Below are 288,358 nucleotides of genomic sequence, written 5' to 3'. Positions count from 1 at the left end.
AGTTTGGTTGATGAGTTTTTGGATTTAATTGGGTAAGTTGGCATCCCTGAATGGAATAAATTGTAAATTTGAACTCCGCAGCTTCAATTTACCCTATAATTACGTTTTTATACGTTTGTAGAGGGGCCTTAAATGGACAAAAACGTACGAAGAAGACAGTAACATATAATCGACATCTAAAAGTTGTTTCTAATCCGCGGTAAGTTGGTATCCCTGAGTTTGAATATTTTTGTGATTTCAAAATTAGAGGTGATCTGGGTTCATTTTTAAAAAAATTTAATTTGTGGTTTTATGTTGTGTTGAATATTTCATTAAATATTGATGATAGGTACACAGGTGATTCAACACTTTTTGCTCGATTTTGAAAATCAAGCCATAATTTTCACGATTCTTGAAAAAATTTATTAAAATTTCGTGAAAGCTTTAAAATGTTATATCAAGCATTTATTCAAAATGATGTCTGAAAAATTCCATTTCTAACGAAGTAATTTCTCGAGGTGTTCGTCTACGATTTGAACAGGATCGTGATTTTTTGTAAGAGCAGCGCATGAACCCCCCCCCCCCCGGATACAAATTTCAGCTGCTCAAATTGACAAACTATGGCAATTCCAGCAATTTATGTTTTTTAAAAAAATATAAATTTTTTGTAATAATTGAATACTTACCTATTTATTCACTAAAAATTACGTAAATTAGTCCTAAGACTGATATCAACTTCCTCGAATCGATTTTTAATATTTTCGATGATTCTGGAGGATCCGTCAAGATTTTAAATCTCTCGAGAATTTTAAAATTTCTCCAGAAGGCATTGAAATTAATTTGGACAGCTGAAAATCGAGTTGTGGCTCATTTTCAGTCTGTTTGATGAATTTATCCTCATTTCACCACATTTCCAGGCGAACAATTCAAGGGTGTTTTTTGACTAACATTCTCCAGTTCTGCTCGAGTTAAAATTTAAGGTAGTCGGGGAGCCCACTTGAGGATAAATTGCACCCCCCCCCCCCGTCGATCCTCATGGGCAACTGTTTTCTTAAAGGGGGAGTACTAAGGAACATTTCTAGCCCTTGTACTCAAAAAAAAAGTGGCCCTACTTACAAAATGGCGGCCATTTTGATTGACAGGTCAGCCGAAATCGCAAATTTTGCGTTCCAACATAATATGGACTTGCACAAAATTTTTCAAACTGTACAAAGGTAAATCGAAAGATCAAGCAAAAATTTATCACCTGTCGAAATTTCAAATGCTAAAGTGCGTTTTTTGATTTTTGGTGAATTTTTGAAAATCGAATTTAGGCCAAAAATGAGGGAAAAAATCAAAATGTTACCAAATTGACCAAAAAAGCTGAAATTTGGGATACACCCTATTTTCGACATGCCAAATCGATAGGAAACTATTTCAAACTGTTTTGAGCAGTTCTGGAGCCTCCAGCAGATTTTTGAAACTCAAAATTCCCACAAAATTTCATCAGATGGAGTTGGATATCCGAAATTTACTCTGCAAACTAATTTCAATACGCTACGAAGTCAACTGCAGAAGGATTTCAAGTCGTTTTGGAGCATCCAGCAATTTTTTGAAAATTACTGGAGCCTCCAGGAGATTTTTGAAATTTTAAATTTCCTAAAAATTTCATCAAACGGAGATGGAAAGTCAAAATTCATTCTGCAAACTAATTTCAATACGCTACGAAGTCGTTTGCTGGTGGATTTCAAGTCGTTTTGGAGCCTCCAGCGACTTTTTGAGAGGACATGTGGTGTTTTTTGGAAAATTGAAATTTCCAAAAAGTAGCTGGAAGCTTAAAAATCATTTAAAACCATTTGAAACCACCATGTAGTTGACTTCATATCGTACTGAAATTAGTTTTCGAAGTAAATTTCAGCTTGCCAACTCCATTTGGTAAGGGAATTTCAAGTTTCAAAAATCTACTGGAGGCTCCAGTAATTTTCAAAAAGTCGCTGGAGTCTCCAAAATGATTTGAATCCACTTGAAGTCGTCTTCAGAGGATATTAAAATTGGAGTGTAGAGTAAATTTCAGCTTTCCATCGCCATTTGATGAAATTTTGTGAAAATTTCAAGTTTAAAAAATCTAATGGAGGCTCCAGGAATTATCAAAAAGTCGCCGGAGGCTACGAAACGACTGGAAATTCACCTGCAGTACTTCGTAGCGCATTGAAATTAGTTTGCAGAATAAGTTTCAGCTTAGTGAAATTTTGTGGGAATTCCGAGTTTCAAAAATCTGCTGGAGGCTCCAGAACTGCTCAAAACAGTTTGAAACAGTTTCCAATCGATTTGGCATGTCGAAAATAGGGTATATCCAAACTTTCAGCATTCTTGGTCAATTTGGTAAAATTTTGATTTTTTTTCCTCAATTTTTTGGCCTAAATTTGATTTTCAAAAATTCACCAAAAATCAAAAAACGCACTTTAGCACTTGAAATTTTGACAGGTGATAAATTTTTGCTTGATCTTTCGATCTACCTTTGTACAGTTTGAAAAATTTTGTGCAAGTCCTATGTTGGAACGCAAAATCTGCGATTTCGGCTGACTTGTCAATCAAAATGGCCGCCATTTTGTAATTTGGACCTTTTTTTTTAGTACTTGGGCTAGAAATGTTCATTAGGACTCCCCCTTTAAGAAAAATTTGCCCCGGAGGATCTACCGGGGGGGGGGTGAAATTTATCCTTAAGTGGGCTCCCCGACTAAGGATATTTTGATCAAAAAAACGCATTCGAAGAGTTCGACCTGCAAATCGGGGCGAATTCAGATAAAATTGTTAAATAAAGTCCACGAATAAGTTATAAGTAAGTATAACTCGATCGATTTTTAGCTTCACAAATTGATTTCCAGGCCTTGTGAAGGAATTTTTTTTAAATATTGGAAAAATCGAAAATTGTGCTGGAGGCTCCAGAATAGCTCAAAATAGTGAATTTTGTATGAGGTGGGGGGTGTTTCAGACAAAACAAAGTAATTCGTGCCAGTTTCAAAAATTTCCACTCGAACAGTTTTATTGGTTTTTTGATGCGGATCAATTAGCTACGTAAAATAGGTCGAGAATAAGTTACAACTCAATTTTTAGCATCCCAAGGTAATTTTCACGCCTTCTGGAAAAATCGAAAATCGCGCTGAAAGCTCCTGACTGACCGGAAATGGTGAAATTCGCAATTCAGTGTGAGGGAGATGATCTTATATAGTTTCTGGACAAATTTCTGTCATTTTTACTGAATTAAATACACATATTTTTTTTTTAAAACATAAATTGCCAAAAATACTTGGTCACAATTTTCAATTTTTCAAAAATTTGTCAAAAATCGAAAAATCAATTTGGGTAGCTGAAATTTGGGTTACGAGGGTTTTAGTAGACCACGCTCTCTTCAAAAATTTCGGTCCCTTCAAATCGCAGGCGAATATCTCGAGAGTTGTAAGACTATAAAATTAGTCCATCTCATAAATTTTTGCTATTTTAAAAAAAGTACTACATATTATTGAATTTGTTTAATATTTACAGATGTTTTTGTGATGAATTTAAATTTTCAACATGAATATTTTTTGCAAGCTGCCCATTTTGAAAATTGAAGGGGCAAATACGTTTTCAAACCACAAGAGCCAAAATTCAATTTTGACCATGGGGGTCGGTAGGTAATAGTACTTTAAGGACGTGAAGATAATTTTTAATGAAGAAAATAATCTCTTATTAATCAATTATATAATTATCAATTTTCGATCCTAATAAAATTACCCATCACCCATCAAAGTCACTTTTTAGTTTTTGTATGTAGGTGTTTGAGTAAAAACGTAGATCAAAATCACTGGTAAGTACATAGAATTCATCATTTTACGCATTTTTTGTAAATAAGAATGGGTCTAAATTATTTATTTCGATGTTTTATACCTAGTTAGAATAATTCCTAGGTGTTTGGATAGGTTAGTTTTTTTTTTTCGATGATATTTTCGAAGTAAATGAGTGTAAGAATGTCCGATTAATTTTCTTTATGATATTTGGAAGGTGAAATAAAGTGAGTCGACTAATTTTCATAATGATATTCCGGAGGTGATATAGGTAAAAAAAAAAAATTGGAATGTGAGTAAATGTGGTGGTGATTTTGTGAAATTTTTCTTATAGATAGTAGATAAATTTTTCAATTTATTTTGATTTGATTAATTTTAGGAAATAATGAAGATAATGACAATTTTGGAGAGGGGTTTTCACACAGATTTTTGCCGTGCCCCAATCAACAATGGATCATATTATTGACGAACTGAGCCCTCCAGTATAAATACAAGAAGCATACTTACCGATCGATTTTGAAGGTACATATACATTAAGTAAGTATTTCTTATTCTTGGTAGATGCCTAAAATTGAGTAACCTTTTGCATTGCCCCATTAACTAATATAATTTTTTCACAGGGTTAAGAGAAAGTTTTATATTAGAATGTGAACAAAGTAGTCACGCTGGAGGAAGCAATCAACCGCATAAACATGAACGGAAAAATTACATTTTATTTTATTATTATTAGGTAAGGCATTTTATTTTATTTTGTTTTATTATATGTATTACTGTATTATAGATAATGGAAATTCTTTATCGGAATCAGCAGTCGCGTTTGCTCAAATCCATTGGAGTTGAATGTAAGAATGTTTCTTGGAATACCTGTACAATGTAAGTAGGTACTTACCGCATATTTGTATGCCTACACCATATCCTGATAAAACTGAGGGTATAGGGTAAGATTCTTTTTTATTTTCGTTTCGTTTTGTTTTGTTTTTCATTACTATATTATTGTACAATATTATAGATTAGCATTTCTGGAAATTTTTCAGCTAAAATTTGAGACATGATATTTTGGATTTTCATGATTTGAAGAGGGTGATGAAAAGGTTTCGGGTCGCGAGAGTAAAAGTAGGAACTTTCATGCACTGTTCACTCTAGCTCTCTCGAGGATAGAAATGTAGCTACAGAGATCGTAAATACACGACTGAATACGTTGAAGTTTTAGCTTCAAAATGATATGTTTATAATCGTGATATGATAACTAGAAGTTGGTGAAATTTTGATTTGGAATGAGTGATGAAAAAATCCGGGTTTGCGAGAGTGAAAAGTAGGAACTTTCTTGCACCGCTCGCTCTAGCGGCGAGACTAGTTCACTTATTGAGTTGCTTGCATGCTCAAATTGTAGCCTGAAATCTCAGGAACACGTTGGTATACTCAACTTTTCTGTACAACCTGTAGGAAAAAAGTCAAATGAATTAAAAGTAACTGGATGAAAAAATATGCCAGTGAAAATTTTTGAATTTTTTTACGAGAATGTTCTCAGTCGCTTTAGGGCCATCTAAAACTTTTTCTACAGGTCGTATAGAAAAGTTGAGTACACCAACGTGTTCCTGAGACTTCAGGCTACAATTTGAGCACACAAGCAACTCAATAAATGAACTAGTCTCGCCGTTAGAGCCAGCGATGCATGAAAGTTCCTACTTTTTACTCTCGCGACCCGAGATCTTCTCATTACCCACTTCAAATCGTAATTTCACCAACTTCTAGTTATCATAGCACGGTCATAAACATATCATTTTGAAGCTAAAACTTCAACATTTCCAATCGTGTATTTACGATCTCTGTAACTACATTTCTGTGTGAGAGCGGTTAATGACTAATTTCACGGACAACCCTCGTAGGTAAGTAAGTGCATGCCATTTAACTAATCAAAATGAGCCAAAAATTCGGCTAGAATTTCAAACATTTCAACAAAAATGTTATTTTAAGAATTTCTGGCGTATCTATAGGGTCCAAAATTGAGCCATAATTTTCACGATTCTTGAGAACGCATTCGTCACGTGACTTATCAAAATTGATTATAATTTCACGAAAACTTCAAAATGTCCTTCAAGAATTTCAAGACGAAAATTTTGGTCATGATTTTTGAGATTTTTGAAAAAGTGTAAGTATTTGAATTTTGTTAATGTCCAAGTATTCAGATTTTCAAAATGAGTTTTTGAGTGCAATGTCGAGTCTACGCATCCAAAAGGGTATTTTTTGGACCCAAAATTTTCAAAAAATTGATAAAAAATTGTCGTGAAATACGATTGGGCAGCTACAACTTTGAGAATCGTCTTTTCTAGTCACAAGTTGAGTTTTTTTTATATATCTACCTGCAGTCTACTTGCTGCTTCGGATTTTCAGACTTGACTTTTCTTCCTATTATGGCTTAGACATCGATCATCGTTCGTTCGCGAAGAAACTATATATTATATGTAATTACACAAAATTGAGTGAATTCTACTTTGCAGAAGGCATTTTCTCTTACACAGATATAGGTAAAAGCTGCAAAAACAAATTACTGTATGAAAAATCAGCACACAATCTAATAACACAGTTCATATTATGTATATACAAGAAAATCCACTTTATTATCGCAATAAAAAAAAACACCTCACAATTTCACCAACAACAACACACCAAAAATCAATCACATAATCGTCTCGTTTCCACGTATAAAATTTTCCCGAACTGATTTTCCTTCCAGATGACTTTTCCATTAATCTTCACATATGGGTAGCCAATATACGACAACGATTCGAATATCGTAAGAAAACCCCATTGAAATCGTAATTTACGACTCGCACCCGGTTAACAAATCAAAAGCCATCTTGTCGTCTAGAAAGCGCACAGCACCGCCTTTTATTTAGCCTACAAACGCCAATGGAAACCAAGAGGATGGATCCCTAGATGCGCACACACGAATTGAAATTAAAAACAGCGCCCTGGCCCAAAACAAACTCGCAATATGTGATCTTTTTTTCTATACTACATCCGCGTGTTGTTTTAATTTTAAACTCAAACAAAATATCTTTTTTCACACCTCAGTAGTCTCGAGTCGATGACAGAGAAATCGCGTCCTATCGGTGATAACTCCTTTCGCAGGTTTGTCAGATTTGTTTTGCGTTGGAGATTTTTTTTCACTCGCTCTTTTCTTTTCGCTATACATACGAGTATTTGTTGATTTTTGTGTTAATTTGTTGACAAATATACGCCATTTCGTAAACGATGGCGAGTTCGTTTCGCGAAAACTGAATCGTGTTCGGAGATTTTTATAGTTTGAATAAATTGTTTTTCTATATCCGTTCGCGTCGTCAACCATCAACCATCAACCATCATCAACCTTTATGGCTCGACCGAATGAAAGAATACGTCATTGTGTTGATTTGTTAATGTGAACGGTGAATTTTTTAGAACATTTTACTCTTTTTTTTTTAATTTGAATTTTTTTTCGCTATTGTACTTATATACATACGCTAATGAACTTAAGTACCAGACCATCGATGATTGAGACGTTGCCTAATCATGAAGCTAAATTGATGTGATGAAGTATAGGCTATTATGATTTGGTCGGTTGGGAACAATATGAGAAAGTGCATAAAATTTAAGAACACTTTGACGATCCATATAGAAATATTTTCAAACTTAGGCACAAATACCTACATTCAGTTATAATTTTCTGATTTTTCAATTTTTTTGAAAAATTTATATCATACCTACTGAAAACTTTACAGATTTCAATAGGTATCTATCTCACTTGGAAAATTCCGTGTTTCCTTTCAATTTTTCATGAAACCAAGAATTTTTTTCTTCAATCAGCAATTCGGATTTATACGGGTTTTTAATTTCGTGAAAAAATGCATTTAATAATTTTCAACGTTTTTTCATTTCTTTTATCAAAATTTAATAGTGTGACTTTAAAAAAAAATTAAATTGTTCCAATTTCTGGCATATTAAAAAAAATCTTGCTTACTGGAAGCTTACCTGATAATATAAGGCCTAATCTCGTATTTTTTGATTAGGTCATAAATCATAATTTTTCAGTTTTTTTTCTTTAAAATTTTGTTTGATTTCTCAACTTTTGAATAATGGAAGAATGACATTTATTTTTTTTCTTTAAATTTTACGTTCGTCACAATGCTGATTACATAGCCTAAAATTATCAACATTTTTTCAGTTATTTTTCATCTGATATAGGTACCTACCTAATTAGTTTAATCAGCTGTTTTCAGTCGTTTTTTCATTTTTTTCATCTCTAAAAAAACCTCATGCTTTTGCAGCTCATTTTCGTCAATTTATCGACAAATTCTTCAAAACCCAATTTAAAATCATGTTACTAATTCCAAACAGACAGAAGCTTATTCCTTCCATTAGAAAAAAAAATTAAAAATCTACAACAACTTAAAAGTTCAGATTCAGAATTTTCATCTTCTAGTGGTTTAATTTTTGATGATGAAGAAATTGAAAAAATGACAAATTTTTCATCTCAAATATGGTAACGTGATGAGTTGCAATTTCCAACTTTTGCTCAGAATATCTCAAAAACGAAACTCATTGGAGAAAAATTAATCATCATCTTTCCGGTAGAGAATTTATGGCTCTATAGATAGGATTTTGTTTCGTATCGTTTCCCAAATCAAGCCTTTAGGCATTATACTATACGAGTTATGCACGATATGAACGAAATGGTTTATTTTTATAACCCTTACGATTTATACTGAACAATTTCTTCAATTATTATAATCATTTGGTTCATGCAAAATCTTTTACCTACCTACATCAAAATTCGTGTATTTTTTCATAGCATTGTAAAAATAATTCTCGATTTATTCTCGACCATGAATCAAAACTGTTTCATCACGCTGAGCAAATGGTTAACGCGAGGTCGACTTTTAATCAATCCTGAACAGCGTTAGGGACCATTTGTGAGTGAAAACTAATTAAAATGTGTCCTAGACCTTCTAGATTTATTCCCCAAAAATTCAAAAATTATACCAATTGTCCGATGAATCTATAAAAACTAGGTACAATTACCTTCTTCAAGAAGAAAAAAAATCATAAGATTACGAGAAAGATTGCAAAAAAAAAAATCAAACATTAAAAAACTAACGTCGAAATTTCATCGAAAATTTTTTATCAGAAATCTGCACAAAATACTACTCTCTAAATTTGAAACAGTGAAATTTCACTTGAAAAATAGCAAAAAAGCAGTATTGCAGTAAAATTTAGAACATCAGTGATGTAAGTAATTTTTTTTACATAGTTTGGACATTCTATTTTCGAACTGAATAATTAATTTGGTCGTAGAATCACGCTGAAAATTATTATCAATGTTTAAAATCAATACATCAAAAATTCCCATTTTTGGCCACATATGTGTCCATTTTTGGCCACCCACAAAACCTTCGTATTAAAGCAAAGAAAATGGCTGTAAGACTATTTTTTCCATTTTTGGCCAGCTTGCGCTTCCATCTTTGGCCACCTTTTGAAATTTTGCGATAAAGTCGAGAAAATGACGTTAAAACATACTTAAACCTATTTTTTTTAAAGCATAAATTTTTATTCTCAACCTGTTTGGTAAGCTCAACTTGAATAAAAAGCAGCAAAAATATTTATAAATGCATTAAATTAACTGATATTCAAATGATCGCTTTGAGAAACAGAAATTATGAAAACGTACTTTGTTCCATTCTTTTATAGAGGCAAATGTAGGTATTGTTAATGTCCTTCTGATCATAATTAAAGAAAATTTTACTCTTTTGGTGACATTTTTAACTGCACCTATACTCGAACAAAAACTAACAAAATACTGATAGGCCAACATACGAAACCTCAAAATATCGAGGTGGCCAAAAAGATGGAACATAGCTATTCCATTTTTGGCCATTCCATGGCCAAAGATGAAAATTTGCCATTTTCGGAGTTCCTCACTTGGTCAGTTGAATAATTGAGAAACAGATGACCTTTTTTCCCATTTTAAACTCTTTCTTGGTTGTTTAGACATTCATCTACCATAAAATCAACAGCTGCAAGTATTTTTTTTATTTTTATGCCTGTTAGATCACTTTAACGTGGACCCTTTTGCCCAACATTTTTGCAAGGAAACATGACAAATTCCGATTCCCGAATTGAGAAATTTAAAGAATTGCAATACTGATTTTTTTCAGATGATATTCCATCTGTTGAAACAGTGTTGCCCTTTTCGATTATTAAGAAAAAATATATGTTTCAATCAATAGACTCCTTTTTTTTATTATTGAAGTTTATTGTTCAAAGTTGCCAAAGATGGGTATTTCACCCCATACAAATTGCGAAAATCTACCAAAAAATATAGGTAAATTGAAATAAAATCTCGAAATCGTGAAAAAAAAATCGTAAACTACATATCATAAAATTGTAAGAAATTATCTAAAATTTATTAAAAAGTTGCCTATTGTACACTATAAGATCGTTAAAAATAATGAAAATGATCAAACTACAGTTTTGATACTGGCATTTTCAAAAGTTGCAAAAAAATTGACACAACTGTCGGAAAAATTCATCAAAAATCAACGGAATTGAAATAATATTCTCGAAAATTGCGCAAATATCATCAAAATACATACGAATGAGATTCCGAAATTTACTAAAAAAGTTGCCTAAATACCTACATAAAAAAATAATTTAAAATGATGCAAAAAACGACCATACTATAATTTAAATTCTAGTCATTTTACTCTACGTATTTCGGTCCGTTTAAAGATCCTTGTTTTCCTGACCATTTTATCGGTTGTTAGGTATAGACGTCGACCAGGTATAGAATTAGGAGAACAATACATTTTTTTGGGGTGGACAAAAAAACACTATGCACCTCCAGTTCGTGATTTAAAGTCGTTCATCTAATGATTCCGTTGCACATAGTGACGTAGATGTTTTCACAGCATTGAAGGTTGCATAGGTGGAACCTTAAAATCGCCCTGTAAAGTGTACCCTTAAGTGGAAGTTGATAAAAACTCGATCTTACCTTATTCAATATAGGCTCAGTCATGGCTGATAAATGCACTTTTAAAAAATCGATTAAAAAAATTAAAAAAACGTTTAGATACTCATTAGTGATGATGAGTTGTCATCCCCCTCCCACACTACTGTCCTCACGTACTTTTTCACATGAATGAATCAAATAATCTCAAAAGAGGTTAGACTCGCCTAAATTACGAGGCTATGAAAATGTTCGAAAACTGGAAGATGAATGCAAAGAATTATCCTCAAAAGGAGACCCCATGACTCCGAAATCTCAGATTGGAACGAAACACGAATAGTTCGAAAAATGACTCCAAAAAACCTCATCCCCCAATTTTCAGCTGCTGAAAGGAAGTTGATTTGTTGGTTTTTGACGGATTTATGAATACCTAAGTTTTTGTTCATAATGAACTTTTAGCAGCTGAAATTTTAATCGACAAAGAGCGACGAATTAATTGTTTTTTTAATTAAATTTAAAAAGTCACCGGATCAGGCCAAAGATGGTAGAGTCGATCACACACCCTTCGGCCAAAATTTGACCTGTTGATGAAGCTCATAATGGTAAAGAAATATGGCGATTTTTACAAATCAACGAGCATATGAGAGTATTATATGTACATCTGAATAAAAAACTTCAAAAATTGGCCCAAAAAAACGAAAAACTCACAGCAGTCGGCTGCTACTTAATAAGAGCCAAATTTTTTGTACAGAAAACTTTGTGGGTTTTTAAACCCAGTGGTAGTGTTTAAAATTTAAAAATTAAAATTATACGGAGACGTAATGGGGGAGGGGGGTTTCAAACATATTTACAACAGTACACTGATCACTTTGGATGAGCTACGGGCTGCCCTAAAGCTCATTCAACACATAAAATTGGTAAAATTAGCCTGAAAATGCACTTTTGTTGACCCTGAAGAGGGGTCAGATAGGGTTGGTAGGTCGAATCCTGCAAAACACATTTCAGGCACATCTTCTCATTGTACTCTAAAAATTTGGACCTTATAGGTCAGTTTGAAAGGGCTGCAGGCTTTCCTACACGTCGAAAAACAATGTAAAATAGCCCAAAAATCCACCTTTTTTGACCCTGGAAAGAGTCAAATGGGATTGAAAGGTTTAAACCAGCCAAAAGCACTCAAGTGGAACCCTCCCATTGCATGATAAAAATGTTGGCCCCCTAGGTCAATTTTAGGGGTAGGGAGATCAATAATAAAGGTAAAATAAAATGTTTTCCATCCTTTATTTCGCCTTAAATAGGGTGGGGATGACCTAGGAAGCTGAAATTTGGATATGTTGATTGTAAAGGCGGTAGTGACCAATGGTATGATTTTGGACTCTTTTCATTTATTGTGAGCCAAAATATATACCCCTCCAAAAAAATGACCTTTCTATAATTTTCAACTTTGACCCTTCCTACCCCAGGGGTCAAATATGATTTTAGAGATGACCATATGCCCCAAGTTTGGCTTTATTTGGTCAATTAAAACAGGTTCCAAGTCATAAAATGTTGGGCTGAAACTTATAAATAATGAATATCTGTCCGGTCTACTGCAATATCCATCATTTTTTATAAAAATTTGGCTAAAAACCAAGTTCAGTAGCTGAAAACTGAGGAGTGGGTTTCTTGAGGTCCTCTTTCGACCTCTTCAAGTTTCGTTGCCATGAAAAATTCCAGAGTTCAGGGGTTTCCTTATTATTAATCGACCGCTTCGAATGAAAATATTGAATATTGATTATGATCAGATCAATGAAAATTTACAGAAAAATTCACCGAAAAATCACTTTTCCTACCTTTTTACGCATAAATAATTACCTACTTACTTACTTATAAATTACAAATAAATTGTTTTCGCGAATGTGTCATTTTCAACACGAATTTTCGTTCCACAGAATAAATTTCGAATCCACAAATTTCAACGAAAAATTGCTATTCTAATGAATTAACTCAACAACAAAACACCACCACAAATCCGCCAATACCAAAGAAAACAGAAAACATAAGATGAAAATGCAGCAGCACCTTCTGGATGGAAATTCAGTTGAAAATAATTTCTGCTACAACGAATCGTACTGGAACAATGCAGCGTCATCGAATACCGTAATGAAGGAAATCGAAGGTCAGTAAAGGTCGTTTTTACGAGAACATTTTTCGAATCCCTTTAGTTTGTTTTTATACCACCGCTCTTTCCTCTCTTACTAAATGCCTTTCTCGATCGAATATAAAATCGTATTAGTGAATTCTATAAGGCCACCGGTGGATCCGATCGCCCATGGGATGTTGAATAGTTGAACATATACCGAGGCCTAGTTACATACATTAGAATGCCAAAAATTGCACGAGCTAAATTTGTTAGCAATTTGATATTGCGTTGAACAAATTTCTTTCACCCGAATAAATTCCAATCGAGTGCAATAGTCGACATAGTTCGATGTTCTGGTGTTTTATTTTTGAGACAGACAATACAGTACGCATTTTATTATTTTACAATAACTTGGTGCACGTCTTAATCTATTTTAGGTAAAATGATTTTTTTACTTCGGAATTTTAAATGAAATTGAAATTTGAAAGTGGGAATAATATGGATCGTCGTCTTTGACCTTTTTCGAATAGATGAAATCTGAATTCGATAAAAAATTGCATTAAAAGACCATGGAACAACCTATGAGCTTCTGACTCGAATCCTCATTTTCCTACAGAAGTTCACAATTTTGAAACTTTCAAAAAAGCTCGCAAAAAGTGTAATTTAAAAAATCTGCTGATGAAAACGTAAAACGTTGTCCTCAAAAAAAAAGCAGAGGATATAAAACTAACAATAAAAGACGTGTCAAATTGACACGGTGATTTTTTCCTGGACTTGTCGTACCCCTCTCTTCTATCCCCCGCTCCTCTTTCTTACAAAGCAAAAAAATACTCATGGTGTCCAAACATAAAAGATCAATATAAAACTTGAGAAGCACCACACTTCACAGAAAACAGCACGTCCTCAAAATCAATAATATTATAATATTGTAATTTTTCATCATAATTTTTTCACTATCAAGATCAAGTATAAGGTTTTCATTGTTATAGCCGAATTCTGAACCCACATCACAAATTCACAAATTCCCCTACAACTCCACTCGACTAATTTCTTCTCTATTTTTACTTCCAGCTTGTTTAGAAACAGTAGGAACACACACTATAACTCCAAAATCATCCAACAAACAAATACAGCAAGAACCAGTAAATCAAAATAACGTCGAACATTCAAAACTGGCAAATGTGACAGCAACGTTAGAAGCAAAACCACTCTGGGAAGAATTCTACGAGCTCGGTACCGAAATGATAGTCACAAAGGCAGGACGGTGAGTACCTATCTAGTTTTTCAAATAAAATGTACGAAAAATTCGCACAATTCAGATCATACCTAATAAATCATTCTAAACGAATTTACGATGATTTTTAAAAAATAACACCGACTCGTCGTCGTCGTCGTCTCGTCTTTTGAACTAGAAATTTAAAAAAAATTAATAAACGAAACGTTCGCTTATTACATTTATTAAAATTGATGCGTTTCGTTTTCAGACGCATGTTCCCAACATTCCAAATACGACTATTTGGCTTAGATCCAGTCGCCGATTATATGCTGATGATGGATTTCGTTCCAGTAGACGATAAACGATATCGTTACGCGTTTCATAGGTGAGTAAATCATTATTTAAGATTATAAGCTTTTGTGTGGTTTTTGGATGTTGTGACGTTATCATTATTGTGTTATGACATCCGAAAATGTATCTTCCTGTGTTGTTGTTTTTGTTATGTTTGCTCTTATTACAAGTAGGTATGTATATAGAGGCAGTTAGGAAGGTTAGGCACTAGGCCCAACATGATGTATGTTGCTGAAAAAGTTCAAACTTTAGGTTAAAGATTAACGAAAGAACTTCCATAAATACCTAAGGAGGAATAAGAGGCATTTTAAAAATTTTCACCACCGCTCATCATTTACTGAAAAAAAATTAATATTTATGTATGATAGAAAAGAATTTAAAAGGGTAAAAAAACGAAAAAAACTGAAGATTTATTCCTAGCGTTTCAACATTTGTTCTTTGTTTTTATTTTTTTATGTAATTCATCACGCATTCAAAAATTCTTATCTTTTTTTAAAAACATAATTAGGTATAATTTCACTTTTTAAATTAAGAAAATATTCATTCAAAATTTTTTTTCGGATACTAACCTACAAGCAATGTCCCCAATGCTACCTTCCATTTGCTGAAAATTTGGACTTTGGAGAACCAATGGGGGAAGCGTTGAAGGGACCGATTAAAAAAAATGGTAGGTAGTAAGTACTTTATCATATCCGGATTTTCAGTTTGGTGTAATATGTTCAGTGTTCACTCCCCGGACTTCCTTTATAGTTTGGTGTTCTCAACGAATCATGAAACACACATTAAATTAGGTTTTTTCATATCATAGAACGTATTCTAAAATCTTAATTGGCTTAGCTGATAAGACTCAATACATTTTCCCCTGGTCCTAATTCAATCTGACTAATTCATGGGGCAAAAAGATTACACATCGTTAAATTTAAAAGCATTGCATCAAAAATTTGTTATATTTTTTTTTAAACAAACATTATTGACTGAAAATTGTGACTTGAAAATTATTGTCATGCTGAAGAAGGGGATAATTATATTTGTTTTGGTCCCATTTTGGCTCTCAACGACACCTCACGAACTAAAAATTATGGGCAGGAGAGTGTTAAGTTCTCGTTTTGCGACACTGAATCGAATCACTGACAGAGCATAGCAGGTCAAGAATGGCGACTCGATTCCCAGCTAGGATTTTGAAATTGATCCTTGAAAATCAGTCCTAGTGGTCCAAAAACCAGCGAGACACAATTTTTAGATCGCTAGATCAATTCACATCTCTTCCAAAAAAGGCGAAATTATCGCTTCTGTCGAGAATTTTTATCTTTGGTAGTTTTCAACTTAGGTACTTTTTTCAAACTTGCAGCGATACTAGACACTACCCAATTTTTCAATAAGCAGTTTTGTCAACTTCCAACAGATGCACAATTTTTTTTTTTTTTGGATTCTATGGGTACCTACTTATTTTATTTACGATATTTTTCCCACTTAAAGAGATCAATTTTGATCGAAAAAATGTTGTTCTTGCAATAGAAAAACTCTCAATAAGACCATCACAGAGTCTTCAATTAATGATTTAAAAAAAAAATTGAAACATACAATTTTAGGAACCCCTGATTCTGCTTTCGGATGATCCACCAGGCTAAAATTCATGTGTATAGCCGAGTATCATTTAAGTACAATACTAGGGTGGTCCTTATGTACATGACAAAAAGAATCGCGATTTCTTCTGCTCCCAGCCCTCAAAGTGATCAGACCTCTGGTGAGAAAATAATTCACTATTTTTCATTTTTTCAATTTTTGAAAACCTCGGGCAGCGATGGACCTTTCAATTTTCAAAAATTTTTGAAAATCCAACTTCGAAGCAAAATGTTTAAAATTCGAAAATTTCAAGTTCCGACACTTTTAAAAAGTCTCTTTTGAGTAAAATGGACTCTCATGAGGATATTAACCCCATCCCTAGAAAACCAAGTCGATCCCCTTGAGTAGCTGAAATTTGTATTTTACATTGAATTTTAACAGCTATTTTAGGGGGTCAGCTTGGTTTTCAATGGAGGGGGCTAGAATCGTCATGAGAGTTTATTTTACTCAAAAGAGGCTTTTTAGAGGTAACAGAACTTAAATATTAAAATTTTGTAGTGAATTTGTATTTTATTAAACTTTTGAAAATTTAAGGGCCCAGCGCAGCTCGAGTTTTTCGAAAATGGAAAAAATAAAAAATAGGGAATTATTTTCTCACTAGAGGTCACCACTTCGGCGGTTGGGAGGGAGGAAAATCCCAACTTCGAAAATAAGGACCACCCTAAAAGTAGTACACATACGTAGATCATTCTTACTGAATTTCATGAAAATTGAAATTTTTCGATTTTTTCTCTATTTCAGTACCAACTTTTTTTCCAAATTGAAAAATAGGTAATCACATCTGATGAAAATGAATTCCACTACCTAGAAAAAACTGAGCATTTTCGATCATCTGAAATTGCAATTTATAATCCCCTTTGCGTTGGTATATTATAGTCTATAGACATGAATTTTAGCCGAGAGGAACATCCAAAAGAGAAGCCAGGGGTTCCCAAAATGTCGTGATTAAATTTTTCTGATAAAAATAATGCAACATGAGAAAAATTGACGAATTTGGTCCAAATTCGGCTTGATGGTGCAACAGTAGGACGTACGTATTTTTTGATAGATCACGAGAAAAAAAATCCCGATCAAAATTGACCAATTAAGGCGGGAAAATCGTCTCAATAGATATAGGTTTCGAAGGTCGAAAATACTTTGGGAATTCAACTATACCAGCACTCATCAGCTTTTTGCTTTGTTTGTATAGGTATCATATTTTAATAATATTTGTTAATCCAAATTGGAATTCCCAACATTTTAAAAATTCAAAAAAAGAAATCCCGTCTCTAAGATTTAGCATCATGATGTTTTTCATCACAACTTCAAATTTAGTAGACAGGTACCCTGTCTACCTATTATTTAAGAAAGAATTTGTCAACAATTTTTTCAGGTGCTTAAAAATTTTCTCCGATTAATTTATTCAAGATTTCACACCCATCACTCCGTCAGAATTCAAAAATAATAAGCATGGGCGAAAAATCATTTTTGATAAAGGAGTAGTTGCGACAAGGCCATTTTTTGGGCCCGGACAGTTTTCCACTGAACCACTCTTAAAATGTTGTAATAAGTGCCCCAAATACGAATCCGTGGTTAGTTAACCCAAAATTATCATTTTTGGGCTCCAGGGGTTCCCAAAGTTGTGGCTAAAAAAAGAATTTTAGGAACCAATGAGTATTATTTTCAAAAACTTTTTTAGCGTAAAATATCTTTTTGAACCCGATAAACGTTATGCGAGGTGATTTTCTTATTTTTGACCCTCGGGGGCAGAAATTGGGGAGGTTTTAATTTTTTGAAAATTTTGAAGCCATCATTTTAAACCTACCCCTTTGAACCCCGCTAAAAATCTTTTTACAGTTTATTAGTATCTGGATGACCTCTATCCTACCAAATTTTGAGCTCAATAGAAATTTGCGCTGGTACTCAAAAATCCAATTTTCCAATTTTTCGTAATTTTGATATTTTGGGAACCCCTGGAAAACTAGGAATTTGCGATTTGTGCCAAACGTAAACGTCTTGAGGTATATATTCAATTATCTATATGAAAAAGTTGAATTAAGCTCCCTAGATAGGTATTCGTAATTTCGAACCCTTTTTCTAGAGCCCCCCACCATTTTAGGCACCCTAAAAAAAGCGAGAGATCGATAATTTTTCGTTTGAGTTTTCCGCTATCTTTCAAAATTGAGCAATAAACGTGATTTTAACGGAGTAAGTAATTTTTTTTTCAAGTATGTCGTGGTCTTGCAATTGAGAGATGGTTATTTGTATTTTGTACATTTCGAATAATAAAAGTCGCCAAATCATTTTTTCACTCGAAACAAAAAAATATTCTGATCTTCTCGTATCTTGCAAATTTATCGTGTCAATCTCAATTTTCTAATCTATTTGTCATATTTCTTTCTTCTTTTTTTAAATGTTCACTAATCAAGTACACTATTTGAATTTTTTTTCAACGAGTAAATTTTCTCGCAAATGGGCATTTCTTTTCAAAAAATCAATACTGCATTTGAAAGGAAAAAATTACGTCCAAAAAGTGATGCAAGGTATGAAGATGAGTTACCCAAAAATCCGCATTCGGGCAGTATTTTCAAAAAAATCAAATTTTTGAGGCCCCCTTTCCCTCTCTCCACAACTGAATTCGTTCCTCGATTCTACTAATTTTTCTACAACTTTGAATTTTTTTTGATTTTTACAGTTCCAGTTGGGTAGTGGCTGGTAAATCGGACCCTATATCACCCCCTAGAATACATATCCATCCAGACTCGCCGGCTAGCGGTTCTCAATGGATGAAGCAAGTCGTCTCGTTCGATAAATTAAAGCTCACCAATAACCAATTGGATGACAATGGGCATGTAAGTAGTCGTCAAATTCCCCACTTCCAACCTCCATTTCATTTCCCACATAGGCACATGTATTTACAATATTTTTGCTTTTTTCGAAATGCCACCATCTTTGCACCTACCTGCAAATGTAAACCGCCTCTATTAATACTAATTATGCATTTTGTATCCATTTCTGTTCCTCGTATTTCAGATCATATTGAACTCAATGCACAGGTACCAGCCTCGTTTCCACGTAGTCTACCTGCCTCATAAGAACGAATCGTCTTCCGAATCGAATAGGCAAAATTTCAAAACTTTCATGTTCCCAGAAACAAAATTTACTGCTGTGACTGCCTATCAAAATCACAGAGTAAGTAGCTCAAATGCGTTCAGGTGCTGGACTGGATTATGATCTAGCTATAAAAATAGAATCCCACGAGTCAAGAGTTATTACCTAGTTATGTAGGTAAATGGAAAATCTGACTGAAAAAAACAACCCTTCTCCCTCAAAATGAGGAAAGGGTGTTTGTAAAATAAAAAAACAGAAATATTCGACCAATAAGTGGTCGAATTCCAACAGAAATATTTGCTGGTTTGAAAAACTTCATCATGGATTCCATTCATCAATACCTCAGATCAAATCCAGTCCGCTCCCGAACACATTATTCAACCCCTTCCCCACTGTACTAATCTTCTACCTCGTATTTTACGCAGATAACTCAATTAAAAATAGCCAGCAATCCATTCGCCAAAGGATTCCGCGATTGTGATTCAGATGATTGGTGAGTACCCATTTTGGAATACTTTTCAAATGTTGAAAAATTTATATTTCGAATCACCGTTCAGTTACCCTCACGTCGTCAGTGGCACATGTTCAAAACACCACACCATTATTCGATAAAGGCGTGTTATTCTTTCTACTAGTAATTTTTTTCCCTCTTCGATTATTTATCACTCTATGAACTATACAAAGTTCGACAGAGAGAGAGATTCACCGCCAAGCCAGACCACATCTGAAGGGATTTATTTTTATAAATATTTACATTCGAAAGTTGGTATAATTGGTGGGTAAAGTAATAACCGCAGCTCGACTGTAAACAAAGAATATAGAGAAAATACCAATCAAAAAAATTTGTACGTAATCTCAAAAGAGAATTAGAACAAAATATCTTCTGTACATATAACTGGATAGCGATATAGAGATACTCTCTATATACAACGTATAGTACCCATCATTATTCTAAATATACAGAAAAATCTACTCATCTGCGGTGCAAGCAGCAGTAGCAGCAACGTTACAGTCGCGTATAAAAATATGCCAAAAAAACTCGTAAAATACACAATTTCATTTTACAAAACCATGTTCTGTCTAACATTATGATTTTTATACGTGTACACACGTATAGCATCATTTCGCCTCTTTGTCGCACATTTTATTACTAACATGTGAAAACGTATGTACATTTTCAACAACTCTCGGGTCGAAATCGTCAAACTTATGGAGACGTCGACCACCATCGTATATTTTAATTCCGAGGCGATTTTATCATCATCATTGCTTATTTTATCGCACCCGTACAGCAATTCCTTAGGAGACCTGATGAACTCTTCGACATCCATGCAATCAGCTCGAGCTGCGGATACCACGACCTCCTCATCGTCGACGACCATCAAATCATCGCCAATACCATCCAGCATTTCCAAAGACTCGATCCACCAGATGAAACGTTCTTGTCAAAAATATTCACCTGAGAAGGACCGAATCAACAGCAGGCTTTCAGGTAAAAAAAATAGTAAAATAGTAAAAAAAAAACGCGAAACATTTAAGAATTTTTTTTGGCACCCAAACGGAGGGGAACTAAATGAGGTAGGTGGCGTGTACGAGTATACTGAAAATGAATAATTAATTTCGCGCTGGCTATTCATTTATCATTAAAAAATGGCGCATAGACGTTTTAATAGAGGCGGTTTGTAGGTACTTAATGCGTATTTTCCCGCACATTAGTTACATTTCGAGCATCTTCTGCCACCCCCCTCCTCACCAACCCATCCTACATCTACACTTAGTTGCCTCTTAACGCGCGGCTTTATCATTAAAGATGCTGATCTTCTCTTCTTCCCCCTCCCCCTCGCCTTGGTTGAGCATCTCGCAGTAGCAGAGTCTTATATGTATACTGTCGTATATCTTCGCGTTTCGAATGACATCCATCATTCTAATAGACACGTTGTTAGTAAACTAAACGGAAGTTTAAAATAATACAAAATGAAATAAAACTCGCTACTTATGCCGTTTGAAAATCGACTCTTCGTATTCTCCATTCCCAGCCCCGCAAACGTCAAAATACCAAAAATAATGCGCCACTTGTCAACCTTGGCCCGAGCCAAGTAATACGTTATGTATACGCGAGCATCGCATCCCGCAATGATGTATGTACTTTCGTGTATGTACCTACTACATATGCATATGCATCGCCTTTCGCCTCCTCCCTCGTTAATATTAAATTGGCCGATTACTACGTGACAACCCATCGCTCCTCTCCCTTCTAACCCAGTCTTTTTGACTTTTATTTTGTAATTTTTCTCAACAGCAGCAGCATCATCGAACGCGACACCTACAGATGATTCGACGACGTCGCCACCTCATTCGGTAGATAATGAAAATTCATCTTCATCGTCGATGCCCGATTCACCACCTCATCATAATAGGTCAACTCCTCTATACGGAGTGACTGCGGCAGCGGCAGCGCCGTCGTCTTCATCATCTTCATCCCCTTTACAAATGCCTGCTACTGCTATGGGTAGTAATCATTCGCCTGGGACTGCAGCAACGACAAGTGCAGCTTTACCATTTGCTCAGCCTTATCTGGCCGAGATGTGTAATTATGGTCCGATTTACCATCCGCATCACCTGCATGGACATCATGCCTCGTACGGATCTTATTTACCGTTTCAAGGGTAAGTGAAGAAGCCGAATTTTATCATTTGATTGAGGGGGAGAGGGATAGGGGCAGGGGCAACCTCCTACCTACGTTTTCTAGTGGAAGAAGGACTCAAATGTGCAAGGTTGAACGTGGTTGTCATGAGAGCTACTGTGGAGATTTTTCTTTGATGGGGTTTGAAAATAAAGGGGACATAAGGGTAGGAGTACCAAATATCGCCCTCCTCCTTAAATCCGACCCCCCCCCCCTCTAACTCACCTCATGATGCCGCAAAATTTTTGGAAAGGCATTTTTCTTGTTCCTTTTTCACAGAAAAAGCGAACGAGGACCCCCCCCCCCCCCCTCTAACTCGTCTGATAATGCCACAAAATTTTTGGAGACATTTTTCTTCTTCCTTTTTCACAGAAAAAACGAATGAGACCAAAATCACCGCTGTAAAGCTAAATGGTGAGACAAGTAAAAAACGAAAATTAGAAAGTCAACATTAAATTTTTAATTTTGTTCGAAGTGAGCTTGTGAAAATAGTTTTTGGCGGATAAATTTCCTGTTAATTTTCATTTTAAAGCTGGCAAATTACTTTTTGGATAATTTCAATGGTGAGTTTTCAAATTTCTGGTCAAAGTTACTTTTATGAAGTGCCCTAAATTCGACCGCCATTGTTTTGGCAATTTCAAGACTTTGTGTTTTGCTACAGACATGCCAAAAGATAAACCAAAATCATAAGAAATGGTCCGAAGTTTCTGGTAAAATGTTCTAAGGTACTTTTATGTTGATATGTCAAGTAATAAATATCTGTTTTAACGTCTTCAGACTCTTGATTTTGGCGTTTTTTACTCATTTTTAAATTTTAACATGTTTTTTGAGGGGTTCGATATTAGGGTCACTTTTTTTTTGGTAAGTGACCAATTTTCATAATTTGTAAAAATGTTCTAAATACTTTATTTTTAGGTATTGTTTTAACGCCTTCAGACATTGATTTTGGTGTTTTTTTACTCATTTTTAACACGTTTTTTAGGGGATTGATATTTGGGTCACTTTTTTTTGTTGAATTTTTGAACTTTTTCAAAAAATGTAAAAAAAGATAGTAAATAAAAAGGTTGGGTTTTGGGGGTTTGGGATGTTGAAGTAGACATGTCAAGCTATCGTTTAAGCCATCACCGACATTCCCAGCTCAATTTGGCTCCGAGAAATTCAAAAAATAAACTACGGAGGTCGATAATTGGTACCTTTACCCTTATTGTGCTCTATTCGCAACGACCTAGAAATGTTTGATGATCTTATTTTGAAGATCTTATTCAATTTTATTCAAAATAAAGTGACATTTTGTAACCATAAAAATTCCAAAAAGTGATCAAAATATTATTTCAAGTGACGTCAAAAAATTTAAAAACCAACTTTCTGATTTTTAGTCTATGATGAAAGGAAAATCCCACTTTTCGAGTTTTTCGAAGCAATTCATCCATTACCATGCATCACGAAGCCCATCTTTTGAGGTAAAACAAGCCATTAGCTTAGCTATATTTGCTGATTACAACAAGAAGGTTTTTGCTTTTTATTCGTGCTTTTGATCGTTCTTGAATTTTTTTCATTAACTATTCAACATTTTTAAAAATTCTACTCCAACATCGTGCCTAATACTATTCTTCATTTATTAATTGAATCATTCAAGTCCTTGGTCTCTCGATCGTTTTTGAAAAAATTGAAATCGAAAATCAAAATTCAATCGATCAAATAAAATATAGATTTTTAAAGAAAACAGATGATGTTCTGGTTAATTTTTTTCAGAACCAAAACAAAGACTAATCGTAAAACAACTAAGTATCACACTCAGTCCCGGTGCCAGTATTTTTCATTGGGGGGGGGGGGGCAATTAAGCCCGAACCAAAAAATGTTGCTATCCCATTTTTTGGATGTGCATTGGGGGGGGGGGTGGAATCGAGCTTCTCGAAGAATAGAAACCAAAAAAATATGTCACTTATTTATTCAATTTTTAAAAAGAGTAGACTGACTTCAGTGACTGAAATTTGCCTGCAAAGTGGCATTTAAAGGAAATAGTGTATGAATACCTATAATGTGGGCTTGAGAAGAAGAAAAAGGCCTCTTCCTTTCAAAAAAGATGAAAAAATGAAGTTATATGTACGTGCCCAAGTAAAGGAAACACACAAAATTTAAAGAATTTCCAAGTTTGTTTCTACAACTTTAGAATAAGCTAAAACATTGTTTTGTAATCAGTACCCATCTCAGTGAAACAAAAAATGCAAAAATGCAAGGAAAATTCCCACTTTTTACCATCAAATTTTTTTTCCAAGAAACCTAGACTCTTGGGGGGAGAGGGGATTCTCATCAAATCCCCACTTAAAATTGGCACTGATCACACTTCAAATGATCGAAATAGAATATCAAAAAATTAGTGATAGAAAAAATTTATTTTCAAAGCATTGTTTTTTAGTAAGGAAAACACGATTCTTTAAAAATAAAAACAAAGATGAAACATTATCTATAGTAATTCAAAACAAATCGTTAGGTATTTTGAGCAAGACCAATGAAATGAATCGAGTTTTTGACATTTGATCAATCGATTGTCCATCATGACAGCTTTTTATCGATTTATGGTTCAAAAGTCTGTGAGGCTAAAATTGATTTTTCATTCCTAATGTGATCAAAAAACCCCACATTAAATGGATGTTTAAGTTTGGTTTTTACTCGTAAGTTAAAGCTTCAACAAGTAGGTAAGTAAGTAAGTTGAGTAATTTATTACCAATTAAAAATTCTAAGAAGTTTTTTCTAGATACGATTATATCTACCTTCTTAAATCTCGAATAGTCACCCACTTAAACAACTATAGCTATTTTACAAATTATATCTGTTCAAATTTAGAGCAAAAATATCCTGGATTTTAACTGAAATGTCTGAAATTTTTTTGAAAGTTATTCAAAAAATTTTTTATAAAAGAATTCAAAGTTACTCGTATAATAAGTGCAGAGAAATTTCTCATCAAAAATTGGATGGTTGCAAAATTCATTTAAAATTCTTCTACATAAAATTATGTTCTTGCTTCTCAAATCAAATCCAAGAGAAATTCATTCAAAGTTAAAAACTGAAAAATTGGTTCTCCAGCAAGGCAATGAATTTTTAATAAACAAATCAGAGACTTTGGAGATCAAGTCACTGAAAAAATTACCGAATACATTCCAGTATTTTCTCTTAAAAGTTGCCAAACAAAATAAAAAATCTTTGAATGATCAAAAAATACAACAATATCATACTGTAGGTACCTACTTAAGGTCTTTCTAAGAGGTTTTCTCAAATATTCAAACAAAATGGGTAAGTATGGGTATTTGTAAAATTGAAGTTAATTCAACACCATACCTATCTATGAGATAAATAGAAATAAAATTTGGACAGTGGTTAAAGACTGTTCAACTACTAGCTGGGCTTCATTTCCATACATCAAATGGTAGTCACAACCTAGTTTGAAAATGTTCAAATTTTGCATATTTTTAATTTCAAATTTAAGATATCACGATAGGTTTAGGTATCAAAATATCTTTTTCTTTTGAAGTCATGATTAGTGAAGCTTGGTTGCTTGGTTGAATCAGAGGTAAATACAATCTGACCTATGGAAAAACATCAAACAGTGATAGTCTCGTACCTGTAAACACAAAAATTGAAAATGAAAATGTACAGAGGTACAACGCCGCCACCGACTTTCATCTTGAATTCTCAATTTTGAGTAAGTAAGCAAGTAAAGATATTTATTTAGGGACTAGTACTGTGTTCCACTCGAAAAGATGGAAAAAATAATATACATACATAGCCAAAATAAAACTTCATTAAAAAACACTTAAGTAACGATTTTCACAATTTAATATTGATTGCGACAGCATTCAAGATTCAGGAGTGAAAAAATAGTGCTTTCTAAAGTCACAATAAACGCTTCAAATCTTTCTCTTTTAAAGCTACAGGTCTACATTTTTTTGTATAAAATCCAAAAAAAAAAACCCCCAATGTACCTGACTCCAATTATAGGAATCATTAAGTATTTTATACAACCAATTTAGCTTATAGGAGAGGAATAAAATTTTAGAAATGGAGGGGATAGATCCCAGTCCATTAATCAACACAATTAATGCTCGTATCCACATACCCCCACCTCAATTTTTTTTAAAAATTAATCCAATATTTTCTTTTTTTTTCAAGGGTACAGAAATTCATGAGGAATTCGATGACCACCCAAGGATCTAACGATTACCATCATACCATATCTGCCAATGTTGGAATGATTGCATCAGGAAACTATCATCAAACGCCGCCAAATTTCTGTAATTCCACCATCATGGCGAGGAATTCGCATCAGCATTATTACGAGTACTCTGGTAGATGAATATCTTCTGCTTCCTTCTCTACAATTATCCATACTAAAAAATGTGAGAATTCACAATTGTCATTATTTTATGACATTTTCTCCCTCTTATTAGAATTCAAAAATAGGAATCTGATGCATAGGGAAGTACCTCTATACCAACATCTACAAAATGATACAGAAAATTTGTTGGAAAATTTTATGTAGGTATTTATTAATAGTAAGTAAGCTTTAATATAAAATACCCATTCTGTCACATTTTTGTTTAATGGGTTATTATTTGTACGTTTCTGGTCACCGTGTTTTTTCATTATTTTATCAACGTGATGAAAAATGTAATAGTAATAGGTACCTACCTTACTCTTGGACTTATAGACTTATTTAGTTTAGTTTTGTTTTATTCATTTTTTTTTTCAAAGTCCAAAATGTGCCTAGATTTGTATGTATGATATGTATTTACTTATTATAACTTTGTCAATTAAATAATGTTCATGTGTTAATTTTGTATATTCAATAAAGTATTTTTGTTTCTATTTTATTAGTATATTTTGTTCACGCTTTTCCTCATTAGCTGTAAGAGTCTGAATGTACCATTGTACTGTACCTATTTAAGTAGATATCTACATGAGAACATCTAGGCCAATTTCAGATGAAAATCGTGGCACATGAACCTGTTTAAACTATCCATCCAAGTTTGGTATGATTGTTTTTTTTTAAAATCCATTTTCAATCATCTATGTTATTAGGAGGAGGGAGAACAACATCAGGTCATACAGAATTACTCCACATTAATCAACTATTTAAAGAATTACAGTTCAAATTTTCAAAAAAAATATTCGAAAATTGACCCCCCCCCCTATTTCCAAAAAAGACTAGCCCCACATTTATTCTGCAGTCGAATTTGAATTCCGAGACGAATAACGTCAAACTAATTAAAAAATCATACGTTTTTATTCGAACACTGCACCGGCTGACTGTACTCGTAAAACAAGGGAAGAAGAGTAGAGTAGGTAGGTAATGCTGTGCTGGCACTAACGTAAGAGGAGGGGCCGTACTGCTACGGTTAATATTACCGTCACACGGTTCGTTGACTTGTCATTTTTATGAAATTAGTCTTCTGCGGCGACAGATATTTCACATCTAAACATCTAACGCCCGCGCTTTATTACCGATTTAAATGAGAAATGAGTAATTACACGGGTAATAATATTGAGCAGTTAAAAAATAAACACGTACAAAATATACGAGTACGGAGTACCAACGACGATCAGCTTGCCCAGTGTCAAACATCTTTATATCTTTGTAGCAATAATTTCGTGAATAAGAGTATAGCAAAGATAGCGGAGGTATGATCATAATTTTCATACTTACTGAAAGATATTTATAAATAAATGAGTAATCGAGCAATATTATCACACGTATTTAGACAATTACATGCTCCTTTGTATACATAAATTTGCGGATATTTGAGGCACCTCGCGTCTAGCCGACGCCTAGCCTAGGGCAATACATCGTATTGGAATTTACGAGGTTTTATACTAAACTTGTACAAGTGGAACATAAATATTTTTTAAATGTCACTTATGAAGTGCTTTTTCTTCAAGATGGACATTCCACGAAAGTTTTGATCCAGCAAATCAAGTACACACACATGTATGAAGTAAGGTACCTATGTGGATTTAAAATGTTTTTAGAAGGAGACGCGGATTTTCCTAAAGACCTACTTATACCTATCACCAAACACAGTAATTTTGTGCACATCTTCTTACGAGGTAACATTTTGAACCGGCACATCCCAATTTGAAATAAATCACGCTAGATAGAAAGAGCACATCATAAAACCCTCTTTACCAAAATTTTAAGTCCCAAAGTTCATTTTTGAATTTTTAGCAAATTTTTAAAAATTAAAAAAATTGAAAAACGATTTTTCAACTTTTTCAAGAAGCGTACCAACCTAAATTTTATGAACAAAAAGGACCAACTTGAATAATTCTTTCAAATTCAATTTCAACTCCCACAAGTCAACTTTCAAGGCATTTTGAAGCCTCCACAGCAACTTTTCAATTTTTTTCTGAAAATTCAAATCATTCTGGAGGCATCAGAAATGGACTTTAGAACTATTACTTTGATCGATGCTTACTTGGTATCCTACCAAGTACCAAGTGTTTCAGAATTTCACATGATCACCAGAAAAAGTTTAGGAGAGACAGTTCGCAATTTGACTTTTTTGACACCACCACAGCGATTCGAAATTTTTAGCGAAATTTAAAAATTCACTGAAAGATTCGACATGATCAAATTGCGACTGATTTTAAGTCGGATGATCAATGCAGACAAACCAGACAATATTTTACCAAAAAAAAAAAAAAAACGCTTAAAAATTAGATTTTTTGACATTTTTTGCAATTTAACTACCTACAAATTGTTCAAGAATTCACATTCGAGCTGACTTCCCTGTAATCTCGCGATGACCGCCTAAAACGGTCGGGAAGGTGCCCAATGAGCATCGACCAAAGTTATAGGTCCTAAAGTTCATTTTTGGCCATTCTAGAATTGATTTAAAATTATTGGAGAAAATTGAAAAATCGCCCGAGGCTTCAGAATGGTCCAAAACTAGAAGTTGCTGATGTGAGGAAGTTGACTTGAGGTAATTACTAACATTGGTGTACTTGGATCAAAAAAATATGTACATTTCATTAAAAAGTTGGAAAATCATCCTTATTACAAATTTTTTTAATTTTTTTAATTATTTTTAAAAATTTGCTTGAAATTTTGGTTAGGGGGGTTTTAGGACACGCAATGTGCGTCCAGATTTGGCGAAACCCCGTCAATTTGGTGTTTTGAGGACACTGTTTTGCGCTCTAAAAGTGAACTTGACGCTCGAGCGATAATTTGGGGGTTTCAGATTTTTTCGTCATTTTTTTAAAAACGCGTTTTATGAGGCATTCTCATTTTTGACTTTTAGTTACTTTACCTACATAATTTTCTTAATTTTCTCTCCCAATTATCGCGGCTGATTTTTAATAGAATTTTGTGAAAAAATTATAAAAAAACAAGTTCTAATTCTAAAAAAAAAAAAAAAATTATTAAAAAATAATGCGCCGTAAACTTTGAAAGTTTGAAAGACGACATATTTTTTCAATTTTACTAATTATCTCATCTTACTTATACATACTCATAATTGATGTACTTGTGGCACCATTTTATATACTTTACACACGTTCAGGCACCAAAATTTAAGTTGTGGCACCACGAAATGGTGCCACAACGTATTTTATTAAAAATCGTGTGGAATGTCATCAGGGCACTGCCAGGGGTCGTTAGGCAAATTTTTGTAATGGTGCCACAACGACATTTAAAAGTCCCTTTTAATATACTGGTAAAATTATATAGTCAACAGACGTTGTGGCACCATTTTCAGGTCTCATTGGTTTTCGATGTATTCTTTTGTAAAAATTCGTTGTAAAATGTTTCGATTAGATGGCGCGGTTGCTTATACCCTTAATCATCACTCTATACTCATATAATATAGAGGCACCAGTTGGTTTTTATTAATGAATAAACCGTTGCCAGAAAAACGCTCGCGTAAATGACTAAGTTTTCTTCACTTGCTACCTGGTGCCACAACGATGTTCAACTAAATGGTGCCATAACGTTACAAAAGTAGATATATGTACGCATAAATGTTGAAATTATGTCGGTTTTTTTGTTCCCACGAGATCTCAGTAAGTACTCCACCGATTTTCATAGAAGACCCCTCAATAGAAAACTCTTAAAGAGTAGATTTGCAGGCTATTCTCGAAAGTTTGAAAGGTTTGGCCGAAAGTTCAAAAAGCTCGAAAAATCATTTCGGCCAATCACAGCCCAGCATTCGGCAATTATAATTCCCACGAGAGCTCAGTAAGCACTCAACCGATTTTCATAAAAGACCACCCCCCCCCCTATAGAAATCTTGTGAAATGTAGATATGCAGGTTATTCTTAAACGTTTGAAAATTTGGCCAAAACTTGAGAAATCATTTTCAGCCAATCACAACGCAGCAAGCAAATTCCCACGAGATCTCAGTAGTTCTGGAGGGTATCTTTGAAAGTTTGAAAAGTTTGGCCGAAAGCTCAAAAACCTCGAGAAATCATATGGCCAACCACAACACAGCATTTGGTAATTGATGTTGGTTTTATTGTTCCCATCACGCAGCATTCAGCATGGGTTTTATTGATTCCACGAGATCAAAGATGGGGCGATTCACCCAAAAAATTGAATCCGATTCAAAATCTGCGATTCAGTTTTCAAATGGAAGTATCCGATTCTGAATAAGATTCAATGGACTGATTCAAAAATAGTGATTCGCGATCCAATTTTTGTCATTTTTGCTCTAACTGCTGACTTGAAATGAAATTTTGATGTGAAATAATTTTTTTTCCACCATTTATTTGTTTCGTAACCTAAAAAGATTATTTACAAGTAAAATAAAATTTAAAAATATTTCAGACAGATTTTGTGGCATTTTTAAAAAAACAAATGCAAATCGGATTGAAATGGCCTGCAATTCACTTCGGAACAATGTTAAAAATTGAATGTTAACTGAATTTAAAAGTTCGAAAAGTTGGCCAAGAAACTCAAAAAGCTCGATAAACAATTTCGGCCAATCACAACGTGGCATTTAGTAAGCAGTCCATCAACGTTGGTGGCCCAACGGGTTCAGGCGACGGACAGATTATTGATCTCGAGTTCAACTCCTAATTTTACCAGCTCAAAAAGCTTGACACTTACTACATTTATTAATATCTAATCTCCAAACAACATTTTAAATCGCAAAGCTTTCATTTTTTAATAGGTAAGTACTACTTTTTAAAAAAATTTAAAATTCTCAATGAGCTTGATATTGCTACACACACAATTACCTACGTATATTATTTCTCATATATTTTCAACATTTAAGTTCCACGCTCTAGGCGAACCGCACAGTATGCGAAGTTTCAACAGGTTTTCTAGTTATCATTATTTTTGTAACAGAAGTTCAAAATGAGTGAACTTTCATTTTCTTTTTTTTTAGAAATCTTTTTGTTCATATATTTTTACTATAACATTTGATGTTCTTATGATTCTAGTTCAAAAAGTTGAGATTTTCAATGTTCATTAGTCAACTTCACGTTTTTTTTTTTTTTTTTTTTTTTTTATAAATAATCAAGTAATTAAGATAAACTGAAAAAACCGCCAATAAATGATGAAATTAATTTAGGTATAGTACGAGTAGGTATGTTTTCTATATTTCATTGAATTTTATTTTTGGTATAATATACAAAATACTGTTTGTTTTTTTTTGCGGAAAATAAACTTTAAAAAAACTGAAAAATTTATATTGACGCTTTCTAGCGGTTTGAAGGGACAAAATTGGCGCTTCCGTGCTCTAAAAATCTAGAACTAGCGAATTTGTTGCTATTTCGATGTATCTTGATTTCGTTTAAATCGGAGAGTGTCACTTCAAAAGATTCTTTTGTCAGGCATTAGGACGAGTTTTTAAAAGAATATTTCCTGAATTTCGATTGAACTTACTGACAAAATTATATATATTATTCAGAAAAATATCACTAAAAAAAATTTCATACCTACCTACATTGAATTACATGTGTATTTTTTATATTTTCGACAATTTTTGAAAATTTAAATTCAGTTTATCTCTCACTATATAATTTGATCGAAAAAATGTAATTAAGCTCACGTTTGATTGGTATCTCATTCTCCACCTCTCAATTAGAGGTGGTTTTTAGCTCTTTCAAAGCCTTCAACGCGTTTCTAAATTTTTTACCCTGTTGAAAGATTTTATAAAAATGACTCGAACGAATAATTCAGCACCCATCAACTCAAATTTACCCCTCTGATGACTCATCTCATCGATTCGAGCAAAATTTACAAAATCAATTATTTCCAGTACAAAATTCATATTTTTATATTTTTTGAAAACTGGAAACCTCACAAATTCTCCGAAGGTTTTAGTATGCACAACCCAGATTTATGGCAGCTCAATCTAGGTATTACGTACTTTTCAATGATCTATAGAATTTGAAAATCTAGACGAAAATTCATATCTAGAGCAGAAAACTGGGAAATTTGGAACATGGGAATATGGAAGAAATGTTCATATTCGACTGAAAAGAATTTTTATCGTTTCAATATTCGATTAGATATGTACCTACATAATTATCAATTCAGTTTAAAAAAAACTAGGTAGATTTCAATCTTTAGGTAAGATAATTGTACTTAGTATACCTATAACAAATACTTGAACATAGCACAGGTAATTAATATAACTAAATAGTGGTTGAAGGTTGAAGGATGTCCCCTTAGGTACAATAAGGTAAGAGTAAAATACTGACCTAAGAAAGGAAGTAATTTCGCACTCGTAAGACACAACAAGATAAGAAGACGTAGTTTTCCGAAAATTTACGTAATATACCTATTCGCATACAAGAAGAAGGAACACCTCATAGGTTATTGCTACAGTCGGGATTCCCGCTGAGTAAAGTAAACAAATTGTCAACGAATGCGGAACACCCACAGTTATGATGCTTATGTTCAATTCACACATATGTTCGACACTTAGAATAAAAACCTGGTCTCGTAGGCCTACGTGTAATTGATTAATGAATACACTTCACGTATTTTAGTTTTATTACCGATGAGGTACGAACATGTGTGAATTGGGAGCAATTTTGCCTATACTGAAACAGAAACAGAAGTGCGACCAACGAACCTGTTCGCGGGTGTTCCATGTTCTTCTATAGCTGTTAAATGTTTCGATTTTGTTGTATGCTTGGTTGCCTACTTGGAAAATTGGTCATATCATAATTTCGTAAAAGGTTACATTTCGCCAACATTTTAAAAACGGAGACCAAATCCATCAACTTATTAGTATTGGTAAAAACCAGTACCTAATGGCTAAATCAGATCACTCGTAGTTCTACCATATTTTGAACTGTTATCTCGATCGTGCTCGATCACAAAATCATTTCGAATTTCTTTTTCTTAAAATTATATTAGCTCCTTCAACTTTGAAGACAGGCAGAGCACTTTCATTTACATAATATTTCTTCTTTCAACGGAACCCAGTTAGGTACATTCGACATTATGACCTCACTAAACATTTTCGGACTCCCAATGGGCTTTATTATTTTCAGTACTTAAGTAAGCAAACATATTCATTTCAAATCAGCAATATGCCCTACAGCTAGGCCCACACATATGTGAAAAAAATGAAAATTTCCCCAACAAGTTTGGAAAAAATAAAACAAAAAAAATCGCAGAAAATGGACACTAAAAATTGCAATTTGTAACGTTTCGCTTTCTGGGACATTTAAAATTAAAAAACGACCAAAGGCGAAAATTAGCATGTACAAAATATCAAAACAGACATTTCTTTGCTTTTTTCAACGTCGTCATCGTAAATAAATCGGAGACTGTTTCTGTAAACTTTTTAGAATGCAGTAATTATTTCTTAAGCGAGAGAGGAAAGGAAGGGTTTTCCAACTGAAACCTTTTTCAACGAAAAAATATAAAATCTTGGAATATTTTCGTAATGTATGTATTTGAATAAGTACAACAGTTGGGAATTCGATCTGTTTTGTTTCAACAAATCGAGCAGCTATAAAAAATGATCATTTTTATGGAATTCCTAACCCCATATATGTAGGTGCGACGAAAAGAACATTCATCCCTCTCATATCGAACAAGCTATGCGCCACGTACCTACATTACGTATTTACCTACTCGACTCGAGTATGTGTGCGATACTTTTACACATGTATCGGAATGATAAATGTGTACCACATTTCGCTCCTGTCTCCGGTCAACGTAAAAATTAGTTGTATGGTGATAAATGGCACCACACAGCTCGCATTTTACGCGAACCCTTGTAAAGTATTTTATGTACATAAGGGAGAAATCAAGGCAGAGATCTTTCACACGAAGAAGGTATTCATAATGATGATCAATTGGTATTCGTGAAAATTAAATCAAATTAAATTATAATGTTAATTGAGCTCTATTTCTTTTAGATACGGTCCAGTTTTTGTCCTGAATTTTTTCAAAAATTACATTTAAAAAATTACTTAGATAGGTACGTACAATTCTTCTATTGTCATTTTTGAAGAAATCAATCGTCTCCAAAATCCACATCGTACATCCTTCACTCATCTCTTAAATCGACTTGGTTCGATTGCTGATTTCCGAGCTAAGAATTACCTAACCTATCCTCAGAAAAATCAGCAAACCTCTTGATGCCGTATTTGTACTCGTGCATGACACTTACCTACACAATCGAGTAAAGATTAATTTGTTTTTTAACAAGTTGGAAGTTAAAAGCCGTCTGGAGGTCATGCATTTCACACTCCGACGACTTTAAAAATTACCGCGCCGTCGACAGACGTGTTCCAGGGTTCAACGTATAGTAGAAAAAAGGTCTCCGTGTAAAAAATACTGTTACACGTCTTTCGACAGTGATAATTTAGAAAGTTGAATCGTCGAATGTTAAACCCACGACCTCCAGATGGCTTTTACTCGTAACTGGAATTTCGAAAAAAAACTGATATTGAAAAAAAAAGGATCTTGCAAAGGTATAGGTATAGGCACATTTGTCATAAAAATGAAAATACCATTCGTAAGGTTTGATGTTTTTAAATAGCTGAGCAAATCAGTGAGAATGTTTTTTAAAAATGATTTTTCTCTTTTTATTTCTCTCTCTCAATATAGGCAGATACCTACTTGTATTTTTGAAACATCACAATTCGTATGAAATAGGATCTTTTCAAATAAATATTCAAATCATTCTTTTCGATTTTTCGATAAAAGCTTCAGGTTTAGAGAAATTAAATACTCTAAATAACCACAATTTCCCGAGGAAATTTTTCAAAAATTTCATTAAAAACAAGGGAGCAGTCTGGGGTGTTCTTCTGCTGAAAAGTAATGGAAGACTCTCACATCATCAATTAAGTAACAGTAGCCCAAGGCTGCGGAAATCGTTTACCATCGTATTTCCATCATAACTTCATAAGTACATATTAATATGAAAATGGACTTGGAAATTTAAAAATTTAGGTCAGAATTTTTTTGAGCACTTTTTAACGATTTTGAGTTTACTTAAACAAATCAATTTTTGAAAATGTGCCTCGTGACTTTTCAAAATTGGTTAAAAATTTTGAGAAGAAAATCAAACATTTCAAAAACATATATTATTTCTAAGCGTTTTTGAAAAATGTTAGGACCAAAATTCAGTCACGATTCTTCAAATTTCTGAAAAAGATGCCTGGCAACCTCTCAAAATTGGTCTAAATTTCGGCAGAAAATCAAAAATTTTAGTCAGAATTTCTTAATCAGTTCTGAATTATTTTTAGCTTAAGTCCAAATAGTGAGAGATAGTAATAGATTTACGGCCGAAGGGACTTGATGGGATATAACTAGTAACAAGCACGCGGATTGACTCCTGGAATTATTCACCGGAATAATTCCTCAAAGGGGCCAGACTAGCTCAAACAGCAATAAATTATTAACACTCTCGTAAATATATAATAAATAAGCAAACACCGTAGTGACTCACCAAATACCATATATTTTGGAATAACAAATATGAACGATTCACTTTAATACACAACTCATTATTACCGCAAAGATTATAACAAAAACACCTTAACTCTAATGAAAGAAGGGATCGAATGAACGACCTTAAGGGTAAGTTATTAACAGTACTATTTGTCCGCGAATTACACTACTCTGCGTCGACTCAGGATAGCGAACTGGCTTGGGATATTTGCTCATATCCTGGTCTAGGACCAGGACATCGCGAATATCCCAGTGTTACCAACCTGTGTCTCCTAATATCCCTCACGTAGACAATGTAGGCATGGTAGTATATCACATATGCCCCCCGTGGGTTTACCCTTAGGCAATCCACGGAGAAACACACGGTAAGAATGTATACTACCGCGTACCTAATGTCATTGTCCTGTAGGACACCCCAACTGCCCCCCGTGCGTTGCTACGAGGATAGGCGAGACACGTTGGAGTGTGTGTAATTTTGTGAATATGAGAGGCTCATTCAATATCTCGTAGGTAGCCCCAAGTGGCTTTTCTTTCGAAAATCCCTTTGGGAACCCTCTACCAGAACCTGAGCAGAGCCCCCATTATCAAAACAAGGTCGAATGTGTTTTGGTGAGAGATACTAGATGAAGATAGACTGGTCAACACTTTTCTGTTTTGATTTTAATTCTTGATTATCAGGAATTAAAATGTAGAGTCGCAACATTTGCAGAGTAATGCGTAAAAAAAAAAAATAATGAATTAAATCTAGAGGGAATAGAATTATTTCGATACAGTTATAAAAGTGGAAAGTTTTGACAAGATTATTGGTTTTAGATGGTAGTGGTCAAAAAAAAAAAAAATATATCTAAAAATGATCAATTAGAAAAGAAAAAGGTTTTAAAAATAATAGGGTATATGTCTACTTCAAGACGATGTAATACAAGTATAAAGAAAATAAAATAAAATAAAATATAGTGTATCTAATGTATTTCAAAAAAAAAAAAATTAATTGACGATGCCATATTATAGTTACAGGTCTGGGTAATGAAATATGAAAGATACGACGAGTGAAAAATATAATAATAATAAAGGAAAATATTTCAAATATTTGACAATTTGAGAGACAAAAAAGAAAATAATATATTTGCTATAAATAATAAAGTAAAACTCTCGAAAAAGAAGAAAAAAAAAATAAAAAAGATTAATTAGAACTAAAATTATCCGAATAATTAGTGGGCATAATTGTTTTTTATATATATGTCGAGTATCTTATTCGAAATATATTGGCAGCGCGCTTTTACGTAAGTTTGGATAGTTCAGATGTACGTTACCCCAGGTTTCGTCATTTAAATCTGCGGTTCTGAATGCTTCGTTACATCGTATAAATTGGGAGTTGGTATATTTTGTTCGATATCGCCTTCTGCCCAATTTTCGTCTGATAGCGGGGTTGAATCGTTTGAATATTCGGTCGCAGTTATCGCCGCAGGTTCATTCGTAGTTTGCAAATCGTTGGTTTGTAGCGAAGTTCTACGATAGAAGTTAATGTCCGCTGATTTGCCTAGTGACACGTTGGACGTCGATTGTGAACGGACGTTCAATGTATTCTCGAAATGGAACGAGCTGTCTGGAGTCGTATTCAGAGCGTTGAACGATTGTCGTGTACCAATGCTACCTTCCCAGGTTTTTAGGCTGGTATGTGTGGCGAAATCAGTACCCAGACCGTCGATTGAAGAAGTGTTTTCGAAATTGCTCGTATCCATGGCGTTATTCTGGTCAGTATAAAAGCCCAGCGGGTTCTGCGAGTTGTAGGCTACGATCGGTTGCGGTTGATTTCCTGTCGCGATACTTTGTATTGGCTGGGAAGTAGTCGCTGGTGTTGTTGGTGTCATCGACGCCGTTGACGTTGAAGCTGTATTGTTGGCCTGTGTCGTTACCGCGGGTGTTTCGGTGGCGGTAGTTGACGTGGTTGTTGCGGCTGGTTGTTGGGTGTTGCCGTTGTAGGCCGGTTTTGGCGGCGGTACGTAGTTCTTTGGCGGCAGCATCGTACGTACGTCTTCTTTCTCGAGTTTTACGCCATTTCGAATTTCACCGACGACTTGTGGGATGAGAGCCAATTTAATCGCTTCGGCGACGTGTACGTATTTCTTCATATCGTAGTTCGGGCCGTCGGAAAAAAAGGTTACCTTGGAGCTTTCTAGCTCAGCTAGAAAGTTCCGCTGTAGGGAGTAAATGAAGTTGTATTTACTACCCCAATCGGTGTCGAATACTTCCGTGATTTTAAATTTTGACGCATCCGGAGTGGCATTTCGTAGAGGTGGAATTATTATGAGTTCTTTTACTCGTTTGCGTTGGAGTAGCGATGCTAAGTTTTCCATCGCATTCTTAAATGACTGCTGGCTTGTTCCGTAGTAAACATCCATGGTGCCTATTGTTACCAGCATTCTCTTCGGTAAGATGTGGAAACGCGTAAGTTGCGTTACCAGATCGTTCAGCGTATACTTCGCGTTGTATAATACGTCATTTAGGCGTATTTTACATTTGCTGTTGCGTAGTATGTATTGTGCTAGGTACTTGGCATGGCAGTCTCCGAGGATGGCGATGTCGCATGCGAGGATTGCTGACGTTTCCTCGTTACGGTTATCGATTAAACCAGCAGCGGTAAAGTACTCTGGGTAAATATTAAGCGGGTAGAACGGGATTATCGTATCAGAACTCATAAAAAATCGTGTACGAAAACGAAGGTGTGATTTCCCTTGCGGCAAACATTGTTTTTTCGCCGCTTGGTCAGGACTACGTTCCTGCGACGTATTACTTGATCTATCGGAATACTTTCGTGTCCGGTTGTACGCCGCTCGTTGTTGCTGTTCATATGCGTCTTGGAGTACTCTTTGTTGATTGTTGATACCGAAAGGAGTTCTCCGTGTATCCGCATTCTGAACTTTCGGAATGCGAGACTGTCCCGATGGTGGCTTGCCGTTGGTATCGTACGTTAAGTCGATACTACCCAATACTATTGGTTCTTTCTTCGGAAGAATTGGAGCTTGCATGGCTGGCGGTGCTTGCGTGGCTGGCGGAGCGTGCTCGGATTGCGATGCGTTCGATGAGCCAGGTACGACGTTGGTACTAGGATGGTAGTCGTTAAATAACTTATCGTATTTGCGTTCCTCGATACGCAGACGATGTTCGAGTCTCTCGATTTTGCAGTTCAAGTCGTTGATCGTTGTTTCATATGATCGGCGCGCATTCTCGAGGTTCTTGACTTTATCGTTGAGGATCTCGTTGTCCGCTTCGAGATCCTCGATGACGTCTTGTTTTTCGAAAAAATTCGTTTCCACGAATTTTTTCTTCGCTTGGAGGTTTATCTTGGTTTGCTCGCATAGCATTACCCCGCATCCTTCTCGGGAACAGGGGGCGCTTTCGGTGCTGCTGTCTGATAACATTTTCTGCACACATGCAGAATGATACAGGTGTTGACAGACGAATGTTGCTAGCGTCCCCTCTGGATCTGCTTGGGGGTTCACAATGTGGTGAATAGGCAGTTCACACCGTTCGCACACTACTTGATTTGTCTTCATCCTAATAAATGAGAAGTTCAATTAAGTTTATGACGATTAATATCAATTTGAATGATAAGTATGTAAGGGTGAGAATAAATGCACCGTTACATGTAATTACGATGCCGAAAAAGATGTTCAACGAATATCTTTTTATTATCGTATGATTCATAATCTTCTTAGAATATTGTGAATGTTTTTCAAAAAAAAAAAAAATTTTAACATGTGAAAGGAATAGAACAGAAATGTAACGAAATAATAATTAACAAATTTTGAATTTTCGTTATCAGTAGCTAAGTGTTCGTGCCGGTTATAATTATTCACTTACGTTCGATTGAAATATGACTTTATTTCAGAATATCAGCGATGATGGTGAAAATGATACTCGCGATGTTGTCGATGATATGGTTGAACAGTAACAATTCACTATTTACTTTTAAATCACACTTGATAATGTAGAAGAATTTACGATGATATCGCACAGAGTTGTAAAAACACATTGATTGATCTTAGATCAGTCAGCGTTCTTTGCAGTGGTGTTTTTGTTGTTTCCGTTCCCCTCTGCCTATGTGGTAGTATCGCCCTCTAGGGTGATACTTCCGAAATGTAGGGTGGAACAGGAACTGAAACAGGTTTGGCATTACAACTGGGTATTGTCAAACTTTTTATCTGTGCTATTATCGGTAAACATGGTCGAATGATAACGACGAGTGATTTTTGTCTTTTGCGAGTAAAATGGAGAAAATTTGTTATGAATTTCTTTTTGTAGGCCAATTTTATTTCTTCGTCAATCTCGTTGAGTGATTCCCATCATCGATGCTGCAAGGAACTGACCGGAGTGTGTATGGCTTTCATTAAGATGCAAGTCATAAGTACGTCGGTGAGTTTTTTGCTCGTTGTCACCATCGCTGTCATCGCTGGACATTTGGCTACGGTTCCTGCTTCATGTAGTGATATTCTCGATTTATTGAACTTGATAAACTGCTTAAGTTTATCGTGCAGTGTGTCAAGTTCAGTAGTTTGAGTTATTAGCCTCATCGTATCGCTTCAGGGAGATAACCGGTGTAGATATTATTGAGCTCGACGAATCTGATTGTTATAATTTTGATTTAAGCTTAGCTACTTGTGTGTACATGCTACTTGTTTTGTAGTTACTTTTGCCTTACTTCCTTTGTATTGTTTTATAACTACTGTACCTGTATTTCTTGTTCTATGTTTTGCTCATCAGTATTGTTTGTTAGTTTTTATTCGTAGATAAGAAAAATAAACCTAGCTTGTAGTCCAATAAAGATTTTTGCGCATTTATGAATAAAACAAATTTTAATGCTGATAAGTCATATACATGAAAGTTATATAGGAATGATAACGCTTAATTCTAAATGTCGAGGCGAACTTTTTAAACTTTACAACCTGTCGGTAGTAGAATTTGTAGACGTTTTTTCACCTCATCGCCGATGAAAATATCTCCTTCTTCTCGGGATTGCGATCCGCCTTCCCAGGAGGATCGCGTTTGCTAGAGCAAATAGTCTACGGACGTAAGCTATTTCTTCGATCGTGAGGTATAAGGTTATCGCATTTTCATCGGCTTCCACCGCGCATAAATATCTTCTCCGGCCATCGATATCCATGTAGTAGGTGGATTCGTTAAGTCTAAATCTGTAGACAAGCGTGATATATTAGAAATTGTGATTGAGTATTTCGTAGTTTTACCATACACTTGTACTTACGTCATGATTTCTTGATGAAAAATTTCTACGCCAGTGTAGTGTTTTTCGGTGGTTTCTGATCTTAATACGTTTACGCCAGTGTAAACGTATTATACTTGTGTTACGTTAAAAAAAAATATATGACACAATAAAAGCACTTTGTACGCCAGTATTTACCGCATCTATTCGCTTACTTGAAATCGTTGCACATTAAATAATCTTATGAAATATTGCTGGAGAAATTTCTTAGAATTTTCACCAAATTTCGTCAAGCACATGGCCTTTGTTTACCGTGTAGCCGGTGTACCGTACACCGGCATGGTAAACATGTAATGTACTTGTTGAATGTGGTTTTTTATGCTAATTACCTATAGCACGTGGTCGGAGTTTAATGTACTCGCGTTATGTACATGTGTACGAGGTTTTTATTATTACGTATTTTTCAATGAATGTGAGAATTTTTTGAAAAAAAAAAAAATGTAATTTTTGATTTTTGTTACTACCTCGTCATGTACCGTAACGTAACATTATTAATGAAGCGTTATTTTGAATCGTCAATCGTTATGATTGATTATTCGTAGATTTTTAGCCTGTAATGTTTTTTAAAATGCGTTGCATTAGGGTAGGTTGCCATTCCTTAGGTAATGGTTCCCCTTTCTTCAAAATCCTAGGTACCGTGTTTTTGGGCATATGTGAAATTTTATCTATTTTCCTTGAATTGTAAAATTCTGTTAGGGGTGTATGTTTTTGTTTTGCAAACTCCCTTGAAATGGCCTGTATGTTAAATGACCATTTTTTAGGGTATACGTAACCCAAATGTTCTTCGAATTTTGAGTTATCTTCGATGGAGAAGGTAGAGAGTTTTTCTATTTCAGAACCGAGTAATTCATCGTCTTCTTCTTTGGGAAAAAATTCTTCGTAAGGTTCTTGCCAGTTGCCTAGTTCTATCGCTTGGCAACCTATGGTTTCTACGTCACTACCCATCCTCATTCGTTTAGCTAAAAGGCGAGCTGAGCGTTTTAGCTGTATTTTGGATTCGGTGGGTAATTTATTATTTTTATTATCCGGTTCACTAGGCTTAGTCTTAGTGGACCTGTCTTTCTCGCTGAGGTGAGAGGTGATCGTCTCTTCCTCGGCTGTTCTCTCAGGTGCCCCTGTTGAACAGGTTGCCTTCGTGCTGTCTGAAGGGGTATTGTTTTTCATTACCGCTTCATTTGTTTTGACAGACTCTGGCTTCCGTGTTTCTACCTGAGGAGGGTTAATCTTTTTCGGTCTTCCGCGGCTTCTTTTAACAGGTGTAGGGTTTTCTATACCTATTTGTCTGGGTGGTCCATTCGTGGTCGCGGAAGCTGTGTTAGGGTTATCTGCGATCTCATCATTGTCCTGTGCTCGTCTGGCTCGTGCTCTTTCGGCACGTGCTATATTCGCTTGAGTGCGAGCATAGTGTTCTGATTTTGCCCTGTCTTTTATGCTTATATTTAGGGGTGAGTTAGGTGGAATTGTTATCTCTTCCTCCTCGCCTGACTCGTCTTCTAGGTCATCTTCATAGCTGTGTAAAAATTCTTGAATTTTTTCTTCAATTTCTCGATTATCTGTGAGAGATTGTAGGCAAGTATCAGTCTTCATGTTATCTAGTGTCTTTTTTGTCATGAAGAGAGTGAGTTGGCGTGCGTTGGAGATACGATTTATTGAGCTCCCGTCGGTAGGTGCTAATAAGTAGCTGTTATGTCCAGCGCGTTTAATTACAGTGAATGGACCTGTTTTCTTTTGGTATAATTTTCCACTCGTACGTTTTTCGAAGCTGGATTGTTTGTGATTAGTCATAAGCACCATATCACCTGGTTCGAGTAGTGTAGGATTAGGGTGGGTTTTGTTGAATAGGTACTCGTCTTCTATTCTTTTTAAGTACCTTTTCTCTCGTATGAATGTCTCGATGATCTGTCGTTCAGACATGTCGTCGGTTTTTATTTTTGTATGTTCGATTGTGTAGACCGCTTTTTTGGCAAGGTGGTCTGCAATTATGTTTGTGTGTTCGTACTTGCGTGCGTACACGTGTAAAAATTGTACATCGTCGAACTCTTTTTTCATATCTAAGATTTTTTGAAACAGTGCTTTGTGGTGCACAGGTTTCTTACGTGAATTTTTCCACTGATTCGTTTGCCAGATCGAAACAGTGTTGTTGAGGGCTTTAATTACGTAGTTAGAGTCCGAAAGGAGTCTGACTTTTTTGATGTTGTTCAACTTGAGTATTTCCAATGCTGTAATTATAGCTTGGAGCTCTGCTAAATTGTTTGATATTTGAAATTCCTTGTTTTCGATTTTTTCAGATATGTTTAATTTGGAGTCTGGTGCAAAGCAGATTCCAATTCCTGCAATTGCGGATGGATCTCCGTTCCTAGAACATGCGCCGTCCGCTGTTATTCTGACGTAGTCGTCGGTGTCGAAAACTAGATCGTTTTCGCGATCGAGTTTTTGTTCTTTGCATATTGATGACGTAACTGAGGGTACCTCTTCTTTGATTAGGCGTTCTCTCAACTTGATTAATTCATGTTTGAAATTGAAGGTTACCTTGTCGTGAGGTATTTCAGGACAGGTTTCATCAGAAATACCCCAAGCTTCGTTGGGTTTGAACTTGAATGAGGTCGGGGTATTGTTGAGTTCATTTTCAATTTGCTCTACGAATATTTTCCATCTGAGATGTGATTGATATGGATCATATCTCTTGTTTAGTTTCACACGTAGTTTATCACCTATACATCTCATTGTCCTTTCTACAGACGATGATTGTGGGTTATAGGCTGTTGTGTGCGCAACTTTAATATTTCTATTTTCGAGCAAGTTGTACCATGACTCGGAGATAAACTGCGATCCATTATCGGTGATTATCTTTTTAATCTGTATGCCACTTTTCTTGATGTCGTCAAGAATAGTTTGCATTGCATTACAGACTATCTTTTTCTTAATCTGGTGCATCGTGCGTAACCAGACTCTGCCTGAAAAGATATCTTTTGCGACGAGTATGTATTTTGGGTCGTTTTTTAGGGCTGGTATTGGGCCGTAAATGTCTACCGAAATTACCTCTCCAATCGCGTACGCTTCGATCTGTGCGTATTCTAATACTCTGTGCATGGCGTAATTTTTATTTACCTTGCATATTATGCATGTGCCTACAATTTCTTGTATGTACGTTAGCGAGCCTGGATGATAATATAATTGTTTAAATATTATCTCCAAACGCGCTGCCCCAGTGTGACCATAGGCGCAGTGTAGATAGTTTATCGTGTCGTAAAATAACCTGTTGGGTAGGTAAGGTACCTTTGACCCGTCTTCCAAAATTTTGAGTAAAATTTTGCGCTGCATTTTATCATTATGAATGGCAAAAACTTCTTTTTTGCGATTCTGCCTGCTAATTTGTTTTTTGTTATTAGCTGGTACCTTTTCTTCTAGCATTTTGATGATGTTTTTGCATTGTGGATCTTCTTTTTGAAAGTCCGCAATATTTTCTAAATGTCTCATTAGGATGGGGGTATTTTCTGCAATGAAATTTGTTTCCAATTTTTCTAGCTTCGTCGTATGATATAAAGCTGGTAAATCTTTGGGTTCATTTTCAATGCGTGAATTTATTGAGTGGCAAATAAATTGGTCCCATTTTGCATCGTCTGAGACGCCGCTGTTTGGTTCAATGCTATTTATTTGCAGTTCAGGCGCTTCGACCTCGTATAGTGCCCTATTTGATAATTTCATATCAAATATTAAGTCATAACAATTTAATGTTGTGATCCACTTGGCTGCCTTGCGATGAGTTTGCGCTAGTTTCGTATACTCATCTTTGATGGGTTTGAGATTTGAGCGTACGTGGACTCGTCTGTTGTAAATCCACATTTGTAGTTTTTTAACACACGTCACCAGGGCCATCATTTCTCTGTCATATAGAGTGTATTCGCCTTGGTGAGGTTTAAATGCTACTGAGACGAACATGATAATACATTTTTCGTTATTTATCATGTGATAGAGAACTCCACTCATGGTGTTTTCTTTGATCTGAGTATCAAGGTATAGGTCGCCGTCTTTAGGTGGTTGCGATAATTTGAAATCCTTTTTGTATTCTCGTTTTAGGATTTCAAATGCTTTCTGTTGGGTTTCGGTCCACTCAACAGATTCATTTTTACCTTTAGTTAACTCGTATATCGGGTTAACTATGTGCATGTAATTCGGAATGAAATTTCGATACAACCCCGTATTTCCAATTAGTGCTAAAATCTCTTTTTTAGTCTTTAATTTAAACTGGCCACCTTTCGTGTGGTCTTTTTCGAATTTATTAAATTTCTCGATTTTAGCACTTTGTTTTTCAATCGTATTTTCCGAGAGTACAAATCCGAGATGATCCGTACGACGTTTGAAAAATTGGGTTTTGTTTGGGTTGAGTTTTAGTCCATTCTTCCTTATTAGTTCGAATACGTGCAGTAATCGATCTAGTGTCTCAGTGAATGAACTTCCTGCTACCTTCACGTCGTCTACGAACTTTGTCACGCCGTTTTTGTCGGGTATAGCTTGATTAATCATGTGAACAAATTCGCCACTTGATATTTTCAGCCCATATGGCAGTCGACAGAATTCGTAAACTTGACCGCAAACGATGAATGCAGTGTATTTGCGAGATTCTTCGTCGAGAACTAATTGCCAGAAACCGGCTGTAAAATCGAGTGTACAAAAGAATTTGTCACCTGACCTGTCAAATATGACGCTGTCAATTGTGGCAGGCTCCGTTAAAACGCTTTCTAAGAAAGCGTTTAGCTCATCTGCTGCGAGGCATAGTCGGATGTCACCATTCTTTTTAATGACTGGTGCCAGCGTGTTAATGTATGTAGATCGTGACGGACGTATGATACCTAAGGCTAACATTTTTTTTATTGTTTGTCTCAGTGCAGGGTTTAGTTTTTTCGAGGGTCGGAATTTTTCTCCTCGAAACTTCTTTAGGTGTCCATTACCTGGTATGAAGTTGAATTTCACCTCTTCGCCAACATATTTACCTGGGTTTAGACTAAAAATATCTTTGTAATTTTCAATCTTTTCTTGCCCCAGTTTGGCTTCTTCGGGGGTGATGCGTTTTTCATTCAGAGCTTCGTCGAGATCTTTTTTCAAATTCTTTTTCAAAATTTGAAATGATTGTTCTTGATCCTCTGCTGTTATGGTTTTGTGACCAATACGTTTTGAGTTTCTACCTATTTGGTGTACGATGGTATGGGTATATTCTTCAACGTGATGTACTTTATCTACGCTAAAGCATCCCATAGCATTAGGGTATGTGTTGGGATCGCAATATGGGATCCTGATTTCTTTTTTGCCATTGGGTTTGTACACTGCACATTTATCACGTGCTTTGAGGGTAATGTCTAACTCGTGTATTGCTACCCTGCCCATAATAAATGTGCGTCCCGACGCTGGCATAATATAAAAAGGAGATTGTATGACTTCGGTGCCAATGAGTAATGTTAATTCAACGGCGTGTGTGCATCGTACAATCGAGTGATCAGCCATACGTAATAATACAGGTTTGTCCAGTAATACGCATTGGACAAATCCTTGTGAGTTTCTATACACGTATTCTAACACTTGGTGTGAGATTACATTGGGTAGTGCTCCTGTGTCCAATTGTAAGAGCATTTCCGCCGGACCTACATTGATAGGAATTACATATGTAGGATCGGTGCATTGTTCCGTGACCAAATGGGATCGTGCTTGTGAACTCATTTGGTTTGGCGTGATCAATTTTGTGTTGTTGATCGCGTCTATGTAATCTACGTTCTGAATATCATATTGGTTTTCAGATTCTGGCTTTTTTGAACTTTCATCGATTTTTTGTATTTTTGAAAGTTGTCCTGCTTTGGCTTGTTTATGTGCATTTAGCGTTCTAAACATGCCTTTGTAGCTAGCCACCTTTTTGGCAGGCGCGTAGTTAATGCTGCCTACTTGTAGTTCTGCAGGCGTTTGTTCAAGTGGTTCGAGTTTTGCCACTTGAGCTGTTTCCTCGAGTGGTTTGTTTTCTCCCGCTTGAGTATTTTCTTTTGTGATCACAAGTGGTCTTTCAGCCTCTTGCGATGTTTTTGTTTCAGTTAATTGTTTTATTATGGGCTTTGTTTGATCGTTCTTACAAGCCTCTCTTGTCTCTTTCCTGGCTTGTCTTTTATTTATAAGATCTTGGATTCCATGGCACATGGTCTCGTATGTTTCTCTGTAGGTTGAAATTGCAGGAAAGTAACGTCTTATCGCTTTGCTATAGTGGAATTTTAATGGGTTTGGTAAAATATTTTTGTAAGGCCCTGTTAGTGGTCTCGTATATTTTACCCCGGCTGAGTTTTCAATTTCTTCAGTAAGAAGAAATTTTAGTGATGGTTCTTTCCATAAGATTACTCTCGGGTCTTCGGCCATTTTCATGTATATATTACGAAAATGGATATATCGACCTAGGCCTACCTCTTTCTCGTTGATTGCGCCCATGTCGTCTTCTTTGACGCGTGGTTTTACGAGAGGGAAAAGTAAGATTATTAATTCAGCTTTCTTTTGTAGTAGTAGGTCTAGGATGCGTGTGAGTAGCGTTTGTATCAACCTGAATGGTTTTTTTGAAAAATTTATTTCGAGTTGACCGGCTGATAATACGTATTTTCCATTTTTTGGAAAATGTTGTTCTTGTATGCGATCATATAAGTTTTCTAGCGTTATTTGATCGCGTAAGTACGGTGGTAGGCTGACGGGGAATACTATTTCGCCTCGTTTCATGAAGTGAACTAATCCGTCGCCTATCCATGTGAATTCTGTGAAAATTGTGTTACCGAGGGCTTTCAAATTGCTAGACATTGCCCCGACCAGGTCTAGCTTTGGTCGTTTCCCGGGAAATTGTCACTTTCGGGCTCACTTAGTAATTCATTCAGAATTTGGTTGCAGTCCATCTCTTGTTCTGCTTCCTCTTCCGATTCTGGTTCTGGAGGTACGTATACCCATCCCATTTCTTCATGGTATTGTAGGCATTGTACTGGTATGGCTCCTGAGGGCATTTTGAAGTCGAATTTCTTCTTTTTTATGGGCTGCTGCTCCTTTGGAGTTGTGGTCGCCGCATTCGTATCGCTCGTGGTGTTGGATTTCTGGCGGTCGTCTTTGCTTCGATTGTGAAAGTTTTTCTTATGAAATTCGATTGGTAGGGGTGTAGGGGCCCTCGGTTTCTTTTTAGCAAGTAGCGCCTGTGCTAGTGCTTTTCGTAAGAATTCCACATCGTTCAATTTGTCGACATTTGAGCCCTGGCCTGTAGCTTGGTTCAAATTTGTGTTGGTTGTGATCGGTTTTTTGGAGGTTGTGGGCTCCTCTCCGATCATAACCTTTCTTTCACGCCTTGGATCTGTTTGATGGTTGCCTAGATATTTTAGGCATCCAATGAAATTGTCAATCGAATCACCGGCTGACATTAAATATTCAAAGTGAGTGAATGGAGCTTTGTTCGTTAGCATTTCGATTATTTGCCTGGGTACGGCATAGTCCATGTAGCTTAGCTGCCTGGCCCATCTTGCCATTTCTTTAGCCATTGCTTCGAGACTCGGAGCGTACGTGAAATTTTTTGTACACTCTTCCCATGCGTCGTTCTGTCGTTGCTTGCTCCAATAGTGCCTGAGGAAATCTTGTTTTACTTCCTCATATGTGAGTGAATCATGGAGGTTATTTCTCCATAATTCTGCATCATTCGCTAGAACGTTGCTTTTAAATGCACAACGCATATGGTCTTCATTTGCGTTCGTACGTCTGAAGTATGTCTCGAATTCAGTTATGAATTCGTGTGGAAAAAATCGTTTCGCGTCGTTGTAAGATGCTCCTGCACTGCGTACAGAATTTACATCGATAGGCATATTTTTGGTTTTTTCCACATTGCTGTATCCTCCTCCAGAATTGCGTTGATTTGGACGACTGTAATAGTCATCTGCCATCTTTTTGCAATCTTCTGTGAGTTTCGAGATGTTTTCTACAATGTGCTCAGTTTTGTCTCTGAGCTCAAGCTTAACATCTGTGGCTATCTTTAGAGCTTTGTCCGATGTCCTTTTATTGTGTGCTATGTCTTCTTTCATGGACGCAGCACACTCCTTGGCTTTATCGGACCAAGCGTTGCACGTGGTTTCAAATTGGTTCGCTTTGGTTTCAATTTGATATAGCCTTTCCTCCGTGTTAAGCGATAGTTTATCGAGGTCTTCTGACAAATCTTGAATGGCACCTTCGTGAATCGCGTAATTGGTTTGAATCTCCGATTCCATTTCAGCTTGCCATTTCCATGTTTGTTGGAATAGATCATGAGCTGGATTTTCCGGCGTCAAATTCTCAGGAATTTGAGGCTGTCTTGAACGAGCTTTTTGGTTCGGAATTTCTCTATATGCACTCTGAGGTATTACTTGGGGTGTGTCAGAAATCTCGGATTCAGCGTCGGTAGCATTTCGGTCCGAATTGCTTTCGAATAAGTTATCGAAGGATATGAGTGGAGAGGTCCTGGACTTCTCCGCTGTTTGGTTTTTTAACTTAATTATTTTAACAGGTCTACCTCTCTTTCTATAGCGTGGACAGAAAGAGCTGTGTGGCGTGGTTTTGCATAGACACATGCCAGCTGTGGTTGGCATCGTTTTACTCTTATTTCTCAGATTTCCGGCAGGACCGTTTTGCTTTTTTGCATTCATCGTAAAAGGCAAAGTGGTTTGGGTAATGAGATGCGAGAATAAATGTTTCTTTAACAATAGCTTATTTGTTTAAAACTACACAATAGGTATTGACCTTTTTTCAAGAGATGCACTCGTGTGTATAATAGGGTGGTGGCGGGGTAGTGGAGGTTTTACCGCGACGTACTGTGTGGCTCCTGTTTTCTGTTGTCCAGTATAGGTATTTTTTACCTGTGTTGGATGTATAGAAAACTAGGTGCGTGAAAAAAGGTACACGATTGCGTTTTTTACAAGCTTATTGTTTCCTATTGAATTGGCATGTAACTTATTCTTTCAAAGGTACTGGCTTGGTAAGAGCTGGCCTTTATACTGGAATAAGTGTTAGATTTGTTCTTTCAAAGACACTGACCTCGGTCGATCTTTATACTGGAATAAATCTGTATAAATTACTGGCGTTTTTGAAAACGAGAGTAATTTTATTTATTTTCTAAGAAAATAAATTTTTTCGAATAAGTGGCACTTGCGTGAGACTTATTCTTTTGACGTTTGGGCGCCAATGAGAGATAGTAATAGATTTACGGCCGAAGGGACTTGATGGGATATAACTAGTAACAAGCACGCGGATTGACTCCTGGAATTATTCACCGGAATAATTCCTCAAAGGGGCCAGACTAGCTCAAACAGCAATAAATTATTAACACTCTCGTAAATATATAATAAATAAGCAAACACCGTAGTGACTCACCAAATACCATATATTTTGGAATAACAAATATGAACGATTCACTTTAATACACAACTCATTATTACCGCAAAGATTATAACAAAAACACCTTAACTCTAATGAAAGAAGGGATCGAATGAACGACCTTAAGGGTAAGTTATTAACAGTACTATTTGTCCGCGAATTACACTACTCTGCGTCGACTCAGGATAGCGAACTGGCTTGGGATATTTGCTCATATCCTGGTCTAGGACCAGGACATCGCGAATATCCCAGTGTTACCAACCTGTGTCTCCTAATATCCCTCACGTAGACAATGTAGGCATGGTAGTATATCACAATAGGTTAAAATTTTTCAAAAAAAATAATCAAACGTGTCCACGAACATGTTTTTTGAGCATTTTTGAAAAATTTTTGATCCCACAATCGTGTTTCGATTTTAGGAATTCCTTTTTAAAAAATGTTAAATACAAGCAATCAAAATGAGTCTAAATTTTGGCAACAATCAAAAATTTCTATCAAAACTTTTTTGAGCACTTTTGGAGAATTTTAAGCCTAAAACTGAGTAGACTGTAAAAGTGGGTGGCATGTTCTTTCTTCGACAGTATCCAGAAAAAGGTCCAACTCCAAGAAAATTTCACATAGAAATTATTTGTTTTTTCCCCTGGAATTTATTTATTTATCCATCAAAAGGCTGAAGTTTGCACAGTATATAGGATACTTTTCTTTATTGGTCTCAAAATTACTTTTTATAGGTTTCAATAGCTCTTTGATTGAGATAGGGGTCATGTAAGTAACTATTTTGATGAGTCACGACGAGGCACTTTTTCATAAATTCTAAAAATCATATTAACCCTAGTTTGGGCTGAAAATTCTTCACCACTTGGGAGGGAAATTTTTGAACCAGGCAAAACTAAATTGAAAGAGCATGCAAAAATACATCAGCCAAAATTTCAGAAGTGAAAGTGCATTTTTCTATTTTTGGAAAATTTTAGAAAGTTGAATAAAAAATTCAAGAAATAAAATGTTTATAAAATTTATCTAGAAAGCTATAAAGTTTTATAGGTATGTTTTTTATTTTCGACCCCCTTCCCCCTCCCCCATCGATTGGAAAAGGTTTCGAACCGTTTTAAGCTTTGACTATGAGCAGCTCTGGACTCTGGAGCCTCCAACAGATTTATTTGTAACTTGAAATTTTCACTTCATTTTACCCAATAAAATTGGAAAGCTACAATTAACTTTATCCCCTAATTTGAGCAGCTCTGGAGCTTCTGGCAGATTTTTTTGAGACTTGAAAATTTCACTTTATTTTACCCAATGAAGTTGGGAAGCTGAAGCCTGAAATCAATTTTACACGGTATCTAACCGATTTTTTTTTGTTGAATAAAATAATTACTTTTTGATCACCTTTTTCCAAACAAAATTTTCAGAATTTTATTCACTCGACCATCCCTCCCCACACACAAATAAATTAACACAGTCAAATTTTTAAACAAAAAAATTGAAATTGGAAGAAAATTTGTAGGTATACAAAGTATTTCTCAATTTCAATCAAGATTATTTTTTAAAAAACAATACAAATGAGCTCATTACATACGTTATAAGACGAGATGTCTAACAAAATTTCAGAATAAAAAATCAGGACTTTAGCAAGACATTTTTTAAACACTAGAGATTTTATAAGAAAAGGGAGCCGAGGGACGCAAAATTTTACATTCGACTTTTTCGCTTTTCCAATGTCTTTAAACATTCCAAAATTGTTTTCAAACAAGCGGATGTCGAAAATATAATTTTATCATTTCAATTTTTGATTTTATTTTCACCTTAAAGGTTCTTGCTAATGTAATGAAATTGGGCGAATAAAAAACTTCTTTTAACATGACCAATTTTTAAAAATAAATGTGCAAAAATTTAATCGAAACTATGGTGGAAAATTTGAACGACATTTGGGGAAAAAATATACCAATTTTTCGTATGAACGGAAAGTTTTAATGATTTCTCCTTCGGGTCTGGAATTTTTTAATTGCGGAAAGGAGAAACAATTAAACTGGCCCTGGCGAAGCGAGAGCAAAAGCTCTAGAAAATCACTAATTCGAGAGGTATAGTATAGATATATAAAAAACGATGATTTTTTTTGTGTGATGAGTTAGTTAATTATATTACTTTGCTTCAAAATTGTGAAATTCAAAGGATTTTTTTTTGAAAAATTCAGAATTGAAAAAAAGTAAACGAGCTTGATCAAAGCGAGGACAAAAATTTTCAAAAATTCATGTTTCGAGAAGTGATAAAAAAATTACTTCACGCAGGGAGGCGTTTATTTTTTTGATTCAAACTTTGAACAGTTCTTGAATTTGAATAATAAGTGTTTCGCGAGGAAAAAGAGCAAATAGCTCGAGCGAAGCGAGGGCAAAAGCTCTCAAAGATATGTAATTCAAGCTTTAAAAAAGTCGACAAAGTAGCTCTTTTTCTACGGAATAAAGATCGCGAGAAAGAAACGAATTTGAATTTTTTCATTTTTTTCACCACCTTAACAAAATTCACTACCTTTTCACTACTTTCACTACCTGTTAGATACCCTAATTTTAACATGCTGAGCCGATTATAGAGCTAGTTTCCGTTCGTCCACATGCGAATAATCGAATTCTTCAATTTTAACTCAGAGTAAGTAATTCTTTTTCCATTTTAGGTAATCATATCAATACAATATATTAAAACCCCTTGGCTTATTCTTGGACACCTTGTATGATGATATGATGACTGATTCAAACACCTGCATACCGTATCAGTCATCATCATCCCCCCTTCATTCATGGGAGTAAGTAGAAGTATACTTACATAGACACTCTCAACTCAAATGCATAATGCATAACTTCTGGTCTTCACCGCTGATTATAATAAACAAATAAGAACAATGCGTTTTACCTGTAGGTATGGTATTACATCAGCTTACAGATGGAAATAATCATAGGTAACTTGAGTCTTGAACCAAACAAATTAGCCTAACATTAGAAGCCATATTCAAAAACCATGATAAATTATAAAAATAATGCAAACATGGTTGAAACTTGCAAACTGTGGTGAATTCGCGACAGAGGACAGATTCAATGACCGGCAAGTCCATCTCTCATTATGGAACATCGAAGAAAATATGCCAACGAAGAAAACTAATTACTCAGGCGAAGTCGTAAAATTGTTCATTGCATCATTTAACACAACCGAAGTCCGAAACTAGGCGAAACATACAAAATAGACATCCACGAACGAAAAAACTAAAAACATTACAAATGGAATAAGTTCTACTAATTGATCGATAATGAATTATCTTGAGCTGATGCAAACACACGATAACGAAATTCTAAATAAGTATCAAATCCGAGACTCCATAGTTCATTATATTGCATTCTTATCGTGTTATCGAAGTGATTCCATCGTATCTTCGGAATTTCAAGTTTTCTGTAGATTTTATTTTATTTTCTGTTCAACCTCAACAAATAAACGAAAATGTGCATTTGTCATTTTTGCAAATTCCGGCAAATTCTTTTGTTGTCGACAAACACAAAATAAAGCTGCCAAATTGCTAATCTTACAACTTGGTAACTTCGTTTTTAGTCCGGCATATGACAATATGAGTAATTGCACCACCCCCCCCCCCAATCCTCCGGTACAACTTTTTTCTTAAAGGGGACATCCTATAAGGAACATTTTAAAGCAAACTTGCCCAAAAAAAGTTGGCCTTACTTACAAAATGGCCGCCATTTTGTAAGTAAGGCCAACTTTTTTTGGGGCAAGTTTGCTTTAAAATGTACCTTAGGATGTCCCATTTAAGAAAAAAGTTATCCCGGAGGATCGGCGGGGGGGGGGGGGTGTGCAATTAGTCATATTCTCATATGCCGGACTATTTATTGGTGAGGTGCGAGGTGCATATCCCGATGATTTTCCATCATTCGAACCTTACATTTCATGATGAGGTGAAAAGTCAATTCAAATATTGTTCAAAATTCAACCAAGGGTTTTCTTCGCAATATTTGATGGGAAATTAGGGAGAATAGATTTTTATAAATATTTAGAGATAGAATAATACGTACACTGATACACCATAATAAGTACATAAAAAATGTATAAATTTTCATTTGAAAAAAAAAATCTCCTAAAACTAAAACAACTTCTCCAACGCATTCTCAGCCCTAAATTATTTAACGAGCACTTACTATCTTGAATCAAAGTTCATTAAAAGATCTTTCCAATAACGTAAATAAACGTATTCTTTCCCCATATTACTCATCTTCGTATCTATTCAATTAAACACGACCAAGAAAAGCGACCTTTGTAACATGAAACAGATTGTTTATCGAAACCTATCCCCCTCATATTTACTCAACTCTCGAGGAATGATTATAAACGAACTGATGATTTTTTTATCGTGTCTGCGTCGTGATTCCATCAAAGATGAAATTCATTATAGAATGCCTGATTATTTGTGTAATATTTTTCAGCTACGGAGCATCTGTAAGTACAAACATACCCAAAAATACCTAATTTTACAAACTATAGATTACTAGTTTTTGGTGAACTCTGCGCGAACGGAAATATGTAATTTTATAAATCTGTCATTTCTACGTGAAAATAGCATTCGTTAGCGAATATCACTCGATTTGCATCGCAGTAGCTTGAATTCTTTGTTGAGAAAAAAAAATCTATCATATTTTGATAAAATTCGTATCAATTTCTATCATCATTTTGCTATCATCTTAACGTTATATATGTATGTAGGTAATTGAAACATTCGTTGTAAAGATGATGAATTATTCAAAACTTTTCTCTTTCAGCAAAATTTCTCGTTCCCCGACAATATAATGCAAGGAGTGAAACCAGTAATCGATGTTCTGTTGACGCCTAGAAAACACGTCGAACGACAGAAAAATCTTCTAAAGAAGGAACAAGCGGAAGCAATTTTAAAAAAGCTTACAGAAGAACGAAACAGAAGAGCTCAATTAACTCATTCTACGATGATAGATCCAGATGCATTAAATTCCAACTTAAGGTGGTCGCAAGCAGCTATCAAATTATCGAGTCGAAGAGTTTATCCAAAAAGTACCACAGAAGCTTTTCAACTAACTGATGCGGAAAAGAGCGAAGAAAAAAATGATGAGAATGATCAAAATGTGGTATCGGATTCGGATGATTATGATAGTCAATGAACAGCTGGAACCGAGCAGCCTGGAGTTATGGGCAAGTACTTATTAGCATGCTAAATCAAAGTCGAAAAATGCACTCGACGTTAAATACAACGAACTTAAAATCTTATTCGAGTTCCCTGCTATAATTTTAAAATATCAGTACTCTGTAAGCTTTTTACGTTCTTTTCTCTCAATCGCCTAGTATTTCATTATTATTTAATCCTTTGTAAATCATAAGTTGGTAATAATAAAGCTTTTTTTACGTATCTTTGGCTAAAATCATGTTCGTAGCTGAACTACAACGATAAAAATTAATTCAGGCTTAGGCAGCCAATAAGAATTATAAAAACCACCACCAGAACAGCACAAATTGAAATAAAAAACCTTCTTCGGTATAAACGTCAGTTTACATATATTACAACATCAATAAGTACACAATATCGTAACTCTATCTATAAACGATGGATAGAAAAACACACATATAAAGAAGGAATAAAATAATTACACGAATCTAATAATTTACAAACATCATGCAAAAAAGTCGGCCGCTTTAGGCCTCTTAGGTATATTTAAATTCAACAAATTATCGGTTAAATGGAAATCACTATCATACGAACGACGAGTAGGTGTACCTGAGGAAATCCTCAACGGTGTGGTTTTAGTCGCAGGTGGTAATTTAGGCGATAATAAAGGTGTCCTGGGTGTTCTGGGCGTATACGGTGATCTCGTCGAACCATCGGCATTCAGATTTTTCAAATGACTCGATGATAATCTAGCCGAAGCAGGTGATGGCGCATCGAAGCTATCGAAAAGTCTAGTTGACATGGGAGATGCTCTGTAAGAAAGAAAACGAAATCAATTTTCAGTTTAAAAATAGACGAATGAGCTGGAAAATTCGTACGTACGTTGCTAGTTGTTTTTTGGCACTTTCTCTGGCTTTTTTCTTCGTATCTCTATTCTTTTCGTTGACTTTTTCCGCTAACGAATGAGCCAGTCGTTCACGAAGAGGGGGTTCGGCGATTTTGAATACTGGGCCAGGTAAACCGGGTCTAATTGGAGTATCGCTACCGTCTAGTCTAAAAGGAGTACCGTCGATTTCTCCCCATGTCATTAGAGGAGTTTCATTAACACCTGAAACGTAACAAAAAATTATTAAATATCATTTCACGAAAAATATTTTATGCAAAAATTGTCATCTCAAAATACCTGGCATAGGCGATGGTGTTTTAACAAAACCGTAACCGTTTACTTCGGTCGTTTCGGTAGATAATTCTTTGCCATCGATGCCTATTTTACCATCCAACGTTCGTACTTGCGAATGTGCCAGCGTCTGAATAGTTTCTTTGTTTTGCTCTTCGTTGAAAGGATTTTCTTGAAATCGCGTACCCGTATAATTAATCTCTTTTTTCTTCTTCAACATTAATAACTGTTCTTCTTTAGTAAGAGCGACTCCTGTAAACACATTAGCAATTCTAGATTACAAAACCGTACCTCTACGTGATAAATTTACGTAGTAATTCGATTAATCTCAAAAAGATAACTTACCATCGGGAACATACATGATGTAATTCTTATTCTTATAACCCCAAGTATCGATATCCAGTGGTTTATCTTCGATTTGCAATCGTTCTGCGGAAGGAAGAGCCAAGTTACCTCCTTCGACAGAATTTTCATCTTTATACAACCAAGGATTCTACAAACACCGAACACAAAGTTGTAAACAAACTGATAAGTGATATTATACGTGCAAAGAGTGCGAATAAATACGCAGTTATACCTTAGCTCGCTGTCGTTTTTCATTTTCAATCATGATTTCTTCGAAGCTTTCGTTATCTTCGCTGGTATAGCATTTCAAGAACTGATCCAAAGTCTTAGGTTTTCCTAAAATAGAATATTTTGTAATTAATACGTTGAATGGAAACGATGTAATCGAATGAATTTTGAATAAAATACATACTTAGTGTAACAGAAGGTTCATCGTCAACATCTATTACATCATCAGTTTTAGGTTGATTGGGATTTTCGGTCGATTCAATTTTACGCATTACAGGTGTTTCGAAGGTAGCTGGACTGGCACCTAGAATGAAAATTCAGCAAATTAACGATTCATCACGTTCAATATATACGAATTTCCTGGAGCTGAATTTACTTACAAACATCGCGAGCAGACCTTCGACCGATACCATATTTGCCATATATTTCGTGTAACTTTTCACTATCGTTATTTTCTATCGCAGATAAGTAATCACTTTGAGCTTTAAGTTTCTCCAAATCCGGGAAAAAGTCTCGCTGGATGATTTTACCCATTTCCTAAACACATAACAAAAACGAAAGTTAGAAACTACGACTTATTTTTCTAGAAGAATCATATGTATGTAGGTGAACAAGAGGTCCTGTTCCACTTATTCAGAAGAGTATTTTGAAGACAAAATTGATGAAAGAACTCTTGTTAGGTTAATAAGGAGTAAATATGTTTGCTTACATACCCCTAAATATGTTTCTTCTTCAAGAACTTCAGCTTTGAATGTCTTTTTCGAAGCACCAACAGGTAATGGTTTCTTGAAAACTAAGTCATCCGTTTGTTGGGCAACCACCAAGGCCAGAGATCCTGGCTTACTCAAGTTTTCTTCCATTAGATTATTGTCTTCCATTTCTAAACGTTATACATAGAATTAATTAATTCTTTTACGTTAAAATTTGAGAAAAATACACAAATTTTGCAAAATGTTGCGTTCACTTTTGTTATCAAAAAAATTCACAATAACAAAAAAATCAAGTTTTTTGCTTTCTGCAGCGGAATATTCGGCTTATATCACGATTGCGGTAATTACCGGTAATTCTTCGTGTTTTACTGTTTTCCTGATTGTTTTGTATTTTTCATCAAATTTGAATTTGAATTTCGAATTGATTACAAGAAATTTCATTTTTACTTCATATATTTTAAAAAATGCTTCAAGTTATCAAGTTCAACATTCAACGAGCAAGTAGAAGAGAATTTTAGACACCGTGTTGTTTTATTTGTTTTTTTTTCAATGAAGCCCAATCCACAAAATCTGCGGAGAAGCAGTAGTAGAAATAGTAGAATGTGAGACAACGATGGTGAAATTTTCTACAAACAATATATTTCATTACTTCTTTGCTAAACCAAACTGTAGGGTAGATCCATCGTAAGTTTCATAAGGAAAGGACCTTTTTCTTTGACAAGACAGTGGCGTCGGTGGCACTCAGCATAAGTTTCATTTTCTTGTATTATAGTAATATACTGTTGTTGTAGAATATATGTAGTGTAGTTGAATAAATCTCTTCAACATCAACGAGTTTTTCTTTCTGAGGAATAATCAAAATATACAAACAAAATATATTTTATTTTATAAAAAATGAATGCTAAAAATAAATATAATGCGTAGTCTTCTTTTCTAAAAATTCGTCATGTACTACCAATGTGCAACAATTCGTTATAAAAAGAAATTGAAGACAACTCACTCACTCCAAAATCGCTAATAATATTTTCATTTCTTCAAAAAAAATTATATAAAAAATCGTATAATGTATAAAATAACTATTCATCAAGTTAAATGAAGGAACATATCAACAGCCTAACCAATTAGTTATTTCATCTTGTTTAACACAGCATGCTTTGCTCATAATCGAACAATTGGTATGAACAAATCCAGGCCCAGCAGAGATTATCTCGCAGGAGAATACCTTTCGCAGTACTTTATGGACTTCAATTTCGTTTAAACACGAGCACCAAAATAAAAAAATTCTACTCGACAGCTGGTTCCACATTGCGTTTCAAATCTCGTTTAGCTTCAAACTCACGTCCTGAAAAAAAATCATGTAATACAGTTCGTCAGTTTGGTACCTAAGTAAATAAAAATACAAAAAAAAATACAACTCAACAAAGCAAAAGGGGTAGGTAAGGTACCAAACTACATCACCAGATCACTACTGAAAATGCATTCCGAAATCTGAATCGCCAAAATCACCTATGTTGGTACAGAATTTATTAAAAACTACCAAAAAAAAAAAAACATTTCAAACAGTCACGAAAATTCTAAGTAATTCTCCATGAAAAATGCATTTGAAAATTCGAAATAATCACGAAAAAATTCGTTTGCAATAACTTAGCTTGCAAAAAATTTATCAGAATTCATCACTAAAAAGTTTGAAATCGCCGTAAAAAAAATTGTAGGTTTAATTAACAAATTTAAATTTTACTATAAAAGTAAAAATCACCGAAACAATGAAAAATGTGTTGAAAATTGCTACAAAAAAATTCATTTAGAATGATCATACAAAAATTTCGAATTGATTCATCATCATCGACAAACAATATTTATGTATTCTTAATCACCAACTTTTTCAACAGAAAAATCACGTTCTTCTTTCTTACAACAATCATGAGATCCGATATAGGTAGATAGGTATGTAATTTAACGCGTTAATGCGTTATCATCCAATTCATAATCAATTAAGGTAAATAAGGAACATTTTAGCGAGAAGTTGGTTAGGTTATGAAGAGAAACTCTTGCTTCTCAGATAATTATTTATCAATGCAAAGCTTTTCAAACACCAAGTGTTCATTATCAGGCTGTTGGTATGAGTTGGCTTGATCCCCACCACACTAAAACAATAAGGAACTGCAAAATTAACAGCAAGAATTGAAATAAGAATCGACCTATCCACATGCTACCTCAGCTCATGCAACCTAGTAGTTTTTTTTTGAAAATATCCCATCTTTGGGAACCCATATCTCCTCTCCAGGGGCACATTGGGAGCTAAAATTTTTTCCAAGTGATTTTAAACTCAAAATGAAAGTCTCCTCTAAATTAGATCAAAAATTTAAAAAAATTTTCTCACGATCTACTTCAATGATTTTTATCCGTTCAGATGAACGCAGGTGTTTTTAGATAACGTAGGGTGGCTCATCTATACAATGAACCACGGATTAGGGTTAGGAAAGCGAGCTAAACAATGCTTGTTATTGTTAAACTTCACACTTGCGTGACTGAGTAGACTATCGGTACACATGGATACATCACTATACCTCAACTCAACTTTCAATCGCACCATAAACTATCCCTTTATCGAGTTCGAGTTATTTTCTATGTAATTTGAAAAATTCGTCCATAAAGAACACTCACGTGCATTTGCAATTACTTGGCGCATTTTTTCGACACAATCGGCGATTACATGTGGAGGCAAACCGCTTAAATCCCTACAAATCGCCTCTAGTTGTACCCGTCCGAATATGTTGACCAGAGATTCGGGATCGGGATTCTATAAAATATTAATAACAGTTCATATAATAATTATTTAGGTAGTAACTAATACAAAATACAATAAATACTTATACAACTTACATCAGGGCTACGAAAATACGAGATAATTCTATAGCCAGCGTACAAGCTGGAGATCTGACCAACAGCATAAATAATTTCACAGAATATTGGCTTAAAGAAATGTACGATATCCTCGAAAGTGGACATTATTAACAGCATGAAGGATCTATAAATCAACAAATTATAAGAAGAATTAGAATAAGAAAAATAAAAATACGTGTACGTGGGAAGGGTAGTTTTCGTCACTGTTCGCGTTTGGCTGTTTGTAATGATACCCCTCGAAAACACTGCTCGTAAGCAATTACTGCAGCTGGTGGCTAAGGCGCAGGCGTTGAGGGTAGTAGGTTCGAGTGAAGTTACAATCGGAAATTCTTTTCCTTTTAGTTTATCCAGCATTTTTTTTGGAAAGTCGAAACGTCGAAACAATTATTATAATTCATTTACTCATAAACACAGTTTCATCAATGAGTTATGCGTTCTCAATTAGGTGAGGTAGGTTAGGTTTGAATATTTAAAAAACACTCAAAACCACAGTTTCTTTTTAATTCCTTCAACTGTGAGTTTCAAGACGAAACTTCGTAGCATCTTTAATAGGGGCGCACGCAAAATATTTACCATGTAGGTAGTCGAATAAATCACATTCAACATGGAATAATCAATATATACGAACAAATATTTTTATTTTATTAAAAATGAATGCTACAAAGTTGACAACAATTCGCTATAAAAAGAAACCGAAGACGTATCACTCACTCTAAAATCGCTACCAATATTTTCATCGAAAGAAATATATTAAAAAATCGTATACAAAATAACAAATGACTATTCATTAAGTTAAATCAAGGAACATTTATATCAACAGCCTAACCAAACGGTTACTTCATCTTTCTTAACACAACACGCTTCGCTAATAATCGAACAATTGGCACGAACAATCCAGGCAGGAACCCCGCAGGAGAATATCTTTCGCAGTACGTTTTGCACTTCCTTAGCAAATTCTTCCTTCTCTTCCTGAGATAAGTCTATAAGGACACAAAGGATAAAAACATTACATGTAAGGGATGGAATATTTCTAACACATAACAAAGTAAATCATCCGGTAATTGTTTGAAATTTTCGTAGCAAAAAAAAAATAAGTATACAAAAAAGTATAAATTACGTAGTTACCTTGGTGAAGCAGATCAGGTGATGGTGGTTGAGGAGGATTGAAGGGAATCACAATTTTCAGCTCTGATTTTACATGGGCGCATCTAATAAAAACACAATTAATTAACACATCCTGTGTTAAAAATCATAATCAAGCTACTGTTTTCGAGATCGAAACTTACAAGTGGTCCATTGTTGTTTGCACACTGTGTTTCTGGAAATTGGTTATTTTCACATCAGCATTCCTCAAGTGCGACGTGAATTTCATGATGAAACGCGTAGTATTATTCTTAATATTATTCATTCGATCGACAGTCTTGCGGATTTCTTCATTTCTGAAAGGAACAAAAACACGATAGATTAATCCCTTGATGATCTGAACTGAACGCCAAAATGGCTTTTAATCATAAAATGACGAGAAAATCGAAATTCCTTCGACCCCACTATCCCACTTCCCTTAAACAACAAAATGACGCTGGATTCTCAAGATTGGCCCTTTTTGTTCTCATATTTACATTTTTTGGAAGTCGATAAAACCAAAGAGAATTGATTTTCTAAAAACTCACATCAAATTTCACTAGGATTAAGAGTATTGGAGGGGGGAGGGGGAGGGTTCAAACTGAGAAATTGAATCGAAATTTAGCAGCCTTTCAACAATTATCTATTCACTTTTGATAGGTCACATTACAATTTTTTTCAAAAATACCGAACATTATAACCTCATTTTGAGAATTCTTCAAAAGAGCACAAAAATAATCTAGGGAGGGGAGGGTCACACTCGTACCCCCCCCTCCCTAGATTTGAATTCCTCACGCAGTTTCAACCTATTTTGATAGTCGCAAAGCTACGTTTTAATTATTTTTACGACGGTTCATTTCCATTCAAAATTGAAGTAGATCAGACTTCAAAATTCGAAAATTTCAACAAAAATTATGGAATGTAAAATGAATATTAATTAGAGGAGGGAGTGGGGTCGTAAAAAAAAATCAAAACAGGAATCGATCCACAGGAAATCAAAAACTGCACATCATGCAATGTATTAACGTCGAATAAAAATCGACAACCCTAGGTTATGTGCTTTTTGAATCATCTCAGAAACAGAACAGGCATACTTAGGATAAGGTTCGTCAAAAAATGTTCGATGTTATTTCAGGCACTAATGAACAACATACATAGGTAACGTTTTGAAACAAATGCCCTACTCAGATGGTAATCCAAGGATAGTATTTCTAGAATCTCAAAACTTGTACGTACGTTATTATAAATTTTTTGGAACTTAATCTAGCGATTTTCTTCTCATATTTAGTCATTTCGTAGATTTTTTCCGGTAACGAATAAGCCAGTGGTTCACGAAGCGGTGGTGCAGGTAAACCCGGTCTAATTGGAGTTTTGCTATCGCTCAGTCTAGAAGGAGTACCGTCAATTTCTCCCGATACCATTAGAGGAGTTTCATCAACACCTGAAACGCCAACGACATTATTAAATACCATTTCACGAAAGATACATATTCCATGCAAAAACTTTTGTCATCAAAATACGTGGCATGGGCGATGGTGTTTTAAGAAAACTGTGACCGTTTACTTCGGGAGTTTGGGAAGACGATCCTTTGCCATCCAATGCTCGTACGTGTGAATGTTCCAGCATTCGAATAGTTTTTTTGTATCGTTCTTCGTTGAAATGATTTTCTTGAAATCGGGTACCTGTACAATTAATCTCATTTCTCTTCTTAGGTTTTCCTGAAATAGTGAATTTTGAAATTAACACGTTGCTCGGTAAAACGTGGTAGTCAAATAAGATACTGCTACCGATACCATATTTGCCATATATTTCGTCCAACTTTTCACTATCGTTATTTTCTATCGCAGATGAGTATTCATTTTGAGCTTTGAGTATCAAAAAATCCGGCAGAAAGTCTCGCTTCATGATTTTACCGATTTCCTAAACATACCAAAAACGACAATAATTACAAACTATGATTTTTTCCCCTAGAAGAATCACAGGTAAACAGGAGGTCCTTCCACTCATTCAGAAGTGGTTTTAAGTACAAAATAGTTGAAAAAACTCTTGTTAGGTTAATAAGGAGTAAACATCTTTGCTTACGTACCTTTAAATACATTTGTTTTTCAAAAGCGTCAACTTTAATTGTGTTTTTCGAAGCATCAACAGGTAATGGTTTATTGAACACTAAGTCATCCGTTTGTTGGGCAGACTTCAAGGCAAGAGATCCTGGCTCACTCAAGTTTTCTTCCTTAGGATTACAGTCTTCCATTGCTAAAGGTTGTACATAAAATAATTCATTAATTATTTGAGACAAAAACTATAAAAATTACACAAATTTTTGAAAATTTTTTGAAAATGTTGTGTTTGTTTACTTTTGTTATCAAAAAAAAAACAAAAAACAGGTTTTTGGCTTTTTTGAACGGAATATTCAGCTTATATCATGACTGCGATAATTACGGGTAATTACTGGTATTTTACTAGTTCTTCATTATTTTGAATCTCACATCAAAAATTTTTTTCAAAATTTTTCATTTATTTTTTTCATGAATTTTTTAAAGCCTGGACTTGGTTTTTAATTTTTACTTCATCATTTTTCTGGAATTGCCTAGGGTTTTACATGTTTAAAAGGTAACACAAAAATTATTCAATGTTTTAAACATGTTTAAAACGCGTTTAAAACAAATAAAAAAAAAACCAGAACGATGTTTTAAATTTAAACAAAAAAAAAACGTTCAAAACCATTTAAAACAGTGGTTTTTTTGGTACCACCTCTTGTGGTAGAACGGCCAAGTATTAGAATGGTCAAAAGTTGTAGAAAAAGAGGGAAAAAAAGGGAAAAATATTTTTGTTGCCAACCCACTTTGTTTGGAGAAGAAAATTTCGTAAAATAAATAATAATTAAAATGAAAAGTAAAGCCCAAGTAAAGTATTAGAATGGTCAAGTAGTAGAATAGTCAAGTATTAGAATGGTGTCAAGTATTTGAAAAATAGGGGGAAAAGAGCAATCTGTTATAAGAGGATGAGGAAGTGGTACTTAAGACTTACTACTTTTTTGGATAATAGGGTACAAGGGTAGCCGTTTTCAGGTTGGGGGGGGGGCGTTGTGTCCGCTCACCTCGGCTTCGCCTCGGTTGCGCGGGTCGCTTTGTTGTTCATACTATGTCTGTTAACTTCCCTCGGCCTTCGGCCTCGGTGAGTACAGTTTTTTAGAAACTACCGCAGGTACTGTCTACATACACGGTAATGTCCAGCCTCCGTCTGAACTCACCAAGCGGAGTAATGCTCATCGAATGAAATATAAATTTTAAACGGCTCGGCTTCGCCTTGCCTAATTCTCACATTCCCCGAGTCCATCCTGATACATATTTGTATTTTCTAACACTTGTCCATTCTAATACTTGACTATTCTACAACTTGACCATTCTAATACTTGGGCTTTACTTTTCATTTTAATTTACAAAATTTTCTTCTCCAAACAAAGTGGGTTGGCATGTTGGCAACAAAAATATTTTTCCCTTTTTTTCCCTCTTTTTCTACCACTTGACCATTCTAATACTTGTCCATTCTAACACATGAGGTGGTCTCGTTTTTTTTTGTTTTAAACGTGTTTTTTTTTTCAACTCCAATTTCCTAAAATTTAGTTTCTACTTTCTTGTTGAAAAAAAGTGAAATTGTGAAATTGAACAAACTGTATTTTATTTTTAGAGACAAAGTTTGTGTTTTGATTCCAATTTTTCAATATTTCTTGAGCTTTATAGCTATTTTATGACGCCACATCTTAAAAAATTGATGTCTGGTGAACCCAAAACAAATTAATTGTTTAAAATGCGTTTTAAACAAGAAAAAAAACTGTTTTAAACCAAAAAAAAAAAAAAAACACGTTTTTGTACAACCCTGGAATTGCCTGTTAGTTCGTTTCAGGGATGAGGCCCGGCCCAGGACCAGGACCAGGACCCGAAACCCGAAAAAACCCCGATTATTTCCTCGAAGCCCGAATGTCCAATTGTCCAAGCCCCAAAACCTTGAAAACTGTAACCTACAAAGCCCTGGCCCAAAGCCCGAAACCTTTTCCTCTGAAAACCAAGCCCCGAATGTGAGCCCCGAAACCCAAACTGTGATCAGGGCTTTTCGGGGTTTGTGTAAATTTTGTAAATTACTATTGTAATTACCGTTCTGTGCATCTCAATACTTCAAAAAAGATAATTTTCAAAAAAAAAAATTACAACTTCAGCAAAAAGTTTAATATTTCAAGGGGTTTTTGGATCATTATTTGTAATATTCTGTACTCTGTAGGTAGTTTGTTCTTTGAAAAATGATACTTAAAAAATTTGGACAATACTTAATTTAAAAAATTCCTAAAAAATTTACTTGAAAAAAAACTGTTCCATTCCAATAATTTTAATTCTGAAAAAAACAATCGGAATCTGTCCTTGATTTTTTTTTTCAACATTAAATCAAATAGGTAAGTATGATTTTACTTTATTCATCATTAAAATTGCAATTGAGGGGCTTCATGGAAAAAGGGCCTTGGTCAATTTTTTTTCACTGATTTTTATAAGTTCAAATGGACTTTGAAAAAATTTTCTACAAGCTAACATTTTCCAATTCGTTTTTTTTTTCATGGAAGAACAGGTGAAATTATTGAAAAAAAATTTTAATATATTCAAAATTGTAAATCCAATTTTCTAAATAAAAGTTCATTTTTTCTTCCAACTTACAAAGTGTTGAAAATTGAATAGGTAGCAAGATTTTCCCACTCCTTTTCCCAACTTTATTATTGAGAAAATGAGCAAACTTCTTTCTAGATGTTTGCCTTGAAGATGAATTTTGTTAACTGGAGAGATATTCTCTACCTCTTCTCCCTCTCATATCTTCAGTACACACTCAGCCAGTCAGTCCTTACTATTAGTATGTATGTTGAAATACATGAATAAAAACAGACATTTCAACAGTTTTAACTTTTGACGTTTGATCCTATTGCACTTTTCTTAATTCTTAGTTCTTGTTTTCCTCCATAAATACGCTATCGTGAGGAAAATATCAAATATGAACACAAAATGAAAAATTGAAATGGCCCCTGATAATTTTGAATAGGTATCTTGAAAAATAACAGTTCATTTAAAAATTATGACCAAAAAACATAACGAAACTGATGCGTCATTTTGCCTTATTTTCGGCATAATAGGAATTCTCCTACGAACTAGGCATTGCTAATGATGCAATATTTATCAATGAATTAAATTATTATTATTTATATAGTCCCAATTAGATTTTTTCTTAATCAATTGGGGTAGATAAAAAGCATTTCGAGTTCATCTTCAAGAAGAAATTATCACTTCATTTCTCTTTGCATTTGCGTACCTATATATGTAAAAAATAATATTTCCAAATTTATAAATTTTAACCTAAAAATTGTATGTCCTATAACCACGTACATAATTTCATCTTCATGAAAACATCAAATCTCGTAATTCATTCGTTAATTTTATTTCACCTTTATAGCGAATAATTTGTGGTAAAAACAACGAAACCAGTGGTCTAATTCCACCTTTTCGATCAGATAATTCGCACAAATTACAAATAAATCACAAAATAATTTATTTTTCTCACCGAATGATCGAAACTGTATGATTTTCAGCCGTATTGTATACTTACTCACTCGAGTTGTAATATAAAAATGTACGGCCTTCTTTCATGATTATGACCTCGCTTTATGACAGGATATCCTCATTTATATCACACGTTTCATGCAGATAGACTGTTTTAAAAAAAAAAATTTGCGAATAAAAATCGTAGGTAATTCTACGATGAGATGAAAACGAAAGTAAAAGTCTGCGTATTCTTTCACAGTAGCCTATTCTCGTTAACTTCATTATTTTTGACCATTACACTCGACGAGTCGAATTAAATGAGGTCATTAATTTTAGGAAATCATTCGAAGCGAAAATTCAACGTGTGTGTAACCTTATTGTAGATTAAAAACTTAGACCTCCGTTTTGAATATATAATAGGTACAAAAAAATGCTTATTTATAATTCGCTTTTCAACGCGATGATAATGAGAAATCTTTCAAACGAGCAGATAATACCCAGCTCCTAGACCTACAGCGTAATTAGTGAGTTGAGTTGTTGGTGATTTATTATAATAAATGAAACCTCAATCGTCGACGAAATAATGAATGAATTTAAATCGTTTGAACTTCGAACAAATGAAACACTTTCTTCTATGAATGAAAACAACGTTATTGTCACCTTGATTGGTGCAAATAACCTTGACCGTGTCATATCCTAGCTACATGGAAATATAAAACCAAAGAGGACGAGATTTATGTTTTAGATCAACACTGTCTGTTTTGGTGTTTCCAAATAGTAAATTCACGAGGGAAATATTCCTATAATAATGGGTAAAAAAAAAAAAAAAAAAAAAACCTACAATTTTTCTACACGTTAAATTCATATTTGAGATAGAAAACTTGCATTTCAGGAGGACTCAATAATTGATCAATGATCATAAAATTGAACTTAATTTTTCTCAAAAAATTTTCAATCACAATAATCACATAAATTTTAAAGACTTTTTTTGTATTAAAAAAAAATACTTACCTACCCAAATTAAATCTTTATAAAAAAAAGAAAAAAAAAAGAGGAAATACTCTGAAAGTGAGTATGTACTTATTTGGGTATATTTTTCAAGATTTATTTTCACCTTATAAGAGCCTTCAATATATCGATTACAATTCAACGCAGAAAAAATTCAATTCTACGACGTAAATACCCAATCTCATTTAGATTATTCAAGAAACATAGTATCTAACAATTTATTCATAAATTTTCACCGATTATAAAGGACCTTTGATCAACAACACTAATATTCATATCACTGTTGAACTTACTAAGAAAAATGAAAGTACAATTTACCAATTATATTCCGACTTGGCTCCAGAAACCAATTTAACGAAAAAAAAATCCATTCCTAATAAATTTTTCAACAAAATAGCCACCCTATACACTTGACGACCGCAAAAAATCTATAATCACACACGTTGTAGGTAACTTTTTCTTCACATATAATTTCCTAAGGACAATTTATACTTTCGATTATTTAGTAACGACAAAGTTGAAAGCTCTTTTTAAACGCACACAATAAACGAATATAAGCTATGATTTTGCTGACCACTGCGAGCCAAATTGCTGTTTTCCTGCCTTCAAATGGTTTAGTTTAACAGTCGGCACTCCGAGATTAAAGGTTTGTTCGCTATCATCGCGTAAGTTTGCGATACTCTGGCGAGTTTCTTTTTCGAAAATTAGAATAAAATTGGATTCGAAAATGGTTTCTCTGAAATTGGCTGGATTTTTAATGATTGCATTGGCGTATGCATCAGTAAGTACCTACTTGAATGATCGTATTGTTATTTTTTATCGTGATTATACCTACCGTAGCTTATTTTTTTTTTTTACTTCATTAATCGTAAATTGCGATAAAGCACGTTATTATCGAGTATTACACACGTACCTAATTGCGATTAGATTGATGATATATTTTCAAAGTGATTATTTTTTTTTACGTATGGTGTATGGTAATGGTACCGCGAAAAGGATGATAAATTTACCAAAAAATATTTCATTTGGAGCAATAATCATGACTTCGTGAGATAAGTTTGATACGAAATGGTGTAGCACTCATTATTTTTTATCTAAAAAAAATATGAGTAATTGGGTGATCCAATAACGTATTTTTTTTTAGCAATTAGATAACCAGTTTCTAGTTCATTTTTTTTTTGGTTTAATTTATACACTGTCGACTTTGAAATTCAAAATTCAAAAAAATCTCATCTCAACTTTTTTTACTTTAAAAATTGCTGGACTCTGAACAATTCTGTACTTGGATATTTCAGGCAGTACACGGCGACGATGAAGTACTCGATGTAATAAAAGAAGTAAAAAAGCCAATTCTAAATCAGACCAAACAAATAATCGAAACGCAAACTGAAAAAAAAGGATTATTCGATTCGTTCAAAGAGAAAGTATCAGGATACTACGACACAGCCGTGCAAAAAAGTAAAGAAGCCTTTGAAGCAACCGCAGACGCTGTATCAGACGGATACAATAAATTGAAAGATTCTTTTGTAGATAAAAACACCGAAAGTCCAAAAACTACGATAACTACGATTGGCGAGGGCCAGATTTAATTTATTATAAAAGTGATTCTTTTTTTTTTTCATCATTATTTATACCACTTTTTTATGATTTTGTTTTCGTTTGTAAATAGTACATACATACAAAATGTGTGTGGCATTTATTTATTTTATGGTTTAAATATATTTTGGAATTAAATGTGTTTTTGTAAACGTGTTTTTTGTGTGTTTCTGTTCAAATAAAAATGTGCAAGTGCCATAATATGAATAAAATGCACATCGTTTTATCGAATTTTTAGAAATAGGAATCCAAATTTTTATAAATAACTCAGTTTCTCTCTCTTTTTTTTTTTTTTTTGGTTTGTTCAATTTCCACAATTTCCAAAAAAGTTATTCCATCATCGGGTCCGACTTTGAGAAATTAACCAGTAGCTGAAGGATCAATTTTTTATTTGGGTCTTTGAAAAATCTTCATCAAATTACAAGACGTCATTTCCATTTTTAGTCCCACCTGTTGATTTTTTTTTCAAGATTAAAGAATATAACTTTTTAGGTTTATTCAACATTTCACCAAAAAATTAAAATAACAAGGGATAAACCTATTTTGAAAAATGAAGGAAATTAATGAAAAATTCTTGAAAATGCAACTGTTACTTATTTATTTCATCAACATGAGTGCCTACATTCAAAAAAAAGGTAGTGAAAATGGGCTGCGATCTGCAAAATGAAAATTCAACCATACGTCCAGTCTGAAAAAAAGTCACTTGATTTTTACTTCATTTGTTTTTCAACAAAAAACGAAATTAGCCATTAGGAACCAACTTGAAATTCTTTTACAAAAAAATATAGGACATGTAGATACCGACTTGATTATCAAGAATTGCTCATGACAGATTGAACTTTCTCTCTGAGAAATTTTTAGCCAAATTTTTGTAAAATGGGGCTATTTGCGGTAGGCGCCAGTCATTTTATTTATTTATTTATTTATTTATTTATTTATAATTTATAACAATGGTGATTTCCACGTTTTATGACCTGGAACCTGTTCTAATTGATCAAATAAAGTCAAACTTGGGGAATGGGGTTCTCTTGGAAACTAGAATTGACCCCTGCAGTTTGGAGGGTCAAAATTGAAAATTACAGAAAGGTCATTTTTTTTGGAGAAGCATAATTTGACCCCAAATAGATGAAAATGGTCCAAATTCATACCATTGGTGAGTATCGCCATTGTGAACAACATATCCAAATTTCAGCTTCCTAAGTCATTCCCACCCCATGTAAGGTACGAAAAACCACATTTGACCCCAATTTTTGACCCCTTCAACCCTAAAATTGATCTACGGGGTCCAAATTTTCAGCATACTATGAGAGAGTGCCCTTTGGTTGCTTTTTGCAAATTTCAACCTTCCAACCCCATTTGACCCCTCTCCAGAGTCAAAAAAGTGAATTTTTCAGCTATTTTCGAGTTTTTTTTTTCAACTTTTGGAACACCCTGTAGCTCATTCAAATTGACCTAGAGGGTCCAAATTTGCACAGTACATTGGGAGGATGCACCCCAAGTGCCTTTTGCAGGTTTCAGCCTTCCAAACCCATTTGACTTCCTTCCAGAGTCAAACACTGGATTTTCAGCCGAATTTTTAGCCAAATTTTTGTAAAAAATGGGGCTATTTGCTGTAGGCCAGTCATTTTATTTCTCCTTTTGAGAGCGAATCTTTGAGCAGAAATTAAGTATGCAAATTATTTCAGCCACCAGGGATGAGGGAGTGACGTCATTTGAAACAATAGATTTTTGAATTCGACACCTCAAAACTGGCTATCGAAAAAATAAATGAAATTTTAGCGACCTGAATTCAAACTCAGCGTCTTTAAATGAGTATCTAACCATTGAAACGTCACTTTACAATTTTGAAACTTTTTTCAGAAAATTTTACCAAAATGTTGGACCTTTGTACCTCCAAGGACACTTTGACCTTTCGAAACTTGGTTTATTAAAACAAGAATAAAATAGTGCCTATACCATAATTTATTGAAATTTTTAAATGATAGCCTTCAACTTTTCTACCTATCATAGGATGAGCACAGAGACTGGATCAAAAAAGTTGAAATTATTAACCGTAAAAATAAAGATCTATCATTACGTAAAACAAATTATTCCAGCCAAGCTGCATTTTGCCCCCTCTCCTTCAACCGCTCTGTTGCTCATTTCAGCCGAAACGATGCAAGTAAGTACCAATGTACATACATGAAAGATCTTCCCTGAAAAAAGATCAGGATTTCAGGAGAAAAAAATCAACTAAATAAGTGAATAAGTCAATTTGACGAAACAGCTCCTAATAAAAGCATCAACTTTTACACAACAAGTTGAAAAAGAATGCTTTGGTGATTATCGTTGTACTAATAGGTACTTAACAGAGTGTAAAGTTTAAAATAACGATTCGATTTCTTGTACTTAAATCAATAATAAAGCGATAACGTTAGTAGCTTTCTTATCAGGCAGTTGTGTATGTATTTTGAACATTTTCTTTAAACAACGTAGTTACGATTGTTCCAAAAGAAAGGAGAAAAAATGGCTTCGTTAAAATTAACGACTTTTCTGATGGTTGCACTGATTTATCCGATGGTAAGTACAATACATAATTTTAATTAGATCTAAAATTCTTAATTCAACCAAACAAGGACGATGTATCTGCCTACTTTCCCCCTCTGTCAACTTCACAAAAACAATTGTCCCTCTTTGGAGCTCAATTTAATCCAAATTCCCCGTCCCCTCCATCTATTCAAATATTTTCCGTTAATCCAATGTTCAAGTTTAACACGTCATGGAAGGGAATGTCTAAATGGAGATGAAAGTTCAACTAGGTACTCGCCAAATCGTCCTCCCCCCTTACTTATTCATTCCAATTACAACTAACTAATCTTCTTTCATTTGAATCGAACTCGAATAATCATTATCCAAACAGTTAACGTACTAGTAGTCAGCTCTTCAACATTGACTCAGGGTGTGGGGGGGAGAGTATGAAACAATGTTCAGGTCCGGAAGCCACAATGAAAGAAAAACCACAATGGTTAGTGACGTTCAATTGCACATCTGTTCTCTTCATAGTCTATAGTCTGTACACCATGGATCAAGTCCCCCTTACCACCTTCCATCTTTACAATAAATTAATCAGGTGATGCATTCAAGAATAAGTACTCACCTATATAAATTTAATAAACTTGGGTTAATGAACTCTTTGAGACGCTCTTCCACGACATAGCTCCATTGCTAGGAACACTAATTATAGAAAATACCTACCAACTTACACCTACTCAAAATAGCTTGATCATTTTTTAAAAATATAACAAAGCTAAAAATAGTAAAAAAAAAAATGCAATTCAATCGAAAAAGAAAGGCAGAATTTTAAAAGCTGAATTTTGTATGGTACCAGATTATGGTAGGTATAGCAAAATAATGCAGCACTCTGAGTGACATGAAATTGAAGCAACAAACACCTAAATCAATTATTAATGACGTCGAATAAACATTTAGATATCAATCGATTGATAATTAATGTTAATGATACCCTATGCGAGACAATGTAGGATAGAATACATTTTTGTACCAGGCAGGTATTATTTTAATTTTGTTGTTCGTTCCAGAAAAATAAATACGTACCTAGTATTTAAATCTATACGACTTCAAAGAATTATTTTTTAAAGCAATTCCAATATGTACTTGATAAAGTAAACAAATCGAATAAAAATTTTCCACGAATTAAAACTTGGATCGTATCCCAACATGCAGTTAATTTGAATATGTACCTTAAAATAGTAAATTACGTTTTGAAAATTTCTTTGTAAAATTTCTCATTACAGGATTAGTCATTGGGTTCTCACAAGGCGAGTGAATAGAGAGTAGATGTTGAACTTCTCTCGACCTTCTTCCAAGCCAAAAATCAATATTACCTATAATAAGACCAACTAGATTTATTTTTCAATTTTTAATGATTGATCAGTTTCAAAACGACAAATCAATTTTTGGGAGGAGGGGAGGGCTCAATTTTTTTCCATGTGTAAATTTTAGAATTAAATCAAGAGAATTTAATTTAAATTTTAAACAAAATGCACATAATTTCACTTTTATTTTCAACTAAAACATTTGAGAAATCAGACTCTTTTTGATGACCAATTTCTGCTTTCTCGATTTTGAATTTTGATCACATCTTCTAATCATCAACCTTTGTTAATTCTCTCTATTATTTTACACCAGGTGATTCGTTGTGAAGATAATCTCGAAGATCAGAAGACAGCCGAGTTGAGAGGATTATTCGCTGATTTGAGAGAAAAGGTGTCCAATACTTTCGAAAGAGCTGTAGAAAAAAGCAAAGACTCTTTCAAAATCACCGAGGACGAAGTATCAAAATATTTCAATAATCTTAAAGAAAAGGGCAAAGATCTGATTCAGGAAAAGCCTGCAGAAAATCTCTAAAAAGCCTGTCAACAAATAATATATGCAAATATGTACATTGTACATGTGAACTTATCTTATGCATGATTCACTGAATATATTATATTTATACCTACTTGAACGATTTATTCATTTTTTTCAATGATGATTTCATTTAAAGAATAAGTATTTTAGTGACGTCAATCGAACTTTTTAGAACTTATTTTTCGAGTTCATAAAGATTTTTTTTTTAATCTCGATTATTTGGCAAAAAAGATGCTGAAAAAAAATTTTGAGAGAACCAAAACCGGTGATTTAAATTGTCTCTCACCTCCTGCCATCGAACGTAGAGAGGTGAGGACAATGGTTCATTTTTGGATTTTTGACGAATTTTCGACCATTACAAAAACTTTAAAAAGCTGTTTTAAAGACGGTTTTCCAACTTTTGCATGAAATAAGCGTAACATTTTCTGATCATTGTAAACCATAATGAATAACGAATCTTATCAGTTATCATTCAACTTTTTTCTTGGAAAATTTGATTTTTTTTAGTTTTTCTAAAATGTACAAATTGATTAAAAATTCACATTTGAACTGGTACCACTGGAATTTCACGTTGATGACGTACAATTGTCGAGAGAGTGCCCAATAAGCATCAACCAAAGTTGCAGACGTTGAAGTTCATTTTGTGACCTTTCCAGAGCGATTTCAAATTTCTGGAAAAATTTAATAAATCGATGGAGGCTACACAATGACCCAAAAATACTACTTGTTGATGTGTGGGAGTTGAATTGAAAGAATCATTCGTATTGGTTCACTTTGCCCCCCCCCCTCCCACAAAATTAAAAATCGTCCTCGAAGCAGATTTTTTGAATTTTTTAAATTTTCAAAAATTCCTCGAAGCAGATTTTTTGAATTTTTTAAATTTTCAAAAATTCCTCGAAGCAGATTTTTTGAATTTTTTAAATTTTCAAAAATTCGCTCAAAGTCCAAAAATTAACTTTGGTACCTTAAATTTTAGTTATAGGGTTCACATTGATTCACATCACTAGAAAAAGATTAAAAATCGCGCTCAAAGTTTTTTTTTTTTTTGATTTTTTAAATTTTCAAAAATTTGCCAAAAATTCAAAAATCAACTTCAGCACTTCAAATTTTTCCTTGTATTCTTCTACGTGTGAACTTTTTGTGATAGGTGGAGGGGGCAAAATTACATTTCTACAGGACTGTTTTTGGCTCTCAAAGGTTCTATTTCCTTCACAAATTCAGATTTGAACGTCACGTGGAGAATTTTTAAAAGTTGCTCACTTGGCTTTTTTCTTCGCTTCCAAACTGCTCCTCCTTGCCCCTCTTCCTTCCCTCCTAACCTGGACATTCAACCGAGTCCTCAATATTCAATTTGCAAAAAGGAAAAAGCAACAAAGAAAGGTAAGTCTAAGTTCATACTTTGTACTATACCAAATGTTCAGAAAGTTAGTCAACATTTTTCATTTCAAAAAGTAAAAAATGGATCATGATTTTTTTTCTGAAATAATTTAGAAAATACACATTTGACACGAATAAGAGAATTGAAATCCTTTCAATTAATTTTTTTAATTCATAATTACCTGTATTCATTACCAAAATTGATTTTTTTTTTTTTGTTTCCAACGTAAACAAATTTTCGAAAATACGTTTTAGGACACGTTCAAATTTTCTTTGAAGTTCACGAACGAATTTTTGTATGCGTTAATCCAGATGGCAGCAGCACAGCTGATTTGGAGGGGAAAGGGAAGACCAAACAGCACCACATCACTCAAACAGGTGCTCAGTTTGAAAACTTTTCAAAATTTTCGCGAAATTCTCGTTATATGGTGAAAAAACATCTGCTTTTCTAAATCGTATAAAATTGTTTTTTAAATTAGTCAACAATGTACAGAACGATTCGAACGACTCGATACATAGAAATCATCAATTTGTCAATTCTTAGTACTCGTGAAACCCAGTGGACTATGCTGCATATCAGGCTCCCCGTTCCAGCACCCCCCTTCGACCCTGAACTTACATAATTTCAAGATCAACGTGAAAAATAGCGAATTTCTCTTCAATTTCATCAACTGAACGCCAAGACCTTGACTATATTTTCCCATATCTTCGAGTACATCTCACATGTACGTACCTATTAAGTATTCAGTAAAAATTACTCGAATCGAACGAAAAACCATTTGTTAAAATAATCTTGACCAACACGTAGCGAACCAAAGAACCAGACATCCGAAACAACCAGAGGAGCACCATGTACCAAGGGCAACTACAAAACTCGTTTCTCAGCACACTAGATCAAATATGCGAGTAACTTAAGAATACCTACCTATATCTAAGTATAAACTCGCTGCAAACACTTGATACTACCTATTCCTATACCTAGAAAATGCGATTAGAAAAAAAAACTCGAACTGTTTATCGAAAATATTTATACCTAGCTACTAGCTAGAAGCTATAAGAAGCAGGGGGTAGTTCTGGTACAAAGTTCAGATAGCAGAATCGCGTTCGATTAAGTATTTGGAATTTGTTCAAATCCATAGAGGTGTCGAACTAATTTATATACTCGGTGTTTCGTACGTAAATGATGTACTAGTAGGTATACGCGAGATTAAACTAAAGATCAATCTGTTGGTAATTATCGCACAGTCTGTGATATTCTATACACCGGTCAACTCGTCATTTTGTTTTGCGCGATTTTAATAGCAAATCGTACTCTCGTTCAAATACTCGATTTTTACTGCGGTAATTCGAAACAGATAAAATGGCTTCGCTCAAATTCGCTTTTTTTGCTCTCGTAGCTGTGGCTTTCGTTATGGTAAGTGGAATTTATTTTATTTTAGTTTAGATTTTTTGGAGGTATTTGGCACGAGTGTTTTTTTTAGCACGATTTATTTGAAAAGTGTTGAGATTTATCGAACTGATCGGATCATGATTAAATTATGTACTGTTAGAGAATTCGTGCTGAGTGTATTGTGAGGATTATATGTTCGTATTAATCCATTCACAAGTTGAATGAAATTGAATTAATCAGATTTCTCGTATTTTACGAGTATTTTATACAGGAATTTACATTCTTACAATTTTTTTTTTTCATTTAAAAAAAATAATAACAGGATTTTTTAATGATTTTTATTTTGTTCAGTGCTCGAATATTATTCAAGTTCAACGACGAATACATTTTTCCATAATTTTTAAAATTCACCAACATAGATTAAACGTAAAAATACCTCCCTCCCTCTCTCCTATCTGAATTAATTCGAATGAAATCGCAATAATTTGAGATTTTTTAATGAAATATTTTTAACGAATTCATTAACAAGAAAATTTTTAACCCTATACCTATTTATATAACCATTCGTTCGATTTTCATGTTTTTTTTAGGCCGCTCGAGGTGATGACTTTACCGACGCTGTGAACCAAGGTATCGACAAGGCAAAAGAAACTGTAGGAATAACGACCGAGAAAAAAGGATTATTCGATTCGTTCAAAGAAAAGGCCGGAAACTTTTACGACGCTGCTGTAGAAAAAGGCAAAGAAGCGTACCAAGCTACCAAAGAAGCTGTATCCGATGGAGTCGATAAAGTAAAAGAAAAGATCAACGAACTCCGTGACAAGAAACCAGAAACCCCAAATCCTGCTGACATTGTCAACACCAACACCCAATAAGAAAAGAAAATGACGTAATTTGTAATTACATTTTTTTACTACGTAATTATTACTTATTTATTGTGTACTTATTAATTTTATAATTTTTTTTTTCAAAAAAATGATTCAATAAAGATATCATATAAATTTAAAGAATGGTTTAGTTATTTCAAAGGGTTATGAAAATTAGCTCGAAGTGTGGACGCGGTTTAGTTCATGGAATTTTAAATGAGATTTGATAGGTGCTTATCTTCTTACTTAAACTTTACCAAAATAATTAACATGCATCATTCGACCATGCGTTTAGATTCAAACATGATTTTTAACCAAACTGTATGGAATATAGGTATAAAATTTACAAATCACGTCATAGTTGTTTTTTTTTTTGATGAATTAAGTAGACTTTGAGGAAACGATATTTACTTATCTACGTTTTAGAAGTGACGACGAAGATATAACTTCTATGTACCTACTTCCTGCACAACGAAATGAATATAGTTCAAATTGAAACACGACAATTTTTTCATAAAGAGGCATACTCGGGATGTTCAAACAATCAAACAGTAATTATTAGTTCGAGCAATAGTATTCTAAAAGAAAAATTTTCGTAACAAAAGATACATAAATAAAATTTGAATCCAAAGATCACATACCTAACACAACACTAGACGAATATTCTCGTCCAAAATGAGAAACAATAATGTGCTTAAATTTTCATTCAAAGAAAAACGTAAAATTTTTCCAACAAAGAACACAAAACACGAAACTTGAGAATGTACCAATGAGATGAAATTTGCATATGAAAATTTTTTTTGTGATACGTATATTTTATGCTTCAAAATTGACAATTTTAGTCAAAGTTTGTCATCAGTATCATTTCAGGTTTTCAGAACTGTTTGAAAGTCGAGACGAATCCAGAGCAAAGGCCATTTCAACATCAAAATCATCTCGTGAAAAAATGATTCAATTACAAACTTGATAGTAAAATAGAATTTTTGCATTCTCCCCAAAAATTTTTTTTTTTGAAATTAATGTGTATTGGTTTCTTTTTTAAAATAACAGATAAGATGATTGAAAAAGTGTTTTTTGGGTATAGAAATGTAAACTTTTCGAATATTCTTTGATAATTGTAAAATAATTTCAAATTTTTTCCATACCCAAGTACTCAATCGAAAATTAAAAAATTTGAATCTCTTGAATATTTTTCAAAAATTATAAATAAAATAATAAAATTGTGAAATAAAATATGTATTCAAATTGAAGAGTGATATTCCAAAACTCGCTTTGTCCATTTTTATCAAAGTTGGGTTTTCAGTGGTACCTGGTAGATGAAGTATTAACTCACATTCCTACACCATCAAACTACCAAAATGAGGTGTTAAACTCACCTAAATAGCCAATTCACTAAAAATTTAAAAAAAATAATGTTCCAAAACGCGCTTTATCCATTTTTATTGAAATTTTTTTTCAGCAGTATTTAGTGGATGAAATGTATACCTACACTCCTACATCATAAATCCACCCAAATAAAGTGCTAAACTCGCCTATGCCAATTTACCCGTTTAAAGGGAAACTGTTTTTCCTCTCTCCTGAAAAGTTGTGAAAATGGACAAAGCGAGTTTTGGAATATCACTCTTCAAATAATTTTTTAAATTGATGTGATAGATGTGATCTATACTTGAAAAAAAATTACTTATCTGCATATGACTTTTTGTTTGAAATTTAATTGAAAATACAGGGTGTTCCAGAATAACCTTTCACATTTTGGTAACCACTGATCTGTGTTCAAGTGGAGCTAGGGGAATGGTAAAGGCGGTTCTAGGTAGCCAAAGCATGCCGAATTATGTTTCAATAGTTATTTTTTGCCCTGGAGAAGTAGATGGCTGTACAGTGTGCTTTTACTGTGAAGGCCTTTTTTAAAAATAAAGGTTCCTGTAACTCTTTACTCCTTACTCATCAGTAACGAAGCTCATTTTTATCTAAATGGTGAAGTGAATAATTGGAATGTGCGCTTCTAGTGTACAAAGAATCAGTTGATAATACTTGAGAAACATCTAAACCTCCGCCAAGTTGACTGTTTGGTTGGGCGTGGCTAAATTCGGTATAGTGGGACCATGTGTGTTTAACGAAACAGTAACGGTGAGGGGTAAGGCAAAATGTTAAACGAGTTTCTTGTTCCAAACTAAAAGACAGACGCGATGTAATAGAGTTACTTACTTCCTTCCAACATGTTGGAACTACCAGGGATGTACACATATGTTTAGCGCGTGAGCACTTCGGTCATCAAATAATTTTGTTATGGTCGACGTGTTGAACCAGAAATTTAATGGCCACCTTGATCCCCTGACTTTTCAGCCTGCGATTTTTTTTTATGGAGTTATTCCAAGTCAAAAGTGTATCGAGATAAATCTAGGACTCTGAAACAGCTTCTAGGTTCATGAGTCGCAACTGATTGGAAGAGAAGTGTTCAATAATTTGAAAAAATGTTTGGTTGAATGTGTCAAAAATGAAGGAAAATATCTCGATGGAAAAATTTTTAAAACTTCATTTTTAATGAAAACTCAAATATACGGTCTAAAAACGGCATATTTCTACTTCATTTTGGTTGTAAAAGAATTTTTGTAAACATTTTTCTCTCAGAGTAATAAAAAAAACAAATGTGAAAGGTTATTCTGGAACACCCTGTATGTATTGTATTTGTGAGTATACAAAATGAATAATATGAATTATTGATTTTGAAAAAAATAATAAATATGAAACATGAAAATTCAAATTTTCAAAGCTCTATTGATTTTTGAGAATTTAAAAAAAAATGTATCCAAAATTGATTTTTTTTGAAAATTATTGATGAATTTTTAGGTCTCAATAATTTGTCAATTAAAATTTTAATAAATTAAAAAAAAATGCATTGTTTATTTTAGATTACAGGTAAGTAGGTACCTACTTTTTTTGAAAATATATGAAATAAACTATTCAAATATTTTTTTAAAATTTGGACAAAAAATTGTAGAATGATTTCAAAGGGTACCCCCGGATAAGATAGGCAAAATGCCCTTAACCTCAGATTTCGATGAAACTCACAGGGTATGTTTAGTACCACCAAAAAATAATTTTGGGCCCATAACCCGCTCCCCACCCCACCCCCCATAGGCAGGGGGCCGAAAAACGCGTTTTTCAAGGGAAAAATTCTGCATCAGCGAGTAATTGAGATAAATTTATTCTGTAAACGAATATAGTTAGAGGATACATGGGGGTACCTCCCTGAATTTTTTCAGAATTTTTCATCGCATGGGGGGAGAAGGAGGGACAAAAGAAAACTTTAAATCGACATTACTCCGGAACGAAAAAACATACCAAAACGATTTTTTCGTCAAATATGTATTTTTAGGTCTACTTTCTATAGAAATCACCACCCGGTCATTTGGAGTGGTGGGTCAAGCTCAAAAGTTCAAAAAACTCTCAAAAAACCACGTTTTTTACGTTTTTCTCCAAAAATATGGACAAATGGCCGAAATCGAAGAGAACCTAGTTGTTCAGCGTGAAATTTTACCTCAGAATGTGTAATTGAAAATTCATTTATATCGCGCGATCGTACGGTAAAACTACACGCGAAGAAGTATTTTTGCTTATAATGTATGTATCAAGATAGCTGAAAGGGTATTCCTGAGTAAAATAGGTGAAATGCCCCTGTCCTCAGATTTCTGAAACTTTGATGAAACATCGTTGGGTACCTTTAAAAAAAATGTTGGAGCCAAAAAAATTCCCCCACCCCACTTCCCTTGCTCACAATAGCGAAAAAACGTTTTTTTTTGAGGGGAGGGATCATGCTTCAACGAGTTTTGAAAAAAAAAGATGTTTTAAATTCACTCAAAATAATATATAGAGGAGACAGTATGATGAAAGTACATACATATTTGAGATTCTGCGTCGATCTATGCTATTGCCGTCAAAATCCAAGTGCACTTTTAGAGTTCTGGTGACCGATTGAAAATTTGCAAATCGGTTTTTTTGGGGGGAGGGGGGTATTAATAGTTGGTTTTGAAAATATTTTCTTCGCAAATGTTTCGCTATAATGAAGAAAAAACATTGAAAGATATATTTCTGAAACTGAGGAAATATTTTGGGACGCAGTGACGCCAATATTTTAGGTTTCAAAAAATCGAGAAAAATTGCAAAAAATTCCTAAATTGTGGGTAATTTTTCGAAATTGGCAATAACAAATTAAAAACAATAGCATAGAATGGACGCAGAATTTCAAATAATTTCATTTGGGACTGGGTTGTCATTTTTCTAACAAATTGGGTACAGGCGCATCAGTGAAAAAACACGGTTTTTTTGAAAATACCCCCAACTTTGAGGGCCCATGTTTTCCTTTTAGGGGCACTTCTAGAGCTAGAATTTTTCTGTGCAACTTTCAACTCAAAATGACGGTTTTTGCTGTAATTTATAAAAATTCACAGTATTTTCCCCATTATTTCACGATCCACCCATCTACTAGGTAGGTATACTTATTGCGTTTTCAATGTACTTGGTAGGTAACTCACATAAAAATTTAATGGTCGACACCAAAAAGAAACCTTTCTGATAGTTTTGAGTTAGATACTATGTACTTAAAAAATACTTGTAATTCAAGAAAACCTTGATTAAGAACTTGCATGGCGTTAATTGCGCTATAATGAAGCATTTTTCACAAAAAACCTAATTTTTGGGCAACCTCTTTCCACAATGTGACCGTTAGGAGGATTCAACTGCAAACAAAATTTCATATTCGTGTTCAGCGAGTTCGATTCATATGATAACGATACCCATATTGTCAATCTACTTTCGCCCCAAAATTCGTGAGAGGGGGTGCCTATGGCCCCAAAATTGGAGTTTCAAGAAGTTGGTTGGTTATCTATTGTTTTTGGAGGCCAGAAGGCAAAATTACAGATCGCTTTTTTTTGGTGGTGCCGTGACCCAAAAAACACAATTTTGAGTGTTTTTTGAGTTTTTGAAGATGGCCCACCTGGAGGGAAAATTTGAAAAAAAAATACCAATTATAGTACTCATGATGATATGTTTCTGAAAAAAATTCATGTGCTTGAATTAGGTTTGAAGATACGGCAGCTTCAAATTTTCTTTTGTCAATATCTTCCCCCTGGGGAGCCAACAATTTTTGAAAAATTTTACGTTGCTAGAATCATATCTTCTTTAAGTACATATTTAGAGTGAATACAGATTTTTTTTTCAAAACTCGTTGAAGCATGATCCCTCCCCTCAAAAAAAAACGTTTTTTCGCTATTGTGAGCAAGGGAAGTGGGGTGGGGGAATTTTTTTGGCTCCAACATTTTTTTTAAAGGTACCCAACGATGTTTCATCAAAGTTTCAGAAATCTGAGGACAGGGGCATTTCACCTATTTTACTCAGGAATACCCTTTCAGCTATCTTGATACATACATTATAAGCAAAAATACTTCTTCGCGTGTAGTTTTACCGTACGATCGCGCGATATAAATGAATTTTCAATTACACATTCTGAGGTAAAATTTCACGCTGAACAACTAGGTTCTCTTCGATTTCGGCCATTTGTCCATATTTTTGGAGAAAAACGTAAAAAACGTGGTTTTTTGAGAGTTTTTTGAACTTTTGAGCTTGACCCACCACTCCAAATGACCGGGTGGTGATTTCTATAGAAAGTAGACCTAAAAATACATATTTGACGAAAAAATCGTTTTGGTATGTTTTTTCGTTCCGGAGTAATGTCGATTTAAAGTTTTCTTTTGTCCCTCCTTCTCCCCCCATGCGATGAAAAATTCTGAAAAAATTCAGGGAGGTACCCCCATGTATCCTCTAACTATATTCGTTTACAGAATAAATTTATCTCAATTACTCGCTGATGCAGAATTTTTCCCTTGAAAAACGCGTTTTTCGGCCCCCCTGCCTAAGGGGGGTGGGGTTGGGAGCGGGTTATGGGCCCAAAATTATTTTTTGGTGGTACTAAACATACCCTGTGAGTTTCATCGAAATCTGAGGTTAAGGGCATTTTGCCTATCTTATCCGGGGGTACCCTTTTTACTGCTTGTATTTTTGAGATTGTGGAATTTTAAAATAAATACGAAAAATCGAAGTTTAACTTTTCAGAGCTACGTAAGTACGTATGTCAAAGTTTTTAAAATTTTAAAAGATGGGTCATTCCACCTCAATTGGACCAAGAAGTGGTAGGGGGGTTCGGCGATTTTTTTGAAATTATTCCTGTGGAAAGACCTTCCGAAGGGTTGACCAATGGCGCAAATCCTAGCCCTCTAGCCCATTTTTAAAGGCAGCCAGGGGTTGTCAAAGTTTTCAGTGAACCTAAAACATCATCCATTCAGCAGCAGATTACTCGATAACCGCGATACCTACCAAAATGGAACATTTTCCCATACTTAGGGGGTTTTAAAGGCTTTTTAGTGATATCATAAAAATCAGTGCTGCCACTTTTTTTCGTACGAAAAATTAGCTCGACAAGTTCCAAAACGTAGTTTTCATATCGTTCCGACTCTCATTGATTTTTTGTGAGGAGTTCATTTCATCGAGTAAAAGGGGTTTTTCAACTTTTTCAACAGATACGTAGGTAAAAATATGGGTCAAATGGGTCAACTTCACCGATCAAAACTTTTTTTCATGTTTTAAATCAAAAAATCGCATTTTTTCGCAAACTTTAAATTTTTTTAAATCGACTTCACAAAATAATGCCATCTCAATTTTTCAAAATGTTGTTCAGCATGAAAAGTTGTCCATATTATATTTTTTTCAGAATTTTTGAGTTTCGAGAGACAGAACGCTATGAAAACTACGTTTCGAAACTTTTTGAGCTAATTTCTTGTACGAAAAAAAGTGGCAACACTGATTTTTATGATATCACCAAAAAGCCTTTCAAAACCCCTAACTATGGGAAAATGTTCCATTTTGGTAGGCATCGCGGTTATCGAGTAATCCACTGCTGAATGGATGATGTTTTAGGTTCACTGAAAACGTTGACACCCCCTGGCTGCTTTTAAAAATGGGCTAGAGGGCTGCGATTTGCGCCATTGGTGATCCCTTTGGAAGGTCTTTCCACAGGAAAAATTTGCAAAAAAAATCGCCGAACTTTCCCTACCACTTCTTGGTCCAATTGACGTGGAATTACCCAGATGTATCTGAAGTTGGTGCTTTTTTATTTAATATCTACTTACAGGTGAAAAATGTACCAAAAATTGATTTTTTGCGTAGGCCTCAGCGACCACACAAAACCAAAAGATAGGTACCTATCTTCTCTCCTTGAAAAAGATCCATCGACAACTTTAGTACCTTATTCTCAAATTTTTTAAGATTACTTTATTGTTTGCAAAAGTAACCAAAGAAAACAAACTGAAGCTCGAAGGATTTTTTTTTAGGTTTCAGTTTCATTATTTCAACACTTAATTCTGAAAATTTCAAGTGTTTTTATTTTCCAATCTTAATCGGGCAATTATTTTTCCACAAAAACGTAATACGTTCTCCGGATTTCAAGCTATAAAATTTTCTGTACCTAAAACCTTTCAGTTTTGACGAATAAGCAGTAAGTTTACATTACACGTGATGACGTGAGTACTGATGAGTAGGTATAGGTAGATATCTGTTTTCAATTTTGCGACACACTCGTCAGCAACACTTGCAAATCACCATATGCATACGGTTTTAGCGTGAGAATAAATTATTCGACGATCAAGTTTGAAAAATTCTGTCAAAGAATGACATTTCATTGCATAATATTGTAGGTCTTTAGTGATCTACGTTTCATTATCAAGAACAAATGTTTAAATTAGAACTCGCACCGACGCGATATTGGAATACAGTCCACAGTCGTAAATTGATCAGTGAAAATGTCAAAGTATTGGATATGTTTCCGGATGATATCGTTGTTTCGAGTGTTGCCTAATTTCATAATCGCAGCAGAAAAGTAAAACGATAAATTTATTTCACTAAAATTCAAAATAAAATCTTGAGTTATTCTGGTTTCTTTTCGAGTTTAGAGTTACGTACTCGTATACCACCTAATCATTTTCAGTGCATAATGATTTTTTTTTTTCAGAATTTGCGAAGACGAAAACCAAATGAAAGAAATTTGCGTACGGCTGCGTGAAGATTTCTATTCGTACGGTGATTCGAAACAGGAAATAAGACGAAAAAGCGCATGCAAAGATTACGTACCAGTACAACAGGGTTATAAAAGAGAAGCACGTACTGTAGGATTATAATGCCATTTGGGCGCCAATGATAAAAAATGTATACTTATTTGGAAGCAAAACGGAAAATGATCTTACAGTATGCGCCTACCGGAATGAAGTCTGCTACCCGGAAGAGCATAATATAAAAAATTATTTGAAAAAGAGTAAAGGTAGTATTGCCGCTTTATTTTTAAGCTTTTTTGATATATTTGGGTGTTTTACAGGGAAATGGAAAGTTGAAAAGATTCACCAGTAGGTAGTTAAATGATTTGAATTAAAAAGTCCTACGATTGTACATTCTACATAACTTTTTTCTGTCAACTTGAATTTTTATTCAATTTTAATTCATTGTTAATTTTTTACATTAAAATATTTTTTTGATGTTTGAAGAAAAGGCAAAAAAAATTCGATGTGTTTTTATTTTATTGTTTTTCAAATCTAAACTTCTGAGTCTCCAACTCTCGACATCTGATTTCATGCATTAAAATCTCAAAATTTATGCACAACCAGATTAGTTAGTTGTTGCACGACTGATCCAAATTCAACAAAAAACAAAAATAACCCCAAAAAATGTATTAGATCTTGGAAAGTTCAGTTTTGCTTTCCTCTGTGTTTTCAATATATTTTTAAAGGGTTCGAGACAATCGATTTTTTTTGCAAAAATTTGACAAATAAGCAAGTATGGGTTTCTATTTTCAAGTTTGCAATTAAGAACGAATTTGCCAGTTGTCTATACGCGAAGAATGAGGAAATAAATCACTTGAAGTTCAACGTAGAAAAAAAAACAACTAAAATTAACGTCGCATGGTAAAAACTATGTGGTATTCTAAGTTTCGCCAAAAGAAAATTATTTGTCACAAGGCTCATAAAAGTATCAGAAGTTCGAACTTACTCGTAAAAGTTTACACCTCCACAGTTGTGAAAGAACCAGCGAAGATGTCGATGTATTGGATATTAATCCTGGGGATTTGGTGGTTTCAAGTATTGCCTCGCCATTTTTCTGCAGCAGAAAAGTAAAACACAAGTTATTTTTCAATTATTAGAAATAATGCCATAATTCCTTTTAATTTTTACTTTTGAGGGCAGTCTTATAAAATGAATCAAAATTTTCAAAAAGTGAACACCCCTTTACTGTTACGCTCTAAGACAAATTTTTCTCCATTTTTTCTACACTTAAAGTACCTAGGTTAATATTGTTTTTTTTTCAAAAATTGATTTTTCTCTGATCTATCTACTCGTATAAAGCGTGATCAACTTTTTTTCAACGTATTTTGAGCAAAATTCAAAAAATTTATTTTAATTGTACGATTTTCTGGGAGTTAAAAAGACAGAATAAAATATGGACGTTGAATGTTGAATATGTTCACGTGACGATGTTTCAAAACTTTGAAAGACCAACAAAAAAGATTCTTTTTCTATTTTAGTCCCCAAATAAAATTTTTCAAGCGCTCTAGCGCCTTCAATTTGGTCAAATGATTTTAATCAACCGTAGCTTCTTTAATTTAGAACTTGGACTAAATCGAACAGGACCTTTTTTGTGCATTTTTCAAAGTTCTACAATAAGCTGCAATTTTATATTCAATCTATCTGCAATATTTGAAGAGTCCCATTACTCAATTCACATTAGTGAGGATAAACGATATAATTTCTGAAACAAGGGAAACATTTTGGAGGACAGAAATTATACCTTTCGATGTTTTGGCACGAATATAGCGAAATATTCGAGAAGAAAAAATTTTCAAAACACAATATTCACCCAAAAAGAAACGATTTAGAAATTTTCAAATGCTCAATAAGATCTTGTAAGTGGTCTTGGATTTTGCAATAGCAATGGACTATTTCAACACAGAACCTCAAATAGCCTACTATCTTTTAGAACTGGACCATTTTTTCCAAAAAAAAAGTTGGGTAAGGACCAGAGGGGAAAACCACGATTTTTTTCGAACAAAAAATATCCATTTTCAATGGATAATGAATTTGACCTGTTTTTTACTCCATTTTGCTCACATTTCTCACATTATAAGCAACTGGTTTCGTTTCAGGATTTGTGGAGACGAAAACTATATGAAAGAAGTTTGCGCCAGAATACGCAGAGATTTTCTTTTATATGGCGATACAGAAGAAGAGATAAAACGAAACAGCAAATGCATAAATAATGTAGCAGTGCAAAAAGGTGATGGAAAAGAATTGCAAACTGTAGGATTATGTGTTTTTGGCCCCGATCACACCAAATGTATACTAAACAACGATGAAAATGATTTAAAAGTGTGTATTTACCACGAGTCGAAGGTATTTGTATTCCGGATGAGAATATTAAAAATTATCTCGTAGAGCCTTGGGGAGGTATCGGCGGTTCGATTTTGAGCGTGTTCAATGTTTTTCACAGATGGGAAATTCAAATTATTTCTGAATAGTCGATTATTGACCATAAAATGTTGACTTGAGTAGGCAGACGTAATTTTTTTGCACACTTGAATTTCGATTCAATTCGTATACCTAGATACCTATTGAATTTATAATTTTCAATTGATTCCTCATACCTAGTTGATTGTTTTATTGTAAGTATAGCTCTCATTGTCAGATTTGAGAAAATATAGCCCAAGGTGTTTCTATTGAATCATAAAACATCTCTGTAAAAGCAGAAATTTTCAAGAACATTCACTTGAGACGCTTTCTTTGCACCTGATGAGAAAAAAATAATGCAGGTGTTCATGTTTTTAAATTGAACCATCAACAACAATAGTTACAGATATCTAAGAATACAAGAAATTTTCTTTCTCGAAGAAAACTTCGACGATATTTTTCAAAACATCAGACAAATCTCAAGGATTTACAACCAAATTTGCGAGTTCAGTTGAAAAAAATATCCCTACTGAACTGATGGCTTCATATTTATGACGCCAGATACCACCGATGATTAACATCTGCTGCAGCGTATTCTGCGATGGTTTTGGAAAATTTTCAATTCATTTTAGAAAATTTCGATCTGATTGCACAAAGGAAACAACAGATGAAGCTATCACACACCTTGTGGTAAAAAAAATGTTCATCACCAGTTGGGCGTTCAAAATTCTAGAATTTTGCGCATATGTATCCGAGGAAATGGCTCAAAAAATGTCAATTCATGTTATGAAGATCAAGAGTACAGTAGGTAGTGAAAATGCAGAAATCGGTACAGAAACCACGTTATTCGATTTTTTTCCTGATAATTTTTCCCTGTCATGTATTCTGTGCAAATAATACTAAGCAAAAAGAAGTAACACTGAATAACTTCATGCAGTGGAGAGGGTAAATTTTCAAATATTCATTTTTATTTCTTATATTATAATAACTTAAATATTCTTTTCTTCGTAGAAAATCACAATTTTTATCGAATATGATTCAAATTTCAATATTTTTTCAGCAGCATTTCTAATCAAGTAGGTATATTCACAGCGCAAAACCAACAGAAATTGTGCGTTTGGGCCATTTTTATTTTGATGGAAAAGCTTTTCCATCAAAATAAAAATTATAATACGTTTAAGTGTCAATGGCCCAAACGCACAATTTCTGTTGGTTTTGCGCTGTGAATATACTTGATTAGAAATGCTGCTGAAAAAATATTGAAATTTGAATCATATTCGATAAAAATTGTTCGTTATTTGGTCGAAACAAAATTTGAGAAACGCGAAGTAAAGTCAGAGACTCAGAGTAAGGTAAAATTGATAAAAGGAATAACAGGTCAAGATAGTCGAATAGACCTCTTGGCAGTTTTTCAAACAAAAGTGACCTCAAAAAACCAACTAGGAGGAGGAAAAAAAAGTTGACAAAAATTCTGGACCCTTAAGACAATTATTTGCAAGTGAGGGCAAAATGTAGGTACATAGTTTCTTTAGTCAATTTCTTTCACTTTTCGCCAAATTGAGCTGAAAAATTAATATTTTCTAAAATATGTTCTTTGTTCGGAGAGATGTACCTACCTAATTTTTTTCTAATATTTTTGATCATTTTTCGCTGATTTAAGGCACCTTGAAATTTCAGAGATGCAGTCATCGATATTTTGATAATTTTAACCAAAGAAATGGCTTTTAGGCCATTTCCGGTAGAAAAGCGAGGCCTTTGGACAATGTTTGAGAGAAAGTGACATGTTTTGGAATTTTTTGCAAAAGATATAATATTTTGCAAATTTTGTTGGAAAGCGAGCATTTTTTAGAATTTTTGGAAAAAAAGCAAATAGAACTTTCGGGGAGTTATTGAAAAAAAAGAGGGACTTTTTCGCAACTTATGGCAAAAATGCAAGTCTTTTGGGTAATTGATGAAAAAAAAAAGTGAAAATTGTTGGCAATAGCAAGAATTTTTTCAAAAAGCAAAAATCAACTATTTTGAGAAGTATTAGCAAAGAAATTACATTTTTTTCTCGTTATTTATTTATTTTGGAAAAGTCAGACTTTTTTTTGCAAACTTTGTAAGTACATATGAAAAAGAAAGACTTTATTTAGCTACGAGTTCTTTCTGGTACTTACTGCAGTTACAGTAAGAAATAATTGATTGAGTATCCTCCAGGAATAAACCGCAAATCAATAAATCATCGATTATTTATAATTATTTTTTTCCAGGAGCGATATATGCAATGACGAGAATCGAGTGAAAGATCTATGCGTTTATTTGGCCAAGAAATACTCGAGTGCTGAAAGCGAACAGACTATAAGAAGCAACAGCGGTTGCAGAAGCAGTACACAACTGCATTTAGGCGCTTTTATTGCAACTTATAGAGTAGGAATGTGTTATATGAGCCCATCGGATACCAAATGTTTAAGTAAGGGCGAAAACGCTAACGATTTGATCATTTTCGACTACGTAAATTCGAAATGTGAGATAAAAGAGTTAATTACGGAAGACAATTTGAAATCACCGACACCCTCCTGGAAACTTGCGCTGCGTTCATTTTTTAAAATGATTACTTGCGGACTTATATAATATAGGTATTGACACCAATTCATTTTTATTCAAAATCGCATTCTTAAGCGTTTGAATTCAGAAATCAAAAATTTAATATTAACTATATTTATAAATAATGTTTAATCCATACGTACATTTTTTTACAGTTAAGTTGATACAAATCCCACTCAAAAAATATTTTATTTAAGTATAGGCAAGTAAATAATAGGTATATTCTTATGATTTTAATGATTTAAACAATAATGCCATTAAAAAGATATTTCATTTATTTATGATTTTTCGTGGCATTTTTTTTCTCATTTGAAATGTATTTGGAAATCTAGTTCCATTAATCAGTTCGAATAATAAAAAGAGAAAATGTCAAAACTACCTAAGTATACTTATTCACGATTCAAAAAGTATCGCTTAGAAGGACAAAGGCAGATTGAAAGAGCATGGAATTGGAAAAATACATTACCAGGTAACATTTCAGATGATAAAGTGCATTTTCCGACTTTTGGTGAATTTCTAAATAATGAAAGGGGCAAGAATGCAAAAAAAAAAAAAATCGTTTCACCAGATTGCCGTAGAAAGCTGAAACGAGCCAGATACCCTATTTTACGTAGATCCGCGGAACTAACCATATCCTTCGTGTATACAAAAAATTACATAAAAGCATATAGCCTTAAGTGAATTTTGAACGAAAAATGTGCGATAAAATAAAATTATCAACATTCACGTATAAATGTAGATACGAATGGTAAAAGTCAACAATTTCAAAACATGCATGAAAATTTTCATCGGGTAAATTGATTTAATGAACGTAAAATATCTACCGCAGTAAACTTTTAAACGCCCTGAGCAATAAATAGGTACATAATCTCTAGAAAAGTAACAATTTCTAAGAATGCGCACTTGTGCAGATAAGATGTTTTTAAACTGAACTGTATCGATAATTTAAAAAATTTTGCATCTCAAAGAAAACTTCAATAATATTTTTCAAAACACCAGACAAACCTCAAGGATTTACAACCGCAAATTTGCGAATTTATAGTAGAAAACATATATGTATCCATCTATCTACTGAACTAAATTGTTTCATTTGTACAACGCTAGACACCACTAATGATGAACAACATCTGCGTATTCTGCGTGAATGTGTGTTAAAAATTTTTAAATTTCACTTCAGAAGAATGCGATTTAATTGCACAAAAGAATCAATTAATGAAGTTACCATGTACCTTATGCATGCTAATGAAATATTTCACATTAGTTGGGCATTAAAAATTTTAAAATTTTACATATGTTTTGGAAATTGGTTCGAAAAAAAGTAATTTGTATTGTGAACAGCACCAGTAAGTACAGTTGTGAAATCGTCGACTAAAATCATGGTTGATTTTTTTTTTGGTTGAAAATTTAGAGAATTTACTTAGTAGATTATGAAGATGTTTCAACCAACTGGAAAATTTGGGGGAAATTTTACCTTTGAAGTTTCAATACTGCTCAAAAAATTTTTAAAATGGCCGCGAAAGTTCAAGGTAAAAATCGCACTTTTTCAGTAGTACGATTAAGTACGTTTTCACGTAATTTTCATTAAAATTTTTGCAAAACCATGTAGAAATCTGAAATTTGGTATGTATCCTAATTCTGACCAACCGAATCGATTACAAATGGTTTCGAATCGTTTTGAGCACTTATGAAGTTTCCAGCAGATTTTTGTACTTAAGTTGTCACAAAATTTTACAAAATGAATTTGCAAAGCTGAAATTTATTTTATACTCTAATTTCAAGATATTGACACGGTTTCAAATCATTCTAGAGCCCCGTGTCCTATTTTGGAAATTCCAGATTTTCAAAAAGGGCCATAAAAATTGTCCAAATCAACTTTTAGCACGCAAAACTGCGATTTCTGCATGTTAGAGGCCCAATTGATCAATTACACATAATTTTTCCGAAATCGGTGTCTGCTAGTCCTGAACCGTATTTTCCTCCAGCGATTTCACGAGTGAAAATTGAAAAATTCACTGTTCCTCTACCATTTGACGTAAAAAGGTAAAATATGTTTATACGTTCATATACCTATTTTGGACCCTCTTCGAATTTTCAATAATGAAATCTATCTCAAAAAAGCACCAATCGCGAGCATACGTGCTAAAGTTTATTTAGTCCAATTTTATAGTGTTTTTTTGGAGAACTGGAACTTCCAAAACGTCGCTGGAGGCTCCAGAACGGCTTTTAAACGCATTTAGTCGACTCAGTATGTGGAAATTAGGTATTAATAATAAATATTAGCTTTCCAACTTCATTTTGGTACATTTTTTTAAAAATTTCTACTTTCAAAAATCTGCTGGAGGCTCCTGAATCGCTTACAACAGTTCGAAACTGATTCCACTTAATTTGCGAAGTCGAAAATAAGGTATAAACCAAAATTTTGGCGTTCATTGTCAATTTAGTAAAATTTTGATTTTTCTCCATTTTTGTAAACAATTAATGAACTTTCAAAAATTCCTCAAAACATTCTCCAAAAAATCAAAAAATGCACTCTATGTAGAATCTGAAATTTTGGCAGGCGATGCATTTTTGTACGCTTTTTCGATCTAGAACTATCTCCAGACCAAAAAATGTTTCTGTTTGTTGGGATTACTTGTGAGCAAATTCAGAGTCTCCAGTAAATTTTGAATTCTTTCCACGAATTTCCGATCATTCTTGAAATTTCATACTCATGACGTCATGAGTACTCACATCTGATTTTTTTGGTATAATTTCAAGATAGGTACTTAGCATCGTTTATTCGTTATCAATTTTCGAGGTTTGATTTCTTTTTCAACAACGTTGTAACCAAGTGTGTAAGTAAGTATAAGTAAGCAATTAAGTAAGTAAGTATATTATTAATTTGCAATTTTAGTCATTGAAAGTTCAAACTGCAATGGCAATAAAGAGATATTTCGTTTATGATTTTTTTTTGTCAAAATGCTTTTTTCTTTCGACTGAATTTGGGCATCCCATTTTCCTTCATTCAATCCTGTCATCTGCTAATCTGAATGATCGAGATTCGGAAAAATGACAGAAAATAAATTACGTGCCTTTTCTGGCCGTGGTTCGTCAGTTAGTCACCAGATCTGCATCAAATTTCATAGGTATTAATTTTCGCTAAAAAAAAAATTTGAAAATTTTTACAAATTTTTCGTTTTTTTGACCCACCTAGAAAACTTAATTTTCCGACTTATGGTACCTTCTCGCTTGGCGCATTACTAAAGAACAATGGACAGCTGCGTATAGCTGTAGAAATGTGTGTACTCACCTTGAGCTATGCCATGTCTTTCTTCTATATTTATCCTCAAAATTGAAAAACAGGAAAGTTTTAAAATTTCAGGTAGAATACGGGGAACTGTTGAAAGAGGCACAACATTGCGAAAATGAATTTCTTAGCGTTTTTTCTCATTATATTTCCCCTGCATGTATTTTGTAAACCTAAGGTAACGGTGACGTCCTTTAACTTCTTTAATTGGCAATGGTAAGTACAAGTAACATATTGAAACTTTACGTTTTCAAAACATAACATAAGGTATACATGCTATTTTAGAATACGAATTTCATTCTGAGCTTGTAGAAAGCTTTGATGCCTCCTTTATTTATTTCCATCTACGCTCAGTATAGTCTACAGTCCAAGCGCGAAAAAGTGTCATTTGAGTGGGCCGTTTTTGGGGACAAAAAAAAGAGTATAGGCTTTTCGTTAGTATCTTATTAACATTCAAGAAAATGGACATTTTGGATTTTTTGGGAGCTAGAGCCTGAAAACCCCCATTTTTCGAAATTGGCCGGGGACGATTTTTTTAAAATTTGGTAGAGAGCACTCTCCGGAGTATAGATATATATATTTTGAGTGGGCTCCGCCACAGTTGCGTTCCAGAGCTATATAAAAGGCAATTTTTAGCCAATTTTAGCACTTTTTTTCACACAAAAACGGCTCTGTGGAAGCAATACGGCCTTCGGGACACAAAATACGCACCTACATGATTGCATTCATTCATCCCACGCTGATAGAGACCAACTTCGTGAAAAACTGCCGGCACAATGACCCGCTGTGAATTTTCAAAGTTACGCATCCCGGCCATCTCATGAAAAAAATTGATTGTATGACATTTCGACAACGTGACCGTGCGACCTATCAAAGTGGGTTAAAATTTTGCGAGAAAAACGAAAATCGCAATAAAAAAATGTTTTGTGAATTTCATGACATTTTTGAGCCAAAATGAAAATTTTTTAGCAGAAAATTTCCATGAATTGTTCAAAAAAATGTTTATTATGATTTTTAACTCACTTTGATAGGCCGTACAATCACGTTGTCAAAATTCCATACATTAGTACAAATTTTTCAGCTCAAAATTTTTATGAAATGCTCAGAAAAAATTTTTATTGCGATTTTTGTTTTTCTCGCGAAATTTTAACCCACTTTGATAGGTCGCACGGTCACGTTGTCGAAATGTCATACAATCAATTTTTTCATGAAATGGCCGGGATGCGTAACTTTGAAAATTCACTGTGGGTCATTGTGCCGGCCGTTTTTCACGAAGTTGGTCTCTATCAGCGTGGGATGAATATTGAATGGGTGCAATCATGTAGGTGCGTATTTTGTATTCCGATGAAGGCTGTGTTGCTTCTACAGAGCCGTTTTTGTGTGAAAAAGTGCCAAAATTGGCAAATAATTGCCTTTATATAGCTCTGGTGCCGGAGCCCACTCAAAAAAATATAGTACCTATATCTATAATCGGGAAAACATCCTCTACCAAATTGAAAAATAAATTTTGTCCCCGGCTAACTTCGAAAAATAGGGGGTTTGAGGCTCCAGCTCCCTATTGTGCCGGTCAAAAAATCCGAAATGTCCATTTTCTTGAATGTTAATAAGATACTAACGAAAAGTCTACTCTTTTTTTTGCCCTCAAAAAAGCCAACAGTCTTTTTGGTTTCTAGAGCACTTTTTCGTTTTGGACTGTAGACTAGTACCTCATGTTGAGCATCAAGTAATGCTATCCAATAGCCAATAGGTAGTCATTTTTTAGAAACAAAAAAAATTTTAAAAAATAGGATGTGGGACTCTACTTGCATTGCAATCAGTAAACGTTTTCTGGACAAAAATACAACAAAAATATTATTCCAACTAAGTACCTAATTTTAGTAGTAACAGCAAATCTTTTCAAATAAAAGTTTTTCTCTCTTTTTTTTCTAGCTCGAGCATATGCGGCGGAACTGGTCAAGAATACCAAAACAATGATAATCGAGTAAAAGACCTATGCGTTCAATTAGCCAAGAAGTACTTCTTTGCAGATAACGAACAGAATATAAGAAGCAGTAGCGGCTGTCAAACTTTAACTATAAATTTCGGCGGCACATCTTTTGAAACGTATACCATAGGAAAGTGCCAAATATCCTCGTCAGTTACCAAATGCATAAGTAAGGGCGAGCGAGTAAAAGATTTGATCATTTATAACTACGAAGGATTGAATTTGAAATGCGTGCCACATGAGTTTACAACAGAAGATTCTTTGAATGCATTTTCGTGGAAAAGATTCTTTTTAAAGGTGTTTACTTGCGGACTTATGTAATAGGTACGAATACTTTGTTAGCAGTACATATATTAAACCCAATGAGAGAAATTTTGAAATAGGTAACCGTAAGACATATTTATTGTTTGTTTATAAAAATCCAAAATTTTAATCAAAACTTGTATGTATTTTGAGGAAATACCATTTTTTTTCGATGCTTTAAAGATTTCTTATAATGTGGAAAGGAAATGTTGAACGAAAAATAACAAGGTAATGTCAAAAATACACGAATTAATTTCATGCTTGTATCGGTTATTGGTCCAAAAATCAACATTAAATCTTCCTTCAAAGAGACGATGGGTAGGTAGATGTAGCTTTTTTTGCTCACTTGAATTTCAATTTAATTCTTATTCTCAAATTTTTATATTACCTACCTATTGAATTTATATAATTTTCAATTAATTCCTCATACCTAGTTGATTGTTTTATTATAAGTACATAAGCTGTTATTGTCAGATTTTAAGAAAGTACAATATGTAAGTGTTTCTATTGAATCACAAAACATCTCTATAAAAGCAGAAATTTTTAATAATATTCAGATGAGGCACTTCCTTTGCACCTTCTGAAAAAAAATGCAGGCGTTCATTTATGTTCTTAAATTGAACCATCAACTACAATAGGTGTCTAGGAATAAAAGAAATTTTCTTTCTCGAAGAAAACTTCAACGATATTTTTCAAAACACCAGACAAATCTCAAGGATTTACAACCGCAAATTTGCGAATTTAGTAAAAAAAAAAATATACCTATCTACCTACTGAACTAACTGTTTCATTTGTACATATGTACAACGCCAGACACCACTGACGAACAACATTTGCGTATTCTGCGTAAATGCGTTTTAAAAATTTCTAAATTTCACTTTAGAAGAATGCGATTTAATTGCACAAAAGAATCAATTAATGAAGTTACCATATACTTACCTTATGTATGGTAATGAAATTTTTGACATTAGTTGGGCATTAAAAATTTCAAAATTTTACATACTTATGTTTTGGAAATTGGTTCGAAAAAAAGTAATTTTGTGAACAGCACCAGTAAGTACAGTTGTGAAAAATTCAGAAATCAGCAGAGATGAAATTACCGCGTTATTTGATTTCTTTCCTAATAATTTTCCCTTATTTTGCATTATGTGGAAAAAAGTTGGAAGACATAACTTTGAATGACTTCATCATATTCCGAGGGTAAATTTTCAAATATGTATTTTATTTCTCATCTGAAATAAGCAGACTTCACCTCGACAAAAGAAATTGCATTAGATAGGACAGATACTTTTGGTCCATTTCACCTAATCAAATTTGAGGAACTTCAAGTAAGGCCCGAGTAGAAAGAAAATTTCTGAATTTCAAAATTTTCTTCGTCTTCCATGATATTTTAAAATTTTTTTTAAAGCATTCAAGAAAAAGACCCTTCATTAATTGAAAATTTCAGTGGTTCTGACTACTTTTGTAATAAAGTATTTCATGTTGTGTTGCCTAGAAAATTTTGAAATTCTCTTCCCTCATTCACAAAAGCAAAAAGAAGCGTTTTCTCACGAACATGGTAAAAACCACGAGAAAAACAAAATTGTGGAGCTTGAAATTTTCTATCGATAAAGAGCATTCAATTTTTTTCTAATGGTTTTAAAATTGAAATAAATTCTGATTGGTTTCCAGCTAATATTTTACTACTAGTAAATTTGTTAATCGCACAAAGCGGAACCTTCTACATCATCAGTGAGATGATGAATTTCATAAAACAAGCAAAATTCAGTCAAAATCATCCGTGAGCTCAAATAAGACTTCCCTGAACTACAAATCATCTATTAATTACATCATTTTTTTTTCAGGAGCGATATATGCTTAGACGAGAATCGAGTGAAAAATCTATGCGTTAAAGTGGCCAAGAAATACTCGAGTAGTGAAAGCGAACACACAATAAGGAACAATAGCGGTTGCAGAAGCGGTATACAGATGCACTTCGGCGCTGTTATTGCAACTTACAGAGTAGGAATGTGTTATATGAGCCCGTCGAATACCAAATGTTTAACTAATGGTGAAAATGCTAAAGATTTGATCATTTTCAACTACGAAAATTCAAAATGTGAGAAACTGGAAATAATTACGGAAGAAATTTTAAATACACCCTCTTGGAAACTTACACTACGTTCCTTTCTTAGAATGATTACTTGCGGACTAATAAAATAGATATTGATATTAATTTTTCTATAAGCTACATTTTTATTTTTTAAGCACTAGAATTATACAAACTGTATTTAATATTCATACTTATTATTTAATTTACTCCACTTATTTTATTAAGAAAGTAAATACATAATCGCTTCAAAAAATGTCAACATTTAAGCTAGGTAGTACCTAATTACCTATTGTATGTATTTGTAATTTTAGGTAATAATTAAACTTGTAATACCTAACAATAAAAAAATTTCATTTATTACGATTTCTTTCTTTCTTTTTTTTTACGAGTAGAACTGAAATCTCCAAAATGTCGCTGAAGGATCCATAGAACGCAACTTGAAACCATGGGTATAAAGGTAAAGTCCTGCTTTGAAACTTCATTATAATATCAAATTTTGGGAGAAATTTCAACGTAAGAATCTGCCGATTTAGACGATCAAAAATAAATTAAGTACTTACATACTTTTTAGCTTTCTAGGTCATTTAGTGAGATTTTCATTTTTGGCATTTTTGGCACAAACATTTTCCTAAATTTACCAATAATCGAAAAATGCACTTTGAGCGCCTGAAATTATAGCTGATGATTTATTCTTGCACGTCCTCTTGATTCTGGCACTTGGAACGCCTCTCTTGCAATTGGGTTATTCCACGTCAATTCGACCAACAAGGGAACCTCTTGAGGTGTCCGACCCCGATTTGAACGGGACCGCGATTTTTTGAAAGAGCATGGTCTAAAACCCCCAAAACCACATTTTCAGCTGCCCAACTTCATATCTCGATATTTGGCGAACGTTTGAAAATTCAAAATTGACTGTTTTTGGTGATTCATACTTTTTTCAAAAAAGTACGTACATAATCAGTAAAAATGATCAAAATAAATTCTAAAACTGATAATAATTCCCAAAATCCAAATTTCGTTATTTCCAGCCATTCTGGAGCCTCCAGCGTGATTTTTCAATTTCTCCAGAATTTTGAATTTGCTCCAGAAGGCGTTAATATGAAGTTGGGCAGCTGAAAATCGAGTTGTGTGTTATACTCGACCTGTTTAACGAATTTATCCACATTAGAGCCGATTCTGGAGAGGACACCTCAAAAGTAGTTTTTTGACCAGCTTATTTTTTTCAAAATAAAAATATTCAAAAATCAAAAATTTCCCGTTTGCGAAAAATTTTTTGAAATTTGCGTGAATCGCAGTATTTTGTCATGAACTGACCCCACGAGGGTGAATTTCGCCATTTCCAACCATTCTGGAGGCTCCAGCGCGATTTTTTGATTTCTCCAGAATTTTTAATTTGCTTCAGAAGGCGTGAATAATGAAGTTGGGCAGCTAAACATCGAGTTGTATATTATATTCGACCTGTTCAACAAATTTATCCACATTTGAGCCGATTCTAGAGGGGAGACCTCAAGAGTGGTTTTTTGACCAGCTTATTTTTTTCAAAATAAAAAATATTTAAAAATCAAAAATTTCTCGTTTGTGATAAAATGCTCGAAATTTGCGAGAATCGCTGTATTTCGTCCTTAATTAACCCCACAAGAGCGAATTTCGCCATTTCCAGCCTTTCTGGGGCCTCCGTTCAAATTTTGGATATTTTTATTATGAAAAAAGCTGGTCAAAAAACCACTCTTGAGGTGTTCTCTCCAGAATCGGCTCAAATGTAGATAAATTCGTTAAACAGGTCGAGTATAACACACAACTCGATTTTCAGCTGCTCAGCTTCATATTAACGTCTTCTGGAGCAAATTAAAAATTCTGGAGAAATCGAAAAATCATGCTGGAGGCTCCAGAATGTCTGGAAATGACGAAATATGGATTTGGGGAATTGATATCAGTTTGAGAATTTATTTTTATCATTTTTAGTGATCATGTACTTCCATACTTTTTTGAAAAAAGTATAAATCACCAAAAACAGTCAATTTTGAATTTTCAAACGTTCGCCAAATATCGAGATATGAAATTGGGCAGCTGAAAATTTGGTTTTGGGGTATTTAGACCATGCTCTTTCGAAAAATCGCGGTTCCGTTTAAATCGGAGGCGGACACCTCAAGAGGTTCCCTTGCAAGACGATTTCTTCGGAATTTTTCCTGTGGAAAGACCTTCCGAGGGGATGACCAATGGCGCAAATCGCAGCCCTCTATACCCCTTTTTTAAAGGCTGCCAGGGGGTGTCAAAGTGTTCAGTAAGCTTGAAATATCATCCATTTGAGCAGTGGGTCAACTTCGCCAATCAAATTTTTTTTTTGTTTTAAATTAAAATTCTCGCAAACTTTTACTTTTTTTAAATCGACTTTACGAAATAAAGCCATCTTGATTTTTTAATATGTTGTTTAGCATGAAAAGTTGTCCATACTATATTTTTTTCACAATTTTCGAGTCGGAACGATATGCAAACTACATTTTGAAACATTTCGAGCTAATAAAAGTGGCAACACTGATTTTTATGATACCACCAAAAAGCCTTTCAAAACCACTTATTATTGGAAAAAGTTCCATTTTGGTAGGTATCTTGGTTATCGAGTAATCCACTGCTCAAATGGATGATATTTCAAGTTCACTGAAAACGTTGACACCCCCTGGCAGCCTTTAAAAACGGGCTAGAGAGCTGCGATTTGCGCCATTGGTAATCCCTTCGGAAGGTCTTTCTACAGGAAAGATTTCAAAAAAAATCGCCGACCCTCCTTACCATTTCTTGGTCGAATTGACGCGGAATGACCCAGGTGGGAATAAGTTACTGGTACTAAAGTATTGCTTCAGTACTATTGGAGGGGCATGGGCACCAAAACAAAAATTTTCAAAATAGTGGAAGAGGACAGATGTATTATTTTTGTGACCCGTGTAGCATACCGTGGAAACTAGACCTCATTCAGATCTCGAAACCATCATCAAATGTTTGAAATTGAATAGTAAAATCGATTAATGGATTCCCAAAATTGTGAGAAATGAGCATCTCCAATGGCAACTATTTTGACCGATTATTATGTCATGACAAAAAAGAGATGTTTTTTTTTTGTGGTCTGGTCTCACCTCGAAAGGTGCCACTGCATCATATGAATTTTGCGATTATTCTTTCATCTATACAAAAAAGTAAACTTATAACTTTTTGAATGAAATTTGGGCAATAAAATTATTGTAATTCACGAGTATTAAATGTACAAGTACCTAGATAAAAGTCTAAAATTTCAATCCGTGCATGAAAATTTTTATTAAATATGAATCGTAAAAAATCTCTAGAAACGTAACAATTTCTAAGAATGTGCAGATAAGATGTTTTTAAACTAATTTTTTAGTAATTTAAAAAACTTTCATTCGAAGAAAACTTTGAAAGGTAATATTTTTCAAAATGCTAGGTAAATTTGAAAAAATACATTTACCTAGTGAACTAATGATTTCATTAGTACTACAACGTCAAACACCACTGATGAATAACATCTGTGTAATTTGCGTGACTTTGAAAAGTTTTTAATTTTCAATTTAGAAGAATACGATTTAATTGCACAACCAAACCAATTAATGAAGCTACCATACACCTTGCAGTAACGAAACGTGTTAAGTACATTAGTTGGGACGGTAGGTAGGTACTTAAAATTTTACAAATGTCAGGGAAACTGCTTAAAAATATATCAACTCATGTTATGAAGAGCACGAGTACAGTAGATATAATATTTGTAGTAAAAATGCAGAAATTGGTACAGATGCCGAATTATTTGATTGTTTTCTTAATAATTTTGCCCTCTCGTGTGTTTTGTGAAACTATTAAGCTAGACGAGGTAACGTTGGATCACTTCATCACGTGGCAAGGGTAAATTTTCAATCAATGTATATTTCTTATTGCAGTTATCTACCGTAAGAAATAATAGCACCTATCTAGAAACTGACGGCAAATCATTACTAAATTACATAATTCTTTCTTTTCAGGAGCAGTATATGCAATGATATACCACGAATGAAAGATTTATGCGTTAAAGTGGCCCAGAAATATTCGAGTGATAGAAGCGAAGACACAATAAGAACGAACAGTAACTGCAGAGACAACATAAAGTTGCATTTGAACTCTGTTACGGCAACCCATAGAATAGCAATGTGTTTTGTGAAATCGAAGGTAACCAAATGTTTAGCTAAAGGTGAAAATGATAAAGATTTGATTATTTTCAAGTATGTAAATAAGAGATGTGAGATACAGAAGTTGACTACGGAAGAAAATTTGAATACACCCTCCTGGAAACTTGCGCTGCGTTCGTTTTTTAAATTGATTACTTGCGGACTTATATAAAATAGGTACCTATTGATATTAAATCTTCTTCAAAACTACATTTTTAAGCACTTGAATTCAGAAATAAAAAATCAGAACATTCGTATCTAATAAATCTTTTAGTAGTTCTAGATACGTAATGACAGTCTATGCTTATTTGATACGTACGGGTAGGTAGGTAAGGTACATCATACCTACTACATATATTTGCGACCCTTCCCCTTCCCTCTCCGATAAATCGATCGTTTGAAAACCGTTTCAACTTTCAACCCGTTTTGAGAATTTCTGAAACCTGAAGCAGATTTTTAAAAGTTGAAACTTCCACATCCAATCAAGTTAGAAAGCAACAATTTACTTTTATAATTATGTATCTTGACTTCAATATTTATTCTGAGTTACTTAATTGGAAATGGTGAAATTTCGATTTGGGGAATTAATATCAATTTTAGGACTTATTTTGATCACTTTTACTGATCAAGTACTCACTTTTTTTTTAAAAAAAAAGCATAAATCACCAAAAACAATCAATTTTGAATTTTTAAACGTTCGCCAAAAATCGAAAAATGAAGTTGGGCAGCTAAAAATTTGGTGTTGAGGGTTTTAGGCCATGCTCATTGCTCTTTCCAAGAATCGGGGTCTCGTTCAATTCGTAGGGCGACACCTCAAGAGATTCCCTTGTAAGTACGATTTGATTACACAAAAGGAAAAATTAATGAATAAATTACTCAAAATTTTAATACTTGAATTTATTTGAAAAAAAATTTGTAATTTGTGTCATGATGAGCACAATTAAATCGTAAAAATTTAATCTACAGAGATATCATAATACTACATTTAGTGAATTCTCAATTTAAAATATTTCCGCATATTGGAGAATTTCTCAGAATAGTCTCAAATTTCCTCAGTTTACAAATGCATGCGACAACTCAAATGCACATCTGATAACACTGATTCCAAATACAGTAGATACATCCATTCTTCTAGGATTGAAAGCCCTCAACAATTACATTCAAAAATTAAACACAAGAGTATTGTGAGTATATAGATTGTGAAAAGACACAAATTCTAAGATCTTGACAGAAAAAAATTGTTGATGAATTCTTGGCATTAGATAGGTTAAACTTTCAACTTGAAAAAAAAAACATATCCATGATTTAAAACATTAGGTACTAAGGAAACTTATTTTTGTTCATTAAATCTGGAATCTTTTACCAATTAAGTAATAATTTTTTCAATAAATTGTTTTCTTTTTTCAATCGAGCTAATTTCAGCTGATCAGCTCTTTAATTCATTTTGATAGTAAAGTTTAAATAAACGACAATATGAAATTATTAACCAATCGTGATTTAGATGACCGAATTATTATACTTATTCATTTCAAGAGCAGTAATTGAAATCAACGATCGATGAATTTTTATCAATTGATGGCTGTTTGGTCAAATGACGAACGAGATCACCAGTAGCTAATACAAATCAATATAATATTCTGCTATAAGAATGAGTAGGTACATACAAAATATTTTAAATTGAATCAAGTATCAACAGCACATCAATAAGTTGAGAATTTTTCTTTGAAGAGGAAAATTTCAAGTGGTACATGTAGGCTGCCTATATTAAAAAAAAAAAACACCAGACAAATCTCAAGGATTTAGGTGCAACCAGACGTGCGTGCTCAGTTAGTAAAACCCAAAATCATTGTTTCATCTTCACGACGCCATAGATGAAAAACATCTGCACATCCTGCGTTTTCATTTTCAACATACATACTGCCGTATGTTATTGACTTACAAAGTGATGAATTTAAAAAATAAGATTTGATTACACAAAGGCAAACGTTAATGAAGATACCATACACATTATGATTATGGTTGTCGCAACAGTTGGGAAAAATTTTTAAATTTTACGCAGATATAAAGATGTGGCAATAAAAATGTTTAATATATGTTATGAAGAGCAAGTGTAGTAGCTTACATTTGTGAAAATGCAGAAATCAGCGGAGATACTACTTTATTCAATTTTTTTACAAATAATATTTTTCTTATGTGAATTGTGTCAAGCTGCGCCAATCGTAACGGCGGACAAATTCATGGCTTGGAAAGCGTAAGTTTCAAAATATTTTAATTTCTTAGAATACCAATTAAATTATATTTTATACGGTATTTCATCTATAGGCTCATCGGGCTCATAGAAGGTTTTTATACCTAGGCTAATTTTCCAGATTTACAAGGAAACCTCTCAAGGCATCCGATTTCGATCGAAAGGGGACCGCGATTTTTGCAAAGAGCATGCTCTGAAAACATAACAATTTCAGCTGTCCAGATGAATTTTTCAATTTTTGTCAAATTTTTGAAAATACAAAATTGACCATTTTTGACAATTTACCTATGTTTTTTTTTTTAGGGGAAAAAAACTCGTTCGAGAGCAGCATTAACCGTCCATTCGTCACAAAAGATTATTTTGAAATCAACCTCCAAAAAATTTATCAAATTCAACTCTGATAAACTCATTTGAAATTAAACATAAAAATCATTTATTTTTCCCCAAAAAATTGAAATGATCTAAATTGAAAATAAAATTGTAATAATGCATCAAAATCACACAAAAAACTCCAATCAAAATTACTACATAAGTGGGAATATGACTGTGAAAAAAAATGCACTAAAAACAATGTGAGAAAATTCATTCAGAATCACTAAATAAAAAAATTGATTTAAAGTTACCAAAAAATTTGAAATCAACACAAAACAACAGGACACCATGAAAAAATTATAAATGAGAAAAAAAATGAAATTAATCACCAAAAAAATTTGTTCTCACCTACGTAATTTGTTGTACTGTATAATGTGGAGTCCACAATAGGATATTTCTCACTATTCTGAGAATAAAATGCAGCAAATCAAAAATAAATTACCTAAACTCTTTTTTTTTTAGGACCACCATATGCAATGACGAAACTCGAGTGAAAAACCTATGCGTTTATGTGGCCAAGAAGTACTCTAGCAGTGAAAGCAAAGAGACAATAGGAAACAACAGTGGGTGCAGAAATAGTATAAAGTTGCACTTAGGTGGTGCAATAGTACAATTCAGTGGGATAGGAATGTGTTATGTGACCTCTTCTGTGACCAAATGCTTAACTAAGGGCCAAGCGGATAACGATTTGATCATTTTCAACTACAATACTGCGAAATCAGATTGTGAGGTAGAGGAGTTAATAACAGAAGAAATTTTGAAAACACCTGCGTGGAGACTGACGCTAAATTCTTGGATACGAAAAATAACTTTCGGATACGTAAATTTATAGATATTCATATTAAAGGTAGGTATAATATTATACCTACACAATTTTTTTTTCAAAATTTTCATCAAGGTTGCATATTGTATTACTCATACCTAGAGTTTAATTTATCCTCGTGTCCCCTTTTTTTAAAGAATACTTTGGTTTATCACATTCAAAAGACTAGCTATTCTAATTTATAATTTATAATTCTGAAATTTTTATTAAAAATATATTTCATTCGTGATTTCATGTTGAAACATTTTTATTATGTAGAGAATTTAATTTTTTCATTTAGGTATGTACTTATCTATGTTTCAATATTTTGAGCCAGCTGCCCCAATTCCTTACCTTTCCCATCGAAATATCGTAGACACCTGATGAAATAACTAAAATCATTATGACATCACTAATGACAAACGTCAGCATTAGGTTCCTTATATTACGTAAATTCGAAAAATTTGCACTTTTCTAGTACCTACGTACAAAATGTAGGTATCTTACGATTAGATTACACAAAAGAAAAAATTAATGAAGAAACCAAGTACCTCATGGTAGCGATTAGTGTAACATTAATCACTCGAAGTTTCAAATTTTGCTGTGAAAAATTTGTAATTTGTGTTGTGATGAGCGCAAAGTACAGTCATAAAAATGAAATCGACAGAGATACCGCAGTATTTGATATTACTTTTAATAGTATTTTTTTATGATGTATTTTGCGAACCTAATAAACTAACAGTTACGGTCGATGATTACATCGCATGGCAAAGGTAAATTTTTAAATATTTTACCAAATATCATAAAAATACGAAAGGCATTATGCACACAAACTATAAGGTAGGTTAGGGTGGTCCTTAACTACATGGCAAAAAAAAATGAGCGATTTTTTCCGCTCCCACCCCCTAAAGTGGTGACCTCAGGTGAGAAAATAATTCCCTATTTTTTATTTTTTTCATTTTCGAAAAATTTGGGCTGCGGTGGGCCCCTCAATTTTCAAAAATCAAAAAAAAACCTAATTCAAAGAAAATTTTTCGAAATTTCAAAATTTTGAGTTCCATCATCTCTAGAAGGTCCTTTTTGAGTGAAAAAGCCTCTCATGGCGATTTTTGCCCCCTCCCATGAAAACCAAGCTGACCCCCCCCCCTCCCCCCAGAATAGCTGAAATTCGTATATTATGTGAGATGTCCTAAAATTGGTTGTTTTTGGTCTTTTCCTCCTTACAACCCCACAAAGTGGCGTCCTTTGGTGAGAAAATAATTCCCTATTTTTTATTTTTTCCATTTTCAAAAAATTCGGGTTGCAGTGAGCCCCTCAATTTTCAAAAATTTAAAAAAAAAACAATTCAAAGAAAAATTTCTAAAATTTCAAAATTTCGAGTTCCATCGTCTCTAAAAGGTTTCTTTGGAGTAAAATAGACTCTCATGGCGATTTTAGCCCCCTCCCATGAAAATCAAGCTGACCCCACCAGAATATCTGAAATTTGTGTTTTAGCTTTTCTGGTGGGGTCAGCTTGGTTTTCATGGGAGGGGGCTAAAATCGCCATGAGAGTCTATTTTACTCCAAAGAAACCTTTTAGAGACGATGGAACTCGAAATTTTGAAGTTTTAAAAATTTTTCTTTAAATTGTTTTTTTTTCAAATTTTTGAAAATTGAGGGGCCCACCGCAACCCGAATTTTTTGAAAATGGAAAAAATAAAAAATAGGAAATTATTTTCTCACCAAATGACACCACTTTGTGGGGTTGGAAGGAGGAAAGACCAAAAACAACCAATTTTAGGACATCTCACATAATATACGAATTTCAGCTATTCTGGGGGGTCAGCTTGGTTTTCATGGGAGGGGGCTAAAATCGCCATGAGAGGCTTTTTTACTCAAAAAGGACCTTCTAGAGATGATGGAAGTTGAAATTTTGAAATTTCAAAAATTTTTCTTTGAATTAGATTTTTTTCAAATTTTTGAAAATTGAGAAGCCCACCGCAGCCCGAATTTTTCGAAAATGAAAAAAATAAAAAATAGGGAATTATTTTCTCACCCGAGGTCACCACTTTAGGGGGTGGGATCGGAAAAAATCCCAACTTCAAAAATAAGGACCACCCTAAGGTACTGTACGTCTTTTTTTCTTGCTCCTATTTCCTTCGCCTCGCAGATACAATTTATGGTTTCATTGCAATGCAAAAATTCAAACATCGAGAAAAAAAATGGAACTTCAAAAATAAATTGAGACGTGATTAAAATTACAGCAAGAACCTTCCACTTTGAGAACTCACTCTTTATTTTTTTTTTTTTTTAGCCAAAGTATATGCGGTGGCGGTAAAGGAGCAGAATACCAACGAAATCAAAATCGAGTGAAAGAACTATGCTTCAAACTGGCCAAGAAATACTCCAGTCCTGAAAATAAAGACACAATAACGCGCAAAAGCGGATGCAAAAGTGCAAAAATGCGCTTAGGTAAAGTCTTGACAGAGGATACCATAGGGATGTGTTATGTAACCTCGACAGTATAACCAGATGCCTAATTAAGGGCGAAGGAGAAAAAGATTTGATCGTTTTCAATTACGAAGAATTCGAATGTAAGCTAGAGGAATTCACAAATGAAGATTCTTTGAATATAGTAGTATCTGGATGGAAAACTGCCCTAAAATCGTTTTTAAAATTGATTAGTTGCGGACTTATAAAATAGAAAGGCTATTAGTTTCACTTTTTTTAGACTGTATTTCTCACGAGGGAGGCATCCCTACCGACAGAACAATTTTCAAAACGGACAGCACAAAATTGAAAGAGCAAGCAAAAATGATATCACAGACCAAAATTCCAAGTTTTTAATTGTTGAAGTACATTTTTCAATTTTAGGTGACTTTTCAAAAATCAAATTTGAGTCAAAAGTGCAAAAAAATCAAAATTTTAGCAAAATCACGTAGAAAGCTACAATTTTGTATGAATACTAATTTTAACTATTCGAATCCATTGCAAGTGGTGTCGAATCGTTTTGAGCAGTTATGAAGTTTCCAGCAGATTTTTTTATATAAGTTGAAATTTTTACCAAACTTTAGAAAATGAATTTGCAGAGCTGAACTTTACTTCATACTCTAATAATTTCAAGATGTTGGCACGGTTTCAAGTCATTCTGGAGCCTACAGTCCTATTTTTGGAAATTCCAGTTTTTCAAAAACGGTTATAAAAATTGTCCAAATTGCTGCCTGTTAGAGGCTTAATTCAATTACACACAATTTTTCCAAAATCGGTGTCTGCCAGTCCGGAACCGTATTTTTCTCATGCGATTTCATGAGTAAAAATTTTAAAAAAATCACTGTTCTTCTACCGTTTGACGTAAAAAAGTAAAATCTATTTATACGTTCGTAGTTCGTACCTATTTTGGGCCTTCATCGAATTTTCAATCATGAAATCTGTGGAGAAAAATATGGTTCTGAACGGACAGATATACAGAGGTCCGAAAAATGATGTGTGATCGGTCAAGTGGATCTCAAACAAGTACCAATCGCGAACATACATACTACAGTTTATTTATGTACTAAGATTTTATGGTGTTTTTTTGGAGAACTGGAACTTCCAAAATGTTGCTGGAGGCTCCAGAACGGCTTTCGAACACATTTAGTCGACTCAGCATGTGGAAATTAGGCATTGATTAAATTATAGCTTTCCAACTTCATTTTGGTAAAATTTTTAGAAAATTTCTACTTTCAAAAATCTACTGGAGGCTCCAGAATTGCTTACAACAGTTCGAAACCGTTTCCAATTAATTCACAATGTTGAAAATAAGGTAGGTAATAGGTATATGCCAAATTTGGGCGTTCAATATCAATTTGGTAAAATTTTGATTTTTCTCTTTTTTTGGAAACAATTAATTGATTTTCAAAAATTTTCCAAAAAATCAAAAAATGCATTCTACATAGTGCATATCTGAAATTTTGGCTGATGGTGATGTATTTTTGTACGCTATCTCGATCTAGAATTTTCTCCAGACCGAAAAATTTTCTGCTTGTTGGGATTCCTTGTGAGCAAATTCAGAGTCTCCAGTAAATTTTGAATTCTTTCCACAAATTTCCGATCATTCTTGAAATTGCATACTCATGAGTACTCACATCTGATTATTTTTTGTATAATTTCAAGATAGGTAGGTACCTACTACCTAGTATCATTTATTCGTTATCAATTTTCGAAGTTTGATTTTGTTTTCAATATAACGTTGTAACCAAGTGTGTAAGTAAGTATAACTTAATTAAGTACATAATGTATGTATTTGAAATTTCAGTCATTGAAAGTTTAAACTGCAATGGCAATAAAGAAATATTTCGTTTACGATTTTTTTGTGAAAATGCTTTTTTCTTTTAAATGAATTTGGGCATCCCGTTCCTTCATTGAATCCTGTCATCTGCTAATTTGAATGATCGAGATTCGGAAAAATGACAGAAGATGAATCACCTGCTTTTTCTGGCCGTGAACGTTATGTGCTCTACGGTCGTCCTGCATCAAATTTGATAGGTATCAAATTTCGCAAAAAAAAAAAATTTGAAAATGTTTGCAAATTTTCCGTTTTTTGGCCCGCCTAGAAAAATTAATTTTCCAACTTATGGTACCTTTTCGATTGGCGTATCTCTACAGAAAAATAGACAGCTGCGCAGCTGTAGAAATGTGCTTAGCTTTAGCTATGCCATGTCTTTCTTCTATTTTTATCCTCAATTTTGAAAAACAGGGAAGTTCTGAAATTTCAGGTAGAACACGGGAAACTGTTGAAAAAAGCACAACATTGCGAAAATGAATTACTTAGCGTTTTTTCTCATTATATTTCCCTTCCATGTATTTTGTAAACCTAAGAAAACAATGACGCTCGATAACTTCGACAACTGGCAATGGTAAGTAACACATTGCAACTTTACATTCTAAAAACATAACATTAGGTATACGACATATTTTAAAATACGAATTTCATTCTGAGCTTGTAGAAAGCTTTTTCGGCCTTCTTTATTTTTTTCCATCTACACTCAGTAGGTAATGTTGAGCATCAAGTACTAATAATATTATCAAATAGGTACCTAATCATTTTTTAGAAAAAGAAAAAAATAGGATGTAGGACTCTACTTGCATTTCAATCAGTAAACGTTCTTCTGCACAAAAATACAACAAAAATATTATTCCAACTAAGTGCATAATTTTAGTATTAGCAATAAATATTTTCAAATGAGTGTTTTTCTTTTTTTTTTTTTAGCCCGAGCATATGCGGCGGAACTGGTCAAGAGTACAAAAACAATGATAATCGAGTAAAAGACCTATGCGTCCAATTGGCCACGAATTACTCGGAAGCAGACAGCAAACAGAGTATACGAAACAGTAGCGGCTGCAAAAAGAATTTAACTGTACACTTGGGCGCAGCTTATGCAATGTATACCATAGGAATGTGCCAAATATCCCCGTCAGTTATCAAATGCATAAGTAAGGGCGAGGGAGAAAAAGATTTGATCATTTATAACTTCGTAGGATCGAACTGCGTCCCAGATAAGTTTACAACAGAAGATTCTTTGAATTTTTCGTGGGGAAGATTCTTTTTAAAATTGATTACTTGCAGATTTATGTAAAAAGTACGAATACTTTGTTAGTATGTAGTATATTAAACTCAATGAGAGAAATTTTAAAATAAGTAGCCGTAAGACATATTTATTGTTTTTGTTGAAATGCCATTTTTTTTCGATGCGTTAAAGATTTCTTATAATGTGGAAAAAAGGAAAATGTTGAACGAAAAATACCTAACAAGGTAATGTCAAAAATAGACTAAGTAATTAATTTCATTATTGTATCAATTTGGTCTAAAAATCAACATTAAATCTTCCTTCAAAGAGAAGATGGAGCATCTTTGGCTTTGGTTTCATTTTTTTCTTTTTCAGAATTAAATTTACTCGTAGGTACTTAGTAGGTATTTTGGATTTGGAACTTGACCTCCTACTGAGAGACTTGATTTTAGTTTTGAGGTCAAACTGTTATCATAACGAGAATCAATGTCTCTAAAATCTAAAATCTTAACACCCATATTGTTTCTTTTTTTCAAAATCTTGAACTAATCCCTCCGTCTGGATAAAGCTAGGATCTGATTTTGGGATCAAACGGCGCGGTGCTTGAAACTAGGATCAGGTTCTTTCAAAGTCTATTATTTCAATAACCATCATTTTCTTGGTCATCTCATTACTCATTAGTCATTAAGAATTTTTAAAATTTTTAAACCTCTCCTTAGAGATTATAGTTTCTCAGAGTGTCTAGGTACTAAAACTTAATATTCGAAAATCGCAACATTTCGCGACCTTTTTTCGCAACTTTTTTTTAGTACTCTCCCTCCCCCCATGTTTTAACGAAAAAAACTGTGTTTCCAATGGGGAGGGGGGGCGTCTGGCCAACTTTCAATAGTTCCCATGTGACATAAAAATATTATGAAATACATACATACTCTGTACTAAAGAGATCGTTCACTTTGAAACTTTAAAAGTTGAATGATATTTTTTTTTAGAAATTTCATGGAGTATTTCGTAAACATATCAAAAAGAGATTACTCTGCAATTTTTCAAATTGGAATACGAATCGACTCAACTTTTCAATTTAGAAAAAGGAACTCTTTCGCTTTGAGTTGAAAGTCACTCAGAAAACATTTTTGCTCCGGAAGTGCCCAAGGAGAGGAGAAATGGGCTTTGAAAGAGAGGGCATTTTTGAAAAAAATAAACCGTGTTTTTTCACTCATGTCGCTACTCAACCTGTTTATTCGTGTTTTGAAAATTTGTGTTCTACAATACTATTTCGCATTAATCATACCAAAACACAAAAAAATATAATTTCTGAAACGGGGGAAATATTTCGGAACGGTGGATTGCCAATGTTTGGACCATTATTGCCAATTGCAAAATACAGAAAAATAGCCAAAAACTTCATAAATGATAAATTTTGATACTGTATTTTGGCTTCATCAATGCGAAATATTGGAGAAGAATAAAATTTTCAATGCACAAATTCATCCAAAAATACGCGATTTGCAAATTTCTAACTGATCATAGTAGAACCCCAAAAGTTCCAAAACAGGTTGGGTAGCGACTAGAGTGAAAAAAAACGCGTCTAGGGGCACCTCTGAAACTTAAATGTTTTCTGGGTACCTTTCAACTGAAAATAAAGGTCTCTGTTGAATTTTGTTATGTGAGACGACCCAACCTAATGTAGGTAAGCTAGGTATTATACGAGATGCTGTTGAAAGTAAGTAAAGAAATGTCTTCGCATGAAATGGCATACCCTCTAGTAGTACCTACATACGTGTTTGAGTACCTATTGGCTATTACCAACAAGTTTGAGAACCTTTGCTTTCTAAAAGCGCAAACGATTTACCACATGCGACTTATGGTATGGTTTCTATTTTGCATATTCAGAATTATAAACTCTGTGGAACGATGTATTATTATGAAAAAACCAAAAGAAACATGGTAATTATTTTAGTATCACAAAATTCGCAAAAAATACCCTTTTACAAAACTTTAGTTACGTTTTTCTCCGCTTTTTAATTTTAGGTAGGTATGACATAGAAAAGCTCAAATGTTTAAAAAATCATTTCTCCTTCAGTTTGAAAATTTTTTTCAATCTGTTTTCACCATTCGAAAGCTCAATAAAAAAAACAAAACAAGAATAAGACAAAAAAACAAAATTTGATGAGCCAAAAAAACAAAAAAAATTTACGATATATAGTATGGTATCGCTCAGCGATTCACATACGTATGTTATGAAGAGCAAGTGAACCATACAGTTGTGAAAATGCCGAAATCAGTAGAGATACTGTTCTATTCGATTTTTTTACAAATAATGTTTTCCTCATATGTATTCTCTCAACCGAATGTCGTAACGCTGAATAAGTTTATGGATTGGAAAGGGTAAGTTCTAAGTTCCAAAATATTCTATGTAATTTCTTAGAATACCTAGATTATTTATTTTATTCAATTATAACACGGCACTCGTATTTCATCTATTGGCTCATAGAAGATTTTCATATTGACGCTAATTCCCCAGACTTTGTACTAGGTAACCTCTCCAGGCATGGGGAATTTTTGAAAATGCAAAAATGGTCATTTTTGACGATTAAAATGAATGCGGATGCAGTAAAAATAATGAAAATTTTTGCTGAAATTACTTTTAATTTCCACCTAACCGAATTTCGCGTTTCTCATGACATTATTTAAATAGTAAAGAAGATAAATATTCGATAACCTTGAAAAGTTTTACAAAAAATGATTTTTTTCATAATGCGCCTTGGAACGACCTTGAAACTGAATTTCCAAAATGATTTTTTTCCATATAAAAACCTCCACCCTCAATATATTTATTTTTATCAAACATTTTTTTGATTTGAAAACTATATCACTTTTACATACATTTGTAATCGTCACAGCTTGTACAGAAAATCATTTCTTGTTTTTCTCAAAATTTTGGATTTTGAATTAATCTGATCTTCAGGTTGGTATACCTAGAGAAACTTTTCTAAAAATTTGTACATCCCTATACCGAAAATTTATTTTGGAAATCGGGATAGATAAAATGACCATTTTGAGCATTTTCTTATATTCCAATGATCAAATCTCAATCTTAAAAAGAAATCTGCTTGACTAACAGAGTTGTATACTCCTTTCCTTATATAATAAAATTTTTCAATTTTCTTTTTCATCCATCAGATTCTTCTCTGATCGATTTTCCAAACGGATAGTTTTTTTCACCAGCATATTTCATGAGGAAAAAACTCAATCAACTAGTTTCTTTTTGAAGGGAATTTTTGAAATTATCACATTTCTCCCCCTACCTCTATCGGAATTTTACCATTCCGAGCCAGATTGCTGAAGCCTCTAACGTGATTTGCATTTTTTTCCTTTTAAATATGACATCCCCCATATTCCATACACAATGGGTCGTGAAAATTTAAAAATTTTATCAATAGGTAGTGTTATCTGTCCTAATGTTCAATTTCGAAAATTCAACTTTACTCTTATGAGTCGTAAATCAATAAAAATGACGTCTGCTTTCCTTTTCGAAATGGCCCTTTCCCCTTTACCCCTCGCGTACGTGTAAAAACTTGGAGAAAATCGGTCCACTCCCATAAGATAACATTCGAGCCAAATAGTTTTTTTTCAATTTACAGACCAAGAATAAATATAATTTTCATTCCTAAACTTACAATTAGCTACTAACTTACTGTAAGAAATTATTTTGTTATTTAGGAATGAATTTTCAAACATAAGTAAATTACACCTTTTTTTTCCAGTTCCGACTTATGCAACGACGTAACTCGAGTGAAAAACCTATGCGTTCATGTGGCCAAGATGTACTCTAGCACTGAAAGTAGAGATACGATAATAAACAAGAGTGAGTGCAGAAATAATATAAATTTGCACTTGAATAATGCAATAGCAGAACTCAACAATATAGGAATGTGTTATGTGACCTCTTCTGTGACCAAATGCTTAACTAAAGGCAAAGAGGATAATGATTTGATCATTTTTAATTACAATACTGAGAAATTTAAATGTGAGGTAGAGAAATTCGTAACAGAGGAGATTTTGACAACACCTCCGGGGGAAAAGGATGTTTCGACTTCGGCGAAAAAGGATATTGTAACAACACCTTTTTGGAAATCTGCACTAAAATCAATTATAAAGAAAATTAGTTTCGGATTTATAAAATTATAGGTATTCATATTGCAGGTATATGGTATACCAACAAATAGAATAAGTAATAGAATAATCAATCAATATTATTACATATGTATTTTTAATTAAAACCAAGATTCTATGACCTATGTATTATTCATACCTATAGTGTTTGATTTATTCTCGTGTCGTTTTTTTTACTTCATTTTACCAAATTTCGGCTTTCTTATGTCAGTTTGGTAAAATTTTGATTTTTCTTCAGTGTTGGGCAAAATTAATTCATTTTCAAAAATTTTCCATAAATTCTCCAAAAAACGCACTCTAGTAGGTGGTATCTAAAATTTTAGCTGGTGATGTATTTTTGCACACTCTTTTGATCTAGGATTTTCTCCGGTTCAAAAAATGTTATTCCAGTTGGAATCCCTGGTGAGCCAGTTCAAAACCTCTAGTTTTGAATTTCTTTCCATGAATTTCCAGTCATTATTTAAATTGTCTAGCATACTCACAAGTTTTTTTGGTTTTTTTTTTCAATAATGTTATCAAAGTACATACTTATTTGCATGGCAATAAAGAAATATTTCATTTATGATTCTTTGTCAAAATGCTTTTTTCTTTCGAATGAATTTGGACATCCTCTGTCATCTGCTCATCTGAATGATGAGATGTCGAACAAACGACGAGAAAAATCAATGGACATAAAAAGAAATCACTTATGCAGATCGAGATTCGAAAAAATGACAGAAGATGAATAGATCAAACAGAGTTCAAATTTTTAAATTCAAATTTAAAAACTATATCGATGATTCAAAAATGTTTTTCGATTCGAAGGAATAAAAAATACATTTCTTGTCAAACATAAATGTTTGCGCGTAGTTAAACATTTTCAAACGAAATGACTGTTCCATCTTCACAACATCATCGATGAAAAACGTCTGCGTATCCTACGTAAAGAAAAAGTTGAGAATTTTGCTTGTAAAACCCAACTAAAATTTGATCAGGTAGGTATAGGTAGACAAAGAGAAAAATTGAGAAATTTGGAGGACATCGGTTGATGGAGACTACCGCTAGATTCATTTTCAAGATTGATAAATTACAAAATATTAGATATACCTGAAGCATACAAAAACTGAAAATAAATTTTCAAAATAGGCATAATGGAAAAGCAAAAAATGCTTTAACCTGAAAACATAATAGTACCAGTGTTTCAATTAAAATTTCCCATAATCAGGTGTCAACAAATTAAATCGCATTTCCAACAGGTATACGTATTTTCTGAAAAAAAATTCACAGCTGCACAAGTGTGCGTAGCTCAAGCAATGCCAGATTTTAAAAAATTATCTGAAAATTCAGATAGAACGAGCGAAATTGAGGAAAAGAAGAACAATAGTGAAAATTAATCGCAAGTCGAAATTCTTTCTAATTATGATTCCCTTATACAATGTAAACGTGAGGTAACGATGACGCTAGATAACTTCAACGACATATCTAGAAATTTCATTTTTTTAAAACTACACTCAGTAATGTTCAACATCGGAGTACCTATAGTATGTACATATTATGCAATCCATATTTGGAACTCTAATTTTCCTGACTCATTAACCCCTTTTATAGGTTCTCTAGGTTTCCATGTTGAGGAAGCAAATTACATATGTACTTTGAAGAGTGAAATAAGGGTACCTAGCCCAATTGCCAAAATCACAAAAAAGTTCAGCTTTCAAAGAAAATTAATCTACTCGTCTAGAGGGAGCTAGGATTTTATTTTAAAATCAAACGGCGTTTGAAACCAGAATCAGCGTCCAAGAGTTCATATTTCGATAACCATCATTTTCTGGGTGATTTAGAACATTTTTTCATTTTTATATCTCTCTTTGAGGATTAGTTTCTAGAAAACATTTGAAAAAACAAACAAACAAACAAAATAATATGTTGAAAGCTTCCATAAAAGTAGGTACAGATTTCACACTGTATCTACTTTTTTCACTCAGCGATGTCGAACACTTTCGCTCCACATAAATTCGAAAAATTCACAAATTTTGTTCAAAAAATATAGCCACTTTTTCATTATGTACATAGAAAGAAAATTTAAAAGAACACAATATGCCTAGGTAGGGTTAACAATCAGCGTTGTGATATTCTGACTTAGAGACACAAGGCTAGAGAAACGATTTAGAAAAAATATTAATGCAAACAATTTATGTCACAACAAACAACAGTATGGTTGTAAAAATGAAATCAGCACAGATACCGAAGTACTTGCTTTTTTTCCTAATAGTTTTTCCTTTTTATGTATTTTGCCCATATGTGACACTAGATGACTTCATGAAATGGAAAGGGTAACTTTTTAATTTACTATGTACATATTATCGTTTTGTTAAAAATAAGATAAATTTTACATACAAGATTTCAAGACTGTTAGTTTTTTTCCTCTGAAAATACATTTCTTACCACAATTTTTTTTTTTTGCATCTCACCTATACATGTACTTATTCTTTTTTTTTTTTTAGAAACGACATATGCAATGACGAAAATCGAGTGAAAGACCTATGCGTTAAAGTGGCCAAGAAATACTCGAGTGGTGAGAGCAAAGAAACAATAAGAAACAACAGTGGGTGCAGAAATGGTATAAATTTGCACTTGGGTGCCGCAATAGCAGAATATAATGGTATAGGAATGTGTTATGTGACCTCTTCGGTGACTAAATGCTTAGGTAAGGGTGAAAAGGAGAAAGATGTGATCATTTTCAAGTACGAAAATCAGAAATGTCTCGCAGAAGAGATCACTACTGAAGGTATTTTGAGTACACCAGCATGGAGACTTGCGTTAAATTCATTCTTTAAAACGATTACTTGTGGACTTTTAGGTTGATAATCATTTTTCATTAAGTTACTTTGAAACCGTATTTTTACTGCAGAGCCCATTTATTTATTCATTTTTTGAATTTAAAACATCCATAAGAATTAATTTAAGCCTACGATACGTGGCAAGAATCGATGAGAAATTTAGGTACCTATTCATTCAAAGTACATTTTGTACTAATAGTTTGGTAGGTACCAGAGGTACCTACTTTGTAAAAACTTCCATGATAAAATTAAAATTATTATACTAGCACCTGAAGATACTTTATTGTTCATAAAGTTCCTCGTTTTCCATTAATAATAACCAACATGATTACCTAATTAATTTTCAATAAATATTTCACACAGATATCGAATTATTGAAACAGCTTTCAATACGATGAAATTAGAATTTCATGATTTTTTCCTAATCATTTTCATCAGATGTGATTATTTTCCAAATTTGGAAAACTGTACCCACTACACACGAAGATCAAGTCTACGTGTTGTGTATTAGTCTAGGCATAAATTCGAGTTTTAAGTCATTTAAAAAAAGATCAGAGGTTCCCAAAATAGCACGATTCAATTTTTTAAATACAAAATCATAGAACAAGAAAAAATTACGAATTTGGTCCAAATTTAGGTCGATGACGTAATTGGATGTAATTTCCATGATCACTGAGACTGAGAGAAAACAAATTTTAACCAGCATTGACGACTTTGGGCGGGAAAACTCGTTTTTTTGAATTTTTTTGTTGATGATTCTGGTGAGATACAGTAAGTCTACCTAGTTACACAAGTAAAGAAAGTTACCGAAAGAGCCACAGAAAAAATAAAAATGCGCACTTCACTAAAACAATAAATTTCAAAAAAATGCCACGAATGACCCTAGATGATGTCCAGCATCCTTGCACGTTTGAAAAAAAAATCGATTGAAAACTAGCAAAGATAAGTATACATTTTTTCAAAATGCCAATTTCACCCCGTTTGAAGGACTTGAGATGATCTAGCGATTTGGAAATTTCATCGCTGAAGTTTCAAACTACAAGAACGAATTTCTATTGGTGAATTCGACAAACTTGTTGTCATGGAAATTTCTTTGATCATGGAATTCATTCTAAAGAAAAATTACATTTTAAGAATCCAACTCCATTTTTGATTTTGTCGTTAGAAACAAATGAGTATTAAAAACGACGACGGAGGCTAACCAACAAAACTTTTTGAAGCGTTTTTTATGCATCGAAAAATATGTAATATGTGTGCGAAATCATAGAGATTTCTAGAATTCGTAAACAAGCGAGCACAATGGGAAGCGTCAAAATAATTATTTGACTTTCACAGATGCCAAACAATGGGAACATATGCATTTCCTGCGTAAATCGACCCAATTTGCAATCTGAAGTTTGAAATTAGAGATAGGTAACATTTGGCTGAATAGGAAGGAAAAAAAAACAGTGAAAGCTCAAGTCGTATACGTACCTATTTGATAGCAACAAAGAATAGGTTAAATACTCGAATTTTAAAATTCAAAGTAAAAAGTACGAGTAAGTATGTACTTACGTAGCAATGAGAAAAATTAGAATTTATCGACGCTACGATATCTACAATTATTAATTTGCAACCACTTGATATTATTTTTCAAAATCAGCGAAGATACAGTTATTTTTCATATTTTTTTCCAATAACAAGTCTTTTTTCAGGCACCTGATTGAACCAATAACGTTCGAATAATTCGTCAAATGATAAGGTCGTAGTTTTTTTTTATTTCTTGGGGATAGTTTAAATCAAAGTACACGGTTACACACGTTAACAAAAAAAAAAAAAAAAAAAGGAATAATTTCTAGATGCCTGACTTATTTTTGGTCAAAATTGATGACAATTCATCCAACATTGACTTGTGTTTTGAACTTCTTTCATTACGTACTGCTCTTGATACCTATGTACGTATAAATCATTATAAATCAATTATAACCACCGAAAAGTAGTACTTATATGAAGGGGTTCTCAACCTCGCGTCATTTGTCTCGAAAAAAAATGAGAGAGGTGTCTCAAACCGTAGAAAAGTTTTTGGTCTGGACTTGGAAAAATTGAGAGAGCATCCCAAAATATACACCAAGCCAAATTTCAAGTGATGAATTTCAATTTTCGATTCTGTGGTAAATTTTTGGAAATTTTGCTTTGGCCAATCAAACTTTGATGCAATTTATGGGAAACGCTGAAATTTGATTTCCACAACTTCTTAAGCCAAATTATTATTCTCAAATGAATCATGAAATTTATTTACAGATAATGTACCTACTAATGAGACACACAAAACGTAAAGGCTTAAAAATCTAAGATAGAGTACGTTTCTATAAAACACGATGTTTCGTAATGATAACCGCGACGACGTAGTAGGTATTCCAACTTAAACCTAATACTGACTTCAGATACATCCGGATGAGGAGACTTTCAAGTTTCAAAACATTCTACAAACCATTGCAATTAATCCAATTTCATAAATTAATTAACGTATCATTATGAAACAATTTTCAGCAAAATATAACTTGATCACTTCTTCCATCGAGTAAACCTCGTCATAAAATTTCATTTTGAAAACTTCTTTTCAAGATCGGAATAAATTCTGACGTGTAGTAATCCGCAAGAGATTGGGTATACCGGAAGGAGATTTGCGTGTAGAACAGGTAATAAAAATTGTTAAAAAATTTTCATCCAAATAAAACAAAAGTCTCGATCAGTAACCGCGATCACAACGAAAAATTTCAACATGAAACACAAAATTGAACCGCTAAAATTCTACAAAAAACGCATAACCGTAAAACATGCATTCGTTATACGTATGGTTTCATCATTTTTTTTTTTTTTTGACACTTAGCAGAACCATTGTAAATGACGTGAAAATTGATGACTTATTACTCTTGACAGGTGTAATATCCTCGTGATGAGATGAGGTGAATCATGAACTGAACTCAATTTATTGCACTCGTAAATACGAGTAGTTACTTTCATCAACCTTGAAAAAATTCTTTTCTACTCTTCTAGAGATGCCAGCAAATGTACTACATATAGTAAATTGCGAGGAAAGTGCTGATCAGAAATGAAGCAAATCCATCCCAAGGGACATTTTATTAAATGCAAAAAATTCCCATAGTTTCAGGACCATCCAGCAACGTTATACCGAATTTTTGAAAAAAATCAATGCAGCACCAAATTCTTTTTTTTCTCGCTCAAATACTCGTATATGCGGCACTCCTGCCTGATTCAACTCAAAATCGAGTGAATAAAATCGTAAACAATAAAAGCAAATTAAAAAATGAACGTACCAGTGAAATTGGGCTCTGTATTCGTTGTATTACTCGTAGGTACATACTCGTGTGTATGTGTATGTACATGCTGCAATGTATTGTGTCACATGGCTCATCCTTTCGGGAAACTTACGCAGGTCACAACATCTTACTTGAAAATCCTGAAAGCAAAACAGAAAGCAAATAAATCTCAATTAGAATGAAAAACCACTGAATTTTTTTCGCATTGGTTCTCATTTTTTGCAGAACTATTGAAGAAAACTTCCTCTCCTCTTTTCCTCTAAATAAGAATCTAAAAGCTATTGAATAATAGGTATGTACTATGTACGTCTTTTTGAAAAATCGAATCGCATTATTTTGGGCACCCCGCCCAGGTCCTGTTTCCGAAAGGGCGAAAGGGCTCGGCTGAAATTCATGTCTACATTGTCTACACTAATATTTACACGAAATGCATTATATGTATCAATGTAGGTATAGTATTGCAATTTCAGCAAAATTAGATATTTTTGATTTTTTCATTATTGTGAGTTGGTATATTTTTTCAAATTAGAAAATTGGTAATCATAGCTGATGAAAATGAGCAGGGACCGGTCAGAAATTTATAATTTTGCTGCAATTGCGAAACATTATTCTAGAACTGAATTTTAGCCCTATAGGTTACCCAAAATCTGGGCCAGGCGTTCTCAAAATGTTGCGAATTAACTTTTAAAATAAAAAGGATGAAACATGGAAAAAGTTGACGAATTTGGTCCAAAATTCAGGTAAATGATGCAGTTGGGCATCTTCCAGGATGCGTTGCGAGAAAAAAATTTTCGACCAAAATCAACGACTTTAGGCGGGAAAAATTGTAAAAAATCTGTTCCTCACATTTTTGTAGGTCAGGCACCTGCAATAAAAAATTCTGAAAAATACACGTATTAGAATGGATCATCTTAGAAAAAAAGTCCAAGGTTTTTTGACCAAATTCAGCAGGGACATTCATTTTGATTTGCAAGTCAGGCACAAAAAAAATTTATCGCACAAAGTGCCCCTGGAGGAGAGCTATGACACCTCAAAGAGGATAAAATTTTTGAAAAAATCGTGGTTTTTTCGCTTCAGCATCTATACCCAACCTGTTCTACTGAGTAGGTAAGTTACTCAGTTCAAAGATACTGGTATAATTCGCCTTCCTTCATCCACAAACCTGTCAATGTAGATGACAAATATCTCTACATTCTTCAAAAATTAAGAAGTGAAGTTCGCAATTAGAGCTACACAAATTTACAACTTTTGGTTAATGAGAGAAAGAAAAGTTGACAAGCATACTACCTATGCACCATGTCTACGTACCTAATTGGAACATTTTCAAGTCATATTATAATTACTCGTGCTTGTGAGGTTGCATAGGCAGAGACACACACTTAGGTAAAGTGCTAAGTACATACGTAAGATAAAATTTCAATTTATCAGGGTGTAGTGGCATGGCACAGTGGCAAGGATAAAGTCAGAAAAAATGCCGTCATATTTGATATTATTCGTAGTATTGAGTTCTTCGTGCGCATTTTGTCGATCTGATACTGATCCTGATACTGATCCGATAATAACGCCCGAACAATTTAAAGAATGGAAGTGGTAAATTTTCAATTATTTTTACTCATTAAAAAATAAAAATATAAAGCTTCCTTGATCAGTTTCATCTTTTACACAAGTGTTGAAGTCGACCCCCCCCCCCCTCATTCGTTTGCAGCTGCCTTTCAGTTTCAGCAAAAGTTGACTTTTTCATTAATTGATTAGGTATAGGTACCTACTTTTACCTACACATTTTAACATGCAAGAAAAAATGCAGAAATCTATCCTTATACTAATTTTAAGATCGAAACGCGAACGTTTTCTAAATTACATACTCTCTGGTACATATTATTTTTTCAGCTCAAGCTCAAGACTATGCGGTGATTCCAATGTATTCGAACGTTATCACCTTAAGGTGAAAGAAACATGCCTTAAACTCGCCAAACAATACGAATACGCTGATGAACCCTCGGTGGTAAAAGAAAACAGCAAATGTAAAGACTTCGTATCAGTGAAGTTAGGAAACGCGGTCGGAGTACATCTCGTAGGAATATGTCACATAACATCTGTTGTTACCAAATGTATAACTAGAGGAGAAAAAAGCAACGATATTATAATTTACGATTTCCGTAATGGTATATGTGAGCCAAAAAGGTTTACCACGGAAGGATATTTGAACGCACCTCGCTGGAAAATTAATCTGATATCACTTTTAAGAGGAGTTACTTTTGGAATAATACAAATAAAATTATAAGTACCTATGTACATATATTGATCCTGTTTGCATTCAGTGCTCTTTGAATGATCACTTTCAGCAGGGCAATGGCATCTCTCGCCCCCTTTTTCACTACAAAGCCATATTGTGTTTCGCTTAGATTTTCATCTAGGTATCTTCTTTTCAATTCTGGCATTTGGATAAAAACTCAGCACAATTAAACAAACTTTACGACAATTTTTATAAAATGTGATGAAAAGAGCGTTTGAGGATTTTTTGTTGTTGAAAAAATCACTACACTTTCACAGTACTTTTTTCACTACCCTTTTTCAACCAAATTTTCAGGCATGCTATCCACTTGCCCTCCCCCCTCCCCACACACACAAAAAATTAACGAAGTAGAATTTTTCACAGGAAAAATGTTCTAAAAAATTGAAATTGGATAAGATATTATTAGAGCTCGGATTTTTATGCGCACAAAACATGCATTTATTTTGGTCAAATTATGACAAAATATGCCCGAATCCATCAAAATATGCACTTTTATGCAACATCAATATGGGTATCTATAGAAAGAATTTTTCATTTTAAAGGTGAAGGAAGGCTAGAAAATTAAGAAATTCAACAAAAAGAGGTTAAAGTTTCCAATTTTACTTTGCATAATCAATTTTATACAAATCGCCTCAACGTGATAAAAAAAAAATTAAAAAACGTTTTTTCAAATTTTTACATTTTTAATAAAAAATACTTCCAAAAAAGAATTCTTGGCCAAAATTTTCAAATTATGACTGAAAAATGAAAAAAATGGCCAAAATATGACGAATATGCGCTTAAAATGTCTAAAATATGCATTTATATGCATTTATACTCAAAATATGCAAAATATGCGCTAACAAGTTGGGCTCATTTTACTCAGAATTGTGTGATTCACAAAAATCCGTAGGATATGCGCGATCTTCTGTGATGAATGAAAATATGACAAATCATAAAAATCCGAGCTCTAGATATTATACTTAAGATAAGGGACCCGGGGGGAGAGGAAAAATTTTACATGGGAATTTTTCGCTTTTCAAAATTTCAAGTGCTTAAGTGCCTTTTTCGATTTTTTGGTGAATTTTCAAAAATCAAATTTTGGCCAAAATGTGAGAAAAAATCAAAATTTTACCAAATTGACCTAGAAAGCTGAAATTTGGGATATACCTTATTTTCAACCAGCCAAATCGATCGGAAACTGTTTAAAACCATTTTGATCAGTTCTGGAGCCTCCAATGAAATTTTGGGGAAATTTCAAGTTTTAAAAATTTACTGGAGGCTCCAGTAATTTCCAAAAAACTGCTGGAAGCTCCAAAACGACTTAAAATTCACCTGCAGTCGACTTCGCAGCGTATTGAAATTAGTTTGCAGAATTAATTTCGGCTTTCCAAATCCATTTGATGAAATTTTGTGAGAATTTCGAGTTTCAAAAATCTGCTGGAGGCTCCAGAACTGGTCATAACGGTTTGAAACAGTTTCCAATCGATTTGGCTGGTTGAAAATAGGGTATATTCCAAATTTCAGCTTTCTAGGTCAATTTGGTAAAATTTTGATTTTTTCTCACATTTTGGCCAAAATTTGATTTTTGAAAATTCACCAAAAATCGAAAAAGGCACTTTAATGTTGGAACGCAAAATCTGCGATTTCGGCTGACCTGTCAATCAATGCCCGGATCGGCAGGGGGTGCAAATGATCCTTATGCGAGCCCCCCCCCCAACTAAATTACTTTGCTTCAAAATTTTGAAGTTCAAATGATGGTTTTTTTTTAGAAAAATTCATTGGAAAAAAAGCAAACGAACCCGGGCGAAGCGAGGCCAAACGCTTTCGAAAATTCATGTTTTGAGAAGTAAAAAAAAATTTGTGCAGAAAGGAATTTATTTTTCTGATTCAAACTTTGAACATTTCTTGAATTTGAACAATAAGTTTTTTACGTGAAAAAAGAGCTCTCAAAAATGTGTAATTGAAACTCTAAAAAAGTCGACAAATGAGGTCTTTTCTACGGAATAAAGATCGAGAAAAAGGAACGCGTTTGAATTTTTTTTATTTTTTCACTACCTTTTTAACAAAATTTACTACTTTTTCACTACTTTCACTACCTGTCAGATATCCTGATAAAGTACCTCTACCTATTTATTTCAAATTTTGAGTAAAATGTAAAAAATGATTCGTGAACAACTGAACATGCTTCATTGATCATAATGTTTAGAAATCACCAATCATTGCTCAAAAAAAGTGATTCGAATCACCGATCATGAATCACGTCTGAAAAAATGACTCAAATTACGAATTAAATCACGACATTTTTCATCTGACTCGTGATTCGAATCCCCTCCGTCCCATGTGAAAACTTGAGTATTTTGAACGAAAAGAAATAGGTAATGTGAAGTTGATCTTTACAAGAGATGAGCCGCTTGGACGATCTAGGAAAAAATTAAGTTTGAAAGTAGGTACCTACATATTTTTTCCTATTTCGTATCCCAATTAACATTTGCATACGAGTAATTCAACTTTTGCACTTTGCAGGCACAGTTCAAAGATATCTGAACAATTGTTTCAACCTAATGACAAACTGTCGATGACGAACATCTGCACATTTCACGACAATTAGCGCATTTAGTTCAAAAATAGTGACATATTAGTAGCCTACCTAGCATCTCACCTACTATGTGTATATGTACTCGTATGTACCTAATGGTGACAATCAACATATAGGAAAAGCATTATAACTCGTGCTCTTAAAATTTTACAAACAATAAGAAAAGTCGGTAAAATTACAATTTCATCTAGCTATAGTGAGACAGTTGTAGAAAAAACAACAAAAATGCGTTTACTTTTGATATTTTCAATAATGATGTGTCCTTTTCATATGTTGTGCAATGCTGATGAAGTAATAACCCCCCAAGAATTCAATGCCTGGAAATGGTAAATATTCGATTATTTTTATTCCTCGAAAATTAGATTACCTACTATTGAAACAATGAAAGTCACATTGGCTCATAAATTGCTTCGAATGTCTCCCAAATTATTCCCCAGTTTTCTTTTTCAGTTCAAGAATATGTGGCAGTTCAGAAACATTAAATCGTTATCACAGTTACGTCATAGAACTATGCATTGAAATTGCCAAACAATACGCATATGCTGATGCAGATTCAGAAATAAGAGAAGCCAGCGGATGCAGAGACTTCATATCTGTAAAATTAGGTTCTGGTGCAGGAACACATCTTGTAGGAATGTGTCACGTAGCCTCTCATGTCACCAAGTGCGTAACAAAGGGGAAAGGAGAAGATGATATTGTTATTTACAAATACCTCAATAATATTTGTTATCCGGAAGAGTTCACGACAGAACGTGCTTTGAAAAAACAAACGAGATTTTCCATCAGCAATTTTTTCAGTCCAATTTTAAAATTTGTAAGTGGCGGGAGAGCTTGAACAATGGATCGTATGAATTCAGATAAAGCCAGCTCTCAGAATTTTCAACTTGAGAGGAAAATATGAAAAAGGGCTGGAAAAGGTATCTGATTAAATAATTTTTATCATTTTTGCTACGTACCTGCAGATCAATAAAAAAAATATATATAAAAAATGAATGAAAACAACACACGTAGAATAGATTAATTCATTTTAGCTGCATAGTTGCTCGTCAATAAAAGGAAAAAAAAACAATGTACTCGTAGGTCACTGCACATCAAATCGTATTCATTTACCAACAATGACCTTGGTCAATTCGTTGCACATTTTGAATTCATTCAATATAACTACCCATCCTTGTTCAACAATTTGGAGGTATACCTACGAGTAATTATTGGAGTATTTTAGAACCTAAATACGTACTCCTCTTACACCCCACCAAAAAATCCCTATCAACGTTAATACGTATTTACATACCGCAATTTTTTATAGTAAATATTACGAACCGCAAAATCTGTCAATGTGGATCGTCTATGGCCATGAAATTCATAATTACAATGACCATAGTACCTATAAGTATAATAAATCACATAAAATACAGAACAACGTGCTTAGTTACACCACAGCAGCGCCTTTATTCTTAATTTCTTACACGTTTATCGATCAATTAAATCGAACAAAAAAAAATCGTCGTAAGAATAAAATTTAATGGAAGAATTTAACGATGAAACAGAGGCGAATTTTTAAATAATACTAGATTCCTCAATTGTTTGATAATTTTGAAACGAACGAATAGCAAAAGGTTGAGTAAGTAATCGATCATTTCAAAATTATACCTGCTTAAAAAAAGAAATTAATAGGTAGACCTTTTATACGTTTACGATTACCTTGGAAACGTTATAGGTAGGTAAAATTGAAGGAGGGATGTGGCATTCATGTAAGGATAGGTCTAGGTAGGTAGTAGGTACCAGGTATTCAACTTTTTCAAACAAAATTAAAGTTATTATTTGTAAAAGGTTCATTCAAAGGTCAAAAATACGTATACGAAATCGATGAACGCCTTGAACAAACCAATCTTTGACGATAGCAAATAAGCAAGTCAACCCATATTACATACGTAGAAAATTCGCTGTCTGCGTTTCGTTTCATTTCTTTGATTAGTTTTGCCTTTTAAAAGCTATCAATGACGTTTGATGATAAGTCCATTGAAACAAATGTGCATCTTGGGTTGCTGGCTCTTCACTGAACAGGCAGATTGAAGAAAATACAGTTTTTGGATGCTTATAATGTACCTTTTGTTGAAATAGGTAAATTAATGTAATATGCTTGGATGATGCCTCTTCTATTAGCTAGGGAAAACAATTACTTTTTTACGAATAGGTATATCTGAGATTTTGCCAATTTTTAATCTAATTCAAAAAAATAATAGACCAAGATTATTTTCTGAAAATTTTTTCAGTTTTTTTTTAAACATTCCATCTACATAGCTGAAATTTCCTGTTTCAAGGTTTCAACTCACAATATTGAAACATTTTTCAATTTTTTTGGACTAGAGTAAGACTTTAAATTCAAGTTCAATTGATCAATTGATTTTTTTCCTGAGCTGAAAAACGCTTTTGCTGGAAAAATTCCAGTATTCGTCGTATTCTGAAGGACCTTTCAAGTCTAGAAGTTGCATACCTAGTAGTATTACTGAACTTTCAATTTTTAGAACCAATCTGAGAATGCAGCATTTTGCTAGAACTAAGGGAGTACAGTTGCTCAAAGAAATGCAAAGTATTTGATTTTTTAAAATTTTTATTTATTTTATTATTTTTTTTTTAAATTTCGCATAATCATAACTGAAATGCCTAATCAATAAATATACTTAATCAAATCCCAGGTTTATGACCCTTCGAACCTACTAGGTATCTGGTACCTACTAAACAGTGAAGAATTTTAAAATCAGCGTATCAAAAAGTAAAATTACGAGTTGCTAGATATTTTGAGCGATATAAATTTACTTTGTTACCAGAAAATTACCAGTATGTACCATCGCACAAAGGTTTATCTAATCTTTTGCTTTAATTTTAGAATATTAATGAACTCAACGAAGTTCACAGATAGGCTATGACCTTTTTTACTAACAATCATTTCAATTATTCTTTTGAAAGATGAGCTAGTACTTATACCCATATGTACAGAAATAGATTGTAGAGTACATATCTTTTATCTAGCATTTGTAGGCACTTATCGAAGAATACCTCGTACAATAATAATTATAATGGCACGATATAGTTATTGATCTGTTACCAGTATATTTAAGCTAATGAAAAAACAATGTACGTATTCTGATATTAAGAGGTTCTCCTTCCAATGAGCTATTTTTTGGAGCGAAGATGGCTCGATTAGCAATTTTCAGTACCCCTTTAAAATCCCTCAAAAGTCAAATACCTAGTTGGGGTAAAAATGTGCAATTTTTTCGCCCTTGGTAGATAATTATCTACCAAGGGCGCTTGGTAGATAATTATCTACCAAGGGCGAAACCAAAGCATACCTTGAGAAGAGAAAAATTTTTCAAGACCCCGCAAAGAGAGATTGAAGCAGTATCCAAAAATAGACCCCCAAATTTCATTTTTAGATTTTTGGAAAAATCATAAAAATTCGACATGATTCCCCATGGAAAAAAATCAAAACTAGACCAAATCGTAGCAGAAAGCTGAAATTTAGTTTATTGCCCTATTTCTGATCACCAAAATATTGATTTTACTCAGAACAGCGACCGATTTCGAAAAATTACATGTAAAAGGATCAGGGAAAAAGGTTTGAACGAATGGTTAATTCGACTTTATTGTGGGTGCCTAAAATTAATTTTAGCAATTCTTATAAGATTTTTTACAAATTAAAAACTCCAAAATTGCATTGAGGCTCCAAACAAGTTTGAAACTACCACCATGCAATCGATCAAATTTCGAATCTTTTTTTTTAAAAAAAAAAAGACTATAGGAATTTGAATTTTCCAAAATTTTGACAAAAATAAAACAATAAAATTCAATCTTCAAAGTTTTGTCTGGTGGTGTATTTTTAGATGGTTTTTCAACTATTTCCTCCATTTAATTCAAGCATTAGAAAAATGGTCGAAACACTTCCCTTGTGATGTCTGAAAGATGAGACTTTATTGAACTGAACAAAGCTAAATCAAAAAAGGTTGCAAAAATATATCACCAGCTGGAGTTTTATATGTTCAAGTCCATTTTTCAATTTTTAATGAATTTAAAAAAATCAAATTTGGGCTAAAAAAGGCGGAAATCAAAATTTTATTAAATTGACCCAGAATGCTAAAATATGGTATGTTTCTCTATTTTCGACCCCTCCCTCCTCCATGAATCGATTAACTGTTTTGAGCAGTTCTTGAGCTTCCAACAGATTTTTTAAAAGTTTGCAAAACGGGGAACCTGCCACATTTCTGATTTCTAGGTCAATTTGCCAACATTTTGATTTTTCCTCCCTTTTTGGCTCAAATTTGATTTTCAAAAATCGAAAAATGCAATTGAGCACCTAAAATATGGGCTGGTGGTGTATTTTCGCATGCTCGTTCAATTTAGCTGTGTTTAGAGCAAATCTTTTCTGCTGGTTGAGATAACTCTTTTGCGAGGAAAATGATTTCAAAAACTTGAAAATATGCCACCAAGCCAAATTTTAGTGCCTGAATTTCTTTTCTGAATTTTAAAAGAAAATTTGAAACATTCCCCAGTTAAGTTTTTATGGAAAAAATCAAAATTCTGTAGTAATTGAGATACAGCTATCTACTCATAAAAGTGATATTTGGTCATGCAAGTATAATTTTTGGCCTCTCAACTCATCGATTGGTGGTAGTTTCGCACCCTTTTCAGAGCGTCCAGTTTGTTTTTATTTTGGTCCTTTTTATGACAATTTTTTCGAAAATTGAAACCTCCAAAAATGAGCAGCAGCCCCCAAAAATACTCAAAACAACACTAGTGAATTTGGTAAATTGAAAAAATTCAGCAGGAGGTCCCAAAAAGGCACAAAACCATTTTTACTCGGTTTGGCATTTGGCAGATCAAAATTGAGATATAAATCAAATTTCAGCTTCCTAATTCAATTTCAACAAATTTTGATCGATTTCATGGAAAGTGGATCATTATACCTAATGTATAAACGTTCAAAAATGTTCACAAATCGAAAAATTGAATCGAACATATCTGGAATTTGGCTTTGTGGTGTAGGTACTTTTGGAAGCCTCACATCAACAATAATTCATATACCTACGAAAACGAATATAAATTTTCATAAATTTGAGCAAGAAAATTCAATTGAATGTAAATAAATATTGTTTTGAAACAACAACAACAACAACAACATAGATATCTAAATTTTTTGTATAAATTTCAGTCTATGGATAAACGAGGGGAGGGGGGATCATAAAATTGAGAAAAAAAACACCATGGATAGCAAGAGCCAACCAACAAATTTTGGTCAATTTTCAAAAAATACATTTGTTTACTCGAAAATAAATTCAAAATAGCACTAGATCCTCGTGAAGAGGAGAGAGTTCATGCGGAAAAAAAGACACATTTTAGAAGGATTATCCTTTACACAATACCTACAACTGCCGGAAGATTGAACACAGGCACCAGACAAACGTAGGCATAAACACATTATTCGATCATACGCAGCTTTCCGTAAATAGGTTAATTTTTACAAAAACACAAATTTAAAACGGAAGCATCACGTACAACGTCGGCGATGTTTAACGACCAATTTTTTCTCTTAATTCAATTATACGAAAGAAAACGACTTAGTGACCTGGTTTGGTGAAATTTTCGAATATTAGCTCTTGTTGAATAAGTTTAAGTTTAGGTATTGATGATGCACAGAACGAAGCTGAAAACTCAAAAAGTATTGCTTAAGATCAAGGTACGAGTAGATATTTCGTAGTGTACCATTATCCAGTAGCAGCCGGTTAAAAGCGCTTTGATCGGTCAACCGTGTAAACGATCAGACCTTGGTGTCGCGAGGAGAAAAACTTGCGACGAATTCTTGCCAAATGATTACCATACACCGGAGAGCACCTAAAAAAAAAACCTCGTAAATCATCAACACGTTGAAGGGATCAACGATGAATTATTTTTCAGTAATAGAAAGCTCGTGCACACTTCCCTCATCTGCATTCATTAAAAAAAGAACATAAAGCTGTATTGCAGCAAACAGTTATTAAAAGTCGACTGAGCGAATAAGAAGAACAACCAACACGTTCTTTTGCGATAATCAACGAAATGTTATCGCACGTGTCGCGAAATGCGAAAAATCCACTCAACGAGTTTCCTGTCTGGATATTTTTGCACTCGCTCGATAATTTATCGAACGTTTTTAATGCATTTCTCGCGAATAAAAAATATTTTAAATGCAAATGAATACTCATTATCGAAAAGTTTTCCGGCGTTGAGATAAAGCCAATGGCACGGGCTCGCGGTTTTTATCAGCAACGTTGCAAGTGGCAACAAAATTTATTTATCTCGAATTATACTCTTACGTGTACACTGGTAATTGGTGTGAATCGAAAGAGTATAGTGTTGATTGTCGTTCAATATCGAAAAACTGATTAAATTTTGAATGCACCATTTGTTCCAGTAACACGATATAATTATCTCGCCGTGTACGAGTTTAATTTCATGCTTGCGTATATTATTTTTACAATTAAAAAGTAAAAGTGATGCATAAAGAAGAAAATAACTCTATCATTGTATTAAGCTTTTTTCCACTCATTTTTAAAATTTTTCTCCCGGTCAAATAACAAGATTTGCGTAAAAATGTTTAAAACTGAATAGTCCACAATGAACGAAAACACCTTCAAAGGAGATGGCCAGAATAGATAGAATTTGAACATTTCGTTCAAAATTTGAAACTTTTAGGTGCAATTTTGTTGACAAATTTCCAATTAAAAATGTTGAAACTTTTGGCGGACCTATCAGGTACCTATAGGACGTCTTCAAGAGGCGAGGAAAGGGGACAAAGAAGGGTCACGAACTTCCATTTCTACGAAAGATTTCACCTATCGTATGTATCACTATTCAGACGATGGGTCCATTAGATACTACGAGGAAAACCTCAATCTCTGGGTGTTCTAGAAGTTTCCTAAATCAGTGTCCTTGTCTATTGTACCAGGTATATGCTCGAAAACCATACACAAACTTTTCGATAACTCTTTCCACAATGGTTTTATTGTAAAGCGACAATGTATGTATTTGCTGTCCTTTAAAATATGAATATGATGACGATGAGGCTGACAACTGACGTTTGTACAGCGAGAGCGACTACATACCAACTATCGAGTTAACGTAGTACATCGTATTTTTCTACACACGTCCGTGCATTGATTCATTTTACTCTCAGTTTCCGGTTATGAAGTGAATTTTTCAACTCATCATAGGGTGATTGGCGCTCTGCAATTGCTACTATATTAATATTTTTTCCGGTTCGTGAAAAATAAAGCTGCTTACATCCGTAACGACATCACGTTCGTACATAAGTGGCATTAGCAAATAAAAATAGTCCGACAAAGCTGACAATGAATAAGGAAACTAGAGATGTTGAGAAGAAATCTCCTCTTACACTTTCATACAGGGCTGTCGAGAGCTAGTGTGGGCCCGGGGCGAATATAATGTAGTCCCATTTCAAGGGACGAAACTATACAGAATTGTTTTGAGAGTAGGAGGATGAGGAGAGGGGTTCAACCGGAAATTTTTCGACACGATATGGGGGAAACGCCAATTTTGCCGATTGATATCGTTCTCATATGACTTATAAAAATTTTAATTTTTCGGTTGGGATTTTTGGGAACCCAAATGTGATTTTTTTATTTTAAAACAAGAAAAAAATAAGCCCCAGTGAAACAAATACGAAATTTTGAAATTTTTTGAAAATTTGAGTCAACTTAGAGAGGCCTAAAAACGATTCTTTTTTAGAAAATTGATTTTTTTTGTAAACAAAAAAAAGAGGACAAACCTGAGCGAAGCAAAGGCGAAAATTTTTGAAAATTTTCATTTTAAGAGAACTACAAACGGTGTTTTTTTCAATGCAAGGAGTTTATTTTTTGGCTTCTAAAATTTTAGAATTTGAAGATTTTTTTTAGAATGTTAATATTTTGAAAAATGAAGGAGAACATGCCCAAGTGAGGGCGAAAGCTCTTGAAAATTTGTATTTCGAGAGGCATAAAAACGATAATTTTTATGCGAAAAGTTCATTTATTCACAAAGGCAAAAGCTTTTGAAAATTTGTGTTTTGAGAAGAGTAAAAAAAGGGGTCTCTTTCATAACTACATAGATATTAAAAACTCTATTTCAAGACAACCCTTCTTTGATCATCGCTGAATCGTAGCCTGATTGACCAAGCAGGCTAAAATTATACGTGTGCATTCGGATGATGCCTTAAAAATAGATGTAGCTTGGTGGATGAGAGGGCCGGGTGATAAAAATAGGAAAACGTCCCAGAAACCAATTTATGATATGACAGCAACGTAAAGTATCATGATTCTTGAGAATTTTCGAGGTCAATGAACTCTTTTTGGAGTTTATGGATAGTGAGAAAAATTTTCAGAATTTCACAGGGAACTTATCAAGGTCCTTGAAAATTTCTAGAGAATATAATTTCAAAATTAGAGGTCAATCTGATTTTTGAAAAAAAAAAAAAAAAAAAAAAAAAACGAAAAGAAAATGAAAGGAAAATGATGCAGTGTTGCCAATAAGACCAATAACTGAATTACTTTTGGATATTTCCATACGAACTTTATTTTAAGGAATTGGTATGATTTTGCTAATGCTAATCCCAGTATTTCGATAAAATTCTGAAATGTTTGAATAATTTAAATTCATTTCATCATTTTAACTGAAAATTTTTTGAAATTATTGAAATATTTTCTCTTTGCAGTGGAGATATTCCAGTCAATGAAAAATTTCAAAGATCAACCAAAAATGTGAAATTTTTGGCCCTGAATTCCATTTTTGAGTCTCACGAGAATTATTAAAAATTCAAAATTTTCCCATTTACCAAAAAATATGTACATAGTAGGTATTACGAGAAAAATGCATCACATTGACGAAAAAAGGTGAACCTCCTCATTCAATTAGAACCAGTTTAGAGTAGTTTTGGAACTTTTAGCTAATTTCTGGGTTTTCTACTTTTTGACGAAGTTCATAAAAGTGATGCAAGAGAAATTTAGCTACTGGTGCCCACAAACTAAATTCGAGCACAATTCTTCCTAATAAAATTAATTTCTGCTCGATCAAATTCATACTACCTATTCAGGTACAAACACTTTTTCTGGTCTGAATCGTTCAAACCCAGCAGGAGGCTACCTTGATAGCATAAAACTGCCCCTTCCCCCAACCATTCAACTCAGGAAGTCAAAAATAGGCTACAAACCACGTTTCAGCTTCCCATCTCAACTTACTCACTACGAATAAAGTTTTGAGATTTTTTGCAATTTTTAATGAAAACACCAATTTTAGTACTTACGAATATTTGATCTCTTCTCCTCTTCCCTTCCAAAATGCAAAAATTGAAATTTTCCAATAAATTCCATCCCTTCTCTTTCTTTGCTACACTACGACCTACAAATGCATCAAAAATTTTGAAATTCCTCTTATTAAAAGAGGTAGTAGGCACATTTGCATGCAATCGATTTTAACTCAAAATCCAGTTAACGAAAAAAAAAGAAACATTGGCGAATTATAAACACAAAGTGAAGACACTAATCTTAGAGTAGACCAGTTTTTCTCGATTTATTAGCACGATTATGAATTATTCCTATGTAAGCCTATGTACCTCTCTACCTATACCTCTACATTACATAAGCTCAGTACACACGTAAGTACTAAGTACTTATTCGCACATATAAAATTAATTCTATTAAAACAACAACTAGTTAATTGTGTATTTATTAAGTGATTTAATTAGTGATACCAATTACCGACTCAAGTACACAGGAAACGAGAAGCGAATGACTCAGTGTATAGTAGGTATCTTTTATCTCAAATGTAAACAAAATAAGCATCAGTTTAATAGATATCTTCTCGTAATAATGTATTCGTTGTATGAGAAATAAGATAAAGAATGCTCTTCGTACCACCAGCATTAGCCGTAACAACAACAAATTTATGATTTCAAATGATAACGATGATAAGTTCTGTGAAATCAAACATTATGAGTAAAAAGTATTCTATTTATTAATTGACTTTTTCTGATTCATAAATTTTCCCAAATTGAAAAATAACACATTTTAATGAAGTTTTCCTTTAAATTGAAATGGTTTCATTGACGTCATTATGGTGTAAACTTGTATACTTTTGGACAAATATTATTATTTTTTTTCAACTCTTTCTCAATAACAACATTTTTGAGTAGGTACGAAATTTTAAACTATAGGCAATCAAATCAAAATTTTACCAAAGTACAATTTTTAAATGTAGATAATGATAAATAATAATGAATCAAGTTCGTCCAAGTTCTACATCCTCATTCAATGCACATTAAAATGTTTTGAAACGATCAAATGAAATTTTTCATGACATCGAGATTCACCAGAGTGTCTTTTTTCAAATTGAAAAAAATATGTAATACACAAAGATGAAAAATAATTAAGTACTTAATCGAAAAAATATCCAATTTTGCACCCACAAGTGTAGGTACATTGCCGACCTTTTTCATCACTTTTTTTTGGAGAGGGGGGACGTTAATATTCGAAAGTTATTTTTCCCATTTTTTTTCTGTTTTGATGGCAATTTTTTGATATTTTCGAAATTTCCTCCGGGGACAGGGGCACTCACAATGGAAGCCCTGGATATGTATTACAATATTATCTCATCATTTTGCATGAGAAGAAAGCATTGAACGAATAGATGTACGTCATTATAATAATCATTTATCGTGTCCTAAATACCACTCAATTCTGAACCATAAAATAATTAAATAAAAAAATTTTCCGGTAAATTTTTGATAATACACTCGTTATCGTGCAGTGAAACATACAACAATAGATTATAACTAAACTTGCACGACTATTTTTTTATCGTCGGGTCACCGAAGTGATGATACAAAAATGAGAAAAATCAGAGCAAGGTTTCACTTACACAAATTTTCAACCTTCGGTGTTTCGTGTTTGGTAATTAAAATATTGAATAAACAAAAATGTTGCATTCAGAAGTTTCAAATAATGCAAACAAAACTTTTTGAAAATGAACCAAATCATCTTTAAATGAAATTAAGACTGGCATATGTGAACAAAATTTGGAAGCAGAAATTAATACTTCAAAAGCACCTTCCTCCACTTTCTAATTCGGTCTCTCTCATTGTCAGTTCAATGATGATCATTTTACGCATAATTAACTCAAGTTTGCAAAATATAATAAATTGTTGGCCTTGTACGTATGAAAATCAATATCTCTGTGCTATGCACAATTTGTTGATATGAGAAATAGCATGTATACATACTACATATTATGTACTTAGGAAATATTGACAAGTCTTGTATGTACTTAGTACATTTGCAAAGGAAAAGAACAGAATTCATTAAAAGAAATTGATAACATTTGAATGGGAAAATTGATAGAATAAGTTATATATTTTTAAATAAATAAAAATACTCATGGGTAGGTTAACTTTACCTATTTTGCATTCATTTCATGTAAGTATCCACATACTCAGTTTTCGTCGCTACCCTATACCTACCAAAAATTCTTTGATATTTTAGCATCGATTACCTACTTTATTCATTTCTCGGTTCAATGAATTTTATCAGTCAAGTTTATTTCATCGCCGCATTGTTCAAACTCTCAAGTACACAAAACATTCATGCAGTAAGGTAATAATCATTCAAATTATTCTATCGTCATAATTTTCTCGGCAAATCGTAGGTACTTAAACTATCTAGGTGAAAGATCAAGTTGAGGTCACTCCTATTAACAGATCTAAATAATTCTTCGAAAATTTAAGATAAAAAGGAGAGAAAAAAACATAAATGCAAGGAAAATGTTCCAATAGACGAAGATCGATCCAATTGCATAGAAATTAAAAAAAAAATACTATCCGAATATGCACCACTTCTCTTCTAAGGTAAGCAGATGCACCATGTAAAATATTAGAATTCAGATTTTTTGGTGCATTTGGTGAATTTTTGAGATCTACATAAAACATATTCTTGTGAGCTAAAAAAATGACAATAATTTTTACATTAGCCCAAATTGACCCCCATAACCAGAATTTTGTGAAAGCGAAAATTAGAATTTTTCGCGAATTTCTGGAATCACTAGAACGAGTGGACCTATTTGATCTCCTTTGGATTCCTAAAACCATTTGAACGAAAGTTTAAAATCGATTTCCTAATTCTCAAGGTTTATTAGAGGAAAGATAGGCGTATGGAATTTTGAAACCACTGTTGAGCTGAAAATTTTAATGTTTCACTTTGACACGAGACACGATTTAGAACAAATCAAGTCAGGACTCTGGAAAAAATTCATAATTTTTTTTTACCTCGTATACCAACAAGAAAGGTACCATGAATGGCTCAACAAAATTTGAATTGAACAAAGGGAAATCAAAAGAGGACCTCAAAATACATCACCAGCAAAACTGTTAGGTATTGAAATTCATTTTTCGATTGTTGGCAAGTTTTTAAAAATTCAAATTTAACACATTTTTTACACACAAAAAATCAAAATCTCATCAAATTGACATAGAAGTCTAAAATTTGGTATTAATTCGACCTCTCGAGTCAGTCGATGATAGTTTTGAACCGTTCTGGGAACCTTCAGTGGATCTTTGGGATTCTCTAGTTTTTCGAAAAAGGCTGGAAGTAGGATGAAAATGAAATTCAGCATTTGTAAACTCGGATTCACCATCTGGCATCTTCGTGATTCTTTCGATCGATTTAGGCACATATTTTCAAAATATTTTAGATCCAGTTTAAATCCAAAATTTTATAGTTTTCAATTTTTTTTTCAAAATCACTGTAGAAAATTGTGGACTTGAACTGGCACGAACAAAATTTGAAAATTTGTGTGTACATCGATGGAAAACTTCACAAAAATAGTGAATCAACGTTTACAGGTGCTGAATTTCACTTTCACCCGTCTTGGAGAGTTTTTTCGAAATTTGAATAATCCAAAAATCCACTAGAGGCTTCAGAACGGTTCGAAATTATCAATAATCAATTCAGAAGTCCGAAAATAATGAACAAACCAAACAGTTCTTCTCATTCAAGCATTCGTGAATGATAAATTTTTCATTTTTTTCAAAAATAGTTGCAGAAGAAAATTCGGAATTTGAACCTGCACAAAAAGGATCTAAAAATACCTACGAGTACATATGTGTCTATAAATCGATCGAAAGGGTCACAAAGATGATAAATCCGAGTTTATAGGCCCTAAATTTCATCTTCACTTTACTTACAATTTTTTTTTTTGTGAAACTGGAGAATCTAAAAACTCGCTGGAGGCTCCAGGACAGTTCAAAACCAGCACCAATCGACTCGGGAGGCCGAAAATACGCTACGAACCGAAATTCAGCTGTTTATGTCAATTTAATCAAGTTTCGTTTTTTTTTCATAATGAAATTGGCCACATTTGAATTTTCAAAAATTAGCCAGAAATCGAAAAATTAATTTCAGCACGTTCAACTTTTATTGATGGTGTAATTTAAGGTAATTTTTCGATTCTCCTTTACTCTGTTCAAAAATTTAAGATTGCCTTGCGGTGAGCATTACTGATCTAAAAACTGCATCTTCATCATGCACCCATCAATTTTTCCACATTGCACAGAGGAATAATGCAACAAATACATAATTTTCATCACAACGAGAAGCCCAATTTTCGCAATTTTCCTCCCGAATGACGAAACGATTGACCAATTCGTGATTCGCATTTCAAGACATAATAATATTTATACAAGTATATCTATGTAGGCTTACTACCAAATATGCAATATAAATCTTGCTGACGCATGTATTGTTTACATAATGTATAATTATTACACATTTATTACTTATAGTTGTCACAGCTCAGCAACATAATTTATATATAGATAGACATGAGTGTGAATTTAAACACGGACGTGTTTGATTTTCAATAAGCAATATGTAACGTATACGATGCAGTCTATAGACTAACTTCAGGTATTGAACTACTACAAATTAGGCATATTTGTACTTATAGGAATTGCATTCGCATAACAATGAAAAATCAATGCACAAGTTACATAGCTCATCGCTATACACAATGACAACAAAACGTTGCAAAACAAGTTAAAAATCCGTACTAAGCTCGATGAAAGCCTATTCGAGTATTCGACCGCTGTGCGAGCTTTCAAGTGATACCTTACCTACCTTGTAGTGCAAAATCGCGAATTATTAATACCTACGAGTATTTATTTTTTATATTTTTCTCAAAATTTGATACATTTCAGTGATGAATCAACGTGATTAGTGCATCTACAATCTATATACTCGGAAACCAATAACCATAATCATTATAAAAATAATTTACCGAAACTACCTTCTTGTAAAAGCGCGTTAGAAAGTTCAGAGTTCATTGGAATGAAACACGAGCCAATGTAATCGCGATCTAAGACCACAGACATTATCAGTCTCACGTCATTGGTGATTACCTATCACTGATAAGCTATTCTTCCCTTATTACCAGTCTGTATAAACGGATCACTTCCCAAGTTCCTCTCACAGTTCCTTTTCAGTTGTCAATCGTGTAAGATTGTAATTTACTTACTATTTTTCCAAACTAAGTATATTTTCAAAATCTCAAGATGAAATACATCTACGCTTTGACTATTTTGGTTGCGATCGTCGCTACTACCAAGGTATGTGAATTTTACCATTTTATTTTATTTTTTATGATTTTTTTAGCTGATTTTTAAGCATTTTCACCTTAATTTTTAGATTTTTTTCAAACTTTTCTGATAGAAAATAATTGTATACTTTTAAAACTTACTGGAAGAGTTTGAAATTTTGATTTTCGAAGTTTAATTATTATTTTGGATGTGTTCAGAATTTTAAATTAATAGTTCTACTTCATCACATTATTTTTCAATACATTTAAATTGATAATTTTAATGCAAATAATATTTCATTTTGAATCGAAAGTGCCCCTTAAAATTCATTTTGAATTGATTTTGTGATCGAAACAAAATCAAAATTGAATTTCAAACAAATTAAAAAAATTGTTCTTTTTACCTGGATAAAAATTAGAAATCAGCTTCAAATAAATTCAAAAAAATATTCTCTGCATTATTTACATTTATTTTCCAAGACCATTAAAAGGAAAGAGGGAGGAGATACAAGTTTCTTCTTAAATCATAAAAATCTTTAGACTAAGTATACCTAGGTAGGTATCTACCTAATTTGATTTCATAGTTGAAAAAAATATTTGTTGATAAATTAAGTTATTGATACTCTTTTTGTTAAATATCAGTCTTTTTCAAATTTTTATAAAATGCTTGACTCATAAATCAATTTTTGAATTAATTATCTATGGAAGTTTTTGACTGAAAATGAGAGGAAAAAAAATAATCTAAAATTGTTGAAATGTATAAATATTGAATTATTTTGGAGTTTCAGCAGGTCAAATGAATAGTAACCTTAATTCTAATCTACTTTTAAAATTATCCTTTGTAATGTACTTTCAAATTTAAATCCTTTCCATTGACTTATGTACGTTAGAAAAAAATTCCAAACTAATATAAATCAATTTAATCCTTAGGCTGACGCCGAAAGCGACAAACTCTTGAAACAAGCCCTCGACAACATCGAACAAGGAGTAAAGAAATTCCAAGAATTGACCGGAATCCAGACTGAATTCGACAAGAACAAATTGGAAAAATTCTTGAAAGATAACTTCGGAAAAGTCAACGACAAATTCCAAGAATTGATCAAAACCATCGAAAAAGACGTAAGTGAAAAATTTCCTATACTTAACTCTCAGCTAAGGTCATCTAGGTGGCGAGGTGATTGTCGATCACCTATTCAAATAATTCGATAATCACATGCGGTTGATTTCCATTCGACGATGATAATTATAATTTATTTAATTTAATCATACTCGGTAAATACATCGCTGTTGAACTTTGCACCGGACGACGATGCTTTTCTACTACTTATATTTCAAATGCTCGAGATAACCTTTAAGTGCATCGAGAATTTAAAGTATGAACAATAATAGGAAAATAAACGAGACTATAGCAAAGTCCACGAACGAATGCGTGTGAGTTCATTGAACGCAAACACAATTGATTAAAAATACGAAAAAAAATATCCAATTAAATAACTCGTAAAATTTTAATATTGTTCATAATTATTGATAACGTGAATGATTTTTTCCACAGGTTAAACCTTTCAACGACGATTTCAAAAAGAACGTTGAAAACATCGTGAAACAATTCAACGAAACCGTCAAGAACATCAACACCCCCGAATTACAAGGAAAAGTCAAGAATGTCCAAGAAGCTCTCCAAGCCTCTTTCAAGAAAGTCGGTGAACAACTTAACGAACTCGCCAAATCAGCCGGAGTTGCTCCCCCACCAGCTATCCAAAAAACTTTGAACGAAATCTACGAAGAAATCTCCAAGAGCTCGCAAAAAGTTAGCGACAAAGTTCAACAAATCGTCTCCGATGCTCAAAACGAACTGAAGAAGAAGAAGCCCGCTGCTTAATTTCGATAAATATTAATTTTTTTACTTGAATATTTATTTTTCTTTTTTTTTTTAATAGTTATAATTTTTATTGTGCTTTTTACGTCGTTGCTTCAATGTGATTACCTATGTTTTTTCTTAAATTTTGAAACCACCGCGGTTTTTTATCCTTGAAATTTTTTTTATGCAGTTTTATTTTTTAATTCTGGCAACGACGATACTCATAATTTTGGTTCAATTGTTATAGAAAAATTTATCCGCAATAAATTATTTTAGATAAATTACTCGAGTTTTACTTTGTTAGTTTTTAATCAAGGATTTGGTAACAGAGGAATGTTGAATTTTGAATTAGGTACTGGTTTGAAATGGGGTTTGAAATGATTTTCAAAATGAAATTGGTCAGCTTCGAGAGAATTCATGTAGTAAGTATGGTATTTTCTTGATTATGAGATGTTCACTTTGAAGGTCAACTTATGCAAGAATTTACACATAAAACATTGAACTTGAATAAAAAAAATACATCATTGTGATAATCCAAGATGGAATAATAATTTATCGATAAATTAATACGTATCAACTACGAGCAAAATTATCTCTGTTTTTCAACTGATTATTCTAGACGAACACTTGCAGCTTGATTTTTTTTTTTTTTTTTAATAATGAAACAATTATGAAAGAGAGCACTTTTTATAGAAATGCAGCATAACTTCATCTTCCTAGTATTATTTAGGTAGGTATTGACGTCAGAATTAATGTAATTTTTGAAAAAAAATTAATCGTATCCAAATTTGACCCAAAGAATCTACCTTGGAAAACATTTTCCAAGAATTGATTACATACAATCAAACCAAGATTTTCTCAGAAACGAAGTAATTTTCCAATTATCGAAAAAAAATGATATTCGATATATTTTTGAAATATTTTTACAATTCAACATGGCTGTCAATAAATAACTTATCTTGTACTTCTTTAGTGGATATTTTAATTGGTCCACGTTGTTATATTTTAAGCTAATTTTACTAGTGTTATCAGCAGACAACATGAATGTAATTTTCTGATTATTCTGCTCGAATACTTGAGCACGATACATTTTCATTTCTCCGAAATAATTGAAAGGCAACAGAACATTTCACATTTCACCAAAATATATAGAAATTCAAAAAACAGTTCCAAGTATAGCTAATTTCAAACCAATAAAAGAGAAAAGACAAAACGAAAGCTGATAAGGAAATTTCAACGGGATAAAAATTGAGTTCGATGACCTCTCAATTGAAGTTGAAAACGTCGTAAAACATTGCTGAATTAAAATAAATCACTTTCACTTCCCCCAAAACTGTTTTTTATTACAAGAAAATAATTTTTGGCAACCCCCTCCCCCCATTCGCTCCTTCCTCAGTTAAGAGCATTATAATGGCATCAAAATTCAACGTTCGTCATGTCGAAAAATTTATTTACACTTAGTTTTGGAAACCATTTCAGAAATCGTTGAAAATTGATATGTACTAGGATATCCCCCCCCCCGGGTCATTCCATGTTAATTCGACCAAAAAAATGCGATTTTGAATGTCATGTCTTTCGATTTCGCTCAATTTTTTTTTACAATATATCTACCCACCCAGTGAGTAAGAAAACCGCAATCAGTTTGGTCCCAGCCCCCTCAGGGGACGGGTGGGGGGGCTTCCATTATTTTCACATTGTCTCGAGGTACTCAACTTCAGCAGCGCATTCCTCCAAAACTATGATACTTTGATCAAAACTGATTTCACAGTTCGAAAGAGTATTGAATTTTGATCTTTTCAAGCATTTTGAAATTTTCAAAATTTGAAAGTTGAACTTTTAAATTGAAAGTTCTTTAAAAATGGCACTGTAAGTGGGAGCTACCATTTAAAATTCTGAAAAAATTTCCATAGATGTACCTTTTGATGCTTTTTCCAAATATTCAAGTTTCGAGATGGGATCTCTTGATGGAGGGGGAGCACCCCCACTCCCAATTTTAAGCAAAACTTTCAAAAAAAAATCTGGGGGCATGTGATATATCGAATTGTATGTTTTTGGTAACGCTGAACACGAATGTGACATTAGATTATTGATTGGACCCCATCCACGGCCCTCAGCATCTTTCCAAATGGCGTAAAAGTTCAAAATAGAGTTTTTTCGTGCGACACATCAAATAGTATGTTTTTGGTGACGCTGAACACGAATATGACGTCAGATTTTCGATTGGGCCCCATCCACGGCCTCTAACAATTTTTTTGAACTTTTACCAATTGGGGGAGGTTCTGGGAGCCATGGGTGAGGTCAATTTGAAAAACTAAGGCTATATTCGTGTTCAGCGATATCGAAAACATACCATTTCATGTGTCACACGATTGAAACTATTTTTTTTTTAGGTTACCCCCATTTGGGGAGGTGCTGGGGGCCGTGGATGGGTCCAATCGAAATTTGACGTCATATTCGTGTTCAGCGTCATCAAAAACATATAATTCAATATATCACATGCCCCATATTTTTTTTTGAAAGTTTTGCTCAAAATTGGGGTGGGGGTGCTGCCCCTCCAGTGAGAGATCCCATCTCGAAACTTGGATATTTCAAAAAAGCATCAAAAGGTACATTTATGGAAATTTTTTCAGAATTTTAAATGGTAGCTCCCACTTACAGCGCCACTTTGAAATTTGAACTTTCAATTTAAAAGTTCAACTTTCAAATTTTGGAAATTTCAAAATGCTTAAAAAGTTCAAAATTCAATACCCTTTCGATCTGTGAAATCAGTTTTGATCAAAGTATCATAGTTTTGGAGGAATGCGCTGCTGAAGTTGAGTACCTCGAGACAATGTGAAAATAATGGAAGCCCCGCACCCGCCACCTGAGAGGGCTGGGACCAAACTGATTGCGGGTTTCTTACTTACTGGATGGGTAGATATTGTAAAAAAAATTGAGCGAAATCGAAAGACATGACTTAAAAACGTTGGTCGAATTGACATGGAATGCCCCCCCCCTCCCCCATATAAAAAAAGAAATGCCACCAAACTCCATTTTCAATTCGAAAAACATGTTGGAAAATTTTTTGAAAAATTCAAAGATGGGAATATCCATTGCTTCTTCTCCCTCTCTCGATCAAATAAACTATACCAAGCCATACAACAGTAAATAGGTAAGAGCAAAAGATTTAAAAACCATTGCCCCTCCCTAATCCTTTAATTAAAGTGGGCACACATAAAAGTAAGTAGGTAGGTAGGACGTAGGTATTTGAAGTATTCACTCCAGCCCTTCTTCATTTTTAAAACATTTAAAAATTTGTTTGAAATATTTGTACATTTATTAAGAAGATTCTGTCATTCTCTCATCTCATCAATAAAAAAGAAAAATTCCACCAACCCCTTCTTCAATAAATTCATTCGTTCGTTCATTCATTCAATTCATTCAGAATAAAAAATCAAAGGTTTTTGTAAATCTCTAACCTCCTCGTAGCTCCGAGAAATTTTAACCTTCCCAGATCTGAAATAAGGGATTTCGAATAGGTTTGTGAGAAAATTAAGAATTTTGGATTCAAACTCTATAACTAAACCTATCTATGGTACAATCCTATAATAATCATTTTCAACAGAAGGAGGCCTCGAGTTTTTTTGGCTAAAAAAATATGGCGAACTCAAAGTGATCTAAATTTTTACTCGTGGAGGGTCAAGTTTTTTTTTGTTTTTTTCTCTTTTTTTTTCAGGAAGGACTACACATTTTTAGGACAGCCTCTTTTCTGAAAGTTGAAACGTATGTCTAAAATTTTTGAAAAATGTTGCTGATGATATTGCTTAATCACAATACTTCATTCCAAAATTTTAATTCCAGCCACAAATCCAGATCATTGACTCGAAAATCTTCTCAAAATATACCAATTGATAAGAACATCGAATATTCTGCACGTATCGTATCTTGGCACTTTTGTTTTATATCTGATAAGACAGAAAAAAAAAACTGTAATCGTGTCAATGTGCCAAGCATTTTGTCCACTCGAGCATAGTTTACTACAATGGCACGAAATGTTTACATTTTACAGACTTATTTAAAACTATACGCGAAGAATATTCGACCAATTTATTTAGACAGGTAGACTTTCGATGTCTAGTGATCGATTTCTTATGTATTCTTAAGTAAATAACCTGCTAGTAAATTGTGTTTTCTTAAGAGGTAGGCTAGTAATTAATAATAATAATAATAATGAAGTTTACGTCCATTCTGGTTGTTTATATTTGGGTAAGTTTCAGTGTTTTTTATTTTATTTTTTATACTGGTAGATTATGTAACAGCAAAATAATTTTTTTTATTTAAATCTTAGTATTTCTTGACCGGCATAGTTATTTCGGTGCCGGATTCCGGAGAAATTACGGGTCAATTATGCGGTTGTCCACATGAACATACGTTTAGATTAGAACCATCTTATAGTAAGTAGAAGTACATAAAATTCAATATTGATAAGTACATAAAAGTATAAACGAGGCGTCATTAAACGATGGTGTACAAATTTGGGTAATTTTCTCCTTAGTACTCTCTCCCCCCCTCAGTAGTTAGATCAATGGCAAAGAATTTTTAGCTCCGCAGGTTCTATTTTTACTTTTTTTTCTTCCTTCAGAATATAGCTAAAAGATGAAATTGAGTTCTTTTTGCAACATTTCTCAAAGATGTGATTTTCAAGATGAAAAATACGAGAATTCACGAAAATGATGAAAATTATCGCAATAAAATCTTGGTCAAAATATTTTGGTTCAATGAATTCTGAATAATTGAAACACGAGTTGGAAAAATTATCTCCAACAATATTCTTCGAAAATCACCAACTTAATGATTTTCAAAACCCACGCTATCGTAATTCGACGTAATCACCTCTAATTAATTGCAATTGCAACATTTGCAAGTCGAAAAAAACATTATAAATTCGTCGAAAATCAACATTCATCAGTACCTATCATTTCTAATTTTCGTCATAATTTACTCAATCTATTTTCAACTTTCTTTTCAATGACAATATCAGGTCTTGATTTCGAGAAAAAAACCATCATCATCGTTTTCTACGAAAGGGATTAATCAATTGGCACGAAACTGATGTTTGTCAGAAGTCTCCCCCTCCTCCTGAATTAAAAAAATTGCCTTCATCTTAAAGATGAAGCCTGCAGGAACTTACACTATACATTCAATTCTTTCAAAATTTGGCCATTTAGAAGCTAAAAGGGATCAAAATTTTTCGAGAATAAAATGTTTGAAAATTGTCAACTTCAACTTCAGAGTTATTGGAGAAGTTGTACTCGAATGAAATTTGAACAAATAAAAAAAGAAAAAAAATGTGACTATTTTAAAATATTTTCCTTGTCATTTTGTGAACTCTGTCCCTATTATTCTCAAGCCCCCAAAAAGAAATTAATTTTTCTTTTTAATTTGGATCTCTAAAAAAGCATAGAAATATTTACACTCACAATTCATGACGAATTTTTGACATTTCCCCCAATTTTCCATTGATAAAAATCATCATATTCACAGCTGTATTTATTCTAATATCGAAATTTTTTGTATCAGAACACTCCAACAAACCACGACACAGCAATCTATTGCCATCGGGCCGATCATCCTATCGTAACGATGAAATGTCACCGGAGGAACGTGAAGAACGAATGAATCGAGGCTTCGCTCGAATGATGCAATTCATGACGTTTTTGGGGCACGTTGATAACTATCTGACAGACAAAGCCAGCGGATTGATAAAAATAATGGGCAAAGCAGTAGAAACAGAAGACGAAGAAGAACCGCAAGAGGATCCATATTATGGCAGAATATCTCGACGACAAACGCCGCCCAAAATAACCGCAACTATCACTACGTAGACCCAACAGTCAATCGGTTCAAAACTACATCCTATAAAATGATCTCTCAACTAAATTATTTTAAATTAAATGAAAAAAATTCCACACGTACGGTTAACGTGTTTAGAAAACTTGAAAAAAAAAAGAAAGTTTATTTTATAAACGTTTTTTTTTGTAACAGTATTATTAATAAATTATTTTGTATTTATCGTACGATTTGCTGCTGGTGCGACTATAGAACTCGTCATAATATTTTCACATTCACACTGTTGCCGGCATTTACGACGGAAATTTTTTGCGGAGATTTTAGGCTGAAAATTCTTCTAATCAAATCTGAGATCTTATCTTCGTTTATTTCCAACGAGTTGTCGACCGGGTTCTCCAGAAAGATGCAACCTTTTTTATCGCCGAAGCTAACGTTTTTGAAACTGCGTCATTGATGTGGATGGAAGGGGACAGGACGGGCGCCACGTGAAAAAAATACCATAAATACATTAAAATCACGTACAATTTATAAAAATATTATAGTTAGACTAGGAATCATTAGCATTATTTTTTTTGGTTAGGGGTGTTAGATAATTTTTAATTTAACGTTAGTTCGTGTGAAGAAATTTAAAATAAAAATGGTTGCATCCTTCAATCAACATTATCGACATTGAACTCAAAAATTAATTTTTTGTAGACCAAAAGTCATCAACCAACATCAAAAATCACGCAAAATTGTTACAATGAATGTTTATCGATGGAAAAAACAATCAGAATTGATAATAGCTTCATTTTATTCCCCACAATAGGAATATTTTGATCAAAGAATAATGAAATAAATTGGATTTCACATTCCCAACGAACCAATAAGTACAGAACTTTTCTTCGCCCTTTATCATTGTATTTATAAGTATAATATTGCAATTCAAAACTTTGAAATTGAAACGTCTAGACTAGAATCCTTTTGAATTCGAAATTACGTATGCAACCGTTTCAACACCTTCGACTCCACGATCGATATTTTTTCATTGATTGCGAGGAGCATCAAGAGGATTAGGTACGAATTTACGATCGTAGTACGAGTAAATTTACATAACCCACACCCACGTCACTTTGTTAATTCTAAGCAATGAATTTAAATTAATGATTCAACACCTACCTCGAAACTATACCGTTGTTATGATTCGTAACGTTTTGCTTGACGAATTTCCTTCCATAATAAGGCTCGACGAAAATAGTCTTAGTGCTCAATTTATCGATATCCAAATCTTCTAATAAACTTCCTTGATCATTTTTAATAATTACTTTACGATTGTATAATCCGAATAGATTTTCAATCTGAGAATTACCAAAATAAAACAAACATTAGAGGAAAAAAATCAAGAAAATGATCACTGATCTATATAGTGATCTGCGAAACTAAGCTACCTAAATTAATAAAATGAGATACAGAGCAGGAAACTCACTTCTTTTCGTAAAGCTTCAATGGTTAAGAAATTTTCACCGATCGGATTTTCGAGGAACACTGATCCGCTAGAGCCACGTTTACCGTATCCAGGTTCAATACCATTGAGGACCACATTTACATACCTGAAATTAAAAAATAAATTGAGTATTTAATTTTGCATGATTTTTTCTTCTTATGTCGACAAATTCATGCAAAAAACATTTAAAAAGAAAAAAAATCAAGACTTTGGTTTTTTTTTTAAATGAATGGAGAAAATTAATGACACCATTTCACGTCTTTTAAAATTGTTTTGAATGAAATTATAATTCAGTCCTTGCTTCCTTTCCATTTCAGATACTTTCTATTTTTTTAACAAGTGATAATACGAAAAGGGTGAAAAATGAGGCTTGACCTAGACCTATGTAATTTTAAAAGTACAGAAATTTTAGACATTTTTTCCCAGTTCAGAAATTAAATTGCAGAATCTCAAGCAACAAGATCCCCCCCCCCCCCAAAAAAAAAAGTTACGAAAATAAGAGTACGAGTGACCTAGAAATCAAGAATAAAATTTTAACAATTGAAAAATATTAAATAAATTGAATACCATTAAGAAACATACGAACCCACAATTTTTTCAAAAAAATTTAAATGGCTGAGCAAAAAAATAAATTTTTAGAAATGCCCATTTCACGAATTTGTTTTTTTTTTTTAATAAACATTGTTTTTTTTACACTGGTCAAAACCTCATTTTTGAATTTAATTAACTCAAAATTTGATCCCATTCCACTGAACTATTTTTTCAGTACATTTACCTGCAATTGGGCACAACGGTTGCAGCATCTTCTCGTCGCGAAAGCGTAATTGTAAATTTAGCATTTTTCAGCTGTAAAACAACATAAAATTAACAAAATTGAGCTTCGCAAAGATAATAAGAATACAAAACCATTGTTTTTCACCTCTTGTTCTTCACTAGCGATAACTTTGCTCTGCGGTTTAGATTTACTGAAAGGTGATTTAATGGAGTTTTCGATAAATTCGCAATACTCGGTGGCGACCCTGTCTAAATCGCTTTTTTCGGGTAAAATACTGTAATGAACGTAGATCTGATCCGTAGGAACGAGATGAGCTTTTTTACGAAGTTTTTGAATACGATTGATGATCTCCCTAGCCATTCCTTCGTCTTGCATCTCTTGATCTAGGGTTACGTTTAATAATACTAAAAGCTGCAGAGCAAAAAAAAAATACCCTAGGTTAGTTTTCAAGTACATAAAAATGGATAGGGGAGGGGAAAGTGAGATAAAAATTTAGACACTGACGTCGTTATCAGAATGCGCTTCGTATTGATCCGAGAGCTGTGTAGCGGTAGGTCCCGAGCAATTGAAAATAATACGTAGATCTTCGCGGTTCAATTTATGACCTCGTAATTCGATGCTACCGGTGTTTACAAAATCTTGTACTTGTTTATCACTTAGATTCTAGAAAAATAACGCATTGTAAATAATTAAATAAAAAAATGAGACGATCGCGTACGTCACGGTGTTAAACTCGAGTAAGTTAAGTTTTTTATGTACGTACTTTGATATCAGTCATGACATCTTTAAAGGCTGATTTTAGCCTAATACCCAAAGTTTTATGATCTGGTTCAGCTCGTAAAGAAATTCCGTACTTTTCTTTATCGGTCGAAAAAGTGACAGTTCGGACGTTCAATTCTTCCATAATATACTGTTTGACGACTTTGATCTCTTCTAGAGAATTCGGATCGTTATGGATGACGACGACTTCTTTCAGAGGGTACTGAAACACAAAATTCTCACAATTAGAGCCGAACTCGCGATTGATTTGGAGATAAGAAAGCTACATGATTTTACGATCATCGTACCTTGACCGGAATGGTTTTTCGGTCGCGGATTATTCTACCCAGTTCGATAACCGTCTGCATTTTCGAAACTGATCTTTCAATTTCTTCCTCGAGCATGTTCAATCTGCAAATTGAAATTGATTTGGTCAAAATAAGCTAGTTCAACTTAGTTGTAATGCCATTAACGAGATCGGAACGTACTTTGGTTCTGGTACCATTAAAAAGTGTACACTTTTTTCTTCTTCGTACGATAAATGTTTCAAATTTTGATAGATTAATTCGCATAAGAAAGGCGTAAACGGAGCCATGATCTTGACCATAGTGAACAGCACGTTACTCAAGGTGGATAAAGCGTTGACACAATCCTTCGATCCGTTTTCACCCTGAAACGAAGTTCGATGTTAGAATTTTTTCCTGGATAGCTCTATTTAGAATTGTGAAAATGTGAACTTACTTTGAAACGTTTCCTATTCATTCGAACGTACCAGTTGGTTAAATTATCGATAAATTTGATCAGTCTTGGTACGACTGTGTATAATCTATAGGCGGCCATTTCTTTACGAACGAAAATCAACAGGGATTGAGTAAAGGACAGAATCCATTTGTCCATTATATTAGGAGATAGTTCGTCGCCTTTGAATTTAATTTGGATATTACGTTCCTGAAAATTAATCTGAGATGAGTATCGAGTAATATTATCAAATTTTTTCAATATTTATAACGTAAAACAATAATTGAACTTTCATCGAACAACTTCATACTGAGACCCAAGTCATTTCGTGTCTACTAGATCAGATATGATGATTTTTTTTGTCTTAAATCTTTCGTTTTCACGAGTATTCAAGAAAAGAAGAATTCAACTACCTTAAACGAGGAAACCATCATCGATTGATTAACAAATAACGAATTGGAACCGTAAGACAAGAGGTAAAATCTTGGTCGAAATGAAATCGAGGGACTCAATTTGCGAATTGTTCGACAATAGTTTCAAATATTGAGCTAATTTCCAAACACTCACCGCATTCAATACCATCACATTCTGAACCAAAAATCTGTACGCGTTGTACCAAGGTAAAAATACATCTTTCAAGACATCTCGAACGCCTTCTTCTTTGAAACGTAGGTTTTCAGCTCTCACAACCGGCGAGTTGATCAAATAAAGACGTAGAGCATCGGCACCGTATTTACCAACGATCTATGATTTAAAAAAAAGAACATTTTCTCAATAAATTCAATCATTATATTTAATCACACCAAGAACCATATATCGAACACCGACCTCCATCGGATCCGGATAATTTTTCTTCCTTTTAGACATCTTTTGTCCATCGCTGGCTAAAATGAGCCCATTCGCGATCAAATTCTTAAACGGTGGTTTATTGAATAACGCTGTAGAGATGACCAACAACGTGTAAAACCTACAAATGGCGAAACATAAATCAACACTTCGTGTAAACAGTTCAATAATTATGTACAAACAACATCAGCACACATACCATCCTCTCGTTTGATCAATTCCTTCGGCGATAAAATCAGCGGGGAAAAGCGAGGGGAATTCTTTTCTATGTTCAAATGGATAGTGAAGCTGAGCGTATGGCATCGAGCCAGATTCAAACCAACAGTCGAATACCTCCGGTACTCTTCTCAACTTTGGTTTTTTCGGATCAACTGACGGTATTTCTAAATCATCAACGCTGTGCAAAATAGAAACATTCGAATGAGTGAATTTACCGAAGAAAAAAATCTCCAACGGACTCGTATAAAATTATTTACTTTTCTCTATGTAAATCTTTAACGGTAACTCCGGTTAGTTTGGATAATTCAGCGATGCTGCTAACACAAACGACTTCTTCGCCGTCTTCAGACATCCATAATGGCATCGGAGTACCCCAATAACGGTTACGACTAATGGCCCAATCTCTGGCTTCTTTTAGCCAGTTACCGAAACGTTTATCTTTGACGAAATCCGGTACCCTGAGACCAAACATGTGATTTTAGTCGACTCTTAACAAATTACGAGAAGCATTGCAAGTATTTTAATCAAATACCAATATGTTTCTTGGTTGCATTTCATCAAATCGCCGCTCAAGTGCTCAACACGAATGAACCAGCTAGGCACAGCCTTATAAATGAGAGGCGTGTCGGAACGCCAACAAAATGGATAATTGTGCTTAATTGTAGACGCTGAGAACAAACGTCCGTTCTCTTTCAATTTCTTGATAATGTTTTTATCAGCATCCTATTGGAAAAAATAAACGTGAATCAAAATCGGAGTTCGAAAGGTGGATCGAGTTGACGTCGATGATGCGCGGAAGAACTTACTTTAACATATTGACCAGCAAATTCGGAAACTGGTTCGACAAAACAGCCACTAGCATTTACAGGACAAACCATGCATTTCTGATCTCGAGTAATGACTCCGTTGGCAAGACATACCCTGTAATCGTCTTCACCAAAGTAAGGAGCTTGATGAACGATTCCAGTACCGGATTCTTCGCTAACGTAATTATCCGTCAATACTTTAAATGCAGTTTCCACCTAGAATCGAATAAAATAGATAGATAATTACTTTCAATATAATGAAAAATGATAATAGGATCATTAAAAGATTGGTAATTTCAAATAGAAAGGAAATTCCAAAGATATAAACAAAACAACAATCATCTCCAGTGAATAGGAATTTCAAGTGGGTACAGGAGAAAGAGGACTTCTACTGATAAGACAATTCAGACTTTGATACGAAGATTGGATTCCCAGAAGGATTCTTTCATTAATTTTCAACTGATAATTTTTTTTTCTCCAGAAAACAGGAAGTTGAAGAATGAATCAGTTACACAGCAGATGACTGATTATCAAGAAATTCTTGATTCATTATTATCAGGAAAATGGAAACAAGCTACGTAAAGAAATTCAAATCAACACTCACACTTTACGTCTACATTTTCTAGTTCAATCTATCCTCCAGGAATCATTTTAGGAAAATGAAGTGAATGAAAAGTACAACGAACAAAACCTAATTCAACATGAGAATGATACTAACGTGAGCAAAATATGGAAAGATGGGCTCGTATTGTTCGCCTTTCAATTCGAATCCTAAAAATTCTTCCATAATCTGGTATTCTTCTTCAGATTTGAACACGTAATCGAGACGAGCTTTCATTAAAATGAAAAATTTGTTTTTCTTCAAGTCTGAAATACAGAATGAAAATTAAAACAGAAAATTCTTTAGAAAAGATGTAATTCTGAAGTTGAACCCACCTTTAATTTTAACGTAGACTAAATTTTCGTTTACACATAAGGCCAAATTACTCGGTAAAGTCCAAGGCGTAGTCGTCCAAGCTAATAAAGAAACACTCGGATTTTTGACTAATGGAAAACCAACGATCACTGAACAAAAAAATAATCAAGATACATTAAACATGATATACTCTTAATAATGATTCAGATCATTCAAATATCGTTGATGATATAATTTACCAGCAGGATCGACAACTTCTTTATAATTCTGACCGGATTCGAAATTCGACAGAGGAGTATTACAAGCGGTAGAATATGGCATGACTTTAACACCTCGATACACTAAACCTTTATTCCACAGCTCACTAAATACCCACCAGATACTCTCCATGTACCAGGGATACAACGTTTTATAATCATTTTTGAAATCTGTCAAACCAAACACATTGTAGAAAAAAACAAATCAAAAACACAGTCTAGATTTATGTAGGTCATCGATTACCGATCCATCTTCCTAATCGAGTGATAATTGTTTCCCAATCTTTAGCATAACGAGTAACGATTTTACGACATTCTGCGTTATACGCTGCGATACCCATTTTAGCAACGTCATCGGGTCCTCTGATGTTGAGCTTTTTATCAATCTCAAACTCCTGTAACACAACAAGCGACATTTTTAGTAACGATATCGGCGATGATATTGCTCAACGGGAGATAACACAATATTTACACAGGGTTATCGACCTAGATTAGATACTGCGTATACAACGAGTACATATTGTATACTTGGATTATAATCCAACTCGCAATATACAGTACAAGAGTATAAAAATTCAAATAAAACTACGCTCATATCGTGTACGAGTATATCAACCTACCACCGGTAATCCATGACAATCCCAGCCGAATCTACGTTCAACGTAGTATCCATTTTGATGCGCATAACGAGTAACGATATCTTTAATTGTGCCAGCTAAAATATGTCCATAATGCGGTAACCCGGTTGCAAAAGGAGGTCCGTCGTAGAACGAATACCTGAAAGGCGAATAAATTTGCTATCAGTAGCTGCAGATTATCATTGCACAAAGTTACGGTACAATCGAATCAACATGCAGTACATACCTCGGTTTACCTTTGGACCTTTTCATGCATTCTTCAAAGGCTTTAATCTCATTCCAAAATTGTAAAGTGGTTTCTTCGGATTTGGGAAAATCAATGGTTTCCGGCACCAGCTCCATGTTAGGCAGGTATTCGATATTCCAACGTGGACCGTGAGTAATTAGAAGCGGAATCAATACGAGTTATCGGTACGATGATTTTGATACATTGGTAAAAAGAACAAACGATCTGAATACAATTATATTAGTTATTACATCATTAAATTCATATCTTCCGACTACACGTTTCCATAAACCGCACTAAAAAAACACAGATTCGCGAACACAAACGTGTTTTGTTTTATCAATCACATCATCAATGTCAATAAAAGTGCCGACCAGGTATGAAAGTGTGATGATGACGTGTTGACGAGTAACGTCGACTAACCGAAACCGAAACTGCGCAGAAATCAAGAGCTACGATGGACGATGGCTGCGATGCTGAATGAGTTGCATAAACGTGCAAAAATATGGCAGAAAAGTGAACATGTTTTTTGCTGGGATATTTTTTTTTATTGGAGTAAAATTGTTTGGATATATTTTTCAATCTTATTTGTTCATTTTGAAATATCAAATATCTAATTTCAAATTAAGATTTAAGCAATTTAGCCTATCAGTGGTACGCATTGGTGGGGAAATTAAATTTCTGTGATAAGCTCTTCTAAGTTCTATGTATTTATAGGAAGAACTCAATTAACCAAATTGATTTTATAATTATTTAATAAGAGGTTCAATTTAAGAGATAAGATTAGCACCAAAATGACAATAGGTAACTGTAACAAGCCATGATCAATGAAAGACTTGTATCAATTTATTCAAGTTTTTGGTGAAAGCGTAATAACAAGAACAAAAATAACTCGAAAAAATTTTGAATTTATCATTGCTCAAACTGGAACTATACAAACTACAAAGGAATTAGGCAACTTGATCTTTGAATTCTTATGAAAAAAATTGTGATTTCAGGCAAATGTGAGAATTGAAGTTGAATCTTCAAAATTATTCTATTGAAAATACAATTCTCTCTTACCTATTAATATTTTTGAAGGGTCAAGGCACACTCTTTTTTTTCAATCTTTCCTGCCAAGTGCACCAACGCACATGAAACGAATAGATATCTATTATCTACAGTATGGGACTAAGATTTTTGGGAAAAGCATGGTTTAAAACCACCATAACCAAAATTTCAGCTATCTGAATTGATTAATCGATTTTTGTCGAATTTTTTAAAATTCAAAATTGATTATTTTTGGCAATTTATGCTTTCTTTAAAAACATACATGTAGATACTCGTACCTTACCTACCTATGCTTATTTATTCAGTAAAAATCGTGGAAATTTGTTCTGAAATTAGTATCAACTCCCTCGAATCAAAATTTCACGATTTGCAGTGATCCTGGAGCTTCCTCTGCGATTTTCGATGCATTCAGAAGTTTAAAATTCCTCCAGCAGGGGGAAAAAATGATTTGGGCAGCTAAAAAAAATCGAATTTTGTCTTATTCCCACGAAGAAAATTTTTAAAAAAGATTTTTTATTCAGAAAGTGTGAGGGAGTTTGAAATTTTTTTCAAAAAATATCACCAAACAATACCTATAGCTACATTAGCTACAATACTTTGTCTGAAAATTTAAAATTGATAGGAGCAAGAAAAAATGTAAAACTGATTCATTTACTTAATAATTATCTATAAATTTTTCAGAAAGAAAACTCACTTGTAATTTCTGTTAACAAACAATTACGAACTGTGTTTAATCTAGAAAATTCGCAATTATTAATCTTTCATGTGAACAAAATCTGCAAATTCTATAGTGATGTATGATTATTCATCTCTCTTCGTCCTCGTTCCATTGCCCTTGATCCTTTTCACCGTTAATCTTCATACTCTCGATTTCGTGATGTTGTTTAAACAGGCAATTTAGTACAATTTTTAGTACCTATTCAAATGATGTAGGTAGATAAACTTTATTCAGATAAGTACATATAATTTCTCGCTCTTTCTCTTTCTTTCTTTTTTTTTTTTTTTTTTTGATTGCAATAAAACAGAAGGCTATTGATTACTGTATATCGATAAACAATCAGAAAAATAAAGCTCCCTTCTTCTAATTGCTCAATTTTGACCAACTGTTAAAAACAAGTGATAACGCTTTGGCATTTTAATTAGTTTATCGTTTACCCAGGTATCAGATATTTGCATATATAAAACAGCACTTCGGATTCTGACTTCGTTTAGACTTCTTGTGTAAAGTTTGAGACTTACATTATACTTCGTGGTTTTCCTTTCGTCGATCAAAATGAAATCAACTTGTATTATCGTCGCCTTCGTAGCTTTTGTCGCCATTGTAAAGGTATGTTTTTGTGTTGTGTTTTTTTTGCTTATTTTTATTAAAATTATTATTTTTTAAATTAATATGTTAATTTATTTTTTCGTTAGTGCTCATTTGATTCAAGTGTCATTTTTTTGTTGAAAAGTTGTCATTTTATTCGAATTGATTAATCAAGTTTTACCCATTTATTATAAAAGAAATCTGCATCTTGAAAAAAGCTTGGAAATTTTTTTCTAATTTTAAGAAACAACTTCAGAGTTTCATTTTTAAATATTATAGTATTATTATTTTTACAAACATTTCATTTACAGATTTTCGACTTTTCGTTAAAATATCAAGTTTTGCAACTATTTATGATTTTATAATACTTATTTCTGTTCAAATTTATAGATAATTAAGTTCGATTTGATCATATTTTTAATTTTAATTTTTTATTTACCTGTAGGTACACAACGTTTTTTTTTTTTTTTTTTTTTTTTTTTAATTAAAAAAAATTCTGAAATCCAGGATTTGAAAACACTTTTCCATTACCGAAAAAAAAAAAGGAAAAATAGTCTGTAAAAAACAGGCAGCAAACCCTTCTAAAATTAAAAGGATTCTGAAAAAATGTAATATAATATCATATTCATCATTTGAAAGTTGAAAATTGTTCCAAACGATTAATAATTAATCAATAAAAGATGGAAGTTCTCAATGCAATGTCATCCAAACTTCATTCCGATATCCATTTCATTTAAATTTTAAAAAAAATAGTTTTTCTTATTTGATGACTGCGATTGCGAGAAAAAAATACAAGCTTCCTTCGAAAAAAGTTGACGTTGCAGGAAAGTGTTAAGATCTGAATAATTACGTATACCTCTTAAAACACAAATTCGGATACTCTATAAGTAATAAATGACCATTGAGAAATTTCTCACAATTTGATGTCCGTTCACCTACCTACGCTTGAATGAACCTCATTAAAATTCTTCGTCGGTATTCGTAATGCAAACTAATTCAAGAATTGTGAAAAAGAAAAGTATACTCAACAATAAAATCGAATGACTCATTTTTTTTTTGGTTTTTCAGGCTGACACTGCTCCTCAATCATCTCTCGATAAAGCTATCGCCGAAGTTCTGAACAATATCGAAGCTGGATCGAAAAAATTCCAAGAAGTGACAGGAATAAAAACCGAATTTGACAAAGCTAAAGTGCAAGAATTTTTGAAAAGTGGTTTAGGAGATAATAAGAAAAAAATTGAGGAATTATTGAAAAGTTTAGAAGACCAAGTAAGCAAAATACCTATCTTATGCATGGTAGATTAACGCTTATTATCTTTAATTATTTAGAAAAAAGTAGGTAAAGGGGAATAGCTCAAGTACTTTCGGTTTCTGCAATCATTTTTTTTTTTTTTTTTGATAATACCTAATTAGGGATAAGGCGAGTGTTGTATTATACATTTGATAGACATCGATAAACCAGTAATAAATTAGGTAAAGTAGATAATTAATAGCAGCATTGATTGCATGTACGAATGGGTAGGTATATTGATAGTAAACGTTCACATAATTCAAGCAGAACGTACTTAGGTACCTATAAACTTGCTTGATACACAGCTAGCAGGGAGATTGAGACTAACAAGAACTTTAGCATACAGTTTTAGCATTAAAAATAATAATTATTTTTAAATAACACTTCAGTTACAATCAACTAACCTTTTATACTGTTTCCTACACAGTCTAAACCATACAGCGAAGATCTTAAAAAGAACGTAGAAAATCTGCAGAAACAATTCGCTGAAGCTGTAAAGAACCTGAACACCCCCGAAACCCAAGGAAATGTGAAAAAACTCCAACAAACTTTTGAAGAGGCCTCTAAAAAACTCGTCGTCCAAGTCCAAGAAGTTGCCAAATCCGCCGGCGTAACCCCACCTCCTGAGCTTAGTAAGAAGTTGCAGGACTTAGCCGAAGAACTTGGTAAAGGTGCCAAAGCAGTCCAAGAAAAGTTACAACAAGCCATCGCCGATGCTCAGAAAAAACCTGCTACCTCATAATAGAAATATGATCCAGATTACAAAATTTTTATAAACTAATGTTGTGTATGATTTTTTGAACATGCAAGTCTTACGTAAATATATTTAATTTTTTTTTCTAAAGGCGATTTATTTCTTTGCATTAATACTATGTAGGTACTTTAATGGATATTTTTTTGAGGTATTTTGTTCAAATCATCAAAATTTTTTTTTGTATGAAATGAAACTTTTTTTTATTTTAAATTATTTTAGAGGCTTTTTTGAAACTTATGGTACAAAAGTATAATTTCGGGTAAGTTCGATTCTCTTTATTCTGCGATGAAAGATTTAAACAGGTTCAAATTTCAAAAAATATTCAAAAAGGAGCAACAATGTTACCATTGATCTGTAAAAACATGAGAACTCGAATGCTTTGAAAATCGATTTTTTGGTCGAATTAATGTGGAATGACGCGGCTGTTGTCGCCTCCGTTCATATATGTAACGCTCAAAAGCACCATTGTGTGAAGTGAAAGATAAGCTTGCGTAGGTAGGTAGGTAGGTAGGTAGGTAGGTAGGTAGGTAAGTTCAGAAAACAATATAAGCTACATACGATTATGATTAAAATGGGAGCCGGTCTTCAATATTGAAAACCTCCAATCCAATGAAAATTGATGCCCCTTTCCTTCTCCATCTTTTGAGAAGTATTACTTTATTTTGATATGAAACAAATTCAAGTCTTCAGCAACAGAACATTTTGTTTCTTATTGAGCGTGCTTAGAGCCTCCTTCCTTCATTTCTCAAGAATTAAATACACAGTGGAAATAAATCTTTCAACCGTTGAATAAAATCTAAAACATCATCTCATAAAATTATCTAGCTATATCTACCTATTTGATTCAGGTAGGTACTTATTCCCACAACTGAAGAAAATCCAATTAATCAGTTTTTATATCGCCGTTTAATTTACCATCTTTCTTAGGAAATTGAGCAACTGATGTTTTTTTCATGGTTATTTTTGATTAAATTAGTCAGGCAAGTACCTGTAACTCATTAGTCGAAAAAAACCACACGAACATGTATTTTGATCATACGATTTTACTCTGATAATTTTTACACTTCGTCGTCCAAGATAATAATGAAGATTGGTTAACATAATCCTGACTAATCAACTACCTATATATCTTCCTCTTAATTAAAAATCAATGTAGCATGTAAAGAAAATGCACTTGATATGTACTTGAACTGCATAAATAAATAAATGCTGCAATTTTTGAATTTCAAGATCATTTTTGCATTCTGTACATATCAAACGCATTCAATAATGTTCGATAAGTACTTGGTAACGAATTTAGATTGATTAAATGGCGAGACCAAAAAGTAACTGATATGATTTGACCCCTGCAGATAAATATCACACAATTAGTTCAACAAAACCTTTATTTCAACATTCTCGATGACGAGCATAATGAAGCCATTGCTATAGGAAATCTACATATACTTGCTTCCACATTTATACCTATCTGAGTGATCGTGTGATTAATCACAAATTATAATTTTGAAAAAAGAAGTCCAGATTTTTGTTGCTGTTGGTCTCGACTTCTCAAGACTTCAAGAGTAAATCTGAGTCATAGCTTCTCCAATTCTCCCTCTAGTTACAAAAATTACCACTTTAAAGAAAATTGATATGTTTTCAAAATCGGTAAAAAAAACCATGAAAGAGTAAAATCTAACTAATCTAACTCTAAGTCAGATTTTCTGAAACCTTTCTATCCCTCCTCTTTTTAACTATCAGAAAAATCATAAATCGAAAATATTTAATTCAAATGGAAGAATGCAAATTTTAAAAATTCTGTGCTATAAGATCGACATTGGCAGTAATTTTACAACACCTTTCGACCTTTGCGCTACATTTCTATCAAAATGAACATGAAAATATTTCTAAATTTAATTACATAACAAGTGAGATGATCATGCATAACTCACAAGAAAACACAATAATAAAAATTTAATAAATAATCAAACTAATCACCTAATTGTACGAATAATCACACCTGATAATTTACGAATGAACACATATTTTGATCTTGACCCAAATTTACCTAATTAATTTTTCGAAATCTGCTTCAATGACCACCAATCATAATTTCAGAAACTTGGGGATAATTTTCAATTTTTGGCAAACTTTTGAAAATCAAGGCCAAAAATTCAGAAAAATTAAAATTTTACCTAATTGACTTGAAACGCTGAAATTTGGTATGTATCCTAGTTTTGACACTCGAATCGTTGGGAAACTGTTTCGAACTGTTTTTAGGAGTTTCACAGCCACTGGCAGATTTTTGATAAAATGAAATTTCCACAAAATTTTACCTATTGAAGTTACAAAGCTAAAATTTACTTCGTACCTTGACTTCAACATAATAGTCAATATATTTGCCTACTTCACTTGGGTTTAACATATATCTCTCCAGTAATTGGACAGATTTTGGGGCGTTTTTTTTCAACTGGAATTTCCAGAACGTTGTTATAGGCTCCAAAATGGTTTAAAACCACCTCACATTGGCTCAGCATGTTGAAATTAGGGTATAGCGTGAATTTCAGCTTTCTAACTTCGCTGATTAAAGATTTTTATAAAAATTCCAACTTCCAAAAATCTGCTGCAGGCTCCAGAATTGCTCAAAACAGTTTCAACCAGTTTCCAATCGATTCAGCGGATTGAAAATTAGGCATGAACCAAATTTCAATTTTCCAGATGAATTTGGAAAAATGTTGTTTTTTTCCATTTTTAGTCCAAATTTCCTTTTTAAAAATTCATCAAAGATCGAAAAATGCACTTTTTCTGCTGAAATTTTAGGTGTTCTGCCAGTTTTGGATTTTCTAAATGATTGGAAGCCACATTTTAGTCCATTCTAGAGCCTTCACTCGTCCAGCACAGTTCTCGGACATTTTCCAGATTTTTCGTCCATCTCCAGTAATTTAAAACTGCTGTAAAATAATTCTCATGGAACTGTAAATGCCAAAATTGACGTGTGCCAATTTTATAAAAATTTTAGGAAAACAATTATAATTCGTTATTGGAGATTCCAGAAGCAGCTGAAATGTGGTTCCTCAGTAATTCAGGAAGTTGAAAATGAATTATGAACATTTTGCTTAGGTATCTTGAAAAAAAAAGTCCTTGCCACAAAACCTTGTTCTAAATTTATAAAATCTATAAAAAAAAAAACTTAAAAAAACACCCCAATTACCCAAGTAGACTTTTTGATTTTAACAATGGCCAAATTCCAAGTTGAAATTTTTATAAAATTGCTAGCTACAAAATATTTTAGTAAATTATCACTAAAATCAATTGAAAATAAACCCAAATCTCAAAATAGTCTTAAAGATGAATTAATCGACAAAAACGCAAATTTCACATAACTTGGCATTCAGGCGTTCGGAAATAGGCAACCATAACTCTCTTTAGAGCAAACAGTCTGCATCACTGCGCATTTATAAGGAATTATATAGCTCTTGAAGTTCATTATGGCGACAGACAAGATACATAATATTTTCTACTTTACTGTTTAATAATTTAACTATAGTCAATTTTTCCTAATTTCAGAAGCAGAAATTTCAGTCGTTAGGTATAGGTAATAAAATAAATTCTCGTTATTCTTCGTGATGGTTGCCTATGATTTTTTTTGTCAATTTTGCGAAATATTCATCTACCTATTCGAATTTCTCAACACAATTACCCATTTTTTATGAAAAGTACGCACAAATTAATTGTTTGCATTAAAATGGACACTTATTTTTACAGAATTTGTCGACAATGTGAAATGATCAAGGGCACAGGCTATGAAATTGCACGTAGACCACTTAATTGTCAACAAATTACTCAACATATGCGCACTCAGCAAATCACTAACTGCGCATATTTTTTGTATCAGCTGTACCCTAATAAGTATTTTATTTACTTTATTAATAAATTCTTATACGTTGTCAACGGCAATTGACTTAAAATCTTGAAGAAATTTATTAAGAATTGAAACATGGCCCCAAAATAAAATTGGAAATCGAATTTGAATTAAGTGGGAATCCTCGTTAATTGATGTAGGTATGTATAATTCCAAAATTGTCTGAAAGTATGCCCAATTATTCCTGAATTAAGTATCTTTTAATTCATTTAAAGTGGGAAAATCTTCCACCATGGGGATAGGAGCTTTTCTCCCATCCCCATGATGAAAGATACAAAATTTACAATTTTTTTCAAGAAAAAAATTATGCAAAAATTACTTCTGAACAGAATTTGATTCAAAATTCAACTCCTAAGATACTTTTCAAGAAGATATTGCATCAGCAACAACGAGAATGACGAGTCAACTTTATCGTCACTTATCTTAATTCTGAAGATACATAGAAACAAAAACATAACAAAAAAAGTACAAAAATCATAGCTAATAATCTTTCCAATAGCACAAATTATCATATTCAAAGTCCAAATAGTTGTCACTTATTTCGTTATACAGACGAAACACTCGATCGTTTCCTACATAAAATTAACCACTTTGTAACACACTTCCTCAAACAGTGAAATCTTCATTCTACATTTTAAGATAGATAAGCATAAGCACCGAATTTTTCCAAACAAGAGCAGTCCTTGAGGCTTGATGTGACCACAAAACCACTGTCAATAGCTGAAAATTGAACCACAGATGATAGAAACAGATCTAAAGACACCACAGGAACCTTTAAATTTACCTATAGGTTACCTACAGACACATATACCTATTTATTTTGCTCGGCATGTACAACATAATTAGTACACGATACATAGGTATTAGGTACTACGTTACAGTACATTTTTTTATTTTTTATTCTACGTACACAATACACATACATAGTGTACCTTCGTTCATCGATAACGACAAACTGTTTACATATCTCGTAAACGTAGTCGTACTCGTCTATCCTATACCTCTCTCTACTACATGTTTACTATAGGCTACGTACATATAAAAGAAACTCCAATACGAGTAACTTGAACGTTGCACACGGCACTACAATAACGATTATGTGGTTCTTTTCAATTAATTGTCAATAACACGAGATGATTACTAATTCTATGTAATTAATATGGCTTGTATACCATACGAATGCATCAAATGATTGTAATTATTAAACATGTTAAACGATCTGGGCGGGCGTCCATTACAAATTTATCAAGTTCAAAATTATATGTAGTTATCGAGTAAAATTCGAAAATTACGGGTATACCTTCTAGCTCGTTATTTTTTCGCCGAAGTCTATCTAGTATCAACCTAATGAGTAGAACAAAATTTCCAGTAATCGATTAACACGAGTCAGGTATAGATAGACAAAATTTTGCAAGAGAAATCTACCTACCTACTTACAAATCTAGCTTGGCTTTTGCTTTTGGTTTTGGTATACTATAAGTACCTACGAGTAAGTAACTGGTTTCCTCGAATGTATAAATCAATGCGTAATTGCATAACTCTTCACTACGCATAGGTAGGTAATGAACCTCTATGTATAATTCTGGCTATTGAGTTGTATTAGGTATGTTTTGCACACGACACGTGGTATTATAAAACAAAAACAATACAAATAACCGTAACCGGTACCGTTTTTAAGAAAAAAAAGACCATGTGTTTCAACTTACACACGCTGAGATGGGTTAATGAACCGAGACTTGAACTTTCATTCGAAAAAAAAAGGATCATCGAGTATAGAATAGATACACAAGAAGTCAAAGGTTAAAGAAGATTGTTTCAAATTCAGATATTACTCATTATTCATAAAAGGGTAAGGCCAGAGAAGTACAATTGGAAAATAAATAAAAATGACAAACGAATCCCAGTTTTTCAGAAAATTTGAAGTATAGGTACCTAAATAAAATTGTTCAAAATCGTGAGCAAAATTCAATTCGAAAAGGAAGTGGAGATTTTCTTCTTTTTTTTTTGATTGGTTCAAAAAATACATTTTTTTTCTTTTTTAAAAAAATGATTTCTTATCCAAAATTATTATTATTATTTTTTATCATCTATTATTAACATGGAGAGAAAAGCTTTTCTGTCCCATTCGTATTTTCGCGAAAAATTTTCCATGTGGAGATGAAAAATAGAACAATGTACTACCAGTTTCCAAGCAAATTTTTTGGGCCAAAGCCAGACAGAGAAAAATAGTAAAGCTATCTACGTAAAAATACACCACCAGATCGAATTTCAGAATTATCGGGTTTTAGCAAATTTTTGAAAATTATTTAAAAGCTCAATTTTCATTAAAAAAATCAAAATTTGAGGTAGGCAGCTAAAATTTGGTTTCTACCCTATTTTCGACCTTTCGAAACGATTGATGGCAATTTTGAGCTGTTCTGGAACCTCCAACAAATTTTTGGTGTTTCCAGCTTTGGAAAAAATGTAAGCTTGAATGGAATTCAGAATCAAAATAGACAAGAATTTAAAATTCAACTTGACGCGGATCAGCGTCTTGAAAATTTTGGACAGACTCTCGGAGCAAAATACATTTCCATGTCAAAAACAAGAATTTATTGTCTTTGTGACCCTCTTAATCGATTAAGGCATAAACCAAAAATTTTCTCCAGTACCTACTTACTTCATTAAAAAAATTTTTAAAAAATTGAAAATTGCCTCGTTCACAACCGGCCAACGTAAAAAGTTGGAATTTAGTTTATCACCCATTTTTACCTCTAAAATCGAGTAATGATGATTTAGAGCTATTCTGAAGTTCCCAGCTTTGGAAAAACTGTCATGAAGAAGGACCTAAAATGAAATTAAGCACCTACACCTACAAACATGGTCTGAGTGTCCTTATAATCTCTCAGATCAAGTTGTTTCCACCTGTTTAAATTCATAATAGTATTTCAATCGTTTTTTCTCCACACAAACTGAAATAAAAAAATTTGCTGGAGATTCCAGAACAGCTTGAAACCATTAACTTGTAAGAAGAATCAATTTATTCTGAAGGTTAGAAATGGAGTAGAAGTCAAATGGTCTCTCATCCTATTAAGTTAGTTTAGTTGGTGGAAAATTCCCTTGCCCAAATTGGGTCGGAAGTCCAAAATTTTACTTTATGAGCTAAAATGGACCAACCTTTTTCATATCTTTTACAACCAGCCATTCTTGAATTAAAGCCCCGTGTAGGTACGTGTTGAAAATTGAATATTTTCAGATTTTGAAGAAAATGGTCTAGATTTTTTAAAATTTCATGATTTACGAGTACGTTAAAAGAACTGTGTGTTGAATTTTTTTTCAAGAAGATATACCTTACCTATGCTCATTTCCAGAATTGTTTCATCATGCAAATCATAAATCATTATCCAGTAGGAATCATTAAAAATTGCGCAATAAGGACCATTTAAAAGTAAATACGTACACAGGCTTACCAAAAGTCTAGAAGGAACGAAATTAGTTAATGAACTCGTAGAAAATTGAATGATTTTCTAGTTCAAATTACTCACGTACAGATAATTTCCAAGTACTCAAGTAGGTGTTAAATTTTTCTACGAAGAATAGGTATCTACCCAAAAACCTTGAAAAGTACGACGGACAAGTCAAATTTTCAGAAGCTCCTCGTCTTTTTTTACTTTCGAGATACCTAAACTAAGATGATTATTGAAGAAGGAAGTATACATACGAAGTTAAAATAAGCCTATTCTCTCTTCCTCTCTTCAATCACGATCTGAATCACGTACACACATACTTGAGGAAAAACAAACAAATCAGATGTTTTGAGTAGATATCCCTAAGGTAGGTATAAAGAAATCGACGAGGTTGTCAACAGAACCGTGTGAAAAAGTAATCAAAGCCGTGTGCTACCTCATACTCATTCTTTGGATGCAATTTTATCGCATTTTCAAATCGTATATAAATTGAGACAATTACACGATTACTTTCAACTGTTGACTGAAATTCCTTCTCTAATATTTGGTGATTTGTTGTAGAGATTTTCTCGTGATTTGTACCGCGTGTCTATAATTCAATTGATAATTTGAAATCTTTTTCAAAATGCCTGGTCCGTGCTGCGTAAAAGGTTGGTGATTTTTTATTTTCGAATAAGCAAGCAAAATTTTCTAAAGTATTTTCAATATTTTAATATTAGGTTTACTGATTTTTATATGTATAGGTACATACAAATAATATCGTTAGTAGTTACTCGATTACCCATTGTAATTATTTTTCTAATTTTTTTAGCCAACTCCAATGATGATTGCAAGTGCTGTTGCTGCTGCAAATGCTGCTCACAAGGTGAGTAACTCAACTACCCACTCATAAATTTTAATTCGCTTTTTAGAAGTTTTTTTTTTTTTTAATTTGGATATTAGGTATTAGGTTTACAATTTAACATCTTCACTTGCAAATTGAAATAATTTACAAATGTATCAAAATTTTCCTATTTGGAGGGGGGGGGGGGATTTTAAAAGTTGAAACTGTGAAATTCGACCCACCGCGAGCAAAACTGATTTTTACAAATTTCAAATTCCAAATTACGTTGCAAAAAATTACTCATAAATTTCATCATCTCGAAAGAAAATCTACCCAAATTCCAAACAGCTGTTACTGAAAAAAAACCTGTAGTCACCATGGCTCAACATAAATTCGAGACGCGTGGAAAGATCGATACAGAAGGCGAGACGTGCGCTACGGTTTCCCCACTTTCGACATAGTCATACCAGTACCTAGTATCTGCATTTCCACCTTATAAATACTTTCAGCTCTGGCCATCAATTCGTATTTGAACGCTTTTTACTAGTAATTTGAGTCAAGTGGTACTCCGCGTTTAAAATTTTTATATTCGTTGTATTTGAATAACTTCAAATTTTCTTAATCAAAATGCCTGACCCGTGTTGTGGAGGAAAAGGTGAGTTCAAAAATTAATTTTTGATTTTCCCGATCAATTTTTAGGAAATTTTATAGGTCTTCAAATTGTTCTTTTGCTGGAAGTTTTTTTCTTTTGAAAATCTTAATTAGGTAATTCGTTTTTTAATTCGATGTTTTTTGTTTTGTTTAGGATCGAGCTCGACCTCTTGCCAATGTGGAAGCGACTGTAAATGTACCTCGGGTAAGTTTTTCATTTTTTAATTACCTATCACAATTTGCATTTCGAAGTTCTTTTTTTTTAAATCAATATTTAAGACTCAGTTTTATAAAATGGTAAAAATACGTACCAAATATCAAATTTTTTAAAATTTCTGGCAAAATTAGCTCAAGATATTTGTTATTGCGTCATACTAGTGGAATCTGTTCGAGGGATCGAGTTAGAATAATTATTCGTTTTAAGTACTTAAATTTCGTTAGGAAATGATATTATTACTGTATAGATTCCTTTTCTCCAATCATGCAAAGAATACAATAGGTGAAGGGGGGAGGGGGTGTGGTGAAAGACGAAGTTGGAAATTGACCATAGGATGATGCAAGAGAAAAACGTCTAAAAATTCGAAATTGTTACATCTGTCCCTATAAGTTACTTTCCTTAAAGTTAAATTTCTACAATTTTTTTGGGTGTGTTGAACATGACCAAAAAGTTTGAAAAACCTTGACGTTTCAATGACATTTTATCAAAATTAATAATCGAAAAATTTTCTTTAAAATGCTCCATTTGTAATTCACGTGGGATGAGTTTGCCTATTTCTCGAATTTTCAAGCTTTTAATACGCATGTGCCAATCAAAGTTCAAGAGCAAAGTGATAAAGTACGCGTTTGAATGTTTCCAAGTTTTTCCATGCAGTGAGTTTTAAAAGGCTGATACGTAGAATATCGAGCTACATACCTGACCTTATGATTTCCGAGATAAAAATGTTTTTTCATAGTCATGGTACCCGAAAGGACAGTCTATTATTAACTACGAATCATTTTTCAATTCAATAATGTATCTCTTTCTCCGTCAAAAAATTGAAAATATTTTGAAAAAAAATCGTACAATGTGAACTCGAGAAATTGTACATATCTACAATCTCTGATCTGATTTTGTTTACAATATCTGAATAGCCTACATCATTTTTCATAATATCTTCAGGTTTTTAGTGATTTTTCAACACGCTAAATTCCTTGACTTTTAGTGAATTTTTGGGCAAATTTCTCTGCCTCGTTTCATCATAGTTTTTCTTCTTAGCCAACATTAAAAATCTGTACTTCCTCTCGAGTTCACCGATTTTTGTCTTTTTTCATTTTTTTGGGAAGCTTTAAGATTTTCAAAAAAAAAAAAAGATCAAACCTTGTAAAATCGGTTTATCCTCAACCTAACCATTTTTCAGAATTTTTTTCATCAAGCATCCAGCTTTCGAATCAAAATTTCACCACTTTGATTTTTTCTATACAAATTCAAAAACGATGGAACATATTACTCGTAGTTGAAAATTATGAAATTCAAGATATTTTACGGTATAGGTAATTTTTGTCGGTTCCAACACACATGTCAATGTGAATTTCGACGCAAAGTTATCGTCAGAGTAAATGCCTAGAATTTAATTTCCACTAGAATTCTATCCTCCCTACCGCCAACATTATTAATTTTTGCAAATGATTAATGTGCTTTTCTAAGCACACCATACAAGTTGATATCGATTCACTTTGCAAAAAATGAAGTAAGAGGGGGAAAAAGGGGGCTCTTTAGCAACATTTTTCATCTTTTTTGCTTAACAAAAACACACCTGCTCGGTTGAAATTACAGACTTCGTTTCAAGGTCACGTTTTCGAGCCATTAATTTTGCAAGAATTAAATTTTCGATTTTCTCTCATAGGTACTGAATAGGTAGGTACCACATGTGACGTAACCTAATAATAAATTCTTTTCAGTTTTCATACTCGGTATTATAAATTTTTTTGACAATCTATTATATAAGAAGCATCAATCAGCATGTGGTCTTCAAATTTTCAACCCGATAATCCGTTTAAAATTTAGCTGTAGAGTGTAGACAATTGAAAGTTGTTTTTCTGTAATAGGTACTTCTATGTACCTATCCCAATAATAATAGACATGGTTTCCAAACTTGTTATCTTAGGTACGTAATTTTAAATAAAAATGAGTAATGATTTTTTTCTTTCGCAGGATCCGGATGCGGATGCAAGGGAGGTAAATGCTGCAAGTAGGAAGGAGTCCTCAACATGTATACAAGTTCGCTTGAAAATTCGTAAACAAGATGGAACTCAATAAAATGAGGAAACATATTATGTCGTAATAAATATTTTTAACTTGTAAAATCATTTTTTTATTTTTGATATACTTTCTTCAAGTCGATAAAATGTCATACGAGCAAACGATTCTCGTTCTGAAATGAAAATTGCTGATTCGTAATATTCTATTTTCGCCAAAAATGCAAAAAATTCGCATTTTTATACGTTCAAGTCATGTTTTCATCGATTAATAGACAACACGTCTCAAATTAAACTCAACATTTATTTAATAAAAGTGAACATATTTAGCCTAACGAAAGAAAAAAAAATACTAAAATGCTTTTTAAATAAGGGGGAAAAATAAATAAAAAAGATATCACATTTTATGGCAAACAAAGCGAAACAATAATTAAAACTTAATCAATATTACAGCGAAAGTTGCTATATAAACTCTCAGGTAACTTGAAAAGTAACCATGTTTACAAATGAAATTTTTCAAACTCCTTTAAAATAATTTTTTTTTTCAAATACAATCGCGTAAAAAAGAAATCAAAATTTTTAAGCGCAATATTTTTCCAATTTATAATTTTTTACTTCAACTTAAATATTAAAGTAAGTAAATCGAAACGAAAATCTTGACTAGCATATCGTTCAAATTTCTCGTTTCAGTCGCAGAAAAAAATTCTCAAAAATACTGGAATGCGTCAACATACCATCTTAATTCATGTCAAAAAAAAAAAAATTAAACTTCAGTTAACTCGTTCGAGACATCATATGCCCTTAGGATTCATCACAAATCATATCACAACATCAAAAAAATACCCTCGAAACTTATATCTACATACGTAATTCTGCGAGTAAATATAATCGTTCCAAGCGTATTATACATTCGGTTATCTTTTCTTTTCTTTTTTTAAAAGCTTAAAATACTCTCTAACTTATGCACATACCTACTCATAGGCATGGATCATTTTTATCTTCTTACGAACGTACAAAGCCATAAAATGTTTTAAAACATTGAACATTTATATAACGATGAAGCTATTAAAATAAATATTTTATAAAAAGCGTATAGAGGAGATATCGAAAAATAGGTAGGTATAAAACTAGACGAATTTTTCTTAAGCGATACGAAATTATAAATTACTAAGTATATAAGTTTATAGGTATAATTCAGTCTATGTACTGAAAAAAAATTTCAACAAGTGTTCGGCTCGTCTTCTTCTGTATCCGAACTGACACAATAATTGGAGTCGGATTCATCGCTGTGAGTTTGTTTTTTGTTATTTTTCTTAAAAGTGGAACTGTTCTCTTCCGTGCCGACGTTTTTAAAACTGATCAATGGCTGAAGAGCTGATTTCAAATTGGTGAACAGTTTGGGGTTCAACATTTCTTGCTGGGCTAGTAATTGCTTGGTGCGGTGTCTTTCCTGTAAATGGAGCTTGTTTAGTTGCATAATCTTGTATATTTAGGAGTGTACGATGAATTGGTGGTTCTATAGTAGGATATTTTGTACGGAGGATGGTTAATCAAGCAAATGGCGCAGGTGCATAGAGTAAAATGTGTTAGCATTTTATTACCCGACGAAAATTATTAAATGATTTGTTCGAAGCTAAATTATAAAGTAGGTAATGAAACTATAAATACAAAAAAAAAAATGCATCTTTTAGGAAAAAATATGAATAAAAGTTCAAAAGCAACCAATCCTATTTTATAATAGCTGATCACAATCACAAATTAGCAACTAGACTTACATTTCAAATGAAACGAAAATGAAAATATGTACTTACCTGATCAAGAAAAAAAAATAAGCAAAAGGTAAACATAAATCAATAACACAGGAAATACTAACGAGACACAGACAAATACAAAACAAAACACAACCCGTTAAAAAATGAATAAAAATGAAAAAAACAGCCCAAACAATATCTCAAAACACATTACGCTATCCCATGAAAATCTTCCATTCACCAAGATAGGTGCTAATTACAATGTAATAATGTTGTTAATTAGTACGCTAAGCCAAAAAAGCAGCATGAGTTTCCTCCAATATCCGAAGGTCAAGACCATGGTAAGGTGAAAAAAATCAAAAAACAACTCACCAAGCTGGCTTTCGGTGTCTCAAAATATACCTGGCAATTTTCAGCAATCACAGGTAATTTACGATTCTCAGCAAATTGTCTCAGATGTTTTTCTCGAACATAAATAAACGGACGAATGACTCTTAGATCGCGTTCTCTATACATATTTAGAAAAAAAAACAATACACCGTTTAAATTAAACAAGAAACGTCTACAAAGTGAACATCATTTTAGTGCATAGTTCACGATGTCCAATTCAGATGATCGAACAATTCCCAAAAAAACCTCCGATTGCCAAACAGCTCTCGTTTTCTAGTTCCACTTTTGTGTTTTCATTCCTAAAAAGTTATATGGCTATTAACACCATACCACTTTATGATCTGGCAAATTACTCGATAAATGAAAAATAATGAAAAAAAACAACCCTTCTGAATTTATACTTAGGTAGGTAATTATTTTCAAACTGGTTTTGTTTTAGATTCGGCTTAGGAAAGCGATTACAATTGCGCGGTCACACACACGTAAATTATATAAGTAGGTAAATAATGATTCGGTGTAATTTATCTCACCTGATATAATAATGAGCTTTCATCGATTTCAATCTACCGTCGTGAAATGTGGACATTAACAGACTCTCGGCTGAATCATCCAGATGTTGTCCTAAAGCTAACACGTTATAGTTATTTTCTCGAGCAGCTTTATACAAGTGACTTCTTTTCAAACGGTTGCAAAATCCGCATAACGAGGTGCATTTCGTTTCATCCAAATTCTCCAACAATTCTGTGAGAAAAAGGAGTCATGAGAACACAAAATAGAGAATAAACGCATAATTCAGCTTTAATGTTGATCCTTACTGTGTTCCTCGTAGAGATAATGAACTCCTAGAGCATGCATATAGGGTATTAAAGGGCGAGGATCATATGCAGGACTTCCAGGATCAACAGTGACAGCTCCGAATGTAAAAGTAACGCCGTATGATTGCGAATAATACTGATATTGGTGTAAAGTATGTAATAACGATAACGAATCTTTGCCACCGGATAAACAAATCAGGATACGGTCGCCTTCTCTTATCATGTCGAATTCTCTGATGGCCTAGAATAATAAAATTATGACACATTAAGTTGAAAAATTCTTAATTTTTTATGCCTGACTTAATTTTTAAAATCTATGCATTTCGTACTCATTCTTAAAAATACGAATTTTCTCCAAACGGGGGAAACAGAAAAGGGGGTCAATTTTCACTCCTATCTCGTTACCATAAAATAACACTATCAAAATCTCGACTTAAGATAACCAATAATATTATACACACCTCTACAGTAGGTTTCCAAACAGTTTTCGGCGGGCAATGCCATTTAGGCTGAAGAGCAACACTTTCGAAGCTTCTCTTACGCTGATCTATGCAAAAAGGTTTCTCTTTCTTTTCCTCTTCTTCGTTATTTTCGATTTTCAATTCAATTTCAGCTTCTTTAATATATTCTTTGACATCAGGAGACGATCTGGATTCGCGAGCGATAACTGAAATCTTACGTTTGGATACTTTGGAGGGAGATTCTTTGGGGCAAACTTCAGCGACGCCGCTGTCACTGGAACTGTCACTTTTAGTGAGTGATTTGGTCTCTTCGGATTGAGCATCGCTGTTATTATTTTTGATTACTTTCATTTCTTCGAGAGCTGCAGGAAAATCAAAATGATAAATTAATCAGAAAAAAATTCGATGAAAAAATGGTTTGAGATAAAAATGCATACCGTCAGTTTTGCAGCTTTTATAACTGCCTTCGTTTTGAGAATGACTATCGTCGCTATCTTCCCATTCTTCTTGTAAAGTCACCGATACGGTTCGATTTCTGGAATTGGAGGAGTCGAAACCGCTATAGGTGTTTTTATCGTTAACTGAGGGCGAGATTATTTCATCGACAGCGTTCACCATTTCGCGTAACTCGGATTTCATTTCTGTGACCATTTCAGAGGTGAGTTCAGCCAAGTAAACGGCTACTTGATCGCTCATGTCGGCTGTGGTTTCGGGGCATGATTTACCTTCTTGGCTGTATAATCTTTTTCGCAATCCTATACAATTAAAATAGGTGATTGAAAATTTTATTCGAAGAAACTATCTTATCTCTCAAGTCGAAGTATAAAATTTTAATTTTTTTACCAGCACTATTGGGTCGACTGTTTTCCATACCATAGTTGAACATTGGCTGATTACAATACGTTGCACTATCGCTATAACTATGAACAGGTTTCGTATAATGATTTGTAGTGGCAGGTTTAATTAACATAGGAATCGAGCTAGTTCTTCGGAAATCTGTATTGAATCGTTTATCGTAGGACATCCCGTTCACGTCTAAATTTTCCATACTTTCTGACAATACGTTATCTACAGTGTTGATTACTTCCCTGATTTCAGTCTTTATTTCAGAAGCTAATTCTTCGGTTACTCCTTTTACATAGGCCTGGGGAAGAAAATTTAGATTAAATTCTAGATTATTAACCATCTTATTATTCTATAGCCTTGCTAATGCGAAAATCTACCTTTATATTTTCATTTTCAGTAGTAGGAAACAGCGTTGTAATACCCATATCGCTAAAATCGCTGAAATCAGCTGAAATATGACCATATGCAAAAGTCAAGTATTCATTATTCTGGTTAAATCAACTGGATACTTTAATCGTAGTTTACAGCCTTCAATTTGAGAATCTAGTAGCCCAAACTACACAAATGTGATCATCAGGTTGCAGCATTATCTCAGGAAGGCGTTAAACTACGATCAAAGTGCCTCATATAAAAAAGAACGTATCTCACCTTTGGATACAGATTCGGCATCGCTAATATCAGTCTGACTACCACATGAACAATGCCCATTTATTTCAACGGACGATAGCAGTCTATTAGGAGGCGAGGCTGAATTCGATTCCAAACTATAACATCTAGTTCTCGACATAGGAGACGCTTCTCTATTAATTTTAGAATGAAAAGGCGACAAGCAGCCGCAATCAGAGCACGATTTTTCAGCAAAGAAGCTCGAACTTCTCTTCAGAGGAGATGAATCGAAGGAAGTCAGACTGTTGTGTCTGGTGTAGTATGAATTCGAACCGAAGTCTAATGAGGGAGAAATACTGCAGGGTACCAAAGGTGTCGCCGAATCTGTGGAGTCTTCGCTAATACTGTTGTTACGAGTACCGCAGTACTCTCCGGGTGAAAAAGGAACCTTGGTTTTGACATTTTGGCAGTTTCCGAGTAACAGATCTTGAGCTTCGCTGGGTAACATGAACCATCGAAGTTCGTCTGCTTTTTCGTCGAACATTACTCGTTGATCGACTAAGGGATAGCGATGAGCCATCTGCAAAATACGTCAATTTATTTAATACATGTTATAGTGCCTGTTCAAAATTACATAGTTCGTTTGCATAAACAATTATCAGAATATCGAAGGGGGCCAACTTATTGACACCTTGAGATATGACTGAAACGTACTTTTCTAGCTTTGTTGAATATATTTCTAGCCATATGCAAGCAATCAGAGGGATCTTGAGGAAATGGACTCTGTCCTGAGATTTTCCTCTCGTTGGCAGTCATTTTTCCATCAATAAATCGCACCGAATTTAACCATTTACGTTCTCGGAACACCTACAACACGAAACGGTTAATAAATCGGCACATCATTCTAAAGTATTTTATGACATGGATACCATAAAATTTATATCACTCGATCTTACCAAATTAGTGCGATGTTTCCATTCGCCCATTTCCGGATATAAGACGTACTGCGGTAATAATTTCCATCCTTCGGTGGCAACCATTTTCACAGCTTCTAATACAAACGTGACTTCCGCATCAGACATGAAATATGGCAGCGAAATCCTCGTAAATCCAGGTCTTAACATTTCGAAACAAGAGTGCTGTTCTTCTGGACTTTGAACACGATTCTTATTCGTTCTATAAAAAATTCAATTTAAAAAATCATATACAGAAATATCGGAGGAAAGATAGAGAGAAGGAAGAAGATGAAACAGAGATCATCACATCCTACTTACTCGTCTTCGGATAAAACCTCTTCGTAGGCGCTGGCTAGTTTATCGTCAATACCTAGTAAATCGTGAGCATAGGGTCCAGCACAGGCACACCCTCCTCTGGCTTGTATTCCGAACACGTCGTTTAAAACGGAGCAGATGAAATTATGATGAAGGAAAACTCCGCGTGGGTGTCTGACTACGAATGAAAATATCGGTAACCTTTTCACCGAGCGAGATCCATTACCGAGTAATATTATTTCTGGAATTGTTCTGAGGAATGAGAGCACAGTCCTGTAAATAAAAACCAATTTTATCAATTTACTCGCGATAAGTTATTTTTCTCCAAAAAAAAAAACTTATAACAATAGACTTCGATTATTCGAGAAAAATTTCTAAAAGGTTTAAATTGAAAAATAATAATATAAGAAAATCTTGAGTCAAATCAAGCAAGATGAAGCCAGGTAATTGCAGAAAAAGGAATACCTATCGTGCATCTAAAGCAGAAGAAACATTTTGAAAAGAATTTCAAGATGAATATTTCGGCTTCGTTCGCATTAATAAGATTTCAGGAAAAATTCAACTCACTTGGTGATTTTCTGTTCTCTTAACATGATATTCGGCGGTCCTAAAGTTTGTTTTAAATGCACCGCAAGTCCCATTCTAATCGAATCAACAATCGATCCGGTGTTACCGCTTTCTTCACGTACTTCTATATTCTGCAAAAAAACGAATGAATTTTCTAGAATTGATCATCAAAACAAACGAAATTAAAAAAATTTAATTTATTATCTTTCTACGTCCCTTTCACTATAAGAAATGAAAAACTAAAAATTTTACCTAAATAAAATAGGTACCTACTGTATTAAAAAATATGAATAAAGAACTATTTAAAGAGAAGTTCACTTCAAAACTGATCTCGAAATCCAAAAGAAAAATTTATGGACTTTTTTATCACATTTTTAAATTTTTCGTGACATTAAATCACAAATTTTCTTGAAAATTTCGTCAATACTACATAAGTTGAAATTTTTTTTGAATGTTTGATAGTTTCAGTAGTTTTTTTTTCAAAATTATGTGTATTAACGATTTTTGCTCTAATATTCAGCACCTTTCAATAATTTTGAAGCCCTAAAATGGAAGAAGTAAAAAAAAACCCTTTTTTTACTTTCAATCAACGTCAGTTGTGGGAGGAGGAGCGGGAGAGTAACGAGTTCTTGAAATTTTTAATGAAAAAAGACAAAAGCAGAAGTTCTCGAGGATTAAAAATAATCAAATTGCCATACAATGACCCATTCAATTCTAATTTTTCAGGTATAAATACAAATAATTTTACAAGGGGGTAACCTTATTTCCTTCGACTTGATTTACGTAACTATACAAAGTAAAATAAAATACCTGAAAATATCTCTGATTTTCCTTCGAGTTTATCAACACAGCTCCATCAGCACTTCTATCGAGCATCTCACTTTTAAATAATTGTTTTTTAGCGACCAGTACCCCTATAGAAAAATAATTCCATTAAAAAAAATGTCACAAAAAAATAAGCTGCGTGTAAAAAATACACGCGTAAAAATAAAAATTCTCTAAAGAATCATTTTTCACGTCATTTCACTCACCAGGAGTCTGCACCCCGCCGACGAATTTATGGCCGGAAAAAAATATCGCATCTTTATGAACTCCTTTATCATTACCAGGAAGCAAGGGATTCATATCTAAAGGTACATAAGGAGCAGCCGTAGCGTAATCCCAAAATGATAATGCTCCATATTGATGTAATAAAACAGTCGTGGCAATATCGTCGGCCAAAATGCCTGTAATATTAGATGTGGCCGAAAAACACCCGATAAATTGTACGTGCGAGTTTCCATTGAGCAATAATTGTTTCTCTTTCTGAAGTTTATTTTCTAAATCGATGAGATCCAAGAATCCTTCTTTAGTTTCAGCTATTCTAATTACCTGTAAACATAACAAATAGGTATAGTCGTATTTAGATTACGTGGAATTGTGTATAAGGAATGCACGTGTGACGTTGTTTATTTGCAACGCTGCGTAACGAATTTGGCACCTGAGCTTGGGGAATACGCTCCATTAACCTAACCTAATTTACCTATTTTAAAAAATGCGATTTTTTTCTCTACATCTTCGACATGTACAATTGTACAAAGAGTGATATGAAACATTCGTTTTTAATCCACCATCGAACACGCGGCAGACACCCACATTCTCGACATCGTGGTGCTGCCTATCTGCCTGTGTAAATTAACTCGAGCGTATGGTAATTCATAATGACATTTATTTTTAAAATTAACGCCCGTTTGTAAATTCGTCCATCCATTTTGATAGGTAATAAATTAACCGATATTATGTTTTCTCGAGCACGTGTTACCTTTAGACATTCTGATCGGAAAATTCATTAAAATTTTTTCAATAAGGTCTTAATGAAAATGACGTTATAGGAATTTATTCGACGGGCAGAAAAAATTGGTAGGTAGGTACCTATTTCTGCGACGTCATTGAAGGGCAAACCAGAGGTAAACATTTTCTCGTTATTTCTCTTCGGTTGAGCTATCTTTTACACGAATAATCCGTTAAAAACATCGTAATTTATCGGTTCATTAAAGCCTTAACATGTACAACATTCGGCGTGAAAAACATCGTGATTTATTGTCTGACGTCGTCGTCGTATGAAAGGATAATGTGGAGCATATGGGCACTGGATAGTATAATTGTTTCGAATTCAAAAACATAAAAGCTATTTACTTAAAAACCCCAAGATTTTATTTGTTTCGAGATACACATCGAATTTTATATTTCCCCTCTTTCCAACCCCCGTCCTTGAATGGAGATTTACCAACAAAGGGATGCTCAAAATTTACTGTCTGTGTCAGGCATTGACCTCGAATGAGCTTAAATGAATCTCTAGCGATAGAAGTAGGTACAAAAAATCTACAGGACTCTAACTTTTTTTTTTTCAAATGAAATTTTAATCGAGTCAATCTATTCAAAACTGAGAGAAATATGAGAGGATTTCAAAAAACTACATTTCGAAATCCAGAGACCAGCTTTGATGTCCCTCCTAGTCTCTCCCTTACATAAAAATAAAAGGTGACTTAACCTATAGTTGAGGGGCATTTTCAAAAAATTTGGCGAAGTCATAACTCAATTCTGAAGCATCCTTAAGAATTCATTTCCTTGACCAATCTTTTAGGATTACTCACCTTAGCACCTATTTCTCTCCACGGTAGTAGAACCGAATGATGTTCGTTCGATCCGACAAAAACTACCGGAGCTCTTTCTAAATCTAAAGCGTGAATGAGCTTTTGCAAAGCATCCGTGCAACCATTACCGGCGAATACAACAGCATCACTTTCGGAAGCGTGGACCGCACTTCTAATAATATCTCTAGCTTCTTGTCTGCACACATTAAAAAAATTTAGCATCAGAAGTGCTTCATCAAGCATTATAAATAATTAATCAGATACATGCTAAATCAATTTTTTTCTCTACCTGTATAGACTAGATTGTAACGCGGTAACATTCGAGGACGTATGTGTATTTGCGTACAAAGGTAACACTTCCTTCAAAATATAATCTTCGATAAAATGCAACGATCTCCCAGAAGCCGTATAATCGCAGTATACCACTGAAAAAAAAAACGAATAAAAACGAGGTTAGTCTACAATAAAAAAAAAAACAACTTTCACCAAAATGAACTGAAAAAATTTATTTGGTATGATTAGGTAGGTATATTGATTAAGAGACCAATCTTGTTACAATGAACTTCGAAGGTTTCCTATGAAAAGTGCAACGTCGTCGCGTTGGTCTCGTCGGTTTACGTCATAAAAATGTATGTATAGGTAGCTAAATATTAGAAGTACAGACCGTACCTAATAATGATTTAATGATTGGTAATTTATTACTAACGTAGGTACCTACATCGGCCAATCAAACGTTTAATTATTGCTCAATTCGAGAACGATTACACATTAACGACGTCTCTGATTTACTTAATACCGACTGTAAAGTTGTAATGATCGTTTGATAGATCGGAAATAGGGATAATTTTAGAAAATGGGTTACGAGAAAAAGAAAAATTCTTCAAAATATAAAGTTAAGGAAGTAGGTAATAGGTATCTACAATTATGGTGCACTTAACATTTATTATTTAGGTATTTCGTGAAGGTTTCAACGTTAAATCCTGGCGATTTGTGCTGTTTAAAATCAACTAAGTATTTCATTCCCTGATGTATACTTATGTAGTTCATTGAAGGAAAATATCTATAGGGTATGCAATAACGTCTGCCTCAGCAAAATGAATCAAAAGTTCAAAATCGTGACTTTGTCATATTTTTACTATATGTACATAGATTGTTTCAGAATTGAGTGAACAAGCAGAAAATTGTTGATACTTTACGCACCACTTAAAAAACTTCCAATTAGCGATGTTGCAAAAAAAAAAAAAAAAAATAGAAAAACATTGAAAAGAATGAAAAATGATTTGAAAAAAATCTCAGAATTAAAAAAAAAAGATCGAGAAAATTAAGCATAATAATTATAGTATACAACTGCGTTGAAAAGTGAACAAATTTCATTATGGAAACTTTTCGTCATCAGACGGAATTTCCAAAAGCTATTTGCTCAAAAATTGTAAATAATTCAAAAAAAGACCAATTCGCCCAATTAGCAGTTCATATTTTCAAAATTTCAATTCAAGATGCATCATAAGTTCCTTACATGATAGTAAGCAAAATGCTTTAAAAATTTTGAAGGGCTTTTAAAAAAACACATCGACGCCTCCAAAAAAATCTGGAATTTCTTCGGAATTTTTAGAAAATTGAGCACATTGCCAGCTAAAATTTCAGCCGCTTAAATGCATTTTCAGATTTTTGATTAATTTTTGAAAATCTTCGGGTTAAAATGAGAAAAACACAAATTTTATCAAGTAGACTTGGAAAGCTGAAATTTGGCATGTATCCTAATTCTGACCCCTTACTCATTCCAAATCTATCAGAAATGATTTCAAAACTGTTTTGAGCAGTTCTGGAGCCTACAGCAAATTTTTGAAAGCTGACAATTTGGGTCACTAACAAACACTAATTACGTTTATACGTGCTGAAGTTGATTTGGACAATTTTATGGCACTTCTTGAAAATCTAGAGACCTCAGAACGATTGAAAATAACTTCCAATCGACTCAATACGTTGAATTTAAGGTATACCTAAAGTGAATTTTAGCTTTCCAACTTCTTTGAGTACGATTTTGTGAAAATTTAAATTTTCAATTTTCTGGAGGCTCCAAAACTGCTCAACGCGGTTCGAAAACGTTTACAATCGGTTTGATGGGTCGAACCCAACAAAATTTCAGCTTTATCGATCAGTTTGGTAAAATTTCGATTTTTCTCATTTTTAGTCCAAATTTAATTCTCAACAAAAATTAACCAAAACTAGAGAAATCCACCAAAGCGTTTGGAATTTCTTTATGCTCTTTCGGCGAACCTTTATTGACCGGTTCAAAAAATTTTCTGTCAGTTGAAATGCAAACCCACCTCCCCTATAAGATTACCTCTGATGCATTCCACATCTTTATGATTTTTTTCAAAGTCCAGACACAAATTAAAACCCTAAGTGTTCTGTATTTTCTAACAAAATAATTTTTTAAGGTGTCACCTTGCCAGCAAAAACTGAATTTTTAGAAAACGTATGTTTCAAATTATTATCTACAGCTAAAATTTTAGCGATTCATATTTCTTGATAACTTATTCGATTTTTGGAAAAATTTTTGAAAATTGAAAATTTCTAGATGAACAAATTTTTGTCAACTTTAATATTATACTGGAAAAGCAGACCAAATATTTCAAAACAATCTTACAAGATTTTCCACGTGAAATCAATTTTTCCCAATCTTATAAAAATTTAACAATTTATGTGCTTTCCAAAAACAACTAGTTGGGCAATTTTGCAGCAGAGCAGACTTAAATTAGAGCTTTAAAATTCAATCGAACATAATATAAATCACACGTCGAGAAATTACTTGGTTATCTGCGCTCTATTTTAGTTCTACACGTACAATATAAATCATTCAACACGTGAACAAATAATGCTGAATGATGCTAAATAAATTTCTCGCCATTTGAAATTAAAACCACGAGCCTACAACATGAATGGAATGCTACCGACGACATCAACATACACGAGCAAATGATTTGACAACACGTGCAAAGTTTCGTCGGCAGTCCATATAAAAGCCTCACTACACAGTCAACATCTAATGATAGAGAAGCTGTGGGTTCCATCTGTAGCCAGAAGCATTTCAAAATACCATCTGGGTGACATAACTCTGTCTCCTAAAGTTACCAAAATATGATGTTTTCAAATTGGAAAATTGGAGGGAAATTTTCAATTTTTTTTTTTAGAAAAAAGTGAATCTTTTTTTCTAAATGACATAAATTGAGTACCTAACATTGAAATTGGAAAAACCAGATTTATAGCTTACATGCTGGAAAATATTTCCATAAACGCAAAAGAAATATGTACCATAAATTCAATAAAAACTTTAGCAAGCCTTTACATCGGATTTACCTATTTCATATAACTCAATTTCTAAACACCCTATACAACTAATCCGACAACACGGAAAACGACAACATTTCTTAGACAATTGAAACGGACACCATCTGCATCGTTATACAAATTAACCATTTCCTCGTACACAATGAAGGAGAATTACTCAGTCTCAGAAATAAATAAATAAATAAAAACAAGCACGACATAATCGAGCAATTGGCGGTGGCGTTTAGTGGCATTAGATACTTGTTCGTGTTGTACTACAACTTACAATGCTGCAGTCAATAACCTAAACAATATGCACTGTACGTACGTTTTTCATTCATAAAACATTCGTACGAATAGCGCAGTACTCGTAGAATATTTTTAGTTGGATTCCCCATTCATCGACAAAAGAAAACTTCAGCCTATTGTACGTATACTTGACCTAGTTTTCAACAGAGTAAAGGGTAAAAATGAGTTTTTATCACGTTTTGGCGCTTCTATACTTAAAATACAACAATTGCGAAGGTTTACAAGATGGGCGATATTTTTCCCTGGTACCTTTTTCGAACCCTTATATACGTATACGAATTAATTATAAGATCAAACTAGGTCAGCTGAGTTTTCTTAGCAGCTTATCAGTGTTACGTAGTGGAATTTATGATGTTATAAGTAAAGAACATTGGTTCGGTGCCTAAATTGGAGTGAATTATTCTTTCCAAAGGGTTTGTTTACCAGAAGAGATTCAATGATAAAATTGTTTAATTTAGGAGAAATTATGCCAGATAAGAACTTTAGCTGTTGGGTATAGATATTTCACTTTAACTAAATTGCTCTAGTTTTTATTTTCATAACATTCGAGAAAGTGGGTATTTTGAATACAAATATTTGTAATTTTTATCAAAATACAAACTGCACATAGTTATACTGGAAATTCGGCTACCACAAAGCAGCCTGCTGCAACATGACATATTCTCAAGTCTACATAATAAACATTCTAGGAAAACGTACAAAATACCGTCGATAATAAAATAACCCATCCGGTAGAGATACTCGAAAGGATCTCATAATACGGTAATTGGTACACGTCGTTAAGGATAATCCAGACCGTGCGGTGAAAAAAGCCCTACTTTACAATCCAGTCGCGTAATGTCCCATAAACGGATTCAATTTGCCAAGTTAAAAGCTGCTTTTAATTTTCGAGTCGAACCGGACGCGACGCTGAGGTAAAAGGCACGTGACCGATGTTAAAATTTATTCGAAAATTTCTCTCTAAATCTGTAACAAAGCTCCAAGGATTGGAGAAATTGTTACGTGAACGTATATGACAAAGCTACCGGACGAGATTACCGGGCTTTGTCTGAATACAAAAAATTCATCTGGGATGCGGATGCTGCCGGCGGCAGCCATCTTCAACCTTGCATCTTATGATGGTTTTATCGCTGTCGAGACAATATAAAAAGTACATTTGCCAAGTTCGCTTATTAATAACAACACCGATGACTAGTTGGGTAAATATTCACCAAAATAAAACACATCTTAATGACGCGAATGCGTATTTTACGAGTACACAAATTAGCATGTACTTTGTCCTTAGGGTGTTTTACGCACTTGTTTCAAATGCGTGTGTAAATTATGATCCCTTTATCCCACACTCCTCAATTAATCCCAAAGTTTATACTAATTTGACCAATATTACTTACCTACCAAAAAAAGTGGAAACTTTTGAAAAAAATATGTGTAATTTTTTCACGCACGAGCGGTCGTTATTCATCTGACGATTTAATTATAGCATTTCCTCTTTTTTTTTTTTTTTTTTTTGAAGTAAGCGTAAAAAGCCAAGTTAATAGGTAGGTTAGTTTGTGGAAATGAACTGTAACAAATACAGAAGCACATGCACGGTTTATCGAAGAGCTATGCAAATATACTGGCGGGTATCACATACTCTACCTACCTATATTTACTTTTTTACCATTTGCGGTGCTGTTTTTATATTTTTCTCTCTTCCGGGTTCGGTTTCACAGTTTTTCTCGTGTTTTACACGGATTATTAAGATTATTTTTGGAGCATATTAACGCCAATGTACCAAGATGTACTTTACCTGCGTCATTTGGTACTTCTTCAAATGCTTTTCATCGCACGTTTTGTATTAGTCGTAATAATTGGCAAAAGTATTTCGTTGAATTTTTCAAGATAAATGTTGAACTAGACGAGAGCAGGTGTTGAGTGAAATTGAAATGAAACAAGGATAGAGACAGGAAAGAAAAATAAAGCTAACAAAATGGAAAATTTGACCAAACCAAAATCGAGGGAAACTTATAAAAAGAAATGAACAGTTTTATTGCGAAAAAGGGAAGAGTTGTTTACACGAATATATTATCGTGAAATTGTAAGGAAAACACTAAAAAGATAAGATACTCGACTTGAACAGGAAAAAATATTCGAGTTTCTATCTTTATTTCACCAAGTATTTTTTTCAAAAATAAAACCCGAAGGTAATTTTTTTTTATCACTTGACAATGAGTTGAAATTCATAAATTTTCGTAAATTGACTGATCTATTTTTGTTTTTGTTTTATTTTTTGCTATTGATTCAGTTTGGTGAAATCGATTGACCTACATATTTCGTAAATTGACAGAAACAGATTTTTCATTGCAATATGAAAATAAATGGCAAATCGACCCTGATAACGTTGAATGAATGAAGCTATTGGGCGATGTTTGGAAAAAAAGATAAGAATATATGCACATAATGATATGGAAGGGTATTAAATGTAAGAGTACCTTGACATGTTGTCTCTGCAATCAGTTTTTCTAAATTTACCTAATTGTGATACAAAGGGCGAACTATTAATTCAGAATACACAAAAAATAATATTCTAAAGACGATGAGCTTATGAAAGCACAACTTTTGAAGACAAGCAAAAAAGATTCTTCACTATAATCCAAAATGAAAGGAGTACAGTTCAAAATGTCAATAATAGCCCTAATGGAGTTTGGTCATGAAATTGTAGCTGACTTGAAAACTCAAGTTGCGAATTTTCAAGCCATTGCTACTTCATTTCTGTCCAGTGATAATTTTTTTACTCTCAAACAGTAGATACAGGATAAAAATCATCCAAATTTAAACTAGAAATTTTAGAATTTTTGAATTAAAGATTTTGATTTTGCAGAACCGAATAACCTTCCAATTTTGAGAATCTGAAATTTTGAACAGCTATAAACTAATATTGCAAATTTTTGAACTAGATAATAATTTCAAGGATTTTTTCATCACTTCATCAGGAAATCTATAATAATCATCAATACATCAATTTCAAATTAAAGAACTAGAGAGCAGAGATAAGCTTTCCAACTACAAATTTTTCAGCCACGAGTAGGGCAAGCACACTTTTTTAGAATCCAAAACGATCAAAAATGAAAAATTTTGAGTCAGTCACGATTTTGTAAGTACAACATCAGGGTGTCTAACAAAACTCCCAGACAAAAAAATCATGACTTTTTCATGAACTATTTTTCACATTTTTACCGCATAAAAATACCCCCTACCCCGCCCCAAAAAAAAATTAATAACTGGAAACTGCGAGGAACTTTTTTTTAATTTGTAGGCAAAACGGTATTTCAGTTTTTTCATTTTTCTGGGTTCTTGAACAAATTTTTGATTTTTTTTTCATTTCATGGGCTTTTAAAAAAATTCAAGTATATGTTTCGAGCAAAATTCATGTATGACTTTCAAGACCACCTACTAAAATTCGTGACTTTTTCATGACTTTCCTGACTGTTAGACATAGACACCCTGAACATACTTATTTCAAAATTATGATTGTGATTTTTTGACCCATGAATTTCTGAGCAACAAAAAAATTTACTCATTAATAAATTTTTTGGGAACAAATTTGTTGATTTTTTAGACAAATTATGAGAGATTAACTGCATGACGCTGATCGAAAATTTACAATGTTCAAGGACTTTTTAAGGATTTTTGAAACCCAAATATTTGAGTATGGAACCCGAAAACCTTCTACAAATAATTTTTCACATCTCAAATGTTCATGTTGGGTCATTCCACGTCAATTGGACCAAGAAGTGGTAGGGGGTTCGGCGATATTTTTTTGAAATTTTTCCTGTGGAAAGACTTTCCGAAGGGATGACCAATGGCGTAAATCGCAGCCCTCTAGCCCATTTTTAAAGTCAGCCAGGGGGTGTCAAAATTTTCAGTGAATCTAAAATATCATCCATTTCAGCAGTGGATTACTCGATAACCGCAATACCTACCAAAATGGAACATTTTCCCATAGTTAGGGGTTTTGAAAAGCCTTTTGGTGATATCATAAAAATCAGCGTTGCCACTATTTTTCGTACAAAAAATTAGCTCAAAAAGTCTCGAAACGTAGTTATCATATCGTTCCGACTCTCAAAAATTCTGAAAAAAATATATTATGGACAACTTTTCATGCTGAACAACATATTAAAAAATTGGGATGAGACCATGTTGCAAAGTTGATTTTTAAAAATTTAAAGTTTGCGAAAAAATGCGATTTTTTGATTTAAAACACGAAAAAAAGTTTTGATAGGTAAAGCTGACCCATTTGACCCCTATTTTCACGTATCTGTTGAAAAAGTTGAAAAGCCCCTTTCACACAATGAAATGAACTCCTCATCAAAAAAATCAAAATTCGAAAAAATTCAATTTTCAATTATTTCAACCATCAAAAAAAGTTGAAATTTATTCAGTTGTCTTATTTTGACCTCTTTCTGACGTATTTCATGAAAAAGTTGATAAAAATTACACTCACAATAAAAAAATAAACATTGGTTCATTTTTTGAATCTTTTCAAATTTTGATCTTTTTGTGCAGGAGTTCATTTCATCGAGTGAAAGGGGGTTTTCAACTTTTTCAACAGATACGTAAAAATAGGGATCAAATGGGTCAACGTCACCTATCAGAACTTTTTTTCGTGTTTTAAATCAAAAAATCGCATTATGATATCACCAAAAAGTCTTTCAAAACCCTTAACTATAGGAAAATGTTCCATTTTGGTAGGTATCGCGGTTATCGAGTAATCCACTGCTGAAATGGATGACATTATAAGATTCACTGAAAACTTTGACACCCCCTGGCTGACTTTAAAAATGGGCTAGAGGGCTGCGATTTGCGCCATTGGTCATCCCTTCGGAAGGTCTTTCCACAGGAAAAATTTCAAAAAAATCGCCGAACCCCTCTATTACTTCTTGGTTTAATTGACGTGGAATGACCCTGCTGAACATTTTTTTAGCGCAATTTTTACATGTAAAAAAAAGTTTTTTGGGTCCTTTATGCTGAATGAAGATCTCAAGCCTTGAATATTCCAGTCAAGCAAGTATAAAACATCCCAAACAAGAATTTTCATACTTGAATTTTCAAGCAAAAATGCTATTAGAATAAGAATTTGTAAGCAACAATTTTTTCAACTACGCTACGTATCAGGAGGTGTTCTGAAAGAATTTCACACCCTAGGGACGGCCTCATTCCTTCGATTTTTTCCATAACATGTATTTCATATTTCAAATTTGAGCCGATTCTATGCATCCAGGGCTCTGGAAAATTTCGTTTGTCAATTTGTAATCTTGACAGCGTATAACATTCCATGCGAAATTTTTTCTATTTTCTCTATATCTAAGCGTTTCTTAGCATATTTTCCGCCACCATTGGTTAAAATTATCGCTCGATGAACGAGTTGGAAAAAAAATCCTATTATACGCCCCAATAAACTCTTACATAAAATTTCAAACGCGTATTTTGAAAAATACTCGTAAATCTGTTGAAAACACACTTCGAAAGCAGCATGTTACCCCAGCAAGCTTAAAATTTCGCTTCCAATTAACTCTCTCATTCGTATAAAAATACCTAAGCCAATTCTTAAAATAATTCCGCATTTAAAAAAGGTCCCTACGGTACTACGTAAACAACTCCACTTCTTCTACATAAGGTGAAGGTGGCCCACAAAAAAAGGGAGGGAGCACATAAAAAGATGAAAATCGTAAATCGAGTTTCCAGACCCGTAGCGCGTAGCTTTTCCAAGGTTACCCAACAGTTATTTCGAAAACGACGCAAAATACGCTGCCGTGGTCGGAGTAATACGCGCCAAAAACTCTATCCGCCAATCAATAACGTGGTAAAGCAGTTCGCCCTCGAATGTCCTCTTTACCTCGTTCCGGAGAGACTCCGATACTGAGAGGGTTCCCTATTTTGTTATTTTTTGGAAAAACATAGTACCTAACTACCTACAGCTGCGTCTTGAGCCCTGTAAACAACTCTGTGTATCGCGTACGGAGTACGGCGTACAGCATAATGAGGTGTAAATTTCGCAATTTCGAAACGAGGGCGATCTTTATCCAACTTTTAGCCAGACTACGACGCATATTTCGAACCGTTTCCGTCTTTAGTAAACATTCCATTCCAGTCACAGTCGCGTTGGAATTGCGCAACATTTGAGCCTTTTACTGCGACCAACCGTGCGTAAGTCTACGTAAACAACTCGTGACCTCTATTATTCTATGGCGAAGGAAATTTCCAAAATACATCGAGGGGCTTCCTTTTATGTGTATCTGCATGCATTTTAATAACGTAAAATACGAGTACGTAGTATCGTTTCCCCATGTGTTCGGAATATAATACGTATAACTTTTTTTGTAAACAATGTCGTATTTTTTACATGTTTACTATATTATACGAACGCTTTCGCGAATTTTATACACACCCGTTTGGGTGCCCTTGCGTGAGCTAATGCGATTCGTACACCAAGCACTTTTCAAATTGATAACGTTTGTTCGGGCTCGCCATGTTTACTCGATATAGAAATTGATAACATCGTTTTTTTTTCTCACATATGGACGGAAATTAATTATGACGTTATATCTTCCTCGTACTGGGTCACCCACCAAACTCGCGTTTACACAAATATACCCTTGGTTATTTTTTACAAACCAAAGCGTGAAACTTGCACGTTCGAGTTTCGAGGAAGATACCATACTTTCCAAAATACATAAATTATGCGAGAGAAATGCGAAATTTTCAAACATACGAGAGCTTATACGAGTATTTCAGATGATTATAAAACACGTAGAAAGGTATCTACCCAATACCCAGACTACTTCGTGCTATGGTTTAAATTTCATAAATGCGTGTTTCTCATCGCTCAATTAATCCTTGTGTACACGTAGAACACGTTATTAGGGTCTTTGCCATAATTATCGAATAAAAGCCCGCTTTTACTCGGATTAAGTGACAGATTATAACAATTTTATTCAATTTTTTCATATTTCAATAATTTATTTTACATTATCATTAATTCAGTACGTATAAATTTTTTTGCGAACATTATCGAAAATGATGTATTCTAAATCTGATAAAATTCTTTTAGCTAATTAAAAATTAAAAAACAAAGTAAAAAGAAGGTATTTCAACCGATAAAACGATTTTTCAAACTCATAGATAAATAGAAAAAAATAAATGAGCATCTAAAAATACCCCACTATCAAGAAAAATTTCAGGATCTGGACTTCATGCTTCAATTTTGGTGGTGGGGGGAATGGGGGGGGGCGGAATTCATATAGAAATCTGAAATTTAATTTTTACTCATTTTTTTATCCCCCCTTCGATCTATATGAGTGGTGGATGTTTCAAACCATGACAAAAATCACCAAGAGACTATATAGAATTTCTCGAAATAACCACCAATCGATTACGGAGGTTGAAAATAGGGTTTATACTATAAATTTCAGCTATTTTCTCCAATTTGATTAAATTTTGATTTTTTTAGGGGGATAAATCTGGGATTTTGAATATTTGAAAATTCGCCAGACGTCGAAAACCGAAATTTAAAGCTGGAAATTTTGCTTTAGTTGCTCAAATTGATTGGTCAATTTTTGAAAATTCAACAGTCAAAACTAGCCATTTTTGGTGATTTGTTTAAAAAAAATTCCAAATTATTAGTATTCACTCCATCAGTACTCCTACAAAGTACAGTCCAGTTGAATTTAATGAGTAGAGCTCGGATTTTTATGCGCTTAAAAAATCATTTTATGCGCATAAAATATGCATTTATTTTGATCAAATTATGACAAAATTTGCTCTTATCCATCAAAATATGCACTTTTATGCAACATCAATATGGGTATCTATAGAAAGGATTTTTAATTTCAAAGGTGAAGGAAGGCTAGAAAATTAAGAAATTCAAAAAAAGAGGTTAAAGTCTTCAATTTTATTTTGAATAATCAATTTTAAGTTAAGATACAAATCTCCTCAACGTGGTAAAAAAAATTTTTTAAATATTTTTTCAAGTTTTTTTTCCAAGTTTTTCCATTTTTAATGAAAAATACTACCAAAAAATAATTATTGGCCAAAATTTCCAAAATATGACTGAAAAATTGAAAAAATGGCCAAAATATGACGAATATGCGCTCAAAATGTCTAAAATATGTATTTATACTCATAATTAATGTACTTGTGGCACCATTTTATATGCTTTACACACGTTCAGGCACCAAAATTTACGTTAAGTGGCACCACCAAATGGTGCCACAACGTTTTTATCTAAAATCGTGTGGAATGTCATCAGGGCACTGCCAGGGGTCGTTAGGCAAATTTTTGTACTGGTGCCACAACGACATTTAAAAATCCCTTATATATACTGGTAAAATTATATAGTCAACAGACGTTGTGGCACCATTTCAGGTCTCATTGATTTTCGAAGTATTCATTTGTAAAAATTCGTTATAACATGTTTCGATTAGATGGCGCTCTTGCTTATACACTTAATCATAACTCTATACTCGTATAATATAGAGGCACCAGTTGGTTTTTATTAATGAATTAACCATTGCCGGAAAAACGCTCGCGTAAATGACTAAGTTTTTTTTACTTGCTACCTGGTGCCACAACGACATTTAACTAAATGGTGCCATAACGTTGCAAAAGTAGATATATATATGCATTCATACCCAAAATATGCAAAATATGCGCTATCAAGTTGGGCTCATTTTACTCAGAATTGTGTGATTCGCAAAAATCCATAGGATATGCGCGATCTTCTGTGATGAATGAAAATATGACAAATCATAAAAATCCGAGCTCTATTAATGAGGTATATTCACCCAAACTGAATTTCATAATTTCCGGGCATTCCGAAATCTCCAGCAGCGGAATTCTTGATTTCTCCAGAATTATGAAAATTTCTTCAGAAGGCTTTGAAATTAATTTGAGCAGCTAAAACTCGAGTTGTGGCTTATTCTCAACTAGATTTAAAAGTTCATCTATACATTTGAGCATATTTCCAGACGAACACTTCGAGAGCGCTTTTTCGACCATCATATTTTTGGAAGGGAAAAAATTCAAGACAAAAATTTTATGTTCAGGGAAATTTTACGCGAATGGCCGTATCTCGCCTAAAATCACCCCTCCCCCGCCATCCGAATTTTGCATTGAGTCTCTAGCGTAACTCTAGATTTCTCCAGCATCATTGAGAAATAATATGGTGATACAAAAAACCACAAATCGAATTTCAGGTTTTTAAGTTGATTTTTACGCTTTCTGGAGAAATTGAAAATCGTCGTGGAGGCTACAAAGGGTTGTAAAAGGTGAAATTCGAATTCTAAGGAATGGTTTTAGGCAAAATGTAATGGTTCATGCGAATTTTAAAAATTTCCCTACAGACAGAGAAGTTTTGATTTTTTTTGCATTTTTTTCATTTTGCATATACAGGTCAAAAAGCATATTCGACATCTGGAAGTCGGTCCAAATGTCGATAAGCTCGTTGAATAGGTCGAGAATGAGCCACAACTCGATTTTTAGCCACCCAAATTAAATTTAGCACCTTCCACAGGAATTTCAAATTTTTTTTCAAGAAATTGAAAATTGTAGTGAAGGCTCCAGAATTGCTTGAAATGGTGAAATTTAGTTTGAGGGAGTTGATGTCGATTCCAGGAGCCATTTTCTCCATTTTTACTGAATAAATGTATTGAGTAGGCATATCCATTTGTTTTTAAAAAACATAAATCACCGAAAATGAATTTCCAAAAATTCGCCAAAAATCGAAAAATCGATTTGGGCAGTTGAATTGTTGACTATGGAGGCTTTAGATCATGCTTTTTCCTAAAATTTTGGTCCTATTCAAATCGAATACGAATACCTCTATAAGAGGTGCCCTCTCGATAAAAATTGGAGATGCATGTACCCCCAAGTGATACAGTTAGAATTTTATAAAACGAATTAAAAAATGCCGTTATTGCAATTTTTCAAATTTTTGCAGCTTTCAACTATTGTATTTATCATGAAAAGTTGAGTTTTCACAATAAAAATTCAAGGTTGAGCTTTTTAGATTTCAATCTGGTATTTTTTTTTTTGAAAAAATAAATAAAAATGTTTGCTCTTGAAACACCACAAGTATGTATTTCAATAACAAGCTTTCATTCCATCAATTTATTTTGTCACAATTTTCAATTCCATCGAGTTGATTATAATTTATCAGTGTTTCTATGATATCAATTATTATGGAGTAATTTAATCAATTTCAAAATATTTTCAACGACGATTCAAACGATATTATAATAGCATAAATAATTTTCATTTCCCTTAGTTCCACAGTTTTTGAGGTGACCTCTATAGAGTTTGATAGTTTTTTGAAAATTTTAGATAGCCTACGTATTTTCACACTAAAGTAATAATTCTTCGATAAAATCGTTTCTTTGTGGTCAATTGTCAAGTTCGATTATTCTGTAATCTTTTCACACGGTGCGCCTTCCATAAAACCTAATAAATTCCTCAGCTATTCAAGACGACGAAAACAAACAACTTCCTCGCCCGATCTAATCTCGAAATCCAATTTATTTTTATACCTCGAAAAATAAAAAAAATCCAAAACATCAATGCAGACCGCCTACTCGCGGCAGTCCAACGCACATAGATCTATTTATATCAACCTAATAAACTATCGAAATGGCGAAACAAGTATACACATACATTACATAGCCCATACTTAGAAATATATACAATAACGTTCATCAAACACCTGCCGTTCGCTAATTTCCAAATCCAAAATTTGCCAGCGGTCTCGAAGATCACAGTATATGTATACGAATTACAATGGGACGATATTCGCTACGCTTATAAGTCCAGGTACGATCATTGGACATGATATTGTACACACGATACATTGTTAATAATATATGCTCGATTCAAAAGCCACGTCCTTGAATTCGAACACATCGCACATTTCCATTGAAAATGGACGTTAATTATCGTCAAACGCTGCACAGCACACATTACCCATTACCCAACTACTATAAGTACACGAGGGAAAAAAAGAAGAAGAAACAGAAAAGTATGTGTAAGTATAAGATTTACGATCCATAAAAAATAAAAATTTGCTTATTTTAAAGTACACTCGTCTCGAGGCTTTAAAAAAACCCATACTCTTACAACTTTTTGCGTATAATGTTTTCATTGCAATCGACGAGTTAAAATATAGACCTCTGAAATGGTATAATTCGGCGATATTTTTATCTGGACGTACGAGATTGATTACATATTGTCATAAAGTGTCTCTAGATAAGAAAAATGCGCGCAGACGAAACGAGCAACCATATAAATTGTCTAAAAGAAAATTCAAACTTGCGACTAGTGACCTGATTCCGTATTCACCCGATTTTCTCACAACAACGTGCTCGCTGCTGCTCGGTCGTGGTCGTACATTATGAAAATGAACACCGAGTTGTCGTTCGAGTCGTAAAAAAAAAACACTTCTTGTTTTCAAACCTCAATGTCATTATCGTTGCAGCGAAAATATTCCGTGTAGTATACGATAAAATAAAAAGCGAAAAATAAAACCAGATATCCGCACCTATTGTTTCAACATATGTATACATTTATAACTCGTAAACAACTCCTGGTCTCTCATTTCGATTGTTGTGACGGATTTTCATAATCTATTACCTACTCGTTTCAAAATGTAAACATTTTTTCTAAATCTCAGCTGGTTTTTTCCTCGTAGGTACTTTAATTAAATAGGTAATAAATATTCGAAAATTGTAAAAAATTAAACGTAGGTTTTTTTTTGTCAAGTTCAAGTCTAAATCTCGATTGTTTCTTCTCCTTTATCTACCGCCTTGTTTAAATTTTCGCAAATCCTGAAATGGATTAAAGTTGGATTTCCAACGCCGATTAACCCACTCAATTCAGATGGTAAATATTTTCACCAAAAATTTCCACCGTCATGGTTTGATCTTCCCACTGTTCAAATACTAATTCGAAAATTCCAGAAAATACACCGAAACGCATTCCATTGTTTGTCGTTTTAAGAAAATACGTTTTCGTAATCAAAAATGGATCTTTCTCTAATTTCACAACCGTCACAGGGACTTCAAAATACTGAATCAGGATCTATTTTTAGAATTCTCGTTTTCGAAAATATAAAAAATTTTCCATTGTGCAACTAGGCAAATTTCAGAAGAAACAAAACCTGAGTAAAAAACACTATTTTAGGAACAAATGGTAAGTAAACAAAGTTCATACTTATCTGAGAATTTTCAGGTTAGCTTGGAAAAATATACCGAATAAATTAAATGGTGTGGGCATTGAAACAGGACGAATTTATAGACTGTCACTTACGTTTCGTCGACTGGAAAAATTAACTGTCGAAGAATTCAGACAGGATTCGACTTTTCAATAATTAAATTAGGACGACGAATGGTCATTCAATCTTGGGTTTATTTCATTTTTTCGATGAAGAATAAAATTGAAAAATTAGAAGAGGCTGCGAATTAAGTGAGCTCCTGGTATTGCAATAATTATTTCATTAAAATGGTACAAAAATTCATATTTGCAAAAAAACAGTTTTAAAAAAAATTGAAAAGTGAAAATTTTTTTTTTAAGAAATTGAAAAAATGATATCACCTCATCACGTAACCTTACAAAAATTGCAGTATTTTCTACAGCATGATTGGATTTTTCAAAATTTCCACAATAAGTCATACCTGCCAATTTTTACTTTTGAAAAAATTAACTACTAGAGAGGGATTCTGAAGAGTTAAATTCAAAAATTGAATGGTTATTTTATTTGAATTTCAACTCATCCATTATTTCACCTTGAAGTTTTTTCGATTTTTTGTGAAAATTGGAGCCCTTGCTTGAGCCCCTAGGAGTGTAAAAACTCATAAATTAAAAATTAATTCTTTGATAAAGGACTAGATAAAAGTCTTTAGTTTTTCATTATAGCTTCCAGCAGCTTCTGGATTCATCATGAACCGTTGAGCTTTCACTTTGAAAGTTCAATTTGAGCTTTTTAAATTTCAATTGCTAATTTAGAATTTCCAGTCCATAGATTTTGAGAAATGATCTTTCATACTCGACTCATTTTTTTTTTTTTTTTTGAGATTAATTAATGGAATAATAAGATTTGGTGTCATAAAAAAATACATACTTATTCGAGTAAAACTTTTTTTTGAAAAATTGAAAATTTTGAACCTTATATAATTATAGCAAAAACAGGGGTACTGAATCGGAGAACCAAAATTTATCCCACTGTTTTTGACGTCACTTCAGAAATTTTTGTAAATTCTCCTGCCCTTCTAACTTTCCACAAAATGTCAAAGACGACTCCACCTAAAAACATATCCATGATGAAAAACTCTTGTCCTGTACAAACTTCACATATAATATTTTTTTATCATTATTTCTGTCATTTTCGATGTAGGAACCTATTTCACATCCCAGGAAGAAGGAAAACGACGCAAAAATTGTAACATTTTGTAATTCTTCGTGTCCTCTCACCTAATGACGGCCACTCGTGTTCAACCTACGAGTTGGTATATCTTCATAAAAAGGTCAAAACATCCATTTACGCCATTTACACGGAAATTTCTTTCTCGCCAACGCACGCACGCATACGACTCGCGTATTTTTGATTCATTGTTACAACAGCAGCAACAGCAGCAGTAGTAGCAGTAAAGAACGTCATCGAGTTTATTTTTAATTAGCGCCATCGCAATCTCACACATTAACAAGGATTACATTCGAGCACGTTGTTAAAAAACAGTAAAGTGAAAAAAAATACATACATCACACGTACTCGGTACTCGTTACCTTCTCATGTGACATTGCATATAGGCATCGCATAAACTTGACCCTCGAGTTCTAGCTTATTTACACGTTAATGTTTCTGATATGATAAGAACATATTATCCATATCTATAACTGCGTATTTACTTTTCTGAAAAAAAAGTCTCCCAGACCCCCGTTGTGTTAGAATTAATCTAGGGATGTGGGACTTTTCGATCACGAGGATCGACTGGGCAACTGGGCACGTGGCCAATTCATAATAAATACATACAAGTGATCGTCCTTGTACTCGAGCAACGTATTCGACCGATGAATAATTTAATTCGAAATCTCGAATCTCGGCGACTAGAACCAATGCCAATCAAACCATCGATATAAACGCTTCAAGGTCACAAGTTAAGATGTGCTGTAATCTCGACTCATCGAGACTAGGTGAGAAAAATTCCTTTCAAAGGAATGAAAAAGCTGCGAAGTGCGAGCTTTCGCCGACGACGACGTGTTGACCCTGAAAAAACGGACGCTACGACGACGGCGGAATTTGCGTCGCTGTGTATCGTTTTATTAAAATCGACGCAGCGATCGTAGAATTAAAGGGAAAGACAGGCTTATGGGAGACGACCGAACGCAGCATCTTCGCTGCGTGAATTTAGTAACTAGACTGGCCGCGAGGGAAATTCAACTTTTGCTGTTCATATAATATTTTTCGTCATATGTGTGGTACCTTACTAGGGTATTATCTACCTACTTAAAATTCGCTGCAAAAACCGTATACCTACGTGAAAATACGTGAAAATTGGTTTATAATGTTTACTGATACGAGCTAAATTTACATAAAATTTATTTCATACCGAATTCGAGAATAACAGATTAACCTCCAACGTATGAAATTGCGAATAGGTGGGTACATTATTTTTCTTCAACCATATTGAAAAAACATCACTCTCGAGAATACTGAGAGATTGTGAAAAAAATCGAATTTTTTGTTTTCGTTGAATTTTTGGAAAAATTTATCGACGATGAATATGCTGAAATAACACTACATACACTACGAATGAGAAAAGCTGGTCTTTCACTTAAAAGCAGGACATTTGCAGGATTTCTGCACGTTAAAGAAAAAACCAGAAATTTTCAGGATCAGCAGGACTGTTAGCACTCCTTAGCTTCCAAAATTAATTTGGAAAGGCAAGAGAGGGGCATGATGCCATGTTTTTCAAGGTAATCAAGGTCAAAAATTGTGAGAAATCAAAGATTCGGTGCATATACGAGTAATTGCTCAAAAACTCTGATTCTTTGATATGATGATCAACTTTTAATTTCGTTTCTATCAATTACACTCCAATTTTTTTATTACGAGTTTTTTCTACCCTCCCTTTGGTCTATCACTTCCTAAAAATTTGGAGACGCGGAAAATGTTGGTTCAAAATCAAGCTGATTGCTCTAAACCTCTCCAATATGCCATAAAATAAAGGAGAGAGAGAGAGGAGATCATATCAAATATGCCTAAAATTTATGAAAATGAGCTTCTGGAACCTGAGACAGATTTCGTGCATGTCCTATGCAAGTTTGAAATTTATCACCTCCCTCTCCCTGAAGTTGTCACCTCAAGTAAAAAATAATTCTCTATTTTTAATTTTTCCCTTTTTTGAAATAAACTCTTATCAAAAGCCTCCTCCCAAGTTGATAAATATCAAAAAATATTAAAAAATGAAATAGATTGAATTTTTATTTTTTTCATTTGAAAATTTCCCATTATTGTGCCAGAACCCTTCTAAATAACCCCTCCTCCTTTTGAGGGTGGACAAGTTCCACTTCATCATCATCCAATGTGCAGAGGGAGCAGGGCCGTACCGAAGTGGTTCTTCAGGGGGGGGGGGGAGGAAACATAAAAATGCCAACTGGTAACATTTTTTGTCTTGAAATTTCCAACTCAAATTTTTCAAAAAGGACTTTTAGCACGACATTTTTTAAACAAATGGGAGGGGGAGCGGGGAGTAGACAAGACAAAATTTTATATTCAACTTTTTCACTTTTCCAATGTCTTCAAACATCCTAAGACTTTTTTTAAGCAAGCGGATGTCGAAAATATGTGTAATTTTCAGCCCTCCCTGGCGAAGCAAGGGCAAACAGCTCTTGAAAATCAGTATTCCATTCCAAGAGGTATAAAAAAATATGTTTTTTTGTGTGATGAGCAACTTGAATTCGAATGATGATTTTTTTTTTTTTGAAAAATTCAAAATTGAAAATAAAAAGCAAACGAGCCCAAACGAAGCGAGTGCAAAAGCTCTCGAAAATTAGTATTCCAAGAGGCATAAAACTTGGAAAAATCTTAGAAATTTTCCAATTGGTATTTCATAATCCAGTTGGCAACTATTCGTGTTGGAGTTCAAGTTGAAATTTTCAAAATTTTCATTTCTTCAATTAGGACATTTTTGCCAACTGACGAGTGAGAATCGCCAATTTGCCAACTTTTTCCATTTCGGACGTCTTGGGGGAAGCTCCCCCCTATCCCCCCTTCGGTACGGCCCTGAGAGGGAGTCAAAATTATCAAGTGAAAGGACCCAATTCAAGTTTCTCACCATACGTTACAACATTGGAGGGAGCAGCCTAGTGTAAATAAAATACCTTGAGATGCCCCTTTCCCCTCCTCACGGGCATACTCTCTAAATTTGAAACAGTGAAATTTAGAGAGTAGGGTTGACAGAAAGTGATAGTCATGATCTCATGAAATAATCTCAAGATTTGAACTACAAAGAAATCAGAAAAATCAGGCAAGACAAAAGGGCAGATTGAAACAGCGTCTCAAAAAACTACCATTTCCAAAATTTCGAACACTCAAGTTCATTATTTGATTTTTGGCGAATTTTAGAAAATTCGAAAATCAGCTCATCGCACTGAAATGTTCAAGATTTTACAAAATAGGAGTTATCAAAGACCAAAATGTTCAAAAAACGTCTTCTTACTACATATTCGGCCTCTTGAATGATAGGAAAGCGTATTCCAACCACTCCAACTCTTCTAGCGAGTTTCAAAATTACGGTGTGTATCCGAATGTACCGATTAGTGATTATCAGTAGAACCATGGGGGGTAAAAACTGTATCTGAATGTCCGTTTCAAAATGACCGCGAATGTCCCAAAAAGTGTATCTGAATGTCCGTTTGGATTTTTGCGCTTACAGGGGTTTCTAAAGTAGGTACTTCTGTTGAATGTAATGTGTAGTTCAAAAAAATTTTCTTGGCAAATATTTCGCATTAATTAATATGCTAAATTGTAGAAAGATATCATTCCTAAAACCGGGGAAATATTTTGTTAGGCAGTGGTGCCAATTTTTAAATAATTTTTGCCAATTTCAAAAATTTGAAAAAATAGTTGAAAACTTACCTGTGAAATTGTTTTGATTTTTCGAAATTGGAAAAGAACTTCCAGGGTAACGTTTTGAAAATTTGGAGATTATTAAAATGAATTGTACTAGCCCATAGGCAAATGTTAGATACGTATCAGAGAAAAGGTATACCTAATACTCAGATATACCTACTCGTAATTGTAAGATCAAGAAAGATATTTTAGAATCTTCTTCAAAAAAATCTAAATCAACTTCTTAGAGCAATTTGGAGAAGAGAAACCTCACAAATCAACTTGAAAGACTGGAAAATTTGCATGTGCGTTTGGATGGGGTCCTAGATATGCCTTTTATTAGGGATTTCAACCTTTCAGCTGTAAAAAAGTAGATTTTTGTGCCTTCATCAATGGTTTTTATAGCCTGATTTTCCTGAAGTAAAAATGCAATAAGGCTTAGGATGTACAGTCGATCATAATTCCAGGATTGGGAGTGGTGCCTCTCACTTTGTTTTGGGTTTCATGAGCCCATCTTCATCGACCTTACACTTATAATATCTAGGTATTTTTATGCTACATGGAAGGTAGTTGTACTTTCCATTGGCTTCCATATTCGTCAAAACCAAGATACATATGTTTGGGAATCCCTAGTAATACAAGTTTTTTTTTACTTCGGACATTCGGATACACCTTTTGGGACATTCGCGGTCATTTCGCTTCGGACATTCAGATACAGTTTTTACCCCCTGCGGTTCTATTATATTGTACTAATTCGGACATTCGGATATGCGGCCCAAAATTATTACCTCCAACAAAGTAACAAAACAAAAAGTTGGAAAAGGACAACTATAATATCGATAAGAAAAGATTGTAATTTCTCGCTTTTTAACCATTTTTGAAAGAGGGAACGAATATACAGAAATTTGAGCTATTAATTTCCAACCCTCCTCCCCTCCCATTGTTTTTCTTTAAACCCGAGTAAATCACACGTCTGCGAATCACATTTGAAAACGTTTTCAAAAAAAGTTTCCTCATCTACCAATTTGATAGAATCAGCGAAATAAGGCACGATCTTTGCCCTATTAACGCGTTCTTACTGCTTACCAGCAACACTCATTTGCGTTTACTACGCATTTCTTGGACATTTTCACGGCCAAAGAACACATGTTTGATGTTTTTATCACGATTAGACCGTGATGCAATTCAGAATACATATCACTTCAACAACACCCTGCACCGGAGGTTCACTTCCGTCTGATCACTGATCAGGATATGCAATACACGACGCGACGGTCAAAAGATCACCGAGACAACAGCCAGGTACTACAATCATATTAATTGCATGTCTACGTGCAGATGCAGATTAACGGCCTCACATAATATCCTTGAAATTCAGCGTGTCACGACCGGCTTAAATATACTACGATCGTATTATCACACATCGAAAATTTCTAGCTTGTCAATTGGAATTTTGCCAAAAATCATGCGGCTTGGCGCTTCATCGCTCTATGAGACTCCATACGATTAGAAAATTATCCCTTTACTTCTCTTCGCAATAATTCTTTTTCTTTTAATCTAAGACATACAGAAATTTTAATCGTGTAAAATCGTCGAGACTGAAATCTATTTACGTTTTTTTCTTCTCGTCTAATAAGTCAACAATGTAGCTGCTTTTGCCATTCCATAAACAAGTATACCACACGTGAAAAGAATGAAGAATACGAATACGAATGTGGTTTTTTGCGGTAATAATTATACGAACGATGTTAAATGGCGTATTATTTATTAGTATGCTCGCTGAAATGAAACAAATAGCAAATGTGGGCGTTGAATAGACAATGTGGTGTTTTTTTTCAAGAGGTGCGAAAAAAAGACTCGATTGCCAACATGAATTCGAGATAGAAGTTGAATTTTTGAACAAGTTTTTGGTCGATTGATGAATCAAGCATCAGATTGATAAGAAAATGACGTCGTTAATAATATTCTTTTAATTATCGAGTAGGTAATATTGTAAAACACTGATAAGGAAACTAGTTTCCCATCTCGAGAAAATTAGCGATTGAGAATATTTACGCGATGAGTAAGAGATAACGATAAAAAGGTCTCTAATGATGATAACAGGTGAGCAAATCAATAAAATGCCGATAATATTGTACGTATTTCCAAATAGCTTGATTGTATTTTTTCAATGTTACGTGACTTTTTATTTATTTATTTATTTATTTATTTTTTTGAAGAAAAAACGATAAAAATTTTAAGCTCTTCGGGTACTTACATAATATTTTTTAATTTCGAGTTTCGTGATATTTTAAGAACTGAAACGACATTTTCAAAAAATAAATCGATTGAAAGGATAAGTTTTCGCAATTGGAAAACAGTTGGAGATCAGCCGAAAATTTGCTTCTAAAGAATTAATTCAGCCCGAGGATTACTTCCCTTGAAAGAAAGCTTCCTTTTCGAAAAACTTGAGAGGTCAATTTTAACCATGTTCGTGAATTTTGAAAATACGAGTTTGCCCAAACCGATCCTGCAGATGCCCCGCCCTTCTGATCTACGACGAGCGAGGGTACCAAGTGAGATCGAAAAAACCAACATTTTGTAAACTGAAGTTCATTTTTGAAAATCCAACCCCTCCCCCGCCCAATAAAAAATCCCTAATATTTTGAGCCCTTCTGGAGCCTCCAGTGAGTTTTTAATTTTCTCTAAAAATTTCAAATTACATATTTTAAAACTGTCAAGAGTGAACTTTGACATCAGTAATTTTGATCAATGTCATGATTCATTCGTCACTCCTTTCGCAGAATCTCATATGCAGGAAAAAATACACTTCAAAAAAAACCAAGAACATCTCTAGTCGGTAACAAAGTTTCCCAACTCTCATAGTCATAGCTTTGAGCTAGCTCTAACTGGAACAACGACGTAATTTCCTAAAGAAAATTACAGTCTACTTTTAATTATCTTTTATTAATTTGATTCAATTGTCTGATTAGATAATTACACAACAAAATTCACTAGAAAGAGCCTCAAATACTGCATAATTGATCTCTCGGTTGCATCAATCCTACACGCAGCGAGCTCGTTAGAAATACATACAATAGCCTGTCGACTTGGCAAAAAATTCGCCAATAATTACAAACACAGCTAACACAAAATCGAAATGGTATTCTGCAGCTCGATATCGCGCCCTTGTCACACCATATCTGTTTTTTGTTTTTAAAACATGGTCTACTTGGTAAATACGAATAAATCGTCGTTCTAGTTGGCGCACGGATGTTTTTTGTTTTAAAATAAACCGACATTAAAAATATTTAATTTCATTATCACATGTTTTCGATTTTAATCCAGTAAATTGAGCCACGAGAGCGGATTTAGATTAGAATTGTTTCAATATGTTAACCTTTACGTTTCCTTTTCTCATTAGCTTATCTCGAAAAAGCTCAATTAGTAATGCAGAAATGAATTCACGAGATCAGAATAACATTTAAATTTACCAATTACCGCAACGCTTACGAGTATAGACTGCTCAGTGGATAGGTAAGGAACCTAGCTATAAAATCAAGATCGTGGACATCGATGACTAGGTACAGTATCTGAAATCTTTGACATGCTTTGACATGAACACGCAACTCAAATAATGACGTTGTAATCAATTTCTTAGAATTTCGATTGCCCATTTGCTGCACTGTTTTAGTATTAAAAATTCCCAAACGTCGATATCAATAACCTTAATGCAATTTATCAACTTCTATCACATAGGTAACCTTGAAAAAATCCACGAAAAGCCCAGACAATACGATTGTATCGATGGGCACGCGATATTAAACACCTTTGTAAAGGTGAGCTCGAGCTGAATACGTGATATGCCTTTATTTAGCCTCGTACGCGGTAAATTTCTCCATCGGGAAGTTATTTAGGTCAGGAAGAAAAAAATTGCAGCTCAATTGCCTGGCACTGGCAGCAGAAGCAGATTCGAGTGTACTTAGAGCTATGTAGTTGCCTAGTTGGGATCTGGGGTGTGTGGAAAGGACATGTGCACGAATCATCGCAAATGTTGGCAAAGTTGACAAAATAATTACCATTTGTTGGTGGTGTTTTTTTTCTCTTCTATTAAATGCTAATTATCTCTTGTTTTTTTTTTCATTTTTTATTTTTTAGTCATCATATTCACGTTCTCCATTGTGTACACGTTGGAATACATTTCCTTGCTAATTTACGTCGTAATATTACAGAAAAATTTATTTTTTCACATAGTTGGCGAATATCCGATCCGTTTCGTCCGCCATGATATCGTATGATGAGTACTTTACCGCTGAGCGAGGAATTAAATATGTACCTCCAAACGAATGTATTGTTGGTATTGTACTAGTCGAAAAGATATTTCATATTTTCCCTACATGAGTTGACAAATACGAGTAAACCGCATATGCTCGCATTTCGGTACAAAAAACTTTGAAATCGGCGACAAATATTTAAAGAAAATAATACAAGAATCTCTTTTCCTTCGCCAGCACTTGAGATTACAATTTCAATATTTGCCAATCAATCAGTGCATGACGTAAAACAGCGAACAGAGTGTGAAATATAGTACGTCAAAAATAAGGTAGGATCTTTGACAAATAACCTCATAATAATTTTTTTACTGCAATATAAAATAATAAGTAAACTCATCACTTTATAACTATATCGTATCAAGTAGAAAGAAGATATGATGTTTACTGAATAAATTATGACATCGAGTTACGATGAAAAATGATAATTTAACGAAGCGGCATTCTTTTAATCAACGATGATCAATCATCATTTCAAACAGTCTACGGGTGCGATTCCGAGTACGTAATTTTTTTAAATAAAAATAACCGCCGACGATAGTACTTTTCTCTTAACAATATAAAAACCCTCACTAGGACTGAAATTATTAATTAAGGTTTATATTTTTCCTACTCGGATTTTCCCAACTGTGGATAATACAATGCAGAATGCAGATACTGCAAATTATTCGAAGTTTCTTAATAATTCTTAATTACACACCTACACGTCAAGTCAGCAATTCATACGAAAAAGTTGTCAATCTACTCGTATCAAAATGAATGCGTCTATGAAGGGTCATTCCACGTCGATTGGACCAAGAAGTGATAGGGGGGTTCGGCGATTTTTTTGAAATTTTTCCTGTGGAAAGACCTTCCGAAGGATGACCGATGGCGCAAATCGCAGCCCTCTAGCCCATTTTTAAAGGCAGCCAGGGGATGTCAAAGTTTTCAGTGAACTTCAAATATCATCTATTTCAACAGTTGATTACTCGATAACCGCGATAGGTACCTACCAAAATGGAACATTTTCCCATAGTTAGGGTTTTTGAAATAAAGTCAGGGTTGCCACTTTTTATCGTACAAAAAATTAGCTCAAAATCCACACAAAAAAGTCAAAATTCGAAAAAATTCAATTTTCAATTTCAAACATCATAGGGGTCAAATGTGTCAACTTCACCAATCAAAACTTTTTTTTCATGTTTTAATTCAAAAAATCGCATTTTTTCGCCAACTTTAAAATTTTTCAAATCAACTTTTCAACATGGTACCATCCCAATTTTAAATATATTGTTCAGCATGAAAAGTTGTCCATAATGTTTTTTTTCAGAATTTTTGAGAGTTGGAACGATATAAAAACTACGTTTCGAAACTTTTTGAGCTAATTTTTTTTACGAAAAAAAGTGGCAACCCTGATTTTTATGATATCATCAAAAAGCCTTTCAAAACCCCTATCTATGGGGAAATGTTTCATTTTGGAAGGTATCGCGGTTATCGAGCAATCCACTGCTGAAATGGATGATATTCTAGGTTCACTGAAAACTTTGACACCCCCTGGCTGCCTTTAAAAATGGGCCAGAGGGCTGCGATTTGCGCCATCGGTCATCCCTTCAAAAGGTCTTTCCACAAGAAAAATTTCAAAAAAATCGCCGAACCCCCCCCCCTCCTACCTATTCTTGATCCAATTGACGTGGAATGACCCTGAAGAGGACGAAGAGGTACCTATTAAAAAATAATCATGCTGAACAAATTCTTGATCAAAATAGATGATCATTTCAACTATCGAAAATTATCGAAAGGTCGTTAGAGTGGATCGAGAAAAAAATGAATGTCGGAGGATTTTCTCTCTAAATTTGAAACAGTGAAATTTCACTGCTTAGCAGTCACGACATTTTGGCTTCTTTGTTTTGCAGTAAAAAACTACTTACTGCTTTTAAGAAGCCAAAATGTCGTGACTGCTAAGCAGTGAAATTTCACTGTTTCCAATTTAGAGAGTTGACTAAACTCAGAAAAGACCTTCGGGTTTTCAAAGAGGGAGAATTTTTGAAAATAAAACCGCGGTATAAAAATAGATTCAGCTCTTTGGAAGCCTTACATTTTGTACAGTACAACACGCCGAATTTAAAAATATGTAGTGAGTTTTGCATTGCTCCAAAAATTTAAAATTCTCACCCTGAATCTACATCAAAAATCACTTTAGCACCTTCGAAAATCTACATTTTGATATCTGTAACAAAACGATTTTGAAAATGTTGAGTTTTGCTTCATCGCTCCCCTTCTTTGTTAAAGTTTTGACTCAAAATGAAATCAAAACTGGAATCAGCCCTTTTGAAAACCTATAACATTTTGATACTTACAATTAGACCTATGATGTGCCTTGTAAAGTTTGTGTAAAATCTTTCTTCTCTACCTTCAGATTAGCACTCAAAATAATATCAAAAATGGATTGAGCACGTTTGAAACCTCGTCATTTTTTGTACTCAGAAGGATGGATTTGAAAATTTTCAGTTTTGCCCTTTACCCGCCTTCAAGGTTTTGCCAGGGAATAGTCAAAAATGGAGACAGATTTGCCCATCTTACCCATTATAATTCATTTTTTACACATGCTAATAGCCTGAACGTAGCTAAAATGAATCTTTAGATATTTTCGTACTCCTAACTTTCGGCTGCTGCAGAGAAATTTTAAAATTCTGCAGGAAATAGAAACGTCGTGGGACTTCAGAATGATACCAAAATCGTTGAAACATCCAAAAAAATGTTTGCTTGAGAGCAAGGAAAGATCCGAAAACATATCCAATTTTATAGAAATATTCCAAAAATGGCAACACTGCCAATTTTTTGCTAAAGAAAAACTAGAGTAAATTTTGGGGGAGGGGTGATTTTTAGTATACGTAGTTGAAAAAAACATTTTTCAAAACTTTTGTTCTTAAAAAAAAGGTCAATGTTCCTGAAAATTCAGAAACCTTCAAGAATTTTTTGCAAACTTTCGATGCTTAGGTTCCAAAAATCCATAATTTCGGGGAGGACGCGACGGTTCAGAATTCTTAGAAATTTTCTTCGACTTTTAAAACTTGTATAAATAGAACCTGCAAGGCAAAATCCACTCAAAACCTTGATCCAAATCAAACACCTGAACAATTTCATTATGATTCGAAATCTGTGATGGGAAAGAAAAACAACAAGGCAAAAGAATTGATCCCAAAAAGGGCATATCTAAAGTATCTACAACTTATTTTTTTGATATTTAGCTTTGTTTACTGTTTAGTGAATTAGGACGTGTTTCAGACATGACCATAACACCAAAACCTCTAAAAAAGTTGGAACATATTTCAAAAAACGTTAAAATACATTAAGGTAAGTACTGAATAAATTTACAGGCGAATGTCGGTCTCCTGAATCAATTTTCATGTTTTCTAGAGGTGATAAAACTACTTTACAATATACCTACTACATGGTGCAAAAAAATCCAATTTTTAGATAGAGAGGGCAAGAAAGGTAGGTAGATTAATTTTCAAGGTCAATAAAAGTGAGAACCCGTGTTTTGAAATGGTTTTGTGCCTTCTCATAGTTCTAAGGCGCTGAAAGTGAAATATTATAAGATAGGTAAGGAGTCACTGCTGTATGATTTCTCAAAATGGATGAATTTGTTTCCTTCGCCCACCCCTTCCACCGAACATTGAAAACTCCGTTTAAATTCTGATCAAAAGCTATTCCCATCACTGAGCTTCTGTATTAACCCAATCCCTTGAATTCAGACTATTTCAGTCTACATCGAGCTGAGAAAAAAATTGACAAGACTCATTGAACATTGCCTCTAGCATTCTTAAGATCTTGAAGCAAATACGAGTATTCCCTCCTCTCTACCACCATCCTAGCTCTATTACACGTCAATATACTGTAACAACCATATTTCTTCGAAAAAAAAACCGAACTAATGACAGGACGACAGGTGACAGGTAACTGAGCTTGTTTACAATTACTTCACATACGTTATGAACAGATTTTCAGCCATATGCCGACAAACGAATGTCTGATTTCTAAATATATCTCTACCTGCCATAAAATTTGTGGTTATTCACCTCAACATGTAAGAATAGGTAGGTACCATATTAATAGAAAATTTGCATTACCTTTGCGTCTGCCGAAAGGTCCCAAAAACGTGACATTTCTACCGATGATATTCTCGTCGACGTATTTGATTAATTTGGGAAAATCTGCTGGTTTTCCGATCAATGTCGAACGACATTTGACATTTTTAAACGGATAGTCTTCCGGTAAAGTACAAAATTTACGATTGGCACATTTCTTTATAGTAGTGGTTGACATGGTTGATATACGCTCTGTTTACATACTAAAATGTGTATTAGATACGACAATGTACATTTTACTACACGAACAAGTTTAGTACAGTAGCACCGAACAATCAAGTTTATCACGTGAGTTTATCTGTTGAAAACGATACGAACCACCGTTTGAAAATTTTATAACACTGCGCTCGGATCAAATAGAAAATAAAATATTGATATAAAAACGCGAAAGTGACAGAAGAAAAGCCGGAATGACCGAATTTTTACGAGTAGTTAACCTTGAAATTTTAAATTAAAATTTCACCACCACGTTGCCTACGAAATTCTTACTTCGGGTGAAAAATTGCTACCGGTGTATTTTGTTTACGAAATCTGAATGCAACGATTTCGAAAAATTCTACGAATCGGCTCGGTTAATTAGTTAAAGAACAATAATGAACGGAAGAGCATTCGCAATCGTACGAAGTAAACAAATCGACTGAGTAAACTATTTTTTGGACAATGTTCGATAATTAAACTCGATTAAAATAATGAGAAAAAGGTGTTAATTACTCATACACTACGAGAAAAAACACGACACCACACATCCACTTCCGATACTCGAACAACACTCTTTATCTGCTAGACTGCTACCTAAACAGAAACAAACACAGAAACAGTACGAAAAAAAACACGAGCTTGTTTACAATGTTGCCATAGTTGAAAACGTAAAAAGTTCTCGCGTCGGCGACGTAAACAAGAGTTTTTCTTTAATGTTACGTAATTCGATAATGCAAAATTTTGCTTCGACGAGTATTTTGAAAAATAATGTGGAGTAGTACGGTTAAAAAATCTAACCTACTGTTATGAGACATTAATTTTAATAAATGATGAATTCACGATGATTAATGGCGTCGTTGCGTTACACGTTAGCATTTCTAATTTACCCAACTTGATTTCGCTAAAAACTTGAAAACAATTCATCACCGATACTGACCTACCTTCAAAAAGGTGCTAAAATTTTAAAAATGTAACGCAATTATCGCAAACATTTTACTCCTTGTGATTCAATTACCATTATTACGTCAATGTAAAGGTATTAGGGTAATACAAGTTCAGATAAAACAAGATTACAAAGATTTAGGGCCATATTTATAGACGATACTTAGCAATTGCTTGGCCAAGTAATGATTTTCAAAATTAATTTTCCAGTCATGATTGAATTCCTAAAAGTGGATCTATCATTAAATTGGGAGATTGGATCCTGAAGTATTCATATATCAATTCAAAAACGTGAAATTTTCAATTTATTTGCTAGAAAAATTGAAAAGAAATCCGCTACTTAGCCAAGCAATTGCTAAGTAACGTCTATAAATATGACCCTAAACTTCAAGTGTTTTCTTCAATTTTGAATTCGTAATAGCCTACCAGTTACTATCGTTGAAACAAAAACTTCGTCAATTATTCGTTCTACATTATTTTGAAAATTTAAATAAGTGGAAATAATCCCTGTGTAAACTTGGATGACTGAAATGGAAGAGTTTATGGATTGAAAAAAATGTTAGGTAGATATGTACAGTACAATTACGAGAAATAAGATCGTACCTAATTACCTATTCGAGTTTTCTTTGCATGATTCATTTGTTGTAGAGTCTATTTCAGCTCATATTAATTACGCAAATGAAATGTTTTCTGTTTGAATTACGTATCGAAGTTCCACTGCTCATACGTACATATATCATTTGATAAAATCTTTAGTCATCAAAATGTTTACTTACCTTTTACATGAATGAAACTATGGTGGGAAACCCAGATTACGTCTGAAAACTTATCAAAATGAACTAAGTAGTAGGTAAACTGTATCAATCTCAGATCAGATACAAGGTTGAAAAAGTAATAAATCTTTAATCGCAACATTTACTTAGGTACATCAATATTCAATTGGAAATTCCCCTTTCAATACCTTAAACAGCCCAAAAATTCTCAATACCGAAAGGATGAAAAAAATTCCTTGCTTTTCACATTATGAATGAGTGAATGTTTATATGAAATCGTCATGACAATGAATAACACTTTTCTCGCTACATGTTTTAGTTGCGCTAACATTGAAATAATATTTTATTAATTCTTTTTGAATTTGGATAAAAATATTTAATATGATATCGGAGGATTGTGTTGAGAAATTAAAAAGAATGCGTATATTAGAACGAGAAAGAAGACAACGAATTTTCAACGATAAGCAACGATTGATTGGCGTAAGTATTGGTTATTTCCGATGCCTTGTATTGAGCTATGAGCATACTTACGTCCATAAAAATGTGAGATTTAGGTATGTAATATCAAGTCTTTTCCTTTCATCTGTTGATTAATCGTCCGCGTCGTTAATGAAATTTAGCTTGCCAAATACCTACAAATACTTACTGCTTTATTCTCGATTCGTTTAAATTGAACATAATTCGTGGTCTGAGCGGATATTTCGACTAATTGAGTAATACAGTCAATAAATCCTAAACTATATCTTGATTCAATAATTCTGATGAAATTAACTTAAATTATTTGTATCAAGGTGGATAAACACGCATTAGACGAACAAGTCAGAGAACGAAAACAAACCGAAGAAAGACAACAAAGAGACGAAGAAATAATGCAAAAAGACTTAATCAACTGTAGTCTGAAAGCTATGGAAAAAGAACAAATAATGAAGCATTTAGCTTACAGGTATGGTAACATATTTATTGTTTAAAGTTCTTGTGAAAATAACTGAACTTGAAATAATTTTTTTTAGAGACGCCGAATATCAAAGACAGCTCCAAAACATCTTACTAGCCAAAGAGCAAAAATACAGAAACCGTATAATAAACCAAGAACCTTTAACGAACATTCCAACAGACGATTACTACAATTATTTCAACACGAGTAGTAGATAAATAACAACCTTATATTGATAATGGCAACATTTTAATAAGAACTAATTAATCCTAGATCGGCTAAGTTGAGTATTGAATCGGCAATTATTTTGGCTGTACATTTCAAATATCCGCCGCTTGTCAGCATCACGATGGGTATTCTTCGTTCTCGAGCTTTCATAAAAACTATTTTATCTCTTTCGATGATTCCCTAAAAATGATTTTTTTTTTACTTTTAATAAAATGTATTTGAGAATACGATGCGATTTTTTATTCGAGTGATAATAATAAAATTTCTTACGTTAGCAGTAACGCAAAGTTTTCCAAGAGGATCACCTTCTAGAATATCGGTCCCAGCATTATAAACGATTATGTCTGGATGAAACTTGTTCAGTGATTTTTCAATATATCTATTGAAACCAAAAAAAATAAAAAAAATACAATACATGTCATCTTCATCAATTGTGAAAAAAAAACTGAGAAAAAAATTACTTTTCAATTAAGGGTAAGTATTCACTATCGGCCGTATAATTACTCAATTCGACAGCACGATTGATTCCTTCTTCGGCAATTTTATCGTTTGGATAAATATTCACATTATACGCGTCCAAAATAAAAACCCTTTCGTCTTCTTTGAAATCTCTCTCGTGTCCATTTCCCTATACAAATAATCAGTACAAAAAAAGAATGCTTTAGTGCCTACAAATGGAGAATTAAAAAAAAAAAAAAAGACATACTTGATGAGCATCTAAATCAATAATCATTGCTTTTTGAACTTTTAAACAAGAATCTTCGAAAAGACTATGAATAAGAATGGTTATATCGGCATAAGGACAGAATCCACCACCTCTTCCTTTGGAACAATGATGAAATCCTCCGCCAATATTTATCGCCCAACCGTGTTTCATGGCTAACTTACTAGCAAGCACACTGCCACCGACTTGGTATCTGAAAAATAATAAATTATCATGAAATAAAAAAGAAAAACTATAAGTTCATATTTTCATAGAAATACCACCTCATACATTGTAGGTACATTCTCTGAAGCATAATATTTGGTAAAAAAGCCAATATGGGCATTTCAGCAACAGCAGCTACTCTGAAACTCCACTGCGAACAAATATTTTGAATGTAAAACTAGAATAAAATAAATTAACAAAATAATAGATATCTACGTACATTCAAACTGTTCAAATATTTCTTAGTATGAATCTTCAATAACTCATCTTTCTGGATTTCCTCCGGAATATTAAGACTTTCATTGGTCAACAATTTTTCTTGCTTCAAATACTGTAAGTAATATATGATAAGTAAGGACACTTTCAACCTTTCGGTGCTTGTATTGTAATATACTATTGATTTGTAGGTACCTCGATTACATTTCCCCATTTTGATGCATCGAATGGATGTAATTTCTCGAAACCAAAAAATTTCACGTTGTACTTGGAATGATAAACGATCGGCCATTTCACAGTTTGGTTATTTTCTGTCTTCGTTTCAGTCGAACTTTTCATACTTGAGCTGAAAATTTATTAGGGAATAAATTTATTGGTATGAAAACTACTTATAAAGCTGACACAAATCAGTTATCAATAGAAAATTGAATAAAAACTAACCAATTCTTCATCGGAATTTTATGGATGGAACGTTTTACATTTCGATTTCAACTGCTGAAAATGAACAACACAAATTACTGTAACTTAAAAAGTAATTCCATTTGAATATTAGACTATTTTAATTCTAAATCGTCTAAGATTTGAAGATAGAAAAATTTTCAAATATTTTGCGTTTCAATTTTGAATTTTATCAGTTCACGAGAAGTGATAAAAAATAATTTAAAAATTTAAAAAATGTAAACATCGTAGTAATTTAGGTTAGGCAACGTTGGTTGCATGTCGCGCACGTGTTATGATGAGTCACGTGAGCGAGACGTACGTCTATATTTTGATATTTGAATACTGCTTCCTGCTTCGTGTTTATTTTCAAAAAAGAGCAGGCAGAGGAGGGCCTGGACACTGGAAAAATTCGAGTTTTGCTCGAGTCAAACATATGGGAAGCTCTTGGGGTCTTGGGACTTTTTTAAAACTTCATTCTGTTTGCATATTTACGGCGAATTGAGTATGCAACTTAATTCACATCCAACACAAACGTATTGAAAAATCAAATCACGAATTGAACTCGAATAGGTGTGGTGAGGGGAGGGATTTTTTTGATATTTCTAGCAAAATATGACGAAAATTTTTCTAATTGTGTAAGAATCATTTTCTTTTTTTTTTTTTTTTTTAATTATTAGCGGTATTTTAGCTAAAAATGGCAATTTTTAAAAAAAAACTGGCAATAAAATCGCAAAGACCTCTGGTTTGCACCATTCTTTATCGTTTAATGGTGTCTACACGCATGCAAAATACTTATTAAAAAAATTGACGAACCATAATGCAATTTTTGGGCGATTTGACGGTTGATTTGGGGTTTTCTCCCCTTTACAGAAGTTTTGGAATAAAAAAGATATCAACACAGATTAACTCAGGGTTTTTGAGGAATTGCAAGTTTTCAATTGTCATGAAGGTTTTTGTCAATAAGTTTTAAGGTGCATTATTTTCCTTAGGATCCTTATTCGAAATGATCTCAATGTTTGTTTTCGCCCATGAATCTTATGTATGCTATACCTACCTACACATACATATGTATCTACTATTACGTTATCAGATAGGTAGGTAATTATTTCATACGATAGTTTGCACTACCTACCTCGTAATATTTGTAGAGATGGTCAGTACAAGGAGTTTTCCATTTCTACTTTCATTGTCCATTTTGAAGTCTTCATGAATATCAACCAAGCAGGAAATACGAGCCACAATACAGGTGCCGCGTATGCAATAGTCCAAGAATTCAAATTGATGGAGTGGAACGATAAGAATGAAAATAATGAGGAGATAGAAGTAGAGATTCGGTTCAGATAGGGATACAAATGATGATGGCTGCTTAGCAAAAAACGTTGAAAAAAAATCGTATCTAATTCCCTTCTGCTAACGAGAGACATGTTTTCATCGGCGCCAAATGAAATATCAAAAAATTTACACGGTTTTCACACTACGCGCGAAGAACCTTACACCGGATGAAATAGGTACACTAATAAAAAAGTATGTTCAACACAAAATTCATTGTTTTATTTTCATATTTTTTTTATCATTTCAATGTGATGACTTTGATTTTTTGAACATTTTGAAAAAAATTTCGTCTAAGTAAATTTCTAGTAGATGTGATGGTATAATGTTTTTTTAATGCAAGGAGTTTATTTTTTGGCTTTTAAAATTTAAGAATTTGAAAGTTTTTTTATGATGTTAACTTGAAAAAGAAAAGAGAAAATACTAAAGTTGAGGACGAAACCTCAGAAAAATTTGTATGTACTTTATAACTGCGATACTGTGTTGGTGAAAATTACAAGAAATTTAGTGATGTAGGTGATTCATCCTATAGTTATAACCAGGGCAGTCGAGAGCCAATGCGGACCCGCCCGGGGCAAATATAATTTGACACTATTTCGAGGGATGAAACTATAATAGAAGTTTTTTGATAGGGGAAGGGGGAGGGGTTCGACTCATTTGGGGGAAAATACCAATTTTGCCTATTCATATCATAACTATTCATATGAATCATAACAGTTTACATTATCTGTTTTAGATTTCTTGGGGTACCTACAAATGTTTTTTGTTTTGTTTTGTTTTGTTTTTTTAATTTAGAAGACGAAGTCTAAAATTGAGGAAACACAACAGGCAGCCAAGCCAAGGCAGAAACTTTTGAAAATTTGTATTTTGAGAGAACTATAAAAACCACGATTTTTATGCAAGAAGTCTATTTTTGGTGTTTAAAATTTTAAAATTTTAAATTCAAATTTTATTGTACCTACCTTAATTATTACTTTAAAAATTCGATCCTTATTTACTTCAGTAGGCAAATGTTCAACTAGGTATATTCACCAAACGAAGGGCATATGTATCCCACTTTTCAGAAATGTCACTCTGGCAATTCACAGCTGGGGCTTTTAAGCACAGCGAAAGCTCAAAGTTCACAATTTTTATGAACTTTCAACTTGGAAAGTTTTATGGTTAAAACAGGTGGATTCTTATAGGATTTTTCACGCTGAATCCGAATATGCCGGTCTATCGACCCCTAAGTGCCCCCAAAGGGATGCCAGACTGAGTTAAAGGGGTAAAAATCGCAAAAAATGCTGTATTTTTTCAATAAATGTTCGTAAAAATCGTATAGCTAACAAAAAGTGCTGAATTCTTGAAGCACTTTTTGCGCTGAATCCAAATATGCCAGGCTGCTAGCCCCCAAGTGCCCCAAAAAGGGTGCCAGCCTACTTTGAAGGGGCGAAAATGCAAAATATTTAGGTTTTTCACATCTTATTCGCATAAACATACCTAGCATTATTCTGTAAATATTTTTTTCGAAGGCGGTTTGCAAGTATTCTAAAATCAAATGTATCACTACCTACCTCTAAATGCTGCGCAACTGCCTTAATATGTTGAAGAGGAAAAAATATCATTGTTCTAGAGACACTGAGAATGTTTATGATGTTCCTACATATTTCGAAAAATTTTGACAAACAGTAAGGTACACGTAGATTGGGTGTCCCTTAAAATGCAAAAGTGAATATTTTTTTGGTCTGACCCACCCCCCCCTAATTTTTTAATTACATCACATAGTTCTCAAATCCAAAATATTAGCCCATTTGAAGGTCATTAACCCGGGCCGAGTTGGCCTAGAAGGTTTAAATGGGATTTAACATAGGTTTGTAAGTGAAAATCGCATTTAAATTCCTCTTATGAGCTTAAAAAATAGTTCCGAGAGTTTTTTTGCAATAAAATGTTGCAAAAGCATGTCAAAGACCTTGTAAAATAATAATGGGGTCATGGGGACCCCCTGCCCCCTTCCCACCCTGGAAGTATGTAGTGCAAAATGACAATTTGGTAAATTAAAGATTTTTCCCCGCAGTTGGCTGGCAATTATACGTTTTGATCTTCCCTCCACCTCGCTCAACCATTTCCCCTCTTGCTATGTTACCATGAGACACTCTCCAACCCCTCCCCCCGAAACCCTTAAAAGTAATAAGATAAAATTCGGCAAATTGAAGTCTTTTTTTAGCGGTTTTGATTATTACTTGTCGGCCTTTCTATTTTTCGCAATAAAATCCTGCAGAAGCATATCATACAACAATAACAGGATTATGGAGGACCCCTACCCCTCCCCCTTCCCGCCCTGAAAAAGATCGAAAATTGATGGCTATGAATAGGTCGACCCAAGATATGCTATTTTTTGGCATAAAACAATGAATATGGGTACATTGGGTACCATTTTACTTGTCTTGACCAGCCCTACACAAAAATTGCTATATCATTGAGTTGTATTTTCTGAAATATGTACATTATTCGCAAAATAGAATAAAGTTTCAACGGCATATTTTATCAAAAGAATTTTATGCTGTTTTCAAAAATGTGCTTGCAAACCGCCTTCGAAAAAAATAATTACAGAATAATGCTAGGTATGTTTATGCGAATAAGATGTGAAAAACCTAAATATTTTGCATTTTCGCCCCTTCAAAGTAGGCTGGCACCCTTTTTGGGGCACTTGGGGGCTAGCAGCCTGGCATATTTGGATTCAGCGCAAAAAGTGCTTCAAGAATTCAGCACTTTTTGTTAGCTATACGATTTTTACGAACATTTATTGAAAAAATACAGCATTTTTTGCGATTTTTACCCCTTTAACTCAGTCTGGCATCCCTTTGGGGGCACTTAGGGGTCGATAGACCGGCATATTCGGATTCAGCGTGAAAAATCCTATAAGAATCCACCTGTTTTAACCATAAAACTTTCCAAGTTGAAAGTTCATAAAAATTGTGAACTTTGAGCTTTCGCTGTGCTTAAAAGCCCCAGCTGTGAATTGCCAGAGTGACATTTCTGAAAAGTGGGATACATATAGTAACTTTTGGGCCGGGTCCCAAATTTCAACCCCCCTCGTACATTTTTTTCATGTGGGCTCCCTGACTATCTTGTACACGCTACTAATAATAAGAAAGATAAATACTTATACGTAAGTAAGTAATTTTTTTTTTAAAATAAGTAGGTATTTGTTTTTCAAATAATTAGTATTCGTATCTATCATTATCATGGTAAAATGAAAGTGGCGTAGAAGTACTTAATAAAAATTTCCCTCAGCTTTATGAGGCATTTTTTGAGATTTTTACAACATTTTATTAAAAAATTTTGAGATATATCGGTATCGGTAAATACCAATTTTTTAATTTGCTCAGTATTCAGTATTTTCTCCTCTTTACATTAATGTAATTACCAGATTTATAATAGGTTCAATATCTACTCGCGGAGAATAGTACATTACACATCAAGGGAGGTAAAATAGAGAATATCTCTCGGCTCGGACGTTAATTACATGCGCTCTGAGCTGAGGCATTCTTTATTAATTCTCGTGGTGTGTAACTGTGTAGCCAATTTTACGTGCCTGCGATGGAGTAAAGTGGGTTGTAGAGTGTAAAAAATTGAACCATTTTTGCTGATCGGATTGTGAAAATGGCTAATTAATTTGTAACCCGGTATCTTTTTGATGGCTTGCAGTTGCTGCGAATTAACGAACTGGTTTCAAAATCTGATGAGCAAAAATAGTTCAATTTTTCCCACTGTACAACTTATGTTTCAAACTTTTATCTCTATCTCCAATTTTTAGGTGATTGTCAAAAACATGGTTACTTACCTACTAAAATGCGAACCATATTTGTTGAATATTATCTAGGGTAGTGTGGTGAGCAACAGAGGTATACCTACAAGAATTTTTACGTTTCTAGGGAGATAATGCTACTACATTATCTCCCGCTCGCTAATCGCTCGGCGGACAAATTAGCGGTTCTCTCCCTTAAAAACGTAAAATATATTATGTAACAAGGGAAATAATGTGATCTTCAAACATTTTGAGTTACTTCCCTCGCTTCGCTCAGGAAATAAACCTCAAAATTTGTTGAAAATCACATTATCTCCCTAGTTGCATAATCTACTATTAACCGCCTCCCTTCGTATTTACCCCTCAAAATTGCGTTGTTCATCTTATTTTCAGCGTTTCCCTAACAATGAAAATTGCGAGGTATAATAATTTTAAACACGTTTTTTGGATGTATTTTTGACCCCTAAGTATCATATATTTTTTCGACATTTTTTTTATTTGGTGCGTCATGATGAAAAATTGAAAAAAGGTGTCGTAGAGGGGGTAAAATGAGAATTTTGGGGGAATTAAATATCAATGAATAGGGTGACTTTTCCGCATGATTCGATTTTGCTGAGCACGAATATGACGTCAGATTTTCATGCTGCACTAATCTAGCCCCTCCAGAGCCTTCAGCCACCCCCCAACCACAATTTTTCCTATATATTTTTGAAATATAGTTACTTTGATGATATCGGTGTTGTTTTTATAATATTCGAACCTCCCGAGCACAAATATTGCGTCTCTGATTTTGTTTTACACTTCCCCGCCCCTCCATAGCATCGGGCCTTCCAGAGCACAGCCCCATCCAGAGAGGCTAGGTCAAGGTGTGAGTAAAACAGAATCAGACGTCTGTATTTGCATTTTGGGCAAGTATTCGTTTCTATCATTATCATGGTAAAATGAAAGTGGTGTAGAAATACGTAATAAAAATTTCCCTCAGGTTTATGAGGCATTTTTTGAGATTTTTAATACATTTTATTAAAAATACTTAAGATAGGTACATAATTTATATCGGTAAATGCCAATTTTTTTAATTTGCTCAGTATTCAGCATTTTCTCCTCTTTACATGTAATTACCAGATTTATAGCTTCGATATCTGCATACACGTTATGTATTAATGGGAAATTTTACGACGCACAAATTAAGTCATCAGTGTTTCATTTAATTAATTACCTCATATATACCGACAGGTCCAATACCGAGAAGTAAGTAAGTCTATACATACATGTATGTAATGTACCTGTTTTGAAATCACTTATCTTCGCGTTCGGCTCGTTCCGGTAAACATCGCGCTCGTCAATAATCGCGCACTTCTTACGTTAGTTCTTAATCTATATACTTTCAGTATGAACAACGCTGAAACGCTGTGCTGACAAAGGTAGCTATAATACCTATTGGAGAATTTCTCTACAACAAAACTATATATGCTAATACATTTATGTAATAATAAGAAAGATAAATATTTTTATACGTAAGTAATTTTTTTTAAAAATAAGTAGGTATTCGTTTTTCAAATAATTAGTATTCGTATCTATCATTATCATGGTAAAATGATAGTGGTGTAGAAATACTTAATAAAAATTTCCCTCAGCTTTATGAGGCATTTTTTGAGATTTTTACAACATTTTATTAAAAATACTTGAGATATATCGGTAAATACCAATTTTTTTAATTTGCTCAGTATTCAGCATTTTCTCCTCTTTATATTAATGTAATTACCAGATTTATAATAGCTTCAATATCTACTCGCACTCGCGGAGAATAGTACAGTACACATCAAGAGAGGTGAAATAAAGAATATCTCTTCGGCTCGGGCGTTAATTACATGCGCTCTGAGCTGAGGGGGCGTAGGACGTTTGCGAACCGCCCTATTGTTATTATTCCTCTTTTGTTGCGTTGATTAATGATCTAAAACTGAGACATTTGCGAACCAACGAGATTCAAATTAAAAATGAACTCCGAGCGAACGAGTGATTCATATTGAAGCCAATGTAAGACATTTCAAATATCTCAATGTACTCACGGCCTAATAACTAGGGGCCCCAACTTGTTGGGATCACCCCTAGGCGAAATCACTCCCCCATCAAACTTCCCCCAGAGACGGGTCGGGGGCCCGGTCTGCTGTCAGACAGGTACGCGTGAATAACGACTCCTGGAGCTTGGCAGAGATCGAGCCTTAGGCAACCGCCTAGGGGTCTGGGTCAGGGTGGACGATCCGTCTCACTCTCCCTCCCATTCCCCTTTCCGTCCCTCATCTTAATCTTGGGGTGAAGGTATAACTATATTCTAGGATAATTAATAGTAGTTAATATTAGTAACCTTAAGATTAAGATTGTTTTTCTTTTTAAATAAAAATAAACCCTCGGCGCCTATTGTGACCGGGGTTTAACAAAAAAAAAAAAAAAAAAAAAAATACCAACCAGTTAGGTGTAAACATGTCAACGCCTTTTTGGCTTAAAAATAAAACTTCACCTAATAACTCACGTAACTCAGTGGTCCAGGAAACACCCCGTCCCCCAATAGCTAAAATTCAATACCTCTGAACTGTTTTTCAAAACTTTACATAACTTATACGAATATTCAAAGGGTCATTTCAAAACTAAGATTTCAACAGCAGAGTGACCTAAAATTGCAAATTTTTTCCCCACAAAAATGAGACGACCCTATCCTGTGGCAGGAAAATATGATACTTAAGTATTTGTATCTATCTTGAGTGGAATGGGTCAATCACCATGCACAATTACGTACTTGGATAAAGTGAAGTTTAAAAAAAAATAGTACCTACATGCCTTGAACTGCTTGTACATATCTCAAAAATCACAATTTTGCAGTTAGGTCACTCTCACTTTACAGATGCTACCTATTGGCAAAAAATCACAGTGGGGAGGGGAGTGAAAATTCAAAATTTGAGTCCTAGCGTGTAATAAGAACTCGAAATTCGGGCATGAAATGCCCTGTAGGGACTTTTTCACACCAGTCGTGGGTTTACAAATTCCCCGGGGGAATATTCGCATCCAAGCCAAGCGGGGCGTTTTTATTCCCGAGTCTCGGGTATAAGAAAGTCCCCCTGGGGCATTCGTAGATTCAAAAATTGCGATGAAAAAGTCCCTTGGGGCATTTGTAGACCTGAGTATAAAAAAAGTCCCCCTGAGGAATTCGTAGACCCGAAAATTGGTGTGAAAAAGTCCCTCGGAGAAAATGTAGACCACAGCCTTGGGTGCTTTTCAGATGAAATTTTTGGATCGCCATCTTACCCTTCAAATGGAGCGAAATTGCAATATGATAGGTATTCTCCTACTTCTCATCATATTTACGCAAAAGGACAACAGAGCGGTTCGCAAAAGTCCTACTTTTGGGGGTTGGTTCGCAAATGGGTACATCTTGAATTAGAATGTATGAGCATAATGATTCTTTTTCTTCGCCATCTCTATCCTATTGTGGTTCGCAAACGGGTTGCTTTTCGGCTGTCAATTTTCCTATTCATGGTTCGCAAACGGGAACCGGCCGAGCTGAGGCATTCTTTATTAACTCCCGTGGTGTGTAGGCAATTTTACGTGCCTGGGATGGAGTAAAGTGGGTTGTAGAGAGTGAAAAATTGAACCATTTTAGCTGATCGGATTTTGAAACTGGCTAATTAATTGGCAACCCTCGGTATCTTTTTGATGGCTTGCAGTTGCTGCGAATTAATGAACTGGTTTCAAAATCTGATGAGCAAAAATAGTTCAATTTTTCCCACTTTAGATACAACTTATGTTTCAAACTTTTATCTCTATCTCTAATTTTTAGGTGATTGTCAACAACTGGTTGCTAAATGCGAACCAATGAACCGGTTTCAAAATCTAATCAGCAAAAACAGTTCAATTTTTCACGCTCTACAACTTTTGTTCAAGTTTTTTTCTCTATCTCCAATTTTTAGGTGATTGTTAAAAACTGGTTGCTAAATGCGAACCAATGAACCGGTTTCAAAATATGATTAGGCAGAATTGTGTAATTTTTCACTCTCTACAACTTTTGTTTCAAGCTTTTTTCTCTATCAACAATTTTTGGGTATTTTTTGTTAACTGGTTGCAAATTAATGAACCGGTTTCAATAATTAAATTCATATCACGTTTTTGTCGCATTAGTGTGTAGAATACATTGCGCCAATAAAAACCAGTTTGAATTTTTTGACCAAACTGGTTTTTCAATTTGTGGACACCATGTAAATGGACCTAAAATTTTCAAGGTTGCTTTGAAAGCCCTTATTTTTCCCTACTCAACGCCGCTTCATTCATCTCGCTAGTTCTTTCCACTTGGAAAATATAAAAGCCACCGGGCACTACTTTGTGTCATTCTGTAGGTATATGAAATCCTCTTCGTGTTTATCACGTTATGAATTTTTCGCAGAATAGGTAGGTAAGTACAATAATTATATTAATACGTCGTAAAATTAAGTCATCAGTGTTTCATTTAATTAATTACCTCATATATAGGTACCGACAGATCAAATGTCCAAGTTGTAACGTTCAATTAGCTTTCCGATTTCTCAAACAACTACCGATACCGAGAAGTAAGTAAGTCTATAGCCGCCCAGGCAAATCGAATGAAATCCTTCAACCCCATTTCACATGCGCAAAGAATTGGAAAATCCCAAAGGCCATCACACAATAACTACATAGATTTCTACACAAAAATGATAACTCATCTAGTGTAACTTGTTTGTTCGGGTTTAAATTCCCAAAATAAGTAAGTCAGATATTTATTATGTATTAAAAAATTCTCGTCGAGAAATCTCAAATAAGTAGGTACTCTTCTACCTCAGATCTCGAAAGTAATGAAATCTTTGAGCTCAGCTGGGTCGAATTGTCAGTGCCGCATTAAGGGTTTTGTGAGCCCTAGTTCCTAATCCCCGGTGGGCCCTATGCCCTAACCCATAATTCCAAAAATTCCGTGCTCCCCCTCCCCCTTCAAAAAAAAAACAATCCAACAAACAAATTTTAACATATTTTTTTTTAGCATTCGCTGCTTATTTGCTAATAATTTTGTTCCTCTTACGTTTTTACTAACTTTCGGTGCCTGTTACGTGTTACTGTACCTATATTAGGTAAGATTTGGAAATAAAAATATACTTCGCGTTTTTTTTCTTCTTTTTTCGTTTTTTAAAAGAGAGAGCAAAAAAAGCTCGTCAGCTTCGTGGGCCCCTAAACCTTCGTGAGTCAAACCTGGATAAGTGGGATCGCAAGGGAAACGGAGTTTTTCCACTTACAAAGGTTTTCCATTAAAGTAGGTTTCACTTATAGAGGTTGAACCAACTGGAATTCCAGTTATGGAGGTTTTCGTTTCCCTACCACTTCCCCATCAAAACCTATGTTAAAGTCCTATATAAGTAGAATTTTGTTCTGAGTAGCAGAACCTCTGGAACTGAAATGTTGCTTTCGTTTTACCTCTATAAGTGAAATTCCCTTCCTTCTTACCTCTTTAACCGAAACGAATTCCATTTCTGGAGGTGCTGTTATGATAAAAAGAGGTAAGAAGGAAAAGAATTTCACTTATAGAGGTAAAACGAAAGCAACATTCCAGTTCCAGAAGTTCTTCTGCTCAAAACAAAATTCCACTTATATAGGTTCTGTTTCCATTTATAGAGGTGACTTCAACGTAGGTTTAGATAGAGAAGTGCTAGGGAAACGAATTTCATTCCACTTACAGAGGTTTTCCACTTACATGAGTTCCACTTATCCAAGTTTGACTGTATCTATCATCGTAGATTTGTACACAATTTTTGTGTGAAGTAAAACAATTATTTAAAAAATTCGAGCTCAAATTTGTGGACATAGTTCGCTAACTTGAGTGCCTACATAATTGAGACGACAAGAGTAGCTCTATGTTTTCATCGGCGCCAAATGAAATACCAAAAAATTTACACGGTTTTCACACTAAGCGCGAAGAACCAGACACCGGATGAAATGGTACACTAATAAAAAAATATCTACAACGCAAAATTCATTGTTTTTTCATATTTTTTTCTCATTTAAATGTGATGACTTTGATTTTTTGAACATTTTGAAAAAAAAAATTTGTCCAAGTAAATTTCAAGTTAATGTGATGATGGTATGGTGAGGTGTACCTACCTATATTGAAATTTTAATAAAACCAAATACGAGTACATACTTAAGTAAGTAAACACAATCAATAATAATAAGAAAGATTCTACGCATAAGTAATTTTTTTTTTTTTAAATAAGTATTCGTTTTTCAAATAATTAGTATTCGTATCTATCATTTCATTATCATGGTAAAATGAAAGCGGTGTAGAAGTACCTACATACCTAATAAAAATTTCCCTCAGCTTTATGAGGCATTTTTTGAGATTTTTACTACATTTTATTAAAAATACTTAAGATTCCTATATCGGTAAATGCCAATTTGTTTTATTTTCTCAGTATTCAGCATTTTCTCCTCTTTATACAATTATACTTACATTAATGTAATTACCAGATTTATAGCTTCGATTCGATATTTACCATCAAGGTAGGTAAAATAAAGAATGTCTGTGGATTGTAGAGTGTAAAAACTTGAACCATTTTTGCTGATCGGATTTTGAAAATGGCTAATTAATTTGTAACCCGGTATCTTTTTGATGGCTTGCAGTTGCTGCGAATTAACAAACTGGTTTCAAAATCTGATGAGCAAAAATAGTTCAATTTTTCCCACTGTACAACTTATGTTTCAAACTTTTATCTCTATCTCCAATTTTTAGGTGATTGTCAAAAACATGGTTACTTACCTACTAAAATGCGAACCATATTTGTTGAATATTATCTAGGGTAGTGTGGTGAGCAACAGAGGTATACCTACAAGAATTTTTAACCGCCTCCCTTCGTATAATTACCCCTCAAAATTGCGTTGTTCATCTTATTTTCAGCGTTTCCCTAACAATGAAAATTGCGAGGTACAATAATTTTAAACACGTTTTTTGGATGTATTTTTGACCCCTAAGTATCATATATTTTTTCGACATTTTTTTTTTTTGGTGAGTCATGGTGAAAAATTAAAAAAAGGTGTCGTAGAGGGGGTAAAATGAGAATTTTGGGGGAATTAACTATCAATGAATAGGGTGTCTTTTCCGCATGATTCGATTTTGCTGAGCACGAATATGACGTCAGATTTTCATGCTGCACTATATATTTTTGAAATATAGTTACTTTGATGATATCGGTGTTGTTTTTATAATGTTCGAACCTCCCGAGCACAAATATTGCGTCTCTGATTTTGTTTTACACTTCCCCGCCCCTCCATAGCATCGGGCCTTCCAGAGCACAGCCCCATCCAGAGAGGCTAGGTCAAGGTGTGAGTAAAACAGAATCAGACGTCTGTATTTGCATTTTGGGCAAGTATTCGTTTCTATCATTATCATGGTAAAATGAAAGTGGTGTAGAAATACGTAATAAAAATTTCCCTCAGGTTTATGAGGCATTTTTTGAGATTTTTAATACATTTTATTAAAAATACTTAAGATAGGTACATAATTTATATCGGTAAATGCCAATTTTTTTAATTTGCTCAGTATTCAGCATTTTCTCCTCTTTACATGTAATTACCAGATTTATAGCTTCGATATCTGCATACACGTTATGTATTAATGGGAAATTTTACGACGCACAAATTAAGTCATCAGTGTTTCATTTAATTAATTACCTCATATATACCGACAGGTCCAATACCGAGAAGTAAGTAAGTCTATACATACATGTATGTAATGTACCTGTTTTGAAATCACTTATCTTCGCGTTCGGCTCGTTCCGGTAAACATCGCGCTCGTCAATAATCGCGCACTTCTTACGTTAGTTCTTAATCTATATACTTTCAGTATGAACAACGCTGAAACGCTGTGCTGACAAAGGTAGCTATAATACCTATTGGAGAATTTCTCTACAACAAAACTATATATGCTAATACATTTATGTAATAATAAGAAAGATAAATATTTTTATACGTAAGTAATTTTTTTTAAAAATAAGTAGGTATTCGTTTTTCAAATAATTAGTATTCGTATCTATCATTATCATGGTAAAATGATAGTGGTGTAGAAATACTTAATAAAAATTTCCCTCAGCTTTATGAGGCATTTTTTGAGATTTTTACAACATTTTATTAAAAATACTTGAGATATATCGGTAAATACCAATTTTTTTAATTTGCTCAGTATTCAGCATTTTCTCCTCTTTATATTAATGTAATTACCAGATTTATAATAGCTTCAATATCTACTCGCACTCGCGGAGAATAGTACAGTACACATCAAGAGAGGTGAAATAAAGAATATCTCTTCGGCTCGGGCGTTAATTACATGCGCTCTGAGCTGAGGCATTCTTTATTAACTCCCAAGGTGTGATGGAAAAAGGTGAAAATTTCCAGTTACCAAGCACCTATGATTTGTGGAGACTTGGTCAGTGATTTTCATAAAATATCAAAATTGCCGTATAAGTTGGGTACGGCATTTTGTGAATGATGGAAAAAGGTGAAAATTTCCACTTACAAAGCAACTATGATTTGTGGAGACTTGGTCAGTGATTTTCAAGAAATATCAAAATGGCCGTATAAGTTGAGTAAGGCATTTTGTGAATGATGAAAAAAGGTGAAAATTTCCAGTTACCAAGCACCTATGATTTGTGGAGACTTGGTCAGTGATTTTCAAGAAATATCAAAATGGCCATATGAGTTGAGTACAGCATTTTGTGAATGATGGAAAAAGGTGAAAATTTCCACTTACAAAACAACTATGATTTGTGGAGACTTGGTCAGTGATTTTCAAGAAATATCAAAATGGCTGCATGAGTTGAGTACCGCATTTTGTGAATGATGGAAAAAGGTAAAAATTCCCACTTACCAAGCACCTATGATTTGTGGAGACTTGGTCAGTGATTTTCATAAAATATCAAAATGGCCGTATAAGTTGGGTACGGCATTTTGTGAATGATGGAAAAAGGTGAAAATTTCCACTTACAAAGCAACTATGATTTGTGGAGACTTGGTCAGTGATTTTCAAGAAATATCAAAATGGCCATATGAGTTGAGTACAGCATTTTGTGAATGATGGAAAAAGGTGAAAATTTCCACTTACAAAACAACTATGATTTGTGGAGACTTGGTCAGTGATTTTCAAGAAATATCAAAATGGCCCTATGAGTTGAGTACAGCATTTTGTGAATGATGAAAAACGGTGAAAATTTCCACCTACCAAGCACCTATGATTTGTGGAGACTTGGTCAGTGATTTTCAAGAAATATCAAAATGACTGTATAAGTTGAGTACGGCATTTTGTGAATGATGGAAAAGGTGAAAATTTCCACTTACCAAGCACCTATGATTTGTGGAGACTTGGTCAGTGATTTTCATAAAATATCAAAATGGCCGTATAAGTTGAGTACGGCATTTTGTGAATGATGGAAAAATGGCCGTATGAGTTGAGTACGGCATTTTGTGAATGATGGAAAAAGGTGAAAATCCACTTACAAAGCAACTATGATTTGTGGAGACTTGGCCAGTGATTTTCAAGAAATATCGAAATGGCCGTATAAGTTGAGTACAGCATTTTGTGAATGATGGAAAAAGGTGAAAATTTCCAGTTACCAAGCACCTATGATTTGTGGAGACTTGGTCAGTGATTTTCATAAAATATCAAAATTGCCGTATAAGTTGGGTACGGCATTTTGTGAATGATGGAAAAAGGTGAAAATTTCCACTTACAAAGCAACTATGATTTGTGGAGACTTGGTCAGTGATTTTCAAGAAATATCAAAATGGCCGTATAAGTTGAGTACAGCATTTTGTGAATGATGAAAAACGGTGAAAATTTCCACCTACCAAGCACCTATGATTTGTGGAGACTTGGTCAGTGATTTTCGTAAAATATCAAAATGGCTGTATAAGTTGGGTACGGCATTTTGTGAATGATGGAAAAAGGTGAAAATTTCCACTTACAAAGCAACTATGATTTGTGGAGACTTGGTCAGTGATTTTCAAGAAATATCAAAATGACTGTATAAGTTGAGTACGGCATTTTGTGAATGATGGAAAAGGTGAAAATTTCCACTTACCAAGCACCTATGATTTGTGGAGACTTGGTCAGTGATTTTCATAAAATATCAAAATGGCCGTATAAGTTGAGTACGGCATTTTGTGAATGATGGAAAAATGGCCGTATGAGTTGAGTACGGCATTTTGTGAATGATGGAAAAAGGTGAAAATCCACTTACAAAGCAACTATGATTTGTGGAGACTTGGCCAGTGATTTTCAAGAAATATCGAAATGGCCGTATAAGTTGAGTACGGCATTTTGTAAATGATGGAAAAAGGTGAAAATTTTCACTTACCAAGCACCTATGATTTGTGGAGACTTGGTCAGTGATTTTCAAGAAATATCAAAATGGCCGTATGAGTTGAGTACGGCATTTTGTGAATGATGGAAAAAGGTGAAAATTTCCACTTACCAAGCACCTATGATTTGTGGAGACTTGGTCAGTGATTTTCAAGAAATATCAAAATGGCCGCATAAGTTGTGTAAGGCATTTTGTGAATGATGGAAAAAGGTGAAAATTTCCACTTACCAAGCACCTATCTATGATTTGTGGAGACTTGGTCAGTGATTTTCCAGAAATATCAAAATGGCTGTATAAGTTGAGTACGGCATTTTGTGAATGATGGAAAAAGGTGAAAATTTCCACTTACCAAGCACCTATGATTTGTGGAGACTTGGTCAGTGATTTTCAAGAAATATCAAAATGGCCGTATGAGTTGAGTACGGCATTTTGTGAATAATGGAAAAAGGTGAAAATTCCCACCTACCAAGCACCTATGATTTGTGGAGACTTGGTCAATGATTTTCAAGAAATATCAAAATGGCCGTATAAGTTGGGTACGGCATTTTGTGAATGATGGAAAAAGGTGAAAATCCACTTACAAGATGGAAAAAGGTGAAAATTTCCAGTTACCAAGCACCTATGATTTGTGGAGACTTGGTCAGTGATTTTCATAAAATATCAAAATGGCCGTATAAGTTGGGTACGGCATTTTGTGAATGATGGAAAAAGGTGAAAATTTCCACTTACAAAGCACCTATGATTTGTGGAGACTTGGTCTGTGATTTTCAAGAAATATCACAATGGCCGTATAAGTTGAGTATGGCATTTTGTGAATGATGAAAAAAGGTGAAAATTTCCATTTACCAAGCAACTATGATTTGTGGAGACTTGGTCAGTGATTTTCATAAAATATCAAAATGGCCGTATAAGTTGGGTACGGCATTTTGTGAATGATGGAAAAAGGTGAAAATTTCCACTTACAAAACAACTATGATTTGTGGAGACTTGGTCAGTGATTTTCAAGAAATATCAAAATGGCTGCATGAGTTGAGTACCGCTTTTTGTGAATGATGGAAAAAGGTAAAAATTCCCACTTACCAAGCACCTATGATTTGTGGAGACTTGGTCAGTGATTTTCATAAAATATCAAAATTGCCGTATAAGTTGGGTACGGCATTTTGTGAATGATGGAAAAAGGTGAAAATTTCCACTTACAAAGCAACTATGATTTGTGGAGACTTGGTCAGTGATTTTCAAGAAATATCAAAATGGCCGTATAAGTTGAGTACGGCATTTTGTGAATGATGAAAAAAGGTGAAAATTTCCAGTTACCAAGCACCTATGATTTGTGGAGACTTGGTCAGTGATTTTCAAGAAATATCAAAATGACTGTATAAGTTGAGTACAGCATTTTGTGAATGATGGAAAAGGTGAAAATTTCCACTTACCAAGCACCTATGATTTGTGGAGACTTGGTCAGTGATTTTCATAAAATATCAAAATGGCTGTATGAGTTGAGTACGGCATTTTGTGAATGATGGAAAAAGGTGAAAATTTCCACTTACCAAGCACCAATGATTTGTGGAGACTTGGTCAGTGATTTTCAAGAAATATCAAAATGGCCGTATGAGTTGAGTATGGCATTTTGTAAATGATGGAAAAAGGTGAAAATTTTCACTTACCAAGCACCTATGATTTGTGGAGACTTGGTCAGTGATTTTCAAGAAATATCAAAATGGCCGTATGAGTTGAGTATGGCATTTTGTAAATGATGGAAAAAGGTGAAAATTTTCACTTACCAAGCACCTATGATTTGTGGAGACTTGGTCAGTGATTTTCAAGAAATATCAAAATGGCCGTATGAGTTGAGTACGGCATTTTGTGAATGATGGAAAAAGGTGAAAATTTCCACTTACCAAGCACCTATGATTTGTGGAGACTTGGTCAGTGATTTTCAAGAAATATCAAAATGGCCGCATAAGTTGTGTAAGGCATTTTGTGAATGATGGAAAAAGGTGAAAATTTCCACTTACCAAGCACCTATCTATGATTTGTGGAGACTTGGTCAGTGATTTTCCAGAAATATCAAAATGGCTGTATAAGTTGAGTACGGCATTTTGTGAATGATGGAAAAAGGTGAAAATTTCCACTTACCAAGCACCTATGATTTGTGGAGACTTGGTCAGTGATTTTCAAGAAATATCAAAATGGCCGCATAAGTTGTGTAAGGCATTTTGTGAATGATGGAAAAAGGTGAAAATTTCCACTTACCAAGCACCTATCTATGATTTGTGGAGACTTGGTCAGTGATTTTCCAGAAATATCAAAATGGCTGTATAAGTTGAGTACGGCATTTTGTGAATGATGGAAAAAGGTGAAAATTTCCACTTACCAAGCACCTATGATTTGTGGAGACTTGGTCAGTGATTTTCAAGAAATATCAAAATGGCCGTATGAGTTGAGTACGGCATTTTGTGAATAATGGAAAAAGGTGAAAATTCCCACCTACCAAGCACCTATGATTTGTGGAGACTTGGTCAATGATTTTCAAGAAATATCAAAATGGCCGTATAAGTTGGGTACGGCATTTTGTGAATGATGGAAAAAGGTGAAAATCCACTTACAAGATGGAAAAAGGTGAAAATTTCCAGTTACCAAGCACCTATGATTTGTGGAGACTTGGTCAGTGATTTTCATAAAATATCAAAATGGCCGTATAAGTTGGGTACGGCATTTTGTGAATGATGGAAAAAGGTGAAAATTTCCACTTACAAAGCACCTATGATTTGTGGAGACTTGGTCTGTGATTTTCAAGAAATATCACAATGGCCGTATAAGTTGAGTATGGCATTTTGTGAATGATGAAAAAAGGTGAAAATTTCCATTTACCAAGCAACTATGATTTGTGGAGACTTGGTCAGTGATTTTCATAAAATATCAAAATGGCCGTATAAGTTGGGTACGGCATTTTGTGAATGATGGAAAAAGGTGAAAATTTCCACTTACAAAACAACTATGATTTGTGGAGACTTGGTCAGTGATTTTCAAGAAATATCAAAATGGCTGCATGAGTTGAGTACCGCTTTTTGTGAATGATGGAAAAAGGTAAAAATTCCCACTTACCAAGCACCTATGATTTGTGGAGACTTGGTCAGTGATTTTCATAAAATATCAAAATTGCCGTATAAGTTGGGTACGGCATTTTGTGAATGATGGAAAAAGGTGAAAATTTCCACTTACAAAGCAACTATGATTTGTGGAGACTTGGTCAGTGATTTTCAAGAAATATCAAAATGGCCGTATAAGTTGAGTACGGCATTTTGTGAATGATGAAAAAAGGTGAAAATTTCCAGTTACCAAGCACCTATGATTTGTGGAGACTTGGTCAGTGATTTTCAAGAAATATCAAAATGACTGTATAAGTTGAGTACAGCATTTTGTGAATGATGGAAAAGGTGAAAATTTCCACTTACCAAGCACCTATGATTTGTGGAGACTTGGTCAGTGATTTTCATAAAATATCAAAATGGCTGTATGAGTTGAGTACGGCATTTTGTGAATGATGGAAAAAGGTGAAAATTTCCACTTACCAAGCACCAATGATTTGTGGAGACTTGGTCAGTGATTTTCAAGAAATATCAAAATGGCCGTATGAGTTGAGTATGGCATTTTGTAAATGATGGAAAAAGGTGAAAATTTTCACTTACCAAGCACCTATGATTTGTGGAGACTTGGTCAGTGATTTTCAAGAAATATCAAAATGGCCGTATGAGTTGAGTATGGCATTTTGTAAATGATGGAAAAAGGTGAAAATTTTCACTTACCAAGCACCTATGATTTGTGGAGACTTGGTCAGTGATTTTCAAGAAATATCAAAATGGCCGTATGAGTTGAGTACGGCATTTTGTGAATGATGGAAAAAGGTGAAAATTTCCACTTACCAAGCACCTATGATTTGTGGAGACTTGGTCAGTGATTTTCAAGAAATATCAAAATGGCCGCATAAGTTGTGTAAGGCATTTTGTGAATGATGGAAAAAGGTGAAAATTTCCACTTACCAAGCACCTATCTATGATTTGTGGAGACTTGGTCAGTGATTTTCCAGAAATATCAAAATGGCTGTATAAGTTGAGTACGGCATTTTGTGAATGATGGAAAAAGGTGAAAATTTCCACTTACCAAGCACCTATGATTTGTGGAGACTTGGTCAGTGATTTTCATAAAATATCAAAATGGCTGTATGAGTTGAGTACGGCATTTTGTGAATGATGGAAAAAGGTGAAAATTTCCACTTACCAAGCACCAATGATTTGTGGAGACTTGGTCAGTGATTTTCAAGAAATATCAAAATGGCCGTATGAGTTGAGTATGGCATTTTGTAAATGATGGAAAAAGGTGAAAATTTTCACTTACCAAGCACCTATGATTTGTGGAGACTTGGTCAGTGATTTTCAAGAAATATCAAAATGGCCGTATGAGTTGAGTATGGCATTTTGTAAATGATGGAAAAAGGTGAAAATTTTCACTTACCAAGCACCTATGATTTGTGGAGACTTGGTCAGTGATTTTCAAGAAATATCAAAATGGCCGTATGAGTTGAGTACGGCATTTTGTGAATGATGGAAAAAGGTGAAAATTTCCACTTACCAAGCACCTATGATTTGTGGAGACTTGGTCAGTGATTTTCAAGAAATATCAAAATGGCCGCATAAGTTGTGTAAGGCATTTTGTGAATGATGGAAAAAGGTGAAAATTTCCACTTACCAAGCACCTATCTATGATTTGTGGAGACTTGGTCAGTGATTTTCCAGAAATATCAAAATGGCTGTATAAGTTGAGTACGGCATTTTGTGAATGATGGAAAAAGGTGAAAATTTCCACTTACCAAGCACCTATGATTTGTGGAGACTTGGTCAGTGATTTTCAAGAAATATCAAAATGGCCGTATGAGTTGAGTACGGCATTTTGTGAATAATGGAAAAAGGTGAAAATTCCCACTTACCAAGCACCTATGATTTGTGGAGACTTGGTCAGTGATTTTCCAGAAATATCAAAATGGCCGTATAAGTTGAGTACAGCATTTTGTGAATGATGGAAAAAGGTGAAAATTTCCACATACCAAGCACCCATGATTTGTGGAGACTTGGTCAGTGATTTTCAAGAAATATCAAAATGGCCATATGAGTTGAGTACGGCATTTTGTGAATGATGGAAAAAGGTGAAAATTTCCACTTACCAAGCACCTATGATTTGTGGAGACTTGGTCAGTGATTTTCCAGAAATATCAAAATGGCTGTATGAGTTGAGTACGGCATTTTGTGAATGATGGAAAAAGGTGAAAATTTCCAGTTACCAAGCACCTATGATTTGTGGAGACTTGGTCAGTGATTTTCAAGAAATATCAAAATGGCTTTCAAAAGATTTAAAAAGCTCAAAAATTGATACAGTATAAACAAGCGTGTCGATGTATATACGCGAAAGTACGTTTGGTCCACCTAGAAAGAGCTTGCCAAAAAATACTTTTTGACCATATTTGTTAAGTTTTATAAAAAGCTTAAAGCTCGAAAAAGTTGAAAAAGCTTTGTACATGACGTAAACAATTGGAATTCTTCAATACTAAAATTACGTAAGAGGTCTACCCAGAAAGTGCTTGCCAAAAACTACTTTTTGGCCATATTCGTAAAGTTTTGAAAAAAGCTTAAAGCTCAAAAAATCTCAAATGTCATATTTTTCTCATATTGTATTGTTTAATATGTCGATTGCTATGTTTTCGAGGTCGTAGAGTTCGAATCTGGAGTCAGTTTTTTGGTGGGGTTGTGGTATCAAAACTTTGGAAAGTTCTGATTAAAGCTTTGAAAAGCTTCAAAAAGCTCAAAAAGTTCAAGGCAGTATAAATGACTGTGTCGATGTATATGCGCAAGTACGTATAGTGTACCTAGAAAGAGCTTGCCAAAAAATGTTTTTTGACCATATTTGTAGAATTTTGGAAAAAGTTCAAAGCTCGAAAAAGTTCAAAAAACGTTATCCACGACAATAAACAATTAGAATTTTTCAGTACCCAATAACTATTTGTGTCATTCCGCAGGTAAAGGGCCCATTTGGTCGATATTGAGTTAGGGGTGGGGGGGTAAAGTAGACCTCCGAAGCAATCATATGAGCTGGATAGAAGGCCAAAAAGTGCAAAAAAAAACTCCAAAAAAAAATCCAGAACTAAAAATTTGAAAAACTCAACTTTTGAGAAAATTGCCTTCAAAGTTTTTTTTCTAAAAAAAGCTGAAATTTCACGTAATCCGAAAACCTTCATACCTAAAATTGAGGATTATTGTTTCTGATGTCAAATATTACTACCCACCTGCAATAGCGATTTTTTTACTCAATATTTTCATGTTTATGAGTATTTTAAGCCTGAAAAACAATGATTAATAAATTTAAATTTTGCATAAAAATTCATTACTTAGTTCAAAAGCAGAAAAAAAATGATTAAATTACATTTTCTGACAAAATTCAACTTGTAAAAATAAAAATCATGAAAAAAAATTTTCAAAAAATTTCTTCCCCGGCGGGATTCGGACTCAGATCTCCTGCTCCGCAATCCGTTATCAGTGTCACACGGCTAACGGCTAACGCTGCACCAACGTAAAATGTGTTTTTGAATGGTATACATGTTGCCACTGGCAACTAGGTGCAGTATAATTTGTAGGGTATTTTTTTGAAAGCAAATTTACTGCTAAAAAGCAAAAACGACCAAATGGGCCCTTTATAGAAAAACTTTAGTTCCGTTTTTCTCTGCTTGGGGCGCACCTGCGGCCTTGATACTTCGACACGAGATAGTCGGATATGTTCTACATCGAAATCCATCAAAACCTCGATTTTCGATTTTTTCAACTGTTTCACTAAAAACACAATTATCTCGATAAATATAAACGACCAAATGGGCCCTTTACCTACGGAATGACACATTTTAATGTATGTATGGCCTACCTAGAATGTGCTTGCCAAAAATACTTTTTGACCATATTCGTAAAGTTGTGAAAAAAGCTTAAAGTTCAAAAAAGCTCAAATGTCAAATGTTTCTTATATTATTGTGTGATATGTTGATTGATATGTTTTCGAGGTTGTAGAGTTCGAATCTGGAGTTCTTTTTTTGGTGAGGTTGTGGGGTGAGTCATGGAGGAGCTTAAAGCTTTAAAAAGTTTAAAAAGCGTCATACTTCATAAAAACAATTAAAATTCTCCAGTGTCCAATGAATATTTTAAGTATGTATAGTCTCCCTAAGAAGAGCTCCCCAAAAAATACTTTTTGACCCTATTCGCAAAATTCTGAAGGAAGCTTAAAGCTGAAAAAAGTTCAAAAAGCTTCAGATATGATGTAAAAATTAGAATACTCCAGTGCCCAATGAATATTTTAAAGTATGTATAGTCTACCTATATTGAGCTTGCCAAACAATACTTTTTGACCATATTCGTGAAATTTTGAAGAAAGCTTAAAGCTGAAAATTTTTTAGAAACCTTCAGATATGACATAAAAAATTAGTATTCTCCAGTACCGAACCAATTTAGAGTACCCATAGTCTAATTAGAAACAGCTTGCCATAAAATACATTTTGACACATTCGCAGTTTTGAAGAAAGCTTAAATGAAATCCTAAAGCTTAAAAAACATGAAAAAGCTTCATACAATCAGTATTCTCTACTACTCAATAATATTTTGATTTGAAAATAGCTTTTAAACTTTAGTTGTAATGGTTTTTATCAAAAGTTGAAAACTTTCTGAAAGGAGCTTTAAAAAGTTTTTAAATAGCTCAAAACAGAAAAACAACGGTGTTGATGTACACATGAAAAAGTGCTATTTTTAGCACATTGGGTATCAAAATTAATCCTGGAACCATGGTTTCATTTTTTTGAGTTCTGGAGTGGTTATATCTAGCTCTAGCATCTCACTTTTTCATCAACTTATGCAAGTTTCGGACTATTTGGGAAAATCTCTACTGTTACATGTAGGAGTTTAAGATTTTTCAACTGAGGGGTTGAATTTTTTTTGTGAGTCCTTGACAAAATTAGAATCACGTTTTAAGGAAATTCCTAATTGCATTTTTGACTCGGAAATCTTGGAATATTTCTAAAATTGTGTCAAGTAAGTATTTTATTGAAGTATTCTCCAGTACTGAACCAATATTTAGAGTACTCATAGTCTGCTTAGAAAAAGCTTGCCTTGCCTAAAACTTGAAATTTTTGCCAACTTTAAATGAAACCATGACTTTTCAGGCAATTGTTATAAGAAAGCTGATACTTTTTTTCAATTTTTGTAGAAAAGTAGGACATTATTTTAATGAATGATAAAGCGATGACAGAGTGATGCTTTTCAGGATATTTTAGAGAACGATTTACGCTTTGGGTTATTTTTGATGAAAAAGTAACAATTATTGGCATTTTTGCTTTGAAACAATTTTTTTTCTGTCAATTATTAAAACAGCCATAAACTTTCACAATTTCCGGCAAAAAGCAACAATAACAATGTTAGCAAAAAGCAAGACTTTTTGGGAACTATAGGCGAAAAAAAATACTTTCCAAAATTTTCAAAATGAACAATTCACATCTAGAAGAGGAGCGCAGTATGCGCGAAAAACGGGTTAGGTATCTAGTTAATATTATCTGTATCCACAGGCCATGAGCAAGGATCCTGATCTGTAAATAGGTATACAGTCGGTCCCACTTATTGTGGATCCGCTTAATAGAATCGCCCGTTTAATATGTTCAAAATGATTGGTCCTGATTTTTTGTACCTAATTACACAGAAAATTACTCGTTTAATGTAATCAAACTCCCCGCTTTGTAGAATCATTATGTGAGACATTTTGCGATATTTTTGGGAAAATGACTTGTTTTTTCATATTTTTAAACCAAAAATTTTTGAATTTCTTACTTACATTATTTCTTTTCTTATTTTTTTGGAAATCTGGATTTCTAAAAATGTTCTCTCAAATAATGATAAAAAAAAAATTAAAATGCTTTCCGAAGTAGTGAAAAAATGACATTGAAGTTGAACCCCTCCTTCTTTCATTCTAATAAAACTTGAGAAATTTTCCTACTTTGGTCCTTTTTTTCTATTTTTTAATCATGAAATGAAAACTTCTTGTTTTTTCATACTTACTTTAAATCAAAATTTTTTGAATTTTCAACTTATTATTCTCTTATATTTAAATTTCAATTTCTGAAAACTTTTCTCTCAAGTGATGATAAATTTGGGGGAAAAAATCTAAACATTTGAAAATTGGAAAAATAGATATGTTATGTGCCTAAATTGTAAATTCATGAGTATTGTAATTTTGATCCGTCTTTTTAGTATGCATGTACAATTGTAGTAAATTTTGTAAGTGAAAATTGTGTTTTTCAAAAGTTCCCTTTATAGAATCACCCGCTTAATAGAATCATTTGGCCTCGGACAAATGCGACCACAAAATAATAATACTAGGTGTTCATTTTATTATTATTCTAACAGTGAGTTGTTTCGTTGAACATCGGATCGGATACCCTTGTCTATGAGCATTAGTAGACATTGGCTAAATTCACCCGCCCCCCTTAGGTAGTATCTCATGCAACCCCCTTTTTAAGTAATCACGCTTATCCGAATCATCCAATCCTATCATTATCATTTTAACCATAACGATAACATAGTTATTCTGTACTCTGGGATCACCAAATTAATCACCATTTTATTAAAAAAAAAAAATTGATGCACATGATCAAAATATGAAAAAATTTCAAAAAAAATTTTACCGTCCATATTTTTGGCCTTATGCGTACATGGGTCTTCTGTTGTTTTATGAGCCATTTCCGCTTTGTTAAGCCCATTGACCAGTATGTTGTAGCAAAGTACAGTCAAATTGCAGCTTTTTTCATCTACTTACTTTCCAAATACGTATATGTATAATCACTTTCTGTATTTATATGTATAGCCAGACTACATTTTTGTATTCTATTTCTTTAGGATAGTTACAACATTTTTTTATTAAAAAAAAAAAAAAAAAAAAATGACAATACATAAAATGTAGGTATAAAATAGAAAAGAGTAGGTAGGTAAGTACTTTTACTATATTGAAAGTTGAGCTACTTTCATTATGTTGGTGTCGTTTCAATATGAATTGAACACACTGAACACGAATATGAAGTCCAATGTAGCTCTACTCTCATCCATCGCCTGTCAGGCTACAGCCAGCTCGTCTATTTTTGTTATTTGAAATGCGTAAACCTATTTTCATAGTGTTAGGTGTTATTTTGGCACGAATAGAAACCTCGAAACTTGAATGTTGAAGTTTGAACTGTAAAGGTAAATATCGTTTCTAACTTGCCGTCCACGACAGGATAAGTTAGAATACGGGTATACGTCCCACCCTTCCGAGCCTAAGCTTCGTCAGAGTTACCTTTAGCTGTCTAGTACTCAAGAACAACACTTTCAATTCTTACTGGTTTATTGAAAGACGTCATTATATTACAGAGCACTAGTTCTATCCTACGACTTAATATAGAACGGCGGTTTGTACAAGTTATGAAACTTAAGCACTTCTGCATGAGATGCGACCAAGACCATAGAAAATGATGTAATGAGGCCACAGACGTCCGAGATGTTCGTCCTGCGCTCTGTCCGAACTAATCCGTCCAGAGCGCGCTGCTACGCAGTGCAGCCTCGGCTTTAGGGCATAAAGTTCCCTACTATAACGAGTAACTTTGGTCCTCGAATACTCTCTACAGAACCTTGCGATGGTCATTTTTTTATTCGCACATATGGAAAGGACACCAACATTATGAAAATCAACTTTCAATATAGTAAAAATTGAGGTGGGGGCAGAGGCACCACAGGGGTGTGGATGGAGGTAATATTAAATTGGACGTCATATTCGTGTTTGGGGTGTTCGACTCATATGGAAACGACACCAACATTTTGAAAATAGCTGAACTTTCAATATAGTAAAAATTGAGCTGGGGGCAGAGTCACTGGAGGGGTTTGGATGAGGGTAGAATAAAATTGGACTTCATATTCGTTTTCAGGGTGTTCGAGTCAGATGGAAATGACACCAACATTATAAAAATAACTCAACTTTCAATATAGATAGTAAAAATTGAGGTGGGGACAGAGGCACTGGAGAGGTGTGGATGAGGGTAATATTAAATTGGACGTCATATTCGTGTTGGGGGGGGGGTTCGATTCATATGGAAACGATACCTCGTTTACCAAAAACAATAATTTACACCAGAATCCATTTTTACCACCTCTGTAAGGTTTTTAAATTTTTGACCACGGCCCACCTCAAATTTAAAAAAAAAAAATATTATATGGTTTTTAGGGGTCAAAAACACACTTAAAAATGCTATTCCAATTTTTGTGCCGAATCATGGTCATCGCTAAAACGGGTAAACAAAGCTAAAAAATTCCATTTTGAGGGGAAAATATGGGGGGAGGAAAGTGAACATTTTTGTGGGGCTACCTCTTATATGTATGTAGATGTTTACAACATACAAAAGAATTTAAAAAATCGGTTCACATGGGGCTGAGAAAATGTTTTTTATTGTAATTTCAGAAAAGGGGGGTCTCAAAAACGGAGGGGTCTGGGGGTCTGAAACTTTCCTTGAAGGAAGGTGCTCAAGGGTACCCACCTTCCATGCAAATATCAACCCTGAAGCTCTCGGGGACAAATTCGCCATACTTATCCATCTATAGCCTTTTTACCCAAAAATTTACTTTATTGTACATATGTACCCTAATTTTAGCATACTGAGTCCATTGAAGTTGGTTTCGAGACATTCTAGAGATTTCAGCGATATTTTTAAAGTTCCATATTCTCAAAAATGCCAAAAGAAACCTCTAAATTAACTTCAGTTTGTATTTTGTCTTTGAATTTAATTAAATCTAAAAAACCCAGTACAGCCAACCACCCACAAAAATGTAAACGTGAAAATTTCCAACTTGATACACACCAAACACCAGTGCTACCACTTGAAGAAGAGAGTGAAGGAGAAAGGGAGGAATTCCCTTCTAAATTTCCCTGTAAATGAAAGGAATTTTGAAATGAAATGAAAGCTGGAAGAAAATTAATAATTATGAGACTTTTATTATAGTCAGATATATCTACACATTAACCTATTAATTATTCTTACGTTTTAAAACATTGAAAAAAGAATACGTTAATCGAACCAGTTTCCCAAATGTAACTCGAGAAGCTTCAAAAATTTACAATCCAAATAAACTTAATTGGTGTTGACAGGAAAATGAATGGAACATGGCAAATAATCTCCTGTTTTTCTCATTTGTTTTGTACCAAGGAGAACTCCAAAGAATAGTTTTAGCCAGTTTATCATTCTGTTGGAAAACATTCGCAATTTTAAACATAATACAGTTATGCACTTCCAGATTGATGCTCACTCAAAAGGTTTATACTTACATATTTTGATTAATTTATTTTTAATTGCAATAAATAAAAATCAAACTGCTTACCAAGCCCGAGAATACTTCACTCATCAAACATCTGACTAAAAGGTTCATCCAAATGAAGAAAAAAACTGAAAAATAATTCAGAATCTGTCCCCAGCTAGGAGCCTATTAAAAATAAGATGAATATTTAAGGTAGGTATACGGTACCTACTATACCTATTCATGATAATCAATATGGAAGTTCAATGTTGATTTGAACACTTGTCAATAACTTACATTCATAGCAACGTATAATGCAAATATGTGAATGTAACCGTCGATATGGAAAGTTCTATTGAAAAGAATATTGAAAACCAGATCTCAAATAAGCGAAAATTACTGAAAAAACAAAAAACAAAACAACATTTTAATCGAAGTTAAAAATTGTAAAGTTTTGAAATTTCAATTCCAATGTAGATGTTTTTTTATAGTTTAACTTCACTTTATTTAGAAAAAAAAAAAGATTCATTTCCAATTCTTACCTTTGTAAAATTTGATGATGACGAATACAATGAACAAGATTTTCTCGTAACACTTGATCAAAGCATCCTTCCACCAAAACTTGTTCTGAGGTCCTACTCTCCAACGTCAACACAGCAGTAATCAATCTTCGATATTGTCTCGTGAATTCAATAACCATTATGAGCAGAAAAACAATAACAACGTAATTCAGCCAAAGCCCACAGAATCCTTGCACACACTGAAAAGAAATAGCAATCAACTCTCTTCTCAGAGTATTCAACTTCCACGGTGTCCATATAGGAAACAGCATTGTTTTTATTCTCCCGTAATACATCACTTCCGCAAGAATTGGTATCCAGAGAAAAAAGAAGACCAAAAACGAACAGTATTTTACCAGTGTCATCGTAAATGTGATATTACTCTCATCCAAGTACCAAGGATATTCAACTAGAATCAAGTCTTCGTCAGGATACGTGTAAAAATTTCCATCCATATCGGAAAACATCCCTCCGATCATCTTTCTGTAGCGATACATGTAGTAAACACCTCCTTGTATGATTACAGCTCCAGCAATGTATGGTATTGGGGTTACGAATGAGTAAAAATCGTCGATATTTGTTAAGGAGACCATTAAAGCTGATACGTCTGCCAGTACAAAAAGACCGAAGGTGAAAACCAATCGCCAAATGTTGGTGCCTTTGCTGTTTGTTTTCATAATATCAATTCCACTGTCTTGTAGTAATTCGGATGCGAATTTGATTAGTTTTCTACGCATTTCTGGACCAGTTGTGAATTACCTACCTATATATAAGAATCGTCAATGGTTGCAAAGACTTGTTTCGATCACTGTCCGATGGAGATGAAAACGACCGATGAACGAAAGTATTTTAAATACCTCATGGACTATTCTGGAGTAGACAATAATAACGAAAATATTGCACGCACCAATAGAGCATACGAGTAAGTAGGTCAGTACTTTTTCAAAATGTGACTCTCAGTATGCAATACTAATAAATTAAAAAAATTTCATAAGATTTATTCGATTTTTTTTCATTATGGGTTCTTTTTTTCTTGGCATTTCTATAATTATACATAAATTCAAGTAGGTATACCTATGTTTGTTTGTAAGAAACGATTTTTTTTTGTTTTTTTTTCTTTCCAATTCACCGAATTTATATTAAAAATGCCATTTTAAGCAATTTACAGATCGATTTAAAAAAAGGAATATCAATATCTATACCTAACCTAAAATACCTTTTGCTATTCAAACATAGCAATGTACCTATCCTTGAAAGTTACTGTATTTTGCTATATTTGTAAACCTAACGAAAACTTTTTTGCGCAAACAACCAAGGAGGGAGTTGATTGTTGATTTTGTCGAACATATTCTTAAGTACCACGTAAGTGCTTATAGGATTTCATTGCTTTAGATAGAAAGCCCTTTTTTACCTTTATTTATTCTATTTCTTTCAAATAGACCATTTTTCCATAAAAAAAAAAAAAAAAAAAAAAAAAAAAACACAAAACGTAAAACAGTATTTTTAGCCTACATAGGTATTTAAAAAAAAACAAAAAAAAGACGAATATTATCGTCGATGCATTTTAGAAATGAAAATACTTGTGCTGAAACCTTTTTTCAAAACAATACCCCAAAAATGATATTTTCCAATTTTTTGAGAAAATTTAAAATATAAGTAGGTACCTACGTGGTGGAAAATGTAAATTGTTTAAATAGGTAGGTACCCTCGAAAATTGGGATAACCGTAGACAATAAAAGCAAAATTGATAGATACGTGTTTTGGTGTAAAAATATTGCATAATAGTATGGATATTTTATAAAAAACTTTCAAACATTTTTCTGGCTTAAAGTAAGTACGTCTATCATTATTATTTGTTGTTCAAACGTGTTTTCCTAACAAGATAAGTATCCCAACAAAAAAATTTTCGAACGGATAGAGACAAATCGAGAGAATATGCAAAAATACATCACTATAATATAAAATTTCAGGAGCTATGATGCATTTTTCGATTCTGGGTGAATTTTGAAATTCAAATTTCGTCAAAAAATAGGAAAAAAATAAAATGTTACCATTTATTGACTCAGAAAGCTGAAATTTGGTATGTACTGTATTTTCACCCACCCCCTCCCAACTAATTGGAATTTGAAACATTTTAAGCAGTTCTTAAGCCTCCAGCAGATTTACCCAAAAATTTACTGTACCTTGTATCCTAATTTTAACACGATGAGCCCATTAAAAGTGGTTCCAAGCCATTCTGATTCTATACCTATTAAAAAAAAAAAAAAAAAAAACTCCAAATCAACTTCAGTTTGCTTTCTTTTTGCAAAAATTAAAAAAAATACGATTTTGATGATTGGGAATTTCAAAGCTGGCGCAGTTCTATCAATAAATTGAAATTTCTTCAAAAAACTCTGTACACGTTTTCGGAACAAAGGCAACCTGTATCCACTTCGAGTGGAAAAAATTGTCATCGTCCTTTTTATATTCAAAGTTTGGTAAAAAAAAAAACTGCCTCGACAGTGGTTCGCTTTAGCTCTTCCACTTCATTTTAAAATCTTCGGATTCTTCGTGAATTAAATCTACCAAAAAAAGTCATCTAGTGGTACTGTACCTATCTATTTTAGGAAATAATTTATTATAAGTAAAAATCAATTCCACATTCATTAGTGCTTACGATTTAAAACATTGAAAAACGAATACGTCTTTCGAATTAAATTTCCAAAGGTTACTCTGGTAGCTTCAAAAATTGATAATCCAAATAAACGCAGTGGCTGGGAAGCGTCTGAATGAAACATGAGGAGTAACTTTCTGTTTTCTTTGTTTGCCGTCAACCATGGAGCTTCCCAAAAAAGAGTTTCAGCGAGTTTGTTGTTCTATAATTAACAAATAGGTAGGTACAGTATCATCCATCGTGTTCGAAATGAGTAAAAAAAATCAAAAGATGAGCGAAAATTCTACTAAATATCAAGCCAATATACCCAGTACCCACTTTTCATTTTAAGGATCTTATTGAGTGGAGGGAGGGAATGGTTCAAAGGAGTTGTATTGAAAAACATGAGCCAATTATCCAAATAAGAATATGCTCGTAAGTTGCATCTCGGTTCACTTTCATATTTTTTAAAAAAATTTTAATCAAAATTGAGAACCCTTGTTCTCCAAGGGGTTTGAGATTCCATTTTTATAAATTATTTCATCACAAAGAGGATATAAAAGTATCTTTGCTTTAATTTTTTTCAAATTTTCATGCAAGTACATACGTTAGTTCATAACTTTCGACTTTTGTGGTGCGTGTTTACGGCAAACTGGATAGGCAATTTGTTCAACATATTTTTTTCATTTTTGCATAAGAGGTTTTTACAAGGAAGATTGAACTCTTTTTATTGTACTATGTTTGAGGTTGAGCCAAATCTGGTTGAAATTTAATTTTTTTAATTTAGAGAACGAACGTAAGTACATTCATAGTGCTTATTTCGAACAATCATAATTTTTCAGATTGAATTCCACTCTCATTTTAGTATTATAATATATTAGTACATTCAAATAATCTTACCAAATGTGAAAAAATTTCGCTGATCAGGCATCTGATTAGTAAATTCATCCAGATGAAAAAAGAAAGAGTGAAATAATTCAAAATTTCACTCATACTTTGAGCCTATAAACAAAAATATCATTTGAAATTAGAAGAAAGACTCGACGTTGAATACTACATAATTAAAATTGTAATCAAAGGCCAACTTACATTCACAGCGATGTATAATGCAAATGTGAATGTGACCGCAGATATAGCGAGTTCTATCGAGAAAAACATCGAAAACCAGATTTCAAATAGGTGGAAATTTCTAAAAAAAAAAAAAAAAAAAAAAAAAAAAAAGAAAGAAAGAAAGAAAGAACGGCAAATGCACTAACATTTATTTTGAAAAATAAATAAATAAATATAAATGCAAGAAAATGAATTGAGAACAAAGCAGACAAACTCACCTAATCAATGCTTGATGATGTCGAATACCATGAATGATATTTTCCCTTAGCATATGATGAAAGCATTCTCTTTTCGTTACTTGTACTAATGATCGATGTTCAAGCGACGAAACAGCAACTATCAGTCTATGGTACTGCCTCATGAACTCGGTAATAATAATAATTAAGAACACTATGGTAGCATAATTGAAACAAATACCAAAAAACCCCTCGATACATTGAAGCAACATTACAAATAACTCCGATTGCAAACTATCTATACTCCACGGTATCCATTGTGGAACTATAAACGTTCTGATTCTACCATAATATGCAAGTTCTCCAAACATGGGTATGCAAATGGTGAAATATGTGCCAAACGATATTATTCTAGTGATTATAATCAACAAGTAGATATTTTTCTCCAGCAAATACCACTTGTAATCGATTTGAAGAAACTCTTCGTCAGGATAAGTATAAAAATTCAGATTCATTTCTTTGAATATCTCGACGATTATTTTTCTATGATGGTATAAACAATAAATACCGCTCAGGTTGATGGTAATAGCAGCAGTGTACGGGATCGGTGTGACAAATTTATAGAAAAAGTTGATATTTGTGATCGATACCATGCAACATGATAAAACTGCCAATGATACAATTCCGAAGCTAATGATGAATCTCCAGACGATGTTGGAACTGTCTTCATTAGTTTCTATATTTATACCGATGGTTTTCATTAAATCTGTACAGAATTGGGACAGCTTTCGACGCATGTTTAGTCTATGAATTGAAATAACAAACGACGAACGAGTAAACTTTGGCACTTAAAAAAAAAACTGTCATCTAAATTTTTCAAGAAAATAAAACGAAACGATACGCTCAGTCTCATTCAAAATTTATTCGAAAAATACCTTTTCGTGTTTAGGCGAAATTCGCAATATATATTTGGAAGAAAAGGGGTAATAATAGACGTAATTTAACCGAAACAAGACTGGTAGGCGTAATTTATTGGAAACACCTTGCGAACATTATTCTTATGTAAGTAAACAAAACACCTTAAAATGTCTACCTGATACAATTTTAATTAAATAAGAATATTTACTTCTGAGTCTGCAACAGTTTGTTTTAAGGGGAAAATTTATCGAAATTGTTCGAATAAAATTATGAAAAAATTACTTGAAATAGAATGGAAATCAATGAAAGAGACACAACTCATTATATTTAATAAAAAAAATCTTTCAAATATCGTACGTATAAAAACGATGTAAAAAATTAAAAAAAATAATGAACGTTTAAAGGAAGACATTGAAATACATACTTACTATATACTCGTACCAATAAAATGGAGTTTTCTATCTTTAAAATACCTACTTTCTTCAACTTACATATAATAATGAGAGAGACAAATATCATACGTATAAAAACGATATAAAAATAATATTCAAAAAATAATAAACGTTCAAAGAAAGACATGGACATTTCAAAAAATTGATTTTCTTATCTTTAAAATACATTTTCCAACTTGTAATAGTGAGAGAGAGAAGCGTGAAAAAGCTTATCACAAAAAATGATCACATGCCAGAATTCTGGACTAGAGATTACATCACATAAAATCTCAGTAATGCTCCGGTGTATTCATTGGACAAAAAGATTCTAACGTACCTAATATCACAATGTTTAGGAGGAATAAATTACAAATCAACGCTTCAATTTGACTAATCTATTGGCTGTATCATTCGCAGCCCACATAGGAGAAAATATTATTTAGATCATCACAAATGAATAAAATTAATACTATATTCGTAAAACTTCAACTTAGAAACACGCAGTAAAAATCGAAAGAGCCAAACAACGACAACTATCAACTTTGAAAATAAGTAATCCAATACACATTTAAGTTGAGAGATGAAAACGATGAAGTTTTAAAATTACATGATACAAATACAAAATATCGATACAAAAATATTATACTGAGATTGAAGCGAGAAAAGTACTCCAGCTAAGCAAAAAAGCTCCTAAGGAACTAAGGAACTTTTCAATTGAAATCATTACGGATAAATGAAAAAACCTCGACTTTTTTTACAAGAGAATCTCAATGATCTCATATGGCCGCAAAATAACTCTGACAACATGTAACCCAAAATGATTAAAGTTATGGGGTTTAAAATATGGACTCGTAAAATACAGATTAACTCACTAAAACAACTAGGTAATTCTTAAAAATAATGATTAGATACCTTGTAAAAAATTCACTAACAAAATAATACCCTTATCGAGTGAATACAAATGACCATAACGATAAGAAACACACACAAAACTGTGAAAAATATCATGACTGAGAACCTTAACGAATAAAAAAAGACACGATATTTTAAAAAAGGCACAAAAACGAAAACACAAACATATTAAAAATAAAACGAGAAAAAATTACCTAATTCGGTAATATCTCCAGCTCAGGTGGCACGACGAATGCGAGTACAGCATTTTCTTCGACTCCTTCAGGACGCTGTAGATTCCTGAATTCGTTGATTAAAAGCTTGGCATTTGCCTGTGAACGGAAAAAACACACAGATTAAATTTTCGAAATCGACTTTTTTGTAATGGAAAATTTTTTAAAAATTCGAGTTTTTCATCACAAGCTGAACTTTTCAACTTCAGCTCTTCAGCTCACAAGAGAACAATTTGAACTGACACGTTTCTCTTTGAACGAAATCAATCTAGATCGAAATAGCATATTTTAAAACCTTCGTTACTAAAATTTTAGTTGCTCAAATTCGTTTTTGGATTTTTGGTAAATTTTTGAAATTTTAAAAAAATATGAAAAAAAAACAAATTTTACGTCGATTTTTTATAAGACAGCTATTTTTTCAAGTACAATGAACCACTTTGAGTAATTATTTCATTCCAGCCTTTCTCTCTCTCCCCCCCCCCATCCCTCAATGCGGAAAATATGACCATTTTAAAGCCATTTCTGAAGCTTCCACTAAAAAAAACTCTCAAACATATAAAAGAAGTGGAAAAAGGACAGGAAGGATTAAGGGATTACGGATTAATAGCAAGGCATATCATTCGATAACTCACCTTCAAAGCGCTGGTATCGGTATTAGCCATTTCCGCGATCCATTTTTTTATTTCCATTAGAATTTCGTTACGTTTGAGGTAAAAATGAGTTTGTATAATCTGCAAGTGAGATAACAAAGCGCTGTTAGGACAAATTTCGCACGAAAATGCTATATTTAGACATATTGCTTTCACTTACTTCTTTAAAAACAGGAGATGGGTTTCTCAGCTGTTCTAGCATCGCCCATAGTACAGTAGCTTGAATAATTCTCGCGTTATAAGCTCGCGATTCTTGTTGCCCGGGCACGGTATTACGAGAAGTTTGATAACCCGGCTCGTTAAAATACGGATCCGGTACTAAAATTAAACTCTGAATCGACACCAAAACCTGGAAAATAGATGGAAACACATAATTTGTGAAATATTCGACAATTTCCAGGCGAGAGCTTTATTTCTCCAGTAACTTTGTTGTTTGTCTCACTTGTAATAGGCTCGATGTTTTCGCGTTCCATCTTTCTTCGGGACTACCGGTCCACGTGTTGAGGACGCTAAGGCAGACTTTACCGTCATTGTATAGGTTAGGATTGAACCTAATTGAGCCTCTGCCCGTTGTTTCCAAGTTGACCAGCATTGGTCCATTAGGGTAATTCGCCGGAAAAAAAATATCGAAAATAAAACATCCATTCGAATATGGAGTTTCCGCTGGACCTACTATTAGTGCCTGAAAAAAAATTAGCAAAAACTTATTCAAAGATTGGAAAAGGAAAAAGGTCAGAAAAAGGTGGCACTTACTTTCATCATATCCAGACGATTAGTGTCACGTCTAACAAATATGGACGAGCTGTACGAGAGGGGCAACGTGGTACGAAGGGAAGTAGTTTCCAACGCAAGATGCCTTACCCGAGCCGGAGTGTTCTTCTTCTCATCGGCCCGGGAAATTCGCTCATAGTGATACGCGACGTTGAATCTGTCGGAACTTTCCGAAATCATATCATAAAATCCTGTGGAAAAAAAAACAAAAAATTGAATAAATCGTCACACTTTTCTGAAAATAGTAAAATCAAAACAGACGTGTTTAAAGAATCTAACAATCAAGAATACCGAACTAGATACCAACCAAATTGCAATTCCGCCATGATACGCAAATAAATGTCTTCAATTGAGGCAGGAGCTTCGATTTTTGGAGGAGCTTGCGGATTCATTTTCGCGACCATAATCTGAAAATTGAGCACAAGCACACAATTAGAATCAATATCAAGTGAAATAATTAATTTTGTGATGTGAAATTCCCAAATCTACTTTAATTGAAAACACTTTTTATTACCTCAACAATTGTACTTGTTGTGCTCATATTACACACAAAGTCAGAGAGTTCTTTATCTGCAGAACTGGACGAGGCTACTTCATTTTTCCTGTGAAAAAAAAACCGAAAACAAATGAATAGTTGATAAGTTTTTAAAAAAGATCAAAAGGAGTGTAACTAACTATCAAAAAATAAATCAATCGATTACACTTTTTGGCCCATTTTTTTTCTGAAATAATTTTCAATTATAATTTAAAAATAAATTTACTTACGTTAACGTAGACCAATATGCATCAATTCCACGTTCCATCCCTCTTAATAAATCAACAATTGAACGATCATCAGGCGACGTAGGAAAAAGAAGTTTCACCATTTGATGGTGAAAAGTGATCACTCTTAACAGCATCAAAATGGACTGGTAGAGAGGTATTCGACCAACTATGTCTAAAACTACAGAACACACATAATTTCTTCAATATCGTACATTAACGCAATTTCTCGAATATCAAACTTTACACCACATACCCGAATCATTTCGAAGGTATGACGACAAAACTGCTATCAGGCACGAATTTTCAACCAAATTCAGAAATTCGGCAGGTAATGGAAGTTGATCGGCCGGCGCAAAATCCTGGTTCAAATCATCCATTTCTTCCAAAATCAAAGATGGTTTATCACGTAATTTGTCGTCCGAGTTTACAAAATATGCCAGTACCTAGAAAACAAAATGTACGTACAACACTATTATGCTAATTCATCTTTAGATAATTTTCATTTATCTACATACTTAGAATTGTTGATAATTACAAACCTCCAAAAGTATGGCGACATTTTCCTCTTCAACACGTCGTTTATTCAGCATTTGGTTCACATCCCATTTTCCGGACGTACTCCCACTTGCAAATCCGGTCCCCTTAGCCCAAACTTGTTTTGATTTGGCTGCAGGTTTAATGACTCTAGGTTTTTTTGGAGCGGTTTTTGAAGAACTTGCTGTTGAATTCTGCAGATTAATCGAATGCGGAATGATTCATTAATAATCGTCGATAATTTTTGTAACATCGTATGAAAATTATAATCTTTGATTTACCGTATTTGTGGAATCAGTTGGACACGTTTTCTCATAATGAGCATAAGTTCCTAAACACGAAAGAACACAACGAATAGCGCCGTGATCTAATGCCAATTTTCTCAGAATGGTGCCTTCGTTCGATTCGACTTTAGTCGCTTTAAACATATCGCGAATGACTTCGAAAGGCCACGAAGGTAATGCACCACTAATCGTTACCGGAGAAGATATCGGATTACTAGCTGTAAAATAAGAGAAAATAAATTAATTGTATCAATATGTTACTCCAAATTGAAATCATTATTGCAAGATATGAAACGAGAAACATGAATAAAATGAAAACTCATTCTCATTCAACTTCTCAGTTTGGTTTAAAAATACTCAAGTAGCAAAACTGATCGAATACAATCTAATCACGTACTTGCAGTGGAGAGACTGCGGGCGGCTTCGGCTTTCTGGACGGCCTCTTCTAAGCTTTTACATTTCTATAAAAGAAAACTGATTTTAGTTTGATAACACGATATGGCGAATAATTCACCGATAAAATCTTACCTCTGTTAATTTGACCATGTCGTCTGCAACTCTACACACATCGTTCAATAAATTCGAGTTTTCTGCCTCATAATTTTGCAGCTGCTCTTCTAAAACCAAAATTCTTGCCTGCATTCCATCTTTATTCTACCAACACACAAATAATTATGTTAATAATGATCGACATCGAAAATCATCACAATATCTTCCCACATGTATAATTCATTACCCTTTCATCTTCTTCCAGACGTTCATTTCGTTCGAGTGCCCTTTTGTACTCGAACTCAAGCACCTCTAAATTACCTTTCAATGCGTCCCTTTCCTGTACATCGTAAACAAACGAATGAGTAAAATAAAAATAAAATAATTGAGAATTTTCACAAGATTACCAACTTGTTTAATTGTGTCCAGTTCTGTATCTTTGCTGCACGAAGGCACAACTGGTGCTAGACCGACGACATTTTCTTCTTCTTTCCTGAGACACAATCACAGTGCAAATTCTTTCATTAGCAAAAAATAATTGACAATATTGAATAGAATCAAGACCAACATACTTTTGTTCTGCCGAAAGCTTAATTCGCTTATCAACATCCCCAGAAGCTGCGGGTCTTTTTTGACTCATTTTTCTCAACGTTTTAATCACTTTTCGGGACACATAATGAGAAGAGAAATAAAATCATATTGAACAATTTTAAATTTTTTTCTAATCACAAATAATCAGGAATCAGGCGGTTCTTTTGAAAAAAAAAAACGAAAAATAAACAAGAATAAGGTTGTGTAAATCCGAATAGAAACTGGATAACGACAAAATATACCTGGTGTCCATATTTTGATTTGTGAATTCTCTAGTTTTTCAATTCGATTTTTTCACAGAAAAAGTAAATTTAGCGAGATAAAATGATTTTAATTAATTTTTTATTGAATTAATTATATAAATAAAATGCATTATATTTTATATTACTCGTTTTTCTTGCGAAAAAATGAAATGAAACGGAAAAGGTTGTGAGAATCAAGAATATTACGTCATCACCTCTCCTCACCCTTCTGAATTGGAAGGGAGGGTGTTGTTAGCGTAGGTAAAAAACACCTGAGCTGATAAACACTTGGGTTTTCATTTCAGTTTTTACTTCAGTTTCCATTGTATCAGTCGTATTTGCGTACAGTTGCAGATTGGTGCATTATTTAATTGCTAATAAACGTTCACCGGTACTTAGTGATTAATTTGTATTAATAATTGCAATTACAATAGCGTAAAGATCGTTCGAGTGTTTCGTAAAGTTGACGCCGTTATCACGCTTATCACTGAGAAACCGAACAATATTTTTATAAAAGTAAGATCATTTTTAGCAATACTCGATTCATTTCGTAAAGATAAATATTTATCGTACCGAAGCGATTAAAAAACCGCTTAATAAATGCATAATGGAATGCACATTCTTCGTATTGCTTATCTGAATCAATATGGAAAAATTCACCAGCGTATGTTGACCCGACGACTGCGGCTCCAATGAATAGGATACCGCTAACGTAAGCTCGTAGCGGGTGTTCATTAAATTACCATTGGAGTAGGTTCAGAATTTGTATGTACCCTCGCGTGACCGAATATCGTTTGTTTTAGACTTATTGACTAATTCGGGGTAAATATATCGAAATATAAATGAAAAAAAATCATCGCCAATTTTCTTAAATCTATTTACAAAGGTTCAGGTACCGAGATACCGAATTTATAGATACGTTACGGTGGAAATCACCCATTACATTTTATTCTTGCTTTGTTGTAGGATGATGGAAGTGAAACATTTCGCTATACATATTGACAATACGCATTTGCCCAAAGCGGCGTTAAAGATAATAAAAAATATTCGTCTAGATTGGAAGGCTGAAGATGTACGATTCAAGGTAAATTACTTTGTATTCTTCCTCTTAGCTTAATCACGTGTTTAAATACTCATTTAAAATTCGTTTCACACCTTGTTCGCAGGTTTTTACCGATGGTATCACAAATAAACTAATCGGATGCTATTGCCTTAATGATCCCGATGACATTATGCTCGTTCGAGTATACGGCGAAAAAACCGATCTATTCATCGATAGACTCGTCGAAGTACAAAATTTCAAAGTAAGTTGTAGCTCGATACCCTACACTACACTCGTACGATCACATTTTCCACGTAAAAAAACGTCTAAAATTACTCGAAAAATTAATCACTGCTACGTAAATTACGTTTAGTTTGAGCTCACGCTGCGTAGGGTAATTACAAATTTTAATTAAAATCCATCATTTTGCGTAAAATGGCGCGTAAACGTAAAACCACCCGAGTAGTAATTCCGGTTTTTCTTTCGCTACGTAATGACAAAATATGTATTATCTTTGTATAGACTTATTGAATCGATCAACATATTTTACATTGATGTTTTCTACTGACCCATATCGACGTTTATCATCGTTTACGGAATTTGTTTGTTTTTCCTTAACAATAGGTCTGTTCTGTATACTCTGACGTAGTTTGCGTAATTCAAAAAAAAAAAAGAACGTCGAAAAAACGTAAACATAGTACTCCAATTCAATGAAACTTGTCTGCGTTAAACGTGCCAAAAACGCGTTCCCATTAATTTCCAAAACAAAATGTGAAGGTATCCTGTAGTATGTAGTATAATGATTAGGGAAATTTTTTTTCTCTATCGTGATTAATCGCTTTGTTCGGCTTGTTAATTACACAACTTCAACGTGTAATCGCGTAAATTTAAACGATTTAATCTAATATGGCGCAAACCCAAGTAGGATCTCGACATTAAAAACCTGTCAGTCGAGAATTCCCTTTGGTAATTATTCCAAAATAGAGCTATTTGTCGAGCTACTCTATTTTTAATTGAAAGTGTCTCCAGGGTGAGATGGTGCAGTACTATTTTGGTATTTTCGGTATTGGTTGTTAGAGCTCTGTATGGATTGGTATTATTGATGGCATTCTCAAGCTTCAATCAAGTTTAAAGCATGAAAATTAGGAGCTTAATTTTTCATTAGTGCAATATGCACAATCTTTTCATCTACTTTTTAAGACATCCACTTTTTTTTTTTTTTTTTTGTAATGACGAATCAATCAGTGGCAACTTCACTTAATCAACAAATATTATTCAGAAACTACCTCGTTTCGTGTGACTCATAATTTATAGTAGGTAATGAATTCATTTTGATGATGATAATTGATAACGAATCGAAAACATTGCCAAAAAAAGAACGCATTGCCTTTTGATTTCATTCGATCAATAAATGTCTCGCGTGTATGAAACAAAACAGAACTAATTCTTTTAAAATTGCTTCAATTTTTCGCGTATGTATTCATTTAATCCGATGAAAAAAAGTATGAAAATTTATAGTAAGTATTGCGATCGATGGCAAAATATATTAGAATATTTGTAAACTTGAAAGCAGTATTTTTATTTTAAAATATGTTGTGTTTGGTCATTTTCACTGTAGTTGAAAAATTAGGAGCAAAGAGTTGGAAAATATTGTCTCGTGGATTTCTTTTTATGTTAGTTTGAAAATCGAGCAGTATGTTGGTAGGGTTCATTTTCTCTTTTTAAATTGGGAGCTGAAAAGAAGAGGGAGCAAAAATCAACCAAACCAAAATTTTCACTCTGGTTTTTCTCTAAAAAAAAGTTCTACGTATTTTTTAGTTCTTCAAGTCGAAAAACGATAAGAAACGATAAAAAATATTACTCTTCGTAGCTTTAAATCCAGCTAGCTTAAGACTGCTTTACTCTTTTGTGATACGAGTAGATATAATTTTTCCTATCATAAATGCTTATAATACCTATGTACTTACTTACTATTCGCAAACAATAAAATTATTATGGAATTTAGTTATCGAAGCCCTCTATATGGATTTCGAGGGGCAAAATCATGCATAATAAGGCAGCAAATCATTACACTAACAAGTGGGGCTGTGTGTAATAAATCACAATCGTGTAATAAACCGCGATTAATTACTTATCGATTCGAAAATAAATACGATATTCTCGCGAGTTGGAATATTATTGTAGCCTATATGTCTCTAGGTACTTTACTCGAATAGGTAATTCGATTTTGAAAATTGTATAACTCAGCCTTATTTTGGAAAATTCAGCAAATTCGAAAAATTCAAAGTCTGAAAGAATATTATTTTGGAGAATGGTTTTATCTAATTTCTGTATAGGTACCTATAATTCATTCGTATACGCGAATTATACGAGTCTGCCTATATATTGCACACGTAATAATTGTTGTGCTACTTCGAAGGTGTTTCTTGGTATACCTACATATGCAATTTATGCAAAAACGTCGAGCTATACAAATAACCCACGTCATTATTCATTGCTACGTATGTGCAATCAAATAAATGAGTTTTCGCGAACGATTTTCAATTTTTTAAAAGCATTAAATACGAAAACATTTATCTACCTATATGTATTTTTTCTGAAGTGAGAATCGTGAAATTTCTTGAGCGAATTTCCATTTTTTTTTTTTTTTTTTTTTTTCTGAAGGAATGCTAATGCAGTGGTAGAATAGTCTAATCATCGTTATTTTATTTTTAAAGTGTTCTCTTTCCTCATTTGGTTACACCAGCTGGTATCAGGCGACAAAACTCTTGATGGGTCAAACAAAAAATTCATTTGAACGTGTTGCCAATTTCGAATTTGGTGGAGAAGTAGTGGCAGCAGTTGAGATTTTTTGGGGGTAAAATTCCAATTGGAGGTGAACTGAGAATCTGGGGTTTGAAAATATTATATTCGACCAAATTTTTGAAATTAGAACGATTACAAAAATTTAAAAAAAATTTTTATCTTCAAAGTGTAGGCACCATATTTTTTTTAAATTTCAATCCTAGACAAAAAATTGTAGTAACAAAGTTTGTTCACTCTTGAATGTTATATTTAGGGAGGGGGGTGAATTTTTAAAACTGTGGTTTTTTCTCGAAATCTGTCCACAGCCCCTTCAATTTGCAAGTTGAGCAAAAATCGTAAAAAAATATTTTGATGATTTGTTGAAGTGAGGTGGGGTATATTTTTTTTGAAATTTCTCGAAGTAATGCCCTACCCAATTTTACAGTCTATCTGCCTGAGATTTGAGACGAGATTGTGATTTCGAAAATACTTTCCAACAGTTTTAATGTTCAAAGATGAGCTTTTTTGAAAATTCAATCTTCAAAAGCTTCTCAAATTTCGGTGCTATAATTTTAAAATGTGAGTAAAATCAAGAAATCATCAATTTTAAAAAAAAAATACGTATGTTCAGCTGAATTTTTTTTAAGGATTCCAAAAATTGGGGAGTGGGGAAGGGGGGTACAGACTTTTGAAGTTAAGATCAAAAAGTAGAAAAAAGGTCATCATGAATCGCGTGATATATCTATTGTTTCATGCATTTTTGAAAGCACTGACTGGTATCTCAATTGGTCCTTTTTATAAGGAACTTCTTTTTTTCAATGTTGGTCCTTAAAAAAATTCCTTTTTTCCAAGAATGTACTTTTTAAGTCCTTATTTTCATGATTTTTCCTCGCCTTAAAAAACATTATAGTTGAACCTATAAAAAAGAGAAAAAATTTCCTAAAAGTTGAAAAAAAAATGCAGTAGAATAGCCTAGCGACGATGTTTTGTATTTTTGACGAGGATACTCATAAAGTAAGAGCGATGAAATTTTTTTCTATTTTTTTTTTTTTTTTTTTTGGTTTTGTTTTTTACTACAAAGGTTGTCCGGAAACAACTGAGACTGGTGCTCGCATTTGAACACCCTTTGAGCTAGCGACTTCGTTAGTATCTCATTCGAAAGCTCATCAAATTCTCTACAAAATGGTATAATAAATTTTTTTCCCCTGTCGCGTGAAAAAAAATTACAGCGTTTCCCGCGCGACCAGTTAGTTGCCACCCTCCAACTTTTTTCAATCAGCTGTGATTCACGAACCACGTAGTCTATCGATAAAATTGAAAAACAGATCAATAGAGGATTATTTCCTCCATAACATACTAAAATTACATGGTTCTAGCTGCATTATTTAGGGAGCAACGGCGAAGCGCGTTCGGTGTAGTGATAAAAATTTGTCAGTTTTTTCAGTGTTTTTTTCAGTTTCGTTAACGCTTGACCGCATACTGCTATTCTCATCTCAAATTTCTTGGGAAAGTTCAAAATAACCATTATGCCACATCCACAATATTCACTGGGTTCATCCCCGTGCGATTATTTGTTGTTTCCGATGCTGAAACATTTCCTTTGAGGTAAACAGTTTAGTGAAGATGATAAAGTCGTCAGTGCATGCTAAAAGTTTTTCAAAACGCTCAAACTGACAAATTTTCAAAATTTTTTTGATAAATGGATTACCAGATGAATGCTGTGTATCAATAACTGCAACTATTTGGAAAAGCTATAATTATGCCAATAATAAACGTTTTTTGAGCATTGTTTTTTTTTACTGATAAAAACTTGGAGGGTGGAACCCAACTGCTTGCGCGCGAAACGCCGTAATTTTTTTTCACGCGACACGGGAAAAAAAATTATTATACCATTTTATAGAGAATTTGATGAGCTTTCGAATGAGATAGTAACGAAGTCGCTAGCTCAAAGCGTGTTTAAACGCGAGCACCAGTCTCAGTTGTTTCCGGACAACCTTTGTATTTTATGTTTTGTTTTTTGTACCATTACTCATTGATTATTCAAGTCCTCGTTTGCTTTTTTTCCAAGTTGAAACTTTTTTCAAAAATCAAAATTGAAATTTTAAAATTTTGAAGCGAACAATAATAAACTCCTTCATTCATCACATCAGAAAACATCGTTTTTATTCCTCTCGAAATACTCATTTTCGAGAGCTTTTGCCCGAGCAAATTGTTCTTTTTTGATTTTGAATTTAAAAAACAATTGAATCGGTGGGTGCAGAAAGGGAACAAGACACATTTTTGGAAATTTTTTTTTTCACGGATATAGGGGTTTCAAAGTACGGCGGATCGACTGGTGATGTCAGATTTCCGCAAAACTGACGGGAAAGTGGTATTTGGGCGCAGAAAAAGGGCGGATCCGCATTTATGACTTTTTTGTAAAAATTTTTTAATTCCTTGAAACATAACTAACATTTTTGAGAAGACCATTTTTTGAAATTTAAGTTAATCTCTGAACTGAAAAATGATGAAAAAATTAACAACTTCGGCAAAAAGTCTCAGAACTCAAGGGGTTTTTGGTCAATTTAAACGAGATAGCAGTCTAAATGATGTACTTAGATGTAGAATCAAGCCCCATTCGTGCCCGAGCAATTTCAAAAAAAATTTTGTCGATTGGGTGCAGAAAGGGTCCAAGTCCCATTTGTTTAGGCAGCAACAGCGCCGGCGCATGTGAATATTTTTTTTCCAAACAGTGCTAAAAATTGTGTCTTGGGGTGCTCTCTCAATGACCTTAAGCATGTTTACCAAAAATTTTTGATTTTCAAATGAATCAGTTTTTTGTTATTCCTGAAAAGTGCGAAAATGGACTTGTTCCCTTTCTGCACCCACCGATTCAATTATCATTCGAGTTTTAAAATTTTGAAGCAATTAAGGTCCTTTTTTAGTCATTTTTTTGGTGAAAAATGTTCCTTAAATTCTTTTTTTTTTCAAAATTCAATTGAGATGCCGGCACTGAAAACGAATATCAAATCACTTTTTTTAATTCGACGATTCCACACCTCCCCCCCCCCATTGGTCTTCCAAAACATCCTTCTTCACGACACTTAATCTTAAAAGTCTCATTTTTCCCCCAAAAAATTGACAAAAATCTCACTATGTTACCAGAAATAGCCAAAAAGCCTTATGACTTTTTGACATAATTTTTAAAGTATTGCTTTTTGTCAACTTTCATCAAAAAAATAAATTTGTTGCCAATAATTGAAAAAAAGACTCACTTTTTCGAGAAAAGTTGTAAAAAAATTTCACTTGACAAAAATTCTCGCTTTTTATTAAATTGCTGAAAAATCTTGCTTTTACTTAAAAATGACAAAATCCTGAAACGTTCACTTTTTTTGCTGATAACCAGGGCTCGGATATTCTTTCTCTAAAAAACCCAAAATATGCGCTTAAATATTCCCTAAAAAATGCCAAAATATGCTCTAAAAAGTAAAAATATTCCCTATCGATATGGGCATTGTTTTACAGGAAAAATCAATTTCTATACAATTTTAGTAATATTGTTGTGTAATACCAAAAATTCACGAACAAAAATGCAAAACAGAGCGTTTTAAAATCACGAAAAGGTAATTCCAATTCCATTATTGAAGGAATAAAAATGAACAAAAAAAATAAGTAGGTACGAGTGAACTATTGTAAGTTTCACAAATTTTGCGGAGTAAAATGAAAAATAGCCAAATACGTACTAATTTGATGCAAAAATTTGAAAATGACCAAAATATTCCTTAAAAACCACTAAAAAACGTAAAATATGCTCTAAAAATGCAAAATATTCCCTAAAAAATGTCAAAATATGCTTTAATATGCTTTTATGGTGAAATACCTATGCCAAAATATGCTCTAACGAATTAGACTCATTTTACTTGAAATTTCTTGAATCGTGGAGATAATTGCAAAATTCCCTATCCCCTATGCATAAAATAAATTATTTCATTCATTCATTCATTCAAAAAATATGCTCCAGCATAAAAATCCGAGCCCTGCTGATAACAATTGCAAAGTTTCACTTTTTTAGCATAAGTTACTAAAAAATATTTTTCGCCAAAAATTTTTAAAAATCTCAATTTTTCTCCAGCAATTATTGTTTAAAAGACTCGATTTCTTACCAAAAAATTCTAAAAAAAAAAAACTGCTTTTTGTAAAGTAAAATTACCTTTTTTTGATATAAATTTTCAAAAATTCTCACTTAATGTCAGAAATTGCCAAAAAAAAGTCTTGCTGTGTGACCAAAAAGTTGCGAAATGACCTCATTTCTCGTGTTGGTGTTAAAATTTGGAAAAAGTATAATTTTTTTTCAGTGGTCGCCAAAAAGTCCTTTTTTTACATTTTCAAATTAAACGCTCAGAGTTTTTTGTGATTTTTTTTTGCAATTTTAGTTAATTTTTGGTTAGACTTACTTTTTTGAGCTGTATTGGGAGCACTGACATCAGTTTTCTGTAAATTTTGGAGGACCAATAATATGGCTAGTTGGATGAGTCAAATCATAAAAATAAAATAAACTCATATTCGTATTCAGCGCTCCCAAAAGTTCATAAATTATATTATCCAACTAATGCAACATGAGTTTTTTCAATTTTGAAGAAATTTGAGGGACCATGAAATGATATTCCATTTTGTTCAACTTTTTTTTTTACATTTTGAACACCATTTTGGGGCCCTGTGCCCCATGATTTTGTGAATCCCATTTCGAAAAATGTATATGTATTTATAAATGAGTAGTCAAGTGTTTTAAAAATGTATGATTTCTGGATTTTTTCACATTTTTAGATTATTGCTCTGAAAGTTGACAATCTTTTGAAAATTGAGCTTTCAAAAAAAATTCAACTTTGAACTTTTGAGCTCTTTGAAAAATATTTTAGAAACTTCTTTCAATTGACTTTGAAGTTTGAAACGCCTCGAACAGATTTTCTCCGAGTTTCAGCAGTGCTGAGAAATAACGAGAAATTTTAATTTCTAAATAAAAAAACTTGCCTAACCTGCCCCAAAAAATATGTTAGGTACCCAATAATAGCGAGTTCCCTGCTTTCCTAGTATAAGGAACCTATTGAAAAAATGTTGAGCGAAATTGGAGTACCTAAACCTAGAACTGGACTGATTGTACATACGTGGAATGACCCCCTCCTCCTTCAGGTCCTCAATTTCAAAGATAGGCAAACTTTGAGACCCAGCAAGTTTGGATGATTGGATATTTTTTCATATTTTTTTAAATTGGGTTTTCTTTCGCCCCAAATTTTTTTCGGTTCGGAAACTTCCATTGTTGGGTGCCCACATGGCTGGTCCAAAATTTGGGAACTTGGAAAAAATACCTATCTACCTATTTTTTGGATCAGGTTTAAATTATTTTTGCATAATGGAATTGGTTGAGGGTCTGTGTGCCTAAGACAACAAGATGAACTTGATTCGGGAAAATTTACAATATCTAGGTATTTATTTCATCAGTTTGTTTTCAGATTTCAGCTCTAATAAATTTGATAAGAATAGTTGTGGTTCGTCGTTAACGAAACAAAGCATTAACAATAGGTAAATCTATTATTTTATTGCACACGACGATAATCAACATTGAAAACCTAGACATACATTTTATTATCTCAGACTCAGTCATAATGCTTGTTAGATATCTGTATTCTTGGTAATAAAAAAATACAATTATTGCGTAACTCATCAAGTATATACTTATAAGGCAGCAAGAAGAAGAAGCATAATAAAGAAATTTTTTTCCTTTTTTCTCGTTTCAAAGTATTTGTTAGGGTTTCTCATACTTCTTCGTCGACAAAAGTGCAGTAGTATGGCCACTTACACAAATTTATTAGAGCAGTGAAGGACGGGGATTAATCGAAAAAAAATAATTCGAGAGGTTTCAGCTCTGTTGAATTTTGAACAGGGGAAGGAGGGGTGGTCCATTCTATAAACATGCCTTTATACCTAGCTGATATTTTTGATCTGGAATCAAAATTTTTCTAGATAACTAAAATTTGATTAATTTTTTTCAGCTTATGAGTAGCAAAGGCTACGCCCCGAAGCTATTTGCTACGTTCGACAATGGCATGGTGTACAGCTACATTCCTGGCGACGTATTAAACGTAACTAGCTGCAAAGATGCATCAATCTATCCACTAGTGGCAACCATGTTAGCAAAAATGCATAAGCTGAGTTATGACTCGAACGTGCCAAAGATACCGCTCGTGTGGGACAAATGTAAATGTTTCATCGATCTTATACCAGACCAGTATTCGAGCACTGATAAACAATTACGGTTGGTTAAACGAAACAAGGATGAAATGAAAAAAAAAAGACCGCCGCATTAATTCGTATAATTCAACGATAATATTATATAACGGCGCGGCGCTGATTGATTTGACATTGTGATTTCAGATTTAGTAAAAATTTCCCCGGCGGTAAGAGTTTCCTAAAAGAGGAACTAGAAGAATTAAAGAGGACATTAGAAAACGTCAGTAATCCGGTGGTGTTCTGTCATAATGATTTATTATTGGCTAATATTATACATCGTAATAATTCAGTCACTTTTATCGATTACGAATACGCTGGTTATAATTATCAGGCTTTCGATATTGCTAATCATTTCGCCGAATTTGCCGGTACGTTAGAAATTCCAGTCTATTGGATGATATAGGTTAAGTTGCAAGCTTAGATCGATCATTTCATTTAATAATTGTCATTCGATCAAAATGATATTTAAACACGCGGACAAGGTTAAGGTGAAATTTGACGTAGTTTACCTACCTATCTTAAACTTTTTCATTTTATTTTTTATTTTTTGCTTAATATTTCCGCGAGTAAAATTCAAAACAACCAAAGTAAATATGAAAATAATTTCTCGTAATGACTTCGAAGCACGCTATTGACATTCGCAACCCTACATATTGTCTTAGGCTAGGTTTGATTTATACTGTTGCGAAATTCGCGAGTCTATAGGAACGTGGCCTTTATTACGTATCGTAAATTCTAAGATTAAATTTTACTTGTGTTAAATTAGGCGTATCCGAGTTCGATTGTACGTTATATCCATCGGAAGAATTCCAACTGGATTGGTTAAGAAAATACTTAAAAGAGTATTCAGAGAACGGAGTTTCCTTCAGTGAAGAACGTTTAAACCAGTTGTACCTGGATGTTTGCAGATTTTTCCCAATCGCCCATTTTCTATGGTCTATGTGGTCTCTAGTGCAATTACATCATTCTTTTATTGACTTTGATTATCTAGAGTACGTATTTTAGCTATCATATTATACGACGTTAGCTTAATTTATTAATTTTATTATTACTACCTACGTCTTCGTTGGCTTTAATATAAATGATTTATGATTTTATTTAGATACGCTGTTCAACGTTTTCAAGAGTATAAAAAATTCAAGAAGAATATTTACTACGCTTAAAATGTCTACTTCAAGTGCTATAGATAATCTAAGCACTGAATGATTAATAACGAAGTTACCTGGTCAAGTCATTTTTTAATAGAATGATGAAAATTTAATTTATTCGAATATTATTGTCCAGATAAGTACATAAGTTGTACCTATTTTTAATGTCTACTTTACCAACGTATGTGTGTCTATAGCTGCATACTACAGCTGCCCAGTATATTTTTATCGTTTATTACTTACTTGTTACGAATTCCGTCTCAGTCACATTTCAAGTTCTCTAAATCAAAATCATGTTATTCCCACCTTTTCATAGAATGAAAAATAAAAATACCTATGTATTATACATTGGTTTGAAGGACCTATGAACCATATCAAAAAAAAAAAAAGCATTCGCTGTTCAGTATTTTATTCGTTAATTGCGTGTAATTTTTTATTCTAAGTACGATTCTTGTCCTTGTTCATTATTTATTTTTGACGAATATGTGCCAAAATGTTTGAACTCCATGTTGTTGGATTCAAAATGAATGTGATGTGTTGATAAATTGCTACTATAGCAATAACACCATTTTTTTAAAATCAATTTTATACACCGGTAGTATTTTAAATTTAAAACGTGCGCAGTCGTCACCACTTTTCATTAATCATTAATAATTATCTATTTGTGATGTTATATTATTTATTTTCTTTTGATATTATTTATTTATTTCTTTTTTAAATTTTTTTGTTTCGTTCTTTTTTTTTTGTATTTTTGTAGTTATACTACCTACTTGACGTCGTCGTTGAATTGTATATTTGCGTGATTGTGATAAAAGATTATCCGCAATGTTTAATGTGCACGGCACAAAACATTTTGTAGTGATAAATTTTACTGAAGTGTGTTTTCAATATGTTTGGATGTAGTCGATATTGTCATGACTAGACTGTCACTTCTGTTTATTGTGCTGTGCTTCGCTTCCTTCATGTATTACTTATAATATCAATCAAATATATTCGTTTCAATTTTAAGTACCTACATATATTTATCGTCGAAGTCCATCAATCAAATATATTCGTTTCAATTTTAAGTACCTACATATATTTATCGTCGAAGTCCATCTTTAATTAGAATATTGGCACGTGGAACCTGAAAGGCTGAAAGTGATAATGCTGAAATGGTCACGATACTTTTTAAAACCATAAACACTTCAGCTTGACATTGAATCCATTAAATTGTAAAATTCTTATCGAGTAGTGAATAACATGTTACTAATTGAAGGAAATGCTCGCAAAAGCCGAGCAGAAAGGCTGATAAATTATTCATCTCAACTAATGGCTTTTCCTGATTTTAAAAGAGGGTATGGAATTTACGAGAAAACCCTGGCACAAATCCGACGTTCGTTTACTTTTCGACTTTACAGTTTACAACTTGGAATAAAATCGATAGGTACCAGAAGAAGTAAACGAACTAAGAATAATGCATTTTTCAATGAAATAAGAATTAAGATTCGTCTAATTAATTACTAATTATTAAAAAACACCGGAAATTTGTCATGAAAAATGAATGAACAATGAATTGATCAATAATTTGCTGAATCAGAACTATCAGAAGTTCAGAACTAACAGGCAGAGCAGAAAATATGCTGAAATCAGCAAAATATTCGAGTGTTTTGGTTGGGTTCTATGACGCATTCACGCAAACTGTATCCTTGTTAAAGGTAGGTATGAACCTACACGTCAAGTAGTCGAAAATGCACGATTTGGCAACGTCTTTTTTTAGCACGTGAAGATTTTTAATCAGTCGTTCGTGTTTTCTTCCGTTTTTATAAAAATACAGAAATGGAAAGAGTAAAATTTACATATTTTTGATTGAAATAGTGTTCATTATAAGCTATTATGACTAAAGTACGAAAGATTAAGTTCAAATCCAAGGAATCCAAAGCACAGAAGAAACCACCAAACCCTAAGAAGGGTCGTTTGATTATTCGAAATCTTCCTTTCTCGGTTCGTAACAAGATCACGTTTACTATCTATTTAGTCTTCCAATTCATTGATTTCACCTTGTACATTTTTATATTTTCAACTCTAGATCTCAGAAGAAGCATTGAAAGAGCATTTCTCATCGTACGGTGAAATACAAGATGTGAATTTACTAAAGAAACCCGATGGCAAATTGGTCGGTTGTGGTTTCGTGCAATTTGCTCGCAAACAGAGCGCAGCTAAAGCTATTCACTACACGAGTGGAAAACCTCTTCAAGGTACGATTCCTTATGATACAAATTTGTGATCTATGAATTTTCCATAATTTCGTACAATCTTTACAGGTAGAGTCATCGTTGTTGATTGGGCTGTACCAAAGGATAAATTTGCCAAACCGAAAATATCTTCCAAAGCACCTAAAACTGAAGTAAAAGACGAACCCAATGATGAAGAACCTCTCGCAGAAGAACACTCTGATGATGATGAAAGTATCAAAAGTGAACCAGAATCTGAAACCAGTATCAAGGATGAAGCAGATGAAGATAGTGACGATGAAGTAGATAAAGATAGTGACGATGAATCCGAATCTGAAGGAAGTATCGATAACGAAGATTATATTTCGATCAAAAACGAAGATTCTGTAATTAGCGAAAAACCTCGTCCAAAACCTTCTCACGATATTAACGAAGGAAAAACCGTGTTTTTGAAAAATGTCCCCTTCGACGTTACTAATGACGAATTACGAGCTTTCATCACCGAAAAAATTGGTCCCGTTTATTTCGCTGCTGTGTGTATGGATCCGCTGACTGAACATTCTAGAGGAACTGCTTTTGTTAAATTCAAAGTACGTGGCTTTTTTTGAAAATTGCATATTTGTAAATTTCTGTCGCACTATTATTAGTGTTTTATGTTGACAGGATACCAGTAATGCTGAGAAATGTCTGAATGCCGGTTCGGAATTGAAATTTAAAGGATGTACGATGGAACCATTGCCTGCCCTCGATAAAAAAGATTTATTGGATAAAAGAGATAGACATCCGGATAAGAAAAAAGACAATCGGAATCTATATTTAGTTAAAGAAGGAGGTTAGAAAATTAATCAAGGTATTGAAAATAATTCACCACGTACGAAATGTTAACGAAGCTGTGTTCTTTACAGTTGTGATAGCTGGTACTTCAGCGGCCAAAGGTGTTTCTATGGGTGATATGAAAAAACGTCTAGAACTAGAAATGTGGAAGAGTAATATGCTGAGAGACTTGAACATGTTTATCTCTAGAACTAGATTAATAATTCATAATTTACCATTGCAATACGACGATAAAAAGCTACGAACGTTGTTTAAAAAACATTCGCCACCGAAATCTAAAATCATCGAGGTACGGCAGGATTTCCAACAGTTCAGTTTTCAATGGTTTCTTTCAATTTTTAAATATCTCATTCGATGTTTTATTTCAGGCTAAAGTTATGCGAAATCTTAGACAACTGGATAAAGACGGTAAACCAATATCTAAAGGATACGGATTTGTATCATACACCGAACACGAACATGCTTTAACAGCTCTACGAACAGTAAACAATAATCCAAATGTTTTCCATACAAATAAGGTATATCGATGCTCATTTGATTACATCACTCGCGATTTGTCTCCATTATTCTAAATCTGTTTTCATTTTCTAGAGACCTGTCGTCGCTTTCTCTATAGAAAACCGTGCTGTGCATACGATTAAAAAGAGACGTGCTGAAAAAAGCAAACTAAATAATCCTTTGTGTCCGGAATCGAAGAAACCTAATACGAAAGAGGAACAAAAACCTAAATTTCAATCGAAGAAAAGACGTTATAGGAGTGATAATGTTCCTACGTTTGCCGGAATGGAATCACATCCTGGTCACACAAAGTTACCTTCGAAAAGAAAAATTCAATCTCAACGAGAAATACATACGGGAATCGTCAGAGAAGCTAAAAAGGATAATAGAAGACAGAAACAAATTTTGCAAACTAGAAAAGAAAAGAAACGCGATCCTAAAGTGAGTTGATCGTCGATATTTGAATTTTTTATTTCCAAAATTAATTAGAAGTACTTTTTTCTTCTATTGAAAAAAAATACGAGTTTACGATGAACTTATCTCGTTTTGAAAATAAAAGGATACTCTACTTAGTCATAAAATCACAAATTGCACAGATATTTTTATTACTAATTAATTAATTAATTAATTTTATTTCAGATCAAACGAAAAGCGAAGAGAGATTTCAACGAAAAACAATTCAACTCTATGGTTAATAAATATAAGCAGAAGATTCTACCTAATGTTTCGTTAAAGAAATGGTACGAGAGTAAATGAAATGAATTCGAGTTTCATATAAATATTTCATAAAAATAAATTACATCGTTTTTTAAAACATTTATTTTTTATCCTTCAAGAAAAAACAATAGGAGCGTAGCTTATCATTTAAATATTGAGAAATAAATTTTGTTACGAGTGTTAATTAACGTTTTGCTTGTCTTGTCAGGTTTCAGTAAATGTTCCGAGGTGTAATCTGTAAAGAAAACATACATTTACTCAATTTATTAGATTAGAGACTAGAGTGATTCGATTCGAGATTAAATGAAAACATGTAAGTATGCTTGGTGATTTTCGCAACTTTCTTAAATTGACTTAACGTTGATATTTGATCGTAAACATTTTTCGAAGTAACAAGTTGGATCTTCGTTGAAAAAGTGAATGGCCTAGTGCAAACATTAATTGCATCAAAGGATTTCGATTCGACGCTTGATAAATCAGTATTTCAGCGAGAATTGATAATTCGGTGTCGTAATCGTAAATAATAGTTTTCGATAAAAAAGAATGCAATATTCTTTTCGAAATGATGATGTCGTCTCGAAGATTGAAAGAAATTGGATCCTCCAATTTTTACATCCAGCTCGACATTTTTATTCCAATTTTTGTTGAGAAAATGACGTCTCCCCTCTCAAGTTTCTTTTGCTGGAAATAAATCCAATTTTTGAAAAATGAAGAGTAATAATGAATGAGCTGTTTGTTAAATGAGATATGGAGGTATTTGAATATTAAAATGATAACGAGCAGGTCCATAATGCCGTATGTAAAGTATCTGTTGGTATCTTCCTACACTACAGCGAGTTGATTCAAGTCCTCACGGATCAACAGGATGTCCAAAAAATGATAATCATGAAACATTTTTTTTTTTTTTTTTTTTTTTTGAAAAGTTCAAATAATAAATGAATAATTGTATCTTAAAGCATGAATAGCTGAGTATTTCATTAGAACTTGAGGCTCTTCTTGAAATCCAAGCATTTTTGAAATCAGTTTACTCAATTTACCTATTGATTTCGTTGAAGGCAATTTTTATTATTTTACATTTCCATCCAAAAATAGTTCTCTGTGAATTCGAATTTCTCAGTTTTGTGATTTTTTGAACACTTTGTGCATAGATAGGTAGACAGGATTTCTTGCATCAACTTTTAGAAACGCCTCCGCAATTAGGGCGATTTCCAGGCGGACACAAATGTATTTAATTTGCAAAAAAACGATTAATTTTCAATGTCCTTTGCGACCTATCAAAATGAGGCGAATTTTCGCGAGAAATTCAAATTTTTCCACGAAAATATTTTTTGAACAATTTTCATGGATTTCGAGCTCAAAATTGGAATATTATGATTTACAGGATTTTCGAAAAATGTGTCGTGCAAACGGTCAAAATGGGTTAAAATTTCGACAGAAAATTGAGAATTTCTATCAAAACTTTTTTTCGAGCACTTTTGAGGAATTTCGAGTCCAAACTTGGGTCATGATTTATAGGAATTTTGAAAGAGTGTCATGCAACCTATATCAAAAATAATGGGTTAAAATCTTAATAGAAAATCAGAAAATTTCTATAAAAACTTTTTTGAACACTTTAAAGAATTTTGAGTCTAACGAGGGAACCTCTTGAGGTGCCATACTACCGCGATTTTTGGAAAGAACGTTGTCTAAAACCCCCAAAACCAAATTTCAGCTGCCCAAGTTCATTTTTCGATTTTTGGCGAATTTTTGAAAATTCAAAATTGACTGTTTTTAGGAATTTATACTTTTTTTTTAAGAAGTACGTACTTGATCAGTAAAATTGGTCAAAGTAAGTCCCAAAACTAATATTAATTACCCAAATCTAAATTTCACAATTTCCAGCCATTCTGGAGCCTCCAGCGCAATTTTTCAATTTCTCCAAAATTTTGAATTTGCACCAGAAGACGTGAATATGAAGTTGGACAGCTAAAAATCGAGTTGTATATTACACTCGACCTGCTTAACGAGTTTATCCACATTTGAGCCGATTTTGAGAGTGACACCTCAAAAGTGGTTTTTTGACCAGCTTTTTTCAAAATTGAAAAATCCAAAAAATCAAAAGTTTCCCGTTTGTGTGGCAATTTTTGAAATTCACGCGAATCGCTGTATTTTGTCCAAAACTAACCCTCCAAATTCAAATTTCACAATTTCCAGGCATTCTGGAGCCTCCAGCGTGATTTTTCAATTTCTCCAGAATTTTGAATTTGCTCCAGAAGGCGTGAATATGCAGTTGGGCAGCTAAAAATCGAGTTGTATATTATACTCGACCTGTTTAACGAGTTTATCTGCATTTGAGCCGATTTCGGAAGTGACACCTCAAGAGTAGTTTTTTGACCAGCTTTTTTCAAAATTAAAAAATCCAAAAAATCAAAAGATGACCGTTTGTGAGGAAATTTTTGAAATTTGTGCGAATCGCTGTATTTCTTCAAGAACTAACCTCCGGAACGCAAATTCCACCATTTCCAGTGACACCTCAAAAAACCACTCTTGAAGTGTCACTCTCAAAATCGGCTCAAATGTAGTATACATACAACTCGATTTTTAGCTGTCCAACTGCATATTCACGCCTTCTGGAGCAAATTCAAAATTCTGGAGAAATTGAAAAATCGCGCTGGAGGCTCCAGAATGGCTGGAAATTGTGAAATTTGGATAGTTAATATTAGTTTTGGGACTTACTTTGACCATTTTTACTGATCAAGTACGTACTTTTTAAAAAAAGTATAAATTCCTAAAAACAGTCAATTTTGAATTTTCAAAAATTCGCCAAAAATCGAAAAATGAACTTGGACAGCTGAAAATTTGGTTTTGGGTGTTTCAGACTATGCTCTTTCCAAAATTTGCGGTCCCGTTCAAATCGGAGTGTGTCACCTCAAGAGATTCCCTTGTAAGCGTGGGTTACTTATGAATTATGATTTTCAAGATTTTTGAAAAATATGTCATGCGACCGATCAAAATGAGTTGAAATTTCGACAGAAAATCAAAAAAAAAATTGAGCACTTTTGAAGAATTTTGAGTCCAAACTTGGGTCGTGATGTACAGAATTTTTGAAAAGGTCTCATGCGAACTATCAAAATGGTTATTTTGAAGATTGCATTTTTGAGAACATGTTGACTCACCTCCTATTTTGAGTAATTTTCAAACTTCTGAGTAGGTATAAAAACAAAAAAAAAAACTATAAATTGTACCTATATCCCTTCAAATGAAAAGAATTGTCAATTTATTGTATGTGGAATGGTACCTACTACACATTATGCATTTCAATGACCTAACAATCGAGTCAAATCCTTCAACAGAATCAAAAAAGTCCCTAATACATATGTACGTTTACAGGATGAACATGAAGTGTTCGACAATTTCTATTTTCTAGTACCTCTTTATAACATTCTACCAACTGAAAAAGGGGTAAATATGATTCGGGAAAAAAACCACTCGCATCCACACCTCGTTTTGTACTACATACTATCTCATCTCAGCTACCTAGACATACTGTACCATGTACCTACTGTACATTTACAATAACGGCAGATTATACGGAGATACGGACGTAGACTTTTTTTTTCAATCTTTGAAATTTAACCCTATACTTTTTAGTAGACATTTTGAAAAGATACTCTTCAACTATAGGTAAGCACTAACAACGGGAGGTAGCTTGTACCGTTTTCTCTTTTCCAAGTAGTTATATCGTACGTATCTATCTGTCAGGTTATAACGTGGGTGGTAAAATTGAACGGGCGCCAGTTAGTCTTCTAATAAAATCTACGACTGGTTTCATATTATAGTCTACCGCTGTAAACAAGTATTGTTTGCGCATATTCGCCAAAGGTACCTTTAACCGCGAGCAAATTAATTTCAATACTTCTGGAAAATTAGCTTTACCGTTAACAACAAACGGAACGAAACGGTGGCAGAAGTATCGGTCTTTGTAGATCCTAAAAGCGTTCATTTTCATTGACGCCTAATGAGATACAATTGATTTTTTAAACTTTCATCTTTATATATATGTTATGGTAGGCACTCGTCACTCGGTATTCTTGATAACTGGCTACGTGAAATGACATCCTTTCTGGGCTCGAAACCGAATAGAATAGCGATACCCCCTTATGTGTGTTTTATTTTTAATAACCTTTAGGGATTTTCGAAATCTTAACTCTTTTCCATTGTTGTTTTACCTTTTTTTCTCACTCGAAGTATCGTGTGCGACCAATATTGCAACGGTATTTTGCTTTTTTTTTGTACATATATTAATTATTGTATCGATGGAGTTTTTTCCTAGTGGACTGGCCATTTCAAATAGGTACCGTTAGAAGCTAAAAGAAAAAGAAAGGTGACATTATGTTGAAATTAGAGAAGACCTTTCTCGAAGAGAAAATAATATAACTGACGTGTTGGGAAATGTTTAGAACTCATAAGTACCTCCTCTCAGAGGTTAGGTTTTGTTCGGGATTTTGCTTCATTTTTTTTTACGATGGGGTCTACTTCATTTATAAGATAAGTATTGATAAACACAAGCTAAAAATTTAATCTTGTATCGAGTTTGATATTCTGAATCATTTACTTAGAGCTGATGAACCACAAATCTAAGAAAATGCAAACTGGGTACCCAGGCAAAAATCTCCCCAACTCTACTCAAATATACAATTTTTTGTACTTTTTTTCTGTACTTACATGACGAAAAATTAATGGAAAAATTTTGGAAATTGTGCAACTTGAAAGAAAAATGCTCAAGAGCTGAACATTTGAGTAGAAATGAAATCACAGGGTGTCTAATTACTGTCTAACAATCGCGCTTATTCTGCATTTGGCTTCTTTTTTCCTCATGTGTCCTGCTATCCTGCTTTCCCGCTGCTTTTTTATTTTTGCAAAAATTGAACCTCTGCTTTTTACCATTTTCAAATTAAACTTCAAACAATTTTATCTATTTTTTTGCAAAAATTTTGATGCCTTCCCCCTCGCCTCAAAAATTGAAATATTTGATAGAAGATTCTTCTTAAAGTTCGGCTCTTCCCTATACTTTTCCAGTTTTTTACAATTTTTAATCATTAAAATTTTATTTGTTCTCAGTCTCATCCTCACTTTATTAGAATTTTGATTTTCAAAAAAACTTTTCTATACTGATACAATTCTAACTCTTCCATCCCTCGTTGAAAAATTGTCCTGCTTTTCCATTTTATAATTAAATTAAAAATTTCTCGTTCGTTTTCTTCTTCTTTTGGAATTTTGATGATTTGATTCTTTAATGATGTAGAATGCAAACAACAAAAATTTCATGGAAATAATATTGATATACTTGAGGAAAGCCCTTTTTTCATCTTTTAAATCAAAATTTTGAAAATTTCAATTTATTTTTTCTTTTTAATAGGAATTTGAATTTTTTTAAAATTTTCTCAAGTGATACGTAATAAACTGAGAAAAAACGTGAAAATCTGAAAGTATATGATTGAAAAAAAGTTTTGAATATTTTCTCGAATAAAAATTAAAGAAAAATCTGAAAAAATTGTTAGTCCCTCATGACCAGAGAAAAAAGTATTTACTGACTCCTATTGATCTAGTGACCAAACCAGAGTTATTCTTCTTTCAACTTCTTCTATTTGATTGTTTTTGCATGAAATTTTTTGTCCAAGATAGATTACACATTCTACAGTTTCAATTTTTCTCCATTTATGGCTATGTCATAGCTTTGACCCACATTGTTAAGTAATTTTGTTTTTGATAAATTCATTGCCAAACCTGCGTTTCGTCCCCTTTCATTCAGTTCTGCTATAATTTTTTCAATCTCCTGTTTTGACCCTGCTACATACCAGTGTTGCATCATCTGCGAATCTCAGGTCGCTCAAGTACTCCCCATTAATTTTTAAACGCCTTTTTTCCCCATCCCAGATCTCCGAACACCTCCTCCAGACTGCTAAAATTTATTTTCAAAGGTCCCTTCTCAGCAAAAATAAAAAGTGAAACTTTCATCACATGTGTCTTCCCAACTCTTACGTATGGCTCTGAAACATGGACAATATCAAAAAAAATAGAACAAAAAATAAGAACTACTCAAAATTCAATGGAAAGATCCATGCTAAATTTAAAAAAAAAAGATCGGATTAAACTCAAAACAATTAAAATGAAATTAAAAAATAATCGGAACGCAATCAAACTGATAAAATCCAAAAAATGGGGGTGGGGGCCATGTGGCCAGATTAAGGGACAACAGATGGACACAAAAAGTCACTTTCTGGTTCAATACAGGGGCAAGAAGGCAAGGGAAACAGAGGGCTAGGTGGAGGGACGACTTCAGGAAACTACTGACCCATCACCAATTTCAAAAGATCGCCCAGGACAGGAAAGAATGGTGCAGGCTGGGGGAGGCTTTTGCCCTTTCTTACGGCCACGAGTGTTATCTATATATAGTTGAATTTGTAACACTTGTAAAATAAAGCTTGATTGATTGATTGATTGATTGATTGATCTAGTATTGATTTTGATCGAAAATTTGTAAAGCATGGCCAAAATAAGGTATGTTTTTTTTTGCAATTTTTTAAATTTTTTGACAAACACTGTTGGCCCACTTAACAGTGAGAGGTATCCGAAATTCTGAAAATTTTGTATCTGAAATCTAAATTTAATTTAATCAAAAGAATATATGCAAAAGTATCTAATAATCAGCCAAAATTTCAGTCTTTAAGCCCATTTCTTGAATTTTGGAGAATTTTTTGATTTGCTCTGAAAATGGAAAAAAGTAATGGTATCCAATTATCCTAAAATAACCGTGTAGAAGTTGAAATTTGATTTGTATGCTCTCTATTGTTCTCCCCGGTCTCTTTTACCTGCTCTAAATCGAATTGAAGTTGTTTCAAATCGTTTTGAGTTGTTTTGAAACTTCGAGAAAATTTTTGAAAATTACATTTCTCGTAAAATTAAGTATGCATTTGAGGCAAATTTTTAAAGCTTTCAGATGTCTTTTTTACGAATAAAATTTTGCTATCACCAAACCCAATTGAACTGAAATTTGGTTCACTAAAAAGGAAGTCGCTATCAAATTTGATTTTTTTTGGTGTGGGGGGGGGAGGAATATTTGAAATTGGCAGAAGATAAAGTCTCCTCTCTAAGGAGAGTTTTAAATTATGGATATATTTCTTGTTCAAGTTGACTCAATGTTCAAAATTCCAAATTTTTGAAAAACGTTTGAAAAATAATCTGAAAATCGTTTTTGAAAGTCAATTAACAGGTAATGGGTACCTCGTATAATTTTGGTAATTTTTCAATTTTTTCTGCCAAGTCTAACACATTGTCAGAAAGTCAACATGTTTTTCTCCAAGTTTTCCAAATCAACCTCACATCGATTGATCGATTTTGTTTCCAGTTTTTTAAAGTCTGGCATAATGTCAGAAAACCAAGAATATTTTTTCCCGTTTTCAAAAATCAATGTCTCTGAAAGTCGATCAAGCCTGACATAATGTCAGAAAGTGACTGAATTTTTTTTTTGTATCCCAAAGTCAGCTACACACTGATATCAGCGCCACGAGCTGCCGAAGGCAAGGCGTTAAAATTCGAACTAGCAAGAGAACCTCTAGAGGCGTCCGCCTCCGATTTGAACGGGACCGCGATTTTTGGAAAGAGCATAGTCTGAAGCCCCCACAACCGAATATTCAGCTCCCCAACTTCATATCTCGATATTTGGCGAACGTTTGAAAATTCAAAATTGACTGTTTTTGGTAATTCATACTTTTTTTCAAAAAAGTACGTACATGATCAGTAAAAATGATCAAAATAAATCCTAAAACTGATATTAATTCCCCGAATCCAAATTTCGTCATTTCCAGCCATTCTTGAGTCTCCAGCGCGATTTTTGAATTTCTCCAGAATTTTCAATTTGCTCCAGAAGGCGTGAATATGAAGTTGGGCAGTTAAAAATCGAGTTGCGTATTATACCCGACCTCTTTAACGAATTTATCCACATTTGAACCGATTTTGGAGGGGACACCTCAAGAGGGGTTTTTTGACCAGCTTTTTTCATAATAAAAATATCCAAAAATTAAAGGGAGGCCCCAGAAAGGCTGGAAATGGCGAAATTCACTCTCGTGGGGTTAATTAATGACAAAATACAGCGATTCGCGCAAATTTCAAAAATTTTCTCGCAAACGAGAAATTTTTGATTTTTGAATATTTTTATTTTGAAAAAAAGCTGGTCAAAAAACCACTCTTGAAGTGTCCCCTCCAGAATCGGCTCAAATGTGGATAAACTCGTTAAACAGGTCGAGCATAACACAGAACTCGATTTTTAGCTGCCCAAGTTCATATCCACGCCTTCCGGAGCAAATTCAAAAATCTGGAGAAATTGAAAAATCGCGCTGGAGCCTCCAGAATTGTTGTAAATGGCGAAATTCGTCCTCGTGGGGTTAGTTCATGACAAAATACTGCGATTCGCGCAAATTTTGAAAATTTTCTCGCATACGGAAAATTTTTGATTTTTGAATATTTTGATTTTGAAAAAAAGCTGGTCAAAAAACCACTTTTGAGGTGTCCCCTCCAGAATCGGCTCAAATGCGGATAAATTCGTTAAACAGGTCGAGTATAACATACAACCCGATTTTCAGCTGCCCAACTTCATATTAACGTCGTCTGGAGCAAATTGAAAATTCTGGAGAAATTGAAAAATTGCGCTGGAGCCTCCAGAATGGCTGGAAATTACGAAATTTGGATTTGGGGAATTAATATCAGTTTTAGGATTTATTTTGATCATTTTTACTGATCATTGATCATGTACGTACTTTTTTGAAAAAAGTATAAATCACCAAACAGTCAATTTTGAATTCTCAAAAATTCGCCAAAAATCGAAAAATGAAGTTGGGTAGCTGAAAATTTGGTTGTGGGGGTTTTAGACCATGCTCTTTCAAAAAATCGCGGTCCCGTTCAAATCGGAGGCGGACATCTCAAGAGGTTCCCTTGTATAGGTAATGTAGATAAAAGAGCCATCTTACCCATCTTCTCCCAATCCTACCTTCTTATAAATATCTGTGTACTCGACAAAAATTTGTGGATTAAATGACCTCAAAGAGACGTTTTTGGGAGAAATTTCAAATTTTCGGATCCATATTCATTATTCAACCTTCCTCTCCCCTCTTGAACAGCTTAAGGTTGCCGATAAAAAAAATCAACCAATTGTACGAGTAGTTTGTACCCTTCTTCTCTCTTTCTTTCAATATCCCCATTTACCAGCCTTTTCAAAAACATCCACAGGCACCTTCCAACTTCGCAGCCACAGGCATCAACTTCCAACACACTTCTGCCTTCGTCAAACTAGGAATAATTTTTTAAAAACCTCAACCAAGCCGAAAACTTGCAGGATAAAGCGGTAAGAATAACTTTAATACGGAGCACACACCTACCGTACCCGCAGCTTCGGGTACGGGGTACCCGGTACCTACACGGTGTACTATAAGTATAGGAGCACTATGTACTTTTACATTGTATTGTTACGATGAGGCAAAAAACAGACCGCGGATTCCTGATATCTTGGTATATTGTTTAACTAGCTTTGTCGGAAAGAAACACAAACAAGGCGGTTTCTTTTGCCGGTATTATACTATTATTATATGGTAGATTTTCGAAAGGAGCCAGCAACCAACGTGTATAAACAGCTACTATAAATTCTATTAGTTATAACACCACGAAGGGCGATATCGTTCCAGACTACATGTCCGCGTACCTTTGAACCTATATCATCGGCCTAATTTCCAAGCACAATACACGAAATTCTGTTTTGTCAACAATAGCGAGAGGCTTATCTTTTTGGAGGGTCTTTCGGCGTTCACTTCTCGCTGCTTCCAGAACACACGTTCGTGATAAGGCGCTAGAAGAAGAAGAAGCGAATTTTATGTCATTTTGAAATCTGGGTTCTCTGGGTAGTTTTTTGAGATAAAAAAAAAACTTTTTCTCAAAAGAACTGAGTTCGCGAACGATTCGAGAAGCGCGCGTCTGTACGCGATATAGGTGTACGATTTATCAAACAGGTCAAAGCAACTCGTTGATTATCAGTTAATGAAACAGCTTTTCATAAAGAATGACACGGCAGTAGTAATCATAGAGTCATTAACGAGGATCCGCGGGAGATGCGAGTAATATGCGATGCCGCTGGTCGAGGCGAATACACCATTGGCGGCTTTTTCATTTACTCTAGTATACGCGTACATAGGTACTTTTAGGCAGCCGGTATCCCGCTTATATGTGCTTTGGGTTTCACAGCTTTGACGGCTTGTCACGTATATACAAATGGACTATTAACTATATACCCATCGTACTTGTTGCTTTCGTATAATACCTACTACGAGCATATGAATCTACAAAATACCACACTTGGCTGTGGAGTAGGTATAACTAATACATATCAAATCAACGAATATTCATACAGCGACGAAACCGGAATTTCTTTAAAAACGTCAACACAGTCGAAGTTATACTATAGAGTTTGAATTCGTTATTTACATAAACACGAGAGGTTTTAATAATTGTTTTTCTTTTCGAGATTGGATAATTTTTTCCACGTCAGTCGTCAACAGAAGCTTAATATGACCAGAGTCTCTTCTAAGGTGGGTTGTTCTTCAACTTTTCTTGGTTATTATATAGCCTAAAAAAAACATCATGGATAGGTAAATGACTTCAACAAGACGTAGGAAAATTTTAGAATCAATGTTCACACCCTTCCCTACTACCCACTAAAGCTCAAAGTTTCAACAATTTAAATTTTCTGAATAGTTGAAAATTAGGCGCTGAATCAAATCATATTTTTATTTATTCTATCGATGATTTCATCATGAGTATGATCTTGAATCCCAATAACCATAATCTTACAAGGGAACCTCTTGAGGTGTCATACTCCGATTTGAACGGGACCGCGATTTTTGGAAAGAGCATAGTCTAAGACCCCCAAAACCAAATTTTTAGCTGCCCAGGTCCATATTTCGATTTTTGGCAAATTTTTGAAAATTCAAAATTGACTGTTTTTGGGAATTTATGCTTTTTTTTAAAAAAGTGCGTACTTGATCAGTAAAAATGATCAAAATAAATCCCAAAACTAATATTAATTACTCAAATCCAAATTTTACCATTTCCAGCCATTCTGGAGCCTCCAGCGCGATTTTTCAATTTCTCCAGAATTTTGAATTTGCTCCAGAAGACGTGAATATGAAGTTGGGCAGCTAAAATCTAATTGTATATTACACTCGACCTGTTTAACGAGTTTATCTGCATTTGAGCCGATTTTGGGAGTGACACCTCAAGAGTGGTTTTTTGACCAGTTTTTTTCAAAATTCAAAAATCCAGAAAATCAAAAGTTTTCCGTTTATGTGGAAATTTTCAAAATTCACGTAAATCGCTGTATTTTGTCAAAAACTAATCCCCCAAATCCAAATTTCACAATTTCCCGCCATTCTGGAGCCTCCAGCGCGATTTTTCAATTTCTCCAGAATTTTGAATTTGCTCCAGAAGACGTGAATATGAAGTTGGGCAGCTAAAAATCGAGTGGTATATTACACTCGACCTGTTAAACGAGTTTATCTACATTTGAGCCAATTTTGGGAGTGACAACTCAAGAGTGGTTTTTTGAGGAGTCACTCTCGCTCCAAAACGGCTGGAAATGGTAGAATTTGCGCTCCGGGGGTTAGTTCTTGAAGAAATACAGCGATTCGCACAAATTTCAAAAATTTCGTCACAAACGGTTATCTTTTGATTTTTTTGATTTTTTAATTTTGAAAAAAGCTGGTCAAAAAACCAGTCTTGAGGTGTCACTCCCGAAATCGGCTCAAATGTAGATAAGCTCATTAAACAGGTCGAGTGTAATATACGACTCGATTTTTAGCTGCCCAACTTCATATTCACGTCTTCTGGAGCAAATTCAAAATTCTGGAGAAATTGAAAAATCGCGCTGGAGGCTCAAGAATGACTGGAAATTGTGAAATTTGGATTTGGGGAGGTCAGTTTTGGACAAAATACAACGATTTGCGTGAATTTCAAAAATTTCCACACAAACGGGAAACTTTTGATTTGTTGGATTTTTTAATTTTGAAAAAAGCTGGTCAAAAAACCACTCTTGAGGTGTCACCCCCAAAATCAGCTCAAATGTAGATAAACTCGTTGAACAGGTCGATTGTAATATACAACTCGATTTTTAGCTGCCCAACTTCATATTCACGTCTTCAGGAGCAAATTCAAAATTCTGGAGAAATTGAAAAATCGCGCTGGAGGCTCCAGAATGGCTGGAAATGGTAAAATTTGGATTTGGGTAATTAATATTAGTTTTGGGACTTATTTTGACCATTTTTACTGATCAAGTACGTACTTTTAAAAAAAAGCATAAATTCCCAAAAACAGTCAATTTTGAATTTTCAAAAATTCACCAAAAATCGAAAAATGAACTTGGGCAGCTGAAAATTTGGTTTTGGGGGTTTTAGACTATGCTCTTTCCAAAAATCGCTGTCCCGTTCAAATCGGAGTGTGACACCTCATGACGTTTCCTTGTTAGCTCAGATTTTGATTCAACTCGTAGAACATGTCTAGAATGAGTCAGAACTCAAAATCTTATATGGGCGCCTCTGTTTTCTGAAGTCTTAAAGTTCTACGGAATCGAAAATCGCTGCGAAGGCACTAGAATAGCTAGAGGTGGTTGGTTTTGATTGCCATTCGCGAAAATTTCAATAATTTTCTTACAAACAGGAAAATTTTGGTTTTTTGAATTTTTTCCAACTGTTTAAATTACTTAATGCCGGTCAGAAAAAAACACTCGAAGTGTTCTCGTGGAAATCGGCGCAAATTCAAAATAGTCCGAAGTGGTTAAATGTTAATCATTTTTACCGAATAATGATTTTTCAAAGCATGAATAGCCAGCTGAAAATGTTAAAATCAATTTGGGCAGTTGAAATGTTGGTTATAGGGTTTCAAACCATGCTCTTTCAAAAAATCACGGTTTCGTTCAAATTGGAAGGCGTCATCTCGATATGATCTCTTGTTAGTGGTTGACAAAATCAACTTTACGAATTAAAAGGGGAACTTTCAATTTTTTCAATAGATAGGTACAATGGATAAAAAAAGGAATTTAATAATTTTTCTGGAATCTAATTTTTATTGAGGAGGAGGAGGAGGAGGAGGGGTGATAAGTTACCTGAGTCAATTCTGGCTCTCCACACCATCATTCTCCCTGTTTTCCTTAGCTGTCTTGGTGTTTCAAATGGATTTTGAATTGATCTTATGACGATTTTGGAAAGATTTTTCAATTTAAAACTTTTGAATAAATCTTGGGATATAAGATAGCTTTTGATATGTCTTCAGACAATTTTGGAACGTTTTTTCAATTTTTTTCGATTTGTAAGCCATCGACTTTACGAAATAACGTCATCCCAATTTTTTAATATGTTGTTCAGCATGGAAAGTTGTCCATAATACATATATTTGTTTTTTTTCAGAATTTTTGAGAGTCGGAAATAAAAACTACGTTTTGAAACTTTTCCAGCTAATTTTTTGTTCGAAAAAAAGTGGCAACACTGATTTTTATGATATCATCAAAAAGCCTTTTAAAACCTCTAACTATTGGAAAAAGTTCAATTTTGATAGGTATCGCGGTTACCGAGTAATCCACTGCTGAAATGGATGATATTTCAAGTTCACTGAAAACTTTGACCCCCCCCCCCAACTTCCTTCGAAAATGGGCTACAGGGCTGCGATTTGTGCCATTAGTCATTCCTTCAAAAGGTCTTCCCACAGGAAACATTTCAAAAAAAATCGCCGACCCCCTTACCTCTTTTGGTCGAATTGGCGTCGAATTCCCCCCCCCCCTTGCTAGATAGACTACCCCCTGGTGAATTTTTTTCAAAATGAGTAGGTATGTAGTTGTGCCGCTGTTTTTTTAATATTTTCACCCCTTCACCCTATACCTAATTAGATAATTTCTTAATTTCTCATCCCCCAATCATCACGTATCTTAATCCAAAACATTGCTGATTTCTAATAGGACACCCTGTATGTCAACCATACAGGAAAACTTATCCGCAAGTACCTACACACGTACACCGAGAATAAAACCATTTAACCGATTCAATCGACGTAAGCATCAAAAACCATCCACTCCATCTCCTTAACGTGAGAACATTCCACTCATACGTAAACGTAAACCACCGTGGTTCAATGCTCAAACACGGATATCTACACCAACACTCAGACAGAGCGTAGTATGTATGTAAGATAATGAGGCGGAATAATGAAGGACCCAAAAGAAGATGAGCCGGCATCGCATTGGTGCTCGTCGTGTGTAACTTCTCTAACGATCGAATCGTGCTTCAGAACTCCGTTTGTCAAAATAATAAGGCAAAAATTAATTCCCCATTTTAAAAGAGTACCTATCTACTTGGAACATGATGCAATTCATGCTCAAAACAGACTGTAACACAAAATTTGATGAGTAGGCATTTATTCATTATTGCTTGACCGAGCTTGATCGCCATTTCTGAAATTTCGCCAGTATATACTTATTCGTCTTAGACTTTGAATTTTTTTCTAAATAGATTACCATCTTTTCATGTAGGCATGCCTTATACCTACTTGATGTGTGGTGTACCTATATGTATCACACAAACACTTGGAAATGAAGAAAAAAAAATATTTTGCGAGCTTAACCCTGAACTGCGTCTATTGGTATTTGATAGTGAAAGAAATCACCCTCTTTTTATAAATAACCAAACGTCTTATAAATAACAAAATATACGATATAGGTTGGTAGGTGTATAGGCACGTGTACGAATAATAATTTGAAAGAAAAAATATTCGTAGATATGTTTCGTAAAAACACCTCGATAACAAAATTTTCCTTTTATTTACGCCAATACCAAATATGTATAGGCTTTTCGCATGAAAGAAATATTTCAATTTTTATCAATACGTTCAATCCTTGGAAAAAATCAAATAGGTAGGTTAGATCTGCACAAAACATAACAAAATACACCACGTGAAAAATAAACTTTGAAAATTCACCGAAGCTTGTAGTACATATAGGCAACCAAGACGACCTTTGAGTACAACAACCACTAAGTTAAGACTGTATATAAGAGAGCTAATCGACACGATTTCTCGATAGAAACAACTCGTATTATGTAAGTATAGCACATCGATGGAACACAACTGCAAACAGAAACTTTACAAGGGTCAATTACACGAGGTTATTTATCGGCGATATTTTAGCATATCGTTGTCGACGAATGTTTTTCTTTGGTTTTTCTCGTATATATATATTTTTTGCACACAGCTATCATGATGTTAAAAGACCGCGGCGACGATTAAATTTAAATAGGATTCGCGTGCGGTATCTGACGAGAGGATTCGTCTGAGGACCAATAACAGATAATAGCAAATGCTGCAGGCTAGACTGCCGAAGTTCATTCATTCGTGTATAATATATCGCCACGCCTTTCCCATTGTTGGTACTGCTAACCAATGGGTTTTCTCCCTTCGTCTTCTCATTAATGGTAAATTCGATTTTCAACTCGTGTGGTGGGATAGTGCCGGCTGTGCTGCTGACGTAGGGGAATTTTCAAAAGGCTATCCTTCTCCTTATTTTCCGCTCTCTATATGCGCTGCCGTATCAACGCAATCAATACTCTCTAGCACGCCGAAAGCACCGAAAGCTCGCATTCACTCTCTATAGTCTCTCGTCTCTCTACACACAGCACAGCTATATACGCGTACTGCAACATCCTCGTTCAAAACTTTCGAATTAAGACCCCTCGTAACGCTGCGCTGGCGTTGGAAAAGCTCGCCAAGTTTTCACATTTTCACCAATTTCCAATTCGCGTCTTGGGTGCTTGCCGCTTGCTATTATGCAGGAGAAGGAAAGACATGTTCGCGTGGTTATTGCAAAATTTCAAAAATCGCTGCTGTCAAATGTAATGATGATACCCCGACCTCCCCCCCCCCCTGTACCATCCACGTTGTATCAAGGCCTAACTCGCGAAAGCTTTGAGAAGATTATACGTTCGTTTAGTATCGCTTCATTGAATTACGCCACCGTGTATGCAGCCTACCTTTTTTCGCAACATAGCCTTTCAATCTACTTAAATATTACCCATACTATAATATATCGTGTGGTGTACTTATATACTCAAATCCGTATATATTTTCATTGTAATACTTCAGCAGCCAGTATTTTAAATGTATACATAATTGTTTGAAAAATAGGTGGTAAAGGAACAATGAGTATACCTACGCGAAGGATTAAAAGGATACGTCTGTATAGGTCTACACTATACAGTCTACCTCTAATATCTACTTAACTGTATTAAAAATAGCTTAAAATTCGCGAAAACCTTACTTTTCTGTTATTAAATTCGAGCTTTTCCAGGATATGAAAGAGTATAATATGAAAGAACGAAGAGGGCACCTGTAACAAAATTCTGAAATTCAAATTGATGACGTTTTGTACGATCTCGAAAAATGGTCGCAAAATGTGCATTGCAAACCTACCCCAGGGTCGTCGAGAGCCAATGCGGGCCCAGGGAAAATATAACCTAATTTGTCCCCATTTTTAGGGACGAAACTGTATAGATTTTTTTGTGAGGGGAGGGGGGGGGGAGTTCGACTGAAAAGTTCCGACTACTACTGGAAAAAATTAACAATGTTGCCGGTTGATATCAAATTCATACATATGACATAGAAATTTAAATTTTCTGTTTTGGGATTTTTGAGGGCTCGAATGTGAATTCCAGAGCAAGAAGCAAGGGCAAGACCTAAAGAACAGACCCAAGCGAAGCGAGTGCGAAAACTTTTGAAAATTTGTATTTTGAGAGAACTAAAAACGATGTTTTTTTATATAAATGATTTATTTTTTGGTTTGAAAATTTGAAAATTTTAAATATTTTTTTCGAATATTAATTTTGAAAAAGAAAAGAGAACAAGTCCAAGTGAGGGCGAAGCTCGTGAAAATTTGTATTTCGAGAGGCATAAAAACGATACTTTTTATACGAGAAGTTTATAAAACTTCAAAGTTGAAAGATATTTTTTTTAGAAATTTCAAGATTGAATAAGAAAAGCAAACATAGTCCGAGCGAAGCAAGGGCAAAAGCTTTTGAAAATTTGTGTTTTGAGAAGTAATAAAACAGGGGTTTCTTTTATCACAGGCTCTTTTTTTGCTGGGCCCTCCCTTTGCCCTCGCCCTCTCTCTCGACGGCCCTGTAAGTATGTATGTAGGTTCCAAACAATGGAAAACCAAAAACGATCCCTGAGTAGGTAAATGTGGTTTGGCCCTCGGCTTTTCTCCATCCCAAATCAGATTTTGAAAAATAATGGTTTACTATTCTTTGACATAAATTGTTTTTATTTTTTTCAGGAATTATTAACGTGTAGCTCCAGTTTTTCAATGAAAAAAAAGTTGAAAAATGAGCTAATTGTAGTTTAATATAGGTAAATTTTAAAATTGATTTTCAATCAGTACTCAAAATTCATAATCCTATAAGGAAAAAAACAAGATGAAAAAACAAAGACTATACATAAAAATTATTAAAACTTGATTTTAAAAAAC

General features: G+C 33.6%; 15 protein-coding genes and 4 long non-coding RNA genes across 26 annotated transcripts; 12 read left to right on the top strand and 7 right to left on the bottom strand.

The window, feature by feature from the left end:
- Nucleotides 1-6,797: 6,797 nt before the first annotated feature.
- On the top strand, nt 6,798-26,712 carry LOC135835394 (T-box transcription factor TBX1-like). Of its 4 annotated transcripts, XR_010556877.1 has the most exons (11): nt 6,799-7,210; nt 12,696-12,922; nt 13,958-14,150; nt 14,371-14,487; nt 18,751-18,907; nt 19,089-19,247; nt 19,592-19,659; nt 20,459-20,658; nt 21,466-21,832; nt 25,379-25,549; nt 26,017-26,149. XR_010556877.1 is itself a non-coding variant. In XM_065349628.1 (10 exons), exons 2-10 carry the CDS (start codon nt 12,808-12,810, stop codon nt 26,198-26,200), a joined length of 1,557 nt encoding a protein of 518 aa, XP_065205700.1. In that variant the 5' UTR covers nt 6,798-7,210; nt 12,696-12,807; the 3' UTR covers nt 26,201-26,712. The 4 variants fall into 4 exon arrangements, 3 of the variants coding, with proteins under 3 accessions (XP_065205700.1, XP_065205701.1, XP_065205699.1); XM_065349628.1 differs by lacking the exon at nt 25,379-25,549 and having other exon boundaries at nt 6,798-7,210; nt 21,469-21,832; nt 26,017-26,712; XM_065349629.1 differs by lacking the exons at nt 25,379-25,549; nt 26,017-26,149 and adding an exon at nt 23,226-23,672.
- A 27,908-nt stretch (nt 26,713-54,620) lies between these two features.
- On the top strand, nt 54,621-55,860 carry LOC135835393 (uncharacterized). The gene is made up of 2 exons (XR_010556876.1): nt 54,621-54,923; nt 55,244-55,860. It is a non-coding gene; the product is annotated as an uncharacterized LOC135835393 (long non-coding RNA).
- A 119-nt stretch (nt 55,861-55,979) lies between these two features.
- Nucleotides 55,980-58,350, bottom strand: Es2 (ess-2 splicing factor homolog). The gene is made up of 8 exons (XM_065349626.1): nt 58,081-58,350; nt 57,748-57,904; nt 57,552-57,671; nt 57,372-57,475; nt 57,140-57,287; nt 56,801-57,046; nt 56,500-56,725; nt 55,980-56,429 (listed from the first exon to the last, which is right to left on the bottom strand). Exons 1-8 carry the CDS (start codon nt 58,243-58,245, stop codon nt 56,123-56,125), a joined length of 1,473 nt encoding a protein of 490 aa, XP_065205698.1. The 5' UTR covers nt 58,246-58,350; the 3' UTR covers nt 55,980-56,122.
- Nucleotides 58,351-58,940: 590 nt separating this feature from the next.
- Nucleotides 58,941-61,213, bottom strand: LOC135835391 (uncharacterized). Its single transcript, XR_010556875.1, has 3 exons — nt 60,961-61,213; nt 60,742-60,877; nt 58,941-59,419 (listed from the first exon to the last, which is right to left on the bottom strand). It is a non-coding gene; the product is annotated as an uncharacterized LOC135835391 (long non-coding RNA).
- Nucleotides 61,214-61,602: 389 nt separating this feature from the next.
- On the bottom strand, nt 61,603-122,717 carry LOC135835389 (splicing factor ESS-2 homolog). 2 transcript variants are annotated; one of them, XM_065349624.1, is made up of 9 exons: nt 122,565-122,717; nt 87,407-87,518; nt 64,190-64,356; nt 63,897-64,023; nt 63,624-63,821; nt 63,340-63,544; nt 62,268-62,420; nt 62,107-62,189; nt 61,603-61,961 (listed from the first exon to the last, which is right to left on the bottom strand). In XM_065349624.1, exons 1-9 carry the CDS (start codon nt 122,631-122,633, stop codon nt 61,795-61,797), a joined length of 1,281 nt encoding a protein of 426 aa, XP_065205696.1. In that variant the 5' UTR covers nt 122,634-122,717; the 3' UTR covers nt 61,603-61,794. The 2 variants fall into 2 exon arrangements, with proteins under 2 accessions (XP_065205696.1, XP_065205697.1); XM_065349625.1 differs by lacking the exon at nt 122,565-122,717 and having other exon boundaries at nt 87,411-87,517.
- On the top strand, nt 69,241-70,436 carry LOC135835388 (uncharacterized). Its single transcript, XM_065349623.1, has 2 exons — nt 69,241-69,465; nt 69,980-70,436. The coding sequence occupies exons 1-2, from the start codon at nt 69,412-69,414 to the stop codon at nt 70,271-70,273; spliced, it is 348 nt and encodes a 115-aa protein (XP_065205695.1). The 5' UTR covers nt 69,241-69,411; the 3' UTR covers nt 70,274-70,436.
- LOC135835390 (uncharacterized) lies at nt 72,550-74,781 on the top strand. The gene is made up of 2 exons (XR_010556874.1): nt 72,550-72,839; nt 74,469-74,781. It is a non-coding gene; the product is annotated as an uncharacterized LOC135835390 (long non-coding RNA).
- LOC135835387 (uncharacterized) lies at nt 77,125-78,467 on the top strand. The gene is made up of 2 exons (XM_065349621.1): nt 77,125-77,481; nt 78,048-78,467. The coding sequence occupies exons 1-2, from the start codon at nt 77,428-77,430 to the stop codon at nt 78,330-78,332; spliced, it is 339 nt and encodes a 112-aa protein (XP_065205693.1). The 5' UTR covers nt 77,125-77,427; the 3' UTR covers nt 78,333-78,467.
- Nucleotides 122,718-141,610: 18,893 nt separating the features above from the next.
- On the top strand, nt 141,611-144,226 carry LOC135835386 (uncharacterized). Its single transcript, XM_065349620.1, has 3 exons — nt 141,611-142,115; nt 143,015-143,203; nt 143,637-144,226. Exons 1-3 carry the CDS (start codon nt 142,062-142,064, stop codon nt 143,961-143,963), a joined length of 570 nt encoding a protein of 189 aa, XP_065205692.1. The 5' UTR covers nt 141,611-142,061; the 3' UTR covers nt 143,964-144,226.
- A 3,712-nt stretch (nt 144,227-147,938) lies between these two features.
- On the top strand, nt 147,939-149,998 carry LOC135835385 (uncharacterized). Its single transcript, XM_065349619.1, has 3 exons — nt 147,939-148,187; nt 148,270-148,375; nt 149,502-149,998. Exons 1-3 carry the CDS (start codon nt 148,152-148,154, stop codon nt 149,804-149,806), a joined length of 447 nt encoding a protein of 148 aa, XP_065205691.1. The 5' UTR covers nt 147,939-148,151; the 3' UTR covers nt 149,807-149,998.
- Nucleotides 149,918-157,880, bottom strand: IleRS (Isoleucyl-tRNA synthetase). Its single transcript, XM_065349617.1, has 22 exons — nt 157,435-157,880; nt 157,191-157,347; nt 156,815-156,965; nt 156,553-156,741; nt 156,334-156,462; nt 156,116-156,264; nt 155,398-155,613; nt 155,124-155,314; nt 154,849-155,049; nt 154,572-154,769; nt 154,355-154,493; nt 154,094-154,270; nt 153,530-153,736; nt 153,277-153,458; nt 153,097-153,199; nt 152,793-153,011; nt 152,534-152,692; nt 152,174-152,440; nt 152,030-152,100; nt 151,237-151,360; nt 150,930-151,108; nt 149,918-150,213 (listed from the first exon to the last, which is right to left on the bottom strand). The coding sequence occupies exons 1-22, from the start codon at nt 157,548-157,550 to the stop codon at nt 150,030-150,032; spliced, it is 3,708 nt and encodes a 1,235-aa protein (XP_065205689.1). The 5' UTR covers nt 157,551-157,880; the 3' UTR covers nt 149,918-150,029.
- A 1,765-nt stretch (nt 157,881-159,645) lies between these two features.
- On the top strand, nt 159,646-161,925 carry LOC135835383 (uncharacterized). Its single transcript, XM_065349618.1, has 3 exons — nt 159,646-159,811; nt 160,859-161,059; nt 161,509-161,925. Exons 1-3 carry the CDS (start codon nt 159,758-159,760, stop codon nt 161,821-161,823), a joined length of 570 nt encoding a protein of 189 aa, XP_065205690.1. The 5' UTR covers nt 159,646-159,757; the 3' UTR covers nt 161,824-161,925.
- An 8,550-nt stretch (nt 161,926-170,475) lies between these two features.
- LOC135835381 (uncharacterized) lies at nt 170,476-172,999 on the top strand. Its single transcript, XR_010556873.1, has 3 exons — nt 170,476-170,660; nt 170,811-170,861; nt 172,848-172,999. It is a non-coding gene; the product is annotated as an uncharacterized LOC135835381 (long non-coding RNA).
- Nucleotides 173,000-173,176: 177 nt separating this feature from the next.
- On the bottom strand, nt 173,177-212,241 carry LOC135835380 (uncharacterized). 2 transcript variants are annotated; one of them, XM_065349615.1, is made up of 18 exons: nt 211,421-212,240; nt 182,521-182,656; nt 182,232-182,427; nt 180,630-180,969; nt 180,409-180,512; nt 179,599-179,729; nt 179,035-179,304; nt 178,717-178,936; nt 178,475-178,627; nt 177,803-178,340; nt 177,532-177,602; nt 177,152-177,452; nt 176,746-177,063; nt 176,309-176,670; nt 175,848-176,088; nt 175,563-175,773; nt 175,015-175,150; nt 173,177-174,341 (listed from the first exon to the last, which is right to left on the bottom strand). In XM_065349615.1, the coding sequence occupies exons 1-18, from the start codon at nt 211,614-211,616 to the stop codon at nt 174,111-174,113; spliced, it is 4,155 nt and encodes a 1,384-aa protein (XP_065205687.1). In that variant the 5' UTR covers nt 211,617-212,240; the 3' UTR covers nt 173,177-174,110. The 2 variants fall into 2 exon arrangements, with proteins under 2 accessions (XP_065205687.1, XP_065205688.1); XM_065349616.1 differs by lacking the exon at nt 173,177-174,341 and having other exon boundaries at nt 175,100-175,331; nt 211,421-212,241.
- Nucleotides 212,242-213,317: 1,076 nt separating this feature from the next.
- LOC135835379 (RIB43A-like with coiled-coils protein 2) lies at nt 213,318-214,740 on the top strand. Of its 3 annotated transcripts, none has more exons than XR_010556872.1 (3): nt 213,318-213,905; nt 214,143-214,294; nt 214,362-214,740. XR_010556872.1 is itself a non-coding variant. In XM_065349614.1 (3 exons), exons 1-3 carry the CDS (start codon nt 213,733-213,735, stop codon nt 214,501-214,503), a joined length of 393 nt encoding a protein of 130 aa, XP_065205686.1. In that variant the 5' UTR covers nt 213,488-213,732; the 3' UTR covers nt 214,504-214,740. The 3 variants fall into 3 exon arrangements, 1 of the variants encoding a protein (XP_065205686.1); XM_065349614.1 differs by having other exon boundaries at nt 213,488-213,831; XR_010556871.1 differs by lacking the exon at nt 213,318-213,905 and adding an exon at nt 213,916-214,064.
- HDAC11 (Histone deacetylase 11) lies at nt 214,289-216,291 on the bottom strand. The gene is made up of 8 exons (XM_065349613.1): nt 216,099-216,291; nt 215,853-216,003; nt 215,662-215,772; nt 215,501-215,592; nt 215,220-215,430; nt 214,975-215,141; nt 214,784-214,892; nt 214,289-214,693 (listed from the first exon to the last, which is right to left on the bottom strand). The coding sequence occupies exons 1-8, from the start codon at nt 216,107-216,109 to the stop codon at nt 214,535-214,537; spliced, it is 1,011 nt and encodes a 336-aa protein (XP_065205685.1). The 5' UTR covers nt 216,110-216,291; the 3' UTR covers nt 214,289-214,534.
- A 33,411-nt stretch (nt 216,292-249,702) lies between these two features.
- On the bottom strand, nt 249,703-255,207 carry LOC135835377 (baculoviral IAP repeat-containing protein 6-like). The gene is made up of 16 exons (XM_065349611.1): nt 255,017-255,207; nt 254,856-254,937; nt 254,692-254,784; nt 254,484-254,609; nt 254,353-254,416; nt 253,953-254,173; nt 253,677-253,865; nt 253,391-253,580; nt 253,138-253,315; nt 252,887-252,974; nt 252,680-252,779; nt 252,355-252,563; nt 252,044-252,283; nt 251,762-251,950; nt 251,584-251,682; nt 249,703-251,050 (listed from the first exon to the last, which is right to left on the bottom strand). The coding sequence occupies exons 1-16, from the start codon at nt 255,082-255,084 to the stop codon at nt 250,934-250,936; spliced, it is 2,253 nt and encodes a 750-aa protein (XP_065205683.1). The 5' UTR covers nt 255,085-255,207; the 3' UTR covers nt 249,703-250,933.
- A 359-nt stretch (nt 255,208-255,566) lies between these two features.
- eas (ethanolamine kinase 1) lies at nt 255,567-267,523 on the top strand. Its single transcript, XM_065349610.1, has 7 exons — nt 255,567-255,793; nt 256,244-256,361; nt 256,444-256,581; nt 265,130-265,392; nt 265,512-265,735; nt 266,134-266,359; nt 266,470-267,523. Exons 2-7 carry the CDS (start codon nt 256,245-256,247, stop codon nt 266,528-266,530), a joined length of 1,029 nt encoding a protein of 342 aa, XP_065205682.1. The 5' UTR covers nt 255,567-255,793; nt 256,244; the 3' UTR covers nt 266,531-267,523.
- Nucleotides 267,524-268,287: 764 nt separating this feature from the next.
- On the top strand, nt 268,288-270,961 carry LOC135835372 (RNA-binding protein 28). The gene is made up of 8 exons (XM_065349605.1): nt 268,288-268,498; nt 268,584-268,752; nt 268,819-269,318; nt 269,392-269,560; nt 269,634-269,851; nt 269,931-270,080; nt 270,154-270,501; nt 270,700-270,961. Exons 1-8 carry the CDS (start codon nt 268,391-268,393, stop codon nt 270,814-270,816), a joined length of 1,779 nt encoding a protein of 592 aa, XP_065205677.1. The 5' UTR covers nt 268,288-268,390; the 3' UTR covers nt 270,817-270,961.
- The last annotated feature ends 17,397 nt before the right edge of the window (nt 270,962-288,358 follow it).

This window comes from Planococcus citri, chromosome 2 (assembly GCF_950023065.1).
Source record: "Planococcus citri chromosome 2, ihPlaCitr1.1, whole genome shotgun sequence".
NCBI classification, from domain to species: domain Eukaryota; kingdom Metazoa; phylum Arthropoda; class Insecta; order Hemiptera; family Pseudococcidae; genus Planococcus; species Planococcus citri.
Note: the sequence above shows the minus strand (reverse complement) of the source record. Positions and strands in the feature narration are given on the sequence as shown.

What these genes read in the sequence shown, in the direction of transcription:
- LOC135835394 (XM_065349627.1), top strand. Translation starts at nt 12,808, where the DNA reads ATGAAAATGCAGCAGCACCTTCTGGATGGAAATTCAGTTGAAAATAAT. An exon ending in TATCGTTACGCGTTTCATAG is followed by an intron (nt 14,488 to 18,750) that starts GTGAGTAAATCA and finishes TGATTTTTACAG; the next exon opens with TTCCAGTTGGGTAGTGGCTG. An exon ending in CTGCCTATCAAAATCACAGA is followed by an intron (nt 19,248 to 19,591) that starts GTAAGTAGCTCA and finishes TATTTTACGCAG; the next exon opens with ATAACTCAATTAAAAATAGC.
- Es2 (XM_065349626.1), bottom strand. Translation starts at nt 58,245, where the DNA reads ATGGAAGACAATAATCTAATGGAAGAAAACTTGAGTAAGCCAGGATCT. An exon ending in AAGAAGAAACATATTTAGGG is followed by an intron (nt 57,905 to 58,080) that starts GTATGTAAGCAA and finishes TTATGTGTTTAG; the next exon opens with GAAATGGGTAAAATCATCCA. An exon ending in AAAAACGACAGCGAGCTAAG is followed by an intron (nt 57,288 to 57,371) that starts GTATAACTGCGT and finishes CGGTGTTTGTAG; the next exon opens with AATCCTTGGTTGTATAAAGA.
- LOC135835388 (XM_065349623.1), top strand. Translation starts at nt 69,412, where the DNA reads ATGGTTTCTCTGAAATTGGCTGGATTTTTAATGATTGCATTGGCGTAT. An exon ending in TTGCATTGGCGTATGCATCA is followed by an intron (nt 69,466 to 69,979) that starts GTAAGTACCTAC and finishes TGGATATTTCAG; the next exon opens with GCAGTACACGGCGACGATGA.
- LOC135835387 (XM_065349621.1), top strand. Translation starts at nt 77,428, where the DNA reads ATGGCTTCGCTCAAATTCGCTTTTTTTGCTCTCGTAGCTGTGGCTTTC. An exon ending in TAGCTGTGGCTTTCGTTATG is followed by an intron (nt 77,482 to 78,047) that starts GTAAGTGGAATT and finishes TGTTTTTTTTAG; the next exon opens with GCCGCTCGAGGTGATGACTT.
- LOC135835389 (XM_065349624.1), bottom strand. Translation starts at nt 122,633, where the DNA reads ATGTACATACACATACACACGAGTATGTACCTACGAGTAATACAACGA. An exon ending in GTGTAAACTTTTACGAGTAA is followed by an intron (nt 64,357 to 87,406) that starts GTTCGAACTTCT and finishes TACAACCTTTAG; the next exon opens with CAATGGAAGACTGTAATCCT. An exon ending in AAAAACAAATGTATTTAAAG is followed by an intron (nt 64,024 to 64,189) that starts GTACGTAAGCAA and finishes TGGTATGTTTAG; the next exon opens with GAAATCGGTAAAATCATGAA.
- LOC135835386 (XM_065349620.1), top strand. Translation starts at nt 142,062, where the DNA reads ATGAAATACATCTACGCTTTGACTATTTTGGTTGCGATCGTCGCTACT. An exon ending in CGATCGTCGCTACTACCAAG is followed by an intron (nt 142,116 to 143,014) that starts GTATGTGAATTT and finishes TTTAATCCTTAG; the next exon opens with GCTGACGCCGAAAGCGACAA. An exon ending in TCAAAACCATCGAAAAAGAC is followed by an intron (nt 143,204 to 143,636) that starts GTAAGTGAAAAA and finishes TTTTTTCCACAG; the next exon opens with GTTAAACCTTTCAACGACGA.
- LOC135835385 (XM_065349619.1), top strand. Translation starts at nt 148,152, where the DNA reads ATGAAGTTTACGTCCATTCTGGTTGTTTATATTTGG. An exon ending in TTCTGGTTGTTTATATTTGG is followed by an intron (nt 148,188 to 148,269) that starts GTAAGTTTCAGT and finishes TTTAAATCTTAG; the next exon opens with TATTTCTTGACCGGCATAGT. An exon ending in TAGATTAGAACCATCTTATA is followed by an intron (nt 148,376 to 149,501) that starts GTAAGTAGAAGT and finishes TTTTTGTATCAG; the next exon opens with AACACTCCAACAAACCACGA.
- IleRS (XM_065349617.1), bottom strand. Translation starts at nt 157,550, where the DNA reads ATGGAGCTGGTGCCGGAAACCATTGATTTTCCCAAATCCGAAGAAACC. An exon ending in TGAATAGGAAACGTTTCAAA is followed by an intron (nt 153,459 to 153,529) that starts GTAAGTTCACAT and finishes ACTTCGTTTCAG; the next exon opens with GGTGAAAACGGATCGAAGGA. An exon ending in TTGAAGCTTTACGAAAAGAA is followed by an intron (nt 151,109 to 151,236) that starts GTGAGTTTCCTG and finishes GGTAATTCTCAG; the next exon opens with ATTGAAAATCTATTCGGATT.
- LOC135835383 (XM_065349618.1), top strand. Translation starts at nt 159,758, where the DNA reads ATGAAATCAACTTGTATTATCGTCGCCTTCGTAGCTTTTGTCGCCATT. An exon ending in CTTTTGTCGCCATTGTAAAG is followed by an intron (nt 159,812 to 160,858) that starts GTATGTTTTTGT and finishes TTGGTTTTTCAG; the next exon opens with GCTGACACTGCTCCTCAATC. An exon ending in TGAAAAGTTTAGAAGACCAA is followed by an intron (nt 161,060 to 161,508) that starts GTAAGCAAAATA and finishes TTTCCTACACAG; the next exon opens with TCTAAACCATACAGCGAAGA.
- LOC135835380 (XM_065349615.1), bottom strand. Translation starts at nt 211,616, where the DNA reads ATGTCAACCACTACTATAAAGAAATGTGCCAATCGTAAATTTTGTACT. An exon ending in CAGTCGACCCAATAGTGCTG is followed by an intron (nt 177,064 to 177,151) that starts GTAAAAAAATTA and finishes TTAATTGTATAG; the next exon opens with GATTGCGAAAAAGATTATAC. An exon ending in AGACACCGAAAGCCAGCTTG is followed by an intron (nt 174,342 to 175,014) that starts GTGAGTTGTTTT and finishes CTCCATTTACAG; the next exon opens with GAAAGACACCGCACCAAGCA.
- LOC135835379 (XM_065349614.1), top strand. Translation starts at nt 213,733, where the DNA reads ATGATATCGGAGGATTGTGTTGAGAAATTAAAAAGAATGCGTATATTA. An exon ending in ATAAGCAACGATTGATTGGC is followed by an intron (nt 213,832 to 214,142) that starts GTAAGTATTGGT and finishes ATTTGTATCAAG; the next exon opens with GTGGATAAACACGCATTAGA. An exon ending in ATGAAGCATTTAGCTTACAG is followed by an intron (nt 214,295 to 214,361) that starts GTATGGTAACAT and finishes AATTTTTTTTAG; the next exon opens with AGACGCCGAATATCAAAGAC.
- HDAC11 (XM_065349613.1), bottom strand. An exon ending in TACTTACCCTTAATTGAAAA is followed by an intron (nt 214,893 to 214,974) that starts GTAATTTTTTTC and finishes TGGTTTCAATAG; the next exon opens with ATATATTGAAAAATCACTGA. An exon ending in AACTTTGCGTTACTGCTAAC is followed by an intron (nt 214,694 to 214,783) that starts GTAAGAAATTTT and finishes AATCATTTTTAG; the next exon opens with GGAATCATCGAAAGAGATAA.
- LOC135835377 (XM_065349611.1), bottom strand. Translation starts at nt 255,084, where the DNA reads ATGAGTCAAAAAAGACCCGCAGCTTCTGGGGATGTTGATAAGCGAATT. An exon ending in ATACCTTCGAAATGATTCGG is followed by an intron (nt 253,316 to 253,390) that starts GTATGTGGTGTA and finishes TGTGTTCTGTAG; the next exon opens with TTTTAGACATAGTTGGTCGA. An exon ending in AAACATCGAGCCTATTACAA is followed by an intron (nt 251,951 to 252,043) that starts GTGAGACAAACA and finishes TCTATTTTCCAG; the next exon opens with GTTTTGGTGTCGATTCAGAG.
- eas (XM_065349610.1), top strand. Translation starts at nt 256,245, where the DNA reads ATGATGGAAGTGAAACATTTCGCTATACATATTGACAATACGCATTTG. An exon ending in CTGAAGATGTACGATTCAAG is followed by an intron (nt 256,362 to 256,443) that starts GTAAATTACTTT and finishes CCTTGTTCGCAG; the next exon opens with GTTTTTACCGATGGTATCAC. An exon ending in AGCACTGATAAACAATTACG is followed by an intron (nt 265,393 to 265,511) that starts GTTGGTTAAACG and finishes TTGTGATTTCAG; the next exon opens with ATTTAGTAAAAATTTCCCCG.
- LOC135835372 (XM_065349605.1), top strand. Translation starts at nt 268,391, where the DNA reads ATGACTAAAGTACGAAAGATTAAGTTCAAATCCAAGGAATCCAAAGCA. An exon ending in CGAAATCTAAAATCATCGAG is followed by an intron (nt 269,852 to 269,930) that starts GTACGGCAGGAT and finishes GTTTTATTTCAG; the next exon opens with GCTAAAGTTATGCGAAATCT. An exon ending in ATGTTTTCCATACAAATAAG is followed by an intron (nt 270,081 to 270,153) that starts GTATATCGATGC and finishes TTCATTTTCTAG; the next exon opens with AGACCTGTCGTCGCTTTCTC.